This window comes from Pimephales promelas, chromosome 14 (assembly GCF_988280905.1).
Source record: "Pimephales promelas chromosome 14, fPimPro1.hap1.1, whole genome shotgun sequence".
Lineage (NCBI taxonomy): Eukaryota > Metazoa > Chordata > Actinopteri > Cypriniformes > Leuciscidae > Pimephales > Pimephales promelas.
Window position 1 is genome coordinate 3,028,043 of NC_142782.1, and position 288,358 is coordinate 3,316,400.

Consider the following 288,358-nt stretch of genomic DNA (forward strand, 5'->3'; position numbering starts at 1 on the left):
AGCCCTGAAAGGGCGAAGGCCCTATTGTTTTCCTTGCGATTATTTTTCTTCTCTATTATTATAATAATTATTATTTTACTACCTTTTGGGCACTTTTGGGGCCCTTAACGTGCTCGAAAACTCTTGAAACTTTGCACACGGGTCAGAACCCGCGGCCATCAGAGCCGGGCTGAAGCTGGTACCTGGGCGTGGCAGGGGGGCTCGTCAGCGCCCCCTGGAACGGGGTCCGAACACTCGGTCCATAACTCAAACACGCTTGCATGTAATAATATGAAACTCGGTACACATGTTGATCTCATCGTTTCATCTATACCTCGCGCTCTTACTTTTTACCCCAGCCCAACAGGAAGTCGGCTATTGAGGTTTGTTTGTAAAACGCTCGCAATGGTATTTGAAATACTCCTCCTAGAGCTTTGATCCACATTCGACGAAACTCGGTCAGCGTGAAGTCAAGACATTGAGGATGAAAGTTTGCGAGGGGATTTTTGATATCTCGAACGGTTTGTCCGTGGCGAGGAAACGAAATCATGGCGAGAAACGTGAAACAGGAAGTGTGTTATAACTTCAGCATACATTAACTGATCTTGATGAAACTTCAGCAGTGTGCTCGCTGTAAGAGGACGATCACATGGATGTGACTATTGTGAGTAAAAGTTATAGCGCCACCAACTGGCAGCAGGAAGTGTGTCACTTTCAAAATGCTTTGAAATCACCCTTTTATTTTTACCCGATTTGCTTCAAACTTCATCTGTATAATGTAAACATACGGCAGATGTAGACCTGTGAATGGATTCTTGATATCTTTGATACTGTTGCCGTGGCAACGCATCAAACTTTACCCTTCTTTTAGGATGCTTTTAGGATGCTTTTGAGACCCTTAGCATGCTTCAAATTGCATGAAACTCGACAGACACATAACATTTATTAGCCAGTAGACATGTGCAAAGTTGCAGAAACGGGCGTGGTGAGGGCTCAGTAGCGCCACCTTTTGACAAAAGTGGGGTGGTTAGTTTTAACTAGAGTTACAAAAATTGGTATGTATATTGTACTCCTCGAGCCGGACAACTTTCTAATTGACACTTATTAGCTAGGACCCACAGAAAGTCAGATATTTTTGTTTGAATATGGCCACTCTGAGCCTTTGGCTGGCTGGCTGGCTGTCTGTGTGTGTGTGTGTGTGTGTGTGCAGGGGGAGGGGGCTTAACCATTTCACTGCTGTGTGTATGACCTGCATAAAGAAAATACATTTCTCAAGCCTGGTATTTTTTAAATAAGTTTTTATTTTAATTTTTTATAAGTAAAGGCATATAACTAGTTTAATTGTAGTGAATTGACAATAGTTTTATATAATTAGTTTATTAATCAGATTAACTTGGTCAATAAACTTGGTCTGAAAATTTGGTCCATAAATCAAACACACTTGCATGTAATAATATGAAACTTGGTACACATATAGATCTCATCGTTTCATATATACTTCACACTCTTACTTTTTACCCCAGCCCAACAGGAAGTTGGCTATTTAGGGTTGTGTTTAAAACACATGCAATGTAATTTAAATTATTGCTCCTAGAGCACTGAACCAAATTCGACGAAACTCGATCAGCGTGAAGTCAAGACATTAAGGATGAAAAAGTGCCACGGGATTTTTGATATCTCGAACGGTTTGGCCGTGGCGAGGAAACGAAATTATGGCGAGAAACATGGAACAGGACGTGTGTTATAACTTCAGCATACATTAACTGATCTTGATGAAACTTCAGCAGTGTTTTCGCTGTAAGAGACCGATCACATGGATGTGACTATTGTGAGTCAAAGTTATAGCGCCACCAACTGGCAGCAGGAAGTGTGTCACTTTCAAAATGCCGTGGCAACGAAACAAACTTTAACATTATTTTTTGATGCTTTTGGGACTCTTAGCTTGCTTGAAATTGCTTGAAACTCAACAGATACATCACATTTATTAGCCAATAGACATGTGCAACTATGGCAAAAGATTAAAGTAATGTCAAAAAAGTAAACACTAAAAGCCTCATATCTTCTAAAAATGTAATTATACATCATTTGTTTCTAAATTAAATTATACAAATATTATAACTTCCCCAATTTTTCCTTTTTTTTCATTTAAGAATTGTGTTTACGTTCAAAAACAGCCAGAATTGTTGTAAAATTCATAAAAAAATAATAATCTGAGTCATACGTAGTGCTATACTGCCCTCTTGTGTTCAATATCAGGTAGGCCTATTGTGTATATTCCCACCGGTTAATCAACGTGTGACTCCGCTGGGACTTGGGAGCTTTTAAATCGCTTACTTAAAACCGAAAGTCAAAATACGGATGTCCGCACAAGACATTAATGGTGTGGAGTAGAGCGAGCATTTTAAATAAATTCCTATTAAGTAGGATTGAACTAAACAGAAAGAATGTTCACTCTGTTCTGCTGGTTCCTCGCTGGTGGATCATATGATTACTTTGTCATAATCTATGACAAAAATGCTATTATAAACCATATTAATAATAGATAATACACATTGCTCTTATTTTTGAAAAATACATTCATGAAAAACAAGATAACAAAAATCATTAAAAAAAAATATAGCCATGGCTGCTATAAAGCAACATATAATTGAAAGGCAATTAATAATCTGTCATTACGTCACTGCATTATGATATTACGGCTCCAATACGGTGCAGCACAAAGCACTTATGTGCATCCCGAGCGGAGAATGATGTGCTTGAAGCCACATGAAGTTACAGCGCATTGAGTCCGTATTGAAAAGTTCAAAGCACAAAGGAAATACATATTTATGAACAGTGTATTATACATTATCTATCTATGCAATAGTTTATTGAGCCTTTTCTTTTAAAGGTTTTAAATTTCAGTTACTGTGTGCGTGAAGAACAATTATAGTGCTCTGACTCTAGTGTTGTGATCTAACCGACAGCGTCCGACACCCGGTAGAAAGTAACACGATTAAGTTACAGCAATAAAGTCCAGCAAGAAAAAGTTTCTTCATTCGAAAATATAGACCTTTAGACCTTTATCTTAAAGATCCAGTATAATAGGATTAACATTGAATCATTGAAGATCGTTTCATCATTGACTGTAACCGAATGTGACGTGCTGTTTGAATGCTGAATGGAGAATGACTGACAGGCGCAGAGAGGGAAAAGTTTGTGTTCTTGAATTTAATGACTTAAATATTAATTTCTATATCACATAATAGCTTCAGAACACTAATAATACAGTACACAAAAACTTTATGGTACTTTAGAAAGTTTTTGTGCCTTTGTGCCTAACAGAATAGTATATGCACAATATAGAATTTGAATCAGCCTCGTCAAAGATGGCAGTGTCAGAGCCGATACCGATCCTGAGTATCTAATCGGCGCACTTCTTTTCAACAGTCAAATTGAAATTGAAATTGCTTGAAACTCAACAGATACATCACATTTATTAGCCAGTAGACGTGCAAAGTTTCAGAAACGGGCAATGTGCAAGGACTAAATAGCGCCACCTTTTGACAAAAGTGGGGTTGTTAGTTTTATCTACAGTTACAAAAATCGGTATATACATTGTACTCCTCAAGCCGGACAACTTTCTAATACATAGTCATTAGCTCGGACCAAGAGGAAGTCAGATATTTTGGTTTGAATATGGTGAGCCTCTCTCTGAGCCTACGTCCCTGTATGGCAAGCCCTTTTAACATTTAAAAGCTAAGTTTGCCTGTCCGGAATTAACATTGTAGATATCAACAACGTCTTTCTGTCTATTCGTAATTACATTTTGGATAGTTTGTATTATCATTTAAGACATCTGTAACATAATTGTGACTAGTCGAAATGACAGAGTATGGCAAGCCGTTTTAACATTTAATCATAAAAGGGCCAAAGCCTTCGGCACCGCTACCCGGGTGCCTTTAGGTAACTAAAGGAACCGGGGTTGCGGTGCCACCGGCTTGGGCCCGCCATCGCTGCTCGCAGCTATATTTACTATTATTATTATTATTTTGTAAGGGGTAGTACAATTCAATCAAAGTCACGTGTCAGTCATTTTTGACGTGTTTTTTCACATCAATGTCTATAACTAACCAAAATTGACACACAGATGTATGGACTTACTCTGAGGACACATAATAAAAATGGTGGGTTTTTGCCTCTTGGTGGCGCTAAAATAGAACAAAACATGAAATTCCCATTGACTTCAATACAGTATTGTGATGTAAAATGCTTTTCTTAACGAATGAATTGGTGTAACATTACGAAACTCAGTGTGTGCCATAAGCAGCATGCCTTGAAGGTAACCAAAAGATTTCAGTGCCACCTTTTGGTCAAAAGTTATAATTTGATTTCCTAAAATGCTAATAACTTTTGAATGAATTTGCCTATTGTATTGACACTGATCTTAATAGATTCCTTGGGTCATACCGAAAACATGGATACCAGTCAAACTTCCTGTCCGCCATCTTTATTTTCTTTTAAAACCTTCTTTTTCGAATTTCTCCTAAACCGTTGGTCCGATTTTCACCAAATCGAATCGTTTAATATTCTAATGTATAAAATGATCACAGTTCCTCAAGAAGTTGATGTTTGGCCAACTCTAAATCATCTTCACATAACTTTGTCAACTCTTTCCTTTTCTTTTAGATAATAATGTGGTGAAAGCTGTGCTCAAAAAAGTTCTCATGAACGTCAAAATCCATGATTCACAGGTTTGAAAACTTTTGCAAATGTTTTAGATTATTAGATATTACATGAATCTGTTGTCTCTTGATCTTTAACAGTCAGTTGATCACATGTGCCGTCCTCATTGTCAGTGTGTTGTGTGTTCCAGTATCTTTGGCTTAAACCTTCTTCTCCTAAAGACACTCTTGATCAGTCTCAGCAGTTGAGGAGGAGGAACGCAGGGAAAGCTACTTATCGAATCGGTATGTGAGTTATTTGGCTAGTTTTTTCTAGCGGTGAGATGTTTAGACTGTTTGACTGGACTGTTCACCATCATTCTCCGCAGGGTCTCGCCGGTCCTCTGTAAACTCTGTGTGGAGGCCTCCTCGGCCTGGGTCAGTGGGGTACGTCCCATGGCGCACTGCTGCTCGGGCGGGCCTACAGAGGTAAGCACATGATAAGTGATATCAGTCTCAGGATGGGTTTCAGACTTGTTTATAACCGTTGCGTCGCACAAAACGTGCCCTGAAAAAGCCGTTGTGATTTATAAAAACAAACATGACTGGAAAATTGCCGCATGTGCACAAAAACTCTGACCCATGTGTACAAACAATTTGGAGACGGAGCGGTTTGGCAACACCGCTGGTAAGTTGACGGACTGACAATAACAGGTTAAAGGGATACTTCACCTCTGGAAAGATTAATGTGTATTTAAAATGGGTCATTTATGTAGAAGAAATGTGAAATTATTTTTGAATTTGGAGCTTTCTAGACTGAGAAAAGCCAGGAAATGTATTTTTTGCTTATTTGGATGAAAGACAACAACTCCCAGAATGCCCTTGCTTTGCTGCCCTAGGAGGCCACGCCTACCGGTAACAGAGCGCAGTCGTTAAACAACAAGTCTAGGCTACTAGTGAGTCTCCGTGATGAGTCTGCCTAATAATGTTTCGAGATCGCCCAAAATGTCCGGGATTCGGCTTTTGCGTTCTACAGTCGCCATTCATCATGTTTACTGTGGCGAGCGGGACGAGTGAGGGCCGCGGGAGAACGGCGCGAGGCCGGTGGCGTTATTACCGATGAGCGACACCTGTGAGACGCACCGGTCTCGTATCTCTCACGGAGCAGCGGGAATTTTCTTAGCAATGTTAAAACGCACATCAACCGATCACTTGTTTAGCGTTCATGTTAACAATATAGTCAGATTCACCAATCAGAAGGAATTCAGTTCGATTGAAACAAAAGCTGTGCATGTAAACAATGAATGGCGACTGCAGAAAGCAAAAGCCGAATCCCGGACATCGACGGCCGGATATGTCCGGGAAAAAGAGGACGTAACCCCGACTACTCAGCTTTCTCCACAGAACAAGAGCCTGCTCTGCTAGCTTAGCTTCCAAATAAAGATGGCCGACACTATGTGTTCATTCTGTGAGTGAGATCGCCCTCTATGGGCGGGTTGAGGACATGCGGGACAGACCTGACTACTGACTGTAGTCTTTAGCCTCTGGACAATCCTCCGATGACGCAAAATGACAACGAGGATTTTTTCCAGACAAAAAATACATCTGATATATACACTAAAATATGCTATTCTCATTAAGCACTTAAATAACATGAAATCTACATTTTTTATTTTCTAATAGATAGAAATATTTGTGCTGGATGCGATGCTTTGAAAACGGTTTCTATGGCATGCTGTGTTTTAAAGTTTTAACTACAGCGAGGATTGCTTAGCGCATGATGCTCATCGTCTGAGAAAACATTTATATGCAAACGATCAGTAATGCAGAAATAGGCCTATCTGTTTCCATTAAAAATATTAAGCAATTGAAAATACTATTTGGCTAGATTGAGACTCATGTGCGCACAATCTTGGGATTTATAAAGGGAATTTTGCGACGGTTTTATAAGTGAATATTTATTGCTAAATGCCATTTTTGACTTTCAGGCGGACGTACACTTTTAGGAAGCATCCTACGCACAGTTTTATAAATGAGAGTTGCCTGATAGAATTTAGATCTGCTTTTCCATTCAAGTCAATAAGATACATGAACGTGTCTCTCTTTGTCGATCTATAAAGAGGTGCGTCACAGGCTGATGGGATGCCAGACCAGAGTTTTCAAGTAAGGGCTGTTTTATTGCTTTATGTTTATGTAAATGATGTTTTTGCATTGACATTTATTTATTTATCAGGCACTGTTATCCAAAGGGACTTACTAATTGCTGATTTATGGTGCTCTTTTGTTCGTCAGAACGCCACCTCTGTGAGGGTAACGGTGGAGACCGAGTCCGAGTCCGAAGAGGTGGATGATGCACATGTACCGAGTCCTCAGGAGAAAATCACAAGCTACCAGTTCAGTAGACTACAGACAGAGAACAGCCGATTACAGGTGACACAGTAACAGTGTGCGTCATGAGTGTATTGCAGGAGGAGGCGTGGTCAATTTAGTTAGGAGAGACTCTTCAGTCTTCAGAGAGTTGACATGAGTATATAATACCAACCAAAGGAGTTTTTAAAAGTTTAATGTTTTGAAGGTCTCGTCTGCTCACTCAGGCTGCCTTTGTATGAAGAAAAACACAGTAAAAAATATATGTATTATTGCAATTTAAAAGAACTGTTTTCTATCTGAATATATTTTTTAGAAATTTACTCCTGCGATCAAAGCTGAATTTTCAGCATCATTACTCCACCAATTCTTTTAATTTGTCCAGTAACATTTTCCAACAGTGTATTCTTTTCCCAACATTTTTTAAGTCATATCTCATATTTCATCTCCAGCTATTCACTCACAAATACACAAATTTAAGTAAAATAAATAAAAACAAAGCTAAGCAGTTCGGTGTGGTGGGTAATGGCTTATGATCATGTCCTTCTGTTTGGATTTACTCAGAAATATGTAATAATCATGTAATAGTTCTTATTTTTATGATTAACTCATAGTTTGAAACAGAAAGTCTGGGACACGGGTAAAATAATCCAATTAATGAAAAGTAGCAATGATAGTGATGAAAAAGTTTCCCAAAATTTTATTGTGGTTAATAAAACAAAAATAAAAAACAAAATGCCCCAAAAGTACAGTGGCACTTGGTGTATATAAAGAGTTCAGATGCAAAAGCCGCTAAATGCCATTTGAAATTTTCTTTAATGATGATTTTTTATCAAACTTGTATATTTAAGTTCAGTGATTTCACTTAAATAACAATTAATAGGTAATTATCATTGCCATTTAAGTGAAATTACTGAACTTAAAGGGTTAGTTCACCCAAAAATGAAAATTAAGTCATTAATTACTCACCCCCATGCTGTACCAACCCCGTAAGACCTTCGTTCATCTTCGGAACACAAATAAAGATATTTTTGATTGAATCTGAGGGCTGGATCACTCTTCCATAGACAGTATAAGATGACGTACTGCTTGTAAACAGAACGTTTTGCGCCTCCGGCTAGATCAGTACGTCATCTTATACGGTAGGGGGCGGTAAAACTCCTAAGCGGTGAGCAGCCGGTAACAAAAAGTAGTCGAAGAAGAACGGTCTCGTCTCAGTTCTCGCGCATGCGCCCATAAGGAAGTAATGGAAAGTCGAATAAAGTCGTTATTTACGTTTTTTTTCGCACAAAAAGTAGTCTCGTCGCTTGATAAAGTTATAGTTGAGCCACTGTAGGCACATGGAATATTTAAACCTTTTCTTTTAATGACTTTCTGGGCCGTCAAGAGGCAGTCCCTCAGGCTGTCTATGGAAGAGTCATCCAGCCCTCAGATTCAATCAAAAATATCTTTATTTGTGTTCCGAAGATGAACGAAGGTCTTACGGGGTTGGTACAGCATGGGGGTGAGTAATTAATGACTTAATTTTCATTTTTGGGTGAACTAACCCTTTAAATATACAAGTTTGATAAAAATCATCATTAAAGAAGAAAATTTCAAATGGCATTTAGAGGCTTTTGCATCTGAACTCTTCATATATTTGATCTAATGTAAAGACATTCTGACATTTTTAAGCATGGCTTAATTATCCAGCTAAATATTTTTAGCTGTATAACATGAAGTATAATGCGCTGCACTTCCTCCGCTCACCCACAGGTGGCGCTAGAAGAGTGTCGGCTGAGGCTGGCAGAGGAGAGGAACACCAGACTGAAGACCAACTCTCGCCTGGTGGAGGTACACGTATTCCCAGTCATTCTGTTGGCAAAATGAACTGTAACATTTCAGAAAGTAATGTTAATCATGTCTCTTCCTGTAGCTGGAGCTGGAGAATGAGCGTTTGCGCAGTCTGAACCAATCCCTGTCTGAAGCCCATCTCAACGCCTCTGTTCTAGAGGATGAACATGTGCTGGAGAGCATCGAATCCTCCTTCCACAAATTCCACGCCTTCCTGGACCTGCTGAAAGATGCTGGGTTTGTCTGATCTGTTACCTGAAATCTAATATTTTACATCTACTGTATGTACAGAAGTCCTGATGGCAGATTATTTTTATTCTTTGAAGATTTCGTTGGGATTAATTGGGAATTTCTTGCTGTTAGGCTGGGCCGGTTTGCATCTATGGCTGGAATTGACCAATCAGACTTCGGGCTTCTTGGGCATCCTCAGCTCTCCTCAACAGAGCGGACACACATCAGCCAAGAGAACCAGAGAAACGAGGAGAGGAGGGAGACTTCAGCCGTGAGCACACATGACACACAAAATTATTTAATGAAAAATTAATATTTATTTACTTCCATTCAAAAGTTTGGGATCAGTTCGATTTTTTTTTTATGTGTCCGCAGTGTGTGTACACAACCAACCTGTTGTAGTAAAAATCCACTCTTAAAAATCCACATTTATTTTCCCCATGAATTTGAAACAGTGTCTCAAAATGAGCCAATCAGGAATGTGATCCAATGTGACATCACAAATGAACAGGCCCCGCCCATGACGGGCACAGAATCCCCACTTTACTAAACTTTCATGATGAAGAACTGAAATGTCACTTGAGCGTGAACACAATAGAGATCAATCAAAACCATTGATCTCTTGGCAGAGTATCTGAGGCACAAGCTGTACAGGCTCCGCCCTCTTCTGGAAAGTGGGCGGGATCAATCAGACAATTTACATATAAAGATACATGCACAAAAACAGCATGTTGCAAAAATGGGCATTTACCACATGGTGTAATAAATGGATGGGCTACAACAGCAGAAGACCCCACCGGGTACCACTCATCTCCTCTACAAATAGGAAAAAGAGGTGACGCTTTGCAAGAGCTCAACAAAATTGGACAGTTGAAGAGTGGACAAATGTTGCCTGGTCTGATGAGTCTCGATTTCAGATGGTAGAGTCAGAATTTGGCGTGAACAGAATGAGAACATGGATCCATCATGCCTTGTTCCCACTGTGCAGGCTGGTGGTGGTGGTGTAATGGTGTGGGGGATGTTTTCTTGGCACACTTTAGGCCCCTTAGTGCCAATTGGGCATCGTTTAAATGCCACGGCCTACCTGAGCATTGTTTCTGACCATGTCCATCCCTTTATGGCCACCATGTCCCCATCCTCTGATGGCTACTTCCAGCAGGATAATGCACCAGGTCACAAAGCTCCAATCATTTCAAACTGGTTTCTTGAACATGTCAATGAGTTGACTGTACTAAAATGGCCCCACAGTCACCAGATCTCAACCCAATAGAGCATCTTTGGGATGTGGTGGAACGGGAGCTTCGTGTCCTGGATGTGCATCCCTCAAATCTCCATCAACTACAAGATGCGATCCTATCAATATGGCCCAACATTTCTAAAAAATGCTTTCAGCACCTTGTTGAATCAACGCCACGTAGAATTAATGCAGTTCTGAAGGTGAACGGGGGTCAAACACAGTATTAGTATGGTGTTCCTAATAATCCTTTAGGTGAGTGTATATACACATAGAAAAGTTCATTTATATTTGATTGATATTTCGCAGTTTTTACTGTATTTTTGATCAAATAAATGCAGCCTTGGTGAGACTTCTTTCAAAAACATTAACATTTTTATTCCAAATGAAGTCCTAACTAATAAGGAGAGTAATACATTTTTTTTTAAAGAATAATAATCATTAATCTCACTTGGAAGATAATCTTACCGACCCCAAACTTTTGAATGATAGTGTATTTGTTTTATTTATATCATTATTATTATTTCTCTAATCTCCACACAGATGGCAGACGTCCCTCGACCTGAATCAAAGACTCACTCAGAACCTCCTGCCAAAGCTGAAGACATTCCCCAGCCTCATTCCCAAGCAGAAGTGCCTCTAACTCCAGTCGGTTTGTGTCGTTCCTCGCAGGCGTTACAGGAGCCACTTGAGTTTGAGGCCCCGGAGCAGAGCCGAGTGTCCTCGGACCCCTCGAGCCGTCAGAGGGCCAGCGGAGGCTCTCGCTCAGCAAGTTCAGTCAGTCTTCAGTCCAAAGGCTCACGGTCCTCTCGGGCGAACGGGTCCGTGTGCTCGGATCGGTCTCAGTCGGGTTCTGCTGGATTGGTTGGGGTTAACTTTTAGATTCTCCAGTTGTTTAAATGTTTGTTACTGCTGTCATTGTGACCTGTTATAATCCTATTACCGGTATGTTTGTTTGAAAAGTTGCTGAGCTTCATGAAATTCCAGGTTCAGGATGTGGTTTATGCACTAGTTTTTAGTTTTATAGACGCAAAAAAGTTTCAAGTTTTATTATTATTTATAGTATATTTGCAGGACACTAAGCGTATTATATTAGACTTTTTGCTAAATTAATTGATAAACATCTAAATCAAATTTGCCATCTGCTAATTGTTGTCATGTTTTTTTTTTTTCTATTAATAATTTTTCATTTGAAAATAAACCCATTTTTGCACATACCATTTAACCGGCGTAGTTTGTAGTATGACATTTTCTTTAGTCTTTAATGGTGTTGCTGCTTTGCCAGAGTGATTTCTGATTCTGAAGAAGAGAGACTTCCACTTTTCACTGTTCACACTTTATCATATATATTATTATTTCAATATTTTTGAAATCTCATGCAATAAGAAATTTGAACTATGTACATTTTCTCCTTTTTGGGACCTGCCCCTAGTGGATTTTTCATGTATTGCAGTTTTTCGCACTTCTGGGTAGGCTTTTTTTTTTTTTTTCAGATTAGAATAAGCCTGCACACAGGCTGCATCGTCACCAGCAAGTGATCCAATGAAATGAATGACTTTGGCACGCAAGCTTTTCAGTGAGACAGACACAGACAGTAGCTATTAGCTAAAATGAAGTGTAATAACATTTTAAATTCAATTCAATTCAAATTTATCTGTATAGCGTATTTCACAATACATATTGTTTCAAAGCAGCTTTACAGAAAGTGCATTTCAGAAATGTACATGGAAAAATACATTTAGTTAATCATGTAATCATTTAGGGCATATAAACATATCGCCGGCATTGAGTCGTCTCTTCACAGGCGTTGGGGCATCTGAAGTCTCCGTGAGAGGTTGGATACAAACTGGAGCTGACGAACGCCATAACAGCAGAAAAGCAAATGGGAAATAATTAGCATAAATTAAAATGCATTAAATAAATGTATTCGATCTGATTCAGCAGAGGAATAAAAGGTAGGCTAAGCATAATGTGAATGCTTGGCTAAAGAGATGCGTCTTTAACTTTAAACTTGGACAGGGCGTCAGAGCCTCGATCAATATCAGGAAGGGAAGGCTATTCCAGAGTTTAGGAGCTAAATGCGAGAACGCCCTCCCTCCTTTAGTGGACTTAGATATCCTAGGAATGACCAGAAGCCTCAAATTTGGATGGTCAATGATATTCATAATTGAGTATAGAGTGTGCAATATAACACATGTAAAGCATGTATGCTGTATAAGTAGTTGGAACTTGTTTGCACATTTATGTAATGGAAATAATGTTTTAAGTTTAAACATTATGAATGTTAAATGCTTTTCATGATTAGTGCTGTCGTCATATGTGCGCCAGCTCAGTGAAGAGAGAGATTGTGAACCACATGTGTGGCTGTGATCATAGACAGTAAAGGGCTGTGATGTATCGTTCATGAACGATTCGTTCATTTTGAACGAATCTTTAATATGACTCGGGACTACCGAGTTGTCTCAGGGAGTGATTCGTTCATTGTGTTACCCGCGCATGCGCATTGCGCAACATATGGGTTCTGAACGTTCCGAACAAGGGGGTAACATAGACAGTAAAAGAAATGGACACAGCGACCCCGTTGATTTCAACGGAGAGAGCTGAAGCTCAACATGGGCACTCACTTCCTGATAGCCAAGCGTTCTGCGCAGGCTCAAACTGAGCTTGACGACGTAGATGTCACGTGAGCAAACAAACAGAGAGAAATTTTAATCGTGCACAGAGACGGCGAAGCGCGACCTGGAGCAACTTTTGGTAAGTATTCTGATTAGTTATTTTGTCGTTTTGCTTCTATTTATGCCATATGGACTGACTTTAGACAGTAAAAGATTGCCTGCGAGCCTGTGCAAGTTTCTCTTCCTGTCTGTACGGTAATTCTCTACTGTGCAACGGACAGTCGAGTGGTTATGACGCAATTTTTAGCCTATTTTTACAAGAACGGCTTCTACGTGACCATAACGTAACATACAAAGTAATGTAGCCTTTTTATACATTGTCGTGTTTCTTTAGAAATAAATAATGGATAAATGGAGTCTTTGGACGCCTCAGAAGTTATTCGCTGTCAAAGTGACGCCAAAATGAAGGGGAGTCAATGGGATGCTAACAGCAGCGGCCCCCGGAGGCAGCTTAAGCTTCCGGCTGATGCCCCCCTTGGGGGAAATCCATCGACCGGAAGTTGAAGCCTCGCGGGAGCTGACATCTTGTAGCAGAACTTCACTTGCGTTAGCATTCCCATTGCTAACGGGGGGCGGTAAAACTCCTAAGCGGAGCAGCCGGTAAGAAGAAGTAGTAGAAGGAGAACGTCCTCGTCTCAGTTCTCGCGCATCATGCGCCCATAAGGAAGTAATAGAATAGTAGAATTAAGTCGTTATTTATGTTTTTTTCGCACAAAGAGTAGTCTCGTCGCTTGATAAACGTATAATTGAGCCGCTGTAGGCACATGGAATATTTAAACCTTTTCTTTAATGACTTTATGGGCCGTCAAGAGCCAGTCCCTTAGGCAGTCTATGGAGGACTGATCTAGCTCTCAGATTCAATCAAAAATATCTTTATTTGTGTTCCGAAGATGAACGAAGGTCTTACGGGGTTGGTACAGCATGGGGGTGAGTAATTAATGACTTAATTTTCATTTTTGGGTGAACTAACCCTTTAACATATCTAGGCATAAATATAACTGACATACATTTATATATGCAAAATCAGTTTGTGATAAATAACATCATCAATCATGTACCTGATGTTTGAATATGTGCTTGATCTGGTTCAGCTCTTCTGGATCTGATGTCAAACCAGAATGATGACAGTAGCCACACCCACCAGAGCAGGGACCAATCGGACCACAGCTTCAGTAGGACCACAACAGTGGGCAGAGTCTGAGGAATAAACACATCAAACTGACATCGGAGGGCTATTTCACAAAACCAAGATAGCAGATTAAGCCGGAATTTTCCAGATATCCTGGCTGAATTAAGCCGGGACTCGGTTTCACGAAAGCAGTAGCGCATAAGTTACCATGGCGATTTATTTTGTGCAGCTAGCCTGCTTCAGACCAGGCTAACAACAAGGCTTAGTCAATCCTCGTGCCTTATCTGTTCAGTCAGCGGTCATGCAGATCAGAATCCAATGTGTTTTGTCAGTTATTCCGTTTTGTCATCTATGTGTTCAGCGCAATTTTATCAGCCTGCATTAAAATACCTCAGATACATATTGGCATTCAGTCAAGTAACCTACTATTATTATTGTAACATTATGATGGTAGCCTACCATTATTAACTATAATAATAATTATCCATAAGCAAAAGTTTTGTCAATCAAGTCAGGCAATATAAGTAGCTCTAAACACATGTTTCGTCCTTTACGATGGCATGCCCATTTTTGGATAACATCGTAGATGTAGATGATGAAGCACTTATATTGAGAAGGCCTTTGTTTCGGGACAGGTCCGACCCATTGGCTTTTCCCGACAATTACCTGCAAGAGCGTCAGGGTAGAGTGGGGGAAAACGCCCCCCTTAAGGAAAATGTGACATTACTGTAAAACAAAATATAAATGTGACTAGAATTGCCATCCCAGTTTTGAGTGTCTTTGGCAGGAGTTTTTTACCAAATATTAAAATTGCTCAACCCAGCGGTGGGGTAAAATGCCCCCTTTCTTACCAACCAGTTTCCTTCATAGATCAACAGCAAAATGAACATAGTTTTAATCTCTAAAAGTAAAAGGCAAGTAATGCAACAACATAATATACCTATTAATATTTATTTCAGGAATGTACAAAATAGCCACATTTCTAACATTTGAATATTTTGATTTCTACATGAGGCCTATAATTGATGTAGTATTTGTTCATCACTATCATCAAGAAAAACAGAAAACCCTAAATAAATATTAAACATAAATTAGTATATTAATAGTTATATCATTGGGTCACCTAACCACCTTCCATCATTGCATTCACCAAGCTAGCTAATGCTCACTTGAAGTAATTTTTTCATGTTTTGTTCAAATATTTTGATTTTGCGGCCTAGTTATACTGCATTAAAATGTAAAATAAAGAATGTGATGAACAGAAATATGTTAACTGTAGTAATTATGATAAAGAGAAACTATGCCCCTTGGGGGGCGTTTCCCCACTCTACCCTTCTGAGGGTGGCATCCGCTACCTGTGCAGACTGTTGGGTCCCAAAATTTTATCAGACACTTACCAGTTCTGATATTTGATCTTGACCTGTTGCCAGGTCCTCTTTGGTCCAGTCGTGTTTGTTCTGTATAAATATTGATAGGATGTGTAACAAAAAAGAGGAAAATAAATTAATCAGCTGTCAGCAGTGTTGGTTAAGTTACTCTAAAAAAGTAATTAATTACTAGTTACTAATTACCTCTTCAACAGTGTAATTAGATTACTGTACTAATTACTCTCTCTAAAAAGTATTTAATTACTTTTAATTACTAATTACTTTCAAAATCCCATATCAATCTCAGCCAGCTGAATAATACAAGGATAGACATGAATCTGTTTTAATTCTTTCAAATAAATCCTATAAAATTGCATGAATTATCCTTAAACTGACCAAGGTGGAGAAGGTTACATTATAAAAATACTTTTTAGCATCAGACAATAGGCTACATTTTGATGTTAAACCCACTATTGTTTTGTCTGATCTCATGAAATTTCACACTTTTTTCATACATATTTTACAATAATTCATACGAATTTGTACGAGTGCGGTCATAATATTTAGATTGCTCATAAAATGCATACGGATCGCTGTGAGATCGGATTGATCTATACACAGTTTTTACCTCAATTACATCAGAAGTAACTGTAAGTAAATTACAGATAAATGAAGAGTAATCCCTTACTTTACATTTTCAAGGAAAAGTAATTAAATTACAGTAACTAATTACTTTGTGATTAGTTACACCCAACACTTGAAGTATGGCGTACGCAACTTATCCATTGTAGCATCAATGAATCTGTGATGGACTGTGTGGTCTGTTGAAGAAAGCTGTTGACTCCCACTTATCTGAATTACTTACACCTGGCTTGACATAGCTGCTCCTGCTGAGCCTGGTTTGGGCTTTGTGAAACTGATAAAGCCAGGATGCACTGATCACACTAGGTCAAGCCCAGCTTTATCTCTTATCCTGGATTTCTAAATTCTGCTTTTGTGAAACAGCCCTCAGATCAGTCAATAGTACACACTATTATCAGCACTGACATCAACTAATATTTCTGAATAAACAAAAATATGATCAAATCTAATCAAACAATCTTATATTCGGTTCCAAGTGAGTTTTTATATGGTCTGTGATCTCAAACTAAAAACGATTCAATGATTCAATATGTAAATAGTAAATAAGAATATTTAAAGGAGAAGACAAATGATCTCTACTCACCATAGACAGAAACTCTAAATGATTTTGTTGAGAATCTTTTCAAATACTTCAGTAGTTTATAAAGTCCATCATGTTCAGTTGTGGTGTTTGTGATGGTCAGAGATCCAGTTTGTTTGTCCAGCTTCAGTCTGTCTCTGAATCTCCCATCAAGAACATCATCATATACAGTGATTCTGTGGGCCTGTTTATTGATTTCAGCTATTAATGTGTCTTCATTTCCAAACCTCCACTGAATCACATCATCATCCTTCATTACAGTGTCAGAGTTTAGAGAGACTGAATCTCCCTCCTTCACTAGCACTACCACAAGCAATCCTGAAGAACAGAGTTTTTCACAGATTAAAGGGGTCATATAATGGTAAATGCACTTTTACAAGTTGATTGTACTGCAATGTGTGTTGTCGGTGGCTGTACACAACCATCATTTAATGATAAAAAAACACTCAGTGGTTTTGTTTTAATCTCCTTATTTGTTTTCCCCTGCCTCAAATCGAGCCGTTCGACCGTGTGACGTCACACGGTCGCACGCCCCTCCCGCGGTTGTTGATTGACAGCAGTGTTTCAACACAGACCTGCCCTGAGCGAGCTGTCATCATAGACTGTCATTGTTGATACACTGGAGCAGAATGGCGTCTAAGCGATTGTGTTGCTCTGTTCTTGGGTGCAATAACAAACAGAAAGCATTCTGATGTTCCTAAATTTGAACCGCTGAAGACGCAGTGGCTACGTTTTGTTTAAGATGGGAATATTCCCCACGATCAACGTCAATACTTTCTTGTTTGCACGAATCAATTCTTACCAGACTGCTTTATAAACGAGGATCAGTATAAAGCTGGTTTTGCTAAGAAGCTGCTCCTGAAAAATTAATCAGTACCAACTGTTTATGTTCCGTCTGCACCTAAAGTTTTATTAATCTTTATATTAATCTTTGCAAATCACGGGGAAAAAGTTTTTCATGACCATTATTGTAACGTCAATCTGTCAATGAACTAACGTATACATCAGTAAAGTTAAACACACAGCGTTCGTATCTCACTACTCTACCCTGCCAGTGCATGCAAAGATAGATCAAAGAAACATTATGTTAACCAACCATTCAGAAACGTCCTCAAGCCTAATTGTCGAACTTCTTTGCGGCCGTCATCTTGTTCTGGTAAACAGTTACTCCAGTTCAAACTGATAACGTTACGGTTGCGCAGATTTGTCCTCAGAGACTCCCGCTGTCATTCTCCAAAACCTTCAACTGTTGTCAAGGCAACACTCCACGTGCTTTCACGCCCTCAGAACAGAGGGGCGGGGTTTATTATTTAAAGGCATATAACACTCAAACAGCTTGCTGAAAACAAGAGCTGATTTTGACCAGGTAAAATGGTGTTTTCTTAAAATACTAATGAGAATTTTTTATAAAAGTATATAGACCCTAAACATTTACGACCTGTCCTGACCACAATACCTGCTTGGCATACTCTTTCGTCTTTGCTGTCTCGCAGCATCATGGCCTGGCATGTCTTTGTCGCCTTATACTCCTCGACCACTGATGTCACTGGCAGCTGCAGCTTGCTGCCTGTGCTATACAAGCCAATGGAGCTTCTTGGGACGCCCAGCCACCTCCTCAAATAGGTGTTAATCCTCCTCTCCAATCCCTCGACGGTAGAGACAGGTACCTCATAAACAAGCAATGGCCAGAGCAGCCTAGGAAGTACCCCGTGTTGGTAACCCCAGGCCTTATACTTGCCGGGTAGGCCACTCTTCTCTAGGGATGTCATCCAGGTATCTACTTGGATAATCATCTCCCTCACACTCTGCTTATCATTGAGGTCTGCCCTGTACCATTTCCCCAAACTCTTCACCGAGAGTCCTGGATGCGCCCCTTCCTCAATACCAGGCTTCTGGACTTTTCTGGTTTGAAATCCATCCTTGCCCAATCGGTGAGTTCAACCAGATCCTCCAAGATCCATCTCTCTTCAGGTACTGATTTTGCCGTGATGGTGAGGTCGTCCATAAATGCTCTTATAGGTATCTGCTGGATGCCACTTGCCAACACTGCGCCTCGACGCAACTTCTCTGCTGATTTAACGAGAAGGTTCATCGCTGCTGAAAACAAAATCACTGAGATGGGATGCACTAAAATCACTGTGCATCCAGTGACAATGCCCACCTCTAGCCTCTGCCATTCAGTGGTAAAGTCTCCACAGGAGAAGCGCATGTTGAAGTTGTCATAGTAATGCTGCAAGAGCTTCCGGAATCGCTCAGGGACATGGTAGGTCTTCAACGTCAGATGCACCAGCTTGTGGGGTATCGTTCCAAATGCATTTGTTAAATCCAGCCACAGAACTGCGAGGTCACTACGGTTCTTCTTTGCATCTTCGATAATCTTAGTGATCATGCTGGTGTGCTCAAGACAGCCTGCCACCCCTGGAACTCCCCCTTTTTGGACAGACGTGTCCATGTACCCGTTGTCCATCATAAAGGTGGTCAGTGTCTTCGCCAAAATCCCAAGAAAAATCTTGCCTTCGACATTAAGGAGTGAGATGGTACGGAATTGCTTAATCCCTATAGAGTTTCCTTCCTTAGGGATGAAGCATCCCTCAGCGACCAGCCAACTATGAGCAAGGAAGTCCTTCTTCCATGCAACTCTCAGTAGCTTCCAAAGTTGTCTCTTGAGCCTTTCACAATACTTGTACAACTTATATGGAATGCCATTCGGCCCTGGGGCTGATTTTGCTCTGGTCTTCCTGAGAAAGGTGTTCACCTCCTGCCAGCTCGGTTCCTCAGCTCTAAAGGGGATAGCTGGTTCTGCTGGTTGTATGAGTTTCTCCATCTCCTCCAGGCTGTCATCCTTTCTGGGGTCACTGTGGACCTGACGAAGGTGCTCCTCCACCTCCTCCTTTGTTGCTTTCAACTCCCCTGATCTTACGTCGCCCAGAAGTTTTGACAGATTTTTGAAAGGATTCTTGGTGAAATCTGTCCTCTCCTTCATTCGTCGCTTCCTGTCCTTACGGTTGACATTCAGCTCTTCGCAAGATCTTAAAGGAGAACTCCGGCGAACAATGAACCTTTGGTCTAATAAAACATCGGTACCTAGTCAACCGTTCTCTGAGATTTGTTTTCATGATAATCGAATGTAAAGAGTTTTATCTCTAAAAACTGTTAAGCGTATAATGCTAATGGGGGCATTGACTAAGTAAAAAGAAATCGCTAGTTTATACCACTAACAAGGCTCAAAATAGCCCCACACTAACGCAATAACATAATGAGGGTCCATACATGCAAAACGAAGCATTGAGAACTTTGTAAGTGTACAGACCGTTTAATAAGAAGATATTTTATGAAGACAGTTCACTTAGTCTCGAAAAAATAGTCTCGATAAGTCGATCCCCGAACGTCGTGCTGAGTGAGCTGAACTGTATGAAGTTCAACGAACTTCTGAACTGTATGAACGGCATTCGGGGATCGACTTATCGAGACTATTTTTTAAGATGGCTCCTGTCTCTTTTTTTTTTCACACTTTTTTTTGCTCCCGTCACCCATGGTTGTAGGTACACTATAATTACCGAAAGTTACCCTGTAAATTTGTTTTAAATACGCAGTATTTGTGGGCTGTAATCTAAAGCGTAACCAAGCAAACTCCAGCAGTTCGAGCTCTTACTGGAACCAGGAAGTGAGATCATATTAGCCGGTTCAGTCAACACTGCGTTGCTCTCTATCAAACATCGCATACATTTCACAATCCTGATGATTACTGTAAAATACTATTACTATCAGAGTTTAGAGTTACTGAAATAAACAATATCATAAAGCAATGAGTTTAATTTAATTTTGTCATTAAAACAGGTCAAACCAATTGTCTGAACAGTTTAAATCTGACAGTTATGTGACACTGAACATTGCAAATCCCATATGTGGGACTGTATCATTTAAAAGGTTTACTCACCGTCGACAATGATACTGAAACTCTTGATCTCACTGTTGATCTGTAGTTCATAATCTCCAGCATGTTCAGGTGTGGTGTTTGTGATGGTCAGAGATCCAGTTTGATTGTCCGGCTTCAGTCTGTCTCTGAATCTCCTATCAAGAACATCATCATATACAGTGATTCTGTCGAACCGTTTATTGATTTCTGTGATTAATGTGTCTTCATCTACAAACCTCCACTGAATCACATCATCATCCTCCTTTTCAGTGTCAGAGTTTAGAGAGACTGAATCTCCGTCCATCACTGACACTACCTCAGTAACCCCTCCTGAAGAACAGAGTTTTTCACAGATTAAAGCTTTAAAATCACTTGATGTTGGTTTGATGAAGCTTCACTAAAATACTTTTAATCAATTTAATGTGAAATTAATAATATTCTCCAGCATTACAAAGACAAAAGATGATGAATGAAAAGAGAAATATATTTATATATGGAATAATAACTAAAAAATACACTTTTACTTTAATGTTTAACGTCACACTGAAACTAATGCTGTTGATTATCTGAGCTTCATATTTATATTATTTTAATCAATCACTAATAATTGAGTTTAGAGCTGAATTCAAACTTGATCTGACAATCACAGTTCAATTATTAATATATGAGAATAACAGTGAATGATGATCCTCTCGAATTAAATTAGTAATTTATCACATGTCATCAGAACAGAAACGTAAAAACACATTTAAACTCACCAACCAAACGCCACAAACACAACAGAGCAAAATTTGAGAAACATTCTCTTCATCGGTTTCAGTCTAATAATATGAAAAGACAAACTCTTCAAAACTGCTTCAGTGATAAAATGACAGATCCTCTGATGTTATAGCTGTTTTTTAGTAAAATTATCTGAAACATCTGTGACAGTGTTGATGTGTGTGACCGTCGTTTGTTTGTTTGTTCACTGATTATTCGACACTCTGAGTGTCACTTTAAAGGGGTACTAGTAAAGTATGATTTCACTTTTCTGACCTTAGCTTGTGTGTAATGTTGCTGTTTGAGCATAAACAACATTGACAAAGTTACAACGCTCAAAGTTCAAAGCAAAGGAAGGTAGGCTAATTGTTTTAAAAGAAAAGGACTACAACAAACAAACAGCTGGTTGGAACTATTTGCACTGTATTATCAATGGGAAATACATCATGCTAAAATAATCTGTCATATGTAGGCCTACTGTGGCTCACATTATGGGTCGCTTACAAGTCGCAACAGCGCGAGTTACGTGACCAGCAACATATTTCTGCTTCACTATAAGTGTTGCAGTATAACCATCAGGACAGCAGTGACGTGTGAAATGAATTTGGCAACAATACAGTGAATTACACTGAAGTTATTGAATATTTTTAATAATATTCAAAATATTCAAAATATATTATAATATATAATAATAATATATTTTTAATAAAAAAATGTTATACCTAAATAAGTGTTGTAGTATAACCATCAGGAGAGCAGTGGTGTGTGAACTGAATTTGGTGACACTATAGTGTGTGTGACAGTGAAGTTATTGACTGTTTTCGTAGTAACACTTGTCGGGTTTTGCACTTTGCAGACGCTCCCTTCGGATCTCTCTCTCTCTCTCTCTCTCTCTCTCTCTCTCTCTCTCTCTCTCTCTCTCTCTCAGCCTGCGCTTAGAGGTCAATATATTTTTGTCCACTGTGAAGGAAAGCTTGTTTAGAGGAAAATTAGGTTGTAGCTGCTTGTTTATGTTACTACGATTAAAAAGAGGTGTTATTTGTGTAGTAACAACGTTTAATGACCCGGGAAGATTGAATCTGTTAAAGGGGACATATCATGCAAAATCCACTTTTTTAGCCCTTAAATGCATTTTGTTGTATATTTGGAGTGTTTATAAGTATAGAAAAGATGAAATTATTCTCTTCAGGTGCTTCGTTTATATCTTTATATTCTGTTTTGGTCATATTTTTCAACCTGTTCAGATCTTTCTGTTTTCTATGACGTTTTTTGAGCAAGTGCGTCACCGTATTTGCAGCGGAACTGACAAATAAGGACATTGATTACCGGTCCAAAACTTCGAGCAATCCGCCATTATTATTTCTCGCTCCGTTGTAGTCCGAGCTCAATGATGCAGGAGTTAAGAAAGGGCAAGTCAAAATGTTCGGTTGTTGGATGTATGTGAAGCACTTCGAGGATTCCCACTCCAACTTTTCGCCAGTATAAAGAAGGGTTTGCCGATTGACTTCGTCTGAATGAGAGGTAAATTCCTTCTATTTTTGGAGACGACGAACAGAGCATTTCCATAAGCTGTAAATATCGTTAATAAAAATACTTTACTTTATTAAAACACATGGTGGTCATGGTTTAGCAGTACCTTTGTCTTTCTTTGTGTCTGTTTTGAAGTAAGGTTACACGTCTGCAGTATTATTGTTCTTGAGCTTCATCAATGGTCATTTAGCGAGTAGTATGAAGCTGCAGACTCGGAGACCGGCATCTACAGTCCCCCTGCACCCAGACAGAGTCCCGCATTCTCAGACCCCTCGTTTTTCGAGACAGCGCCTCCTATCAAATTATATCGGATAAAAATGTGAAGAACGTGAGTAGGCTATCTTCAATTTTATTTAGCGAATCGTAGCCTACTCGTTTGATTTATTTTTTAATAAAACTAATTTAGCTCATCGATACAACATAGCCTATGAATAGTCTATTGAATATTTGTAAAGTTAGTTTTTAACAAGATTTGAGCCGTTAATTGATGTTTTTTCGCCCTCTTCCCCCAAAAAATATTTAGATAGCTTACGTTTATAATTTAGCAACTTAAACATAAGCATCATAAGACATGTGCTATCGGTCCTATGTTGTAGGCTATTCCAGGGTACACCATACATCGATGGAGTTGCCCCTGCCGAACCCAGCAACGTCATTTTATGATTATGCAAAGCGACTTATAAATTTATTTATTTTTTTAATGCAATTGAAGACGAAAAGTAAAGTCACGAACACAGTTTTTTCTTCTTTTTTTCTTTACAGCAAGATGATGTTTAGGTGATCATTAAATAAAGTAGGAATTGTTTATTATTGGTGTTTTGTCTATTCTGATTTGTTTTGCTTCGCATTCAAAATATAAAAAAAAACAGATTTTGTAATGTTAGCATGGTAATGTTAATTAGACCATTATAAGTTGAACTGAAAGAAAATTTGGAATTTGAATAAAAAAAAATATAAAAAAAACATTGTAGCAATATAATATCACATATATTTTTCTAAAGATTCTTAGAAAAGTTTAGATTTTCTAAAGTTCAATCTGTAATTGTATCCCTTCCATCAGTAACAATTAGTTTTTTTGCACATGCATTAAGCAGGGAACGCAAATATTTATTGGATAATTTATTTGGAGACCGTAATATTGCATCCTATTGTTTTTAATTGCATTTGGATATTGTGCTCTGTACTGTGTGTGCGGGTGTTATTCGATCTTTTGAACAGCAGGAGGCGCTGTGTTCGAAAAACGAGGGGTCTGAGAATGCGGGACCCTCGGTGGGGGACTGTAGATGCAGGCTCCGAGTCTGCAGCTTCATAATATTGCATTTAGCTGCGTTGTTTTCTGATGCTTTTCTAAACGTATCATATTGTCAATATAGATTTTTTTGTGTGGTAAGATTAGACCGTAGTCATGTATCTTGTCAGTGTGCTTGTTTTAACAAGAGAAATAGTCGACTTTCACTAATAACACAAAACAGTTAACTCATATAATTCGGCAGGTTCATATGCAGGTTCGTCGTCTTTATCAACTCGCTCGCTCTGGCTCAAATATGTAAGGCTTGATGGACAAGTCTTCTGTTGTTGACATTTTATTAACGTGTGAATAAAAATGTTCTTTGATCGTATATCTCTAATCAAACTACAATAATGGCCGAACGGGGGAGTTGAACTGACCGTGAACTCATCGACCTGGAGAGCGGGGTATGACGCATCTCCTTTTTAAGGGGCCGCGTTTGAAACGGTTCGCTCAAAGACACACATCAATAATAATGAGGAATTCAGACCCAAGCATTGCAGTTATGTTTTATATAGACCACAACGGTATGATTTATATGTAAAAATGAATGATTTAAAAGCATGATATGTACCCTTTAACCAAGCAAGTTCATTAGTAATTTATCACATCAGAACAGAAACAACTGAAGTCATAAAAACACATTTAAAACTCACCATCCAGACGCCAGAAACAAAAACAGAGTAAAACAAATTTGAGAAACATTTTGTTCATCGGTTCACTGAAAAGCCCACGATAGTAACTCTTCAACGCGAAACTAACGTTCCGAAGCTTTTCGAGATCCTGAAGCGCAGCTGTTGCGAACTTGATCCGAAGCGTGATTCAAAACACCATGTGACTGAAATATTTCTGAGTGTTTCACAAGTGTTTCGACAGGGATAGATAGATAGATAGATAGATAGATAGATAGATAGATAGATAGATAGATAGATAGATAGATAGATAGATAGAATGTTCAATAATGTTCTTTTTTATTTTTTATGTATATTTATTAATTTGCTTGTTTTATTATTATTGTTTTATGATATCAGTTTTAATATTTTGTTTACTAAATGTTCTAAATCATTTTCTATGTTGTTTTGACGCGTTGGCAATACAAAATGTATTTTTTTGTCATGCCAATAAAGCTTTCTGAATTGAATTGATAGATAGATAGATAGATAGATAGATAGATAGATAGATAGATAGATAGATAGATAGATAGATAGATAGATGGATGGATGGATGGATGGATGGATGGATGGATGGATGGATGGATAGATATATGGATTCAATGGATATCACCATCAAAAGGCAGCAGATGCATAAATACACTTACTTTGTTTTTGTTTACTCCATGTAGTTCTGAGAGCTGAGGTGCATATTTTGATTTTCTCAGATGCATTAAGGTGAGTTCTCTCTCTCTCTCTCTCTCTCTCTCTCTCTCTCTCTCTCTCTCTCTCTCTCTCTCTCTCTCTCTCACACACACACACACACACACTTTAATATGCTATTATACTCCATATAATTCCATATAAAAGCCAGAAACTTAAGCTTTTTTTTTTTTTTTTTGCATAGGCCTATCTAAAAAGGTCAATGGTGCCACCACACTAGCGGGCTGCCCACATTAAGCCCATGATGGCCCACTGTGGGCCATCCCATTCGGGCCCAGAGCAGATTTTGCACCTTTGGGCCCATGCAGGTTTAGTTTAGGTAGCCCACTTTCATTACGGCTCCTTTTTAAAATTTAATGTCAAATTCACGACCTTGCATTTACCTGCTCAGAAGGAATTAAAAGAAAAAATCCATTATTTGCATTAGACATTGTGTCTATAAGACAATGCATGATCCCTTACAATGCATGATCCATTAAAAACTCTTAGAACCAATATTACCCTGCTAACACACGACGTAACAGTATACATAATGTATTCGTACTTTTTGGTCACTTCATGACTTTACCAATTGACAAACGTAACTACAACGTCGCATGCCTGTAATTTCATTACATTCATATGACCAAACCACAATGTAACCTGTGTCGTGGCAAATGTGTTACCCTCGCTCTCCTCAGTAAGACAGCTTCAATCTACGGACCAGCAATCAGAAGGTCAGAATTCGCTTGAGAGACCGTGTTAGCAGCAAAGAACCACAGGGACACACTGTTTAAGTTGGAAAAAAAAACCCAGGTATGTTGTATTTGAAAAGAGCAACAAGCAATTAAAACAAAAGAAAATATTTAAACAGACAATAAAAATTAAACACGTCGATGAAAGAAAATAAACTAGAAATAAATTCCTCTTATTTAAATCCTAATTATACCCTTTTTGTCTTACTTTTATCTACTATAATTAATACTTCCTATTTAATTTTAAATCTGATTTCACCTCTTTAACTTTTATTTTGGTATAAGTAAGATATAAGGTTTCTTTAGTTATTTGAGTTATTCCTAATTTGACTTATTTATATTAAGAATACTGGTCTCCTCTGGTCTGATTTAAAATGTTACTCTTTTTCAATTTCAAATCTAAATAACAAAATAACAACAATAAAGAAAATTAAAGCTGCAAGCAGCATTTATCGGTGTTCAAGCAGTTCAGACCTTTAAGGCCTTTAAGCACAACAGCATCAAAAGGCATTCAGTTTTATATAACACACATTTATCCACTGACATAATAGATGGAAAACACCATTTACAGCCAATATAGGCAATTTACCATTGGAAATACATGGTTTTTATGCTTTTTAACAGTTATAGCGCCACCTATGGTCCGATCTCCATGAAACTGTTCATGCTTCTTCGGCATGTTATGACACATATGCTCATCAATTTTTGTGAAGTTCTGAGTTTTCCTTTAGGATTTATAGGCTTTTCTGTGCATTTTGTCCCGCACATTTAGTAAACGACCCTGTTATAGCAAAACAAATGTAAAATCTCAAATTTTTTTTGATAACTATTGATTTAGAGAGTCCAGAGAATAGGCCTAGACTGATTTGGTTCCGATTGGACGAAAAACCAGGGACTAGTTTGCAAATGTAGGTTTTTAACATATTCGTGAATATTTAATGGACGATTTGATTGACAGCAATGGTTCTATTGGCAAAGTGGTTCAGTATGAGGAGATCTATCCAATTATATGCATTTCGTGGGCATGGGTGCAACTCCACGTGATTACAGAGCCAATAAACTCGTTAGCGCCAACTAGTGGCCAATTTCTTTCAAAACTCTTACAGACCTCTTAGGCCATGAGTCTAACACGCCCATCGAGTTTCGTTCCAATCGGCCACCGTTAACCTTGTTTCATTGGTGCTCAAATTTCATTGGCCAATGGCGGCCATGTTTTTTGAGATACACCAATGTCCTCACACACATAGATGGGGCCTTGGACCACGACACTGCATACCAATTTTCAAGTCAATCGGACAAACGGTCAGTTGAATTTATGTTTTTTTCACTTTATAGCGCCACCTAGTGTTCAATCGTCACCATTGTTTTTGTTTGACCTCAAATTGACCTCCTACACATGTGTATCGAGTTTGGTGAAGATATCTTATTTACTTCTCGAGTTATAGCCATTTTAGTAAAATAGGCTCCTCCCACAACGTTTATTTTGCGTCCCCTAGCGACCGGAAATAGAAATTTCTACTTTTTTCAATAATTATTGATCTTCAGACTCCAGAGAACATTTCTGCACTGGTTTGGTTCCGATCGGGTAAAAAACCAGGGACTAGTTCGCAAAAGTAGTTTTTCAACAAAATTCAAAATGGCGAAAAATCTATCCAGGCGGAAATGAAATCGGAGATATACGTTTTTTTCGTCAGGTGACCAGCTTTCCAATGATATAAGACACTTGAGTGTACGACTTACGGTTTAGGAGTTATGAACCGTTTCGCGCAATTGGTTGTTATAGCGCCACCTATGGGCCAAATCGGGCTCATAATCTGATAACCTCTCCTTGATTTTTGTACTACCATCTGACAAAGTTTCAGAGCTCCAGCACTTACGGTTTGGTCTGCACGATGTGTTTTACGGCAGAATAATAAAAAGTTTAAAAAAGTCTAATGCTGCTGCTCCATCTAGTGGACAACAGTGCTATTATCATCTACACAAACTCATACTTTAGACATTTTGAATAGGATCCAAAGTGACTCAATTGTTACTTCAATAGATGATTCATGCTTCATGCTTACACACACACACACGTTTGGGATAGTTTATTTGTTATTTGAACTATAAGCATATTCATTCACATATTTATTTGTAATCTTATGATATAAAACTATATTAAAACCAGTGACAACAGTGGAATTACAGCCTTCATATACAATATGTCATATTATTAATATCATTTATCTACAACAGAATGAGAGTGTGTAGATTACACATTTTTTATATTCAGGACCTAATGTGAGTTGTCATATTAATATTTGACTAAATGTGATTGCAAATGTTAAATTAGTGAATTAATAAAGTCATAGTATGAATTATAGTTGAGTAGTGTGACAATGACTATTTTGAAAAGCAGATGGCAGTAAAACACCACTTATTGGCTTAATAGACCATCATATTAATATCATTTTCACCTTTTTAACTGTTATATAGGCATATTTTGTCCGATCTGTCTGAAAATGTTCATGATTATTTAATGTCACGTGTTCTGACTTGTTTATTGAAGAGATCAATGCTTTCAGGGACACTGGGAGTGTAGTAATAGATGGCTTCAACACAGTACATGTGTTGACGTATGTTTTACTGTGTGTACACAGTATGTTTTTTTCATGTTATAGCGCCACCTAGTGTTCAATCGTCATTCAATGTACTTGAATATTTTACATGGCATTTTTACCCCCTTTTTTGAATGAGTGTATATTCAAAACTAATTGATGTATTCTGTATAGTTTTAAATTGTTTAATGCAAGTTTTTCACATTGACAAGTTTAAGGTTGACATTTATAATTTTTTGTATTGAATAAAATTATGTAGATTTTTTGTTAATTGTTTTTCTTTTTGTTTATTGCACTTTTGAGATATTTATCTTCTTTCTATTGATTTTTTTTTTACAAACATAGCCTTCAAATTGGGAGAGTAAGGATAATTTTGATGTGTGGCATTTGAAAATGCTCAAAAGAATGACAGCACAGCATGTAAAAATGCAAAGATATACTCTAGTGAAATTGTTCTATGGCAGGTCATAAAGGGTTAACATAATATTAATTATTATAAATATTATTTCCAACATAATAAATAGATTTGAGCATTTGTTTGTTAGCCAGTGCTGGAAACTGGTTAAAAAAGATTAAAAATAACCAATGCTGTTGCTCTCTCTAGTGGACAACATTGGTTTTACAACCTACATAAACTGTTGAAATGAATGACGGGAAATTTGTTTTTTTTAACTTATGTCTCGGGAATGATAAAGTGAAAAAATCTGAAACTCAGACCTTAGTGTTCAATGAGCCCTCTTGAACACCCATCCTGGTGTTGCTGAGTAATTGAGCTGGGAGTTGAAAGTTGAAATGCATATCTTTGTGTGCTGCGTTTAGAAGATTCAACATGGATTTCAATGTGATTCTGGTAATATAGTACAGCTATTTACCACGTTAATAGCAATTAGGTGAAAACTCAGAACAACTGAAGTGATAAACTCTGACAAAATATGATAGTGAATTGATAAAGTAATAATATGAATTATAGTTGAGTAGTGTAAAAATGACTATTTTGAACAGCAGAGGGCATTAAAACACTACTTATTTTCTTAATAGACCATCATGTTGATTTCATTTTCACCTTTTTAACTGTTATATAGGCATATTTTGTCCAATCTGTCTGAAAATGTTAATGATTATTTAATGGCATGTGTTCTGACTTGTTTTTAACAAGTCTTGTGATCTGAGCATTCATTTTAAGGCTACATGTTGAAGCCATCGATTATAGCCATCCACATGAAGTAGTTCAACTTTTTCTTATAATTATTGATCTAGAGAGTCCAGAGAATTGTACTGCACTGGTTTTAACATTATGATATGATCAGAGATGTACACACACACACCTTTGGGATATTTCTTTGTAATCTAATGTTATAAAACTATGTTAAAAACAGTGACAACAGTGGTAGTTACTCTTATCATTTATCTACAACTGAATGAGTGTGTGTAGATTTTAATTCAATATGACAGTTGTCATAGTACTTTTTGACTAAATGTGATTGTAAATGTTAAATTAGTGAATTGATAAAGTCATAATATAAATTATACATGACAACTTACTATTTTGAACAGCAGGGGGCAGTAAAACTCCACTTATTGGCTTAACAGACCATCATTTTCACCTTTTTAACTGTTCTACAGGCATATTTTGTCCGATCTGTCTGAAAATGTTCATGATTATTTAATGTCACGTGTTCTGACTTGTTTATTGAAGAGATCAACGCTTTCAGGGACACTGAAAGTGTAGTAGTAGATGGCTTCAACACAGTACATGTTGAAGCCATCCACATGAAGCAGTTCAACTTTTTCTTATAATTATTGATCTAGAGAGTCCAGAGAATTGTACTGCACTGGTTTTAACATTATGATATGATCAGAGATGGAAAACACCATTTACAGCCAATACTGGCAATTCACCATAGGAAATACATGGTTTTAAAGCTTTTTAACAGTTATAGCGCCACCTATGGTCCGATCTCCATGAAACTTTGCATGCTTGTTAATGATGTGATGACACATATGCTCATCAATTTTTGGGATGTTCTGAGTTTTCCTTTAGGATTTATAGGCTTTGGGTGCATTTTGTCACGCCTACTTTTGTAAATGACCCTGTTATAGCAAAACAAATGTCAAAGTTCCACTTCTTTTTGATAGTTATTGATCTAGAGAGTCCAGAGAATTGTCCTAGACTGGTCTGGTTCCGATCGAGCAAAAAACCAGGGACTAGTTCGCAAAAGTAGGTTTTTGACATATTCGTGAATATTTAACGAACGATTTGATTGACAGCAATGGTTCTAGAAGCAAAGTTGTTCAGCATGAGGAGATCTATCAATTGATATACATATTGTGAGGGTGTGTGCAAACCACGTGATTACAGAGCCATAAAACTCGTTAGCGCCAACTAGTGGCCGATTTCTTTCAAAATTCTTACAGACCTCTAGGGCCATGAGTCGAACATTCCCAACGAGTTTCGTTCCGATCGGCCTTAACCTAACCTTGTTTCATGGGTGCTCAAACTTCATTGGCTGATGGCGGCCATGTTTTTTGAGATACACCAATGTCCTCATAAACGTACATGGGGCCTTGGACCAAGACACTGCATACCAATTTTCAAGTCAATCGGACTGACGGTTAGGTGGTTATCAGTTTTTTTCGTTTTATAGCGCCACCTAGTGTTCAATCGTCGCTATTTTTTTACTGTGACCTCAAATTGAGCTCCTAAACATGTGTACCTAGTTTGGTGAAGATATCTCATTTACTTCTTTAGTTATAGCCATTTTAGTAAAATAGGCTCCTCCCACAACGTTTATTTTGCGCCTCCTAGCGACCGGAAATAGAAATTTCCACTTTTTTTCAATGATTATTGATAATCAGACTCCAGAGAACATTTCTGCACTGGTTTGGTTCCGATCGGGCAAAAAACCAGGGACTAGTTCGCAAAAGTAGTTTTTCGACAAAATTCAAAATAGCCGAAAAATTTGCATACCGGAAATGAAATCGGAGATATACGTTTTGTTCGTCAGGTGACCAACTTTCCAATGATATAAGACACTTGAGTGTACGACTTACGGTTTAGGAGTTATGAGCAGCTTCGCGCAATTGGTCGCTATAGCGCCACCTATGGGCCAATCGGGCTCATAATTTGATAACCTCTCCTCGATTTTTGTACTACCATCTGACAAAGTTTCAGAGCTCTGGCCCTTACGGTTTGGTCTGCACAATGCGTTTTACGGCAGAAGAAAAATAATAATAATAATAATAAAAATCGGTACAATTACAATAGGTTTTCAGCACTTCGTGCTTGAACACCTAATTAAAGCTGCAAGCAGCATTTATCGGTGTTCAAGCAGTTCAGACCTTTAAGGCCTTTAAGCACAACAGCATCAAAAGGCATTCAGTTTTATATAACACACATTTATCCACTGACATAATAGATGGAAAACACCATTTACAGCCAATATAGGCAATTTACCATTGGAAATACATGGTTTTTATGCTTTTTAACAGTTATAGCGCCACCTATGGTCCGATCTCCATGAAACTGTTCATGCTTCTTCGGCATGTTATGACACATATGCTCATCAATTTTTGTGAAGTTCTGAGTTTTCCTTTAGGATTTATAGGCTTTTCGGTGCATTTTGTCCCGCCCATTTAGTAAACGACCCTGTTATAGCAAAACAAATGTAAAATCTCAAAAATTTTTTGATAACTATTGATTTAGAGAGTCCAGAGAATAGGCCTAGACTGATTTGGTTCCGATTGGACGAAAAACCAGGGACTAGTTTGCAAATGTAGGTTTTTAACATATTCGTGAATATTTAATGGACGATTTGATTGACAGCAATGGTTCTATTGGCAAAGTGGTTCAGTATGAGGAGATCTATCCAATTATATGCATTTCGTGGGCATGGGTGCAACTCCACGTGATTACAGAGCCAATAAACTCGTTAGCGCCAACTAGTGGCCAATTTCTTTCAAAACTCTTACAGACCTCTTAGGCCATGAGTCTAACACGCCCATCGAGTTTCGTTCCAATCGGCCACCGTTAACCTTGTTTCATTGGTGCTCAAATTTCATTGGCCAATGGCGGCCATGTTTTTTGAGATACACCAATGTCCTCACACACATAGATGGGGCCTTGGACCACGACACTGCATACCAATTTTCAAGTCAATCGGACAAACGGTCAGTTGAATTTATGTTTTTTTCACTTTATAGCGCCACCTAGTGTTCAATCGTCACCATTGTTTTTGTTTGACCTCAAATTGACCTCCTACACATGTGTATCGAGTTTGGTGAAGATATCTTATTTACTTCTCGAGTTATAGCCATTTTAGTAAAATAGGCTCCTCCCACAACGTTTATTTTGCGTCCCCTAGCGACCGGAAATAGAAATTTCTACTTTTTTTTCAATAATTATTGATCTTCAGACTCCAGAGAACATTTCTGCACTGGTTTGGTTCCGATCGGGTAAAAAACCAGGGACTAGTTCGCAAAAGTAGTTTTTCGACAAAATTCAAAATGGCGAAAAATCTATCCAGGCGGAAATGAAATCGGAGATATACGTTTTTTTCGTCAGGTGACCAGCTTTCCAATGATATAAGACACTTGAGTGTACGACTTACGGTTTAGGAGTTATGAACCGTTTCGCGCAATTGGTTGTTATAGCGCCACCTATGGGCCAAATCGGGCTCATAATCTGATAACCTCTCCTTGATTTTTGTACTACCATCTGACAAAGTTTCAGAGCTCCAGCACTTACGGTTTGGTCTGCACGATGTGTTTTACGGCAGAATAATAAAAAGTTTAAAAAAGTCTAATGCTGCTGCTCCATCTAGTGGACAACAGTGCTATTATCATCTACACAAACTCATACTTTAGACATTTTGAAAAGGATCCAAAGTGACTCAATTGTTACTTCAATAGATGATTCATGCTTCATGCTTACACACACACACACACACACACGTTTGGGATAGTTTATTTGTTATTTGAACTATAAGCATATTCATTCACATATTTATTTGTAATCTTATGATATAAAACTATATTAAAACCAGTGACAACAGTGGAATTACAGCCTTCATATACAATATGTCATATTATTAATATCATTTATCTACAACAGAATGAGAGTGTGTAGATTACACATTTTTTATATTCAGGACCTAATGTGAGTTGTCATATTAATATTTGACTAAATGTGATTGCAAATGTTAAATTAGTGAATTAATAAAGTCATAGTATGAATTATAGTTGAGTAGTGTGACAATGACTATTTTGAACAGCAGAGGGCAGTAAAACACCACTTATTGGCTTAATAGACCATCATATTAATATCATTTTCACCTTTTTAACTGTTATATAGGCATATTTTGTCCGATCTGTCTGAAAATGTTCATGATTATTTAATGTCACGTGTTCTGACTTGTTTATTGAAGAGATCAATGCTTTCAGGGACACTGGGAGTGTAGTAATAGATGGCTTCAACACAGTACATGTGTTGACGTATGTTTTACTGTGTGTACACAGTATGTTTTTTTCATGTTATAGCGCCACCTAGTGTTCAATCGTCATTCAATGTACTTGAATATTTTACATGGCATTTTTACCCCCTTTTTTGAATGAGTGTATATTCAAAACTAATTGATGTATTCTGTATAGTTTTAAATTGTTTAATGCAAGTTTTTCACATTGACAAGTTTAAGGTTGACATTTATAATTTTTTGTATTGAATAAAATTATGTAGATTTTTTGTTAATTGTTTTTCTTTTTGTTTATTGCACTTTTGAGATATTTATCTTCTTTCTATTGATTTTTTTTTTTACAAACATAGCCTTCAAATTGGGAGAGTAAGGATAATTTTGATGTGTGGCATTTGAAAATGCTCAAAAGAATGACAGCACAGCATGTAAAAATGCAAAGATATACTCTAGTGAAATTGTTCTATGGCAGGTCATAAAGGGTTAACATAATATTAATTATTATAAATATTATTTCCAACATAATAAATAGATTTGAGCATTTGTTTGTTAGCCAGTGCTGGAAACTGGTTAAAAAAGATTAAAAATAACCAATGCTGTTGCTCTCTCTAGTGGACAACATTGGTTTTACAACCTACATAAACTGTTGAAATGAATGACGGGAAATTTGTTTTTTTTAACTTATGTCTCGGGAATGATAAAGTGAAAAAATCTGAAACTCAGACCTTAGTGTTCAATGAGCCCTCTTGAACACCCATCCTGGTGTTGCTGAGTAATTGAGCTGGGAGTTGAAAGTTGAAATGCATATCTTTGTGTGCTGCGTTTAGAAGATTCAACATGGATTTCAATGTGATTCTGGTAATATAGTACAGCTATTTACCACGTTAATAGCAATTAGGTGAAAACTCAGAACAACTGAAGTGATAAACTCTGACAAAATATGATAGTGAATTGATAAAGTAATAATATGAATTATAGTTGAGTAGTGTAAAAATGACTATTTTGAACAGCAGAGGGCATTAAAACACTACTTATTTGCTTAATAGACCATCATGTTGATTTCATTTTCACCTTTTTAACTGTTATATAGGCATATTTTGTCCAATCTGTCTGAAAATGTTAATGATTATTTAATGGCATGTGTTCTGACTTGTTTTTAACAAGTCTTGTGATCTGAGCATTCATTTTAAGGCTACATGTTGAAGCCATCGATTATAGCCATCCACATGAAGTAGTTCAACTTTTTCTTATAATTATTGATCTAGAGAGTCCAGAGAATTGTACTGCACTGGTTTTAACATTATGATATGATCAGAGATGTACACACACACACCTTTGGGATATTTCTTTGTAATCTAATGTTATAAAACTATGTTAAAAACAGTGACAACAGTGGTAGTTACTCTTATCATTTATCTACAACTGAATGAGTGTGTGTAGATTTTAATTCAATATGACAGTTGTCATAGTACTTTTTGACTAAATGTGATTGTAAATGTTAAATTAGTGAATTGATAAAGTCATAATATAAATTATACATGACAACTTACTATTTTGAACAGCAGGGGGCAGTAAAACTCCACTTATTGGCTTAACAGACCATCATTTTCACCTTTTTAACTGTTCTACAGGCATATTTTGTCCGATCTGTCTGAAAATGTTCATGATTATTTAATGTCACGTGTTCTGACTTGTTTATTGAAGAGATCAACGCTTTCAGGGACACTGAAAGTGTAGTAGTAGATGGCTTCAACACAGTACATGTTGAAGCCATCCACAAGAAGCAGTTCAACTTTTTCTTATAATTATTGATCTAGAGAGTCCAGAGAATTGTAATGCACTGGTTTTAACATTATGATATGATCAGAGATGGAAAACACCATTTACAGCCAATACTGGCAATTCACCATATGGAAATACATGGTTTTAAAGCTTTTTAACAGTTATAGCGCCACCTATGGTCCGATCTCCATGAAACTTTGCATGCTTGTTAATGATGTGATGACACATATGCTCATCAATTTTTGGGATGTTCTGAGTTTTCCTTTAGGATTTATAGGCTTTGGGTGCATTTTGTCACGCCTACTTTTGTAAATGACCCTGTTATAGCAAAACAAATGTCAAAGTTCCACTTCTTTTTGATAGTTATTGATCTAGAGAGTCCAGAGAATTGTCCTAGACTGGTCTGGTTCCGATCGAGCAAAAAACCAGGGACTAGTTTGCAAAAGTAGGTTTTTGACATATTCGTGAATATTTAACGAACGATTTGATTGACAGCAATGGTTCTAGAAGCAAAGTTGTTCAGCATGAGGAGATCTATCAATTGATATACATATTGTGAGGGTGTGTGCAAACCACGTGATTACAGAGCCATAAAACTCGTTAGCGCCAACTAGTGGCCGATTTCTTTCAAAATTCTTACAGACCTCTAGGGCCATGAGTCGAACATTCCCAACGAGTTTCGTTCCGATCGGCCTTCGTTAACCTTGTTTCATGGGTGCTCAAACTTCATTGGCTGATGGCGGCCATGTTTTTTGAGATACACCAATGTCCTCATAAACGTACATGGGGCCTTGGACCAAGACACTGCATACCAATTTTCAAGTCAATCGGACTGACGGTTAGGTGGTTATCTGTTTTTTCCGTTTTATAGCGCCACCTAGTGTTCAATCGTCGTTATTTTTTTACTGTGACCTCAAATTGAACTCATACACATGTGTACCGAGTTTGGTGAAGATATCTCATTTACTTCTTTAGTTATAGCCATTTTAGTAAAATAGGCTCCTCCCACAACGTTTATTTTGCGCCTCCTAGCGACCGGAAATAGAAATTTCCACTTTTTTTCAATGATTATTGATAATCAGACTCCAGAGAACATTTCTGCACTGGTTTGGTTCCGATCGGGCAAAAAACCAGGGACTAGTTCGCAAAAGTAGTTTTTCGACAAAATTCAAAATAGCCGAAAAATTTGCATACCGGAAATGAAATCGGAGATATACGTTTTGTTCGTCAGGTGACCAGCTTTCCAATGATATAAGACACTTGAGTGTACGACTTACGGTTTAGGAGTTATGAGCAGCTTCGCGCAATTGGTCGCTATAGCGCCACCTATGGGCCAATCGGGCTCATAATTTGATAACCTCTCCTCGATTTTTGTACTACCATCTGACAAAGTTTCAGAGCTCTGGCCCTTACGGTTTGGTCTGCACGATGCGTTTTACGGCAGAAGAAAAATAATAATAATAATAATAAAAATCGGTACAATTACAATAGGTTTTCAGCACTTCGTGCTTGAACACCTAATAAATGTCCAATTGTCTCAGTGTTCACAGAAATCTTAATGTGATATGAGATTGTACAGTTCTCAGCTCCAGTTCAATGTTCCTTCATGATATCCTTCTTCCACAACTCAAGTTAACTTACAGTTCAGTAAGAATAGAAAGAAAAAACCTGTGCTCGATCCTACCACACTATTCACAGATCGATTTGTAGTTCGATCCTTATTTGGGCATGGCTCGCAAGTTCCTGCTTGCACCAACTCTCCAACTTTCGCCGTGAAACAGGGACATCTCACGTGCGGCTTCCTCGATCCTCGTTCAGCATCCAAACTCAGCAAAAAGAGAATATCAGACGAAACCAAAAGAAAATCCAGAAAGGAAAAAAAAAAAACAATAGAAAGCCCAAGGGGGGAAAAAACCAACCTTGAAAAAAAACAAGACCAAATGTACAATTAGGCACTTTCCTCAAAAATTCACATATTACCACACTTAATATCAATAAATTCAACTACTAACATTTCAAACTTCACTTATAATACAGGGTATATCACTTATAAACTTCACATATAATTAACACATTAACTTCTCATTTATATTCAAAAACAGGTTTTCAAATGACGCGGTAGGCCACATCTGCTCAATTTACACGTGCGTCACACATTTGCACAAACTCAGTTATTCGACGAAAACTACAAATTTACAATTCACAAGTCATCAAAAATAACTTCTCCCTTTATGATATCACTTATTTGACACATTTATGAAGAAATCTTCTATTATGTTTTTTCCCTTTTTTACAGAAGGTTGACTCTTACATAAATTTAGCAAAATATAACACATTTTATCAGATATAAGAACCTTAATAATGACAATAAAACAGAAACTTCACTTACCAAGAGTACTCTAATATCAATTAGAAAAAAGTTCGCGGCAGCTCTTTCAGCTTTAGGCTCGTACTTCAATGCACATACAAAAAGCTAGTTTCACTTCAACTCAAAATCAATTATCACAGTATCAAGTTCAGATTCTATTTCTCAAAATCTTTGTGTTCTATATCTCTCAATCTCTCTAAACAACTAGTAGCTCGCTCATTTTAATCTTCTTTCTCTTCTCAGATTTTTTTTAATTTTTTTTATTGCATGAACAACAATTACAGAACATGAACAGAAAATAAATACAAAAAAATACAAAAAAAAGGTACATAAATAAAAATGCCAGGGTTAAAGATACACAGATACGCAATACAAAAATTGAATGAAAACAATACTAAATTGACCAAACAAACAATAAAAGGCTTTGACATTTCACAAAATCTGAAAAGTATTTAACAAATACATGGTTTTAACAGCTTTTTTATTTGTACTGTCCTTAATGGAAACCATATAATTCTCTAATTCTTTCAATAGCACAAAAAAAAGGTTTCTGATTAGTAAATTTACACCGATGAATATGAAATTTACCTAAAATAATCAAGAGATTAATAATATATGCTTCCTTTTCCATGTTCTTTTCATACTGTAAAAAACCAAATATTACATGCTCATATAACAAAAGAAAATTACATCCCAATTTGTTATTTATAAATCTAGAAACTTCCCACCACAACCTTTTGGTGTATTGACAGTGCCAAAAAATATGAGGTACAGTTTCTGGTTTCAGAACTGCGGCAACATCTCGAAGGTAGTGCCTGCCTGCCTGCAAAGCTACAGTACTGTGAAAAAGCACTTGTGTAAAAATGCTGTAAATGAGAATGTTTTCAAAAATAATGTCATAATCATGAATAGATTTTATTTATCAATTCACTTTTATTAGTTAACTATTATTAACTGTTATTAACAGTTAACTAAATCAAATCAATAGGTGTTTAGTGCCCTTTACGTTTAAAACAGCTTTAGTCCAGGTATTGCACATAGTTTTTAGTTTTGCAGGTTTTTTCAAGCGTCTTTGGAAACGTTGCCGCAGTTCTTCTGGTCTTAGTCTCTGTTTTTTCTGTTTCTTCATATAATTTCAGATGCACTCGATGATGGTGAGATCCGACCTCCGTGTGGAGCATTGGCTGTTGCCAGAATCCTTGTGCATTCAAAAGTTTCACTGGATTATTACAATCAATGGCACAATTAATGTCTGGAAATGTAAACTGATATTTCCTACTGAGACACTACAACAAAATATATAAATAACTGGCTTAAAACCATTTCTTTGAGGCGAAAATACTAGTGTGCCTAAGACTTCTGCACAGTACTATATATATATATATATATATATATATAGCCTATTACAGCCAGAATTATATATATATATATATATATATATATATATATATATAAATTACAAATTCTTTAAGCAGAGAGCAGTCTGTTGTCTGTTTTTTTAGTTTTGAATGGTTCTGTTTAAAAGTAGACATATGAGGTGAGTAGCCTACCTTACATGCTGAGTTTCGTTCATTTATGAGACGAGCTCCAGTTCACGCGCCAGCGCCGTGTTTCTTATCTATCGTCTGCCATAGGTAGCCTATTTACCTCTTATTTATTAAATCCAGGCAATTGTTTGATAAAACATTCATTAAAATTAAGATTCAATTAATACGAAACAAATTCAGGTTAAAGAAAGTTTTTGTTTCTTTTAGAAAGCTTAGGATGTCTGTGTGAAAGTTTTAAAGCATCTTTTGAGATGGTGCTCACTGCGGAACATGAAATCCATGGGGAGGAGTCAGATCCAGATCCAACTCCTCCCACCTTACATACACCTAAACCTAACCAACTCCGCCCCCTGATCCCTAAATCCACCCCTAATCCCTAAACCCAACCCTAATCCTACCCATCTCCACCCCTTGGATCGTGATCCGACTCCTCCCCGTGGATCTCATGTTCCGTTTGTAAAGCGGCTCAAGCTGAAAATAACAGCAACATTTTGTCACATTTAGAATTTTTGACGGTCACGCCTACATCTATATTTGTCAACTTAGATATTTTAGTTAAATCTAAATATTAAATGTTACACCCAAATGTTAAATGTTAAATCGAAATCTACATGTTAAATCGAAATCTAAACCTAAATGTTAAATATAAATGTTAAATCTAAATTTAAATGTTAAATCTAAATGTTGAATCTAAATCTAAATGTTAAATATAAATGTTGAATCTAAATGTTTTGGGTGAAACTAAATATTTAGCTAATATGCAAATAGAAAAATGCGGTAACCGGAAGTGCCAAAATAAAAGCTCGAGGAGGTCAGTGTTTATAATGGGCTATATGCACGCATAAGTTCCGCATTTGACGTAAGGATGCTCGTCCATTTCCGGTTGTGTAGATTAAAGCGGAGGAAAACCGGAGAAAACGGGATTATGGCAGAGTCTTCAATATTTACTGTCCTCCCGTCTTTGAAACGAAACGTACATACGTTTAGATGTAATTCTATATATAGTTATGTTTATTTAATATAATTTTAAAAAGAAGAATAAACACAACGAGGGGTGTCTGTTTTATCTGTTTTTGTGACTAACGTTTCATTAGTATAACCATGGAGTATAAAATTCAATATAAATTCTCGGTATTGCATTGGACTCTATGATCGGCGGAAGTTATCGAGCATCCTTAATCCTTCACCGGAAATACCGTCGTGCATAGAGCCCATATAGTGTCAAATAATGAATAAAAACCATCTCATCTGGGGAAATGGACTCTTGGACATGGATTATTGTGATAATAACTACCTAAAATAATAATTCATTTGACATTTTAGCAGCTCTGCTGGCCTTTTTGCAAGCGAACGTGACAGATCAGCCAAAGTGAGCCCCCTCGTGGCTGGCGATTATGACTACAGGTCATAAGTCCCGCACCTTTGATAAAACTGACACTAAAACCTCAGGGTAGTAGCCTACCCTTCAAATACAACCCCGTGACATTCCATATGTCATACTAGTATTACGAAAATTATTAAAATTATTAAAATTAAAATTCTGCCCGATCATCCGCCCAGTTCATATGTGTATTCTCCACGTTACCTCCCTCTGGGTATGTGGCTTCCGCAGCATCCCTTCCTTCCAATGTACAGCATGCAGTGACTTCCCTGGCCTATGCCCTCGTGCATCCACGTACAATTCTATGAAACATTCTTATCATTTCAGATGCATTACATCAATCAATATTCTCCAATGCTTCATAGAAATATACATGTTTAAATTAAATTAAGTTAATATATGATATTTAGGCTATTTAAATGTCGTGGCAGAAATTCCCCTGCGCATTTCCTAACCCCCGACGTCTCGTCCCCTGTGAACACTATCACTTGTGAATAAGATCTCTAGTGCTCCGGTAACCCGGTGTGCATTAATAACCAGACAGACTCCAGACAATGCCTTTGAATATGCTTTAATCACGACAGGGAGGGAATCACACATTCTAGAGAGAATCCCACAAGCAAGAAGAGTACAAGAGTTATAGGATAGGTACATAGTAAAGGTAACATGACATATTACTCAATATCATCACACCATTTTTCTCCAATATGATTGGTTCAACATAAGTGCAAATTCAGAAATCTCCTCCTTTTAATGTCAAAGCAAAGTTGTTAGTTTGAAAATTACTCAATAATAAGTCATGGGGCTATATTTCAATAACTGTCTAGCCGTGTCCATAATTTTTACTATTTGGCCCAAGTGCTGGGGACATTTCGTTTTCAAAAGAATATTACAAATATCCTGCATGAAAAAGAATTGTTAGAAATGATTCATTACAAAATTTGTCAAAGTACCTTGTAGACTAGAAGTTAAACGAAAGTATTTAATCTGGTGTCTGAACACAGTATAATTGACAACCATGGGATATAAGAAATACATTTGAGCAAATAATTGTGTATGTAAAATTTTAGGTGTTAATTAATCTGGAAAATCTTAGAAAGAAGTAAAGGATGCTGGTGATTTCAGATTGCTGTGAGTGTCAGCGATAAAAAAGAAGCACGGCTGCTTCAGTGATCTCTTTAGAAGCGCTCCATCCCGCAACATCCCAGTCAAATCCCGTAAAGTCCCCGCACTGCCTAGGGGGCGCCTCGGGAAAGTGTCCACCTCCACCAATACAGAACTGCAACAATATGAGGACATTACTGACAAAAATGACATAGGTGTTGATTTATTTTCATTGTAAATTTATTAATTTTACAAATGCTGTCCATGCATTGCAGAATATTATTTCTACTCACATGTTCAGTGTTGCAGTCGGTTGGTTTGGTACCTGAACACAGAGCCATGGCTGCCCGTTCATGATTAAAGACTCTGAATGAGATGAATCCAGGCTGAAAATTTGCTGGGAAAATGCACAGAATATATCAGTGATGATAATCTGTCATAAACACATGGCTTTTATTCAATAAAGTGATTGGATCTCAACAATGATGATGCCTTGTACACCACTTAATCACTTAATAATACACAGATTTTCAGATACTGTAAACTGATGAAGGCACTTTCATTCAAAACATTTGAAAAAACTTGTCTCAAGGGCAGTGTTGTAGTACTCGAGACTCGGACTCGTCTCGGTCTCGAGACCATATTTTAATAGTCTTGGTCTTGTCATGGACTCGTGTCCATTTGGACTCGGAATTGACTCGTACTCGAACATTTTTTTTTTTAGGACTCGGACATATTCCCGAGTCCACTCGAGTTCAATTCAAAATATTTTTCATGATTATTAATGTATGTTAATAAAATATTTCTTTAAATTGATTGACACGCCCAGTGATTGGTGATTTTCTAGTGCGCAACTGCGCATGACGAATTGTAATAAAATTACTTTTAACACCACCTACTATGTGGCCTTTTTACCCTAAACTGATCATATTTTTTAAACTCTAAGTAAATTCAGTAAAAAAAAAAAATTTCTCTAAGTAAATAAAAGTAAATTAGGTAATCAACCCTCACTGGTCTCGGACTCGACTCGGACTCGACTCTCTATGGACTCGGTCTTGACTCGGACTCGACTCTCTCTGGTCTCGGTGTCGACTCGGACTCGAGTGAGGTGGTCTCGACTACAACACTGCTCAAGGGATAGTGCCAGGCTGTTGTTGTAAATAAGAACTTGTTTTTAAGTGACTTGCTTAAATAAAGGAGCCATACTTCTTGAATTGGGACCATAGAGATTTCTGATGTTATCCGCATTTCCGTAGTCATACACTATTGGAATAACAGGTCCATTATCAGTGATGCATGTCCCTATGCCAAACCTCACCGGGAATTTCTGGGGGGGGAAACGATGTTATGGTAATTTCACTAAAATTGTAGTTTTGTCAATGTTTCAAACCCAAAAATGCTGTTGAAGTTTGTCCGACCTTGAATAAGTTGTAAAGGTTTCCCCCGTGGAGAGTTAAGAAGTGATTTTCGGTGTGGTATCGCAGGATGGAGGAAGCGCTCCAGGATTCCACCTCCATATTATTAGGAACGTGCCACACGGACACATCTTGTGCTGGGATGTCAAAGTATCCAGGATTCTGTGACAGAAGGGAAACAGACTATCGTTTCAGATTTTACAAAAACTTATGTCCTTTCTGTTCCTTTAACTATTGCTGCAAAACCATACATTTAATAGAAATACCTTATAATCATCGCTTGTAGAGGCATCTGCACTTCCGAATGTGACTGTGTTTGCCCATGTCCCTTCACCATCAGGCCGTTTTGGTTCACTGCCCTGCTGACTAGACCAGCGATCACCAACAGTGCACTTTCCGTATATGTTGTTTTCATGAACACTGGCGACCAGCGTCCAGCCTCCGCCCGCAGTGGTCATATCACAGAAGGTCTGGTACAGGACGCCTCTGGAGGAGTTCAGATAGTACAGGCCGTCTAACAACAAAAACATTATGAGTCATTTCACTGCAGTTGTTGCTTAAGATCAAATATTAACATAAAATGAGCGTACCATCCTTAACATGATACTTTTTCTGAAGTTCTTTGCAGCTTCGAGCGGCATATGCTTTCCCAAGATTGATATCAACTGTTTTAATATCTTCTTGTTGATCCACTGCAATGTAAGACAAAGATTGAGTGGAATATATGAAGAGTTCAGATGCAAAAGCCTCTAAATGCCATTTGAAAATTTCTTCTTTAATGATCATTTTTATCAAGCTTGTATATTTAAGTTCAGTGATTTCACTTAAATGGCAATGATAATTACCTATTAATTGTTATTTAAGTGAAATTACTGAACTTAAATATACAAGCTTGATAAAAATGATCATTAAAGAAGAAAATTTCAAATGGCATTTAGAGGCTTTTGCATCTGAACTCTTCATATTGTAATAAAAAAAATATTTCAACATTTTAAGATAAATTCATTTCAATAAAAAAACAATATATATTAAACTTCTTACAAAGTATCACAGTTGCAGTCTCACAGAGCCATACATTCAGTGAAAGACTGAAAAGGATCACGAAAAACGTTTTTGTAAGAAACATAGTCTGCAAACAAAAGGAGAAAAGTTTTTCACAATTACACTCAACTCTGACCATGTTTCAGTGAAAGACTTACTAAAAGCATTAGGCTACTTTTATTTTGAAATTATTTGTGTGGCAAAATAATTCTTACGTTTGTTTCTTGTGTTTCTGTCCTCAGATTTGACGAGCACTGGCAAGGCGTCTGGATTCTGGGTGAGTCAGATGATAAAGCTCAGGTTTGGAATGACCCAGGAGTGGAATGAAGGATACGTTACCGCTGAATGTGTTAAATACAGGAAACCTGAGCCTAAGCGGATGTGAAAACTTTGCTTTGGCTAAGATAATAACATTTGAACAAGTTAACACCTAGATAAGACACTGATATTGATCTTTCATGAGGCTGTTATTGACTTAACATTTAAACTGAGTTAAAACTATGCATTAAAACAAATATCCTAAACACATGTTAAAACAACAGTATGAAAACAACCCTCAAAAGTCACATATTGGGTAACACTTTATTTTACGACCCGCAAACAACTGTGTAAGTACACTGAAATTACGGTGTACGTTTCTGTAATTATAGTGTACTTCCGTGTAAGTATAAGGGAACAATATGTTAAGTTTGGGGTAATAAAGGGGAATCAAGCACCACTTTAAATTACAGCCCGCAGGAGTTACACTTACCCTGTAACTACACAGAACAAGGGGGTAACAAACGATTCTTACTATGTAGCAAAACGAAACAACACGCGCTGTAATGCAGAGAAAGGTACTGTTATCAAAAAAAAAACAAAAAAAAAAAACTTTTAATTAGGCTACACATTATATTTGCCATGACATTTAAGTGGCATTGCAATTCAATGGGATAAGGTACTAATGGGCTCTATGCACGGCGGTATTTCCGGTGAAGGATTAGGGATGCTCGATAACTTCCGCCGATCATAGAGTCCAATGCAATACCAAGAATTTATATTGAATTTTATACTCCATGGTTATACTAAAGAAACGTTAGTCACAAAAACAGATAAAACAGACACCCCTCGTTGTGTTTATGCTTCTTTTTAAAATTATATTAAATAAACATAACTATATATAAAATTACATCTTAACGTATGTACGTTTCGTTTCAAAGACGGGAGGACAGTAAATATTGAAGACTCTGCCATAATCCCGTTTTCTCCGGTTTTCCTCCGCTTTAATCTACACAACCGGAAATGGACGAGCATCCTTACGTCAAATGCGGAACTTATGCGTGCATATAGCCCATTACCACATGGTAAGGTCTAAATTACAATTATAGCAAAAACAAATTATTTTGACTTATCTAGTAAGAAATGCCAATAAATTTAATTTTTATCATAGTATATATATACAGTATATGTGTGTGTGTGTGTGTGTGTGCGTTTAATTTTTAACAAACAGATGTCAAACCCAGATAGCAAACTGACATTGAATCAACGTTGATCTGACATTGTTTTGCTCATCGAATTAACGTTGAACCAACGTCAGATGCGTCATTCTTTCAAAACTAACGGAAAATCAACTTAAAATCAACGCGTTGTTTCAACGTTATGAAAGCAAACCAATTTTCGATTTCATTTAGCTTTGAAGAATGCCGCGTCTGACGTTGGTTCAACGTTAATTCGATGAGCAAATCAACGTTGTTTCAAAGTCATGAGAGACGTCGTTTCCACGTTGATTCAATGTCAGTTTGCTGTCTGGGAAATTACCCTGTAACATTGCACAAGAACATATTTTGCCAGAAATGTGATATGTTTTATAAACAACAGACGTACAATTTTTGCCTGGAATATATTAACAGAATAGGTACCTGTTATTTTTTAACTAATTAAATAATTTGCTTGTATATCTGCTTGTTACCCCCTTATTACCCCAAACTTAACATATTGTTCCCTTATAACTTCACGGAAGTATACTAAAATTACAGAAACGTACACCGTAATTTCAGTGAACTTACACAGTTATTTGCAGGTTGTATATCTGTTTGTTACCCCTTTATTACCCCAAACTTAACATATTGTTCCCTTATACCTGCACGGAAGTACATTATAATTACAGAAACGTACACCGTAATTTCACTGTACTTATACAGTTGTTTGCGGGTCGTAAAATAAAGTGTTACCACATATTGTTATGAATGAATTCACTGGACCCAGCTGGTTGAGAACCCAAATGTAATTTTACTTCAAAACATCAAACATAAAACAGAAGCAAGAACAACAATATAGCTGCAAGCAGCCATTACCGGGGCCAAGCGCAAGAAGCGGCAACACTTGCCATCATGGGTGGGAGTGGCAGACCAACTGCAGCAAGGAGCAATCAAAGACATTTTAAGAGAATTTTGGCAAAATGGCTGAAAAATCATAAAATGGTTCAGGTCATACTTAGAAGGGAGAGGTTATTATTTGAGCATAGGAGACCATAAGTCTGAGTGGACATCCATAGGCGCTTTTCCACTGCATAGTACGGTACGGTTCGGTTCGGTACGGCTCACTTGTGGTGCTTTTCCACTGCATGGTACGGTACAGTACGGTTCGCTTCGGGTCGCTTTAAATGGTGGTCTGTTGAGGTTCCAAGCGTACCGTACCGGTACTAAAATGTGACGTGAAACACTGCAGATCACTGATTGGTCAGACAGAATCGTCACTACCAGCGTCATTGGATTTGCGACACGAGACACTTTTTTAGCAGTATTTTTGTTTTGCTGCCATCAGCCTCATTTTAAACACATTTTTCCGTCTAGCAGTTAAAAACAACCACATACCGAGAATCAGGAACACCATCCCCTCGATAGTCTCCATTGTTCCTGTGTTGTGGGTTTGAAAATGTGGCGCTTTTAAGATGATGTCATGGCAGTAGAGGCGCGCGCAAATAACGATCAGTCCCACACACTTTGAAGGGGTACTACTGCAGTGGAAACGCAAAGCGATCCGAACTGTTCCGCGCCGAGTCGAAGCGTACTGAGCCGAACCGTACCGTACTATGCAGTGGAAAAGCGCCACATGATAAGTGGAGTCCCTCAAGGCTCAATTCTTGCACCACTCCTATTCAACCTGTATATGCTCCCAATGAGCCAAATAATGAGAAAGAACTGAATCTCTTACCACAGCTATGCAGACGACACACAGCTCTACTTAGCCCTATCGCCTAACGACTACAGCCCCACTGACTCCCTGTGCCAATGCATTGATGAAGTAAACGGTTGGATGTGTCAAAACTTTCTGCAGTTAAACAAAGACAAATCTGAAGTCATTGCGTTTGGAAACAAAGAAGAAGTTCTCAAGGTGAATGCATACCTTGACGCTAGGGGTCTAACAACTAAAAATCAAGTCAGGAATCTTGGTGTGTCTCTAGAGTCAGACCTTAAAGGACAACTCCGGCGCTAAATGAACCTTAAGTCTAATTACACATTGTTACCTAGTCAACCGTTATCTGAGATTTGTTTTCATGATTGCCGAATGTTAAACTGTTTTTAGAGATAAAACTATTTACATTCGGCAATCATGAAAACAAATCTCAGATAACGGTTGACTAGGTAACAATGTGTAATTAGACCAAAGGTTCATTTTGCGCCGGAGTTGTCCTTAGGTGTATGGTGTCGATAAGGTGATACCTCAGCCAGCGATTGATAATGGATAATTTGTCGTATTTTGGTAAAGCTGAGGCCAGCGCTGCCTGTCTCTTTGTGAGAGACTTTAGTGGAGAAATCAAAACAAAAACAATAACAGCACACAATAAACTCACAGAAGAAACATTCAACATGTTCAGTTTATTATTAATAACATTATACAGTTAAGTAATAACATGAAAATGTTTTGCCAAATATTATCAAGTTAAATGATTTATAATCAAGTAAGTTACTTACATTTTAGACAAAACTATTTTACCAACGAAAATATTTCATAACAAAGAAAAGCAGCACTCAACGCTATTTTCCTAATTGATTCATCGTTTTGAACGAATCGGTTGAATCAATGACTCAGTAATTTAGTGACAATGGTTTGTTTAAAACATTAATCTCATAACATTATTTATTGCAGTTGTAATTTCGCAGTAGATGCATATATTAAATTAGGTAAAAAATTGGCCTTTATAAAAATAATTGCCGCCCTTGGATAAATATCAAAAATTGTCACGGTTCGCAGGTTTGTTTGTTCATTCTGTGTGTTCTGTTCTGGTCTGATCAACTGTCAGGTGTGTCTCGTTTATGGATCCTAGTCTGTTTGTCATGTTGTCAGATCGTTGTTAATGGTTCTCTGTGTAATTCATCCATTTAACCAGTTCCTGGTGAACCTGATGAAGACGCATGCAAATACAAAAAAAAAAAAATGTGTGCAAATATAAAAACGCATGCAAATACAAAAAAAAAAAAAACATCCGCAAATTAAGAAAAACATCTTCATCAGTTCCACAACACACGTGTGCTCCAAGTACTCACAACACAACCAAATACAGAAACGCGCTGCAAATAACACGTTTCCGGGGAACAAAATAAGTGACGGACCCGCATATACAGGACGTGCTTACAGCAAAAAACCTTTATTGACAAGAAGTCAAAGCCTATATTTTTTATAAACAAACTATACTACTAAAATAATATTGTATATATAAATAATATTATAATTTTTTTATAGTTCGTCTATACTCCTTGCTTACTCAAAATTCTACTTTATTTAATTTAATTTCTTTTGACTTTCCCCCAGCAAAACACAGAGATTCAAATTATTATGACATGTGTTAACAATATGTTCATCACAATACAAATGAGAAAAGAACAATGATCTGAAAACTAAACTAAATAATAAAAAAAAAAAGATCTAGAAGAACATATTATTAATCTAAGATATTAACATCAGTTACACTATACAAATAGTTTCATTTTATGTTTAAATTTTCATAAGAAAAGTTTCCTAAAAATGTTAGGTAATGTATGGCACTGACATACAGATAGATATATAAAACGGATATTTTCAGATTTTTATAAAGTAAAAATAAAACATAAATAATTTATTTGCAACCGTTATGTTAATCATTATATTTCTGTCGTCTGAACAGCTATACAGCTGATGGACAAAGTGCTGCGTTGTCATAGGAACATCCTAGGTAAAAATAATTACATTAAGTTGTCTGTTGTTGCTCCCGCCAAATTCCCACTTGAAGAGCTTTGCCGTCTGCCCTTTGAAGGGAGTAGGGAAGTAGGGAAGCTCACGAGCAATAAGCAAGTCCCAGTTGAGTCCGTCACTTATTTGGTTCCCCGGAAACATTTCCGTTGTGCTCTGTAGTTGTGTTGTGAGGTTTTGCAGCGCATTTTGTGTATTTGGTTGTGTTGTGAGTACTTGGAGCACACGTGTGTTGTGGAACTGATGAAGATGTTTTTCTTAATTTGCGGATGTTTTTTTTGTATTTGCATGCGTTTTTATATTTGCACACGGTTTTTTGTATTTGCATGCGTCTTTTTTAGGTTGCAACACGTTGAACTCTCTCGGCCACCGTAGGGTTTAGCTTAAATTGTACTCAGCCTTACTCGTCGAAATTGCATTTTTAGTAGCAAGAATTCAATTAAAGAGCTCTACAGTTCAATACTAGTCGCAATTACAATTAGAGAGCTCTACAAAATAATTTTTACTTGTCATATGTCTCCATTGACTTCCATTCTTTTTTAATTACAGAGCTCTATAATTGCATTGTTACTAAGAATGCAATTAGAGACCTCTCTGCATGTGATTATAAGGTTTTGATTGTACACTTTATTATTCGTTTTTGTTTAATGAATGTATAAAATAATTAAATAACAGATTTTTCTTATTTAATCATTTTAATCAAAAATAAATGCATGAACAAAAATAAAAAATAAAATATGTAATCTTTGAGGATGTAATGTGGGAAATATGCTTTAAAGCAGCCCTACGCCTGTAAGTGTTTTATATAAACGTGTCTTGATTGCTAATCCACATCTGATGACGATTATTAGGTTAAATGTTCAGGGCCTGTGTTCATAAAGAACACATTCAAATTCAAATTTAGTGCAAAGAGTAGCTCCTAGTGACAAAATTCTAAGAAATTCTTAGAAATGTGGGCGTTTACTCTTAAAATTAAAGAAAAAATCCTAGTAAAGAAAAAAGTCATTCAGAAGGAATCTTAACCCTTAAAAGAGGTCCTATGGTCAAGTACGGATGAGGACTTTTAAGAGGCTTAAGCAGAGGAGAAAATGACAGAACGATGAAGAGGGAGAAGAAATGTGATGCAGACAATGGATGATCACACAATTACATTTACAGCACTTTCAGAACAATAGGTTACTGTCGTAACCCCGGTTCTCTGAAACATCGAGTGGAGAGATCCACCTATGGGAAGGGCATCCGTACCTGACCTCTGCAGAAGCATCCAATTGCACCAAGTCTGGCTAGACAGACAGAAGCGCGCGGCCAGTGCCCGATGAGGCCACACCCCTCACCCACGGGCATATAACATCTGGGCGCGCTGCTATTCCTCAGTAAGTATATTCGCTTCTCGTGCGGCAAGCGGGGCAAAGCTGGTGGATCTCTCCACTCGATGTTTCAGAGAACCGGGGTTACGACAGTAACCTATTGTTCTCTTTCATCATCTCGTGTTCGAGATCCACCTATGGGAGAGACATGGACAGCTCCCTGATTGCCCAATACACTCACAGTGAGGTTCTGAAGCCAGAGAAGGACGGTCACCTCAGGGAGGCGGTGCCTGACACGTCCCTTAATCATGAGCCTGCGATGGTGAAACCACACCTAACTAATGTGGACAAGCAGGACATGAAATACGCATGGGACACATGCGAGATAGTAACCCCAACCCACCAAGACATAATCTATACCCGAAAGGGGAAGAAATGATAGGTGACAGGAATGAACATGGCCAGTCAGCCCATTCACTCTTAATGGTATATATATACCAACAGGGTTACAGCAGGGAGGGGCTAAGACGACCCGACCCCTAGAACCGAATGTGCTACCGAGGTACTGGTGACATCCAGCCGGTAGTAGCGCACGAAGGTATGAGGAGAAGCCCAACTGGCAGCGGAGCAGATGTCCTGCAGTGACACTCCCCTAAACAGAGCCCAAGAGGTGGCTAAACCTCTTGTGGAATGAGCTCTGATGCCCCTAGGGGGCTGCACTCTCTTTGCTTTGTAAGCCATGGTAATAGCATCCACAACCCAATGTGAGAGGCGTTGCTTCAAAATTGGACTCCCTAAGTGAGGGGGAGCCCATGAAACAAAGAGCTGGTCGCTCTTCCGGAAAGCATTCGTCCTGGTCATATATGCCTGTAAGGCACGGACTGGACACAGAGCGTTCAGCCTCTGATCCTCTAGAGAGGTAAAAAGGTGGAGGGTGAAAAGCGGACAGCTCCAACACCTCCGAAGTGAACGCAGGGAAGCACTTCGGCATGAAGGCCGGGTTAGGCTTAAGGAAGACCTTATCTCCACTAAGAGAGAACTAGAGCACGAAGGATGAACCGAGAGTGCATGTAGCTAACTGACACGTTTAGCAGATGCCAAGGCCAAAAGCAAAGCTGTCTTGAAAGACAGCAGCTTAAGGGATATACTATCCAAAGGCTCAAAAGGGTGTTGAGACCGAGCTTCCAGCACCATGGAGAGGTCCCACTCCGGGACAGTTCTCCTGACGACTGGCAAAGAGCGGCGTGCACCCTTCATAAATCTACGGATTAGAGGGTGCTGACCGACGGTCGAGCCCTCAAAACCCACATGACAGGCTGAAATAGCAGCCAAGTGGACCTTAATGGTGGAAAAGGACCTGCCTTTATCCATGAGGTCTTGAAGGAAACACAAAATATCAGGAACTGAACACTGATAAGATGTGAAACCGCGCCCATCGCACCACCCCTCGAACACTTGCCACTTACAGCCATATAAGGGCCGTGTAGAGACGGCCCTGGCATTCTGAATAGTGGTGACCACACGCGGCGAAAGCCCAAGTGCGTTCAGGTTCGTCCTCTCACGGGCCAGGCCCAGAGAGCCAACCTGTCCGGCTGGGGGTGGTAAATCTCACCGTTGGCTTGGGATAATAGATCCGTGCGAACGGGAAGGCACAATGGCTCGGCGTATAACAGAGGGATTATCTCCGCCAGCCACGGTGCTTTGGGCCATCTGGGTGCTATCAGAATGAGAGACAGGCCCTGCTCTCTCACCCTGGCCAATGTGGGAATATCAGGCACAGGGGAGGAAAAGCATACAGGAGCACTCTAGGCCATGGGTGGGCCAGTGCGTCTACCCCGAGGGGCGCGTCCACGTCCCTTAGAGAGAAGAACATAGGACAATGGCAGTTTCCGCGCGAGGCGAATAGATCTACGCTCGCCCGTCCAAATCTCATCCATAGCATTTCCACTATCTGCGGATGAAGACGCCAATCCCGTAGATTGGGTTTCCCCTTGACAGCAGATGCGCCGACGTTCAGAATGCCTGGGACGTGAGTCGCGCGTAGCGACAAGAAAACCCGTCTGCTCCACACCAAGAGCTTGTGAGCTAGGAGGTGAAGTTTCGACGAGCGCAAGCTGTCCTGACGGTTGATATATGCCACAGCCGTGGTATTGTCGCACCGTACCAGCACATGATGTCCCTGCAGGCGAGGCAGAAAATGATTCAGAGCTTTACAATTGGTAAAAAAGCTCTAAATAATTTATATGTGCTGAACGTAGTCTGTTTGGCCACAGACCGTTCACCGTTTTGCCCTCCTGGGTGGCACCCCAGCCTGTTAAGGATGCATCTGTCGTCACCACTTTCCGCATCGTAACCGCCCCGAGAGGGGTTCCCCGTGCGTAAAAGTCTGCGTTCTTCCAATGGCGCAGGGCTGCAGTGCATGCGCGCGCGTCACTGTAACCGAACGGCAAAGGTCGCGAATCGGGCTGAAATGTAGCGACAAAACCCATTTCATGAACGCCCTCATCTTAAGGAGTCCTAATGGCACAACTTGGGTGGATGAAGCCATGAGACCCTGCATCCTGAGACATGTGCGATATTGCACTTTCGCCCCTTCTCTGAACTGTGACAGACAGCTCATAGAGAGCGAACGCGCTCTAGAGAGAGACGCGCTCGCATGGCAACCGAGTTCAACTCCAAACCCAGGAAATTGACATTCTGACTGGGCGTGAGATTGCTCTTGCCCACGTTCACTTGGAACCCGAGCGATGTGATGTGCGCGAGCACACGGCCGGTGTCCTGCAACACCTTCTCCTTCGATTCGGCTATGATGAGCCAATCGTCTATGTAAGTCAGGATTCTCAGACCTGTTATTCTCAGAGGCGTTAAGCCCGCCTCCGCGCACAGACAGAAAGACCGGGGACTCAAACTGAGTCCAAACAGAAGAACTGTGAATTCGCAACATATGCCCTGGTAGGCAAAACGAAGAAAATTCCTGTGCGGAGGATAAATGCTTATGTGAAAGAAAGCATCTTTCAGATCGACTGATGTGAACCAGTCGTTCTGTTTTATGGCACGGGCGAGAGCGCCCTGTGTCAGCATTCTGAAGGTGTATTTCCTCAAATGTTTGTTCAACACTCGAAGGTCCAAGATAGGGCGGAGAGAGCCGCCTTTCTTTGGAACCAGAAAATACCGGGAATAAAAACCCTGGTTCATCAGATTGGGGGGTACCACCTGAATCGCTCCCTTGTTTAAGAGAGATGAATTTTCCTCTTCCAGAATGTGAGAAGCTTTCTCTTCCGTGTGAGAAAAGAGAATGCCGTTGAAATGAGAGGGTTTTACTGCGAATTGCAATCTGTAACCCTGCATTATTGTACGCATAACCCACTCGGGAGCCGAAACGGTTCGCCAAGCCGCTTCGTGACTCGCGAGTGTCCCCGCTCGGGACAGAGCAGAGCTGTGTCTTGAGACCAACAGAATTATTTGTGATGCAATGGCGCCATCTCGTGGGCACACTAGAGGCGACATGCGGGGGTTCGGAGGGGTTTCCTCTCTCTGCAGTGAGAAAGGTTCTCTCTGCGGAAAGAGGTTTTTCCTCCGAAACGAATTTGTTAGATTCGTTATTGTTTGTGTGTTTTGTGTTGGGCAAACACTGCGTGAACTGGGCAAACATAGTGTGGTGTACACTGTGCTAAACTTTACCCACAAGGAGCCCCTTGAAATTGGGGGGAAAAACACACATCTCCTGAACACATGAACTGGGCAGTCTCAAGTGCAGGCAGAAAATACTATCCATTTTTAAGGATATATAAGAATAGTTTGTTTAAACGTGTATTTAGTTATGTGTTGGGAAACACAATGACCAAGCCTTCCACACACACAACGTGCACTAGAAACACATGGCTTGCAGCCGCAACTGAGCTGTGCGAGCCCAGCTGGTTGATTTGTGAGGCAATGGCGCCATCTTGAGGGTGGACTCGGGGCGACATGCAAGGGATAAGAGAGATTTGCTCTCTATGTTGACACAGATATAAAAATCTGCACGAATTCATTTGATTCGTTTAATAATAGTTTGTGTTTTGTGTTGGGAAACACTGGGGCAAGCCTTTAATAACTGGGTGAGGGAACCAAGTGTGTGCGGTGTGGTAACACTGCTTATGTACTTTCCCTCACAACAGCCCCCCTGTGGCTTGGTAGCCACGAGACGGGATTACCCGACCGTCCGAGGGAGACCCCGTGTCTTTCGGACAAGGGTTCCGGGACCGGGAGAATACGGAGGGCTCGTGGCCCGTGAACGCGGGCTGGAGGCTCCCATGGTGGAACAGCAGGCGGGCTGCTAGCGTTCAGGGCCGCCTTCCTACTCATCAAGGCCCGTGAGACAGTGTTAACAGTCTAGCGGGAGGCTCTAGGCGCGCTTGAGAGCTTCGCGAACACTGGAAAAAACGTTGAAGAGTTGTTTCCTCAGGCTGGGCGGTGGTACCCGCGTTTACCCGTCGTAAATATTCCTATCCTGGTCGGTGGCGCTCTATGGAGCTGGCCACACAATGTTGAGACGAACGGCCGCTCGCTCACAAACTTCCAGGAGGATCGACTGAGGCAAAACCGCGTGAGCGCTAGCTTAGGGTAACGTTAGAAAGACCGCGTCATCCTCGTCGCCGGAACCGTACCGGTTCGTCAACGAGAGTGAGGTTTTCCCGCGAAGATGTCCTCTTCAGGGAATGCGGATTGGGCTGAATACCGCTCAAATATTTTATCTGTGGCGCTCCGGGAGTCCCCCGGTAGCGCGTCATCATCACCGTGTCCCCCATCCGAGTAAGAAATGCCAAGCACGGTGCGCTGGATAGTGCAACTAAAGCCGGCTTTGTAAAAAACTACATGGGCAGCAATTACAATGACCGCAATTCTCCGGGTTCTCCAAAGCTTCTTGAGCGTGCTAAGCCCAAGCGGACCGCGCAGAACGAGAGGGTCCTTAGCGGCGATGAGAGCACCACACGCGGCCGGGCAGGCTCGTCGTGATGGACTGTTCCCCAGGGGAAGCGGCTGTTTAGACGGTCACATAGCCATGGGTGGGCCAGCGGTGAAGAACTCGGAAAATACGTGGCGGGCAGCCATGTAAGGAGGAGCAGGTGAAGGACAGTGAGAGCTCGGCGGCTCCGGATGCAAAAAACACAGCGGATAGGCTGAAGAAAAACGACTGTCACTCACGTCTGGCGGAGGCTGATCTGGCGATATGTCCTCCTGTAGACTCGAAAGTGGACAGCGTAACGTTAATCCAACCGAACTGTGTCAGTGCAGAGGTCGCGAGAAGCGAATGTCAACTGAGGAATAGCAGCGCGCCCAGATGTTATATGCCCGTGGGTGAGGGGTGTGGCCTCATCGGGCACTGGCCGCGCGCTTCTGTCTGTCTAGCCAGACTTGGTGCAATTGGATGCTTCTGCAGAGGTCAGGTACGGATGCCCTTCCCATAGGTGGATCTCGAACACGAGATGATGAAAGAGAACCTCTTATTGTGTCGCAGTTCATTGTTTCCACTGGACATTCCCACCTTGCAGGCTCAAAAAGCTTCAGTTTTGAATAAAGCAGGCTTCCCTGGTGCGCACAAGCAGGGCAATGAACTGTTAATAATTTGCGCTATAAGCTCCCATGTCTGCTTCTTGCTCCATGTTGTGTGACCCGGCCCGAATTTTCCTTCATTGATGGCCCAGTGTTCATCCACTAACTGGGCTAACAGTAAACATGGTTCTTCTGGTTAGTAGGGCTTTCTCGTCTTTCTTTTTTTTATACTCCATGTTTGATTTTAAAACCAACATTCAAACCACCACTTAATATAATAATAATATAAAATATAAATAGACATCAATCAGTGTTGGAAAGAGTGGAACAATTTTTTATCATTCTAAGCCAATCACCTAAGGAAATTAACAGCATGATATAGGCTATATATATAGTGTGTGTGTGAGAGAGAGAGAGAGAGAGAGAGAGAGAGAGAGAGAGAGAGAGAGAGAGAGAGAGAGAGAGAGAGAGAGAGAGAGAGAATTGCTCTTTTTTTCCTTCTTGGACAACCAACCAATCACAGTCTTCAAACGATTGTGGCCTACATAGCAACAGGGTCAGCCCCGCCTCCTCACTAAGATGAAAGTTTTTATCTTTTGCTTACTCTGAGTTGCTCTCAGATTGTCCCGAATCGCTCTTAAGCTAAGACTTCTAAGTAAAAGTTTTTAAGCTAAATTAAGAGTTTTCTAACCCTTGGCGTAATCTGCCAAGGGTTTAGAGTGTTATTTCGCGACTAAAGAGTAGCTACCAGTTTATTTTAGATTGTACGTTTCAGTTTCCACCAATGCGCTAATGGCGCCATCTTGTGGCAAACAGAAAATGGCTATATATTTGCCAAGTAGTCCAGTCATTTAATGAAAAAAGGTTGAACAAATTGCAACAGAAGCAAACTCAACTGATTTTGCATCCTCAATATGTCCTGAGTAAGGAAAAAATGCCCAGAAGAATCCCATTAGGGGAACGTTTAGAAAAATACCCAAATTCATTCTCTTTCTCACGTGAAAAGGGTAAAAAAAAATTGAAATTGTTTGTTAACATGGACAAACGGTGCATAATCTAATTACATATGTGCTAATTTGCATAAATACCAAAACAGATCTAAACATTGGCTCGCTGTTTCCAAGTGAAACGGAATATTGAACAGAGGGCAGGGTTTTACTCTAGCACTCCTCCTCTCCATCTCTCGCTCATAGCAAACTAACGGTTTGAGGGGAGTGGTTAAGTGTAATTTTAGGCCCCAGGTGAGGAAGAAGAGAGGGGTGATCATGTCAGGGTTTGAGCGGGAGCTATTAAGCACACTCCAGGAGGCTCCTAATATGGAGTCGACACCACCTCCTCCTCCTCAGTTCTGTCCACTGCAGATGAGGATGAGATTTTTAGTTTTTTTTTATCCTCTTGCCCGCCATGCGACGGATGAGTTTGGCCGAGAGGGCCGAGGTGAAATTTAAAATCTATAGTTTAGTTTATGAGGCGGATTTGGAGGGAAGGGAGTAATTTTCTTTAAAATGTTATTTATGTTCATGTTTGTGTTGTACATTATACATATTTATTAAATTAAGTTTATTTTGTTCAATAAAGAAATATTTTGTTCAATGAGTTAATATTTTATCCAATAAGTCCATATAGAATGTTGTTTGGAGGAATACTGTTGATGCCCACTTAAAAAAAAAAAAAAAAAACATCATTTTTTATATTGTATTTTTTATAAAAAGTTAATGAAAAAAAGATAACTGACAATATATGTATTGTATTCATGGAATGAAGAGTTTAATGACAGGTTGAGTTAGAACAGGTGAGTTGTCACAAGGGGTCAGGGGAGGTGTCTAGTAGTGTAACATCCCTGTGAAATGTTTATTTAGTGTGGTTCAGGCTAAAATAGTCCAGTCATTTAATGAAAAAAGGTTGAACAAATTGCAACAGAAGCAAACTCAACTGATTTGGTATCCTCAATATATCCTGAGTAAGGAAAAAAAAAAGCCCAGAAGAATCCCATTAGGGGACCGTTTTCGAAAAGACCCAAATATATCCCATTCAATTTTAACCTTTAGATATCATCATGAAAATCAGTGAGTTGATTACTTACATCAAGACAAAAAAAAAAAATGTATTATACGTTTTTTGAAATTGTTTGTAAACATGGACAAACGGTGCATAATATAGGCTAATTCCGTATTAGCCAATTTGCATAAATACCCAAACAGATCTAAACATTGGGTATAGCAGGTGAAAAAGTTTTTTTGAATCTTGTTGACATATAACAGTAAAAGACTTAATGTTAAGGTCTGAATGGAACCCATTTAGGCTACCCATGAACATTAAAGGGTTAATTCACCCAAAAATGAAAATTAGTCATTCAAAGTCAGTATTTACTCACCCTCATGTTGTTCCAAACCTCTATGTGTTTATTTGTTCTGCTATACACAAAGGAAGATATTTGGAAGAATGTTTTAATCAAACAGATCTCTGGGAATGAGATCTGTTTGATTTGAACAAACAAACACATAGAGGTTTGGAACAACATGAGGGTGAGTAAATACTGACAGAATTTTCATTTTTGGGTGAACTAACCTTTAATACAGGAAGAAGTACTTTAGAAACCAGCCTTTAGTTTATTTATTATTATGGGGTTACGATCGCGAGCCAAGCACGCGCGCGCGCGCGTGTAAAGCGATCGCGAGCGAGCGATCAGGAGAGAGAGTGTGGCACATCAAGATGCTGATTAGACAGCATGATTATTTTACATGCTGGCCACAATAAAGGCCACTCTAAAATAATTCATGAAATGTTTATTGAATTATTGCATAGTCATTTAATTTAATCACAATTAAGCATTACGTTTAAGAATAGAAGATAAAAATTAATCTTACCTTGCCTAACCTATTGTATATAAATATACACGTATATAATCAGGCATTTGATTGAGAAACACTGATTGAAAATACTTATCTTTTTTACAGTCTATGGTTACGGCACGTCATTGGCTGTTTTCAGCCGCGCGTGCATGCACTCTCGTCCAATAGGAGCGCTCGACACTGCCTTGAGTGACTCTCCTCCGAGCAGAAGATCATGCGTGCAGCGGGTAAGCAAAAGCTCTCCATCAAAACAACATCCGTGCAAACACAATACACAACTTTACAACTGAACTCGCTGCTTAAATATCCTATACTCCCGAAGCATTAGGAACCTGGTGCGTTAAATAGAAATGCAGTAGCCTTTTAATGTCAGCTGTGCTTTTGCTGTTAGCATTGTTAGCATGTTGTTATTGAATGGGGTTTATAAACCGAGACAGTGCTATGTTATCAGAAACCCAACCATTGTGTGCGACACCAACGGCTTTTGGATGTTTTCGAAGCTTGTGAAGGATTTGCTTAAAGTTCTTGCGTGAAAATGAAATCTCTTCTGATTAATTTACAGGGGAAAGATGCTCCCTCAAGAACAAATTCTGTTTATTTGATTGTTATTGAGAGTTTATCATGTAACGTTACTGTCTGGGGAAATGGAAACATTGGTCCGTTTGGACAGACCCTTATCTTCTTGTCCCATTATTAAAAACACCGTGTACTAAAGGCATGAGGTGAATTATGAAAAGAAGATTGTGTTTATGCTGAGTTTACAGAGTCGTAGATACTATTTGCATGAAGTGTAAATGGCAAAAAATATAGTCTAGTTTATTCTGCGAGTAGGGGCACTTACAGCCACACAAAATTTGTAAATGTAGTCATATGCTATTTGTACTGTGTGTACATTTTCTGAAATTGAGTGTTACACAGATTGTCTCCACAGTCTGTACTTGTTGATGCTACACTGGATCTTAATGTGTTGAGAAATGATGATATTACAACTTATGCTATTACATGTCAGTATTTGTTTATTTAGTCTGCTTACGTTACTTATTTGTGAAAAAAGTAAGACAGTATAATATTATAAACTAACACTGATGCAATTCATTCATTTTTTTTAGTAGCCGACTAGTTGTGTAATAATATGGGTTGGGGTCCTGATCCACTATTTATTTCATAATTGTTGTTTTTTTTGTAATGTTGCACCACAACAGATGCTGATGATCTGAGTGAATGATCCTTAATAGATAAGAAACATGGTAAGTCATTCTATATGTTTATGCTTGTATTAGGCTATCACATATGATTAGGGATGGGGCCGATCCGATCCAGTATCGGTATCGGGACCGATACCAGCGTAATTCACGTATCGGATTTTTCCGATCCAACCTGCGGAGAAATCCGATATTTATGATCCATGTCTGCGCTTTAACGTTGGCTGCTGAAATGACTCCAAAAGGGATTCCCCGGGGCTGCTAGTCTGCTAGCTGGCTGCAAACTGTGGAATGGATATCCTGAACGGAGGTGCAGCTCAATCATAGACTGTAAAAAATAGGGCTCAATGAGACACACAGACGCCCGCTCAAGAAATCCATTCCGCAGTTTGCAGCCAGCTAGCAGGATAGCATTGAGCTACCAACATGTTCGCTGTGTGGAAATCCTATGGTGGAAATACTTCACACTGGAAACACCGCAGCAGAGCAAGACAGCAAAATGCAATGTTTGCAAAGCCGTATAAATTAAACTATTTGTCTGTGATGCATGTTTGCAATTCGCAGTCCAGAAGAGAAAGAGAGAGAGATCTCTCACGCGGTGCCATAGCACGCACAACACGACAGCCCTGCTTAATGAGTGACGACAGAGAAAACATAGCCTGGTTACACTTTAGATCTGTGATATTAGTCTGATTTCCAAAGATTAAAGAATATATTGAGGTAAAAAAAAAAAACATTAAACAATAGCCGCATTCTGTGTAGCCAACTTCCTTCCCATCGCGGCGGTGCACTGTCATTTCTCCGTAAAACTCAAACTTTAAGACAGAATCAGCACGATCGGTAATTGTTGTAAAATGCCGTCTCTGCTGTTGCTAAATTGCGCGACGCTTTTAATAATAAAAAGAGCTATTAAAAGCACAACATTTGCGCAAGAGGGCGGCGCGCGCTCCGAAACAGACAAGCAAATTATACTTTGGGCTTCATATGCGCGTCTAAACGATCAAATGTAGCCTGCACAAAAATGTCAAAAAGACCGGCTTGGAGATTATCACTTAACTACGTTCATTTTAGACATAAACGGTTTATGGAAATAGTTGGGAGAAAATATGGTGCATCAGTAGACTATGAAATCCGCACTAGTTATTAAAGGGGCAGCAGTATAAATGTGACGATTGCGACATTACTGAGAATAAAACAACCAAAGGCAAAGAGAAAATCACTCACAGCTCTTGAATGAATAACTTCAGCTTTAATAAGCATAAATCTATCTATGATAAACTTTGCAGTGCTATTTTACTTTTGATTACTTTATTATAATTCTTTTTAGACGATATACCTGAATAATGTTAGTAGACCTTCCTGAAATTAAAGCACTGTGTAGGCCTGTATAATGCGTATATCTTTGTTTAATTGTCTATCTATTGTTTAATCTATTATATATATATATATATATATATATATATATATATTGACATAGGCTACATACGTACGTATTAGGGGTGTGCAAAGCAGCCGGTATTTGTATCTGTATTTGTATTTGTTCAGGGAGGAAAAGTATTTGTATTTGTATTTGTATTCGAGTAAAATTCAAAATAGGCATAAAAATCTTTAAAAATACTTTATAGTGTATGGATTCTTTAATTATATCCATTTTAATAATTATGGATATGCAATATTGGTTGATGTTTTTCTATAAATCCAGCAATGAACAAGAAAAAGTAATTGAAAAGAAAATAACAGTCATCCATTATCTCATGAACCATGGTTAAACCAACAACTAATAAAATACAATTGTGAACATTATGAACCCCAACACCACGGTGGAGGACGCTGTGCAGACAGAATAAGTTATATGGATAATTTATAGTGAGGAGGTTGATTATGAGCCTGACGCGAAGCCTGAAGGGTTTGTATTCGCTGCCTCGTTCCACATTACCCCGCTTATTATATGGCTACCTACCAAATAAATCAATAATTTGACTCAAAATATGGATATAAAAAGGAGTTTGTGGATTTAAAAAACGATTGTATCGCTTCCGCTAAAGAAGAAAAATAGTCCGTCTGTCTCTACGTTTAGAATCCATGGCAACGCTCTGTTTTTCATGGCAACGGTGTGTTAACTTATAAGCAGCGGCCTGTTATAATAACAGACCGCATTCAAGCCATATAAGAAACAAATAATTACCGTTACCGAGCTAACAGAGCTACGTAAACGGAGCGAAAATGAGAGCACCCGTCTACAGACGTCAATAATGGAATATACTCCCGATCAAACTCCGCTTCCCGAAAGTTATAAACTGCCTCCGGAACCTAGTTAAGGTACAAACATCTATTCAACAAAAATAGTGATGCAGTTAAGTGTTTTTTTCGCTCAGCCGAGCCCTCTGTTGCTGTGTGGAGCAGCCTGTGTCAGTCACCTCTTCCTGAACGTCACTCACTTAACTCGCGCACTGCGGTCTCGTGAGGAAAGCAGCTTTTTGATATAAAGTAGGCTAATTGTTGTTCCCGAATACAAATATATTTTTAAGTATTTGTTCGGAATAAGTATTCGTAAAAAACACATTATTTGTGCCTTTCCGAATACCGTATTCGGATTCGGCTCCACCCCTAGTACGTATCATCCTTGCTTGTAGAGAGGTGTTTATTTCAGCATCTTATAAAATCAACAATATTGATAAATAATGTTAAAGCAAACACAGGTCTGGTATCGGAAAAGTATCGGTATCGGCCGATATCCAAAGTCAGGTATCGGGATCGGATCGGAAGTGAAAAAATGTGGATCGGTGCATCCCTACATATGATCATTTCACCTGCTTCTGTCATGCGGTAGACCTCGCTGATACTCACTCACTCGCTCATACAAACTCACTCACACAAACACACTGACTCTCACGTACTCACTCATTGACTCGCTCACTGACACACTGAAACTCACTCAGTGTCTTCTGTCGATCACAGATCCGGATCGCTGCTCTGAATGCGGCGTCTCAGGCTGCGGATGAGTATGAAGACTCATTCAGAAGCACTAAGCCAAGTCAAACAAAGGAAGCCCAGGTGAGTCAGATGCTTTCAAAGGTTCATCCTAAGTGACTTTTATCTTTCTCTGGACCATTTTGTGTTGTGCTAAACCTGTAAAGCCTGACATATGAAATAATAATCAGAATGGAAGTTTCTTTCCATCTTAACAATTCTGGTATACTATAGTGAGTCTATGGAGCTCAAACTCAGCTCAATTTTATGCAGAGAAAAATGTGTAATTTGGTGCAGATGCTGATATTTCTAAGGCCAAAAAAAGATGAAATTCTGATGCTTGATTGTAAATCAATTAGATCTTTTTAATAAACTACTGACATAAAACGCAGATAAATATCAGTCGTCACTCTATATCTGCCAATAGAGGTCGACCGATTCATCGATCTTGCCGATATATCGGTACCGATAGTTGATTGGTGGAACTATCGTTATCGGCAAAAATCCAAACCGATAGTTTGTACGGGTTGCGTCTGTTGCTGACTCTATGGATTTATATGAAATGGTAACACTTTACAATAAGATTCAATTTTTAGCCTTTTACTAAGGTTAAGAAGTGTTGTGGAAGTATTATTCACTATTTGTTAATTTCAACATTTAGTAATACATTTTAAATTAAGTTTTAATTTTAATTTGATCTGTTATTACCTTAGCTAATGTACTATAAACTAACATGAACGATCAAGATACAATTGTATTGCTTAAATAATAATGCATGCAGTAAAACTGTATATTGAACAATGCATAGTTCATGAAAGCTGTATTACATCCTTGTTAACAAATGGGACTTACAAAGTGTTACCTATTAAATTTACAAATGTTCCTACGTTATAGCTAAAGAAACCTGTAATATTTTAATGTTTAAATTATTTTCTGTAGAGTTCGTTCTGTAGAAGTTCTCATTTTTATATATTTATTTAATTTAGCACATTTCAGTTCAGCACTGTTTTACTTGGAGTGTTATGTTTGTTTTTAATCCAGTATCAAATATCGGTTGAATAATCGGTTATCGGCATGCATGTTCAAACCCGAATATCGGTATCGGTAAAATCCAATATCGGTCGACATCTATCTGCCAATAATATGTCTCGGTAAGAAGATATTTAAGTGCTTAGTTTTATAATTGAAGCTCTGTAGTTTTTGAAACGTATAGTGCGATGGAATGCAATGAAGTTTGAGATTTGAGACTCACATTTGAACATTAATAAAAAAAACTTTTTTTTCCACTTTCTTCAGTCCAGTAAGTGTTCATCTTAGAATATAATTGCTACATTTACTTTATAATAATCAGTAAAGATTTTACAGCAAAAAGACACATGATCCACAATCTGAAGGTAGATGTTTGTACAATAATATTTAAAGGTCTTTTACTTGATAAAACAGTCTAAACTCCCAGTCAGACGACAGAAGACGTATGGTAGATCGTTTTTTCAGGAAAGTTTTGATCTTGTTGATCATTTAGAGACTGTAGAAATGTACGATCACATATGAGACTGCAGGCTTTATAGGATTAAGAAAAAATTAAATAGTTGAATCCAGTAAAACCATTTCCCTTCTCATGTGTATTGCAGGAGGCAGAAGCGTTTGCACTGTATCATAAAGCCCTGGATCTGCAGAAACATGACAAGATTGACGAGTCTGCCAAAGCCTACCATGACCTGCTCAAGACCCCACTGCTCAAAGAGGTTACCACGAGATCCAGAGGCTCTTTTCATTTGTGCTTGATTTGGACACCAGTGTTTGTATATTTTGCAAAGGCAGTTTTGTGACCAAATTGTGGTGACTGCTTTTTTTCCCGCACCAGGCCGTGGCGTCAGAAGATGAGAAAGTGGGACTGAAGCACCCCGGGCTGATGTTGAAGTACTCCACCTATAAAAACCTGGCCAGTCTTGCTGTGCTTAGAGATGATCTCGACACCGCCATGGACTACTATGTAAAAGTAAATACATGTTTGAACAAATCCTTAAGGTTTGGGTGCATAATTCAGTTTTTCTAGAACTACACTGTCGTTCTGTCACTTGCCCGTATACAGGCAACCTTACTTTACTATATTACTATTAAATCCTAATCTAGTCATGACAAACTATATATCATTGGAAAGGTCTAAGACTCCTAAATATATATTTTAGGTCTGTTTTTTTCTTACAAATTATGAATGAACAGTAATATATGAATTTATGACAAGAGTGCACCTCAAAAAAATCAACGTCATAACAGGAGTTTCTGACCTTTGTCACAAAAAGTCAACGCACACACTTTTAATAATTGAAACTTTGGTTTTTAGTGCTAAAATTTTACATAATTAGTATTTGTCAATAAAAAAAGATAAAATTATATTTTAAAAAGTAAGGTAAGAAGTCCTCTAAAATGTATAATATATTATATATATAATTTTTTTATTATTATTATATCACATATTTTAGTAGTTATCATAAATTAGGCATCATTTGAAAGCTTACGAACTCAGCTCGTAACCGTTTTGAAATTGGACGTTGTGTTACCATAGAAACTGTATTTTTTTATTAGGCCCCTCCCCTTTTGGGCATCATCTTTCATAAACCTTTTCTAATCTTGACAAAACACATATTGTCAGAAAGGTCTGAGTCTCAATGTTCCATATTTAGTGACAGAAGTGATATTTGGATAGAAATTTATTAATTTGTTGTGGCAAAATGCATCCAATTAAATTCAATGGAATTCAATGGCATCCGGTGGCTATTTTTGGTACTACTCCTAAACAAAATCTCATGGGAACTTCAATTTTTGTGATCTCAACTTCAAATTTGGAACACAACTTGGTTAGATAATATAGCTTTCATTTTATAGTAATTTTATAGTAAAACATATTTTGTAATATATATATATATATATATATATATATATATATATATATATCTCATATAAAAAATATATTAGTAAAGTATATTTGATTTATTGTAACTTATAACTTCCATAACTTTTTCATAGTTTAATTTTTTGAAGTGCTTTCAATTTAGTAATAATCTGCTGATTGTTTTCTTTAAAACAAGACCAAACTTAGGTCTATATTCCAAAGCATTCTTGAATTACAACCATTTAAGTTTGTATAGTGCATTTTAATGTCAATTATCAAAAAGGGGGGTGACGGGTAAAGGGTTAAAAAAGCTTTAAATTGTTGCAAGAGATTTCTATTTTAAATAAGCGCCATTAAATATGAATCAGTAGGTCTATCTTCAACTTTGATAATATTTGGCTTCAAATCATCATATTAGAATGATTTCTGAAGGATCATGTGACACTGAAGACTGGAGTAATGATGCTGAAAATACAGCTTTGATCACAGGAATTAATTGAATTTGACTATTCAAATAGAATTGCAATAAAATTTCATAACATTGGTGGATAGCCATGTAATAAATGTTGCTTTGTTGAGCAGAAGAGACTGCTTTCAGAAAGATAAAAAAACCTCCATGTGTTCTCTTTCTCTTTGGAGTCACACAGTTCATGTCAACTTGTCTTCTTGGGCTTCTCTTAGGCCGTCATGCTGGACTCCACAGATGTGAATATGTGGTTTAAAATGGGAAGGTTGGCCTTGAGGAAGATCAGCATGCCTTTGGCCCGTCATGCGTTTGAGGTGGGCTTACGCTGTAACCCGGACCACTGGCCCTGCCTGGACAGTCTCATCACGGTCCTCTATTCTCTCAGTGACTACAGCTGTGAGTCCAGAAACCTCTGCACAACATTCACACGCAATATTCCCATCATCACTGTTCGATATTTTGGTGTTTTGAATTTTAGGTCACAGCTATTGCAGTCATCACCTTGATCACACATCATGGCCATATTCCAGAATGACAATGTCAAGATTCATCTGAGAATTCATGAAGAATCAATTTCACACATTAATCGTGAGGATGAAACCAAAAATGTATGCACCTCTTAATGGAAATAATATTCCAACGTTTATTTCCATCAATATGTGAATCAGTTTTTGGTCTTGATTTTAAAAAGCAAGAGTCGAGCTCTCTGTAAAGCTCATCCAAAGCACTTTCAATGAATTTAAGATCTGGACTCAGAGGTGAAAATGATTCTTCATGCTCCTCACAACATAACCATTCCTTCACAGTCTGAGCCAGATGAATGTTGACATTGTCATCCTGGAAAATGAACATGAGGAGTCTTCCCACGAGCTTGTTTAATAAATGAAAAGCTACACACTCCATCAATTAGGGTTAGAAGAACTGTAGCCATACATATGACATGACAGAAACATAATAATCACTGCAATCCATTCATAGACGCTTAAGCATTTGCCTATTTAAAAGGACACCTAAAATGTTCCTAATATTGTTTTGGGAGTCCCCAATAACAGTTTTACATTCATGCAATGACAAAAACCACTTTTGTTATCTTATAATATGCATTTATTTTTACCTATTTTGCTCACCGACTCCCAAATGATTCGTTCAACGACTCATTTTTCCAAATCCCTCCTTCACGTGATGCTAATCGGCGGTGATTGGTCAGATGAACCAGTCAATTGTGTTTGTAAAGTAATCGTCAATAAAGGGCATAATGCAGGTTAGAGGACCCAACGAGTCAATGCATAGAAAAATAATTTAGGGACTAGATTTTCTTTAAAATATACTTATAAATACGCTACAGAAGCTTCTGGGGTCGTTTTTGAGAGAAAATTTTACTTCCGCGTCTGAAAATGCGCGTGACGCAATGAGTGGGAGAGGGGTCGATTCACACAATGGATCGAAATGACATTTCGGACGCTGAGGATTAATTCAAAGATTGAAATCAAGCTTCTTTGTGTTGCATAAACTCTTAACAAAAAATGACCCCATTGTAAAAACAAACATTTAGGTAAGATCAATGTAATTAAAAAATGTCTAAATATTTATATATCTATATCTATCTTAAACATAAAATAACCTGATCCTGTTTGATCAAGCTGTGCGACTGTTCTGACTTGTCCAATTTCCAGCATCAATTTTGCATCTTGCGTCAAAATCCTGTCTATTCATTGTATGCATTTAGTGTATAGTGTACCTAAAATAAAAAGACTTTTATATAGTTTGTGGCTCTTAATTTCTTTGTATTAATTAACCACTAGTAAATTTATGTCCTGTTCTTTTTTTTTTTTAAATAAATATAGGATTTGTATTACATCCATATTCATTATAGTTTAATCGAGAATCAAATTAGGAATCGATAATCAAAATCGAAAATCGAATTGAGAATCGAAATCGAATCGACTTGAACATGTGAATCGATACCCAGCCCTACTGAGGAAATACTCGTATGCTAAAGAGAGCAGGGACAGGCCAGGATAATGTCAGACAGAATGGTCCGAGACAAACTGAGTTGTGGTGTGAGGAGATCCAGTGGAGAACAGAACAGGACAGGTGCCTTTAGGTGAGAGACGTGCTTATATATATACACGCTCGCTAATGATATACACTGTGCTCACAATACTGTACAGATTATTATGATCCTACAACAGGCCAGCAGACATTAGTATGTTTAGGGTAGATTTATACTATTAAATGTATAAAAACTATATTTGAGTATATTTCTATTGTATTAAAAGCATACAGGTACATTTTTAATAGATATTTTTCACCTGGGTTATAACATAAGCAGAAAATTAAAGATTTGAGTATTTAAACAACCAATTTTGTTTTTCAATTACAAGTTGCCTCTATTTAGGGCATGAATAAGGCTGCATTTACACTGCAGGTCTTGATGCCCAAATCCGATTTTCTGACTATATCCGATTTTTTTGACGACCTGTTTACATCATCTTTTAAAAGTGACCCATATCCGATTTTTGCATTCACACTATACACTAATGGATGCAGATGCAAATAAAATTATCCAGTGTTTTCTTTCCACAATATTTCAATAAGTCATCAAAACATTGGTCTCGTACGGCGGAGAAAAAAAGAGGAGGCTCTAGCCACGAGCACTTAAAACGATGCCTCATATCTCATGAAATGTCTTCAAAAACGGATTTATTTCTGTAACAATCCTGCATTTTCGCCTGCACTCTTCACCCCAAACACTCAAAAGACATGAAACCTCCGCATTGCTCCACTGTGTGTATCCTTTCTTCCATCGCGCCTATAATCGCGCACTTTTTAATGACGTACGACTCGCATTACCGGGGAATATCCGATTTGTCTGCTTACATGGCACACGCAAATGCACGTATCCGATTCATATCCGATTTATTACCACATATGATGAGGCCTGAATCCGATCTGAGAAAATCAGAATCCATGCATTTTTTTCCTGCTTGCACGTTCACTGTTCAAATCCGATCTGTGCCACATGAGAGGAAAAAATCGGATTTGGGTCACTTGAACCATGCAGTGTAAACGAGGCCCTTATCACACTATTTGATGCCATTGGTATAGTATACGACGATCAATATTCTTGCTTCGGTATCCCATGTTGAACTGGGATGATAATCATTTGATGTGAAGTGAACTCTACACACGAACGCATTTTCCGAAGCCGATGCGGAAGAGAAATCCCGTCTCTTCACCTCCACAAACCGCACCAGGAACGAAAGATGGGCTATAGCACCGTCCCTTTTCTTGTAATGGAAACTTGTGGACTCGATCTTGAAGTCCTGACAGGCCGGAGTTTTTGCAACCTCCACAAACACAATAATTTACCATGACGATAATAAATTAAAATACAAAAAGTACCGAAAGCACTCCCCTCTCACTGAATACCAGCCGACTCTGCACTGAGCCTTAGCTGAGGCTTCCTAATGTGATGTAAAATGACGCGATGTTGGGAAAAAAAGCCGTTTTTTCGAGCAGTCCAAGAAACGCTCACTTTGCCCTTATGTAGTTTTAAAACATTTTAAATCCTGCATTAACTTTTCATATGGTATTTTCATGTAAGGTTATCTATAAATTTCGATTTTAGTTTTTTTTTAACCTGCAATATGCTCATTAAATGACACGAACACAGCACAAGGTTGGGCTATACTTGTGTGGTATAGTAATATAAACTCTAGCCACTGATTCTTCACATGCTCGTCCCTGGGCAGTGAAAAAAAGGTCGCTTTTGATTCGCACTTCAGAACACAGCGTCTTGTTGTCGACATTGTCGGCCAATTTGATCATTATTCGTCTTGACGTCACAACGAAAAAGAAAATGACTCGTTAAATTGACTCGGAGTCGACTCGTACTTTTGAGAGACAATAACTTTTTTTACGGTGAACTTTCATATATATAAAACTTTGCAGGATGTTTTTGTTCACTTGGATCTATGTTACACACTACATGAAAGGTAATTTTCAAAATTCCCTAATTCCCCTTTAAATCCAAACAGTGACTTTTTTTTTGGGCCGGGCAGTGTGTATTGCAGTTGCACAAAATATAGCAATGTTGTTTTTTCTCTGAATATTGTGTAGCCCTAATTTATGTAATGGGGAAAACACTTCTAAAGCCAAGGCTACTGAGCAAGTTGTGAATGCTGTTTCATGTTGGTTTCCTGCCTCAGTAGCTGATGTTCTTGTCTGTCTGTCCCGCAGGCTGTTTGTACTACATCTGTAAGGCTCTGGAGAAGGACATAGGCTACAGTAAGGGCCGAGTGCTCAAAGAGAAGATCTTTGAAGAGCAGCCCTGCCTCAGACGAGACTCGATGAAGATGTTCTCCAAGCTGTATGCACCTTTTGCTAATTATGTGGTCCTGTTGAAGAATAAGCTTGTTTGAGTCTGTATCTGTGTGTGTTTTGGCTGCAGGGATGTGTCAGTGCAGTATGTGGATGTAGATGAGGATGAAGCTCACAGCATTGTGGAGGAAGCGCTGGAACTGAGACGACAGAGACAGGCTAAATTCACACGGCACCCGGTGGCTGACCTGCAACTGGTTCAGCCCATCAAATACTTCACGTGAGTCCATGCCACGATTAATCCACAGACTGCTGAATCACTTAATTGAATCACTTTTTTATCATAATACACAATAAAACTATCCTATTTATGTAATTTATTTATGTCTATGGACTTTTTCATTGTTTTCCTCCCTATGAGAACATGATGTTTTCAGGGCTTGACATTAACACCCGTCAAATCACCGCAGTGTTATGTAACACAGTCACTCCTACTAGCCAATTTGGTGGGTCAAAAATTGTATATAATATAGTGCTGGGCAGCGATTAATCGCATCCAAAATAAAAGTTTGTGTTTACATAATACATGTGTGTGTACTGCACATAATTATTTTATATTTATAAATTCAAACACATGCATGTATATATTTAATAAAATGTGTTATATGTATAATTTATATATAAAATATAAATGTTTATGTGTAGTATAAATATACATGCAATATATACATGCACATTTTTCTTAAATATATACATGCATGTGTGTGTGTTTATATATACAAAATAATTATACGCAGTACACACACATGTATTATGTAAACACAAACTTTTATTTTGGATGCGATTAATCATTGCCCAGCACTAATATAATATATACATTTTTCAATTGTAGTCTTTTGTAAAGGCATCTGAAATAATAAATTATGTGCAATGTAGTGCTGTCAAAAATATAGATTTTTTTTTATGCATATTGATTTGAAACTGAAATATCTGAGATGATTCCAATACTCATTTTCCGCAAAACAGACACACGATACCAGCTGCGCTTTCACGTTTTCTCTCTTACATCTCTCCGACAGCGAGTTGCACACCAACCTTGCCTCACTCACTCGATTCATTTGCTGTGGATGAATATTGGTGTTACAGGGCTTGAATTTCAGCATGGAATTGCACGTATTTTACTCATTCCAGCAGATTTTGTGCTCTAACACACAAAGCGCGCACATAAACTCGGCTCTCAGTAATAAACTGAGTTCTTTTTTACTGCTTTTTGCACTAAAACAATCAAATACACTCAAAATAATGTCAAAATGCCAGTCTTCATGAGTATTCACGTAAACTTGTAACGTCAGGGTAACACTTTATTTGAAGGGGTGTGCATAAGACTGACATGACACTGTCATAAACTTGACATAACACCTGTCATGAACATGGAGTCTTTATGAATGTTTATGACTGTTTGCATTAAAAGTGTCATAATTTACCGAATGACACTTAATGACAAGTTGACATTGTTTAAAATGTCTTTGTTATGACAACTTGACATTAACCAAGAAATCATAACCTCTCAACCTGTCACAAATATGCCATAACAAGTCTAATTATCAAACTTAAAGAAGTTATTTAGCTTTGTGTTAACATTACATTACCCTATCATATGTTATGGTTGGTTTTAACTTTGGTTGTCATGACACCATTATAACTGTGACATAAATATTTTACTTGTCCTCAAGTAAAGTGGAACACATTGTACTAGTTATAAAGATGGCGTTAAGGGTTAAAATGCTTTAACAACAGTGTCATTTATATTTCCCCTTACCTCAAGTAAAGTGGAACACATTGGACTAGTTATAATTTCTTGGTTAATGTCAGGTTGTCATAACAAAGACATTTCTATCTTTGTTAATGTCAAGTTGTCATAACAAAGACATTTTAAACAATGTCAACTTTGCATTGAAAGTGTCATAATTTACCGAATGACACTTAATGACAACAGTCATAAACATTCATAAAGACTCCATCATGTTCATGACAGGTGTTATGTCATGTTTATGACAGTGTCATGTCAGTCTTATGCACACCCCTTCAAATAAAGTGTTACCAAAGTCAATAATGTTTTTAACAGTTGAGCGCATGTGTAAACGCAGGTCTTAAAGTGACAGCAGCCTAATATTCTTACTGCCAAATTATGAGATAATATTAAAAATATCCATTGGACAGTTTTTGGTAACGCTTCCTTTTACAGTCCAGTTACCCATGTAAATACTATGTACTTATTTTAGTAACTACAATTACTGGGTAATAACTAGTACTAACCCTGAACCTACCCCTGTTCCACGTACTTACCTTAAATTAGCCAGTACTTTCTAGGTAAATACACTGTAAGTACTGTACTGTAAAAGGAAGCGTTACCCAGTTTTTCCTGTTGTATCAATGTCAAAATTGTGGCCAGTGAAATTGCTGAATGAATGATGTAAACAGTTGTGCTGCAAAAACGTACTGACCCTAAACTTTTGAACAGTTGTTTGTATCGCCCACCACTAGTTACAGCTCGAAACGCATTCTTCAGTTGTTTTATTTGATTTTATTTAAAAATATTAGGGCTGTGCAAAAATTAATTGCGATTAATCGCATCCAAAATAAAAGTCTGTGTTTACATAATATATTTGTGTGTGCTGTTTATAATTATGTTGTATATATAAATACACACACATGCATGTATATATTTAAGAAAATGTGTTATTCATATATAAAATATTTATATTTATATAATATAGATTATGTATTTATAAATATATAAAGAATTTAAGCGCAAATAATTCTTAAATATATACATGCATGCATAGGTATTTATATATACAAAATAATTATATACAGCACACACAAATATATTATGTAAACACAGACTTTTATTTTGGATGCGATTAATCGCAATTAACTTTTGCACAGCCCTAAAAAATATATATTCTTCTCTACTCAAAAAAGGCCGCTGACGCACTTAATTATTATTTCTCTGTGTGATGTATTGTTATCCGTGTAGATGGAAGAGTGTGGGGGAGAGTTTCCTGGCCATGTACAAACACCAGAACGCTTGCCTGGTCCCACGGCCTGACTTTGGCCGCCGAATTGATTTGTCAATGTACCGTGACCCGGAGTGCCTCCTGCAAATGCCCACCAGCACACCCGTGCCCACCCCTGCTGCTCCAGACCCTCCTCAGCCTCCCATCATCGTCATTGTACCTCAAGCCCCCCCTGCCCCTCCTCCTGTTCCCAACAGCCCCATCTCCAGCCAACCCCCGTGCACCGAACAGCTCGTCCCACCGCTGGCTGACCCCATCGCTCCTTCAGGAGTACCACAGAGCCAGAGCATTATCGAGATCAGCACAACCACGATCACCACTACTGTTGCCAATGGAGCGGAGGATGCTGCTCTTACCACGGTTACTACTGCGGGTTAGTACAAACCCACTGTCCTGCAGAGTTTAACTCCAACCCTAAACAAACACACCTACCTGTGAGTTTCTACTGATCCTGAAGACCTTGATTAGCTTGCTCAGGTGTGATGATTAGGGTTGGGAGTAAACTCTGCAGGACAGTGGCCCTCCTGGACCGAGCATGCATAAATGCATACATGATGCATGAACATATGAAGAGTTCAGATGCAAAAGCCTCTAAATGCCATTTGAAATTTTCTTCTTTAATGATGATTTTTATCAAACTTGTATAATTAAGTTCAGTAATTTCACTTAAATTGCATTGAGGATTACCTATTAATTATCATTTAAGTGAAATTACTGAACTTGAACATATAAGCTTGATAAAAATGATCATTAAAGAAGAAAATTTCAAATGGCACTTAGAGGCTTTTGCATCTGAACTCTTCATATACAGTCTGGGATTGAAATTAACACCACCAACCCGCCAAATGGGGGTAAAAATCAACTGTGGCGGGGAACGCTGTCAAATCACGAGCCAATTTGGCGTGTTATTTTCCTGGGGAATTTGTGTAAACCAAATCTGTGCAGATTAAGCGCAAATACTAGCCTGACTTCGTCATATTCTAGTGAGAATATAAGTCTGCAACTCCTCAGTTGGGCTTTGATTATGAGGCGTGTCGTAACCGAACCAGGAAAAAAACCCCTCTGCACTCAATTGGATAGTCGGTAAACCTACAACCAATCAGAGCAACGCAGTAAGTCAACTCCTTTGCATAGCGCAGTTTTCAACTGCAGAACTTACTTATTTTAGATTAGAGGTTAAATAACGATTGTTGCTTCTTTTACTTACTTCTCCATGAGGGCCACCAAAGGAGAAACCACAACAACAAACTACACTTTTGCCGAATCATGCAGGAAGGACGCCAAAAATATCTTTCGATTTATCTGATTTATTTTTATTTAAAATGAATGCGCTGACGATTTATTTTAACAAAAGACGCGATAGCGGAATCTATACATCTCAATTCTCCAGCTTCCGTCATCTCTGAGGGAAACCAGTTAGCGCTCTTTGATAACGTGATGATTACGTCCCTGCAGATCACCTGTCCATCATCGTATAAAGCCCGCCCTGGCAATTTGATTGGCCCGAACGTTTCTTGTCTGATCATAATTACTCCTCAGTGGATCGAGTCCAGACCGAACTTCCCGACCAAAAAATGTTGTGGGCGGAGTTCGGGCTGGCATCCAGGCTACGCAAATACTGAACTCGTGAGTCACCATGATATATTAAATACAGCGTATTTCGCATATTTGGCTTACGTGAACATGCACTTGACTACAGCATGGTGCGCTTATTCATGTGCATTAAAGCAATAGTGAAGATTTAAAAGCATTTACAGTGTTATTTTTCAACATCCTACATTTTTTGGATGTTCATTGCACTAAAACACATTTTTGGTGATGAGGAGATTTTGTTTAAAGAAGAAATGAATTTATGAAATCCGAATTTTATAATATGTATGTTGTGTCAGCTGTGACGGTTAATCTGGTTCATTTTTTGGGAGGCTAGTTGAAGTTCTGAATGGTTAATAAAAACGTAGGTGCCAAATTTGCCGGTGGTTGAAAAAGTTAATTTCAAACCCTGTATACAGTCAAACCAAAAATTATTCAGACACCACATATCATTTTTTTTTACTAGTGGGTGTAGGAAACTATAGTATATTTATGTAAGTGAGGATTGCAAAATAAAGTAAACGGTGACATATTATACCTAATAATTCTTCATACAGTGACTACCAGAAGAAATGTTCAGACACTTTGACCGGATCATGTTTTGCTGAAGTGTTTTTTCTGTAATCGCTAATGCGAGCTTTTGACACACAGACTGAACCACATGAAGCATTGCTTGGTGATTGGTTGAGCTAAACTGGTATTCTCTAATTGTGTAGTTAAAATGAACAGCTGACAGATGATCAACATAATTCATGTGTGAGAACGTCTAACAGAAGGACGGACAAAACCAGTGAAATATCGACTGATTTGATAACTTGATAAAGTTCTTTTCCTTTATTACCATTTTCTAAACTATAGTGAATAAACTCTGAAAACGTGAGAAATATTGAAAGTGTCTGACTACATTTTGGTTTGACTGCATGTAATGTATATATTTTATATATTTCAAAAGTAACACTATGACACGGATGATGTTGACCCTACAGCTCTGGACGCTGCCTTGAGTGATAAATCGAAAAAAGGCACCAAGAGAAAACGTGTGGTAGAAGACAACATAGAGACGGCAAAGAGACGCTCTGCACGTGTCCGCAACACCAAATGCAAGAAAGAAGAGAAGATCGACTTCCAAGAGCTTCTGCTCAAATTCCTGCCTTCTAGGTGATTATTTTACTAATTATCTATTCAGGGTTTTTTTGTTGTACCTGCTGTGACCGTATCAAGCAAGGCTTTAAGGCTGCATTTGAAGAGTTCAGATGCAAAAGCCTCTAAGTGACATTTGAAATTTTCTTCTAAAATGATCATTTTTATCAAGCTTGTATATTTAAGTTCAGTAATTTCACTTAAATGGCAATGAAGATTACCTATTAATTTTCATTTAAGTGAAATTACTGAACTTAAATATACAAGTTTGATAAAAATGGTAAATTTAGAAGAAAATTTCAAATGGCATTTAGAGGCTTTTGCATCTGAACTCTTCATTTACACTGCAGGTCTTGATGCCCAAATCCGATTTTCTGACTTTTTGATCATCTTTTAAAAGTGACCCATATCCGATTTTTGCATTTACACTATCCACTGCTGAACAGTGTTGTGCAAGTTACTTCCAAACTGTAATACATTAGGTATTACTAGTTACTGTTATTTACAAGTAATTCATTACCTTACAATATTACTGTCCCATAATTGTAATGCGTTACATTACTCATGTATTACTTTTGAGTTACTTTCACCAAAATAACTAAGTAGAACTTAACTTTGGGGCTGTAACGATATGCAATATGAAACCGAAATCGCGATTCGCCACACGACTCAGATCCACGAACCTACAGAATCGCGACACACCTCTTCCAACTCCAGCGTTATTCTCCTTACCGTCCAGATCCAATGCTGCCTTATCTTTAAATTAGGCTATTAGTATTATTTGAAGTTAACATTATAAAATACGTAGACCTACACCACAAAACTAGTCGAGGATAAATTATTTAAAATTGGGGAAGTCCAGCATTATGGACATGACATTTGCAGTCAAAACTTGAAATAAAAATTCTCAGAAAATACATGTATTGAAACGTATATAGGCTACTTCCGTAAAGGACTCCAGACATTAGACAAATATCAGTCTATGTTTTATTTTTAATATTAGGGAAAAGACACACATTCATGCGTGACAAAAAAATAGGAGGCAAAATATATTTTTTGTAATTCTGTTAATTACACTGCGCAAATCGGATGAGGAAGGGTTGGCTCTCCAGTCTTCATAGAACTTAAAATATTCATTTTATTTTAGTTTTCGTGTTCGCATTTATGAGGAAAAAACAATGTTACAGACGCGACCGCTCTGAACTGGCACTAAAAGACTGCTTTAAAACTTTCACATAGTCTGTTGCCTTTAAGAAGTAAAAGCAGACAATACACTGTAATACAACTGTAATACAAGCCTCACTGAACATGTAACGAGTAAAATATTACTGAAAATTGATTAGTAATGCCTTACACTACTGCGTTACAGCAAAAAGTAATATGTTACTGTAATGTATTACTTTTGTAATGCGTTACTCCCAACACTGCTGCTGAAACTACCAAATGCAGACGTTCTGACCCGGGAAATTAAGCAAAACAGCACGAAATTCAATGGATGCAGATGTGAATAAAATTATCCAGTGTTTTCTTTCCACAATATTTCAATAAGTCATCGAAACATTGGTCTCGTACGGCGGAGAAAAAAAGAGGAGAGGCTCTAGCCACGAGCACTTAAAACAATGCCTCATATCTCGTGAAATGTCTTCAAAAACGGATTTATCACCCGATTTATAAACGGGTCACTTGAACCATGCAGTGTAAATGAGGCCTAAGAGACATTTTGTCAGACATGAGCTTTCTATTTTTGTTTCGTCACATTGAGTGAATCCTCCTGCACTCAATTGTATATTAGATCTCAAATATACATGTGCTTTAACTGCCTGTAGTAGGGTCAATACAGCTAAAGTGAGACACCTGATTATTTATTAATCAGTGTCATTGTTTTAAAGTGCCCCTATTATAATATTTTAAAGGTTCAATTAATTTTGTTTTGGAGTCTCCTATAATAGGTTTACATGCATCCAAGGTTAACACTTAACTGTCACCGTCCCACAGGTGGGACGTTTGCCACTATATTTTTAAAACAATAATATCTTAGTAAATACCTTAAATAATATTGACAAACTATATATCATTTGAAAGCTTACAATCTCTAGTTTCCATATTTGGTGACTGATTTTCAAAATATATTACAGAGGAGCCATAATTTATCAATATAAAACAAGAATATTTTCATACTCATAAGGCGTGTTCAGACCTTTATTTTAAAATAGCAGTAAACATGAAAAATCATGAAAAAATGGTAGATACCTCAGTTTGTTTTCATGCCAAAAGTTCAAAAGATAGAATCCATTCAATTATTTTGGAAAAAAAGGTCTGAAAAGTTTGAAATATCAAGAAAAAAATAATAAATTCACCATTTGTGACGTGGCAGCTAGCTATGACTTACATGCGTGTTCTTTGTATGTGTTTCTTAGAGGTTCAATTCTTATCAAAATCTGCCAAACTTCCCATGCTACTTCTGAATAGGATCTCTACTTCAGAAATTGTATGAAAATTGTGAAAATAATGGTTCATATCACTCAAAACACGAATGGAAATGCAGGCGCCCTTATATGGGCAGTAATGGAGTCTGATTGTGCCCTAGTGAAAAAGTTTGGTACTGCGCTCAAACAAAATCTTACTGAAAGCTCATTTTTTGAGATATCAACCTAAAATTTGAAACACAACTTGTTCAGATTTTTGGCTTTGATCTTTCTGCCATTTTAGAGTAGCCCAGGTTTTGAAAATATATATTTTATGTAAAATATGAATAATTAATATTTTTACATTGTACATTTCCATAAACTTAAACTTCTATAACTTTTTTTCTGTTTCACTTTCTTAATTTTGTTCACTTCTACAAAAATCTGCCAAATGTCTTCTTTAAAACAAGACCAATCATATGTCTATATTCCAAAGCATTCTTGAATTACAACCATTTAAGTTCGAAATGTGCATTTTCATGTCTATTCAAAAAAGGGGGGGTGACAGTTAACAGGTTAAACATTTACATTTTCTCATAATATACATTGCAGTATCAGCTCTTTCCTCACAGTGTCTGAAACAGTTTAATAAAGGATTCAGTCTCTCTAAGCCCCTCCTTTCCGAGAGTTGCTCTGATTGGTCAGATGCAAACACTCATTACCTATGAATTTTAGCACCGGATTTTTCTAAACAAATGATACACAGTGATACCAACCGTAACAATGGTGTCGGTTTTACTGTATCAATTCCAGCGCATGAAATTATTAGTATTTTTTTTTTTTTTGTAGCACAGATTTTTTTTAGACAACACAAACCAAACTCTTCCACTCTCAGTTACAACTACAGTGTTTGGTGGTCAAAGTAGACGCTGTTCACAAGCTGCCAATGAACACCATAGACTGGCATTATGCAAAATAAGACGGGAATTACTGACGACTCGTTTCAGGCACTTCAGAATCTTTTTTTTTGGGAGAAAATAACTCCAATTATCATTTGCAGACCTTTTACATGAATGAACAGCTATTTTACACACTGCATGAAAGGTCATATCTAAAAAAGCATAATAGAGGCACTTGATGCAAAAATGCCAAGTCAAAAAAGGTCTTCCTTTTATGTTGAGCTGCTTTATTTTCAGGTTGAAAAAGTTTGAAGACGATGAAGATGAGGAGAGTCTCAGTAACATGGACTCTCATTGTAATGTCAAACCGGATTCCCAGCTGAACCGCGGCTCCGGGTCCAACTCCTCTGAGTACATCATCTCTATGGAGTCAGGTACAGACACTGAGGTTTTCGTTTTATTCTTTGTTTTATTTCTTTCTGCATCTGCTTCTGCATTTTCTCTCGGTTCTCCGTGGTTCCTCAGAGCGCAAGGATGTGCATGCGTTCCTGCTGGCGAACATGCAGAACGGAGGCATCCTGGAGCTGATGATACGGTTCCTGAAGGCGGTGGGGCAGATGTTTCTGGAGGAGTGGCCAGCGGGTCTCGCTGGAGTGGTGCTGGATCTCTTCATATGCTGGAGGAAACACAGCTCTGGGCTGCCCAACCCACTGCTCAGAGACTCCAACAACCAGCACATAAAGGTGAGACATTTACTGGTTCATGCTAGTACAACTTTGAAAGATAGTCATGTAGGGGTGTGAGGGTTATTATATAACCTTGAGACCTACGGTTACAGTTGAACACCGTTATTAGAACTCTATAACCGGCAAAACAGTGTTATTAAAGGGATACTCCACTTTTTTTGGAAATAGGCTCATTTTACAACCCCCTCAGAGTTAAAGGGTTAGTTCACCCAAAAATGAAAATTAAGTAATTAATTACTCACCCCCATGCTGTACCAACCCCGTAAGACCTTCGTTCATCTTCGGAACACAAATAAAGATATTTTTGATTGAATCTGAGAGCTGGATGACTCTTCCATAGACAGCCTGAGGGACTGCCTCTTGACGGCCCAGAAAGTCATTAAAAGAAAAGGTTTAAATATTCCATGTGCCTACAGTGGCTCAACTATAACTTTATCAAGCGACGAGACTACTTTTTGTGCGAAAAAAAAACGTAAATAACGACTTTATTCGACTTTCCATTACTTCCTTATGGGCGCATGCGCGAGAACTGAGACGAGACCGTTCTTCTTCGACTACTTTTTGTTACTGGCTGCTCCGCTTAGGAGTTTTACCGCCCCCTACCGTATAAGATGACGTACTGCTTGTAAACAAAACGTTTTGCGCCTCCGGCTATATCAGTACGTCATCTTATACGGTAGGGGGCGGTAAAACTCCTAAGCGGAGCAGCCAGTAACAAAAAGTAGTCGAAGAAGAACGGTCTCGTCTCAGTTCTCGCGCATGCGCCCATAAGGAAGTAATGGAAAGTCGAATAAAGTCGTTATTTACGTTTTTTTTCGCACAAAAAGTAGTCTCGTCGCTTGATAAAGTTATAGTTGAGCCACTGTAGGCACATGGAATATTTAAACCTTTTCTTTTAATGACTTTCTGGGCCGTCAAGAGCCAGTCCCTCAGGCTGTCTATGGAAGAGTCATCCAGCCCTCAGATTCAATCAAAAATATCTTAATTTGTGTTCCGAAGATGAACGAAGGTCTTACGGGGTTGGTACAGCATGGGGGTGAGTAATTAATGACTTAATTTTCATTTTTGGGTGAACTAACCCTTTAAACAGTTGAGTTTTGCCGATTTTCAGCCGATTTTCTGATATTTAGGAGAATATCAGTAACCAGACAGTTTCTGGTCTCATTGACTTCCAAAGTATCCTACTATGTAGGATACTTTTTTTTCCCCACTGCTTGCACCTGCCTGGCAACACAACTCTATTCATCATGCCACCTGAACCTGCTGTATTTCTCCCAGTGGAGCTGCTGAGAAACAGACAGACTGAGGACTTTAATGAGTGTGCTTTTGGCAAAAACTAGGTCACAAACACACCATAAACTGAATAATTAAAAGTTTAGCTGTTATTTTCTTAAGCTAACAGGATCATTTAAAATAATTGTAAAGAAAAAAAGAAGTAATTTATTCCTGTGATGCAAAGCTGAATTTTCAGAATAATTCCTCCAGTCTTTAGTGTCACATGATCCTTCAGACATTTGAATGCTCAATAAACATCTATTATTATGTTATGTTGAAAATAGTGTTGCTTCATATTTTTACGGAAACGTGATCTTTTTTTTTCAGGATTCTTTGAATCGTTGAATACAATTTATTTGAAATAGAAATCTGATGTAACAATGTGAAAATCTTTACTTTTACTTTTGCTTAATTTAATGTATACTTGCTGAATAGAAGTATTTCTTTAAAAAAAACAACAACAACTGTAATGCATATTGCTTTCATTTCATTACAATATAGTAGATTGGCCTGATTGTTTTTTGAAGGCTCTTAATTGCATGAAATGAACTTAAACTTTCACATCATTGCTTTTTCCAACTTCAGTACGATACAGTTAAAAATATCGATATTCGATTCCATCTTTGATACCACGAGAAAAACTGCCATTTGTATATGTATGTGTGTATATATATATATACACCCCACCAATACAGATCATTTAAACTAGTGCTGTCAAACGAATAATCGCATCCAAAATAAAAGTTTGTGTTTACATAATATATGTGGGTGCACTGTGTATAATTATTTTGTATATATAAATACACACACATGCATGTATATTTAAGAAAAAAATATTATTTCTATATAAAATATTTATATTTATATATAATATAAATTGTATATAAATCTATATACAGTATATACATGAAAATATTTCTTAAATATATACAAGCATGTGTGTGTATTTATATTTATAAAATAATTATACACACCACACACACACATATTATGTAAACACAAAATTTTATTTTGGATGCGATTAATCGTTTGACAGCACTAATTTAAATTAAATTTACAAAAAAAAAGTAAACGGTCCGTAATAGATAACTGACTATTATTTTGAAATGTACAGTATTTCTGGATTACATACGGATTTAATTTTTCATGATTTCAACGTGCAATAGATGTTTGCAGGTCTGACCACTGTACAGTACATCATCATATTACACTGCCTCTCGTCTAACAGGAAATGATGCTGATGAGTCTCTGCTGTCTGGAGCTGCAGTTGGAACAGAAGTCTATGACGAAGGGCAAGAACAGTAAGAACATACAATCAGTCAAATGTTTGTCATGTGTTTGACATCATCATTAAGTCCAGGGGTGGACTTAAGGCGGGCGTACACGGTGCGATTTTTACTGTTTTACGAGCTCGCAGATGATCGTGTGGAAATCGGTGATGGTCGCGGCTCGCAGTGTGTCAGAGGAAATGCGAGCCGAGTCGCATAGGACAGGAGCCATCTTAGGAAATAGTCTCGATAAGTCAAATCACGAACGACGTGCTGAGTGATCTGAACTGTATGAAGTTCAGCGAACTTCTGAACTGGATGAACAACGTTCGTGGTTTGACTTATCAAGACTATTTCCTAAGATGGCTCCTGCCTGTACACACGAAGTGAACTGTCTTCATAAAGTATCTTCTTATTAAACGGTCTGTACACTTACAAAGTTCTCAATGCTTCGGTTTGCATGTATGGACCCTCATTATGTTTCTGTGTTAGTGTGGGGCTATTTTGAGCCTTGTTAGTGGTATAAACTAGCAATTTCTGTTTTACTTAGTCAATGCCCCCATTACTAGCATTATACGCTTAACAGTTTTTAGAGATAAAACTCTTTACATTCGATTATCATGAAAACAAATCTCAGAGAACGGTTGACTAGGTACCGATGTTTTATTAGACCAAAGGTTCATTGTTCGCCGGAGTTCTCCTTTAAAGGAACACTCCGACTTTTTGGGACTTTAGCCTATTCACCTTACCCCCCAGAGTTAGATAAGTCCATACATACCTTTTTCATCTCCGTGCGTGCTATAAGTCTGTTTGACGCACCCACCGCTAGCCTAGCTTAGCACAAAGACTCGATGTGACTGGTTGCAGCTTTCATACTGATCCAAATGAGTGGCAAAATAACGCAAACGTTTTCCTATTTACATGTTGTGATTTGTATAGTCACATAATGTACAAATAACAAAGTCAAATGAGACACAGACATCTTTTAACCGTATAAAACCTGGGAACTATTCTCTGAAGGCGAAGCACTGCTACTTTGACGGCGTAATAACCGCATCACCGGAGACACGCAGTGGTGAGGAGCGGAGAGTTCGCTCGGTGTTTGGGTAATAGAGTCAGCAATTTATAAATAGTAAAAGCGTAGTTTAGAGTCATGGGTTTTCGCTCTATTGTAAATAGCTGCGACTGTAAACAGGGGAGGTAACCATGTTTCACAGAATTCCAACTAAAAACGCTGACTGGATGAAGAAATGGCTAACTTACTCTGGATATTTATCCAAACACACCTAAGATTATCAAGGGACATTATGTTTGCTCGGTACATTTCAATGAGGACGACTATTTTGAAAAAATGGAATTTGCCACACGGACCATAATGTGCTGAAGGATACGGCCATCCCATCGATAGCACAGACAGGACAGTGGATCACCTGCGGCTGAGGTAAGTGTTGTGTTCCGTTATGTTTTTAGATGACCTACTGTAACAGTGCCTTTAGCCAGATCTAATGTAACGTTAGTGAGACTATTATATGATTAGGGTATGAATATGTTTTTATCTTGATGCGGTGCGGACGCGCTTGGGGAAAAAAAACGAGCGCGTTCACCGCGTTGAACTTGCACCCTGCGCGCTGCGCGCCTAGCCTAAATTTGAAATAACCATGGAAATAACGAACTTGAGCGTGCAAAAGGGTACGATAGGCTGTGAGTTCATTGTGCAAAAACAATTTGTGCTATTACTTTCCCCTTATTCTATCCTATAGTAATGCAATACTGTATATTATATAGGCTAAATAGCCTACATTTGGTTCAGCTAATAAATTGCATTTAAAATATATTGATTCCTGTAATAATAATTATTTATTCATGTGATATTTATAAATCTGGGTGCGTTTTTGGTTGGAAATCAATGAAACATGGTACTGTATTACCTGGTCTCCCCTGTTTATTGTCACAGCTCATACAATAAAGCAAACACCCATGATAAACTATGCTTTTCTATCTAACGTTAGTAATTGCTGCCTCTTTATTCCAACGCTGAGCGAAGCGAACTCTCTGCTCCTCGTCACGGTGCGTCTCAGGTGATTGTTATCACTCTGCCCAAGTAGCAGTGCTTCCCCTTCAGAAAATATAGTATTTATACGGTCAAAAGATGTCTGTGTCTCATATGGCCTTGATATTTGCACACTCTGTGACTATACAAACCACAACATGTAAATAGGAAAACGTTTGCGTTATTTTGCCACTCATTTGGATCAGTATGAAAGCTGCAACCATTCACATCCAGTCTTTGTGCTAAGCTAGGCTAGCGGTGGGTGCGTCAAACAGACTTATAGCACGCACGGAGATGAAAAAGGTATGTATGGACTTATCTAACTCTGGGGGGTAAGGTGAATAGGCTAAAGTCCCAAAAAGTCGGAGTGTTCCTTTAAGAGGTGTGCGACCTCTGACATTTATAGCAATTGTAAGTCGCTTTGGATAAAAGCGTCAGCTAAATGAATAAATGTAAATGTGAACTCGCACTGTGTACGCCCGCCTTTAGATTTTTGGGGGGCGCTAAGCGATTTCTGTCATGGAGCCCTAACAGTCAACTCTCTCTTTTTTTTTTATATATAGGCTACCTATTTTTCTTTCTACATTTGTACATTTGTTTTTTATCAATGTAAAATGAAATACAATTGAATTCACACAAAAAAACTAAATTCACAAACTATTTACAGTTAAATAAAGTTACAACATGCAGGATTTTTGCAGTAAAATATCCAAAAAGCACTAGGCCAATGTTATATATTTGTTTAGTTGATTACTTAAAATATCTCAAATGTTTCCAGCTACTTGTAAATCGTGAGAAAATTGCGATTTTATCCGAGGAAACGGGGCGTGTGACGTCATATTCGCGTCACCCCCGGTTTCCGCCAGGTTTGACCTCGTATTGCAATAGTAACCATGGCGACAGACGTGGACAACTGGGTCGGTTATGTCCGTTATGCCTAGCAGGACGCTCACGCTGTTGTTGTTTTGTTCAAACGTTTTGGACCATGGCAGGCAGACTTTGAGACAAAAAGAAGACTAAAACGAAGATCAACATGCCGAGAGCTCCACGTCCGCGACTAACTTCCACTTGACAGAGACGCGAGTGTTGCGTGTGCTTTATTAGACAGGTGAGAAAATGTGCATAAAGCTAATAAATGTTATATAGTTCAACATGATGAAAAGTTAGAATATGATCTGTATGTTATTCTCTATTGTTAATCTAGCTTAGCCTCATACAGCCAACAAACAACCCAACTAACAAAATTCAACACACGTTTAGTGTGATAGTGAAACTGTTAGAGCAAGTGAAGCAGCGCTGCGTTAGCTCAAGTTTAATTCCTCTAATAAGCTGACCTGTGTGAGTAATTCAGCGTGTAGTTCGGTAGAATTAAATGTCCTTATTCCTTTATATCCGCGGGACTCGCGTTGCATGTGGCGCTAGCATACGGCTAGCAATCGCGCACTGCTTCACACCACAGTCATGTTGAAAACATCACTGTATTCACTCAACCATAAAAGATCCATCAGCTTGACGTCAAGATCCATAATTCAGCTTAATGCAGAATATACGCCTTTGTTATTGTAAGAGGTTAGCGACCCCTGGTGGCGAAACAATCTTGCATATTTTTGATTGCACTTCTCTAACCTGCAACTGTTGTATTTTCTCAATGTAAAATTGGATTTTTATGTTTGAGCAGATGTAGTTAACATGGTTATAGACAGGCCATACAATATATGATAGAATAGATGATTTATATAGGCTTCTAGGGTTTTTTTCGGGGGCCCAAAGCGGCTGCTTACCCCAAAGTCCGCCCCTGACTTCAGGAACTCATATTCAGATATTACTTCACACACCATGAAAAGTAATCACACAAATGTCTTGTGCCTGTGTGATTTACAGTGTCTCATAGGAAGACCATGTCTGCTTCAGGAAGGGATTGTGGGGATGCGGATTCAGAGACGTGCTTTCAATCGGACATATTTCTCCTGACCATGGCCTCGTCTCAGAGAGATCTGTTTGGAGACGACTGGCTCTCCTTTGCCGTCAGAGTTCACTGGCTTAAAGCACGACACCTCGCCTTTCAGGTAAGACAGCTCAGTTATCAGAGACGCAGACATGGGGGTGGGCGATATGGCAAAAATATCATATCACGATTTTTTTAGGAAGATCACGATCACGATTTTTTATCACGATTCTTTTTCAAGTTGGTTTTAATATTTTGCAAGTGGCTGTTCATTACAGCCAAACTAATGTCCCAATGTTAAAAACAAAAAACATAAACATAAAAATCTTTGTCATTATTTTCTTTGTTATTAAAAAAATAAGACAAGATAAACATTACACAAATTAATATTCAAATTAAATAAATAGTGCTTTATTTTTTCAGATGCAGTAGGTGTATTTAGCAGTAGCATTGAAGTAATTAAATGAACAAATATGAAATTAAAACACTACATAGACTTCACTGAATAAATTGATTCTTATTAAAGCTATATTAAAGTTCTCAGTCAGTGAGTGATTTTCTCCTTGTGTTTTTTGTTTGTTTTATTAACACTAAAGGGATAGTTCCCTCAAAAATGAAAATGGTCTCAATTTACTCTCTCAAGATGTTTTAAACCCGAATAAGTTTCTTTCTTCTGTTGAAAATAAAAGTTATTTTGAATAATGTGGGTAACCGAACAGTTGCTGGTCCCCTTATGGTTTTTTTTATAGGTTCTCTCCTGGAAGTTAATGGGGACCAGCAACTGTTTGGTTACCCACATTAAAAAAAAAAAATTGTCTTTTGTGTTCAGCACAAGAAAGAAATTAATACAGGTTTGGAACAACATTAGAGTGAGTAAATAATGACGGATTTTTTTATTTTTTTTGTGAACTATCCCTTTAAGGACAAGCGGCAGTACTATTTATTCCTGTCGCTTTTAGAGCAGCACGCGACGCGTTTAATATAGACGCATATTACACCAGATATTCTCTCAAATGTTTGCTTTCACTTTAGACATAGTCTGTTTATGTAAACATTGTGTGTATTTAACAGTATTAGCATAATCAGACTCGAGAGATAACTTAGTCCAGTATTCAGGCGCTGTTTGACAGACTTCTAGTGCCTGTGAGCGTCGGGGGTTATGCGGTCAGGAAAGCGCATGTTAGAACAGCGCATCAGCACGTGAATTAAATGTTTAACAGGCAAGGCGTATGCAAATAATGAACTTTTGTGAATTGCAGTGTCCCGTACCTATTCTTTAACGTGTGATCATGTGTAGGCTACGTCGCGTTGTACAGTTGAGAGACGGTGTCGCCAGAACTGAACTGATAGAATGCACTGTAACACGATACTACCATATTTCTTCAAAAGCAGATCGTGGAGACATTTTTAATCGTCCACGATTAAAAATCGTCATATCGCACACCCCTACGCAGACATATCTTTCTATTACCAGTACATAACTTATATGGTTCTTCACAAAGGTGTTGTACGCTAGTGAGACACATTCGATAATCTTGAGTAGAGCTGACTGAATTTCCAGGTTACACTTTTATAAATGCGTGTGATAGTATTTTTTGCACTGTTTTAGGGTGACATGGAGGAGGCGCTGGAGTGTTACGACATGTGTGTCGGTCTGCTGAAATGTCAGACGAGTGAGATGGAAAAGATCACCATCCTCCTGCCCAACCTCAGCATGGACAGTGCCATCTCTCTAGAGGAGGTACAGTACAAACCACATAAATCCCCTTTTTGAGTCGCTTCTGAGAATTCATGTCCAAGTGCGGTTCAAATATTTATTCAACAGCCAATGGAGTAGAAATAAATGTAAATGTAGAAGTAACAATACCATGCAAGAAAAGAAGTGTGCATGGAGATCTTTCTTCACCTATAGTGGCAGTGTGGCACCTATAATAGGAGATTTGGCTTGGTGTGTATTTGTGCGTTTTTGCGTACATGGGTTAAGGTTAGGTTTAGGCCCCGTCCACACTACTGCGTTTTCGTTTAAAAACGGAGACCTTTTGCTACGTTTGCATCTCCCGTCCAGACTAAAACGGGAAAAACGAAGACCTAAAACGGAGATGTTTAGAAACGCTGCAGCTCCGTTTTGCGTTTTGAATATCCGGAGGGCGTTTTAGTGAAGACCGGACAAAACGGAGGAGTTTAGAAACGATGACGCAGAAGCTGACGCTCGGCTCTATGATTGGGTGTTATCAGTCATGACGTGTCCTTCCCTGCTTTGTCAGCCCCTGTTTACACCGGCACACGCATGCCCAGTGTTGGTGAATGGTCACGTGATCCGCGTTTTCAGTCGTTTTAATGTGGACTGAGATCAATTCTAATACGCAGATAAAACGCTGGTGTGGAGGACGACTCAGGATATGATGACTTTCACAATTTATTGACTCCTGTAGAGTACAAATGCTCATTAATTGCCTTCTGGCTTTCTTTCACAGCACCTCTGCTTCCCTCAGCAGTGCAAAACGAGACTCGGCACTTATTGTAATTAAATTACATTATAAATACATTATTTGAACAATTACATGAGGTATTTTGCATAGTAGAGTGCACATTAATCATAGAAAGTCATTAACACCGTCCAGAAAATATTAAGCATTAAATGCAACAAATACATAAACACAGTGCATATGTTTCCTTAAAGGATTAGTTCACTTTTGAAAAAACTTTTGCTGATAATTTACTCACCCCCATGTCATCCAAGATGTCCATGTCTTTCTTTCCTCAGTCGAAAAGAAATTTAGGTTTTTGATGAAAACATTCCAGGATTTTTCTCCATATAATGGACTTCAATGGGAACCGGATGGTTCAAGTATCAAAAGACGGTTAATAACTGTTTCAGATGCAGCTTCAAATGTCTTTAAACGACACCAGACGATGAATAAGGGTCTTATCATGCGAAACGATCGGTTATTTCAAAACTTATTCCAAAAATGTGACTTTTCTAAGGACAAATGCTAGCCTTGCTCTATTCTCTGAGGCACGTTTGTAACGTCACGTAATACGTAATTACGTTCAAAAGGTCACGGGCGATGTAGCCGGAAGTACAGAATCAAAATCGTCCGACATCGTTGTTTTTCCTTTTAATTCCTTTTTTGTAAACGGTGTTTGAGTTAGTTTTCACGTTCAACCTATGCGTTCAACTTGTAAACACTCTGACTCTGCACTTCCGGCTACGTCGCCCGTGACCTTTTGAATGTAATTACGTAATACGTGACGTTGCAAACGCGCCTCAGAGAATAGAGCAAGGCTAGCATTTGTCCTTATAAAAGTTACATTTTTGGAATAAGCTTTGAAATAACCGATCGTTTCGCATGATAAGACCCTTATTCATCGTCTGGTGTCGTTTAAAGACATTTGAAGCTGCATCTGAAACAGTTATAAACCGTCTTTTGATACTTGAACCATCCGGTTCCCATTGAAGTCCATTATATGGAGAAAAGTCCTGGAATGTTTTCATCAAAAACCTAAATTTCTTTTCGACTGAGGAAAGAAAGACATGGACATCTTGGATGACATGGGGGTGAGTACATTATCAGCAAAAGTTTTTTCAAAAGTGAACTAATCCTTTAAAGAGAATAGTATAACAGAAACGCCCAATGGGCTGAATAAAGTTTGTGTGGCGTAACAGAAACAAAAAAAAAAAAAAAAAAATGTAATGGATAACCAAAAACAAAAATGCATACCTGTAGAGTACAAATGCACATTAATTGCCTTCTGGCTTCCTTTCACAGCACCTCTGCTTCCTAAACATACAAAAATACAGCGTTTACACTATATATAAAGGGACGCTGAAAACTCCGACGATCTACATTGCTCACAGAGCGCGACCCGTGTGCCGTCGTGAAATGGCGGTTGGAAAGTGAATCTGAAAACTTCAGATTCAGCTCAAAATAACACGAGACCGCCACACATAGTGTTAATGTATTAACATTAGACGTTAAACATTGAAAATAGAAAACAGCAAATTAGCTCAGCAGCACATTTTCACTCAACTTACCCTCAGCAGTGCAAAACGAGACTGAGGGAGACGGTACGCTACGGAAGCTTAGGAGGGACAGAAAGGATAGTGTGCAGGAAGGGTCATTTCCACAGGTAACCAGTCCTTCCAGAAAAACGCGGAGTTTTTTTGTGATTGTTGCGGGCAAAAATCCTTGATTACGCGGCCCGTTTTCTTTAAAAATGCGATGGAATATGCGGGATATTTATGCAATTTTATGCGATGAAATTGCGGGAACTTGCAAAAATTGCGGGAACTTGCAAAAACTGCGGTTTGATGAAAAAGAGAAAAAAAGTGATTCCCCCAACATCCTGTTCTCACTAGGCTACTACCTTAATGTAAAGAGTCATTTCTTATTACTTTCTATGATGTAGCAAGCATACTACATCATAGAAAGTGCTGGGAATATTTAATTTCTCTCTTGTTTTATTTTTATTAAATTTTCAAAATCACAGAGTTTGATATCAAGTTCTTGACATTTCTTTTACACATTTTCTGATAAGTATAACATCTGAGAAGTAGCCTAAAACATGAAACAATAATTTGGAAAAAAAAAAGAAAAAAAGAAAAAAAAAAGATAGAGGGCATCACAGACATATTAAATTCCTTTAGCAGAGATACAGATCTTTTGGGCTTTTCGATTTTTTTTTTTTTTTAAATTTTAAAGACTCAAAATACATTTTAAAGGCTGTTTTGAAATGAGCAAAGTTGGGTTTTGAGTTAGGCTACTCCACTTAGTTTGATGAATATGAAATTTTCCTAATAATAGAAAAAAATCGATAACATACATTTTTCTTATAGGAAAGTCAAAATCATTTGTATGAAGATGACAAATTTAAGACAAGGTTGCAATTCATTTTAAAACCTAGAAATTGAGACATCTCATTCCAAAAGATTGAAAAATAGGGACATTCAAACAATAAGTGCACAATAGACTCTCTTTCACAATTACAAAATCAGCAATGTTTTATTTCAGACTGTAACGAGTGTAAATAAGGTGTGGCCCCTTTAAGAGCTGCGCGCTGAACTGTCTGCAGTGTGTGCGCCTCAAACACCCCATGTGTGCGGGTAATTTCTGTTTGATGCTTATTCTTTTATCTTATTTTGTTTATTAAGTAACGATGTGATGGTAGAACGTGTGACAGACAGTTATACGAGTTCGATTTGTGAGATGTCAATCGCCTCCGTGAGTCTTTCTGGCCTCTGCAATAACTTCAGCTGTGAGCTATCCCGTCGCGTAATTGCGTCACTTCATAACGTTCCCATGGAAACCGGAGGAAATGGCTGCTCTTGTATGAAGCAAACGCAACATTTTTCAACTTTCTGCGAAGATATGACTTTTTTTTGCAACGAAAATACGAGGATTATGAAATCATGCGAGCCCCGCATATTTTGCGTGGAAATCGGCATTTTATGCGGCGAAAGTGCGGGTTATTCGAAAAAATGCGGCCCCCCGCATAAATATGCGGACTTTGGCTGATTTTGCATTGAATTCAGCGATCGCATAATCGCGTTTTTCTGGAGGGACTGGGTAACATTCGCAAAAATAAAAATACATAAAAATAACTCAATGAGATAAAATTCACAAATACTCAACCATTAAATGATAAATAAAAACAAAGATGCTAATTTGAAAATAAGAATTACTAAAAGTGCATTTTTAACTCCGTTACATAACCTTGACAGATTTTAAGACGGTAGTAGAAGACAATACTGTTTCCCAACTGTAGAGGGACCCTGAGAGCAAAATTTCAAAAATGTCATAATGGGGCTTTAAAATGTTCTTCACACTAAGAGAAATGTTTTTTTAAGAACTGATCAATGAAAGGTTCTTAGGAGAAACAAAATTGTTCTTCTGTGGCATTACTGTGAACCCCCCTTTATTTAAGTATACATTTATATATATATATATATATATTATATATATTATATATATATATATATATATATATATATATATATATATATAAATATATATATATTTTTCCCCAATATCCCTTCTTGAATATGGAAATGGCAAAAAAGATTCTGGTGTCCTGGTGACTCTTCATGAGAGATTTGCACCGATTTGTACAGTTTTATAATTTTTTTTGAGCCTGCTTACAGAAACAAAAGACTCACCAATAAAAGCCACAATTATAATGTTCTCATTATAACTTTATGTAGCCTGTATGACAGACTTGCGCTGCACATCTTGCACTGAACTGCATTTTCTTTTTGAAAGTGATTTCAATCATATTTCAAGCAATTTAAAACCATCATGGCGAACCGTGAAGTGCCTCAGTCGAAGTAAATAATCCATTATTTATCAGCTTTAATATATGTGCCAAATTTTCTTATCGGGCAGATAACGATAACATTAAAAATGAACATAAATCATTAAAAAAACAAAACATAAAAAACATAAACAGCTAGAATATGTCTGTATTGGTCCACTTTTGCATGATATGACCCAATTAAAAGAGTAGTTCACTAAAAAAAAAAACTGCTGATAATTTATCACCCCCATGTCATCCAAGATGTCCATGTCTTTCTTTCTTCAGTCGAAAATAAATTAAGGTTTTTGATGAAAACATTCCATGTTTTTTCTCCATATAATGGACTTCAATGGGGTCCAAATGGTTCAAGGTCCAAATGAGAGTTTCAATGCAGCTTCAAAGGGCTTTAAACGACACCAGACGATGAATAAGGGTCTTATCTAGCGAAACCAGCAGTCATTTCGAATGACTCGAAAAAAAGATTTGTTTATTTTGATCGTCTGGTGTCGTTTAAAGCCCTTTGAAGCTGCACTGAAACTCTCTTTTGGACCTTGAACCGTTTGGTTCCCATTGAAGTCCATTATATGGAGAAAATCCTGGAATGTTTTCATCAAAAACCTTAATTTCTTTTCGACTGAAGAAAGAAAGACGTGGACATCTTGGATGACATGGGGGTGAGTTTGTTTTTAAATAGTGAACTACTCCTTTAAGTGTAGAATCATATCAAATGTCTTCTCCTCATTGCTCTGTTTAGATTGAGAAGAAGTTGAAGTCTCTAGAGCGATGTCAGTCTCTAGAGGAGATCCAGAGACTGTTTGACGCTGGAGACTATCAGTCTGTGGTGCGTTTACTGCAGCCCACACTGAGCTTCGGCCAGGGCTCGGCACGACTCAAACCTCTGGATTACATCAGCTCTGCTCCAGAGAGACCAGCACAGCTGCTACTGCTGCAGGTACATCACACATTCTCCTTAAACTCACACTGTTATGCTATTTTAAACACTCCTAATGTTGTTTTGGAGGTTTACATTCATCCAAGGTCAAAAACACATTTCAGCATCACCACTATTCTCATTGTTCCTGAAACAGTTCGATAAATGATTCAGTCTCTCTATACCCTTCCTTTCTTAGCGCATGCTCTGCTCTGATTGGTCAGATGGCCTAGTCTGTTGTGATTGGTCGAACTCTTAAAGACCCGATATGGTCATGGAAAAGTGATTTTCCATCTTCACTTAGGGGTAAAAAGAAGTGTGGCCAGTGATATACTGTTATTGAAGTGTTATTTTATGTATTATGAGGTGTTATTCTCTTTAAAGAAAGTTACATTTATGCATTTGTCAGATGCTTTTATGCAAAGCCACTTTCATTGCATTTCAACGTGCGAAGAAGGAAAATCACTTTGCCATGAGTATACCGGCTCTTTAAGAGGTCGACCAATCACAACAGACTGGGCCATCTGACCAATCAGAACAGAGCATGCTCTAAGAAAGGAAGGGTTTAGAGAGACTGAATTATTTATCGAACTGTTTAAAAAGAACTAATAAGAAAGTTATTTAAAGCAAGACAAAATGTTTTTTTTTTTTGAGATTTTGCGCTTTTTAGTCTTTTTCAGACTAGTGTAAAGAAAACATCCAAAATACACATTTAAGTGTTTATTTTATTACACTTTTAATTTCAGTATTTTAATATTACAGAATAAATCTTCAAGGACATTTTAGTCCTAAACTATTTTTGGCTGCAGTCTGCCGACAGTATTTTTGGATTCATGCAGTGATAAAAAGATTTCTAGATTACAAAATATATTTTTGAGCATGAAATCATCATATTAGAGTGATTTCTGAAGGATAATGTGACACGGAAGACTGGAGTAATGATACTGAAAATCCAGCTTTGATCACAGAAGTGAATTACACTTTACTATATATTCACATAGAATTTTTTTTTTGTTTTAAATTTGTATTTCACAGTATTTACTGTATTTTGGATCAAATAAATGCAGCCTTGGTGAGCATTCAAAAGGTCTTTTAAAAACTAAAAATAATAAATGGATGGATTTATAGTGTTTTGAAAAAAAAATAAAATTAACTATTAATTTATCATTAACAATATTGTTGTTTGATTTAATAATCATTGTTCAAAATGTTCAGACTGAACCAATAAAACATTTCAACAGGATAACTAGAATATTCACAAAATGTGTGGGTCTAGGTAAAAAATGTAGTTTTCCTGAAAACTGTTGAAATGGATTTATAGCGTTTTGGAAAAGAACTCCTCATATATTCACATAGAGAATTTTACACTTTTTGTATTTCACAGAATTACTGTATTTTTGATCAAATACATTTTTGGTGAGCATTCAAAAAGTCTTTCAAAAACAAATCTTCCAAAACGTTTAAATGGATTGTAAATAATATATCATGCATATAATTAGAGACAGACCGATATTATCGGCCGATATTAGGCATTTTCCAAAATATCGGTATCGGCAGTCATAATGGCCGATAAATGAATATTTAAAAAATAAAATAAAAACAGACAAAACACGCTTCAATCATCTCTCCTTGGCCTGTTATATTGAAAATGTATGTTTTACAATTTGCAGTATGACGTTATCTATTGCTAAATCATGGCTCATCATAGACTAGTTAACCACAAAGCTAGCTAATGCCACTATCATCAGTGGAAGACCGCTAACGTTAACATTAATGAGCTTGGAAACCACAATGAACTTTTTCTGCCTAAATAAAGTAATGATTACTGTATTTATAACTAGCATATCTCTAGTTACAGTCCCTGCATTGTAAAATGTAAGTTAGACTTGCGAGGAGTGAACATTTAGACGTAGAGAAAAAGTATCAAACGTATCTTGTGCAGAAAAGTTAGCTTTTAATATTTAATAAAAAATAAAAAAAATATCGGCCGATATATCGGATTTTAAAACCCAAAAATATTTGTATCGGTATTTGCCTTCAAAATCCTTTATCGGTCGGGCTCTACATATAATTAGGCATTATGAACACCTTTATCTACAACTATAAGTGTTACTGGATTGTCTCGTAAACGCAGCCGTGTTATCTGTGGATCAGTTTGATTCATGTCGGAGCTCAAAATGATAGAGCCAGCATGTTAAAAGCAGGTTATTATTGGAATAATGACTAGCTTTACTCAAAGTGTGCGATATCCCACTTGTCTTAAATGTGACAAGCTTGGCTGAACATTTCCTAAACCCTCAATTCAAGTTTTCAGACACTTAACCTGTTGACTCCACATCCGTCCCCCCAGAGTTCCCTGCTGCGACTGAAAGACTTCAGCTCCTGCTTTGAGACATCTGAAGTGTCTCTCAACGAGGCCATGCAGCACTTGAACTCTTCATTACCCAGCAGCCCCTCTGCTAAGGAGGAGTGGGTTTCCACCATCACGGCCCTGCTGAAGGGCATCGAAATCTGCATCACTGACAAGCCTGAGCTTCTCTGTCTCACGCCGCGCTCCACAAACCTGCCTCGCCTCGCCAACAACCTCATACAGGTCTGTGTGGGTTAAAGGGATCGTTCAGGAAAATGAAAATTAGCCCATGAATTACACTCCCTGAAGCCATCCTAGGTGTATATGACATTCTACTTCACAATGGGAGTCAATAGTGTATCAAAGTCCATCAAAGTGCATCTATCCGTGATAAAAGTGTCCCAAACGGCTCTGCGGGGGTTAATAAAGGCCTAAAAGTGTCCCAAACGGCTCTGCGGGGGTTAATAAAGGCCTAAAAGTGTCCCAAACGGCTCTGCGGGGGTTAATAAAGGCCTAAAAGTGTCCCAAACGGCTCTGCGGGGGTTAATAAAGGCCTAAAAGTGTCCCAAACGGCTCTGCGGGGGTTAATAAAGGCCTAAAAGTGTCCCAAACGGCTCTGCGGGGGTTAATAAAGGCATAAAAGTGTCCCAAACGGCTCTGCGGGGGTTAATAAAGGCCTAAAAGTGTCCCAAACGGCTCTGCGGGGATTAATAAAGGCCTTCTGAAGTGATATTACTCCTTTGGTATAAGTCGACTTGCGTACTACCGTCTTCAGAAGGCCTTTATTAACCCCCGCAGAGCCTTTTGGGACACTTTTATCACGGATAGATGCACTTTGATATACCATTGACTCTCATTATGAAGCTTGGAAGCTTTTTTAAATGAACTCTGATTGCATTCGTCTGAAAGAAGAATGTCATACACACCTAGGATGGCTTCCGGGTGAGTAAATCATGGGCTAATTTAAATTTTTGGGTGAACTAACCCTTTACTGGGAGCGTTTGTATCTACATGATCAGGTTTTAACTACTATGTGTGTGTGTGTGTGTGCTCCTTCTCCAGTTGATAGCCAACAGCATGGTCTTACCTGATGACCCCAAAGAGGCTCATTTCTCATCACTGTTGCCATGGATTCTGCTGTACCACCTCATCAAACAGGAGGAGGCGGCGTTCGACTGCATGCTGCGACAGCACATCACAGACGAGGATGACGATGGTATGAATAAAGGAAGATAATGACATTAAACAGGGCTCGACACCACTAAAGTTGGTCTGGTCGGGGCCAGTGGGTCAAATTTGTATTTTCCCTGCCAATATTTTAAGAAAACCATTATATAAGAGTTCTTGTTGTTGTTTTTTTTTCACGTTGAATTCAAGTAAATAAGGTTATGACACCAACATTTTAGATACTAGTGAAATTGTAATTTCGTTACCACAGCAAACCCTGTTGAAGACAAGTGACCAGTCAGTAGATAAATAAGAATGAATAAACAAATGACTAATTCCACAAATAAATACTACTGAACAAAGATACAAATTAAGGTTTTTCGTACAAATTTATTCAATTTCTGTGCCTGAATACTAAAAAAATATAAAGTAATTAAATGTAAAATGACACCGCATAGTCTTCACTGTATAAATTATATATAGATTAATCCTAATTAAAGTTAGTACTTTGTCTCTTGTTTAATGAACAAATAATGGCAGGTATATTAGACTGCTGTCACTTTAAAGGACAACTTAAGCGCGAAATGAACCTTTGGTCTAATAACACATCGGTACATACTGTAGTCAACCGTTTTCTGAGATTTGTTTTCATGATAAATGAATATAAAGAGTTTCATCTCTTAAAAACTGTTTTAAACTGTTAAAAAAAGACCACAGATCCAGGATATGCATGTGTTTTGTCCCCTCAGCTGTTTACATTCACTTAATGCATACATTAGTCGCCAAAAGTGATGTCCGGAGGGGGTATTTGTTTTTAAAGATCCTAAAAGTTTGATTAAACATTTAAATATGAGGATTTTTATTTATTTATTTATTATATATTTAAAAACTAAGGGATAAACAAAACGCATAACTATGTTAAGCTGTTTATCTGATAAAATATTTAGCCAAAAAAAGCAAACTACAGCTTAAGGGTTTTTTTTTTACTATGCAAAATAATGCATAGAAAAGACAAAAGCTAAGAGGAGAAAGGCATACATTGGCTACAGTATTTTGTTGTTTCTCTCTTGTTTTTGTATAAATATCAACTCCAAGCAAAATCTTTAACCAATTTTTTTATAATATTAAAATAAAGGGTGAAAATCATCACTTTTGGCCACTACTGTAAATGACTGTTTACTAGGATACTCGCTAAGATTTAACACAATCATGTCTTTATTTGTTCACAAGTTTTTCCATACTTCTTGCACTTGAAATCGCTTTAAAATCACTTGAATGTTTAAATTGGCCAGACTTAAAAACCCATGCCAATGATAAACTTTCGCGATGATGTAGCATTGGCCCGGAAAAAGAGAACAAGACAAGGGCTTGTAATAAAACCAGAACCAACATCAGCTTTGGTTTTTTTAGAGATGGAGAACTGAGGGATTTTAAATGTTGTAAAAGCAACACAGAGATTACCATATACAGTGGTGTGAATAAGTGTTTGCCCCCATGCTAAAGTTGTCTAAAAAGAGGAATAAAAAATCAACCCTTGGATATTGATCTTAATGCCATAATTAGAAAAATGAGGAAAACTCCAACCTTTAAGGACACAAATTTTCTTTGTGAATGAATAATGTATCATAAATAAATAAATGTTTTTCCTTAAAATACAGGGTGCATATGTCACGGCCCCCTATGTTAAATTTCCATAGAGTCAGGCAGATTTTTATTTTTAAAAGCCAGTTATTTCATGGATCCAGGATAATATGCATCCTGATAAAGTTCCCTTGACCTTTGGAATTAAAATATCTCCACATCATCACACACCTTCCACCACACCTAGAGATTGGCATGGGGGACTTTCCATAAGATCATCTTTCAATGCAAATCAAACCAGCTATTAGGCTAACTGAAGTAAAACCATGCCAATCTCTAGGTGTGGTGGAAGGTGTGTGATGATGTGGGGATATTTTAATTCCAAAGGCCAAGGGAACTTTATCAGGATGCATATTATCCAGGATCCATGAAATAACTGGCTTTTAAAAATAAAAATCTGCCTGACTCTATGGGAATTTAACATAGGGGGGCCCTGACTTATGCACCCTGTATTTTAAGGAAAAACATTTATTTATTTATGATACATTATTCATTCACAAAGAAAATTTGTGTCCTTAAAGGTTGGAGTTTTCCTAATTTTTCTAATTAAGGCATTAAGATCAATATCCAAAAGATGATTTTTTATTCCTCTTTTTAGGCAACTTTAGCATGGGGGCAAACACTTATTCACACCACTGTATTTTATTGAACAGGTAAACTGCCATATGCAGCTCTAACAGAGTTCATTGAACTGCAGTATTATCATATTCATCCGCACTGTCAAACAAAGCCAAAGCACAACCAAAACAATGTCCTCCCGCAAAATGCATGCAGTTTTTTTTAAACCATAGAAGGCCAAAAGTTACATGGTTTAAGGATAGTGATAACCTTAGTGTGTATTAGTATTTGACAGTGTTGTTGAGCCAGCTGTGTATGTGTGTGTGATCTGCAGAGGACGACACGCCGCTGCTGCCCTCATCCCTCATGCTCCTGAACACGGCACATGAATACCTGGGCCGGCGCTCCTGGTGCTGCAACTCTGATGGCACTCTGCTCAAGTTTTTTGTGAGTGTTTTGTCATGGCGATCTCTCTGGAACATGTTTCTATGCTTCTGTAATCAGGACTTTTGAATTTTGTCATGTGTATTTTATAGAGGCAGACCGATATTAGGCATTTTCCAAACTGTCGGTATCAGGAGTTATAATGGCCGATAAATGAATATTTCAAAAATAAAATAAAAACGGACGAAACACGCTTGAACCATGTCACGAGTGTTGGAGATGTATAGTTTGTCCACCAGAGGGCACTCTACACCGTTCCTGTTGGCAACACTCGTTGAGTTGGTCATTGCTTGAATAACAATTAAAAGAACATCCCCATCAGTTCTCTTAACTCAAATAAGCTTGACAAATTTTGTGACTATCATGTCTAGTTTAAAAATAAATAAATAAATAAAATATCAGTCGATATATCGGAATATCGGTTTTTAAAACCCCAAAATATTTGTATCGGTATCGGCCTTCAAAATCCTTTATCGGTCGGCCTCTATTAATCATTCCTTAAAGGGATAGTTCATCATTTACTCACCCTCATGTCATTCCATACCCATAAGACTTTCGTTCATCTTCGAAACACAAATAAAGATATTTATTAGCCTAAATTAAATCCGGTCATCATATAAAGCGGCCGAGTCTCTTCCGAAAATTTGGACTAAACCGAGTAACTAAACTTTCTGAAGCGTCAACAGAACAGAAATCTCTCAGATTTCATTAAAAAGATCATCATCTGTGTTCTGAAGATTTAAAACAACATGAGGGCGAGTAATTAATGACAAAATTTTCATTTTTGGGTGAACTAACCCTTTCACATTTGACCCTTTTTAAACCGATGTGATAAGAACTTTTTTACATTTATCTGGCACAAAAACAATAAGGGTCTAAATTACAGTAATTCAGGGACAAAATGGATCTTTAACAGATACGTTTATAAAATGCAGCTAACGTATTAAAAAAGTTCAAATGCATTAAACTTTTTTTACACTAACACTTATTTATATACATTACCATTCAAAAGTTATTTATACTTTTTCAAAAGTTTTAATACTTTTATTCAGCAAGGACGCATTAAATGTGACAGTAGACATTTTGTAATATTGAAAAATATTTCTGTTCCAAATAAACACTGTTCTATTGAACTTTCTAATCACAGTTTCCACAAAAATATGAAGCAGCACTACTCTTTTCAACAGTTGAATGGTTGTGTAATCGAGTTAGAAACCGCTATGCGCAGCACTGCACCATTTAGCGAAATATTTTGCCTTCAGTTCAGTGTAGTGATTGTGCTTGTGTGTTTTCAGGTGCGTGTGCTGCGGGAGACGCTCTCAGGACAGGAGAAGCTGCCGTATAAAGAGGATCTGGAGACGGCACTGGAGCAGTGTTTCTTCTGCATGTACGCTTACCCGAGCAAGAAGAGCAAAGCCCGATACCTGGAGGACCATTCTGCCCCACAGGTAATTAGTGTTGTCACGTTACCAAAATTATTGTTTCGATACCGATACCAAGTAGGGATGGGACGGTATGAAAATTTCATATCACGATTGTAGTGTCCAAAATAATCGTGATTATCAATATTATCACGGTTTTTGTTAAAAATGTGTGAAATTGCTCAAAAAGAACTGATGCTCACACTGAAAACATTTCATTTTATAATTGAAAATCAACAAACAACAAATAAAACAAGTCTCTCTATGCAGTTTTTTTAAGCAAGATTCTATTCTATGGCATTTGCTTCTTTATAATGCCCGTCGTCAATAGCAACGCATTATTACACAGCGCACATCAATAACATTCACAACGGACGAGCGCTCTTGTTTCATTCAAATACAACTTGCCGTCTTGCGTCTCCGGTTTTTGATTGTATTGCAAAAATGAAATCAGAGTTGATTTATTGCTTACAGAGTTTGATAATATTGGTGTGATATATCGATTGTTTTTCAAAATGAATTCATAAACAGGTAAGATTTAAAACATTAGCTAATCTCATTATCAATTCAATATGTCCCCGTAATTATGTGGTAAAAATAAAATCGGTTTAATACGTGATGTATCTATACTTTACTATTATCACTCTTAATAATAGTCTTGTTTGAAGTTGTTCGTTCGTCTTTGGCTCAAAGACACTTGCTATAAACTTTTCTTCACTGAAGCTTCACGTCTATTTCAAGTGAGTGACATAAAATGTTTCAACTCAAAACAACATTTCGTGCCCAATTGTTTCCCAGACGTAGTTTTGGTATTGAGGTCAAAGTTAACTTGCCTTGCGTTCGGGTGATGATCACACAAGACGACTCGGCAGATTTGAAGTGTTTCTATTGCAGTGACTTTTTGTTCGGCAGACAAGGTGGCCATCCTCGATCAAGTTTCCCTCAGGACTTTTGTAAAACCCAAAATATGACCACACCTCAGATTTGGTCCTCTTAAAAGGCTGAAAAATCTCCTGAGCACGGTCACTGCCTTCCGCCATTCCTTCTCGAATAGTAATTTAAAAAAATATTGCGTGCTGCGCGCCTGCGTCAGACTGGCCGACAGGATTCAGTGAGTTATTAAAATCGCGATTTTAATGATAATTACATTTTAAACGATAATACTAACCGTCAGTACATTTTATCACGGTTTATAGTGAAACCGGTTATCGTCCCATCCCTAATACCAAGTAAAGAATTGCGATTTCGATACTTTTCCTGAAAAGGAAAAGCATTTCTAACAAGGCGTTTCACATGCACCTCATTTGCGTAGGTCTGTGCTCTTTAAATGCTGTAATAACCTAATATAAATAAATCACTGACAAACATGCACATGCTTTGATTATAATAGCATATAGATCATTTTAGCTGATGTTTTGTATGCTTTATTTTAGCAGCTTGCAAATTATTTATGCTGTCTATGAAAGTTGGGGGGAAAGTTGTACAGCTAATGCAAAAATAAATAAAACATCTCCAGTTAACTAGCAGTTAAATCGTCCTGCTGCTCAGCGATCGCGATCTGTCATCACACACACACCGTTAGAAAGCTCTCTTTCTCCTGTACAACACTGTCGGATCCAAATATGGTCTTTTCCTTTTTATCAGCAACCAATCGTGAAAGTAAAGGGGGGATTTAACTCTAAATACGCAATCTCATTGGCTGATGCTAAATCTTTAAAGCCAGTTTTCTCTCATACTCCAAGTCCGAAATGTCCACTTCAGTTGCACCTGTATACACCAAACTTTCCAGTCTTGTAAGGCAAGGCAAGGCAAGTTTATTTATATAGCACATTTCATACACAGTGGCAATTCAAAGTGCTTTACATGGAAGAAATTAAAATAATCAAAAGAAGTCAGAATAATTAAAACAGTTTAGAATAAAAAAAAAAATCATAATAATAAAAATAAAATACAGTGTCGAAAATAAAATGTATAGTACAGTCGGACGAACAGTGGCACAGTGCTCATTCAGTAAATGCCAGCAATATAAATAAAAACAGTTAAGAGTAAAAATTAAAATAAAATAAAGTAATACCCCTATCTGAGATGGAAGAGATTGAGCTGGTTTATAATATAACTTGTACCTAGACATTTACAGAGGGATTTGTAAATATGTTTTTCCTAGCCTAATTTCTATAACATTTTATTCCCAAAAACATGGCAAAAATATTTTTTTCTGATTTACAGGATAACAAAAGTAGATATGAAGAGTTCAAATGCAAAAGCCTCTAAATGCCATTTGAAATTTTCTTCTTTAATGGTGATTTTTAATAAACTTGTATATTTAAGTTCAGTAATTTCACTTAAATAACAATTAATAGGTAACTATCATTGCCATTTAAGTGAAATCACTGAACTTAAATATACAAGCTTGATAAAAAATGATCATTCTAGAAGAAAATTTCAAATGGCACTTAGAGGTTTTTGCATCTGAACTCTTCATATCCATAAATCCCTCTGTAATTTTTTTCTCATCTAATATGTGAAGAATTTTGAACCTGGCTTTATCCACTACTCAGATTTTGTTTTTAAATATATGCAAATTTGCGCATACTTAATTAGATAATGCCTTATTTTCATATTTAAACATTAAATTACACAAAACTTGTTTTTCTCATCTTAATCAACTGGTAAAGTTTCGTGGTAATATCTGCTAGTTAAAAAATGACCCTCTTCACCTGTAGTGTCTCGCCTTAATAGTGTTGACTTCAGTTCGTAAGTTACTCCCCAACACATCTCCATACTTATTTTGCGTCTGTAAGATCTACAAGCTTTAAAACTGGAGAATGAGCTCTGTCCCCGTGCTAATGAAGGTAGGTGGGTGTTGGACCGGGCGAGTTGGCGGTCTGATTCAGCAAGAATTCGGTGATTGATTATCTTTTGGCAGCAAGAGTCGCCATTGATCATTTAGCCACCCACACACTCCCATTATGCAGCACTGCTCTGCACACAGGAAATGCTGTACACACCATCAAAGTACAACACCGAGGTGTTCTGTACTTATTTCTGTCTCTGGAGGAAATAGAATGTGTGGTGTAGATACTGCTTGTGTTTTTGCAGGCAACTGGCAAATATTGAACTGCGCTTAGACTGTGAGGTACAGGGCCATTTTAGCAAAAGGCAAAAACAGCCGCAAAACTTAAAGTGAATGTTGGGGTTTTTTTTGCTATAGTTGTCGTTTCTTTGCATTTGCAGTAGGGAATAAAATCCATTTATACTGTAGGTTTAAAAATCAACAATTCTCTCCACTTTTTCCTTAATTTTGGATGAATTTAGTGAGTTGCTGTGTCTAGAATATGCACCAAAATGACATATTCTTTCGGGCCTACTTTACAGAATCATTATCAGGTTACAAAATACTGGATCCCGGTTTGCTGAACAAAAGCTAGTTTCCATCCGTAACTAAACTGTATAATCTAGTTTTATTCTCTTTAGTATTAACCACGTTTTGTTTCTTTCCTTTATCTGATCCTGCATTGTAAGTGGTGTTATAAATCAAAACTAGTCAGCTCAATTTTTTTGACCCTGTTATAGACTTAGTTCTCTCAAAAAACATTGTCATAATGGCAGTGGGAAAATAGCGTTTTATTCAGATGGGTAATCGATAATTCTGTCTTTTGTCACTCGTCATTGCGTTCGAATGGTTCTGATAATGGGAAATGTCTCAGCGTGGAGGATATTATTGCACGCCTGTCGTCGTTCAGATTACTGTGCGGGACAAAAAGAGCCTGTTCCAATTCACAGATTGACAGAAATCCAGTCAAAACTTTCCATTCTTGTGTGTACAGCTAAATCTCATTGAGAAGTACATGCAGCGTCCAAAATTAATATAGTAAAAAGTGATGGAGAGAAAATAATTAAATAATAAAATAGTAATTTAAACGTTGACTAAAATAAAATTTCTATAATTGAAAGTAAATGAAAGCTAAATGTAAATATAAAAAATAAATAAATAATGAAAACTGAAATTAGTATGTAAATTAAAAACTAGTCATTTAATTGTTGACTAAAATAAAATTGTTAAAATTGAAAGAAAATGAAAGCTAAAGCTAAATAAAAATATTAAAAAAAATGAAAACTGAAATTAGTATGTAAATTAAAAACTAGTAATTTAAACGTTGACTAAAATAAAATTGCTAAAATTGAAAGAAAATTAAAGCTAAATGTAAACCTTAAAAAAAGAATGAAAACTTAAATTAGTATGTAAATTAAAAACTAGTCATTTAATTGTTTACTAAAATAAAATTGCTAAAATTGAAAGAAAATTAAAGCTAAATGTAAACATTAAAAAAAGAATGAAAACTTAAATTAGTATGTAAATTAAAAACTAGTCATTTAATTGTTTACTAAAATAAAATTGCTAAAATTGAAAGAAAATTAAAGCTAAATGTAAACATTAAAAAAAGAATGAAAACTTAAATTAGTGTGTAAATTAAAAACTAGTCATTTAATTGTTTACTAAAATAAAATTGCTAAAATTGAAAGAAAATGAAAGCTAAAGCTAAATAAAAATAATGAAAACTGAAATTAGTATGTAAATTAAAAACTAGTAATTTAAACGTTGACTAAAATAAAATTGCTAAAATTGAAAGAAAATTAAAGATAAATGTAAACATAAAAAATGAATGAAAACTGAAATTAGTATGTAAATAATACAAAAATAACACCGTTGACCCTGCTTACATGGTACCATCTAAAAGTCTGCCTCTTTCCATCTATCTTCCACTCTCTGATCTAGGTGGAGCTTCATTGGAGCGATGCCATCTTTATGTTTGAGTACTTTAAGCCCAAAACCTTGCCAGAGTTTGACAGCTATAAGACCAGCACTGTCTCAGCTGACCTTGCCAACCTGCTTAAAAGGCTTTCTGGAATAATCCCACGCAATGACGGCCCCACACTCTCCGTCGACGAAGTGTCTGCTTATATTGAGGGAGGTGCTGTCAAGGTATGAGCTCGATGACCCTCGTCCGTTCATCTAGATCTGTTTTGTCTGTTCATCTGTCACTTAAAGCATTTCTCTTTGTCCAAGGTGCCAGCGCTTCCAGAAGGTGCTTCCCCGGCGCCCCCTGTGGTGAACGAGCTGTACTACCTGCTGGCGGACTACCACTTCAAAAACAAGGAGCAGTCGAAAGCCATCAAGTTCTACATGCACGACATCTGCATGTGCCCCAACAGGTCTGCTAAAATTGTACATCCATGTGTGTCCTTAAGTCTTAAATTCAGTTTGAAGAAATTTAGGCCCATAAAAACTCCCCAGAAGTCAATAATTTTATCTCTTAAAATTCGTCTTTGATCACCAAAATTACATTTAAAAGTTTTTTCGTTGAAAACAAATTTCTTCATGCCTTTAAAATAGCTTGAATGTAACTTTACACGCTTGTCTCATTTAGTATACACAGTTCTATGAATATGCAAATGAGCCCCGCCTCCACTCACTCACTCAGAGATCCACTGGTTGACGATCACACGTTGATCTGATTGGTTACAAGGTAGTTTGTGACGTCACTCAGAAACACCAGCAATTTCAAACCGTGTTTTTGAGAGAGGATAAAATAATCAATGCTGTTGTCTTATGAATTTACTAGGGCTGTGCAAAGATTAATTGCGATTAATCGCATCCAAAATAAAAGTTTGTGTTTACATAATATATGTGTGTGTGTGCTGTGGATAATTATTTTGTATATATAAATACATATGCATGCATGTATATATTTAAAAATTATTTGCATGTAAATACTGAATATATATATAAATATTTTATACTTAACACATTTTCTTAAATATATACATGCATGTGAGAGTATTTATATATACAAAATACTTATACAAAGCACACAGAAATATATTATGTAAACACAAACTTTTATTTTGGATGCGATTAATCGCAATTAATCTTTGCACAGCCCTAGAATTTACACATGGTTTGTCTTAAAGCAGATTAAAAACACCACATAGACATATAAACAACATTAAAAGCTGGATTTTCAAATATTTAAATATTTCAAATGTTTTAATTGTCATCATATAATTCTATTACTGGTATATTAAATATCATAATATAATTATAAGTCTTAATTTCAGAAACAGTAAAACATGGATCGCGATATGGATTTATGTGAATGTTAAACTTTAAAAGGCGATTATTTAATTGTAAGCGCTGAGCATTTTAAAGTCAAAACGCATCATTGTTGCGCGTTCTACAGACTCTGTTTCAAAGCAGTTCATAATTATGACTTTGTTTTACTATATAGTGTTTATATTGGACTTTCTTTTTCCTGCTATATTTATTATACAATCCATAAAATGGTTTGGTAAAGTTGTATAAATTATTGTTTTTATAGTCACTTTATGGTTTGGATATATCCATAGAGTTGCTCTACACTGCTCATACGGTTTTCCTTTTTATTTTACTTAAAAAAGCCCTAATTTTAACCTTGCAGTGACCCTTTGAATGCGGACAGCCATGTTATCTCTCCATCTCTCATGTAGGTTTGACTCATGGGCAGGCATGGCCCTGGCACGTGCCAGTCGCATCCAGGACAAGTTGAACTCTAATGAGCTGAGGAGTGACGGACCCATCTGGAAGAACTCTCTGGCTGTGCTGACCTGTTTCAGACGGGCTCTGGAGATCGACGCCTCAAACCTCTCCCTGTGGATCGAGTATGGTACCATGTCCTATGCCCTGCACTCCTTCGCTTCCAGACAGCTCAAACAGTGGAAACGCGAACTTCCCCTGGACTTGATCAAACAGGTACTTCTGTTTGTATATTTAGGCTACGTCTACATTAATCCACATACATTTGAGAATGCGTTTTTATTTTGAAACGCTCTCCGTCCACGTTTTTCTTTTTTTTCTCTCTCCACGTTTCAGTGTGGGTGAGAAACTTTTGAAAAACGCTAAACTCACCTTAAAGGAGTAGTTCACTTTTCAAAAAACTTTTGCTGATAATTTACTCAGCCCCATGTCATCCAAGATGTCCACGTCTTTCTTTCCTCAGTCGAAAAGAAATTAAGGTTTTGATGAAAACATTCCAGGATTTTTCTCCATATTATGGACTTCAATGGGGTCCAAATGATAGTTTTAGTGCAGCTTTAAACGACTCCAGACGATGAATAAGGGTCTTATCAAGTGAAACGATCGCTCATTTAATAAATAAATAACAAAGTTTAAGTTTTATACGCAGAAATGCTCGCCTTGCTCTGTTCTGCGATAAACGTTCGTGACTCTCCTGTTCGAACTCGTTAATAAAAATGAACGAATCTTTTTCCGAGTCATTTAGTTCATTCAACGAACAAAACGAACAAATTGATTTTTAAAAAAAGATTTATTTGCGCACGCGTAAAAGCTCACTGAGATGATACAGATGGAAAAATAAATGGTTATCGCGCAATTCTTTTGACGGGATCATTTTATTTTGTAAAACATCTCAGCATTCACTGATGCGTCAGGTCGCACTCGGGCACCAAACGTTTGGTCTAAAACACGACTGCTCTCTCATGTTTTGACGCAGAACAGCAAATGTGAGTAAATGTTCTGCCATCTTTGCAGGACTGTGGTATGAAGAGTGTGTAAAGCAACACATTGTAGTAACAGTGTGAAAGTGAATAGCACATAACAGACACAATACCAGTATAAACATGAATATCTATTGGTAGAATATGCGTCACATGACTTAACTGTCAAAACGGAGGTATTTTAAAACGTCAGTCCACTCTACAATACAAAAACGGCGTATTCAAATGTATCTACTTTGTACAGCGTTTTCAAAAACATTCGTTCTCATTAATAAAAACGCTTTCTATTAAGCTACTAAGCTACACTTAATATTCAACAAAATTGATTTGCCTGCATTGACACCATTATATGAGAACTGGACGATGTCAACCTGTTTTCTCCAGAGTGGATTTATAAATAAATAAATAAATATATGAACTAAATTAATTAACTATTTTTTTTACAACAGAAATGAACCATCACTGAATTTACTTGAGCTTGACTATGACACTAAAGAGAGCCTAAGCCCCTCCCCTTCCAGTCGACCATAGGACCTTATTTCGGAAAAATATTGTATGGTAGTCAATGGCGAGAGACAACAAATATTTTGATCTGGTTTGAATTGTGCCCTGAATTACACATATGATGTTTGTCAATTTAAAAGATACTTTTTAAAGTAAAGAAAGTCGCAGTTTGATGTAAAACCGTTGAGGTATAAGACTGTGAAAATACGTAATTACAAAGACTACAAACCCCAAAGGCGCACATTTTCTCTCAAATGAATGAAGCTAACTTTACTGAGGCTAATGTCTGTCATTGTTTCTACAGTCTTACGTTATAATCGTAACGTTACGCCGTCATGCCTGAGTGTTTTGTACCAGACTGCACACACACGAGCAGCGGATCTCACTCGTTGTTTCGCTTCCCGGGAGATGTAGTTCATAGTGTTTTTCACATAAAACTAAATGTTACTCTTCTGTTTCATGACAAACTGCGACGTTTTTGACTTTCAGAATCATCTTTTAAATTGACAAATGTCATATGTGTAATTCAGGGCACAGTTCAGACAGGAATAAAAAGATAAGTTGGCTCTCGCCATTGACTACCATACATATTTTTTCTGAAATAAGGTGAGCCGGAAGCGGAGGGGAGGAGCTTAGGCTCTATTTTCTTCTAGATCTGCTGTACAGCCAAAACAAACGTATTTTCTGTGATCACTGTAAAGCTGCTTTGAAACAATCCCTATTGTAAAAAGTGCTATATAAATAAAGACTTATCTGAGAAAGAGAGCCATGTGATTGTTTGCAAAACAAACGCTAAAGTGTGTGCTGTAGCGACAAGATTTGTGTCAGTTTGTGTTTGCTTGTGTTTATAGATGGAAGAGCGCAGAGACTCAATGTTGGAGACGTCGTCGCAGTGCTTTCGCGGAGCCTCTCGCTGTGACGGCGATGAGGAGGAGTGGCTCATTCACTACATGATGGGAAAGATTGCAGAGAAGCGCAAGATGCCGCCCAAAGACTACCTGCTGCTGTACAAAAAGGTGATCTTCTAATCTAGGTGGAGAATCTGATTGGCTATTGAGGTTGCGTCTGTTGCCGTGGTCGATTCAATCTAACATGGCCGTAGTTCAATGATACAGTTTGAGAATGATTAGGACATTCTGTGACATAGGTGTGCTGTGTCACCTTCAGGTCTGGCTCCATTCTGGTATGTATTTGTCATCATTCAGTCAGTTCCTGTCGGATAAAATGTAGAAAATTTGATGAAGCGTCTGAAGCCGTTGATGGTGTAAAAGAGGCTTCTGACTTCCCAGCAGTCCGACACATCTCATTACAGCTCTCGTGTCATATTTCTGCAGTCTGCACACTACCTGCATGAGGAGGCAGCCAGATACCCACGCAAAATCCACTACCACAACCCACCTGACCTCGCCATGGAGGCCTTAGAGGTATGTAGTGGTTTGCAATGTGGTCGACACTACTGTTCAAAAAGTGCAATTTGTGAAAGCGGCACGGTAAGTGTACCCACCATTTGTTTGATCAAACATACAGTGTTGTTTTAGTATATTTAATTCTATTTTAACGTATTTAAAGGGATACTTCACCGTTTTTTCATATTAAACTGTTATTCCCTTAACTAAAATGATAACTCTCTCATTTCAATCGCTCTGGCGTGAGACACTCATATGCCATACACGAAAATAACCCTTACTCACCCTATTTGAAGGCTATGTTTGTAATAAATCAGTAGTAACTAGATAAATATCTCAAAAGTGCAATAAACAAAAAGAAAAACAATAAAAAAAAAATTCTACATATTTTATTCAATACAAAAAATGATAAATGTCAACCTCAAACTTGTCAATGTGAAAAACATGCATAAAACAATTTTAAACTATACAGAATTGATTTGAACCAAGTGTGCCGGTGAGATGTGAATAAGGTGATAAGGTGAGCGCGAACAGTAGGCTACGTGTACATATTGAAGAGAAGTAAACGGTTTGTGTTTGTGTTTCTTCTGGAAACAACGGATCATATGATATTCTGCACAGTTCAGCGCACTTGGATCGGCGTTCGTAGATCGACTGGTAGAGACTATTTTTCCAAGATGGCTTCTTCCTGTATTCGCGAAGTTGACTGTGTGTATAAAATATCTGCTTATTAAACTGTTTGGACACTGACAAAGTTCTCAATGCTTCGGTTTGAATGTAGGGACCCTTATTATGCTGTCGTGTTAGTGTGGGGCAATTTTGAGCCTTGTTAGTGGTAATAACAAGCGATTTTTATTTGTCATTACTCTATGCCCTATATACTAGCATTGAACTAGCGTTATAGGCTAAACTGTTTTTAGAGATAAAACTATTTACATTCGGCAATCATGAAAACAAATCTCAGATAACGGTTGACTAGGTAACAATGTGTAATTAGACCAAAGGTTCATTTTGCACCGGAGTTCTCCTGTAAGAAACAAACAAAAAAAAAACCATAATGAATCCAACCCTTTTGAGTGCTAATGCAAGCAAGTATATGACAAAATACGTCGAATTTAATGAATTTCTTTCAACTTGCCAGCTGTTTTTCCGCCTGAGCGCCACAATTCTGAAGTTGCTGGAGAATGAGGAAGACTGTGGCGAAGTGTCTGAGCAGCAGATGAAGTTCCTGGACTACGAGGTGTTCTTCAACATGCTCGCCGAAGCTGCCGTCGGACCCTTTGCACGAGGAGAGGAGAAGACCACGCCCAAAACCAGCAGCGACAAGTATGATCACGAACCTTTTACACTCTTAAGAGCCAGGAGTTTAGAAAGAGTGAAAAACTATCCCCTTAGATTCAGATTTCAACTGATTTCAGCTGTGTGTTGACGAACTTTTAAAAAGAGGAGCAGTGATAACATTGACATTACACACTGCAGTCATTCACCAGATTATGCAGTAATTAGTAGCAAGCTAAAAATAGGGTTGGGTACCGAAACTCGGTGCCAATAGGGAACCGGTTCGTAAACGGTAGTAACCAGACCGAATAAGAATGAAAATTTCGATGCCTGAGTCTGTGGCATGAGGCGCACACACGCAGTCTCTCGCTGTCTCCCTCTCCGACGTGCGCGCACTATACGGTTTATTGAAGCACTGTCTGATCTGTCTCGCACGCGCGCTCTTGCTCGCTCGCTTTGAACTAGATTTGAACTAATTTGCGATCATCCGGGAGCCGTTATCAATATGCGGGAGACTCAACAAATGTCTGCTGATAGCGAGGAGATTAAACACGCGTGAAATGTTTGTAATGTACACGTAGTAATCTCTATTAATCTCCAGTATAATTACATTGTTTGATATAATATTGTTTTTTTTGATATAATATAAATATGAACTTTTATTTTATATTGGTTTATTTATTATTACCATATGTTACTTGTATTTATATTGTAAGTTAATATTGTGTCCAGTTTGGCCCTGTAAATAAAGGGGTGTTATTTTTTTTGACAAAGTGTGTGCGGTTTCGTTTTCTTAAGTACCGTTTCAAGAACCGTTTAGGCACCGGAACAGTTTAAAAAATACCGAGTAGGTACTGGTATCGGATAAAACCCAACCGATCCCCAACCCTAGCTAAAAGTTAAAGGGATAGTTCACTTTGAAATACATTTTTTGGTATGTTTTATCTTACCTCAAGGGCATCCAAGATGTAGGTGTCTTTGTTTCCACAGTATTTTCAATTTTGATATTTTTAGGTTAAACCGTTCTTGTCTATCAGTCATATAATGGAGGTCTATGGTCACCACCTCAAAGAGCATGCACAGAGAAGTCCAAATTAAACATGGTTTAATGACTCGTAAATGTAAGTACACATTGATGGCCTAAGACACGAAACGAGCGGTTTGTGTGAGAAAACGAACAGTATTTATATCTGAGGTATCCAAGTGATCTGAGGGCGCGGGCGATTCTGTCTGTGCAAGCGGTGGTGATCTCTCAATTCAACGTTGTCGGTTGATATATCGAAATCGTCTTCCATTGTGATTTCCTGCATATCTAAATATGTTTAGATCTTCACAGTGAAAGGGAACGCCTCCAAAATCTCTGTGTAAACAATGAGTGACGTACACGAGCGAGAGATCACTTCCAGCGCTTGCGCAGACCGAAGCGCATACATGTATAATAACGCGTACATTCCCAACACTGGAGATGCGTCTTTAATCTAGTTTTAAACTGGAACAGCGAGTCTGAGCCTCTAACGATATCAGGAAGGCTATTCTAGAGTTTAGGAGCTAAATGTGTGGACGCCCTCCCTCCTTTAGTGGACTTATGGCTCTTTCAGACTGCACGATTTTCAAAGTAGTCAGGTCGCTGCTCTTTTCACACTGCATGACTATCTTGGCCAGCATTCAGTCGCTGCTGTGTTCACACTGGACGATGGATCGGCGACAGAAGGTTTCACACTGCATGACTTTAGAAAAATCGCCGACAGACTCTGTCTAGCACGCTGCACGCAAACTACATTTCACAACAAACACACGTGAGATTTGAAAAGGAAACAATGCGCGACACCACACGTGCAAGACCGGAGTTCTCACGTGAGACTTTTTTTTCGACCCGGTTGTGGTACAGCTGGTGAAACAGACACGAGTGCTCCTGCCAAATTTCTACTAATTTTTCTTCCATTTATTGTGTCCAAATAGACCGAGAAGAAGCTTTTTTTGTTGAAACAATGCCATATCATGTTGATATGTGATCTATAACTCCTCCCCGAACTCCCGCTGCTCTGTATCTTGCTCTCTCACTGGCTGCCGGTGATCGCCGGTGTAGTTTTCAGTCAAAACACTTTTCACACAGCAGGATTTTGAATCGCCGACAGGTCCAGATATTTAGCATGCCAAATATCTCACGGGCGTCGGCGACTCGTCGGTGATTCTCTCAGTTCGCGTCTTTGTTCATTCACACTGCGTGATTGTCACTCGCGTGAACGAGCGCCGATTTGCCTGTGATTTCGGGCATTTGTCGGCGATTTCTCAAAACCTGTCGGCGAGCCAAAATCGTGGCTAAAATCATGCAGTCTGAACTCGGCATTAGATAACCGAGGAATGACCAGAAGCCTCGAAACTTCCAAACAACTGTTTTAGAGCAAGTTTAAATGTTGGTCCTCCAGGAGCAGGATGTGTGAAATGACTTTTCTAGATCTTTGAGTGTTTGTATTTTGTTAACATCATCTTTTCTCCCAACAGGGAAAAGCTTCCATCCAATAACGATGAAGACTCGCGCTCTTCGGCTGGCGTGAGTACCTGTCCGGCAGCGCTGACCTCCTCATCGGTCACATCTGTGGCTGCAGCAGCTTCTCTGCCTGGCGACGGTGCGAGAGGTGCGAGTTCTCCCCCGTATTCGGTCACTCCGGTCGACCACGATTACGTCAAGCGTAAAAGCCAGCAGCAGAGGCACAGGCGGGGGCAGGAGCTCCAGCAGCAGCAGCAGCAGCAGGACGGTACAGTACCAGGGCCAGAGTATCACTCGCTCACTCACTCACTCACTCACTCACTCACTCACTCACTCATGCACGGGGGAATGAGGATGATGAAGGTTTTTTACCACTATGAATTCATTTATGGGCTCTGGTGTACAGTAACATCTCCTCCCACCCCTCCTCTTACCATCTGCACCAGGCCATAGAGGATCATGGGAAAATGGGCAACATTGCTAACAGTGTCTCAGCGCCTTTTCCGCTTTCTTTCAGCTATATCCACATTAATCTGGATACTAGTGTTGTCAAGTCGGTACTAAAAAAAAAAAAATGTTACGGTACCAGCTTTTCTAGGTACCGAATACCAGGTTAATCCAGTTCTAGACGCGCTGTCTGAAAGGTGCACAGTTGCGTCCTCTTCATAACGCTGATATGGCTCTCTCTCTCGCTCTGAATCCACTTGTTGACACGAAAGGAGGAAAGCGCCACATATGGAAATATTTTGGATTAGGCTAATGTCACGTTGCCATAAGAGGCCGATTACATGCAAATTCGCAATTTCAAATATAGGCGTGAGGCAAGCGCGCTCATAATAAAAACTCGTTGCATAGCAACGGCAGATGCCGCGTGAGAGCAAGCGCTTTGGAAAGAATAAGCACGCGCAAAAATATAATTAAAAAAAACACGCGCGATATGTGAACGGCCTCTAAAGTGGTTTCGGGGTAGTTTTACGAGTACATGAGCACAGTAGTATCCACCCGACACCAGAGTACTATGGTATTAGTATTATCATTTAATGCCAGTGCCAGTTCTAGGCGTATTCTTGCCTTTATAACTCAGCAGTTTTAAAAAGCCTTTTCAAAATTAAATATGAATGCAGTTTTAGATAAAATAAAAGTACAGTCAAATCAAATAAAACTTGTTTTTTCTCCTGTAGCCTATAGTTTGGTAATGCTACAATAAGATACCATTTATCAACATTAGCTACTTCACATCAACACATTGTGTGAACAATATATTTTTACAACATTAATTAATGTTTGTAAATGTTATTTAATAGAAACACTTGATTGTTCATGTTTGTTCACTTCATTCATTGTGCATTAAATAAATGTTAACGGATTAGAACTTTACAAACAACTTTAAAAATGTGTTAGTGTATACTATTGTTTATTTTAGGTCATTTTATCGAATTTTTTTCTAAAGTGTTTATAATACAAATGTACAGTTTCCATACTTGTAACCGTGATAAACACTTAAATATATGTAAATTTAAACTAAGCTTTGGTACCGAAATTGGTACCGAGAACCGTGAATTTTTACTGGTATTGGTACCGAATACTAAAATTTTGGTACCGTGACAACACTACTGGATACATATGAATACAAAAATATTTTTCTCTAGGTTTTGGGCTTTCCCAAGTCGAAAAATTTGAAACCGCTGTTGTAGCGTTGAAGTGTGGACTGTGAAAACAGAGGTATAGTCATGCGACGCCCATAGAGATATCTATAGTTGCCCTTTCACACTGCCTGAAATTCACTTTCACAGCGCTGCTAAAGATAAATGTTTCTTCGTATCACGTTCCTGCAAAGATGACAGAAAGTTGCTGTCCTGCGCGGCAAATTGTGTTTTAGACCAGACGTAGAATGGCGATTGGGTGTGACCTGAAGTGATGAGATATTTTTCTATTGAAATGATCATGGCAGAATAATAGCTAGATAGTATTATTATGTCTGGTCTGAGCTTTTATTACATCTTAGAGCAAATGACTAGATTAATGTGGACGTAGCCAATGTCATGTCTTGCTTCCAGGTGATGAAATCAGATTTTCATTCTTTGTTGTTTGCGTTGCCCAATTTTTTTTGCACCCAGTCCAGCGAATTACAATCATTTTGTTTTTGTTTTTCTCGCCATTTTATTTGCTCGTGCCATTCCTGCACCGATTTTGAATGTGCTTCGCTGTTGTTCTCCCAGTAAACCCTGCTGTTATCTATTGGTTGCATCAACAATATAATAAGCTAACTCTTAATCTTGTACTGTACGTAACCATATGTCAACACTGGTGGTTGACCAGACCAGATTGCTGTCATTTGTTAGATTTTTATTAAATTAATTGTATCAGAAGTGGAGATTTTCTTTTGTGTGTGGCCATATTGGAGTAGTACGCATTAATTGTGATTGCTTAAAGCTTCATGCTCTGTTTTCTTCCTCCCCATCTTGTGGTAACTTTCTCTTAGAGTCCATTTGGGTAGAAATATTTATATTAATTTCTTTCTTAAATTAAAATGTAAAGTGCACACTAAAAGCTTAGTAACTACTAGCTAGTTTGTGACTAATTGTACTTTATTTGTTTGAACTAAGCTAGTAGGTTGTAAAGTATTGCACACAAGACACATGACATTTAACCTCAAAGCTGTTGAAATGCTGTGGATTCTAACAACTAATATGTTTCCATTTAAAATATGATACTACTGAATAACATAATAGGTATTTAATATGTAGATAAAAACTTGATATTGATAAGTATCAATCAATAAATCATTTATTATGACAACACGGACCAACGCACTCTCAGGTTCGCTGTTTAGGACGGGTTTGCGTTGAGTCACTAGTGAATATAAAATGTAATATGAAAGCATTATCATATATGTCTGAAGGATTAAAGTCTGTTGGGTTGCACATAGTGCCGATACATTTACTTTTATGCATGTAGCAGATGCTTTTATTCAAAGTGACTTAAAAAAGAGGAGCATTAGCAATATGTTGAGTTCTTTATGTAGTTTAAAAGGGGGGCATTGCACAGTACACTTGATTAAATATTACTGTGGCCTGTTTTGATGAAATGCAGTCAGATTTCAGAACTGTGTCAGATGAGAGCTTTGACCTAGTTGCTCTTGGTGTGCTCATTTTCTAGAATACAGTTCATAGATTTAGTCAGTCACTTCAGTCTTAAGGTGGATTATGAAGGACTACATTCCTGCTCAGCTCTTGTTGTGTTCATCAGCGCTTAGGCTAAATACCATGAGGCTTGCATGGCTGTGAATGAACATTAGTTTTTTTTTTGTAGCTATATAAGGCATGGTCACATAGAATAATTCTTAATGCTTTTTACATTAAAATTATTTGTCATCATGCAATTTTGCGGCCAATAAAATTTAATATAACTTTAAATGGCAAGAAACTCAATATTTATTACAGGGAAAAAATCCCACTGCAGTTAAAGTTACTAGATATTTTAGATATTATTAGATATTATATAATTCTGGGCCAGTAACAATAACTGCTTGTTTTGACATACAGACAATTTTACTTTTAGCAATTTACCTTTTTTAGATAAAGCAACTAACTAATAAGCTAATTTTGTAAAACTAGGGACCAAAACAAAATATGCATTGCTTTGAAACTTTACAATTCATATAAGCAACGTGACCAACTCTTAACTGCAGTGTGTAAAAATTAGTGTAAGTTATGAAATATCATCATAAGCTGTAAAAAAAAATCTTTTAAATCATGTAGATGTGTCATGTATAGTATGATGGAAGTTAGTTGAATGGTAGAATAATATATTTGCTTTCTCATCTCTTCGACAGCGAGTGACACACAAACCCGCCTTTCCTCACTCACTCGATTCATTTGGTCTGGATGTTTGCTCTGAATATTGGTAGTGTTACAGGGCTTGAATTTCAGAGTGGGGATTGTGCATAAGTTTGTGCTCAACTCAAACTGTGGCACATAAAGCCACCTCTCAGTACCAAACTGAGTTATTTTTCGTTGCAAATCACACTTAGACTGTCAAAAACACACACAATAATGTCAAAATGTTGGTCTTGGCGAGTATTCTCGTAAACGCAGTCAATTATATTTAGCAGTCGAGAAAGAAAATGCATGTGTATCAGTATATTGGATCCGTTTGTGAGGTCTTAAAGTGACAGCAGCCTAATATTCCTGCTGCCAAATTATGATATCATATTAAAAATATCTATATTGCAGTTTTTCCCTATGGTATCAATGTCAAAATTGTGGCCAGTGAAAATGCTGAGTGGCTTGTAACTTTGGAAAACCACTAATCACAGCGAGTGCTGAGGGAAAGAGTTCATGTCAACCCTTGTTGATTAAATGTGAAAACCCTCAGACTCGCATTTAAAGGGTCTGTTTAATTCATATAGCCTGCTAACAGAACAGGATGGATGTTGGATTTTAAACCAACATGACATCATGACTTTTGCGTAAACATACACACCACTTTCAAGTCAAGTGGTGTTATCTATACGCATTTTGAGCTATCCGCGTGTATGCGTGTATGTCTAGACCGTTAAATGTCCGAGCGAAACAAAGCAAAATGTAGATCTACATCTGGGGAGTGATATTTTTTTTCCAAGGATGGTAGGGGAAGATTCATAAATACTATTAACCCCAGTGATGGACCAGGTTTAGGGACGGGGTTGGGGTCATAGGTCATATATTCATATATAGGGTTGGGTATCGAGAATCGAGTATCGATTGGAACCGAGACTAACTTTTCGTTTTTCCCGGAATCGTTCAAAAGTTAAAATTTCGATTCCTAGTTTCGATATTCACAGTCCGCCGAGCGGAAGAAGAAACCGCTGAACAACACCAACGAAGAAGCGTCTACCGGAAGTGTTGGCATAACCACGCGAGTCGAACATGAGTAGCTTACGTCGACGATCCAAAGTGTGGCTTCACTTTTCTAAAAATAATGAAATCTCGGCAAAATGCAAAATTTGTGACAGAATGAGTATTTCCTTCAGAAAGGCCGTTGGTTAGCAAGGTTAGCTAAACTTTTTTGACCCTGCCTCTTAAAAGAATCGGAATCGAGAATCGTTAGGAACCGGAATCGAAACAAGGAATCGGAATCAGAATCAGAATCGTTCAAATTCAAACGATACCCAGCCTTATTTATATATACAGTAATAACGTTAAGTCAACGGCGTTCATAAACACGCTGAAAAGCGATTATGCGTGTTGATGGCACGCCAAAAATGGAAATACGAATTGGCGTGTCATACATACGCCATTTCATGAGATCAGTCTGTTTAAACAGGTTATAACTTGATTGCTCATGACATAAGATGCTGAAAAAACAGTGAAGAACAACGGCCCAAAGAGGTGTACTTTTTATATATATAATGGCTGTATTTTCTCTCTCTGTATCGATCGTCAGTTTTATTTTCGCAGTTATCCGTGAATGATATATGGACCTAAATAATGTATTATTAAGCTGAGGTTGTTGCTGTTGTTGTGGCTGGCCTCATCTCATTGCTTTACTGATGCCTTCACAACAGCTTGCTGCAGATTTGACGTGTGAGTTCTCAAGGTGGACATTGTGACCCATGTTGCCCATATTCCTCAGTTGTTCCCATGGCCTGCTTTAGTCTCCCTGTCTCCCTGCTGCCTCCTGCCTGCTCCCTCTCTGCCTGCCTCTGACCTGCTTCACACCTGCTGCTTCTTAATGGATGCATGATGGGTCAGCACCCTGATTCAACAGTCTTCCCACAATGCACTCCGCACTGCTCTGTGTGCAAACCGATCAAAGTGTCTGCCGTTGCTCACTCGTGCAAGGGAGGTGAAATTGTTCTTGTGGGTTGTGCTGAATAATGTGCTTTGGTAAAGACAGGGGGATGTTTCAACGGCTTTTTCTGGTAATGTTGGTGTGTGTGGATGAGTTTAGCTTTTTTGTCATTGATCAAAGCTGATACAACAGTTCAAGACTTGATCAATTCAGTGTCTTTCTGTATGTAGGCCCCGATAAACTCACAGCGAAGTTCTTTTTTTATTCCTTGACAAAGATTTTTTTTTAAATATTTTTAAAATTTTCTAAATATTTTTAATAAAATAAAAAAAAAATATATATAAAAAAATAAATAATAAATACATTTTTAATAATTAAATTAAATTAAATTATTTTTTTAATAATTTTTATTTTTTAAAATATTTTTTAGATTTTTTTAATATTCTTGCAGCGAAATGCTCTCTGCAAACAGCCCAACGCGGTCAGTGCCGCTGAGAGGAACAGTTAAGCATCTGACCGTAGCGATGTTGGATATGTTAGCATGAGGTTTTAATTTTCGCCACTCCACTAAAGTAACATCACGTCACATTTATTTATATAGCACTTTATACAATAGACCTGTATTACAGCAATATGCTTGAAAAACAGTGTTAATGCTTTTAATTCGAAAACCTTTTACATAAGCGCCACAGATTAATGGTAGTTTGATTTGGTGAGTTTTTTCACACCAGTTCATTCTTCGATTTCGCTTGAAGTATATCGGGACCTTAAAGGGATGGTTCACCCAAAAATGATAATTTTCATCATTTACTCCCCCTCATGTTGTTCCAAACCTGTATGAGTTTCTTTCTTGCTGAACACAAAAGAAGATATAGTTGATGCTGGACCCTGTTGACTTCCATAGAGTCTCAAAAACACAGAGAATTTTATTAAAGTTTGACGTGCCGTCAGGGCAACAGTATTTAAGAAATCAAGGATCATTTCACAGGTCAACATCTGCTCTGTTTTGACTTTATACTGATGAAGTTTGAAGCAAATCGGGTAAAAATAAGAGGGTGAATTCTAATCTAAATGACAGTTGTTTTTCATCTTGTCTACAGTAAATATATCCAAATGCTATACCTGATAAAAGGTATACTATATACTAAATTTGCTTCCATTCTTTTAAACAGATAGGTTATAAAAAACTAAATGTGAATTTTGACTTCTATTTAATTCAGATCTCATAAATCAGACCTTACCAGTACAGTCAGCATGAACTGATAGGTGTTGTCAGAGACAGAGAAGATACTATGGAAGTCAATGGGGTCCATCAACTTTCTGGTTACCAACGTTCTTCAAAACATCTTCTTTTGTGTTCAACAGAAAAAAGAAACTCATACAAGTTTGGAACAACATGACGGTGAGTAAATTATGACTTTTATTAATTTTGGGGTGAACTATCCCTTTAAAGAAGGGAAGTGAATGTCACGAAAACGCATGCAGGTCACATCTCACCTCAAAATTAAATGAGTAAATTAAATGATGACCCTTTTTCTTTTAGAATGAAGAAAATGAAGCCTGTTTTTTTTTTGCTTTGAGGCCTCATTTTCAACCCAATTAAGCTCAATTTTACCCCCCAAAGGTGGTGAAATACATGATCTTGCTTAGTTTTTGTGAGATTCACTTGAATAACCTCTAAAATGCTATCCATTTCTCAGCAGAACAGAAAAGGAAAGATCTGCTTTATTCACACCGCAATGGTACCCAAAAATATACACAACTGTATGGTTTTCTGAGTCCAGGTTATGCAAAATGTTCTAAACTGACTTTCCTCAACAGCTGACTTCTCACATGACCATGACTACTGCGTGTGTCTCTCTGCTTTGCGGCCAGGATCTGCGTATGGTACAGACGCCTTTCCTCGCACAACCAATAGTACAAAACTTCCGGCTCACCTGTCATCCCTCAAAAGCAGGGCTCAAGTTCCCTAAAGTATAGCAAGAGCTATTGTCAAGCACCATGTACACTATAGAGCTCAACAGTGACCATACACTTTTAGAAGATTGTTCAATATGGAGTTTCAAGCCTTTAAAGGAGTAGTTCACTTTAAAAAAAATTTCGCTGATAATTTCCTCACCCCCATGTCATCCAAGATGTCCACGTCTTTCTTTCTTCAGTCGAAAAGAAATGAAGGTTTTTGATGAAAACATTCCAGGATTTTCTCTATATAATGGAGTTCAATGGGAACCAAACGGTTCAAGGTCCAAAAGACACTTTCAGTGCAAACTGCAAACTGTTCAGGCTTTAAATGATTCCAGACGATGAATAAGGTTCTTATCAAGCGAAACGATCGCTTATTTAAAAAAAAAAAAAAAAGTTTACGTTTTATAAGCTCAAATGCTTGCCTTGCTCTGTTCTGTGACGCACGTTTGTGACTCTCCTTTTCAAACTCGTTCATCAAAATGAACCAAACGACTCGGTAAAAGATTCGTTCATTTTGATTCATTTATATAGACTTCAATGGGTCCAATGTTTTCAAGGTCCAAATTGCAGTTTCAATCCAGCTTCAAAGGCTTCTACACGATCCCTTTTTAACCACAAATGCTCTTCCAGCAACTCCACGATTTCACACATTACGTAATCACATTAAAAGGTGTTCCGGTTGAAAAATTAAAAGGTGTTCCGGTTCAGAAAGGTAGGGTAGGGTGAACAACTATCATTTTCTTCTCAAACTTCAAAATCATCTGACATCATTAGCCCTATTCGCACGGGATTAGTATTATCTGGGGTCCTTGTGTGAATTTGAAATTACGAAGCGAAGCCTGTGATTTTACCCGTCTGGAATCATCTATCGACTATAAATCCACTATATGGAGAACGTGTTCTTTTCCTCAAAAACCTTAATTTTTTTTCGACTGAAGAATGAAAGACATGAACATCTTGGATGACGTGGGGGTGAGTAAACTATCAGGAAATTTTAATTTTTAAGTGATCCAATCCTGTAATGCCAGTGGAAGTGTGGTACTCTAAGGCTGTGGAATCAGCAAATCTTTTGCGAATTTTATTCCCCATTTTATCCCCCATCTAAATGCTTCCAGTAATACCAGTTGACCGTGGAATATCTAGCAGGGATGAAATATCACAAACTGACTTGTGGAAATGGCATCCTATCACAGTGCCACGCTTGAAATCTCCGAGCTCTTCAGAATGACCTATTTTTCCACAAGTGTTGGTAAATGCAGACTGCATGGCTAGGTGCTTGATTTAACACACTCGTGGGAATGCGTCTGATTGAAACACTTGAATACAGTAATTAAGAGGTGCGCCGTCTTAACTCGTCCATATAGCGTACCTCAAACATACTCTCCTTCTTTAGCCAACCTTACCCAGCTATCCTGTTGGAATATGACGTTTGATTGACGAATTTCATTGGGAATGTGCAATTAAACACTTGAAAAGTACATTTGTTATTGCTTAATCTGTTTCACAATGAAGATTTCAAATGCTTGCTGTTGAGCTCTATTATTGGTCAATATTCTTAAGTCTTAATTCTCAGTAGCCATGTTTCCATCCACTTGTCAATCGAATTATCTGAAGTTGGGTAAAAAAACACATGCGAATAAAGCTGGTGAAAGTGTGTTTCTATCAAACGGCTTTAAAGGGATACTCCACTTTTTTGGGAAATAGGCTCATTTTACAACTCCCCCAGAGTTAAACTGTTGAGTTTGACCTTTTTTGAATCCATTCAGACGATCTCCGGTTCTGGCAGTAGCACGTTTAGCATAGCTTAGCATACATCATTGAAGTGCACAAGACCATTAGCATCTCTCAGAAAAAAATTACCAAAGTGTTTCGATATTTTTCCTATTTAAAACTTGTCTCTTCTGTAGTTACATCGTGCACTAAAAACGACGGAAAATGCTGCTGCACTCATGGTACGACAGTGAAGTTTCCTGATTATTCCGCAGGAATGAGAGTATAGTTCCTAGTCATATCAGCCTAGAAAATCGCAATTTTACATTTTCCGTCGGTCTTAGTGCACGATGTAACTACAGAAGAGTTGAGTTTTAATTTTAAATAGGAAAAATATCGAAACACTTTGGTAATTTTTTTGGGAGAAATGCTAACGGTCTTGTGCACTTCAATGATGTATGCTAAGCTATGCTAAACGTGCTACTGCCAGAACCGGAGATCGTCTGAATGGATTCAAAAAAGGTAAAACTCAACAGTTTAACTCTGGGGGAGTTGTAAAATGAGCCTATTTCCAAAAAAAGTGGAGTATCCCTTTAAAGCGAATAAAAACCTGTATGTAATGACGTCACATGCTGTTTTGCGATCAAATTGGTTTATCGAATTGATTTTGGCAGTAGCACGTTTAGCATAGCTTAGCATACATCATTGAAGTGCACAAGACCATTAGCATTTCTCAGAAAAAAATTACCAAAGTGTTTAGATATTTTTCCTATTTAAAACTTGTCTCTTCTGTAGTTACATCGTGCACTAAAAACGACGGAAAATGCTGCTGCACTCATGGTACGACAGTGAAGTTTCCTGATTATTCCGCAGGAATGAGAGTATAGTTCCTAGTCATATCAGCCTAGAAAATCGCAATTTTACATTTTCCGTCGGTCTTAGTGCACGATGTAACTACAGAAGAGTTAAGTTTTAATTTTAAATAGGAAAAATATCGAAACACTTTGGTAATTTTTTTGGGAGAAATGCTAATGGTCTTGTGCACTTCAATGATGTATGCTAAGCTATGCTAAACGTGCTACTGCCAGAACCGGAGATCGTCTGAATGGATTCAAAAAAGGTAAAACTCAACAGTTTAACTCTGGGGGAGTTGTAAAATGAGCCTATTTCCAAAAAAAGTGGAGTATCCCTTTAAAGCGAATAAAAACCTGTATGTAATGACGTCACATGCTGTTTTGCGATCAAATTGGTTTATCGAATTGATTTTGGCAGTAGCACGTTTAGCATAGCTTAGCATACATCATTGAAGTGCACAAGACCATTAGCATCTCTCAGAAAAAAATTACCAAAGTGTTTAGATATTTTTCCTATTTAAAACTTGTCTCTTCTGTAGTTACATCGTGCACTAAAAACGACGGAAAATGCTGCTGCACTCATGGTACGACAGTGAAGTTTCCTGATTATTCCGCAGGAATGAGAGTATAGTTCCTAGTCATATCAGCCTAGAAAATCACAACTTTACATTTTCCGTCTGTCTTAGTGCACGATGTAACTACAGAAGAGTTAAGTTTTAATTTTAAATAGGAAAAATATCGAAACACTTTGGTAATTTTTTTCTGAGAAATGCTAACGGTCTAGTGCACTTCAATGATGTATGCTAAGCTATGCTAAAAGTGCTACTGCCAGAACCGGAGATCGTCTGAATGGATTCAAAAACGGTAAAACTCAACAGTTTAACTCTGGGGGAGTTGTAAAATGAGCCTATTTCCAAAAAAAGTGGAGTATCCCTTTAAAGCGAATAAAAACCTGTATGTAATGACGTCACATGCTGTTTTGCGATCGAATTGATTTGAGACATTTTAAGATGTTTCCATTCATTTTCGCACTGAATCGAACAACATTCAAGCTAACTTTTGTTAGACAAAACGGATTGCGCCATCTACCAACAAATGATCATGTATTTCACAAGTTGAAGCCTAATAATGCTTATGTGCCAGCTGATAGCGACATATGTATGGGATAATGTATGCGAGGCGGTTGTTATTCGCTATAACAACCGTCTCGCTATATATTATCCTGCTTATTACATATAAATCAACCAAATAAATCAATAATTTGACACAATGTTCACAGGAACCCTTTGGTTGAAGCATTTTTTTTGCTTTGTCCACTTACACCTGTCTTTGTTGACATCCGCCATGTGTGCGCAAACAGACTGGCCGGAAATGAACTCGTCCTCTTGCGTGTTGCAACCATAAAAGGGCATCGCAAGTCATTATTTCTTCGGCAAATAACGTTTCCATCAGCTTTTATCGCATTAGCCGTATATCGATCAAGAGAAAATCGATTTTCATGAAATTCATCGAATTTTCATAAGGCATTTTTCATTCGATATCACTTAATTCGGATAAAAACATGGCTAGTGTTTATAAACTCTACCGGCTCTGCTTTTGAGGAAGGTGAACCGAACCCTGTTCTAATGTTTACTGTGGGTCACATTAGGGCTTGACCTTTGTTTTGTTTTTCCCAAAAGTCCTTTTCTTCTGTGCATTTAAATATTACAGCACTCTCACTCTGTTGGTGATTTCCCACCTTAATCATTTCTGAAACATACATTCCTTTAATTTTCCCTGGCCAACACTTCCCAGCACACACCCAGGTCACGTCTAGACTCTCATTGCGTCTTTAACATGCTCTTGAGCTCCTGATGAAATCTGTATCAGCCCAACTAATGGTCCTCCAGGCAGTGTTGGCCTAAAGCTGCTAATGCGCTCTGCAGGAAGCTGCAAGTTTGGGCTGACGCAGCGCCATTTCTCCCCTTCGGGTGCGTTGGCGTTCTCTGGAGGAGGGGACGTTGGTGTTGCAATGCACTTTGTTGTGTTATGGAGGTGATGGTGTGTGTGCTAATGAATTTCTACTCTCTGTGCCAAATGCTGACACTCCCAGCATGCTCAGGGGCCTTTTCTACTTGTTTGTGGGCAGAACAAGAGGAATCACGTTAACTTTCTTTTCTGGGCTGGCTGAGAAGCACAATATTTTTAAGCACTTTTAGCAGGCTGGCTGTGTTACCACATATCTTCTGTTGCTGCCCAACACTGTACCTATTAAAGGGATTGTTCACCCAAAAATTAAAGTTCTTTTAACATTTACTCAACACAATGCCCTTCCAAATCAGCATGATTTTATTTTTTTGGTCTTCTGTAGAACACAAACGGAGAGATATGTCTCTACTGATGTTGTTTTATACACCGATGGATATGCCAACCTAAAAATCTATAAGACTCACAAAATGTAATCTTGTGTTTCTAGACTTTATTTCAGACATTCAATCGAAAACCCATTGACTTGCTAACTCGTTTCCAGGCTTTAGGACTCAATCCTGCAGGTTACGATTCCTTTAATTTGTACACTGTAAAAAAATATTGATGGTTTAACTTAAAAAGTAAGTAACCTGGTTGCCTTAAAATTTTAAGTTGATTGAACTGGAAAAAGTGAGTTAATACAATGAAGGAGATTCATTTAACCATCAGAAACTCAAAATTATATGTTATCGGAACTAAATAAATTATTTAAGTTGATTTGACAAAAGAAAAAAAATGTTGTGATTACAACACTGTAAAAAATATTGTTGGTTTAACTTAAAAAAGTAAGTAACCTGGGTTGCCTTAAAATTTTAAGTTGATTAAACTGGAAAAAGTGAGTTAATACAATGAAGTAGATTCATTTAACCGTCAGAAACTCAAAATAATAAGTTATCTCAACTAAATAAATTATTATAAAGTTGATTTGACAAAAGAAAATATGTTGTTATAACAAATCTTGAAAATATTTTTTACAGTGTAGAAATTGAGAGCAGGATTGAAAGCACGATCTCTATATTGTAATCCAAATCCTTGTTTTAAGAAAGCCAGGTGCTGTACAGCTGCCATTCGTAATAATCTCATGCCTGCGAATGTTTCCAGTGTCCAGTGGAGGAGTTTATTACACAATTCATCTTGGTGACTGTGTTGATTTGTGGCTTGCGTGAATTGGGCTACTTGGAAACGCTCTGTTTTTTAATTGGATGAATCTTTACAAAGGACGGAGGACGGTCCTTTAGAATGAGTGTAATTGTGTGGTATATTTTCTCCCTAAATCAGAGCAAAGTCAGGACAGTGTTGCCGGCATGTCGGACTCCAGCTCCTTGCAGGATGTGTTCATGGACCCGACCAGCTCTCAGGACAGCAGCCACAAGGTCGATCCCGGGAAGTGTCGTGTTTTCCCGGAAGAATCAAATGCCATTGGAAAAGAGAAACGGGCCACAGGAGAAGACAATATAGGTAATGATCCTGACACATACTGTACACGCTGCCAAGTTTTTTAAGGTGAATAACAGTATTTATTGTAAATGTAGGGCCATTATATATTCAAATCCAGCAAAAAAAAAAAAAAAGTGTTCATAAACATCTGGGTAATTCACATGCCTCTCCATAGAGAGCTGTACATGCCATCTTGTGGTTACACCATGATTCTACGCCTTTTCTCTATACTGTAACCAGATGGCGCTAATTTTCTTCAAATTTTTTTTTTTTCCTGAAGGCCTAGACTATATTAAACTAAAATACTGCATTAATAATTTAAAAAAAAAAATATATATATATATATATATGAGTTCAGATGCAAAAGCCTCTAAGTGCCATTTGAAATTTTCTTCTAGAATGATCATTTTTATCAAGCTTGTATATTTAAGTTCAGTGATTTCACTTAAATGGCAATGATAATTACCTATTAATTGTTATTTAAGTGAAATTACTGAACTTAAATATACAACTTTGATAAAAATCATCATTAAAGAAGAAAATTTCAAATGTCATTTAGAGGCTTTTGCATCTGAACTCTTCATATATATATATTTACATTGAAAAAATAGACCATAAATATTGCATAAATATTAATAAATTCAATCAAATTGTCTCAAAATACTAAATTTAAAAGAATAAATATTATAGAACAAAAATAAATTGCATTGGTTTAACTGGGATGGAGGAAATTTCATTTTTAGGCCTCTGGCCAGGACGTGACTCATAAAGGAAGACCATCAGAGGGTTAAAACATTTTTTTTTTCTCGAGTGGTTCACATTTTGTCACCTTTTTCACCCCTGATGACTTTACACCCCCGTTTCACTGAAATATGTTGGATTTTGGGGAAATTCACTGTTTTGATAACAGTAGTGTTTATTTATTGTAAATGTAGGGCCCTATGAAATCCGTTTTTTATTTTTCGCCAAATTCCATTAAAATTTTGGGGGAATTAATTGTTTTTTTTTTTTACCCTTGACTGTTATTTTAGTTATAAAAAGAGTTTGCTTTTAAGGTTAATGATAAAAATGTATACAAATAAAATAGGAATGACCTTAAATTTATTTTGTTAACAGACATTTAGTCAGTAGCCTTTTCAGGACAAATACAGCATGATGCAACATAACACTCCACTCTTCAAGTAACAACAAAATATGCTTGTAAGCTTTAAACTGTCCAGTAAAATAAATTATATTAGTTTATATAAGTTTAAATAAAGTCACACTCTGTCTCTCTCTCGCCTAGTGTTGCTCACGGAGTTCGCTTCGCTTTTATCCAGTCTTGAAAGTTTTCATAAGATTCAGCCTATACACGATAGATTCTCTTTCCCTAATCGGTTGCTTTTTACAAGCAAAATGTGCAGCTGGTGGTCACCTCTGCCCTCTTAAAAATCCCACAGGCACCTTGGAGGACAAGAACATGGACATCAGCTCTGCCACACTGTCTCAAGAGTCTTCTGTCACACAAGAGTCCTCAGACACCACCTTATCCATCACCTCCCCTGAGGCCTCGGTCCCGAAGACCCCCACCACAGACACCCCGACCCAAGCTCCCGGTCTGACCCCGCACACCACCCAACCTCACAAACCACACACCTCGCACTCCCAGACGGGCTCCTCCGGCGAGGGCAAGCGCAGGCCCGAGCTGCCGCCCCCGTTCGAGGTCATCGAGCTGCCCAAGAGTCTGCCCGCGGGACGGGCAGAGCAGAGGAAAACACTCGTGGACGTGTGTGTGAGGTCTCTGTTCCTGTGTCTGAGTCGCTTTCCACAGCATTACAAGAGTCTGTACCGTCTGGCCCACCTGTACGCCTACAGCAGGACACACCAGGTGCGCACACACACTTCACACCGCACACCTGTCCTTTACATGAACATATACAGTCAAACCAAAAAATATTGAGACACCTTGCTATCCTCACTTTCAGAAATTAACTAGTAAGTAAAAAATATCCAAAATTATATCTGGTGTCTCAATCATTTTTGGTTTGACTGTAATTTGTTTGTAGCCTGAACTAAATTAGAGAGAATTTTTTTTTTTTTATAAAAAAAAAAAAACACTATTATATAAAGATTTTTTTTGCTTCTATAACCTTATGTTAGAATGAACTGTAAAGCCACATTTTAAAGGTGATATTAAACATTTTTTTTTCTCGAGGGCTTCACATTTTGTCACCTTTTTCACCCCTGATGACTTTACACCCGTATTTTACTGCAAATATGTTGGATTTTGGGGAAATTCACAGTTTTGAATCCAAAATATGAAGGACTAAAGTAGTATAACAGTAGTGTTTTACTCCAGATATTTGCAAACTTTTCTGTTCTGTTCTGTCTGTTCGACTGATCCTATCAAGCGTCACGTAATCGAGCACATGAAGCATGATGTAGTCGCACAACGATTATTATTATATCATTCATTTATTATTATACCATAAGGCATTATTTTATAAAACAATATGACATAATAATATTCATGATATATATTAATGCTACAATCTTTTACGCCTCTCATGAGTTAAAAAAAGTTTCGGTAACACTTTATTTTACGGTGTCCGTGATACAGAGTAATTATTTAATTAATTGCTTAGTAGTAGTAGACATTGTAATAACATGTAACAAAATGTAATTAATATGTAACTAAGTTAACAGACTGTACTTGTAATTACAATCATGTAATAGGCAGCTACTGTTACACATGTAACAGTTTGAGTCAGTTACATACGTGTTACTGACAGTGGTGGAATGTAACGAAGTACAAATACTTTACTTAAGTACATTTTTCACGTATCTTTACTTTACTTAAGTAGAATAAATAGTGCATACTTTTTACTTTTACTTTGCAATTATTCTACTTTCTACTCCACTACATTTCTACAACTTCTGTTACATTTTCGTTACATTTTCTGATCAGTTTTTCCCCTGCCAAAACGTAATCTGACCGTCCGTTCGTTGCACGTTTGTCTCACCAGTGACGTTTGGTTGCCATAGATACATCAACTAAATGCGTCTCGCACGCAGTGTGTTTATCATGCAACTCATTCGCGAAAATTTGTTTTTACGTGCATAGGAAACACACCGTGTGTAATATATGTTTGGTTTGGTTAGGATTATGGCAAGCCAAGAGGTTCAGAATTACACCATAAATGAATCGCGTTTACTGCCAATAGTTATTAACATATAGTAAGGATAAGCATGATATTTCCTAATTGCAAGCTTGTTTCAGAAATGGTGACATTTTTTTCCATCATTATTGAACATCATTATAGGAGTAGGCTATTAGGTTAAATGAGTTAGAATTAAATGTTTTATTAATCATTAGAAAATAGACATTAAGAGAATCAATTGTTATGCAAGTACTTTTACTTTTAATACTTAAAGTACATTTAAAATAAAGTACTTTTTACTTTTTACTTAAGTATGGTTGTCATTGTGTTACTTCTACTTTTACTAAAGTAAATATTTATCTGGGTATTTGTACTTTTACTTAAGTACTGAGATTCAGTACTTCCTCCACCACTGGTTACTGACTTGGTACAATGTAACAAGTATTTAAATATGTTACTAAGGTAAAAAGCCTGCAGTTACACATGGTCATTTTGTACCTTCTAAAATAAAGTGTATCAAGTACTTCATGAGTATCTACATACCTTATCCATCTGAATTAACCCTCTAGTTCACAGCTTAAATACATGTAGTAGCTTCTTAATTACATTCAATTTACTAAATATTACATAGGGATAAGCAACGTAAAATAAATTGGATCAAGATTGTACTTACAGTAAGTGTACTTCATGTGTATCTACATACCTTATACACATGAAGTACACTTAAGTACAATCTTGATACACTATTTTAGAAGGTACAAAATTACCGGCTTTTTTCATAGTAACATATTTAAGTACTTGTTACATTGAGTAGTACAAAGTACTTTCTTATATAATTACATTGTAGCAAGTCAGAAACATGAATGTCACCGACTCGGCCTGTGTAACAGTAGCTGCCTATTACATGAGTGTAATTGCAATCTGTAAGTACAGTCACAAACTTAGTTACATGTTAATTACATTTTGTTACATGTTATTACATTATGTCTACTACTAAGTAAATAAGTAATTACTCTGTATCACGGACACCGTAAAATAAAAGTTATTAACTAGTTATATAAACTATCAAGGCAATTTTTTTTTTAAATAATCCTAATAAAAATGACAAAAACACAACAAAATGACACACTTTTAACTAAAATTAAAATAAGAAAGTCTTCAAAATATTAACAGAAACTATAAAAGTATTTCAATGATGCTAAACTAACACAAGCTTCCACTTTAGCTCCTGGTTGAAATGTCATTTTCACCACAAAATAAAAAATATAATTTAATGTGAAAAAAAAAAAAACTGCCTTAAAAAACAAATACCTCTCTGCTCTGTACATACAGATGCACTTTATTCATTTAATATAATAATCATTTATTTCTCATTCTAGGACTTACATAATCGCCTTGGAAACAGGCTTCGTTTTCTCTATGCGCATTATTGATTTCTGTGTGACGTATAAACATGAGGTCAATGAGATTCATCTCATTTAATTCCACTTTACACTTAGGCCATTGGTTTAGTCAATGTTGGGCCTCTCAAAACAACGTTTTCCACGTTTTCCGTGGCTTATAGTTACACTTATGGTTGTCTCTTCACATAATGCTGGGAATTATTTAGACAAATGGTTGAGCTTTATAACAACGGTTTACTGCGCAAGAACGCCAGCATCCACTCCAGATATAGGTTTATCTGTAATGTTAATTCAGCCAAGAGGATGATATCATATTCCCCAGCAGCAAGCGTGTGTGTGTTTGTGTTTTGAAGCCAGTGCGCAGTAGATGACACAACCCACAGATATTAAGACCGGGTGTTGAAAACTGTGCCCACTCGCCTCATAGGTGCAAAAAGAGCAGTAGAGCCAAGTTTATCTCCATGCCAGAGTGTTGTGTAACACCACTGACCACTAAACAAACCACTTATGCTCTAATGCAGACGCTTCAGTTTGCTTTTGTTTTGTGGTTGAGATGTGGAGTTGATATGTGTGCACACGAGGCCAGTGGGGATTCCCTTACTTCACATATGTGGTCAAGTCATGTAAAACCCCATGCTAAATACATCAACATCCTGCTGAATTTGGCTAGCGGCGTTTGTTAGACACAGCAAGCACTTTTGATGTGATATAGTATGCAATATAGAGGGCATCAGGTGCTCTATCTACTTACTATATATCAAAAAAAAAATTAATTCATTTATTGTAATTCATCTATCTGTTTTGATAATTATAATATGATATATTTGATATATGCCCGGTTTCACAGAGAGAGCTTAGATTGAGCCAGGATATAAATATGCCTTAGAAAAAAAAAACACATTACTGGTGTGCATCTTGAGAAAAAACAATGACACTGACATATTTTAAAAGGAAGAAATTGTGCGCGCATCCAAAATACGTTTGGCAGGTGCTCGATCAAATGAAGCATCAAATTCAAAATAAACAAGAGTCGGCTCACTGCCACTTCTGCTCCCAAGGGTTTATTAAAATGAAGTGTGAACATCACACCTGACCTCATTAGTGAACTAATTACCTAATCATCCAATGCAGTAACGACCTAATCAAACACAAATGTAATCACTAAAAAATTCACAACAAAAAATATTCCCAAGAAAAAAAACATTTCAAATCAAACTCCATATTGAAAGCTTTTGGAGAAAGAGTATTAAGTGTAAGTATGTAAACCAGGGGTCTCAAACTCAAATGAACTGGGGGCCGCTGGAGATAGAGTCTGGGTCAGGCCGGGCCGCATCAAGTATTCCAAAAAATAAAAAAAATGTATTTAAGTATTCCAAAAATTGAGCACAACTGATCCAATCTTCTCAATCTTTATTATTAACGTTTCTTCTGAACTGTTCCTCTGAATTTGAACATTCCTTTCTGTACATGATTGGTTCTTCATGAGCTGTCCTTGACAGTTGACAGTTTTACAAACTTTCTTTGTCTTTTTCTTATACATGTTGTGATGATAGTCATATTTGCTTTTTATTTTCTTTACACAACACTATTATATTGATTTTTTTTCCCCAAAAGGCACATTTCCTTTTATTATACTTAGAAAAACAATTACTGCTTTTGAAATACAAATAATTCTTTCTACACATGTATAGTAAATTACTGACAAATTACTGACTCAGGCAAATTACTGACTTTGCACATATCAAAGCAAACCTTCTTATCAACCATTACATGAACTAGTTCAAAGTTCAATTCACAAATTTTAAAATGAACTATTTCAGTTCATATTTCAAAAATGAACTAGTTCTTTTTTTCCATATGTTGCTGCGAGCTTCTTTTTTATTATTAGGCTATTATTATTGCCACAACACAACCACAGATAACTATCATTTTATCGACGGGCAAAGTTTGCACAGACATGTAAGATTTTCCCATCCTCACCGACCTCATAAAAGCCTTTTAAATTATCTTACGACGCCTCCTCGCTCCTCGGTTCACAACCACTTGAATGAACGAGTTCACTGTGACGTTCATCAGTCAGTAATACAGTAGGCTACGTTCAGTTCACGTTCGCCCAAAATATGAACGAGTTCATTAACTATCGTTCATTGAACGCGTTCAGACACATATTACAAGATCAAAATGATTATTCTCACATTGTTTTAGAGCAGGGGTATCCAACACGTCGCTCGCGAGCTATCAGTAGCTGTGGCCTGATTTGGTGGTGGTAGCTCGCCTGTTCACATATCGCGCTCACATATTTTGCACGCTCAAGTACGTTTCAGATGTAGGCGCGCATCAAGCGCCGAGCGCGCTCATAATTGAAGCGACGCGCTCATTTTTTCCAGGCGCAGTATATTTGTACTTCGTGGTTGTCTGACAACTATTGACAACAAACCCACGCTAAGCTGTCACGAGACTATATATGGTAGCCCATAAGGGATAAAAATAATAATAATTAAAAAAAAACGCAGCAAACGCAACGGCGGGCCGCACTAACATTAAACTTTAATATCAAGTAGGGGGCCACAAAATATCATCCCGCGGGCCGCAAATGGCGAGTTTGAGACCTCTGATGTAAACGGAAGAATTGTTGCTTGCCTGACGAGGACCCTTTGGGTGAAACGTTGTTCGTTTTAACAAATCATTGGGAGCAGAACTGACATTTTTTTAAGAAATGTTGCTCAAACAGCTCAAACATGCATGTTTTAAAGCTCGTCTGTGAAACCGATAAAGTCATATTGATTTAATAAGGATTAAATTCATTAATTGACTTAATACATTCATATACAATTTTAAATAGATTACCATTCAAATGTTTGGGGCCAGTGTGATGATTTTTGAAGCAATGAATTCATTTATTCAGCAAGGATGCATTAAATTGAGTTAAAGGGTTAGTTCACCCAAAAATGAAAATTCTGTCAGTATTTACTCACCCTCATGTTGTTCAACCCCATAAGACCTTCGTTCATCTTCGGCACACAAATTAAGATATTTAAGATATTAAGATCGCTCCTGCATACAGTCCATAGGCTTCTTGAGGGAATGACACTTGCTGGCATTGAAAAGTCATTAAAGACATCGTTAAAATAGTCAAAATGACCACAGGCGCTCAATCTTAACTATCAAACGACGAGAACATTTTTGTGCGCAAAACAACAACAAAAATAACAACTTTATTTCAACTATTCGTTTATTTCTCCCTCTGCAGAGTCAGGTTACTAGTTTAATAGCGTAAGCTTCTGTTATTGTACGTCACACGCATCACACACATGACCAGCGTCGGCCAATAGTGAGCATGCGTGTGACGTAGCTTTACGCAATCACACTACGTTAACTGACTTACAGGCTCATGGAGAAGGAAGTGAATAGTTGAAATAAAGTCGTTATTTTTGTTGTTTTTTTGCGCACAAAAGTGTTCTCGTCGTTTGATAAACTTAAGATTGAGCCCCTGTAGTCACTTGGACTATTTTAACGATGTCTTTAATGACTTTGAGGACAGCAAGTGTCATTCCCTCAAGAAGCCTATGGACTGTATGCAGGAGCGATCTTAATATCTTAAATATCTTAATTTGTGTTCGTAAGATGAACGAAGGTCTTACGGGGTTGGAACAACATGAGGGTGAGTAAATATTTTTGGGTGAACTAACCCTTTAATAGTTACAGTAAAGACATTTATAATGTTACAATAAAAAATGCTGTTCTTTTGAACTTTTTATTCATCAAAGAATCCTGAAAAATTGTATCAGGTTTTCCACACTGATAATAATCAGAAATGTAATCATATAATCAAATAATCATATTAGAGTGATTTCTGAAGGATCATGTGACACTGAAGACTGGAGTAATGAAAAAAAAAAAAAACACACAACAAAGGAAACTCTGTAACTGTGTGAATTAAGCGAACAAGTGTGTTATTGAGCTTTTGAAATCTCTTAGCTGTCCAACAGAAAAAAAAACATCTCTGCATCCCTTTTGAACCCTGCCGATGTTTATCCTTGTTTTTGCGTGGCCCGGTCCCAGTCTCTTTTTTTTTCTCTACCCACTCTGAAGTCTGAAATCTTTTGGGTTTTACAACAGGTGAATCTCCAGTTGTCACTGGTGATTGTCGTTTAAACCTTTCTGGATCCGCCATAAGTTTAATTATTTAAAGTGCTGTGAGAAAAGGCTATACATTTCCACCCCCAACATCCTCACACGCAATATAGCCGACTACCCGGGACTCCTTTATGCGTGCAGATGTGACGTAATGACACAAAGACATGCTCGAATTTCCCGTGGAAATCCACCAGTACCACTGGGATTAAAATCATTATTACAAGCTTACCGTTTTGAATCGACCGAAGGCAAGCAGAGAGTTTTGAACACTGGCTGGTTTTATTATTATTATTATTATGGATAATTTTTAACCCGAAAAAGTTATGGCTTTAAATGGTAATAATATTTCACAATATTAGTGTTTTTACTGTAATTTTACTAATCTATTTATTTAATAACGAAATAAACTGTCAGAATAAACAGATGACTTAAAATGAATCAATCAAGCCATCTCTATTAGATAATTAATCTTCTTAATTAACTCTATTAGTGTCAGTTTAAGAACAGTTTGACCCTCACTGAATTGACATGGTTGACATCAAAATGAAACGTCACCTCGTCTTCATCTTTTACCCAGACTCTTGACTACCAATGAAAACTAGCCTTCGGGATAATTTGAGTACATTTACATTCATGAATTTTGATTTAATGTACACTGTCCCCTTTTCTAAATAAATAAAAAATAATTAAACTCCGTGTGGCGACACATGTGGAATTTTCCTTAAGCCACATAGATAAAATCGTGGAGCAAAATTATGATTTATGTTGATGATTAAGTGTTTGAGACTGACTCATGATGATGCAAGTGACACGCCGACCTGCAGTGTTTGTCACTAATATGCAAGAAAAAATGCTTTTTTCACAATGACATTTCTTGATGACAATAATGCAGACTTCTGTTTCATGGCCAGTATGAAATATGTGGTTGTAAATTAAACATTTCTGCTACATGGAAGAAAGAAATATTGAAAGTGTGGGTTTGGAGCCACTATATCTTGTCATCTCTCTCTCTCTTTCCATTGCATGTGTATTTGTGCTCTTTGTTGACATTTTTCCCAACCAAAAGGACTCGCATATATCATCTCCATTCCTTCACAATGAGAAATCTCTCTGATCTTTATGTAGAGATTGTTTAGCTCTGAAATGTAATCGGCCCGCCATGACAGGCCAGAGATTTCATAACCGCAACCACGATGCGTTTAATCGCGTCCAGCACGGTGAAAGCGTGGAAATTTAGCTCTCAGATTTAATGAATGGCCCCCGTTTGTACAGTGTGTGACACACAGCGAGAGAAACACGTGTGTCTGTATCCTAATAAAGAAGTCAGACTGCAGCGCTATGATGTTATGTGTTCATTAACAGTGAATTAGCGGTGTGGAAATGGATTTGATGGGATGATACAGTGTAATTATATTGGAGTGTCACGAGAGCTTTGATTAGCTTTCAGTCTTTGCCGTCTAATGGGAGCTGTTTGTTTACATTTTAAAGTCGTTTCTTGTGTTTTTCTGGTTTTGGTCAAGCATACTACAATATATCAACAAAATGCTAAAATAATTTTGAACCTTGTTTTTTTCAATGGTCAGATTCGTCACTTGAAAATATATGCAAATTAGTGCATATTTAATTAGATAGAGTCTGATTAGAATATTTAAACATAAAATTACAGAAAACTTGCAAAACATTTTTGTCTCGTATTCATGTGAGTAATCAACTGGTAAAGTTTCATGGTGATATCTGTAAGTTAAAATTTTTACCCTATTCACTTGTAGTGATGTCTCACCCTTTAGTGTCCCAAATCCATTACATTTTTAAAACAGTATTATCCTATACTAAACCTAAACTAATCTTGACAAACTATATATCATTTGAAAGCTTAGAATCTCTAGTTTTCATATTTGATTGATTTTCAAAATATATTACAGAGGAGCCATAATTTATCAATTTGCAACAAGAATTTTTTTTTTATAATCTAAGGTGTGTTTAGACCTTTATTTTGAAATTATGATGAACATGAAAAATCATGAAAGAAGGGTAGAAACCTGTTTGTTTTCATGCCAAGAGTTCAAAAGAAAGCCTTCATTCAATTATTTTATAATAATTGTTATTTCATATGGAAATGGGGGCGCCCTTATATGGGCAGTAATGGAGTCTGGTTGTGCCCTAGTGAAAAAGTTTGGTACTGCGCCCAAACAAAATCTCACTGAAAGCTCATTTTTTGAGATATCAACCTAAAATTTGAAACACAACTTATTCAGATTTTTGGCTTTTTATTTATTTATTTTTTTTGCAGTTTTAGAGTCGCCCAGGTTTTGAAAATATATATTTTATATAAAATATGAATAATGAAATTTTTATATATTTTACATTTTCATAAACTCAAACTTCTATAACTTTTTTCTGTTTCACATTCTTAATTTATTTCACTTGTAAAAAAATCTGCCAAATGTCTTCTTTAAAACGAGACCAATCTTACGTCTATATTCCAAAGCATTCTTGAATTACAACCATTTAAGTTCGAAATGTGCATTTTCATCTATATTCAAAAAAGGGGGGGTGACACTTAAGGGGTTAAAGTGCCAATTGGTGGCCATCTTGAATTTGAAGGTCAAAAATAGGTAAGATCAATAAATCTACATAATTTATGAATTTCTTGACCCAAATAGTCTCAGAAACCATGTATTATGCAGCACTGTGGGCAAAACCATTAAAAAGTTAACTTCCAGGTTGGCCGACAGCAGCCATTTTGGATATCGGGCTCTCACAAAATTTCCCCACGTTTTTGTGAGGGGCACCCCGGCTCATTTTTTTCTTTAACCTTTATAGATGACCAATCCAGTGAGAAACGAACCTTTGATCTTCACGGTCACGGAACTGCTATATATGACCCAACTATTATTGCGAGAGGAAAAATGTACGTTTTAGTCTCATAACATCGGTTGATGGAAACGCCGTCATTTAGAAAATACCGCAAACGTTTTGCGAAAATCTGCAATGGAAACGCGACTACTGCATAATGACACTTTCGCGTAATACAGTGTTTATCACCTAATGCAATATACAGTATATATTATCACTGGATACACAGCATTCAAGCTTTTTAATTGATATGTTTAAAGGAGAACTCCTGCGCAAAACGAACCTTTGGTCTAATTACACATTGTTACCTAGTCAACCGTTATCTGAGATTTGTTTTCATGATTGCCGAATGTAAATAGTTTTATCTCTAAAAGCAGTTTAGCCTATAACGCTAGTATAACGCTAGTATATGGGGCATAGAGTAATGACAAATAAAAATCGCTTGTTATTAATAATAAGGGTCTCTACATTCAAACCGAAGCATTGAGAACTTTGTCAGTGTCCATACAGTTTAATAAGCAGATATTTTATACACACAGTCAACTTCGCGAATACAGGAAGAAGCCATCTTTGAAAAATAGTCTCTACCAGTCGATCTACGAACGCCGATCCAAGTGCGCTGGTGAGATGTGAATAAGGTGATAAGGTGAGCGCGAACAGTAGGCTACGTGTACATATTGAAGAGAAGAAAACGGTTCGTGTTTGTGTTCCTTCTGGAAACAACGGACCATATGAGATTCTGCACAGTTCAGCGCACTTGGATCGGCGTTCGTAGATCGACTGGTAGAGACTATTTTTCAAAGATGGCTTCTTCCTGTATTCGCGAAGTTGACTTTGTGTATAAAATATCTTCTTATTAAACTGTTTGGACATTGACAAAGTTCTCAATGCTTCGGTTTGAATGTAGGCACCCTTATTATGCTGTCGTGTTAGTGTGGGGCTATTTTGAGCCTTATTAGTGGTAATAAAAAGCAATTTTTATTTGTCATTACTCTATGCCCTATATCAGTGTTTCTCAAACTTTTTCAGCCCAAGGACCACTTTATCTTCCATTTTTTTTCTGAGGACCACCTAACAAAATCCCACTCTAACATGCCCCCCCCCCCACACACACACACACAAAAAAAAAAAAAAAAAAGTTGTAAGGATAAGCTAAATTTAAGTTTAAATTTAACTCCTAACTGAGCTTTGACTGATATAGGCTTTTCATTTTTCTGTCAGTGAAGAAAGTAAACATAGGGTCAACTGATATAGGTTGATTTTGCCTATGAATAATTGTTTTATTTACTGAAAGCTAAAGCTTGGTAATTAAGTTTATTAACCCTTTCACACGTAAGTTTAAAATATTCTAACTGACCCCCCCCAGCGTGAGTTTTTCAAGGCGACCGTTATTTAGAACTTGCCACTTTAATGTTTCCATGGTGACGCGTCTTTGCTTGTCACGTGACACAGCACAACCAAAACACGGCGCTGAATGAAGGATGATCTGCTTTTGTGTCATTTTTCCTTTTTTGTTAAAAATATTCATAAATGTATTAGCTATAACATGAAACACTGATATTCCGATTGTCAAATATGTGCAAGTGGATGGGTTTGACATGGTTTAAACATCTTTATAACGATCGCGTTAGTTGAGCTTTTAGATCTTTTTCAGTTCAGAGAATCACATCTGTTGGATTTACAACGTCAATTCCTCCACTTCTCACGAAATACATGATAGTAAGTGGCTGGTGAACTGGGAGAAGAATAGGGTCAAATGTAAAGCTACTTACACAATGTGTATCTGATATGAATAAAACGTGTTGTCTTATTATAACTGAACGGATTATTGCCGCTTCCATAGACATCAGTGTGTATTTTACAAACTCAAAATCATTGTTTTGCTAGTACTTATGTGTATTTAAATGTCTGAAACCTAAAATAAACATTGAAAACACTCAATAGTTGTGTTCTATGACAGCTCTGAGTGCGTCCGTCTCTGGCTTAGCGCCAGCAAGTTTGAATTTAGCAGTTGCTGACGTGAAGCACTGAACATTCTAATCACACCGGTGTGATCGTACGCTCCAGGGATCAGCCAAGAAGACTGATCACACTGGTACGTGCGAAAAAGTGACGATTTTGTAAACACTTGCCTAGTTTAGGTCATCTTTTCGCGGACCACTAGGGGGCGATGGCGGACCACACTTTGAGAATTACTGCCCTATATACTAGCGTTATACTAGCGTTATAGGCTAAACTGTTTTTAGAGATAAAACTATTTACGTTCGGCAATCATGAAAACAAATCTCAGATAACGGTTGACTAGGTAACAATGTGTAATTAGACCAAAGTTCTCCTTTAAGTTTAACCCACTGCATACTATTTTTTAAATAGTATATACTTGCGCAGTTAAGCAGGACTCTAGTATTGTACGAGAGCGAAGCATGCAGGTTTTCCCCGCTCAAGTCATCACACACACTCCTGCCTTCCTGCACACAGAACTGACTGAATATATTTGTGTTTTCGCAGAACCTGCAATGGGCACGAGATGTGTTGCTAGGGAGCAGTGTCCCATGGCAACAGCTGAAGCACATGCCGGCACAAGGACTTTTCTGCGAGAGGAACAAGACCAATCTGTTCAACGTAAGTCTCACACACACACATGCAGACGCACTTGCATGTCAAAGTTCCCCATATCGTGACACATTGGGTTTCCAGCGGCAGCATGATCCAGTGTGAAGACATTAATGATGTTCTGTTCATACACGTGTGTGTGTGTGTGTGATTCAGTGCAGTGAAATCCCTCCACACACAGACACACACTCTCACACATAAATCCAGAGAGATTACGACTCCGCACTGAAAATGCCCCAAACTGGCTGGATTTACAGTCCTCACTGCGCACCATGAGGCAGACAGATGGCATCACTATGGTGTGTGTTCATATGTTGTTGCTGTGTTTCCCAGTGGCCTTTTGGCGCAGTCGTACCTAAGGCCATGGATTAGTGTGTGTGTACCTTTGGCTGTGGATGCGTTCGCTGTGAGGAACAGCCTGTGGGTTGGCACACGGCAGTATAAAAACACTTGTGCGTCTCGTCTCGTTGGGCTTCAGAGCTTTGCCCACTAGGATGCCCACCTGTCCTCCGCTTATGGGAAAATCCTCACGCGCACACACACAGCATCCGGTGCGGGGCTCATGAAAGCTTCTGAAGAGCTTTTGCACTGAAGTGTAGTGGCTGTTTTTTAAGGTTATCTCTACAGTTGTGGTACCTAGACCCTGTTTACAGCTGGTATTAAGATGTGTTTCGGTCGATCGGATCACAAGTAGACGAGACAAACACTTTCCCATTACACCTGGTGTTTTAATCCGTCTCTTCTGTCCACTTTCAAACACTTCTGTCCTGATTTCTTGGAGAGGAGGGTCTATAGGCGGGTCTTTTCAGATTTATTAATCTAATGCAGGGATTCCCAAAGTATGGTACGTGCACCCCCAGGGGTACGCAAGCTGCCACCTATGAAATGTGAAATTTAATATGTAAAATGACAATGCATTCTGTATTTAAATTTACATTTTACATTACCATTCTAGCAACGTTTGGTGCAAAATGAAATTACATAATTTTGCCATTTCATACACTAGTTTTAAAGGGTACATATCATGCTTTTAAATCATTCATTTTTACATATAAATCATACCGTTGTGGTCTATAGAAAACATAAGTGCAATGCTTGGGTCTGAATTCCTCATTATTAGAGCTCCACAGGCCCCTTTTCTGATGTGCGTCTATGAGCGACCCGTTTCAAAGCGGCCCCTTTAAATAAAAAGGAGATGCGTCATACCCCGCCCGCTCTCCAGGTCGATGAGTTCACAGTCAGTTCAACTCCCGCGTTCGGCCATTACTGTAGTTTGAGATATACTTGAGATATATTAGAGATATAAGATTATATACGATACCTTCAAAGAACATTTTTATTCACACGTTAACAAAACGCCAACAACAGAAAACTTGTCATCAAGCCTTACATATTCGAGCCAGAGCGAGCGAGTTGATAAAGACGACGACAAACCTGCAGAACAACCTCTTCATATGGATATATTGGTATGTGAGTTAACTGTTTTGTGTTATTAGTGAAAGTCGACTATTTCTCTTGTTAAAACAAGCACACTGACCAGATAAATGACTACGGTCTGATCTTACCACTAAAAATCTGTATTGATAATTTGATACGTTTAGAAAAGCATCAGAAAACAACGCAGCTAAATGACCATTGATGAAACTCAAGAACAATAATACTGCAGACGTGTAACAAAAAACAAAAACAAAGAAAGACAAAGGTACTGCTAAACCATGACCAACATGTGTTTTAAGAAAGTAAAGTACTTTATTTTTATTAACGATATTTACAGCTTATCGAAACGCTCGGTTCGTCGTCTCCAAAGATAGAAGGAATTCGGCAAAAGTCAATCGGCAAACCCTTCTGTATACTGGCGGAGGTTGTTGAAGTGGGAATCCTTGAAGTGCTTCAGGTCACTAACGTACATCCAACAACCGAACATTTTGACTTGCCCTCTCGTAACTTCTGCATCATTGAGCTCGGACTACAAAATCGGAGCGAGAAATAATAATGGCGGATTGCTCGAAGTGTTGGGCCGGTAGTCGATGTCCTTATTTGGCAGTTCCGCTGCAAATACGGTGAAGCTGTAGTTCAAAAAACGTCATAGAGAACAGAAAAATCTGAACAGGTTGAAAAATATGACCAAAACAGAATATAAAGATATAAACGAAGCACCTGAAGAGAATAATTTCATCTTTTCTGTACTTATAAACACTTCAAATATACAACAAAATGCATTTAAGGGCTAAAAAAGTACACTACCTGCTACTTTAGCGGAGCCGGGCATGTAATGTTTTTTAGTATTAGACATCAAAAAGAATGTATAATAATTCAAATCATGTATTATTATTATTTTTTTAAATATATAGATTTATGAAAGAAATTCACACTAATTCTGTGTTTTTGCTGGTAATAAAATTAAGCCACAAAACACTAATTTTATCATAAACTTTTTGTCAAATAATGTGCTGCACAGTGAGCTTTACTGTTAAAATTAAAACATGGATTATTCCTTAAATTCAGCGGACCGGCCCCCCTAAAACAATGGTAGGGGAAACACTGAATTAATTGTTGAATATTTTCATTATTGATTCATTTTGCAGTTTTGATTTGCTCTGTTGTGGAAGGCTTGTGAAATAGAGGGAGTAGAGCGAGGGAGAGTCCTCGTGTGTGTGTGTGTGTGATATGGGTCAGGCTGCTCTAGTTTGCCTCGGGCTCTGGCAGTATTTGTTGGCCCAAGCCTTAAACGCATCAGAAAAACACAAACACAGTTTGTCTCCCACGTCCACACACACACACACACACTCAGGCATATGCGCTGGCATATGTGTCCGCCCACTCTCCTGCTCTCTCACTGGACCACTGGCCCGAGTCTTCAGTTCATTCTTCACCACACCTGGAATACATGCACCGGACAATATTTACACTGTTTTATTTTATTTTATTTTATTTAATTGTATTTTATTTTATTTTGTTATTTTTATTTTTGTTTTGTTTTTTGTTTTTTGTTTTTTATTTTGTTTTGTTTTTGTCATCCAGAGAAAACTGGACAGGATTTTTTTTGTGCAATATAAATATATATATACTAAAAGAAATATATACACTAAAATAAGTAAAATAAATCAATGCTTTTATTCAGCAAGGATGCATTAAATTAATCAAAAGTCACAGGAAAGACATTTATAATGTTACAAAAGATTGTATTTCATTTCATCAAATGTATATATTTCATCATATATCTATTTATCAAAGAATCCTGTAAAAAAGGATCCACGACTGTTTTCAACATTGATAATAATAATTGATCCTCATATTAGAGTGATTTCTGAAGGATCATGTGACACTGAAGAGTAATGATAAATTCAGCTTTGATCACAGGAATTAATTATTTGTACATAATTTTTACATATGTTCAAACAGAAAACAGTTATTTAGAATTTTCATATTATAAAACAATATTTCTGTTTTTTATTTTATTTTTTAAATATTTTCTTTTAAAAACATTTACAAAACGTATCGATCCAGCAGTGTAAAATATGCACACATTTTTATTTTATACTATATATTTTTATTTGTTTTTTTCTTTTGCAGTTCCTGAACAGTTCCTGAACAGACATTTTTGTTTTTATTTTATGTATTATTATTTTATTTTAGTGATGTATTTTATTCATTTATCTTTCAATAATTAATTGAATTGTTTATTTGATGGACCTGTCATTATTTTATTTTAGCTTTTGAGTGAACTAACCAGCCTTTCTGCATTCAGCTTCTTGCAATTGGACAGTTTCAGTTGACCCTTCAGGGGAATGACCTCTGACCCCTCAGGGTAATGACCTCGGCCTGTAGTTCTCTCTGTATCAGCACGTTTCCGCAGGTTAATTGCTGAAACCGGCTGAATGGTGTGTGTGTGTGTGTGTGTGTGTGTGTGTGTGTGTGTGTGTGTGTGTGTGTGTGTGTGTGTGAAAGTTCAGCAGCCTCAAACACCTGTGGTTCACATGTACTGTAGAGATACGGTCAGCTCCATTTGCATCTTGACTTTCCTGTTAGCTTCAGGGGGTTGGAAATGCCAGGCGTGTGTGTGTGTGTGCGCGCGCCAGTGGAAAAGCACAAACATTTCCAGACGGAGAAGGGGTAATGAGAGCTGTATGACACCCTGAGTTTCTGTACTCTTGATTTATTGTGTCTAATAAATGACACACTTCACCTCTCACCTTCGTGTCTCTGCTCCTCTTCTCTTCTCAGTCTCTCTCCTTTACCTCGTTTCTCCTCTCTTTTTCTCGGTCTCTTCTCATCTCAGCTTTTTTCTTTCCCTTATCGTCTCTCCTCGTCTCGCTTCTTTTCTTTTTTCTCGTTTGGTCTTTTTTTATTCCATCTCTCCTCGTCTCTTTTTCCTCATTCCTTCTCCTCTTGCCCCATCTTCTGTTCTCCTCTCTATTCTCCACGTTTCTTCTCCTCCTTCTTCTCATGTCCTGCTGTTCTCTTCTACTCATCCTGTGTCGTCTCTTCTCGTCTCTACACTCTTAGAAAAAAGGGTTCTATATATGAAGATTTTGGTTCCAAAAATTAAAAAAAAATTGAGTTACTGCAAAATCTGTATTGTATCTGGTCGGTCTTGAAAAGTCAATGTTTAATTTTACGCAAAATGCGATATCCGCCGTGTTATTATGTGATGTTTTCTCCCTTTCTTTCCAAACCGCGACAAACGCCAGTACAAATACCGGTTGTTGCTTGTTCTCACTCGACAGCATCAAACTTCTGTCACGCTGACACACTGGATCTTTTGAAAAACTTTTAGTTGTTTTATTCAAAGTCAACGAAAAGCGAGCAGGACCGAGCCATTTTACAGCTGATCGCCGTCAAAAAAGTCGGCTGACAAAAGCGATATGTAGAAGTAACGTTAGATCATGCTTAATAAATCATAATTCATGATGATGTGCTCATCTTAGTTAATGTTTTAATTAAGGTGTTGTTCATCCATGAAGTCATGTATGAAAAACGTTGAACTGTTAAAAAAAAACGTTGTTAGTTCCTGATGATATTAATTATGAATGAATGCATAATTTATAAGTCGTATATTAGAGTGTAAACCGAATATTTATATTAAAGCAATGGATTTATAGTATGCACAAGAAAAAAAATTCAATGTGTATAAAAATTTATTTTGATTAATTGCATTTTGAAAAAAAAAAATATGAATGGAAAAAATTATCTGTTTTTCTAATAAATCTTTGAAAATCAAAACCTGGATTTAATTTTTTATTGTTATTATAACCTACAAATGCTATGTGAAAATTTGAAACCGAAAATAGTGGTTTTCATCTGCCCATTTTCTTGCTAAAGAAAACACGGTTTTACTCAAATTCATCAAAATGGATTTATAGCGTTTTGGAACCAAACTCTTCACATGTAGCATAGGGTTCTTTACTCAACTCCAAAGGACATTTTATGCTAAAAAAAAGGTTCAATAATGACAAGAAAGAACACTTTTGGCCCAAAAAAGGCCATTATTCATTCATATATTACATTATTCTGCAACATTTTGTAGTTGTTGGAGAATAAAAACTGAAATGGCACTCTTTGTAATCAAAATGAATTACATTTTTTAACCCCCATATCTTGAATTTTGTGATCATTCACATGCATTCCATTTTAGGGGTTCCAAATATGTGGCGCTTTAGAACCTTTTAAGGTTCTACATAGAACCTTTCCTTCTAAGAGTGTAGACTTTTCTTGTCTCTTGAGTTTTCTCATCACTCTCTTCTCTAAACTTTTCTCCTCGTTTCTTCACATTTACTCTTATACTCGTCTCATCTTTTCTTCTCTGTTCTTTATAGCATTTCTGTTTTCTTCTCACTCTTCATTCTTGTTCTCAACTCCTCTCTTTTCTTACATCCTCTCCTCTTTGTCCTTGTTTTTTCTCTATTCTTGACTTAGTGCTCTGTTCTTTTCTCTTGTCATCTTTTCTTTAACTCTCTTCTGTTTTTTTCTTAACTGTTCTCCTTCTCCTCGTGTGTGTGTGTAGACACCCTTTTCCCTCTGACCCACACTAACATCCTGTTGCATGTTTTCTGTCTGCGTTCGTTCACTCCTCTCTCTCTCTGTGTGTGTTTGTGCACTTCTGAGCTGAGAAACGGAGCTCTTCTCTGATTGGCCGGTGTGTTGAGAAGGGGCGGTCCCTCCGCCTGTGTACAGAGGAGAGAGAGAGAGAGGGAGGGAGGGGTGAGCGCACTGGGGTCAGAGCAGAGAAAGACAAGCGTGGGCGTTTTGTTTTGCGATGGCAGGGTTGGAAAGAGAGGAGAGCGAACGCTAGTCTGTTTAAGGCATCGCTCCTTTCCTCCTCCCTCCGCACGCGTGCATCTCACTCTCCCAATCCTGGACTAAAGCTCGCCTTCTCTCGCTGGAACATTACAAAAAAATCAAAACATCCCATTTACTCACACACACACACACACACTTCATACAGACAGAGCGTGGAGTAGCTCTCCTCGGTGATGGTGAGTTTCTTCCTTTTGGTTTTTCCTGTTTGGTTTCCTTTTCCTTCTGCTTTTGCTCGTGTCAGAGGAGGTGTGAGAGTAAGAAAGTGAGCGTTTGAGAGTGGTGACGCAGGTAATAGTTGGCTCGTGCCGGAGTACGAGAGGCTGTAGTGAGCAGAGTGCACTGGATGAGTCAGAAAAGCGGGTTCCTCCGTGTTCCTCTCGGGCTTGCAGATGTTTCTTTAGATGTTTTGTGTCTAGGGGAATCCCTGAGGTAAAAGTTACACACTGCATTTGATGCGTTCACGTTTCGCTCTGTCAGTCAAATGTGTTGGATATGAACTGCAATGTTCCTACACACTGTCTCTTCATCCGTTGGGTTACGCTTGAAGTGCTGTTTGTGATTAGTTTGAACTTTTTTTGCACGTCGAGGGAAGCCCTGTGTCCGCTGGGCTCAATTCAATGATTTTGCTGTCAGATTATATTGATCGCATTAGGAGCATCTGTAGGCCTGAAGCTGACATGACAGCTCGCTTTTCTTTCGCTGGTCAGTTGAGTAAAGTACAATATGGTTTTGCAGCTATTTATGAGTTGTCATGATGGTAAAACTTCAGGTGCTTTTTAATTTTGAAGTTGTTTTCTTCTCATACTAATGGAAATATGCTAATCGGAAGCAGATGATTGGCTGGGTTCATCCTTTTAAGGCATCAGTGAGCTGTGCAAGCATTGATTTTTAGTTTCGCTCTCTTTTTAATGGCTAAAATCATTATGAACATGGCTATTATTCATGTGCATGCTCATATGTTTCCTCTAGATGTGTGGGGATTCCCAGAAAAACAAACTGATTGAGAATGAATGAGGCTTTCCGTGTATCAAATTACAGCATTTTCTCGTCAAACATAAACCAAAAGAGGAAGGGTCATACCATTCACTCTCATTATGTCTGTCCTTTTTTGAAAACAATCAGTCTTTCCAACAAAAAGCCACAATGATATGAAATGCTGTTTTTATGATAACTCAATCCAGAGTGCAAAGCAAGTTGCTGAAAGGACTGTTTGTTTCACACTTTCATATGGAAATGAAAAAAAAACCAAACATTTTGCACGAGTCAAAACTTGTGAATTTTAAACATCTGTGTGGAAATATAGATAGTCATACAGAACAAACTTCAGCCTTTATTTCAAAACACATAGATGTATAATTTACATTTGCAATGCAGTTGCTTGCAACTGAAAAGTAAAGTAATTGCTGTCTTGTAACTATTGAAATTCACCAAGTACTTCACCAGAGGACTGCTTTACTTTTTAACATTAAATTAAATGCACTACATTTTAACCGTATTTTGGACAAATGTGGGCAAAAAAAATACTTCCCTTGATCTGAGCGGTACAAGACTTGGCTACTTTTCCTAAGTTTGCCTCCTGAACACACTTTTTTTTTGGACTCAATTCTACAATGTTAAGTGGGTGAAAAAAACCTCCTTAATCTTGTATTTGGGTCAAAAATGGGCAAAAACTGTAATTTAGAGCATTCTAAAATAAGCCAAAGTCAGACACCAGGTGACAGTAAACTCACTTCATCTTTAGGTTTTAGCTCTGAGAACTTATTGGAATGATATTTTAATGTAGTTTAAAAAAAATAAAAAATAAAACTTAAAAATAAGCATAATTTACATAGAAAATATGTTACTTTTTGAAGTAAATAAATTCAAAAATACCCCCAAAATAAAAACAAACACCATAAATGGATAGACAAAACTTTATCGAAGGCAGTGATATAACATTTATAATAAATACAAATTAGGATCACACTTGAGTCCTCTGTGCCCACATTTGTCCACAATTACAGGATTAAGGGCTGTAAAGTGAATACGGTTTGAGGGCTACAGGAAAATCTGTTGCAGATATAGTCATATTGAAAATCTGAGAAATCATTTTTATTAACATTAATCTATACTTATCTATTATATCTATATATACTAATCTATTAACATTAAAATAAACATTATCTGGAAATTATAAATGCGAAATCCACAGTTGAGGCAAACCCACGTCTTTTAATGCTGATCAGAAGTACAGTTGTTGCAGTGCAGGAATGACTGAGCTGGTGTGTGTGTGTGTGTGTAATCTGGCCGTAAAGCCGTGTTATTTGGACTGGCACAGCGGTTTGAGGGTCCCGTGCCAATGACCTGTCTAATAGCATTCCTCCACTGATCCATCTGGACACGCCCCTTTCCCAGATCCATCCATCAGGACACGCCCCTCTTTCTCTTTCCCGTATCCATCATGTACTGTCCTGCTGGAGGGGCTTTGGGTAATCCTGCAGTGAAAGGGCAAAACACACACACACTTCTTGGCAGCATCTCTCTCTGACTGCTGTTTCACATTTAAATCTGTGTGTTACGACATTAGCCACTGATGCTGGCCTTTGAAAGGCTAAGTGATATATTGAATATTCACTGCATATTTTAGGTCATTTTTTAAATGTCAGAATGATTTTATTTGGACATTAATTTCCATAGAGTGCATTTCATTAGACTAGTCTGGCAATTTAGGGGTATGAGGGTATTAACGTTTCTGATTTAAAATTCAGAATTCATTAGAGTTGGTAAGTCTGATTCATTTCTCATAATTTGTCGTCATTCACTCACCCTCAATTTCCTCCATACCTGTATTTCTTTTGTTGAACAGGAAGAGTATGTTGGTAACCAAACATTTGTTGGACCCCATTGACCCATATGTGGAAAAAATACAATAGAAGTCAATGGGGTCCAACAACTGTTTGGTTACCAACATACTCTTGTTCAGCAGAAGAAACAAACTCATACAGGTTTGGAATAAATTGACGGTGAATGAATGACGACATTCAGATCATGCACGTAAAACTAAATCAACCTATACTGACATCACTGGAGTCTAAGGAAGCACTAAATCATGTTTGTTTATTAATTATTAATAAATGTATGTGTTGTTAATTATGCAGAAATTATAGTATAATACTGGAATGCAGAAATGCTACATTTCGAATGTAATTGACTGATTTGAAATGACATTTCCTCTTATTAAGAAATATTTATGAACTTTTAAATATTGAGATGTAAATCAAATTTTGCCAGAAGGATGAAAAATAACAAAAAATGGTTTATCTACGCTATTGGTCAAAAGTTTTAGATCGGTAAGATTTTTTTTTTTTTATGTTTTTAAATGAAGTCTCTTCTGCTCACCAACGCTGCTTTATTTGATGAAGAAAAAAAAATGACAAACAGTAATATTTTGAAATATTATGACAATTTAAAAGGACTGTTTTCTATTTTAATATATTTTAAAATGTAATTTGAAAGCTGAATTTTCAACATCATTACACATCAGTTTTCAGAGTCACATGATCCTTCAGAAATCATTCTGATATGCTGATTTTATGCTCAAAAAACATAAATTATTAATTTCGATGTTGAAAACAGTCGTGTACTATTTTTTTTCCCAAAAAATTCTTTGATGAATAGAAAGTTCAAAAGAACAGCATTTATTTAAAATATAATCTTTTCTAACATTATAAATGATCAATTTAACTCATCCTTGATGAATAAAAGTATTTTCTAATTTTTTCCCCCCAAAAATAAAAAAATAAATTCTTACTGACCCCAAACTTTTCAATGGTAGTGATTAATGTTGCAAAAGATTTCCATTTCAGATCAATTCTATTCATCGAAGAATCCTGAAATAAAAATGTAAAAAACTGTTTTCAACATGGATAATAATCATAAATGTTTCTTGAGCATCATATTATAATAATTTCTGTAGGATCATGTGACACTGAAGACTGGAGTAATGATGTAAATTCAGTTTTGATCACAGGAATAAATTACACTTCACTGTATATTCACATAGAAAACCGCTGTTTTAAATTCTAATAATATTTCACAATATTACTGTTTTTGTTTTGTATTTTTTATCAAATAATTGCAGCCTTGGTGAGCAGAAGAGACTTCTTTTAAAAACATAAAAAATCTTACCGATCTAAAACCTTTGACCGGTAGTGTATATCTCACGCAGGCCTATTCAGAGGTAGACCGTGTGTGCATGTGACTCGAGTAAGCTGCTTTTCTCAAAATATCAAGTTTATTAGTTGTTTTTTTAATCAATCCACCAGCTACATTTCTTTCCCTCCGCTCTTCTTCTCATTTTCCTGATGTCTGCCTTTTGGATCGAATCGTTCGGTCTGCTTTTAATTTGATGACTAGCAGCTGTCGATCATTCTGCATGCAAATAAACATCCAGGTTTCCGGAAACATCCAACATTTCAATTAGCATTTCCTTCTGATTCAGATTCTCTCTTTTCTCACTCCTGCATATTTTAGTTCTCCCCTCCATCATGTTCCTCGGTTTTCACACGCTTTAATGCCGTTACCTACATTTTCTGGAATGTCTACATGTCCATACATGGGCGTCTGCCAGGCCAAACTGAAGCTGTGTCCTTTTTTAGGGCAATTAGAAAGACTGACTGCAGAAAAGTGATCACTGAAATCAAGGCCGCAGACTAATGTCTACTGGGAAGTTCACACCACTGAAGCATGAAACATAAGGGTGTCTTCCCATCAATCGCTTGTTGATTTCATTTTAAAAGCGGACATATTAGAAAACGGCACCTTTTTCGGTTGAAATTGGTTGAAATAACAAGAACTGGCTCGATTTTTCTTTTACGTTCGGAGGATGAATGAATGAACGGCTTGAATATTCGATCTCAACATGTGGGCGGGAATGAATTTTATTTAAAGCTACAATACCTAAGATTTTATGCCGCTAGAGGGCGCTACATTCAAAACAACAACAACGGCTTTGCTTGATGACGCCGTGGAGGAACGCGGAATGATGGGAACTGTTGTTTTCAACTCCACCGTGGATAAATCAGTCCGACGGGAATCGAAAATTAGTTGTCATGGATGAGGTAAAGTTCGATTTCTGTAACTGTTGCGTTTAATGACATGCTTGTTTTTCATTAAACTGAAATAACCGCAAGAAAAGTAAGGTTTAAAAGTAAATTAGGGGAGAGCCGGAACGGTTGAAACACTTTTCAGATAAACGTCGTTTTCTAAGATACAGCCAACAGTTCACATTCCGAGAAGTATTCGCGGTGAATATGACCTTACGATTTTTCACATCATATGCATAGACAACAAGACATTCTAACAATAATACTAATTGTTTTCCATGGTTTATTGACATGAAATTTGAATACAGAACACGGTGTTACTCACCTGTCAAGTAAAACACATGCAAGATCGGCGTCTCTTTCTAGTTCGAGTTTTTCACGAAGTTCTCTCCATTTCGGAAATGCCACACCGATGTTGAGCTGGTTTTATTTCTCTGGGTCGTTTGGTTGACCCGTTCGTTGATGTTTGCGTTTATGAGATTTGTCTTTGTAGACAGAACCAGGTGCAATCGCTAAAGAATAATTGTGCTCCATTCCATAACAAATGCGCGAAACAAGCTGACGTTTGTTGCTTGATAGACGCTAACGCACAACTACAACTTCCGCATTTGTCCAGGACTACACGCAGTACGAGCGGAAACCGAGGTAACGCGGATATGACGCGATTGACTGGCGACTCCCAGCTCACACGCCCCGTTTCCTTGGTTAAAATCTCAATTTTCTCGTCATTTGAACATTGTTTGAAACATTTGGAATATTGTAAGTTATCATCTTAACTAAATATATAACACTGGCCTTGTGATTTTAGGAAATTATAATGCAAAAATCTTAGATATTCCACCTTTAACGTTACCTCACACACACACACACTGAGGCCCTGTTTAGTCGAGACGCTAAACGGGTGAAACGCTCGCGGGTGAAAACGTAAAAATATTTCATCGGATGTGCCTTACATGGCGTTAAATTTATTCTACACTACCATTAAAAAGGTGTTTTTTTTGGTTTTTTTAAAGTCAACGTGAAACACTATAACCAGGATATTTAACGAGAAAAACTTTTTAATCATTGAGAATTGATTGAATCATAAAAAGTACTAGAATTAAACCAAATAGCTGAAAAATTAAAATCATTTCTATACACTATTGTCCAAATGTCATATATTTTTCATGCTTTTTAAAGAGGTCTCTTATGCTCACCAATGCTGCACTTGATGAAAAACAAATTAAAAGCGGTAATATTGTGACGTCTTATTACATATTATTGTAAATTGCGATGATATTTCACCATATTCATTTTACTGCATTTTTTTAAAATAAAATAAAGAATCCTTTGCGTGCGTAAAGAACCTTTCAAATGCACTTAATGTGACGCTGTGATGTAATGAGAGACTTTCTTCAAATACGGCAGTTGATCTAAAAGGGAAAAAGACGACGTTTATGCTAATGTCTGCTTGGCTTGCAGTCATCCTGAGAACGCATCGTACTGCGCTTTGAGTCGCTTCAGAATGCAGTGCCACGTGAAATCCAGCTTGCATAACTCGAAGTGTCTGCTAGAGTATGTCCTCTCGGCGCCGCCTTTAGTTTGCCGTCTCTGTTCATTGTCAATAGCTTCGTTTCGTGTGCTGTTTTCAGAGGGAAAGATGAACAGCTCGAGATGAAGCAGAGGGTTAGAGAGAGAGTGGGTTGAGACAGATTTCTCATCAGTGGGCAGATATTCTTCATGGCCGGAGACCAGCGCATCAAGAGCCAAGAGCAGATGGCCTTACGACAATACGAATCCTCAGCTTCTCTCCATTTTCTCTTTGTCTGCATTTGTACCTTCTCCTATGAGCTGTCTGAAGTCATCCACTCATTCTTGGCGCATGTTTACCTCTCGTGAATGTTAATGGACTTTCCCAGAGGTTTGTTTTGCACAATGAAAGTTGTTTTCGAGGCACTCTAAGTATGTGTTTCCTGGAGTTCAGCAGTGGCCTCGTTAGCATCAGTTTGGCCAACGCTGGGTCTAAAGCTGTCCTGAGACCTCTGCTTCTCTTCCTCAGGGCATCTGGCGTATTCCAGTAGATGAGATCGATCGTCCTGGTAGTTTTGCATCTCATATGAACAGATCCATCGTGCTGTTGCTGGATGTTCTGTCTCAACTGAAAGATCACCACACATTACTCAAAATCTCCCTCATGCTTCAGAGAACCCCCGACCAGGGAAAGTAAGAACACCATATCTCAATTCATTGATTTGCGTACCTTGTTTGTTGTTCCACAGGTGGGACGTTTGCCACTATATTTTTAAAACAATAATATCTTAGTAAATACCTTAAATTATATTGACAAACTATATATCATTTGAAAGCTTACAATCTCTAGTTTCCATATTTGGTGACTGATTTTCAAAATATATTACAGAGGAGCCATAATTTATCAATATAAAACAAGAATATTTTCATACTCATAAGGCGTGTTCAGACCTTTATTTTAAAATAGCAGTAAACATGAGAAATCATGAAAAAATGGTAGATACCTCAGTTTGTTTTCATGCCAAAAGTTCAAAAGATAGAATCCATTCAATTATTTTGGAAAAAAAGTCTGAAAAGTTGAAAAAATCAAGAAAAAAATAATAAATTCACCATTTGTGACGTGGCAGCTAGCTATGACTTACATGCGTGTTCTTTGTATGTGTTTCTTAGAGGTTCAATTCATATCAAAATCTGCCAAACTTCCCATACTACTTCTGAATAGGATCTCTACTTCAGAAATTGTATGAAAATTGAGAAAATAATGGTTCATATCACTCAAAACACGAATGGAAATGCAGGCGCCCTTATATGGGCAGTAATGGAGTCTGATTGTGCCCTAGTGAAAAAGTTTGGTACTGCGCTCAAACAAAATCTTACTGAAAGCTAATTTTTTGAGATATCAACCTAAAATTTGAAACACAACTTGTTCAGATTTTTGGCTTTGATCTTTCTGCCATTTTAGAGTAGCCCAGGTTTTGAAAATATATATTTTATGTAAAATATGAATAATTAATATTTTTACATTGTACATTTCCATAAACTCAAACTTCTATAACTTTTTTTCTGTTTCACATTCTTAATTTATTTCACTTCTACACAAATCTGGCAAATGTCTTCTTTAAAACAAGACCAATCATATGTGTCACAGTCTGTCGTCCTCACCTGTTTGGTCCCGTCATCTGCACCACACTTCCCCGGATCCTTTTGTTCCTCTCCCGGACTCACTTCCCCAATCAGCCACCTGTTCCTCGTCCTGTCATGATCATTTTCACCTGTGTTCACCCCAATCAACCCTGATTCCTCTGTGTGTTTAGTTTCCTCTGTTTCATTCTGTCCTTGTCGGTCAATGTTGATGTTACCCTTCCGTGTCGTGAGTTTACCCGTGCCTGTTTGCTATTTTGAGTTATATTAAAGTGTTTGCATTGGAGCATTTGCCTCTTGTTCTCCTTCTTCTGCCTACACTCCACCGGCACCGTGACAGATTGACCGACCCAAAAGAAAAAAGAAGAAGAAAAAAAATGGACATTCCCGCCGTGGCTCTTCTCTGCCTCGATCAAGAAGACCGTTCCCTGGAATCCCATACTAGGGATTTTCTGGAGTTGGCGTGCCTCACTCACTATTCTGACCGCTCGCTGAGTGAGTTCTACATCGCCAGCCTCAGCGAGCGGTCCCGGGCACGCCTCCCAGGGAACGGTCCAGAAGATTTCGCCGCCTGTGTAGAGTGGGTGCTGGTGTGCTGTGAGTCTCCATTCACGGTGGAGGAAGTCACCAGCACCCCTCCAAAGCTCGAGCTCTCCTCTCCGCTGGTTCCGCCCAGCCTCGCCGAGCCCGAGATCTCTTCGCTGGTTCCGTCCAGCACCGTCCAGCCAGCCCCAGAGACCGTCCAGCCAGCCCCAGAGACCGTCCAGCCAGCGCCAGAGACCGTCCAGCCAGCGCCGGAGACCGTCCAGCCAGCGCCAGAGACCGTCCAGCCTGCGCCAGAGACCGTCCAGCCTGCGCCAGAGACCGTCCAGCCTGCGCCCGAGACCGTCCAGCCTGCGCCCGAGACCGTCCAGCCTGCGCCCGAGACCGTCCAGCCTGCGCCCGAGACCGTCCAGCCAGAGCCCGAGACCGTCCAGCCAGAGCCCGAGACCGTCCAGCCAGAGCCCGAGACCGTCCAGCCAGAGCCCGAGACCGTCCAGCCAGAGCCCGAGACCGTCCAGCCAGAGCCCGAGACCGTCCAGCCAGAGCCCGAGACCGTCCAGCCAGAGCCCGAGACCATCCAGCCAGAGCCCGAGACCGTCCAGCCAGAGCCCGAGACCGTTCAGCCAGAGGCCGAGACCAGGATCCCACCCAGCCTCCCTCTCCCGCCTCCTCTCATCTGTCCTCCCTCTGCTCTCCTGCCCTTCAGCTCCCCTGACCCAGCCTGGTCCTTGGATCCCCGGTCTTCGCTTCACACCTCCTCCATCTGGACACTTCCTCGGCCCCCGGTCCCATTGGCTCCCCCGTGGCTCCTACCTCCCTCAGCTCCTCCATGGCCCCTCAGTCCACCAGCTCGGCCAGGCTCCCTCGACCCTCCGGACTCCCTTCGCTCCCTCGTCGTCCTCCCTTCACCTTTGGACTTCATTCCTCTGGCTCCGCCCCGTCATATCACCCCCCCGGTTCTGTCGGACTCCTCACTCCCTCCAGTCACCCGTCAGCCCTCACGCCCTCTGACCTCACTGTGTCCCTCCGTGCCCCTGTCATCACTTCGGTCACCAGAGCCTACGGTATCACCATGTTCCCTCAGTCCCTCATCAGCACCACTTGTCGTCAGTCACTCAGCTACACCCTGGTCTCCTCTCCCATCCGCTCCACCCCTGTCAGTCGGCCCCCTGGTGTTGTCAGCCCCACTACCATCGGCTCCACCAGGGGTCCTCCCTCCAGCTGCTCCGCCCTGGTCTCGCCCTCAGCCTGCTCCGCCCTGGCCACGCCCTCAGCCTGCTCCGCCCTGGCCACGCCCTCAGCCTGCTTTGCCCTGGGGACGCCCTCAGCCTGCTCCGCCCTGGGGACGCCCTCAGCCTGCTCCGCCCTGGTCTCGCCCTCAGCCTGCTCCGCCCTGGCCACGCCCTCAGCCTGCTCCGCCCTGGCCACGCCCTCAGCCTGCTCCGCCCTGGCCACGCCCTCAGCCTGCTCCGCCCTGGCCACGCCCTCAGCCTGCTTTGCCCTGGGGACGCCCTCAGCCTGCTCCGCCCTGGCCACGCCCTCAGCCTGCTCCGCCCTGGCTACGCCCTCAGTCTGCTCCGCCCTGGCCTCGCCCTCATCCTGCTCCGCCCTGGGGGGGCTGTCTCCTCCTGACAACGCCCTCCACAGCCTCCAGGGTGCCCCCCCCCCCCCTCCCCATTGATGTTATGGCGTGAGGCCACGCCTTCCGGGAGGGGGGAGTAATGTCACAGTCTGTCGTCCTCACCTGTTTGGTCCCGTCATCTGCACCACACTTCCCCGGATCCTTTTGTTCCTCTCCCGGACTCACTTCCCCAATCAGCCACCTGTTCCTCGTCCTGTCATGATCATTTTCACCTGTGTTCACCCCAATCAACCCTGATTCCTCTGTGTGTTTAGTTTCCTCTGTTTCATTCTGTCCTTGTCGGTCAATGTTGATGTTACCCTTCCGTGTCGTGAGTTTACCCGTGCCTGTTTGCTATTTTGAGTTATATTAAAGTGTTTGCATTGGAGCATTTGCCTCTTGTTCTCCTTCTTCTGCCTACACTCCACCGGCACCGTGACACATATGTCTATATTCCAAAGCATTCTTGAATTACAACCATTTAAGTTCGAAATGTGCATTTTCATCTATATTCAAAAAAGGGGGGGTGACAGTTAACAGGTTAAAAAAATAAAATAATACATATTTATTACGGGGAATGGGGATGTACACTGTAAAAATGTTTGGTAACACTTTACCTGAATATGACTGACATGACACCTGCCATGATATGATCGATTATTACATTTTTAATGCAAATATGACATTGAGATGTCTTTGTTATAACATATTGACATAAACCGATACATCATAACCTGTCAGTGTCTTTGTCATGACAATTTGACATTACATTAAAGACATGTGTCATAAACATGACATAGCTGATTAATTCTCAAACTTAAGAAACCACCTAGCTTTATTGGTTAACATTGCATTAAACTGTCAGGTGGTTAGTTTTGACATTGGCTGTCTTGAGGCCATTATAACTTTTTAGTGAGAAATTCAATTTGAACGACTGTAATTGAGGTCATGAAAAATATTCATGACACAGTTATAATGGCCTCATGACAGCCAATGTCAAAGCCAACCACATGGCAGTCTACTCTAATGTAATGTTAACCCATAAAGCTAAGTGGTTCCTTTAGTTTGATAATTAATCTGCTATGACATATTTATGTCAAGTTGTCATGACAAAAAAACTGACAGGTTATGATGTATTGGTTTATCTCAATGTGTTATTACCAAGACATCTCAAAGTCATATTTGCATAAAAAATTGTCATATTTGAGCGAATGACACTTAATGACAGTTGTCACAAACATGCATAAAACCTTCATATTCATAACCTATGTCATGTCATGATTATGAAAGTGTCATGCATGTCTTATGCACACCCCTTCAAGTAAAGTGTTACCAAATGTTTTTAGAAACTTTTACAAAAGTTGTAAATAAAACATTATTTTATTATAGTATGTTGCATGATAATAGTATTTTAATCTTTCTACTTTATAATGTCACATGTAATTGTGTGAAATTTTGTTTTTCGAGTAAACCCCACCAATATTTTAGCTTCAAGGAGTCGTTCACTTTTCAAAAAACCTTTTGCTGATGATTTACTCACCCCCGTGTCATCCAAGATGTCCATGTTATTCTTTCTTCAGTCGAAAAAAAATTAAGGTTTTTGATGAAAACATTCCAGGATTTTTCTCCATATAATGGACTTCAATGGGAACCAAACAGTTCAAGGTCCAAATGAGAGTTTCAGTGCAGCTTCAAAGGGCTTTAAACGATTCCAAATGATGAAAAAGGGTCTAATCAAGCGAAACGAGCGGTCATTTCAAAAATAAATAACAAAGTTTAAGTTTTATAAGCTCAAATGCTCTCCTTGCTCTGTTCTGTGACGCACGTTCGTGACTCTCCTGCTCGAACTCGCTCATCAAAATGAACTAATCCTTTTTCGTGTCATTTGGTTCATTCAACGAACGAAATGAACAAATTGACTCGGGAAAAGATTCGTAATTAATTTATTTTCGACTGACAAAAGAAAGACATGGATATCTTGGATGACATGGGGGTGAGTAAATTATCAGCAAAAGTTTTTTGAAAAGTGAACTACTCCTTTAACTTCTTAAATTTAGTGTTGCCTTACGCTTGTTAAATTATCCTCGTCTAAAGTTGCATATTCGAATAATTGGTTAATGTTTGGAAAAAGTCTACCCTTCTATTCAAATCAATTCTTGAGGTAATGATTCGATTAAAAATCAATTCTCGGTTTTGAATCAAATTTCGATTCGATGTATGCACTGGAGTGTAGTTTACTGTTTTGTGTTACTTTTCTTTTTTGACTGCGGTAGAAAAAGTTCACACTGAATTAATTTTAAACCTCGAAATTTATTTAGAATTGTTCTTCCTATTTTAGTTTGTATAAAACAAATACCATTTAAGCTGACTAATCATTACACACATGGACTGGCAGTCTTCTGTATTAAAGAGACTAAGAGAAAACTACTTAGTAAATAAGTAAAACTAATTGATACAAAAATAAAAACTTTTTCACTGGTAAATAAAAGGAAGCCTAGTTTTATTGAGCATGTCTTAAGAAATACTACAAAATTTGAATAATCAAATGTAAAATGAAAACATTGTAAAATCTTCACTGTAAGAATTCTATTTGATTCTAATTGATATATTCATTGATACTGTCAAAAGCAGTGAGTGATTTTCTGTTTTTTATTAAAAAACAGTTTATTAGGCTGCTGTCTCTTTAAGAACAAATGCACAGATCTGATTTGCTCCTGATCTGTTTACGTTCACGTAGGACATAACAGACTGTTTATGTGTGTACTCCACACAATGTGCATTTGTGTTGTGTTTATCTTTGACCATTTAAGAGCAATAAACAGTGACGGAGAACTGAATTCGGGATCGCATGCATCTGTGCTGGAGCTTCGGCTGTGTCCTTTTTCGCGACTTAATAACAGTCTAACACGTCAATAACTTGAAGTAGTACTGCGAAGTTTAAGAAATGTTTTTCCTCCCACACCTACATTTTTTACAGCTTAGATTTTTTTATTTTAATGTGAAACACTGCATAAAGAATGTTTATTCAAAGACACATCTTATATTTTTATATATTGTGTGTTACAGGAAGTACTTGCGAGATGTGGACCGACAAGTTTTGGCCAAGCGAGCGTTTTGCTTCACTGTAAAAGTGCTGGAGGACAATCTGGATAAACTCACAGGGGTATGACAACTAATGCTCTCATTTGTTTTTAGAAGGTTTTATTTTTGTTTCTGTTTCTTTATTGTGTGTTTTATTTTATTATACCCCAGAAATCAGAAATAGAAGCTGAACAGTGGCCTTGGTATCATATGTTTCCTATGGAGACACTGCCATGTTTGGGAAATGAGACTTAAGCCAGCTCTGACAGCCAAGGATACGCTTATGTTTGTGCTAACACATTAGCTAATGCCATCCTGACTGCTAGAAGAACAGAGATCGCATCGCTTAACTTGGTGCCTGTGCTTCTGTCTTTAAAGGTCTTTGCATTCCCAAGTTAGAACAGATTAATTGCAGGGAAACTTCAATATAAATGTTGCGTTTGTGACCTTTCTCGCTTCTAGAGTCACACTTGTCATTCTTTCAGCAGAATTAGCCATTTTCACAGTGATTTAATACTATTTAATAGAATTTTCATACAGATTTAATACACATTTAATACAACTATACTCCGACATACTTCAAGCGAAATCAAAGAACAGATGTGACATCATTTCAAACAAAAAATCAGGCCAAAGCGAAGTTAATTAGGGAGATTGAAACAGAAACTTTCCAGAAAAGTTTGCTCCCACTGGTAAACACCTTTAAATGATAGAGCGTATGAATTGAGGTCACTTTCCCGCCGGATCACACTCCCTCAGAAGGATCGAGTGGGAGAAGAGCTGCTGTGTGACTGGATTTAATAGAGGAAAACACGAGTAAAACAAACGATATGAGTTTAAATTAAAGCTTGGACTCGATATAACGTTCCTCACATCTTACCAAAGATCCAGTGATCCACGGATATTGACATGCAGCAGGAATCGTGTTTCCTGACATTTATATGAGCCTGATTTCAACATCGGGGAAATACATAAAGCAAATTTGCCTGTGAATGTTTTATATAAATACAATACAGGTCTAAATCTGTGTGATCACTTATATTAATGTTATACAGTACTGTGCTGAAGTCTTAGGCACACTAGTATTTTCGCCTCAAAGAAATGGTTTTAAGCCAGTTATTTATGTATTTTGTTGTAGTGTCTCAGTAGGAAATATCACTTTACATTTCCAGACATTAATTGTAATAATCCAGTGAAATTTTTGAATGCACAAGGATTCTGACAACAGCCAATGCTCCACACGGAGGTCGGATCGAGTGCATCTGAAATTATATGAAGAAACGGAAAAAACAGAGACTAAGACCAGAAGAACTGCGACAATCGTCTGTTTTTTACAGTCAAGCCTGGAAACATGTGAGCCTATCGTCTGGTTCCACAGTCAGGTTTGCGACAGTAGAGACGAGAACCCTTGCGCATGCGTAGTCAACGTATAACCTGTGGGGAAAAGGCGTTTTAAACCTTATTTTGGGGCAAAATCATCAAACTTTTTCAGCCGTTTTTATCATATTTTACTGCTGTTTTTATCCACAAGTTTCCTACGTCCCATGATGCCTTGCGTCAAAAGTGGGCACGACTTCCGGTTCAAAGTAAACAAAGCGCGATTTGACATGCTTGACACTCGTTCATTCAACAGTTGACGGTCATTCAAGTTATAGCGATCCAAACTAGCTAACGATGTGGGAACACAACCTCAACGAAATTCAAAAGGGTGAAATAACAGTACCTTTACCCTCCGCAGTGTATTATAATAACATTATTAATAATCAATACTCATCAAGGCATGGTGACAGACAGTTGTGCGAGCTGACAAACAATTGAAATAAAAAATACACACTTAGTCATTGTGCTTTGGAGTTTATTCAAAATTATAAATGAATGTGCTACTGGAATACATTAACTGGCACATTTGGTATTCTGTCAACACAGGCTTTGATCCTGAGTTTAGGTTTATCAGTAGCGAACAGCCAATCACATGCTGAGAGAGTTTATAGAATATTAAGAATTTAAACTAATGTACACAGGAAGATTCGTTGTCTTTTGGGAGGTGATGGAAACTTCAGTCGTTGGCAGGATCACTCTGATTTCGTTTTCGGCTTCTGTTCAAAACAATCACGTTTAAGCCACTGAATTAGTTTAGTCCGGTTATACATACAACCGTGAACAGCACATGTTGTCCCTGAGCTCCGTAACGACATCTCTCATAAAGATTTGCGTCTTTATATAGTAAAATAATTCTCTGAAAAACAGCTAGCCTCTTCGCTAACTAACACACAAAACACCATTGGAATGCTACTTCCGCCGCCTCACCGGAAGTTTCACCCACTTTATTTTTTACAGGAGCGCCCCCCGGAAACTTGTGGATACAAGCAGTTTTTATGCCCCGGTGACCAGTGAATGTGCAATTCTGACTCTCTGCTCATTCATTTAGATAGGAGCATGGTCTTGTTAGTCCCAAATAGCTGCCAAGATGGCGGCCGAGTGGCAGGACTTGCCTAAAGGGACTTTGAACATGTTCAATCAGTGTTTGCTGGTGTCTGTTGGGTCAGTGTGAACATGACAGTTATTTTTGATAAAAACACTAAATTCTATCAGCCAACTTGATTGTTGGCGTTTGTCTGTGCGGTGTGAATTGGCCTTAAAGGGTTAGTTCACCCAAAAATGAAAATTAAGTCATTAATTACTCACCCCCATGCTGTACCAACCCCGTAAGACCTTCGTTCGTCTTCGGAACACAAATGAAGATATTTTTGATTAAATTTGAGAGCTGTATAACTACCACATTGGCTCCTAAAGGACTGGCTCTTGACGGCCCAGAAAGTCAATGAAGAAAATGTTTAAATATCCCAAGTGACTACCGTGGCTCAACTATATGTTTATCAAGCGACGCGAATACTTTTTGTGCGAAAAAACAAACAAAAATAACGAGTTTATTCGACTATTTCTTTTCTTCCTTGTAGGCCAGAAACGAGACTTCCTTAGATTTCCACGACGCATGCGCGAGAACTGAACTAAAACAGATCGCAATTCTCGCGCATGCGTCGTGCAAATCTAAGGAAGTCTCGTTTCTGGCCTACAAGGAAGAAAAGAAATAGTCGAATAAACTCGTTATTTTTGTTTGTTTTTTCGCACAAAAAGTATTCGCGTCGCTTGATAAACATATAGTTGAGCCACGGTAGTCACTTGGGATATTTAAACATTTTCTTCATTGACTTTCTGGGCCGTCAAGAGGCAGTCCTTTAGGAGCCAATGTGGTAGTTATACAGCTCTCAAATTTAATCAAAAATATCTTCATTTGTGTTCCGAAGACGAACGAAGGTCTTACGGGGTTGGTACAGCATGGGGGTGAGTAATTAATGACTTACTTTTCATTTTTGGGTGAACTAACCCTTTAAGATGTGGCTTCTCTGCTGCATTTATAGTGTGAAGATGTTTCAGTTTCTCTTTCATTCTCTCTCTCTCTCAGGTAAGCGATCCTCCTAAAGCGTCTGAAATGACCACAGCGGATGTTTCCAACCGGCCTCCTGCTGCAGAAGACCCCAAATGCTCACACACCAGCCAGCCTAAAGCAGGAGTCCCCGACACCCCTACAGGGAGTGAGACGGGACCTCCTGCCGCTCCTCAACAGCATTCAGCCACACTTCAGCTCTCTCTGGAGCCTTTGACTCAGGTCACAGCGGTCACGGTTCACCCCAGAGAAGGTACTTCAGGACTCGGAGAGCCTATGGAGCTCGGATTGGGATTATGGCCGGGTGCTTCAAAATTCAGAGAGCCTCAAACACCAATTGACACTGTCCCACAAGAGCAGGCGATGGTTAAATCAGTAGCGGAGGAGGTCGAGAAGATCCCAGAGAGCAGTCGGGCGACGGAGCTGTCGCTGGAGGAGTTGAGCATTAGCTCTAAACAGCAACAGCTACAGCTACAGAATCAGGTGAACGCAGCGCCAACGCCAAGCAGCCCTGAGCTAACGCTTCCACAGAGACCCAACAGAAAGAGAAAACTGCTGGATGACGTGGAGTCTGGCAAGACGCTGCTTCTGGATGCGTACAGGGTTTGGCAGCAAGGTCAGAAGGGCATGACCTACGACCTGCAGCGCATCGAGAAGATCATGTCCGAGACCTACATGCTGATTAAACAGGTGAGAAAGGGATGGGAGTTGCGATGTCATATCTCAGTTAAACATGACGTGGCTCTTTGAAAGCTTGCCGGAAAAGAAACGAGGTTAATCTTCAACCACTTTCAGGGGGAAATCCCAGAACGTTTGTTGAAGTAAAGATTTATGAGGGGAAGTCCGAGAAACCTGTCACACCATAAGCTGTCTTTTGTATTATCGGTGAAAAGATGCGTCTTATCTTGGTGTCGGACTCGGTGAAGCAAGCTAAGCTAGATTTCTGAAGAAAGTGTATGTGGTGTTTGTTCATGCTGAATATGCCAACGCAGGTGGTTTCCAGTGCAGCGCTCTGCGGTTACTAAAGTGTTCTGGGTCATTTGTTTTGCTATGTTTTTGCTAGGGTGTTCTGGTTGACAACTATGATCTGGAGCTGGATTCACAAAACAATAAAGTCCCCTTGTAGTCAATCATTTTATCCCTTAAAATTAATCTTTGATCACCAAAATGACACATTTAAGTTTTTTTTTCCTTGAGAATTTGCTTGAATGTAATTCGACACCCTTGTCTCATTAGGTATACACGGTTATATGAATATGCAAATGAGCCCCGCCTCCACCCACCCACTCACTCAGCTCAGAAATCCAGATCACACGTTAATCTGATTGGTTACAAGGTGGTTTGTGACGTCAGAAACACCAGCGATTTCAAAGCGTGTTTTTTACACAGTCTTTGGCCCCGTCCACACTACTGCGTTTTCGTTTAAAAACGTAGACCTTTTGCTACGTTTGCAGCTCCCGTCCAGACTAAAACGGGAAAAACGAAGACCTAAAACGGAGAAGTTTAGAAACGTTGCAGCTGCGTTTTGCGTTTTGAAACTCCGGAGGGCGTTTTAGTGTGGACGAGACAAAACGGAGGAGTTTACAAACGCTGACGGAGAGGCTCACGCTCGGCTCTATGATTGGGTGTCATCAGTCATGACGTGTCCTTCCCTGATTCGCCAACCACTGTTTACACCGGCGCGCGCATGCCCAGTGTTGGTGAATGGTCACGTGATCCGCGTTTTCAGTCGTTTTAATGTGGACTGAGATCAATTCTAATACGCAGACAAAACGCTGGTGTGGACGGAGATCGTATTCGTTTTAATTCTCCGTTTTTTTAACGAAAACTCAGTAGTGTGGACGGGGCCTTTGGTTCACTGCAGTTTTAAGGAGGAAATACTCAGCAATGCTGTCCACTTATGAATTTACACATTTGGTCTTCAAGCATATTAAAAACGTCACATAGACATATAAACGACATTAAAAGCTGGATTTTCACCACATGGGGATTTTACGATTGTTTTTACAGTAAGATAGAACTTCAAATTCTTGAAAATAATCTTCATAAAAATCATTGTAATAAATTCTTAATTTTTTCATTTTTTTATGCGTTTTTCGTATTCGTGCTTCAGTGGCTCTGAATTGTCAAACTCCATTCAAACTGCTTGCTACGGATGCGAAAAACGCAGAAATCGAACCCAATTCGATTTTCTTTTTCTTTTTAAGTTTCAGAGGCAGTGTGCGAGCGTGATTGACATAACGTGCGGTCGTATTTTTTTAACGTGCGAAAATTGGACGCGAATTTCGGACTCAGTGTGCAAGGGCCTTAAACCTTCATCAATCTGGTGCACATTAAGTATGCAAATTGAACAAAGAAAAAACACTGTGTGTTGACTTGTACCTGAACTTTAAATGAGACTCAACCTTATTTTTAGTTGTGATTAGTGTCTCAGTCTACATTAGCCAAACAACTTTATATTATTATTATTCCTATAACAATGTTGGAAAATAAATGCACTGTAAAAATAATTAAAACTGCATAATACATTAGTATATTATTTAACTTTGCACTTCAATAGGACAATTACAATACTTTTGTCCTAACTTCACCTCACTTGTAATAGATTGATTAACCCTTTTATTTGAATGAAAACTGTAGTTGAGCTTATATTTGGGTGAAAAATACATTTTCGGTGAAAACAGCTTTACAAACATGTCTTATTAGAAATCTAGTAAAATGCTATCAACATGTTGGAAATTGTGCTAATGTGACCTTAAAGCATAACCGGTGCCTGTTACGTTCGTAAATTCAGGCTAAACTCATTCACTGTGAACTGAACCATCCCGAGACTCGGAAAACTGATCGCGTGAGCTTTTAAACACGCAGCACAACAGACTAAACTTATTTCTGGCAAAGTCTTTTTCTTGCAATTTGATGAGTGCACAAAGCCATATCGCACTTTCAATTTTATTTCATTTGACAGATACTTTGCCAAAGCAATGGCAAAAAAAGACCTTTTATGTTTTCAATGATATTCTGTTCATTATGAAACTGTGATCTAGGTCATTATTGGGAAACTCTACACTAGGGATTTATACACTTACTCTGAAGTGACGCTAATGACCGATCATGTAAACAATGATCGCTCATGATGATTGAAAATTCGTGACTTGAATTCAAAATTCAGGAACAATTTGTCAAAGTCAAATCGAGACCTTGTTTTTGATTTTATAATTACACAAGGAAAGTCTGCTCGCTGTTTAAATATTCTAAATATTTTAATAGGGGAAGAGAAGTAAACTGTTAACTGCCTCCATAAAGATGACGGCGTAACGAATGATTTAATCATTTGACAAAAACTATTAAAAAAGTAATGAAAAATAAAATTAAATAAGGTTACTTTTAGCATTGTTTCGTTTCTTAAAGATAATATTTGGACTTTTTTTTCAAGAATTGCTCTTAGAAACATTCTTACGAGCTTCTTAACTTATTTTTAAATAAGATTTTTGTGAATCTGGCCCCTGGTCTCTAGATATGACTCGGATCCTCCTAATGGCTAATGTTCTGTTTAGTAGTTCAAATTTGAAATACTTCAGGTTAGGGATTTAAACAACCCTAAATGAGAACAATAGTAATATTAATGCTTGTGTTAGCAAAAATAAAACGCTGATGAACGTAATTCTTTTAGTCACGAAGCACACTGTGAAGTGGGATGCCGATCGAGCTATACTATGCTATATTATAGAGACATTAAGGCATCCCTGGGGAGAGAGAGCGAGTGCCAATTGAATACAAATGGAACTGTGGAAAATTACTGGTGTAGCTAATGATAGTGTAGCACACGAGCTCCATAACATTTGTCATCACAGTGCTGAGTCAAGTATGCTATTGTTAAGAGTCAGTGAGGTCTTAAAGGACCGGCTTTATTACTCACAGAACCTCAAATGCCCTTTGAGTTCATATGTTACTAACGTGTTTGTGCTTTGAGATTTAACTTTTTACTTCAATTAAAACAATAATTTGAGGCTTTTTGACATGGGTCAGTCAGCAAGTAGACACTATAGCAACACGCATGACTTGACATGGGCCAGCATCATTCATATTTTATTCATATGTAAAATCGGGTTCATAAACCTAACAATTCACGCTATAGATGTGTGTGTGTGTTTTTGGTAAAAACAAAAAACAAGTGGTTATGTCTCATTGTGCTCTTTTTCCCAAAACCATCATCAAGTGTTGAGCTCTGTATTTAATTATGTCAAGGTAAAAAACAAACTAGCAAAGTTGCTATTAAAGTATGTTATTAGTATGAGAGGTTAATGGCTCTAGCTGGCAGTTTACACACACACACACACACACTCACAGCGCTCATCTAGTCCATTATCAGCCTCTACCTCTCTATCAGTGTATCACCTCTCATTTCCCCTGCCTGTGTAATTGCATCTGCTCTCTGAGTGTGTGTGTGTACCTCAGTCTAATTGTAGTGCTTGTCTCTGCATGTGTGTTTATGAATGTTTGTGTGTGTTTTCTGTGGTTGTTGTGATGAAGCACCGTCTAACGCTCTGATTGAGCTGGGGAGAGATGTTAATGTGGCCCCCTGCACACCGACCCATCTTTACCTCTGATTGAGGAACGGTTGTGTGTGAAAAATTGGAGCCTATATATATATATATATATATATATATATATATAATGCACTATTAAGATATTTTGATTTATTTGTTCTCAAACTCACTGCAGTGTATTCTTGGATTGCCTTTTCAACAAAGGTAATGTGGTTCTGCTTTAGGATTTGGCTGAAGCGAAGTATCATTTGGTTCAGTCTTCACATTTGATGGCCTGTGAAATAACGGCATCCATGGTTATTAACGCACTGGAAACTGCAAACTCAGTCCAAATCTGCAGTAATAGAAATTAAAATAACTTTCTGACACTTTATTTAATCAATCATGTGGTCAGATGTTTTTGTCACTGGCCTCCAACAGTCGTTAGCATTTATGAACGATGTTGCTCTATTTGGTGAGCTTTAGGCCCCATTTACACTGCATGGTTCAAGTGACCCAAATCTGATTGTTTCCTCTCATTTGGCACAGATCGGATATGGCCGGTGAACTTGGATTCAGGCCTCACTCAAATCTGGTAATAAATCGGATATGAATCGGATACGTGCATTTGCGAGTGCCATGTAAAGCCCCGTTCACACGGGGTCGCTAGGCTTTGTACGGTGATGTCACTTGTGGGCGTTCATAGTGCTGTCGCTCTGATGTTATTGGTAGACTGCACGTCTAGCCATATCTATACAAAATACCATCAGAAGTGATATATAATTTTAATTTGCCTTGGAATAAATGACTTTTAAGGCTAAAAAGAAACCGCATGCAGTTGGGAGAGTGTTTTTATATCTCCACAGCTGTGTTCAGTGGATTAAACCATTTACTAGATCAACGATCAATCAATGAACAAATTAAACTCACAAATTATAAAAACGTCATTCGAATTTGACAAATAATCAATTTTCTTGTCCCTAATATTCAACGTAATGCAGGGGAAATTGTAAAATGAACTGCATCAACGTGTATCATAAAATTAAAACACTCGAACTATATCGTTAAATGTATGAATTAAACTCACTGAGGCTGTCGACAGTTTTTTTCCATGCATCATTTTTTATTATCTATGTATGTGGTTACAGTCAAATCATATAAAACAATCAAATCGTCATCGAATCGTCCTCTTTCTGTTTTGCCTGCACTCGAGACGGTGACGTGAGCTCCACTGAAAGTCTTACGCGAAAATCGCGTCTCATTTGCATAAAGTTGAAAATTCTCAACTTTTGTCGCTTGACACGCCCACATTCTGTCGCCAACGGTCACTGTCGCTCGTGTCATTGAAATGAATGGGATCTTGCTTTGTCGCTGCGTGTGGCTGGCGGTGTGAACGGGGCTTAAACAGACAAATCGGATATTCCCCAGTAAATGCGAGTCGTACGTCATTAAAAAAGTGACGTCAACTCGGATGGACACCACCAACTGAGATCACATGACTTCTTATAGGCACGATGGTGGAGAGAGGATACACACAGTGGAGGTTTCATGTCTTTTGAGTGTTTGGGGCGAAGAGTGCAGGGTTGTTACTAGGGCTGTAGTCAACCAAAGAAATCCTTAGTCGACCAAAGTCTTAGTCGCAACGATTAGTCGACCAAAAAAAAAAAAAGACGGGATGTTTTGATTGAACATTTTTTAACAATTGTCATCAACGAAAAAACATCACAAATACATAAAACTATAATAATGATACAATTATTTGAAAATTAAGTGATTTTTTTTTTTTTAACTGTTAAAAGTGAAGAGCTCTGTCCTAGGTCTATAATGACAGTCACACTCGCGCACCTGACCACACCACACGCTACAAAAAATATAACTGCTATCTGCCTCATAATGAAAAATCCTAACAAAACCTCTCGTTTATACAGGCTGTATATTCTTCTTTACTTTCAAAGCTGTGGGTTAACTTTCGTCCAGCCGATCAAGGCGTTTTAAAACAAACACACAAAAAAACCCAAATAGCCAAAAAAACAAAACAAAAAAACAATCCTAATAATAATAGGCTGTTTGTAGGCCCGCATATTGTTTTTTTTTCTTTTCGTTTTGTTACTTTATTTAGGCTATTTTCAAATGCATAAAGTGTACAAATAAAAACGAAAACATATCAAGAAAACACAATCTATTGAGTCAGCATGATAAACCCGTTAAAGGGCTGCTCACGTCTTTTGCGCGCCCAAGTTCGATTTCAAATGTAGGCACGCGGTGTGGGCGCTCAAAATACATTTAAAATGCAATTCATAACTACAATGATTTAAATACACCTATTCTATATTGAACATTTTTTATTTCTTTATTTCATTTTGATATTTTTAGTAAACAATTTGAGTGTCCTGCTGTCATAGAGACGAAAAAAAGCTTCATTAAAAGAATGCAATTCTTGAAAAGAACCTTTCAGTGATCAGTTCTTCAAATATGAATATTTGAATATTCTAAAGAATCTATTTCCACTATCAATAGAACATTTCGTGTGATGGACAGGTTCCATGGATGTTAAAGGTTCTCCATCGATGCCAATAAAAACCTTTATTTTAAAAGGCGTAGAGGAAAAACCCCAACAGCGACCAATGTCTGGCGATTAAATACTGTGAATGACCCTTTATGACATACGTGTTACCAAAAACCTCATTTGACTCTATTTGATTCTAACACACCAGAATGCACTGCATGAGTGAAACATTTCCACATTTCTGGTTCATTTGAAACTGTCAATTCACGTCATGTTGATCATGTGTCGAAGGTTTTCCCATGCTAAATGGACAACATAAACATTCAGTTAAGCTCCAGGAAGTCCTGGATTTAAGGCGTTTGCTGCGGCTACCATGAACCTCCAGTTCTACCACAGCTTTCTCTAGTAAATAATCTTGTGCTATGCATTCAGACTCAATCATCATTCTATGCCATCATTCGAGTATTCATGCAAGATTTGGATTAGTGTGTCCCAAATCATAGAACGCCAGGACCTGGAATTGCAGCCTTGTCAACGTGTTTCAAATTATTGATTTGATCTGTTCATCTGTGTCGATTAATTTACTCATTCAACCAACATTGCTAGTGAATGAATGCATTATAAGTGCTCAATTTGCAGGACAGAGTAAAATGAATCCCTTCCTGAAATTCAGGCCCTGAAAGTTTTATTACAAAAGTGCCTGGATACACTGGTGGAATTTTCCAAAATATGCATCCATTTGTTCTTTTGGACTAATATTAGCCACAACCTTTTGCACTTAAGAAGAAGAGGAGTTTGTGACTGGTCTCTTTTGACCTTTAAAGTTGTAGAAAACCTTTTTAAAGTGATGAATATAGATAAAAGCTAACAAGGTGCGATCACATTAGCAACATTTCGTTAGAATTTTGTCGGCTAAAAAGGTCCATTGTCTTTAGTGTAGTGATGTATGAAGCTCAGCTCACAGATACCACACAGAATCAAGCAGCTTTCTGTTGGTCACTGAGGCACATATGAATGGAAATGGTTGTGAAATCTTCATGTGGAAATCTTCCACCCTCAAAAGAATTAAAATCCGGTGGATTCCTATTGAAATGACTGGATTTCTCTTATGTGAAATGAACACATCTTAAACGAGTAGTTCACTTTAAAAAAAAAAAACTTTTGCTGATCATTTACTCGCCCTCATGTCATCCAAGATGTTCATGTCTTTCTTTCTTCAGTTGAAAAGAAATTAAGGATTTTGATGAAAACATTCCAAGATTTTCTCCATATAATGGACTTAACTGGGCACCAAATGGTTCAAGGTCCTACGAACGAAGGTTCACCGAATGAAATTACTCAAAAAAAGATTTGTTCATTTTGATGAATGAGTTTGAACAGGAGAGTCACAAACGCTCATCGCAGAACAGAGCAAGGCAAGCATTTGTGCTTAAACGTAAACTTTTTTATTTATTTTTGGACCTTGAACCGTTTGGTACCCATTGAAGTCCATTATATGGAGAAAATCCTGGAATGTTTTCATCAAAAACCTTAATTTCTTTTCGACTGAAGAAAGAAAGACATGGACATCTTGGATGACATGGGGGTGAGTAAATTATCAGCAAAAAAAAGTTTTTTTTTTAAAAGTGAACTACTCCTTTAAGGATCTGCTGATGGGCCGATTCCTAAAGAAGCTTGTTTCGCCACCGAATAAAAAATTGAAAAGTTAAATGTGACTTTTTTTCTTTCTACTTTCTAACTGAGTTTACTATTCTGACTTTATAACACGCCACTGAGAGTTATTAGATTAAATGTCGCAATTATCTTTTAAATAGTTTATTCTGAGAAACAAGCTTCCATGAATTCCAATATCAGTTTTTTATTTTACACTCAAGAAAAAGAAAAAACCTTTAAGTAAATTTTTATTTTTAATTTGCTCTATTGCTCGCCAAACTGGCCTTAAACAATCACAAAAATCCACTTTATCCATTTTAAGTCAGTGGCAACCACTGCATTTACATCACAATCCAAAGAAAATATGTTACACACATGTTGCATGTGCATCTTTTTAATTTTACATTTATTTGTATTGCATAATTTCAAGATTTAAAGCAAAAAACAAAATGGTTTGATTTTAGCTTAGTAAAATAATGCTACATAATTTCCACACAAAATAAAATCTGGGGGAAATTATTGCAATGTAGTTTGTGTGAAACTCCAGGAAAAGAGTAAAACAAAAATGGTTAGAGCAGAAAAAACATCCGTTTCAGATTGATGACCGGTCAACCGCCGCAGAGATGCAATTATGACACAGTATGATACTGTGATGCATTTAAAATATCAGCAACCAAAAATATTCAGAAATTTTAGTTTGACCGAAATCATCGAGTGAAATGGTGACGTTTAATTAGTGCTGCTCCGAGATTGCTTTGGTAACTCTTTACAATAAGGTTCATTAGTTAACATTAGTAAATGCATTAACTAACATGAACTAACCATGAGCAATGCATTAGTTACAGTGTTTATTAATCTTTGTTAATGTTAGTTAATACAATTAAATGAGTTAGTTAATACATAGTTTATATATAATACATATATTATATATAAACTATATATATATATATATATATATATATAAAATATAATTTTATAATGAAATTCAAATAAATGTCCATCTTTAAGTGGGGTGACCTTTGCAGTCGGCATGCTAACTAAAAGTGTTTCATTAATCGATCGATAAACGTTCGTTTTGGTGTTTCGGTAAAAAGTTGAATGCCGTGCAATACTAGTCTTGCTATAAAAGTTTGGACAACCTTTGCTAACTTATGAAGCTTTTCTAAAAAATTGCTTGCATATGATGATTATTTTTTATTAAATATTGTAAAATGTGGAAAAAATAAAGAATGAGTAACATTGGACACTTTTGTTTTTAACTGCTCAAGCTCTGTGTGTAGTGTGTGCTGTTGCTAAGAATGTAGTCTTGTGCGTCTGAGTGGTTGTTTTGCAATGCTTTTGTGTCACACACCTGAAATCTCACACCACAATAACCGGAGAAACAAGTCCTTACATACACACACATGCACACCAACCCTAAACCTACACATATGACTCTACACACTGCTAGATTGAGTGTAGGACAACTTGAAGTGAGATTTTGAAATTGCGTTACTTTCTAAAAAATGAATACTTAATTACTTTTTATGAAAAGTAATGCATTGCATTGTCTTTTTCTCACTTGAGCTGGGCTTGCTTTTTTAACAACATCAAAAAAGGTTCCATTTTTGGGAAATGTCAAGGCCCTTTCACACCAAAAGTGAAACGAATAAGTCTCAGGCTCAGTCTCAAGGAAATGCATAATTACTCCAGTTCAGTAGAGGGCGCCACTCTGGATTAAAGAACTATTGGATACAGGAGAAGCTCAACACTCTTATTTCTAAATATAATCTAAACTAATTTTTGCTTATTAGTATGGTTGAATTAGATCATTGAAGGTCAGCAGCAAAGACATTGGTTAATAAAGTGAGATTAAATAAAGTATATTTGTGTAAATTTAATATAGTTTCTGATACAATTCTGATAATGCATTTTAATGTTTTTGTGCAAGTGTGATGAGTAAATGCATATTCACATTTAGTCTAGAACTAAAATAACCATCATGTTTACACAGTGCACACACACACACAACACCCCACTTTTTCTCTCAACATGGGGACAGGAGAGCCATCAAATGTGAAAAAAATAACGCGTTACTTATTTGAAAAAGTACGATATTTTATTGTAAATTGCAAACATAACCAGTTACTTGAAAAAGTAGTCTGTATTGTAAAAGTAATCTAATTACGTAACTCAAGTTACTTGAAAAAGTAGTCTGTGTTGTAAAAGTAATCTGATGACGTAACACAAGTTACTTGAAAAAGTAGTCTGTGTTGTAAAAGTAATCAAATTACGTAACTCAAGTTACTTGAAAAAGTAGTCTGTAAAAGTAGACTGTTTTAAAGTAATCTGATTACGTAATTCAAGTTACTTGAAAAGTAAGTCTGTTGTAAAAGTAATCTGATTACGTAACTCAAGTTACTTGAAAAGTAGTCTGTATTGTTTGAAAAAGTTGTCTGTATTGTAAAAGTAATCTAATTATGTAACTCAAGTTACTTGAAAAAGTAGTCTGTGTTGTAAAAGTAATCTGATGACGTAACTCAAGTTACTTGAAAAAGTAGTCTGTATTGTAAAAGTAATCAAATTACGTAACTCAAGTTACTTGAAAAAGTAGTCTGTGTTTTAAAAAGTAATCTGATTACGTAATTCAAGTTACTTGAAAAGTAAGTCTGTTGTAAAAGTAATCTGATTACGTAACTCAAGTTACTTGAAAAATTAGTCTGTATTGTAAAAGTAATCTGATTACATAACTCAAATTACCTGAAAAAGTAGTCTGTATTGTGAAAGTAATCTGTTTACATAACTCAAGTTACTTCAAAAAGTAGTCTGTGTTTTGTAAAAGTAATCTGATTACATAACTCAAGTTACTTGAAAAAGTAGTCTGTATTGTAAAAGTAATCCAATTACATCACTCAGGTTACTTGAAAAAGTAGTCTGTTTTGTAAAAGTAATCTGATTACATAACTCAAGTTACTTGAAAAAGTAGTCTGTATTGTAAAAGTAATCTGATTACATAACTCGGGTTACTTGAAAAAGTAAGTCTGTGTTGTAAAAGTAATCTGATTACGTAACTCAAATGACTTGAGTTACCCCAACACCGCCTACAGCCGCCCGTTTATATCTTCCTGAGCGTTCAGTCACAGAAATCAGATTATTTCTTATATCTTGAAGGTAGATTATGTAGTAATGGTTAGGATTAGTGAAGGTGTCATTGTCTCTGTCTCTTTCTCTCTCCCACACACTGTTTAAAGAGAGCACCATGCTCCAACTATATGATATAAAACAGGCACCAGGGATGCCCAATCTCAGCCGGCTCCTCCGGTTGCCATGACCACAAGCACTCCAGAGAGGGCTTTTTAGGTCATTTTGTTCTATAACCCATCAGCATCTGTGTGTCAAGTTTTGGAGGATCCAAGAAATCAATAAGAGATTCAGAACTTGCCTAATCGGCATGTTTGCCATGTTTTAAAGGGATAGCGAACCGAAAATAGTAGTCAATCATTTTATCCCTTAAAACTAATTTTTGATCACCAAAATGACACATTTAATTATGACAAAAAATATTCTTCATGCCTTTAAAATATCTTTTTACACCCTTGCCTCATTTAGTATACGTGGTTCTATTAATATGCAAATGAGCCCCGCCTCCACTCACACCCTCAGCTCAGAGATCCACTGGTTGACGATCACACGTTTATCTGATTGATTACAAGGTAGTGTGTGACGTCAGAAACACCAGCGATTTCAAACCGTGTTTTTGAGACTGTCTTTGGTTCACTGCTGTTTTAATTAGAAAATACTTACACATAGTTTGTCTTAAAGCACATTAAAAACACCACATAGATATATAAACAACATTAAAAGCTGTATTTTCACCACAGGGGGACTTTAATATTTCTATTTATGCCTTCCTTCTGTATCATTACAGTTCCGAAAACAGTTTGATCAGTAAAAAATTCTGGTTAATAATGTTATTTTTATTTATTTATTTGCCTTTACTTTATACTAAGAGCTTGTGAGTAAACCTCATAACCTCAAACTCTCAGTAAAGCCTCGTAGAGAAGCTCCACCCACTTCAATCCTGAAATGAAGTGTTTGCATATATTTTGGAGACGGTCTCGGCTTGTTTACAGTGCCAGATTAAATAAGTCCAGCGTTTTAATGTTTTCTAAAGACTAATGTTTTATGTATTTGAGGAGAGTGGAAGAGTGTCTTACTCTGGTGTTTGCCATCTGGTCATCTTTAATCTTTTATAACTCAAGATTTGAGCCGAATGCATTAAACGACAGGAAAAACTGAGTGTCCACACAGCTACAATAAACTTTGTAACCTGTAAGTTGATTTGAAACTGATCTTGGGTAACTATGAGGAAATGCCAGTAACATAATGACACACTGAGCATACATAAAGCCACAATGCTAACATTGCATAGTAGCTGTTCTACACTAAAGGCCAATTTATACTTCTCCGTTGGGTGCGCGCAGTAGGTACGGCATAGCATACGCAGAGTCGCGTCCCATACCGCGTACCCTTCGCCGTAGCCTGACGTGCACCTCCTCAAAAATTTAACTACACGTCGCGACGACGCGGACCGCAAGATCGGTGATTGGTCGGCTTGGTAGCATCGCGTTTCCTCCTACGCATTTCCACAGTACCATCTCCTCCGACATCTTCTCTCATTTCTGCCTTTCAGTTTTAGTAATTTCACTAAAATTAACTGTTTTTCCACCTCAATAAGCTCCAACATGATCCGCTCTCTTTCAGGCTTGTAGTAACCTAGCTGCAACTCGAGGAATCAGAACAGTGGAACATTAAAACCCTCCACCGCCAACTAGCGTTTCGGAGCAGTACTGCAGAGCAACCAAGACCTGATTGCAGAAGTATAAATGCTCGCAAAGGCGTCGGCTACGTGCGTAGCCAACGGCGTACCCTCGACGCAGAAGTATAAATTGGCCTTAAGTCTACAAATTCCGCTGGTTTTAAAACATGCCACGCTGGATATTACCTGCCATTCATCTGAGTACTTCAACGGTTGGTGACATCCTGACATCCAAAAGCTAATGCCAGTGACTTACCTATGATGACTTGACAACTGAGCGTTGGCATTTCACTTGCATTGGATGCGTCAATGTCACATTAGACTATAGACCTCTTTTGCGTCGACGTCACAGTTACGTCACAGCGCCAGAGGCAAAACTGTGAAAACTGGAGGCGGCCAATACAAACCAGCACAGATTCAGATACATAATAGGAGCTTAAATTATTATTATTTATAATAGTATTAATAAAAAACGACGCATGCGAGAGAACTGAAGTAGTTGAAGGAGATCGCGATTCTCGCGCATGCGTCGTGGAAATCGTATTGAAGTCTCGTTTCAGGCCAACGAGGAAGAAAAGGAATAGTCGAATAAAGTCGTTATTTTTGTTTGTTTTTTTTCGCACAAAAAGTATTCTCGTCACTTGATAAACTTATAGTTGAGCCACTGTAGTCACATGGAATATTTAAACATTTTCTTCATTGACTTTCTGGGCCGACAAGAGTCATTCCTTTAGGAGCCAATGTGGTAGTTATACAGCTCTCAAATTTAATCAAAAATATCTTCATTTGTGTTCCGAAGATGAACGAAGGTCTTACGGGGTTGGTACAGCATGGGGGTGAGTAATTAATGTCTTAATTTTCATTTTTGCGTGAACTAACCCTTTAATCCTGTCAGATCGAGTGTGTACGGGTCGGCCAATCTGGTTCCGTCCAGTAAAATTAACTTATAAAAATGACCTTACACAATATTCTCCAGTCACTGTTAACAAAAAAATGCTAACAAAACTTGCTAACTAGCGTTAGTGAAGCACCAGAGGGTTCATTCTGCCTCCACCTAAGCTCCGCCCACATAAAACGCCTATAGGCCGTACTATTTGAATTCATTCATTTGAGTGGTTGACTCACGAAGGTAAAATATTAAACAGAACGATAAAATAACTTTATTAACCTGTTTAATGCTAATTTCAAATAAGCGTTTCTGTTCAATTTGATTGTTTCGTCCCTTGAACCGGTCCAGAGCCCTTTTCCATGAAAGTGACTCTGGGTTCGAAATGAGAAACAAGCAAGCCATATGACTTGAGTGTTATATTACAAGTCTTCTGAAGATTTCTGCTGGTTGGTTTTGTTTATACTTCTCTGAACTAGAATATTTACTTCATTTTTGTGAGTTCTTGGTGTTTCATACAGACAGAACTTTGTTTTGACTTGTTCATTTTCAGGACACCATAACACCATCTGCACAGTTTGGCGTATCATAGCTGTGGTAGAGATTATTTGTTCCTACCGCATCCTCTCGGGACCTCGGCCCGTGTTTGTGTGTGTGTGTGTATACACTGACTTTTATTCCATATTTGTAGATGGTCTGATTATGGTCCTTCATTAGCGTCGGCCTCTTCTGCCAGAAATCATCAACTGATTTCTGAGAGCTTTTCGGGCAGCTTTCACACACACACACACACACACACACACTGGCTAGTGAGCGTTTGTTTTCTGGTGGACGGTCTGGGTTGGCTTCATGTTTGTTCTCAAAATCCAATAAAATGTTCTTTTACACTCGTTTTAGAGCGAATCGAGCTGTTGTTTTAGTGCTATTAGTATTTGCTGATAGGGGTGTAACGATGCACTCGTGTCACGATTCGATACAAAATGATCGCGTACTGAACTCACAATATGATACTATCGCAATGCTTTATTTTATTTATTATTACTTTCTAAGCTTGTCGACATTTTGGTGGAATGGACTTTCAATGGAGAGAGAAATCTCTCAGGTTTCATTAAAAATATCAGTAACACTTTACCATACGGTCTCATTTATTAACATTAACAGCAATACTTGTATGAACATATGAGGAGGAGTGGCTTTAAAACTAACTTCAAGTAAAATATACAAGGACAACTATGAGTAAAGGCAGTACAGGAAACGTCAAGTACATTCTTAAAGGGGACATATCATGCAAAATCCACTTTTTTAGCCCTTAAATGCATTTTGTTGTACATTTGGAGTGTTTATAAGTACAGAAAAGATGAAATTATTCTCTTCAGGTGCTTCGTTTATATCTTTATATTCTGTTTTGGTCATATTTTTCAACCTGCTCAGATTTTTCTGTTCTCTATGACGTTTTTTGAACTATAACGTCGACGTTTTTGCAGCGAAACTGCCAAGTAAGGACATCGACTACCGGCCCAACACTCCGAGCAGTCCGCCATTATTATTTCTCGCTCCGATTTTGTAGTCCGAGCTCAATGATGCAGAAGTTACGAGAGTATAAAGAATAAAAAAGGGTTTGCCGATTGACTTCGTCTGAATGAGGGGTAAATTCCTTCTATCTTTGGAGACGACGAACAGAGCGTTTCGATAAGCTGTAAATATTGTTAATAAAAATAAAGTACTTTACTTTCTTAAAACACATGGTGGTCATGGTTTAGCAGTACCTTTGTTTTTGTTTTGAAGTAACGTTACACGTCTGCAGTATTATTGTTCTTGAGTTTCATCAATGGTCATTTAGCTGCGTTGTTTTCTGATGCTTTTCTAAACGCATCATATTATCAATACAGATTTTTTGTGGTAAGGTTATTTATCTTGTCAGTGTGCTTGTTTTAACAAGAGAAATAGTCGACTTTCACTAATAACACAAAACGGTTAACTCACATACCAATACATCCATATGAAGAGGTTGTTCTGCAGGTTCGTCGTCGTCTTTATCAACTCGCTCGCTCTGGCTCGAATATGTAAGGCTTGATGGACAAGTCTTCTGTTGTTGAGATTTTATTAACTTGTGAATAAAAATGTTCTTTGACGGTATCGTATATAATCGTATATCTCTAATCAAACTACAATAATGGCCGAGCGCGGGAAGTTGAACTGACCGTGAACTCATCGACCTGGAGAGCGGGCGGGGTGTGACGCATCTCCTTTTTATTTAAAGGGGCCGCTTCGAAACGGGTCGCTCAAAGACGCACATCAGAAAAGGGGCTTGTGGAGCTCTAATAATGAGGAATTCAGACCCAAGCGTTGCAGTTATGTTTTATATAGACCACAACGGTATGATTTATATGGAAAAATGAATGATTTAAAAGCATGATATGTACCCTAACCTTTAAATAAAACGGCACTGTACATAAACAGAAATAAAATTAGAATAATAATAATACAAATTGAAATCATATTAAATGGGTTCTTACAATTAGTAAGTGCATTAGTTAATTAAGTGCACCTTTGTTAATGTCAGTTAATAAAAATTGTCATGTTAGTTCACAGTGCATTAACTAATGTTAAGACTAGGGCTGTGCAAAAATTAATTGCGATTAATCGCATCCAAAATAAAAGTCTGTGTTTACATAAAATATTTGTGTGTGCTGTATATAATTATTTTGTATTTATAAATACACACACATGCATGTATGTATTTAATAAAATGTGTTATTCATATATAAAATATTTATATTTATATAATATAGATTATGTATTTATATATATATATATATACAGAATTTAAGCGCAAATAATTCTTAAATATATACATGCATGCATAGGTATTTATATATACAAAATAATTATATACAGCACACACAAATATATTATGTAAACACAGACTTTTATTTTGGATGCGATTAATCGCAAATAATTTTTGCACAGCCCTAGTTAAGACACAACTTTTTTGATTTAAAAGAAAGTTTGAATGAATGTTTTATTAAATGCTGTTGTTCATGTCAACTACTGTAGTTAACTAATGAAACCTTTTTGTAAAGTGTTACCAAAATATCTTCATTTGTGTTTGGAAACATGGGTGAAATATCCCCTATAATGGAGTGTCATAAATGAATCCTGAACTGTACATTTTAAGACTCTTGCCGTGAATGACCTCGCTGAATGATTCATGAAATGAGGAACAACAACTCCGTCAAGGTACTGGATGTCCGTTTATTTGTGAACGTGGGCAGTCATATGTTAAAGTGCTGAAGTGGGAGTTTTGTGTTGTGAACGTGTACGTTTTTATTGTATTTCCACTCTTTTATTCATAGTGTGACTGAAGTACCATAATTACAAGATGACAAGATAATTCTTCTCTGAACTATATCATCAGACTCAGAAATTATTCATTTCTATTCCGATGCTCATAAAATGGATCCATGTGCACAGTATAATATAAACAGTATAAACTATTCTTTTCCAGATTCCTGACTATAATCAAATGCCAGAAGTGTATCAAATGTCTAGGCCGCACATATCAAATTCAGAGTATGCTAATTGTTTTCCCGAGTTTTTAAATGGTTTGTAAAACGCGAGTGATGCGGTTAACATGACATGAGACAACACTGCAAACCTCGTGGCTGCTTTCACATGCTTGTGATGAATGATAGTGTTCATGTTATTTCTCATATTTCTGTGTTTCTGAAGGTGGATGAGGATGTAGCGCTGGATCAAGCTGTGAAGTTCTGCCAGATTCAAATGGCAACGTCGGCACAAAGACAGGTAGGACACACACACACACTCTGTCTCACTCCAGGAAATAACACACACTCCTGCTTTTCCCACTGGAATGCAAATGCAATTTTCTCTCCTCTGCTCACTCCATTGGAAACACAGCAGACTCGCTGGATGTTTTCACATTTGGATATAGTGTTACCCATTTCTGCTTCTCTTTCTCTCCTCTCCCACACACACTCACACATTTATTAGATGCAATAATTATCCGCCGTTTGCTAGTATACCTCGATTCCTCTCGCTGTTCAAATAATGAAAACTTTTGATGAGGTTGTGTTTGGGAAAGATTATTAACACTGCATACTCACTACATACTAAATACTGTCTACTATTTGAAAAAATGGCGTATGCATTATGCAAATTAGACTGTCATATAGTCGAACGTATCATTGTTGACAGTTTGAAGTGATGCACTAAAAAGGCACACAACTAAATTATGGACACTATTTTTTATTTGTTTATCAGCCTTTGTATTTATATAATGTTAATGTTAATTGTTTATTATTATTGTTTTAATACATTAAAGGGATAATTCACTTTGAAATTAATTTTTGATATGTTTTATCTTACCCCAAGGGCATCCAAGATGTAGGTGTCTTTGTTTTCACAGTAGTTTCAATTTTGACATTTTTTAGGTCAAACCGTTCTTGTCTGTTGGCCATATAATGGAGGTCTATGGTCACCACCTCAAAGAGCATGCACAGAGAAGACCAAATTAAATGTGATTTAATGACTCGTAAATGTAAGTACACACTGATGGCCTAAGACACGAAACGAGCGGTTTGTGTGAGAAAACGAACAGTATTTATATCGTTTTTACCTCTTATAACCACAGCCACGTCCAAGTGATCTGAGGGTGCGGGTGCTTTGTGGTAAAAACTATATAAATACTGTTCGTTTTCTCACACAAACCGCTCGTTTCTTGTCTTAGGCCATCAGTGTGTACTTACATTTACGAGTCATTAAATCATGTTTAATTTGGACTTCTCTGTGCATGCTCTTTGAGGTGGTGACCATAGACCTCCATTATATGAATGACAGACAAGAACGATTTGACCTAAAAGTATCAAAATTGAAAATACTGTGGAAACAAAGACACCTACATCTTGGATGCCCTTGAGGTAAGCTAAAACACACCAAAAATTCATTTCAAAGTGAACTATCCCTTTAATTGATCCTATATTTTAATGGTATCTTTTAAAATATAATTTAATCTACGTATTAATATGTTTTAAAATTAAACTTTTCCACATCCAGGTTTCTGTTGGTTAATAATGGATTTGTTGAAGTAAATCTTTCAGTTTTAATTCTTTCTGAGGACATTGTTTTAATAAAATATTCTCTAAATTTCTAATTAGTCTCAAAACGATGTTAAACTATCGCTCAATTCTTCCAGTTCATTCATCACACAAGTGTTTTCTGCGTTTCATTTCTGGTCACGGCTCTGCAGGATGCGAATAAAAGGTTTGAGGTCACTAACATTTCTTTACAGAAATGAATACTTTTATTATTCAGCAAGGTTGCATCGAATTGATCAAAGTGACAGTAAGGACATTTATAATGTTACAAAAGATTTTATATAAATGCATTATGTTCATCAAAGAACCCTGAGAAACAATACTGCACTTTTTGCTCAAATTATGAAGCCACACAAATGTTTTCAACATCAGCTTGGCCTTGACTGGAATAAATGACATTTTTCAATGTATTATAATAAAACATAACATTTCACAAATGTAGTTTTTATTGTATTTTAGATTAAACAAATGCAGCTTGATGAGCGTAAGAGACAATCTAACCGACCCCAAACGCGTGAACGTTAGTGAATGTTGAGTGTGTGCCATATCAAACACACCCAGAGTGTGTGAGATGTTGTCTGGGTTTGATACAGAGACACACACTGACATCAGCTCTCGTTCGCTCCAGAATAAGAGGAGCGTTCTCTCTTTTCATTAGCCATTCATTAGTGCACTGAAACTAGTCTGGGCAAAACGTATAAGAGCCCCCGGTGTGTGTCTCATCTCTCTCTCTCTCTCTTTTACTCTCTCCATCTCTCACCCACTCAACTCGCTCCCCGATTCAATGGCTTTCATTTCAGTCGCTGTCTCTCTTCATCTTCTCTGCTGCTTACTTTGCTCTAATACGCCATTACTACATTGTTTTCTGTCTGATAAGCGACAGGTCGATCTTGTTGGTCCACCATTAGTGTGTATTACTCCATCGCAGTGAGGGACGCACAGCACTGTATAACGCTGCTGTGCATCGATATGATGGTCAGGTGAATGTTGTTAGATAATGTCTGGGCTATTTTGCCAATTTGAATGTCTGGTACAAAACGGTAATCTGTCTTTTCTCATCAATGTTTCCTGCACGAACCGCAGGAAATACAGTCCCTGTGTAATTTTTTTGTGTGTTTTAAGCTTGCGACTATGCGAGAACATTGAAAACCACAACAAAAACCAGAATAATCCAGAATAAAAAAGAAATGTGAGCCGATGGCTGCTAAAATGACATTTAAGTGCCAGATAACTTTTTTTTTTTAGTTTACAAATGACAGAATCCCTCAAAGTTTTATCTTCTCTGACTGATATTCTGAGACTGTTTACTGTTTTAATATATATTTCTCACATATTTTCTCCAAAATATGGTTTATTGAATATTATACCATGGTCTGGGTGAATACTCGATTCTGATTGGCTGCTGGGTGTCCGTTAAAAAGTGATAGAGGACACCTAGTAAAGTAGTTCTGGTGAAACTGCCTGTTTACCATTCGAAATGAATAAATAAATGCGCTGCCCACAACGGCTGTGAGTAACCATAGCAACAGGCAGTCACATGCTCTAGCTCTGTCATCTAACGTTAGATATTATAGCCTAATACAACAATGAGCGACTTCGTGCTATTTCTTTTAACATTTATGGAGAATATGGCAACTTTGACGACTGGTATGCTGCTGAAGAAAGAAAAAATGTAAATAAAACGGAGGAAATTACACCGCTGCTGCGCTGCTCCATTGAACTCTATTGGTAACGACGTAACTTGCGACCATAGTTGGATAACGATGCTTTCGGGAAACGCACCCCTGAATGAGACCCTGTGGGAGTTTTACGCAGCTGTCCAGACAACCAAGGCAGGAGAAGGCTGAACGTTACAGCGTTTCAAGCCTAAGGAGCCTGAGGCAAATGACCCTCTCTTTGATCTGATTAATTTATTGCCCTCTATAACGTTAAGCGCAAATCGCTGGAGCTCAGAGCTAATTGTTTTTTTATTGTTGTTTGATTAATTGTTTTATGTGTAATAAAAAAAAACCTATGCCTACCTTTTGTGTTTCATGAAAAAAAAAATACATTTGTGAACCTGAAGGGATACGAGCTAAGCGGACTATAAATATCTCCGGTTGCTAAATAAACAGTCAGGCAATGCAAGTTATTATTTGTAAAAACTAGATTTAGCCTAATTAAAATATAAACTAATGTTTTAAAAATGTTTTATTTGGCAAGTGACCATGGTATAAGCGGGTTAATGCCCTCCGAGGTGTCCATTGTCAGGTTTTAATGGACTTCGGCGGAGGCAACCGTCCTCCGCTGCGCGTCGGCCGGTTTACGCCTCGCCGTCGTCCATTAAAACCTGACAATGGACACCTCGTCGGGCATTAACCCTTACTTAAAACATGCATGTAAATACAATTTTTTGGGAGTAAAACTAAGGCGAGTCATTGTTTCTGAAAGAAGTCTCTTCTGCTCACTGTGACTGCATTTATTTGATCAAAAATACAGTAAAAACAGTAATATAGTGAATTATTACAATTTAAAAATCACATGATCCTTCAGAAATCACTCTAATATGATGATTTCCTGCTCAAAAAACGTTTCTTATTATTATCAATGTTGAAAACAGTTGTGCTGCTTCATAATATTTGTGGAAACATACATTTGTTTCTTTAATTGAAAGAGATTTTCGCTTATTAATCCATCCTTACTGAATAAAAGTATTAATCTCTTAAAAAAAAAATTCTTTTTAATGGTAGTGTGTGTATATGTGTGTGTGTATATATATATATATATATATATATATATATATATGAAGAGTTCAGATGCAAAAGCCTCTAAATGCCATTTGAAATTTTCTTCTTTAATGATGATTTTTATCAAACTTGTATATTTAAGTTCAGTAATTTCACTTAAATAACAATTAATAGGTAATCATCATTGCCATTTAAGTGAAATCACTGAACTTAAATATACAAGCTTGATAAAAATGATCATTTTAGAAGAACATTTCAATTGGCACTTAGAGGCTTTTGCATCTGAACTCTTCATATATATATATATATAAATTGTGATTATGGTTCCAACATGACACCACCAGTTTTACTCCCATATATATATATATATATATATATATATTAAGCTTTTATTATAACAAAGCTTGTTTGGATTGAGTTTAACCTTCAAATGGTCTTCGTTTCCTGTTCACACTTCTGGACTTCAGGGTCTATACGACCCCAACAATTGATTGAGTAATTGTACAAAAAATATAAATTTTTAATCATACAAATAATATATCTTTTTTTTTTTGTTTACTTCTCATCTATTCATTAATGCTGTGTTTTTGGAGATATATAGTACTTTTGTATCCATATACCACACAATTACTCAACTACACCATTAGCTTGCATATGAAATATAATTTTTTATGATACATTGCATTTATGCTCTAGCACTAGGCCTTCATTTCTGTGTAAAAATTTTCTGATTTATGTCGGATTTTTATTTTTTATTTTTTTTTTGACACATGAAGAAAATATAGACCGTTTCACAAGATGTAAACAACACTGGTCCAGAAGCACTTCCTGTTTCAGTTTGTAACTGTTTTCTTTATTTCACATGTAAAGAAAACATCTTAAAGATGTTTGTTTAACTTTTTGATTCAGTTTTAAATGTTCTGTTGGTTGTATTTTATCCCAGCTTTTATGTAGTGTTAAAAAACTGAAACAGGAAGTGCTTCTGGACCAGTGTTGTTTACATCTTGTGAAATGGTCTATATTTAGTTTTTTTCACATTTCCCATTCATTTCAATGTGGGGTCATATTGACCCCGAAGACCAGAAGTGTAAACATTTTTTTTTTTACATACCTTCAGAACAACCGAATCAAGCCCAGTTTTGTGTGTGTGTGTAGATAGATAGATAATGTATGAAAAGTCACAAAATCTTATTCCACTGAGATGAAGGAAACCTTTTTTTTATTAAGTAAAAGTCGATTGGGGTCATATAGACCCCTGACCCGATTGAGGGTTAAAACAGTTTAATATGAATCATAATTACACCATTGTGATATGCCAGTCAGAAAACATGATAGTTATTGGTCTGGACGTACTTTCTCAGTGAATCGCGTCAGATTTCTCAGTCACTAACTGAACCACTGACTCAAAACGAGTGGAGGACGGTCAGTAAAGACTAGCTCAAATTGAACTCAGACTGTCTGAGGCGCTGTGTTTATTCAGCAGGTCTTCTTTCTTTGTTGTTTACCTCAGAAGTCACGGCTCTCTGAAGCAGTCAGGCAGACAGGAACACGCGCCTGTCGGTGGGAAGCGTGGGTTCGTGCATTGGTTTGAGAGAGAGAGAGAGTGGGTTGGGGTGCTCATCAGAAAAGCTTCTGTGTATGTTATATACCGCAGAGCACCAAACCTGCTCAAGACTACCAGATAAGTGAAACACGACTGAATTCAGTCGTGCAATCAGTCACTGTACGATCATAACTCACCTCTGTGTGTGTGTGTGTCAAAGGGTTTCTCTGTATCCAAATTTGTACTGATTACTCATTAGTCATCTGGCTCGCAGTTTTATCCAAAGTGACTTGCAGTTCATTTATTACAGGGATTTTCCCCCGGAGCTCAAGGTCCTGTCGTCATTTACTCACACTCGTTCCGAACTCGTATGACTTTCTGTCTGGAAAACAAAATGAGATTTTTGGCTCAAAAGATCTATACAAGTTAACAAAAATGACAAAAAGCACCATAATAGTAATCAGTACAGCTTTTTCACTATATTGTTCTGAAGTCATATGATAGGTCTGTGTCAAATTTGCTGATTTCCTTTTTTTTTTGTTTTTTTTTTGGCCACATAACGTGGCAATTCAAATATGGCTCGTCAAGACATGTTTGACACCAAACGCCATAACTTAATGTCTCCTATTTCAGTCGCCTTGTAGGTTAGTGCAGTTATCTGGACTATTTCTGTCAGATTTGGAGCTTGACATCATTTGCCCTCATTCACTTACATTGTATGGAAAAGAAAATCTTTTCCACCCCCTTTTAGCATGGGGATGAGTCTTTCAACCTTACACAGATGGTAATGAATGCAGAAGGTCTGGACTCCTTCACAGCTTTCATTGGCCAAAAGGATCGCCCGGAGGCCGACTGACTGACATGTAAATCAACCAATTGCAATTCGTTTTCATCATCATGTTTATGGGAGTGAAAATGCAAAGTCGATGTCCCTACAATAACAGACTGGCGTTCAATTCATTCAAGAACATCGTGCAAGTTTACTGCAACAAAGGTGCTGTAAACCTCACACCTGAGGTCGCGTTAACCGATAATTTTCCATCATTGCCGAAATGTTTTGTAGCAGGGATGGAGAAATCTGAAAGCCGATCCGTCATTTTGACAGATTACAATGAGGCTGATGTTTTGCAATTTAACTGTAATTCTCACCCTGTCCACTTGGTGGCGAGTGCACTCTTCCTGACTATCAAGCAGCACTAGGCAGTTTTTTACCTTAACTGAATAGCTTTCGGAGTTATTGCAATGGTTATATGACTATTTTCGGGTTAAAACTTGGGTGTAGAGCCAGACCGATATATCGGCCGGCCGATATTAGGCATTTCCCAAACTATCGGTATCAGCAGTTATAATGGCCGATTAAATTAATATTTCAAAAATAAAAAAAGAAACAGACGAAACACGCTTGAACCATGTCATGAGTGTTGGAGTTGTATAGTTTGTCCACCAGAGGGCACTCTACACCTACGTCCCTGTTGGCAACACTTTTGTATAACGCGCCACACATCCTGCTGATCCAGATTGCAGAAAGCTTATAAGGCAATGTAGGGACTAATTATTATTTTATTTATCAGAACTTTAATATATTTTGATGTTCCTCTGTTCTGTTGTGACAATAGAAATAAGTTTCTTTTTTTATTATTTTAGTTAAAACTCAAAAATAACTAATGTTAGGGAAATCTGTTAATGTTTTGTTGAGCGTTTCTGAACAAAAAAATATTGGCCGATATATATCGGATTTTAAAACCAACAAATATTTGTATCGGCCTTCAAAATCCTTTATCGATCGAGCTCTAGTTGGGTGTCTCGTTCATTACACAGTGTTTCTCCTGGTTTCCACATCAGCTCTATTTGATCTGATACCTGTTGTTTATATCAGAGCATTATGCGCTGAATTTGAAGGCTTCTTACTAGATCTCACAGTGATGTTATTAATACTGTGGCGAATTCACTGCATCTCCCAGCACTGTGTAGTAATAGTGTTGGGTGATGGAGATCGGTCCGCGAGTAAACCTGTTCTGAGCTCGAAGCTCGGTTGCGTTTCCCCTTTCATTTCGTTTGCCATTTGGTGTTTTTTATATGCAACCAAGTTGGGCAACGCATTGTCCACTCCACATAAACCCAGTCGCTCCTGAAGTTCGTGCGCAGCATTCAGACACATTTAAGCCTCTGTAATTCCTCAATTGCTGTAATTGCTGAAGGTCCATTAACATGTTTGGAGTTCATTTACTTCCTGTCAGTGGGTTTCTGTCTCTTTGTGCTGTCTAATGCTCACTCATTATATAGTCTCTCGCTCACTCTCTCCATATTTAAGAGCTGCTGTTGTTTTGAGGGGTTATGAATAGGGTTGGGTATCGAGAATCGAGTATCGATTGGAACCGAGACTAACTTTTCGTTTTTCCCGGAATCGTTCAAAAGTTAAAATTTCGATTCCTAGTTTCGATATTCACAGTCCGCCGAGCGGAAGAAGAAACCGCTGAACAACACCAACGAAGAAGCGTCTACCGGAAGTGTTGGCATAACCACGCGAGTCGAACATGAGTAGCTTACGTCGGCGATCCAAAGTGTGGCTTCACTTTTCTAAAAATAACGAAATCTCGGCAAAATGCTAAATTTGTGACAAAAGGAGTATTTCCTTCAGAAAGGCTGTTGGTTAGCAAGGTTAGCTAAACTTTTTTGACCCTCCCTCTTAAAAGAATCGGAATCGAGAATCGTTAGGAACCGGAATCGAAACAAGGAATCGGAATCAGAATCGTTCAAATTCAAACGATACCCAACCCTAGTTATGAATGCTTTTGTTTGTTGTCGTTTGAGTCATTCTGCGGCTATAGAGTTCAGAGGAAAGCCAACAGAGAGCAAGTATATTTCACTATTGCAAACTCGCATATGAGGACTGGCTTTTTTTTTCACAGTTACATGTGAAAGTGTTTTATCCTGTGCATGGGAATATGGGACCTCACTGTGAACGACAACAACAACATATAAATGCTAACGCCCTTGTAGACATTTACAATGGTAACTATTATTTAAATTCGTGATATTTATTACAAAGCAAGCGTCACTATTCCGGGATGTGTTTTTTTCGTATACTTAGTTCATACCCATATGCATGTCACACGAATGGCGTAAATCTGAGGGGGGAACGTTTTTTTTGTATTTTCAAATACTTTTAAAATACATGCATTTCATGATATAGCTTAGCCGCGCCATCTTTTGGCGGGACACCAAATATTAATGCTAGTTAAAGGAGTAGTTCACTTTAAAAAAAAAAGTTTTGCTGATAATTTACTCACCCTCATGTCATCCAAGATGTCCATGTCTTTCTTTCTTCAGTCGAAAAGAAATTAAGGTTTTTGATGAAAACATTCCAGGATTTTTCTCCATAGAATGGACTTCAATGGGAACAAAATGGTTCAAGGTCCAAAAGACTATTTCAGTGCAAACTGCGCTTGAGTAGATACATCTTTCTAGTTGCTAGAAAAGCCCGTACCTCATTCGGCCGCCTTTCTTTCCAATTTTCTGCTGCAAACGATTGGAACAATTTACAAAAAACTCTCAAACTAGAATCCTTCATACCGATCATTACTTTTAAAGCAACAACTTGAATGTTGTACACAATGTGTAATTTTATGTTGTCTTGCAATTTTAGCCTTGTCTTGGCCAGGTCTCGGTTGCAAATGAATGAATGAATAATTTTATTTCTTTTCATTTCCTTTTTCTCTTCAGAACATGGTCAATGATAACAGAGCATATTTAAACAAAAAATAATAAAAACAAAATCTCAGCATGTTCAAAAGAGAAGAAAAAGAATATAGAAAAAAAAGGAGAAGGAAGAAGCTAACTTATGTTTACCTTCCCCTTTTACAAATCTGGATTTGAAACGGCTACTGTTTTCTCTTTACAAAATATCATAATTTATCCTTTTTGAGAAACAACAACAACAAAAAAACTTAATCATTTGCAGTACATTTTATCTAAAAATAAGTCACACAATACAATTATAATGTAAAAAACAAAAAAAAAATGAGCAAATGAGAACTTGTTCTCAACCGATTAACCTGGTTAAATAAAGGTGAAATAAAATAAATTTAAAAAACCTGCAAACTGTTCAAAGGGCTTTAAACGATTTCACACGATGAATAAGGGTCTTATCAAGCAAAATGATCGCTCATTTAAAAAAAAAAAAAGTTTACGTTTTCTAAGCACAAATGCTCGCCTTACTCTCCCGTTTGAACTCGTTTATCAAAATGAACAAATCTTTTCCCGAGTCAACTCGTTCATTGAATGAACCAAATGACACGAAAAAAGATTTTTTCATTTTGATAAACGAGTTCAAACGGGAGAGTCACGAACGCGCATCACAGAACAGAGCAAGACAAGCATTTCTGCTCATAAAACAAACTTTTTTTTTTCTTAAATGAGCGACCGTTTCGCTTGATAAGACCCTTATTCATCGTCTGGAATTGTTTAAAGCCCTTTGAACAGTTTGCAGTTTGCAATGAAAGTGTCTTGGACCTTGAACCGTTTGGACCCCATTGAAGTCCATTATATGGAGAAAAATCCTGGAATGTTTTCATCAAAAACCTTAATTTCTTTTCGACTGAAGAAAGAAAAACATGGACATCTTGGATGACATGGGGGTGAGTGAATTATCAGCAAAAGTTTTTTAAACAAGTGAACTACTCCTTTAATGCAAAGTGTGTAAAGGACTGAGTGTATGAAACTAATACCGCAGCTGTTAACTGATAACTGGCCGCTGCATGTTTGTGAGTGAACCATAATTACCGTATCAGCCATTGGCTTTCTCAACGAAACAGTCTGTTTACTTGCAATTATGAAATTCAGCCTCTTACGCAAATTGCAGGTCACGCTCACATTTTTGTTTGATCAAATCAAAACTGACACATAGCCTCATTGGCATATCACTTTGTTGTCTAATTCGCTTTTGTGTACAGTATGTTGAGAGGTTAACCAATATTTAAGCTCACACATGGTTGTGCTGCTTATCTTATAACACACTGTTTCCATAGTTACAGGATTGTGCCAGCGCTCCACGCAGCATAACTTTACATGTGTAACTGAAGCCCTCGGTTAAATGAAACGCCTTCTCTGTGGTGTAGTCTTTCATTTCTTCACCTCTCTCCATTAGTTTAAGACCAGCCTCTGCTTTAGTGTGACCATTTGGCCCCCTAGTGGTCAAAACGTGCAGGTTGAGGACAGAGACATGATACCGTGTTGACAAATGGTCAGATATTGTGGTTGAGAGGTGAAACTAAATAAATAATTATGGTAAATAATCTCTGTGCCGTGGGCCACACCAGACATCTCATTTGGGGAATGCCAATTCCTCTCCCTAATGGTTTAATCTAAACCTCAAGTCAGCTTGGAAATAAAGACGATATATAATTCATTTTCCCCAATTTTTTAAAGACACACCTACTGTGAGCTACGAGGTTGTTAATTGATGGTAATGTCAGTCCAATATCATTTCAATTTATTCTTAAAAAATAATCCTGTTAAACAGCTGAATTTGTGGTGGAAAAACTACATTACCCATGATGCTTCATAGAAAATTCCATCAATCAATAGTCGCCACAATCAAAATAACTCTTTAGCTCTGCCCACTGCAATGAAGCATTACGAATGATGTAATCGAGTCAATCTCTCTGCACACTCTCAAAATACTTAAATATTTCTGTGCATATTTTACAATAAACTTGAACTTAAAATATATATTTTATATATATAATCAACATTTTAACTTTTTCCATGCCAATTTTATGTTTTCACTTTTATACGGTAGGGGGCGCTATTACACATCTTCTGAAAGAGTACAGAATTTCTGGATCAAAACACAGGCGAAGAAGAAGAATAAAGCAATCATCAACATTAAACGGCGTGTAAATCAAAACTGCTTAATGTTACTGAATAAAATGTCGACTCAGGACGAGCTGCAGGACTGTGAAGCTTTAGGGGTGTTGATGATCTCGATCTACTCCATCTGTGTTTTGATCATCGTTCTGGATGTTGTTTTTGATAAAAATGTTATTTTCTCAGTTATGTGCTCAAAATATTACAAAAAAACAACACATAAGTGTTGATAAAAAAAGAATAAGTGTTAAAAATTAGAATAAGACAGGGTTTTTTGTCTTTTGATATATTGCATGTTCAGATATTCATACAACAAAATATTCTGGGGGCCATGAAAACATTTAGTCAAATATGCTAAAAAATTCTGGCAAATTTTTTCTAAAACGCTTAGTAGTTTTGTATTTCTTTATTGTTTTTAATTTGATTATGTTGTTCATGGGATCGTAGTTCTTTCCTTCACTAAAGCTGTTATGTACACAGTCTTGTATCTTATCTAATTTTCGAATACTACTTTGTTTCAAATCAAAGTTTGTAGTGTTGTGATTCACCTCGTAGCTTCTTTGTTGGCTTGGTTCATGGCCTATAACGCTTTAATAAAGACTTTTTTAATCGCTTTGGAAGAAATGAATGGGAAAAAAGCCCACTTCAGGAACCAGCGCTGCTGAAAATTTTGGTGGGTGCTAATTCCCTTTATACAAGTGCACCATCTTCATATACACTCACCTAAAGGATTATTAGGAACACCATACTAATACTGTGTTTGACCCCCTTTCGCCTTCTTTAGAAATGTTGGCCCATATTGATAGGAAAGCATCTTGCAGTTGATGGAGATTTGTGGGATGAAGCTCCCGTTCCACCACATCCCAAAGATGCTCTATTGGGTTGAGATCTGGTGACTGTGGGGGCCATTTTAGTGCAGTCAACTCATTGTCATGTTCAAGAAACCAATTTGTAATGATTGGAGCTTTGTGACCTGGTGCATTATCCTGCTGGAAGTAGCCATCAGAGGATGGGGACATGGTGGCCATAAAGGGATGGACATGGTCAGAAACAATGCTCAGGTAGGCCGTGGCATTTAAACGATGCCCAATTGGCACTAAGGGGCCTAATGTGTGCCAAGAAAACATCCCCCACACCATTACACCACCACCACCAGCCTGCACAGTGGGAACAAGGCATGATGGATCCATGTTCTCATTCTGTTTACGCCAAATTCTGACTCTACCATCTGAATGTCTCAAACAGAAATCGAGACTCATCAGACCAGGCAACATTTTCCCAGTCTTCGACTGTCCAATTTTGGCCTCTTTTTCCTATTTGTAGTGGAGATGAGTGGTACCCGGTGGGGTCTTCTGCTGTTGTAGCTCATCTGCCTCAAGGTTGTGCGTGTTGTGGCTTCACAAATGCTTTGCTGCATACCTCGGTTGTAACGAGTGGTTATTTCAGTCAAAGTTGCTCTTCTATCAGCTTGAATCAGTCGGCCCATTCTCCTCTGACCTCTCGCATCAACAAGGCATTTTCGCCCACAGGACTGCAGCATAACTGGATGTTTTTCCCTTTTCACACCATTCTTTGTAAACCCTAGAAATGGTTGTGTGTGAAAATCCCAGTAACTGAGCAGATTGTGAAATACTCAGACCGGCACCAACAACCATGCCACGCTCCAAACTGCTTAAATCCCCTTTCTTTCCCATTCTGACATTCAGTTTGGAGTTCAGGAGATTGTCTTGACCAGGACCACACCCCTAAATGCATTGAAGCAACTGTCATGTGATTGGTTGATTAGATAATTGCATTAATGAGAAATTGAACAGATGTTCCTAATAATCCTTTTGGTGAGTGTGTGTGTATAGATGTATATGATGTATCTCATTAGAAATCCACACTATCTGAAATTTAGTGTATTGCGGAAATTTCCCCATGTGGATTTTGCATCGGATTCAAGTTTGTTTGTTTTTGCGCATGTGAAATTTGCCTTAACATTTAAGGAGAGACTAAAGTCATCGAGATTTCACAGAGATTTGAGTGTGTGCTCTTTTGACTTGGGCAAATAAGAAACCATCTATCAACCACTCGGAAATCTCTACTATGGAACAACTTGTTAAAAACAAACCTCAGAAACTTCATAGCAACGCCTTGGCAACCACCTGTAACTCCCTAGCCTACAGGCAGTGAGAAACCACTCACATTTACACAGAATATGTAAACGGATTCCACTATTTTGAATGAAGAATTGACCTGCCGCATGATGAAATACACAAAAACATCTCATAGAGGCATAAAGAAGGGACCTTAGAAATTTACGAGTGTTGTCTTTTGTCCTAGTTCTACATAATCGACATCGAGTTCTTTCTTTTATAATAAGCTGCGGTTTCCTTCCTTCCTACGGGAAGCTTTTACTGAACATTAGTGCACAAAACCAAAAAGACGTGATCGGCACCAGTCCAACTCTTCAGAGAGAGAGAGAGAGAGAGCAAAGTGCGTGGACGTTTGATCAGCTATTGGCTGCGGTTTGGATGTTGCTATGGCAGCAGCTGGTTCTGTTGTCGTGTAGTGTGTTTGTGGAGCCGTGAGGTGAGCTTGTCCCTGAGTGCTTCTCTCAAGACACACACACGCGCACACAGGACCCAGAGCTGTTTAGTTTGTTTGCCCGTTCACATGCTTTTTCTGCTGTGCGTGAACTGAATCGTCCGTCTTGGTGAAGGGCAAAACGAAGCACTATATCACAGGTAGGCATCACAGATGCAGCTGATTGGATGATTAAGTTTGTTGGATATTTGCTCAACAAGTGTTTCCTGCTCATTGTGTGGATCTTTAGTAGCTATATTGCTGTTATACCAGTTCTAAGAGTTAAAGTCCTGCTTGCGTAATTGTATTTGCTTCATAATACTTTATTTATGACAACTTTTGTATTATTGACTGTGAGAATAAGTGGTGTCATTTCACCAAAAGTCAAGGTAAAAGGAAAAGGCAAACTATGATCACGTCAAAAAATTTGACTCCCTCAATGTGACGACAAGTGTGTGTTAGTTTTGACCGTAACCCAAGCAAATTAGACCACTGTTATAAGGATTAAGGCAGGGCTATTCAATTGGCGGCCCGCGGGCCAAGTGCGGCCCGCCAATCATCTCCATGCGGCCCGAGAGCACCCCAACATCCCCCTCCTATTCCTGGTGGTGCGGCTAAATTTGGTTTGATATGCGCGTGTGTGACGGTCCTCTATCTATATACAAACCGTTACACGTGGCGCATGCAGCTGGATGACACGCACTGTGTGTGTACCATGAGCGCTCCGACTGACCTGAGAGAAACGTTTTCAGTCCGAATATTTCAGCAGTTATTATGTGTGTCCCGTATTTCTGTCGACTGAACCGTATTTTTGTCGACTGAATTAATTTCCTTTTCATGAATTGGCCAAACGCGCGTGCATAACAGTCAACGATTCGGATTCGTTCGGACCGTTCTGTCACTTAATCATCTGAAGCGGTTTCTCGGTCAGTAAGAACAACAAAATAGCGCTGGTTTCAGTTGATTCACTAGTTTACTTTGAACTAGGCAGCACGGTCCAGTCAGTGGATAACAGAACGCAAGCTTAAAGGAGTTGCGTTTACTCCCGGTCCCGGATACCATTATTAAACAGCGTTGCGACATCCATTGAGAAGCGTTTCAATCGGACACTCCTCTCTCTTACAAACCACAAATCACTCAATGATTTTAACTAGTTTTAAATCGGATGAAACAGCCTTAACATTCCCAACACTATACTGATGAGGTAAATAGCAGAAACATGAACAAAGTTAGAATACTATAAATGCCATAATCACAACCCTTACAATCATTTACCATGAATGTAATAATTTACCATGGTTTGGGCAGAAATGTGGAATATTTATATTGAATACTATGTTATAGTCATTTATTTTAATTGCATTAGATTTATTAGGGGGTAGAGGAATATATAATTCATTAGTGTGTATAATTGTTTACTTTTTAGGCATTTTTTTATACAGTGGTAGTGAGCCAAGTCTCACTGTCAGGATATTTTAATTTAAGCCTATAATAATTATTAATAAAATAATTCTTACCAATAGCAATGATATTGTATAATTCAATTTATTTGTATATAGCTATAAAAAAGTAATTTTTTATGGTCTGCATACTGTTGGGTACCACATTTCCTAGTAAATGCAAAACCTTTTTTTGTTTACTTTAGCTTACTTATTGATACTGTTATGTGTCAATAAATAAGCAAAACCCACCGGCCCAGCTCAACTTTTCGATTTAATAATGCGGCCCTCGAATGAAGCTAATTGAATAGCCCTGGATTAAGGGCTTTCAAGTACTTCACACAACTTGTTCCAGCACTTAAAGCTCAAAAGTCTGAATATTATCTAATTGAAATGTTATTTTGAATGTGATGACTTAAAAATATTTTTTGTTCATCCTTCAAATATTTTGTAAAACAATTGGAAAACTAACACTTGAAATACAAATACTTTCTAGATCCCGACCGATTTTGAAGGCAGATACTGATACAAATATTTTTGGGTTTTAAAATCCGATATATCGGCCGATATTTTTTTTTTATTAAATAATGTTGGATTTCACACACGTGTAAAAGAAAAGCTAACTTTTCTGCACAAGATACGTTTGATACTTTTTCTCTATGTCTAAATGTTCACTCCTCGCAAGTATAACTTACATTTTACAATGCAGGAACTGTAACTAGAGACATGCTAGTTATAAATACAGTAATCATTACTTTATTTAGGCAGAAAAAGTTCGTTGTGGTTTCCAAACTCATTAATGTTAGCGTTAGCGGTCTTCCACTGATGATAGTGGCATTAGCTAGCTTTGTGGTTAACTAGTCTATGATGAGCCATAATTTAGCAATAGATAACGTCATACTGAAAATTGTAAAACATACATTTTCAATATAACAGGCCAAGGAGAGATGATTGAAGCGTGTTTTGTCCGTTTTTATTTTATTTTTCAAATATTCATTTATCGGCCATTATAACTGCCGATACCGATATTTTGGAAAATGCCTAATATCGGCCGGAGGATTTGTATGCATGTAAAACTTAGTAAACTTGCACTAAACAAACTCAAAATACTAAATGTTACTGAGTGGATTCTCACGTTCTGAGCAAATCCTCTGATTGGTCATTATTTTCAACAAATAGGCCTGTGATTGGCCACAATACTCTGCAAAATCACATTGTAAAAAATAGACACTGTTGAACTCATGTGACATTAATATGACAACCAGATCGATTTAACTTACTTTTTAACATTTACAAATTACATGTTGCCCTTAGTAATATAACTCTGTTTATCCTGCAATAAAAATATGACTTTGTAGTGATACACCGATGTGAAAATTGTGGCCGATACGATAACCGTTATTAATATTGCTTTTATTAGTTGATACCAATAACCGATAATAATATTGCTGTTATGGTAAATACCGATAACCGATATTAGTATTGCTGTTATTGCCGATAACGATAACCGATATTAATATTGCTGTTATTGCCGATAACGATAACCGATATTAATATTGCTGTTATTGCCGATAACGATGACCGATATTAATATTGCTGTTATTGCCGATAACGATAACCGATATTAATATTGCTGTTATTGCCGATAACGATAACCGATATTAATATTGCTGTTATTGCCGATAACGATAACCGATATTAATATTGCTGTTATTGCCGATAACGATAACCGATATTAATATTGCTGTTATTGCCAATAACGCTAACCGATATTAATATTGCTGTCATTGCAGATAACGATAACCGATATTAATATTGCTGTCATTGCCGATAACGATAACCAATATTAATATTGCTGTTATTGCTGATAACGATAACCGATATTAATATTGCTGTTATTGCCGATAACGATAACCGACATTAATATTGCTGTTATTGCCGATAACGATAACCGACATTAATATTGCTGTTATTGCCGACAACGATAACCGATATTAATATTGCTGTTATTGCCGATAACGATAACTAATATTAATATTGCTGTTATGGCCAAATACCGACAACCGATATTAATATTGCTGTTATTGCCGCTAACGATGACTGATATTAATATTGCTGTTATGGCCAAATACCGACAACCGATATTAATATTGCTGTTATTGCCGATAACGATGACCGATATTAATATTGCTGTTATTGCCAATAACGATGACTGATATTAATATTGCTGTTATTGCCGATAACGATGACCGATATTAATATTGCTGTTATTGCCTATAACGATAACTAATATTAATATTGCTGTTATTGCCTATAACGATAACTAATATTAATATTGCTGTTATGGCCAAATACCGACAACCGATATTAATATTGCTGTTATTGCCGCTAACGATGACTGATATTAATATTGCTGTTATGGCCAAATACCGACAACCGATATTAATATTGCTGTTATTGCCGATAACGATGACCGATATTAATATTGCTGTTATTGCCGATAACGATAACTAATATTAATATTGCTGTTATGGCCAAATACCGACAACCGATATTAATATTGCTGTTATTGCCGATAACGATGACCGATATTAATATTGCTGTTATTGCCAATAACGATGACTGATATTAATATTGCTGTTATTGCCGCTAACGATGACTGATATTAATATTGCTGTTATGGCCGATACTGATATTTACCGATGTCGATATCTCTGTATAGAAAACACAATTGCGACATAAAAACAATTTCTCCAGATGACTTGAATAGTTCTATTTGGAAACAATGAATCATTCTCGAATGACTGGGCTGGTTTTGTCATGGAGTAAATCCGCATACAAGCAAACATTAATAGAATGTTTCCATTATTATTATTATATTTATTATGACTTTAATAAATGGAACCTTATTGTAAAGTGTTTCCGATTTATGTCTCTCGAGTTCAGTGTTGGACAGATCAGTTGTTTTAACCATTCATTAAAGTGAATCAGTCATTAGTTCGCGAATCAGACGTGTCATTAACGGACCACGGCACACTTTGCGTGATTATCCAGGCAGTTTAGGACATCGCACAAGATTGGTCTCAACACAGAAAACATTTCATCACTAGATAGATATTTTTGTTTGTTTATTGAAAGTGTGGTTTGGCGATGTTATTTTAGCACGAGTCACAACCAGTGGTAGTTCAGATTAAAAAAAACAAATTCTATTGTGTATTCTCAAAGATATCCAGTCAACTCAATTCTTTAATATGCGCACGAGAGAGAGAGAGCAAGACAGTTTGAAGACGGTGAGAGTGCGCGGGCGACCGGGGCTTTCACTCTCTCTGTTTCTCTTCTTCTATCACTTTCTCTTTGGCTCCATTGAAGTCTGTTTTTCTTTTTTTTGAGCACGTCAACTCATTTTGGCCCTGTTTTTCTGTCCCGTCTGTTTACAGAGCTCCAGTGATGCGCCAACCACTCCCAAATTTAGTAAAGACATCTTCTTCCCAGCATCATTCTCCACGCCGTGCCTCCACACACACACACACCCAGCATCAGCGCAGGACGGGGAAGCGAAGCTGAGCAAGACCCCTCGGCCACTTCTCATCCAGACACAAACACACACGACCACCCCATCACAGATCTACTGCCAACCCGACCAATCGCAGCAGCGCAAGACGCCTAGCCAGCCAATCGCAAGCATGGCCTTTTTGCCCCACACAGGTACGGTATCTAATAATCTTTGCACATTTCACATCACTTTTCGCAAGCAGCTTTACAGAAAATGCACATTATTACAATTCAGAGTTATGTGTTATCTTCAGAAATGTACATATACAAATCACAGTTAGCTAAAAATTTATTAATTTAAACAATATCATATCAGTTCTTTTGTCTTTGGGTGGTTATATTTCCCACAGATTTCTGCTTGTTCTCAGTAGCACAGTCAAGAGTACATTTCTATGAATGCATGAGTGCGTGTGAATTAGTTCTACATGGCAGCGTCTCTCTGCTAATAGTGAAGCTGTGGGTTTTAGTTACTATGAAATATATGATAGATCTTTCCCGTTGCGAAGCTGTTTTATTGATAAATCACAGAACGGTGTTGACAATACATTTTTGTGTGAGCGATCTGCTCGTGATTTGGATGTGTGTGCGTGATGTAGAACGACGATTCATTTACCTGTACAATAAGCTGTGTAAAACAAGCGTTCACGTGATAAATCTTGAGCTTCCAGGTGGTGTAATCAAACTTATATGTGGAGCGCTCTCTCAGTGCACAGGTGAAACTCGAAAAATTAGAATATCCTGCAAAAGTTCATTTATTTCAGAAATTCAACTTAAAAGGTGAAACTAATATATTATACAGACTCATTACATGCAAAGTGAGATATTTCAAGCATTTATTTGTCAAAATTTTGATGATTATGGATTACAGATATGAAAACTTTTTCACAATATTCTAATTTTGAATTTAGGGTTTTCATTAGCCATAATCATCAAAATTATACTAAATAAAGGCTTTTGAATATCTCACTTTGCATGTAATGAGTCTATTTAATATATTAGTTTCACATTTTAAGTTGAATTTCTGAAGTAAATGAACTTTTGCACCACATTCTAATTTTTCGAGTGTCATTTGTTTGTTATTTTAAGTATTGAAACGAGAGTAAAAGTGGACTTCAAAGATTTGTTATCCTGTTGCGCCCTCTATAGGCCACGATCAGCGACTAGTCGACGTCAAGCGTACAGCATCATGGCAGAGCTTTAAAGTCGACTAGTCAGTGCAACCCCTACTGAATATAATGCATACTGTTCACTGCATACTGTGCAGGATATGCTCTTATACTTCCTGTTATTTAAAAAAAATATGAAAAAAAGTATGAAACAGATGAACATTTAAAAACATAACGCAGAATAATATTTAATTTACAGAGTGGCATCAAATTATGATTTCAGAGATACACTAGACAAGTTTGGGCTCTGTAAGATTTATTTAAAATAATTGTTAAAATAACTGGTATTCAGCAAGGATTCATTAAATATATCAAAAGTTACAGTAAAAATATGCATAATCAGCATATCTAAATGATCATGTGACTGAAGAGTGAAGAGTAATGATACTGAAAATTCAGCTTTGATCACAGGAATAAAAATTACATTTTAGGATATATTCACATAGAAAACAGTTATTTTAAGATGTAATAATATTTCAGACTATTGTCTTTATTTTACTGTATACTTTTGATCAAATAAATGCAGAAAAACCAACCAAATAAAAGAAACCGCAAACTTTTGAACGCAAGTGTAAATATGGTTATCTTGCATTTTTGTTCCAATTTTCAAAAATATGAATTTTGCATTCCCAACAAATAATGAGAATAATAAAAAGAAAAATATCACACATGGAAGCTTAATTTGAGCGAATTGCATTGTGGGATGCAGTATTCCATGAAGTATGCTGTTGTATTGTTGTTTTGGCTGATGTAGTCGGTCATCTGGGATATTGTAATTATCCAGAGAAGTTCAGATTAAGCGAGTACACTGTATTACAGGAAGTATGAGTAGTGTGTGTTATATTATTTGAAACACACCCTTTTTTAGTGGGCGCTGCTTTGGGTGGCGCTCAGTTGACAGGCATGTGATCAGAAGTGTTTTTGTTCATACTGTTTATGATTTACTCCTGTTGGGGATCAACATGCAGTTTATAACTTCAACAAGTTTCATAACTAATGGAGCCAGCCGTCTCACTTCCTCCTGTGTTGTGTGCGTGTCGTTTAGGGTGGCTGATGCGTTCTGTGTGTCATGCTCTGTTACTAAGGAAACAAGGATGAATGCTCAAGTACATGATTGTGTTAAGCGTGCATGTATACGACTGTGTGTGTGTGTGTGTGTCCTTGAGAGGCCAAATGAAAGTGCATGATGTTCTACAACATAATGGGGTTTGAGCCGGTTAGCTGTCTTTAAAATCAGTTTCTGTCGTATTAAAGCTTGTCAAACTCTTTTTCATCACGAGCAGGCGGTAAACATAAGCATGCTTAGATGCACACAGCCATACTATATGTAGCATACTTTCTCATATCTTAGACACATTATACTCCATAAACACTGAAAAATAAAGGCCGAAATCATCTTAGTGTTGATATGCGTCAGCATTGTTGTTGTTTCAAGGTTTCTGCGAGGTAAAAATCAGATCAGATGTTGGAAGTGTTTCACCCTAAACATTTACATTTAGAGAACATGTTGATGTATTTTGTTCCCTTACATTTTCTTTACTTGATCTTAAGAAGGTCTAAAATAAGTCTTAACCCTTTTTGAGCATTGACTTGAAAATGCACTACCCAAACTTAAGCGGTTGTAATTCATGAATCCTTTGGACTAAATATTTATGGTCTGTCTCTTTTAAAAGAAAATACTTGGCAGATTATTGCTGAAGTGGAATAAATTAATAGAATGAAATTATATAAAAGTTATTGAAGTTTAAGTTTTTTGTGATGAAAATGTAATAAAATATGTTTTCTTTTATTAAAAATATATCTAAATTAATATAGGTTTCAGCCTAAAAATGACAGTCAAAGCCATATGTCTAAACAAGTTGTGTTCCAAATTTGAAGTTGATATCACAAAAATTGAAGTTCCCATGAGATTCAGTTTAGGCGTAATACCAAAAATAGCCACCGGGCGACATTGAATTCCATTGAATTTAATTGTGTGCATTCTGCCATGAAATATTAATACATTTCTGTCCAAATATCACTTCTGTCACAAAATATGTAACCTTAAGACTCAGACCTTTCTGACAATGTGTTTTGTCATGATTAGAAAAGGTTTTTTGATCATAAATTATGAAACATGATGATGGGGCGGAGCCTGATAAAATAATTTAGAGTACCGTTTCTATGGTAACGCAACATCCAATTTCAAAACAGTTTTCACAGGATGAATTCTGAGTTCGTAAGCTTTCAAATGATACCTAATTTATGATAAATGTAATATATTTTAGATAATAATATATATAAATAATATACTTTTAATATACTTTTTTTATTGACAAATACTAGACTTTTAATATACTTTTTTTTATTGACAAATACTAGATTATATATGTTTTATTGTGAACTTTTAGCATGCAAATCAAAGTTTGAATGATTAAAAGTGTGGTTGTTGACTTTTTGTTACAAAGGTGAAAACTTCTGTAATGATACAGATTTTTTTTTTGATGCGCACTCTTGTCATATTTTAATCCATTGCTCTTCCAACATATATTTTTTTTCTGCAAAATTATCAACAAATATGTATTGTTGAGTCTTAGACCTTTCCAACGATATATTGTTTGCCATGATTACATTAAGATTTAGTAGGAAAATATTGAAGTTAACTTAAATATCCCCCTAGTGGGAGGGTGACAGTTATTAAATGAACCTTCATAAAATATGCAGCGCTATTAACATTTATTTTTCTTAATTCAAAAAAATAGAATAGAATATAGATATTAGATTAAAATCTTAAAAAGAGAATCATTTACAATTTTGCCGCCTCAACTGAAAATCCAGCTAAAAAAAAAGTCAAAAGCATGTAACAAAACTTAAAATGAAAATTGTAAATAAATGATATGTGCTTGCATTATGTATTTGACGCTTTAATGCAGAATTCAGTTGATTTGCACTCACAGAAGAGTTTTGAATGTGGCTCATCCTGACTGTGTGTGTGTGTAGAGGAGCGAGAGGAGCCAGCGTCTGAGGGTCTGCTGTACCGTCAGCATGAGTCTCACCTGTGTCAGCAGATGAAGATGATGGCCAGTGTCTCTCAGATTCACAACACACACGAGTGGCCGTCCTGCTCCACACACACCAGCACAGGTACTGCAGATTCCTCATGTTTACCAGTCAATATGCAGGAGCAACACTGCTGTCTATTGTCAAGAAGTGAAGTGCTCATTTGGGCTCATTAGTCCTTAAAGCCTGCTGTATCAGATATGAGAGGTGCTTTTTAAGACCTCGAAACTGTCGTCAAGAACAAAACTGAGCTGAAAATACCTGTTTTAGGGTTTTTAGCAATTGAAAAGCCTTTTATTATTATTGTACAAACATCCTGCTTACTAAAATCATCTTTAATGATTTTAACTTCTATATTGTTAAGATGAACACTTACTGGAATGAAGCCACTTAGATTTACTAGCACTTAAATATCATCTTACCAAGACCTGTTATTGGCAGATATAGAGTGACGACTGATATTTATATGCGTTTTATGTCAGTAGTCTGTTATAAAGATCTTATTGATTTACAATCAAGCATCAGAATTTCATCTTTCTTTTTGGCCTTATATATATCAGCATCTGCACCAAATTGCATATATTTGGCCAGTTTGGGCCTGTGAATAAAACTGAGCTGTTCTTCCTCCTCAACTATGAATCACGATATCATACAAGCCATAAAAGCATGATGTGTCAATAACGATACTCAACAAAAATGTAATGTGCATCAACAAATTTAATAGATTTTGGCTAATAAACCGTTATTAGACAATTTTTAACCAATTATTTCTTCAATAAACCATTTAAAAAATGAAACATTTTCTGGAAATTTGTATTTATCTTTAAAGATTAGAAAAAAATGCATTAAATTGATCAAAAGTGACAGTAAAGATATTTTTAATGATATAGTTTTGTTAGCTTTTAAATAGTTTTTTTTTTTTTTACTTTCTGTTCATCAAATAATCCTGAAAAAAATGTATCACTGTTTCTGTACTGTTTTAACATTGATGATAATCAGTTTCTTGAGCATCAGATCCTCATATTAGAGTGATTTCTGAAGGATCATGTGACTCTGAGCTTTGATACAGCTTTGTACACAGCCTCTGTGAGCAAAAGAAACAATAAAAAAATCTTACCAAACTGGATCTTTTGAACGCTAGTGTAATTATTTGTTAAATGAATTATAAATATGTCAATCAACAATAACACAGTAACACTTTACACTTACATTAGTTAGCATGAACTTTATTTACGCAGAATTTATTAATCTTTGTTAATTTCAACATTTACTAATACTTTATTAAAATCTTGGGTAACACTTTATTTTACAGTGTCATTGTTAAATATATACATTTACTTACCATAGTTATAACAGTAAATTATGCATAATTACATGCTCTCAACCAAACCCTAATCCTATGTAGTAACTTAATATTACTCAGTACTTAAATATATAATTACACTGTAAAATAAAGTTAACATCAGTTAATGCTCTGTGAACTAACATGACCAATGAGCCGCTGTATTTTTATTGACTAACATTAACAAAGATTTCCAAATTCAGTAAAAATGTATTGCTCATGGTTAGTTAATATATTAACTAATGAACCTTATTGTAAAGTTTTACCAATAACACTTACTCATTCTCTACTTCATTTGGTCACATTTTTAGAATAATAACATGTGAGTGTTTCCTGATTCCTCCAGAAAGTGAGCAGTGGAAGCAGGCTGACCCGAGTCGCATCCGCTCCAGAATCCCCCCCAACATGCCCAAACTGGTGATTCCCTCCACTGTCACCAAATTCCCGCCCGAGATCACCGTCACGCCCCCCACCCCCACCCTGCTCTCGCCCAAGGGGAGCATCTCTGAGGAGACCAAACAGAAACTCAAGGTCCGTATCTGGAGCTGGCTGATCCTCGAGACGAGCGGTGTACAGTGTTGACTCGATATGATATTATTATTGCCATACTCCAAAACACATGATCAAAATTAGGGCTGGGTATTGACACAGATTTCACAATTCAATTCGATTTCGATTCACAAGCTTACAATTCGATTCCGATTCAATATCGATTATTTTGGATATCAGTTACAATAAATGGAAACTTTTCTCAAGGAAATCAAATTTCTTAACTAACGCTGTAAACTATGGGAGTCTAGTTGTAGCCTATAGGCTTCATTATCCTAATATGAAGGTAATAATGAACTGTTTTGTAGCTATACAAACACTTAAATTACACTTTTATTTATTTTTATAATAAGAAGATCATATGAAATATAAACATTTAAATGGTGGCTGTCATAAAAACTTGCCAGAATTATTCAAATATGCATTAAATATTGAAGAACATTAAGATTATAATGCATATGTAATATGGTGTATATATTTAGCAAAATGCTCCTCTCTAGAGTTATTTTTTCTAGCTGACTAACGAGTTTATGTGGGTTTTCTGAGGTAAATATGACATTGATTACAAGCTGTTTAACTGAAACGCTGATTGAGTGAATCAATGTGACATGATACAGATTTCAATAAGTTGTACTCTATCTTTTAACACACTTTCATGTTTATTTGGCGCTGTGACTGGTATTATTAAGCCGGAAGAGAGATCAGCGCTGCTGCTTCTCTTGAGCTGCGCCAGAGCGATCTCACGCCACAGCGCCAAAACGTTATTTATGTTTTTGAATTTCTAAAGAAAATGGACGTAATTTGAAAATTGACACTTTGTTTAATATCAATAGTAACAAAGGACAAAGATTATTGCGAATTTTTTTTTGCTGCGCGCAGCCGCGATACAATGTCCCATTCATTCAAACGAAACAGGATGACTAATCGATTCTTGAGATTTAAGAATCGATATCGGTTCGTAAAAACGAGAATCGATTAATATTGAGAAATTGATATTTATTACCCAGCCCTAATCAAAATGTACAGTAAATTAAAATGCTAGATGTGTGTGTAAATGGATAGTCTCGGATTTGGTGCTGGAAACCCAACGCACAGGACAATACAGACACCAGAATGAACATATTCATGATTCTGAAGCTGAAAACACAGAATTATTTGAGATGAATATGCTTTCACTCTGTCATTGGCTAGATATATTTAAAATAATGTAGGACACTTTTTACTGGTAACAAGATATTTGGCATTATCAGGACCAACACACTTTCCCCTATTGCATTATTATACATTACATTCAACATTATATTATAGTACTGACACTAAAACTCTGAAAACTTGATTCTTTTTTTTTTCTCACAAAGTAATGTTTATTTTAGGTGAACTATCCACAATACAGATTATTGCATTTTTGTATTGTTACACCCCTAGTATCGACACATCCACAGATACAAAGACCCAAAAAAGGGTCCCACTTTATATTAAGTGGCTTTACTTACATTGAAAAATAAGTACAATGTACTTATTGTGCTCATGTTGTATTGTAAAACACTTTTGCTGCTATTGACGTGTGATACGGGTAAGGTTAGGGACAGGTGTGGTGGTATGGGTAGGTTTAAGTGTAAGGGGTGGGTCAGCTGTGTAATTACAGATGTAATTACATAAATTAGTCAACGCTGTAATTACATGCTGGTATTTTTTAAATGTATTGTATTTACACAATAAGTCCATTGTATCAAATTATTCGTTTCAATGTAAGTACATGGTACTTAAAGTATTTGGACACTTTTTGAAATGGTTTTTTAAGTTGCGGGTCATGAGATGCTCTCTTTCTCTTTGTCCCGTCAGAATGTGATCCTGTCCTCTCAGTCGGCAGCGAACGTGAAGAAAGACACTCTGGCTCAGCCCGCTTTGGAGGTCCAGGAGACGTCGAGTCAGGAGTCGTCGCTGGAGAGCGAGTCCGATGAGGAGGACGACTACATGGACATCTGACTCTGATGGCCTTCGTCTGGTTTTCTATCGCGCGAAAGGGCTTTTTCCTACCCTGGCACTCGTGTCCTGTTGTTTTTGCTCCTCTGCTGCTAAGCATGGACTGGGTTTCTACGTTCTTCTGTTGTTTATTTCGTCGCGTACGATCCTGCAAAGTGCCATTTTCACTGGAGAGTCTGAAAAACTCTGGATGGATGGTGTAATAGTGGCAGTTTGTGTAATGCAATTTGACTCACTCGAGAGTTTCCTGGGCATTAAATCCATCACGACGTTGTTTACAGATTTAACAGGAAGTAGGTTTTGCTTGACGTTTGGTGTAAAATAAACACGAGTCATATCACTACCGAGTTTCAGTGGCATTGCAACCAAACAAGGAACGTCAGGAGTCGAAAGTGGTGTTGTTTTTTTCCTGTGTTTTCCTGCATGTGTGCCATAACTTCTTCTCTCAGAGCTGGCTTCACGTACATCTGCGTCTAGAGTTTAGGAGAGTCCTAGACATTTCTGCATGGCACTTCAAGAGTTCAATTATTATAGATTACTGTATTGGTTAAAGATATCAAGACACCAAAAATTCCATCGCTGTTGTATTCCTCTTAGTGTCTCTCGACACACATTTGTAGTTTTATTAACTTTCCATTTGAGGATTATAAAAGACAGCGGCTGAAAGAGTTAGTCGTGTCACCAGCACTGAGAAGATGTGACCGTTGTTATTCATATCACAATTAAATATGAATGTGATATAACTAGCTTTTTTTCTTTTCAAGGATTACGGCAAAACGTCACGGCCTTCTTTTATGAGATGAAAAAGCCTAAAAATGGTGCTGATCCCTTATTTTTGGCTCTTTGAACGGTTAAATGGAAAGTTCACACAAAAATGACGTTGCTTTTTTCATTCACCTCACTCCTGTGTGACTTTTTCTTTCGGGGAACACAAAAGGAGAATTTCGGCAGCATGTTTCATACTATGAAAGTGGATGAAGAGCGACAAAATGCACCTTTTTTATTGTATTCGTTCACTATCACTGCTTTTTGACAATTTTAAAGCCAACGTTTACTTTCATTGTATGGTAAAGAGCAGCGGGAACATCCTGACAAACATCTTTTGTGTTCTTTACGAGTTTATAATGACATAATAGTGAGAAAGTGAAGACAGAAAAGGGGCTGTCAAAATAAAAGTCTGTGTTTACATAATATATGTGGGTGCACTGTGTATAATTATTTTATATATATAAATACACACACATGCATGTATATTTAGGAAACATTTTTTATTTATATTTGTATATAAATGTATATACATGAAAATATTTCTTAAATATATACAAGCATGTAGGTGTGTATTTATATATATATATATATATATATATATATATATAATAATTATACACAGTGCACACACATATATTATGTAAACACAAACTTTTATTTTGGATTAATCGTTTGACAGCCCTAGACAGAAACGTACTTTTTATGTGAACTGTCCCTTTAACCAAAGAGACGTGCCCTAACCTCAGTTGTTTGGGTTTTTGCCGTGTGGGATTTAGTTTTGAAACTGAAGTAGCACTGCTTTACTCGGAGCGTGTCTGTATGATCATGGCTGGCAGCCAAATCAGAGTTTTTCCACAGTCAGTGAGACGAAGGAATGTTTTTTACCGAACGTTTTCTACTTGTAGACGGATAAATTAGCTACCAGTATTTTTTGGAGTGCAGAATTTTTCAACTCATGAGGACTTTGAGATGTTTCGATGCACTGAGCATGTGTGACCAAACTACCTGTACACTGAAAAAGAGATGTTTCTATTTTTTCCTCTTTGTAAATGAATATTTTGTCTGTTGTCGTCGTGTTTTGAATGCTCTGTCTCTCTACGCTTGTGTTGAGAATGTAAGACGAGGTGGTCTGGGAGCTTTTCTGTGCTCTTTGGAGATATATGGGGTATTCATTATTCTGTCCTCAGGCTTTTTATCTGAGAACATTGATATTTCTGACTTGCTGCATTGATGATGTCACAAAACCAAAAATACACTTACGATATTTTTACCTGATCTTTGGTGTTTGTTGTTTTTTTTAGATTAAGACACCTCAAACCGTATTCACTTTATAGACCTTAATCCTGTAATTGTGGACAAATGTGGTCCTAATTTTTATTTATTATAAATTACAGTCTTCGATAAAGTTTTGTCTATCCATTTATGGTGTTTTTTTTATTTTGGGGGTATTTTTGAATTTATTTACTTCAAAAAGTAACATATTTTCTATGTAAATTATGCTATTTTTATGGGTTTTTTTTTAACAACATTAAAATATCATTCCAATAAGTTCTTAGAGCTGAAACCTAAAGATGAAGCGACTTTGCTGTCACCTGGTGTCTTATTTTGGCTTATTTTAGAATGCTCTAAATTACAGTTTTTCCCATTCATTTCTATGCCCATTTTTGACCCAAATACAAGATTAAGGAGGGTTTTTTTCACCCACTTAACATTGTAGAATTGAGTCAGAAAAAAAATGTGTGTGTTCAGGAGGCAAACTTAGGGAAAGTAGCCAAGTCTTGTACCGCTCAGATCAAGGGAAGTATTTTTAAAAAAATAAATCAAAACTATTTTGCCCACATTTGTCCAGAATACGGTTTTAGAGTTAAGAAATCAAAAACGGATTTTTTTTTTTAACATTGATATTTATGTCATTGCACAGACGTTCGCTCTATCGCCCCCTTAAGTGCTGGAATTGTAACTGCGACAAAAGGAATGAGCTTGCGACGTGTCCGTCTCATTCAGATGAAATAACTTGCGTGTTTGTAGTTACTCTAAAGGATTGTTTATGCGTGTGCTTTCTTTTAGCTTCCATGTGATCAAAATGGCAGGGAGATGAAGTGCATTCTGAGAACGGGTGACATCATCTCCTCACAGTGACCACCCCGTGTGTTTTAGCCAGGCCATGTCAAAGGCAGTGTCCCGGGCCGGTGTGAAGCCCTCAGACTCGAGGAAGGCCATTAAGACCCATTAGCAGCTGCCAGAGGTTTCTTATGAAGTGCTGCCAATGTGTCATTCCCTCCCTTTGTCAGGCACACTACGCCAAGGGTTTGTTTTCTTACATACGGGACCAAATGTGTGTCAGATCTTTTATTTAGGGGATGTTGGGGGGTAGGTGGTGATTGTTTGCCTCCTGTGTCCGTCTGTTGGCCTCCATCCAACCCAATACGTATGAGTCATAATTGGACTTTGATCTAAATTAAGGCCAATATGTGGTTCTGGTGATGATGTCGGGTCATTGGTCGGAAGGATGTCGGGCTTTGGCGAACGAGCCAATCAGACGGCCTCGGGGTGTTTGTTGTAGCCAATGGCGAAATGTAATCTGACCTGTTAAGGATATAATCTAAGTAATACTAAAAGCAATATAAAGACGTAGTAATAAAATCTAAAAAAATATTAACAATCATTTTCATTTATTGAATAAAGCAAAAATATAAATATTAGACGGAGAAAAGCTTGTAGTAAATTATTTGAGTACTAAAATGAATGTGATATATAGAATGAGAAAAGCACATAACAAAATTACTTAGTAAAAGCTAATTCTTAATGCTATAAAAGTAAATACTGATATAACTTTGAACTTGGTCAGATGATAAAATAATAAGGATTTAAAAAAATAGTCTCTATTACATTAATGTTTCTGACTGATGATATTTTAGGGATGCACCGATATAAAAATTTTGGCCGATACCGATAACCGATAATTCTTTATATTTGAAAGTCGATAACCGATATATCGGCCGATATTTAATTTTGAGAATCTGATTACAAAAACAAAAGACTCACAATTAAACCCATGTCCCAAGCGCACGATTAAAATGATGTTCTCATTATAGTGTTATGTAGTCGATATAACAAATTTGCAAACCGTATTTTCATTTTTTGAAGAAATTTCAATCATATTTCAAGAAATTAAAAAACATAAACAGTGCTCAACAAGTGTCTCAGCTGAAGGGAACAATACATTATTTATCGGCTTTAATATATCGGCCACATTTTCTTACCAGGCCGATAACGATAACATTACGATGCGATATACGATATATCGTGCATCCCTATGATATTTACTCCCTTTGATTTAAACCATGGCGTGGTTTAATTAACCACAAACTCATACCATTTTAAGACATTACGTTCCCATTACGTCAAGGTATTATGTCATGGAAACCCTGGAAATTTGGGGTAATTTAACCTTTTTCATTTTTTAAATGAATTAAAACGGGACATAATTCAATCCAAACGACTCCCAATTATTTCTACTGACTAGAAATGATTCGTTGTGATTTTAAGAAGATCACCGCATTAAGGAAATGCTTCAAACTACACTAGACTGAAAAATGCAGTTGTTTTAACCTAAATTTGGGTTGAATATAAACAAACCCAAAAAGATTTGACCAAATATAACTGGGTTTGTCCATATTTCACCCATTTTTCAGTGGCATTGATCAAGCCTGAACACGTTTGAGTGTGCGTGTTGTGTTTCAGCCGGGACGGCCCGTACCTGAGCTCTTAAAGTGGCCAGTTAGAGCATCAAAAGAGAAGATTGCATGGTTAATGCCAGGGAAAGGTGTGAGATTTCACGTCGGGTCATGGCGGGGGGGCTCTTTATAGACCCCACAGCCGTCTGATCCCAGCACAGAGACCCTGTGTATTGGCAGCTGTTAAACTATTGAGTGACGATACGAGTGTCCACACACACGAGCAGCAAATGGCAGAGGCTAACACCTCCTGACTCCAGTCTGCCATACGGGACGATGGAACCGGGTTTAAAGACATGATCAAAATCTCTTTTGTTCTCCTCCTCAGCATTTCCTGTTCTTTTGAATGGGAAAACCCTCTGAGAACCAAACGTCATCATCACAATAAAACTCGACTCTTCAGTGTGTTGGTCTTGGCCATGACTTTGCCACTTCCTCCAGATCGTCCCTGGCCAAACTGGTTTGAGATCAGCTGCTGGAGGCCCGAAGCGAAGCCAGCGTGAGTCTCAGCGGGACACTCTTAATCCCTGTGGGGTCTACAGTAGGAAACCTCCTGGAACGTTTAGATAAGACACGGACGTTTCCTCTACAGAGCGGCCATGTGTTTTCAGTTACACATTAATGATGTTTTAACCTGATCAAAGATCAGTTTATGATGCCTTTCACAGATTCGGAGGGTTAGGGAAAAGTCAACGAGGTAAACTTTGACCAAGTTTGCATATGGGATTCTCGAAAGCTGAAGAGTATTTAGTCCCTCGTGGCTTTTAAATGAAGAAAAGAGCATGTAATACAGAAGTGACGCCTCGCACAGTCTTTGAGAAATGGCGTTGCTTGCTCGACGGTTCTTATCATAATGAACCCCACCTAATGTGTGTGATCTGAGAGCGCAGGTGTTAATAAGCTGGCGAGTCCATGTCTCACGTGTCCGATTCAACGACTGCCCCGTTGCGGAAGGCATTAGCGCTTCACACATTTGAACAGCCGGATCTCCTGAGGAACGTACACATGAAAACCAGTGACTCAAGCATGAAGATCCATTTCTTATGAATTAGCCAGCACAACTTTTGTTTTTGGGCCTCATAGTTTCTTTCCTCGCCATGATTAATGCCTGTGACCACAAGTTTATCAGGTTAGGATGTTTTGCCCGTATCATCTTAAAGGAGTCGTTCACTTTTAAAAAAAACTTTTGCTGATTATTTACTTACCCCAATGTCATCCAAGATGTCCATGTCTTTCTTTCTTCAGTCGAAAAGAAATTAAGGTTTTTGATGAAAACATTCCAGGATTTTCTCCATATAATGGACTTCAATGGGAACCAAACAGTTCAAGGTCCAAATGACACTTTCAGTGCAAACTGTTCAAAGGGCCGTTTCGCTTGATAAGACCCTTATTCATCGTCTGGTGTCGTTTAAAGCCCTTTCAACAGTTGAAACTCTCTTTTGGACCTTGAACCGTTTGGTTCCCACTGAAGTCCATTATATGGAGAAAAATGCTGGAATGTTTTCATCAAAAACCTTAATTTCTTTTCGACTGAAGAAAGAAAGACATGGACATCTTGGATGACATGGGGGTGAGTAAATTATCAGAAATTTTTTTTTTAAAAGTGAACTACTCTAAGTCTGTGGTCGTGCTAACAGGGACAAACACTTCAGATGAAGTGAGTTTATATCAATGCATTTGGCAGACTCTAAAGCTACACCTTTTCTTACGGTGTGTTCTCTGCGAATCAAACGCATGACCTCGGCTGTGCCAGCACTATCCCATCTTTTTTAAAATGTACACTCTTAAACATGCTGTTTTAACCCAACTTTGGGTCAAATATGGAACCCAAACGTTTGGGTTTGTCCATATATGACCCAAAGTTGGGTTAAAACAACCCAGCATTTTTAGAGTGTACAGATTAAGTTTTCATAGCTTTTGTGTAATACCAGAGACAATTTAGAGACATGCCACTTCCTCAATCCTCAATACAGCTATATAGGGCAAACCCGTAACGCAAAAGATGGCGGTTGTATGCACATGCCCCGCCCCTCCCACTGGACAGATTTTACAGTCAAGCCGGGAAACGTGAGCCTATCGTCTGGTTCCACTGTCAGGTTTGCAACAGCGGAGACAAGAACCCTTGCGCATGCGTAGTCAAACTATAACCTGTGGGGAAAAGGGCGTTTTAAACTTTATTTTGGGGCAAAATCATCAAACTTTTTCAGCCATTTTTATCATATTTCACTGCTGTTTCTATACAAGCAGTTTTTATGTCCCGGAGACCAGTGAAAGTGCAGATCTGACTCTCTGCTCATTCATTTAGATAGGAGCCTGGTCTTGTTAGTCCCAAATAGCTGCCAAGATGGCGGCCGAGTGGCAGGACCTGCAGGGTTCTAAATAGAACTTTAGTTCTTGACTCAAATTTAAAGAACCTTTATTCCAAAACGTTTGTATATAAGGACAAATGTCTTCAATAATTGCATACTCTTTATGTTTAATGGGCAATTTCACTTGTTTTTTCTGGTGATAAAGTATTTTTGTGAGCTGCTTGATTCATAAAATCTAATTAACGATAAATTAGAACTAAATAAAAACGAAATCCATAAAATGATCCGATGATGGAACCCCTAATAGGTTCTAAAGATGAAGCGCCTGATGGAACCTTTAAGGTTATCCTTTAACTCCAATAGTGTACAATCAACTATTGGAACTGTCCTGAAACATGTGGCTGGATTTGTCAGATGGCCAATGAAGCCGATTTAGATTTTACATATAAATACAGGCGTTTATGGACAGTTGAACCATCTTTGAATGTTCATTTCGATCAACGATTATGTTGTGGTGACATGAGGTGTTTCCTCACAACAAAAAATGATGCACTCTAAAAATGCTGGGCTGTTTCAACCCAAATTTGGGTCAAATATGGACACACACAAATGTTGGGTTTAAAAATTTTAACCCAACTTCGTCTTTCACTTTCAACTGTAATTTTTTTTAAATTCCATTTTTAACCCAACATTTGGGATTGTCCATATTTGACCCAAATTTGGATTGAAACAACCCAGCATTTTTTAGAGTGTATAGTTATATCCAAAGATAGTTTAGACTGGAATGATAAATGAAATAGACTGGAGTGTAATCTTGTAAACTCAACACAAAAAGAGAAAGATTTATGATAATCTGCCAAAAAATGACTTTGTACTTTGGAAGTCTTTGTGAATAAAAAGAGCGAAAGTGTGATTTGACTTGGAAATGAAATTGTACTTGAAAGAAACACAAACTCACAAAAATAATGTGCAATTTTGTTTATTTATTGACTACTATAATAGGTATTATAAGAAGTCATTTTCACCCCTGTCCAACCGTGATATCTAATCTAGTGTAAAAATGGCACTAAAACGACATGTTAATGGTCAGGGGTGCTAATATAAGTGGATTAGGTTTAGCAAAACGATACGCTAGTCTCTTAGAAATGTGTGTGTAACCTCAGCGGAGTGAGGAGAACCACGCGTCATGTGTGACTCATATGGACCAGCTTCAATCCTGGGATCACACCTTCATGATGGAGAGATGTCTTCTGCTGTTTTCTCCAGGTTTAGGCCGTGAGGCGTGAGGATTTTAGATGCGCTTTGTTTAACTTGGTATTCCAGTACAAATCCTTTTAGACTTCCTCATATCCTCAATCAATACCTTCACAGCTATTGAGCGCTTTTAGCTCGTAAAAAAGGCAACTCTGATTTAACCGCCCGTTCCAGAGCAAACATTTCAATCTGCTTTATTAGATCCACTAAAAATAACACTTCAGACACACTTTAGGTTCATTTGCTGTTGATCAATAGGGAGAAATGCATTAAAGATGAGAACAGGACTGCACTTTGTGTTTAGTGTGTTATAACACATTTATGCATTAAAAATGTTTTCATCAACTGAAAGAAACTGAAATTATGGTTTGTTTCAACCCAAATTTGGGTCAAATATGGACAAACCCAAATGTTGGGTTAAAAATGCAATTAAAAAATGTACAGTTGAAGTTGGGTTAAAATTTAACATTTGGGTTTATCTATATTTGACCCAAATTTGGGTTAAAACAACCCAGCATTGTTTAGAGTGTGCATGTAATGTAAAATAAATCAGTCATACTGTTTTAGTACATGGTTCAGTGAAGGCGTGAGATTATAATGCCACGGTTATTTAATTCGATATGCATCATTGCGCTAAATGATTGCCATATTCACATAGGCCTACCATAAAAAATGTACATGTTTTCCAAGGTACACTCTAAAAAATGCTGAGTTGTTTGAACCCAAATTTGGGTCAAATATGGACAAACCCAAATGTTGGGTTAAAAATGCAATTAAAAAATGTACAGTTGAAGTTTGAAATCACATTTTAACCCAACATTTGGGTTTGTCCATATTTTATCCAATTTTGGGTCAAAACAACCCAGCGTTGTTTTGAGTGTACTGCAAATAATATCATGCTATGGTCTTTTTTACCCGGGTTTATGTCCAGAAAACCATTTTAACATCATCGGACTTTTTGTAAATGCATAAGTATGTTTACATAAAAACAAAGAGAAACTTTTCCATTTTTCAGATGAAAAACGGCAAGAAAAGACCATGCAATATAAATTATAATTGAGCGTGACTTGAGCGTGTCTAAAACAAATTCCACTGACGTCCAATGCCCACATATTCCAGTATGCATCAACAATACAACATGCCGTCAACTACAGCACTCGTTTTTATTTTATGTGTGGCAGTATTTGTTCTGAAAAGCTCAGCAAATGTAGGAAATGGTGGTGATTAGGAGTGTGTTTCGCTGGAGTTGATGTTTCGCATAAGAAAGAGTTGTGCTAACAGTGCTTTATGCCGGGGTGGAGAAACAGAACAAACTGGGGATTGTGTTTTCTAAGGGGGTTAAGTCAATTCCTGTTTTAAAACACCCTAAAGGAATATACAGAATTGCAAATGAAACCTCTTTTGAATCAATCCTAAAGTATCACATTCGGGTCTAGTTTGGATTGGATGCCACTATGAATCATATTTGGTCCTACTTAGAAAAAAAAAAAATCGGATAACTTTCCAAATGTCTTATTCGGTTTGCAAAAAAAGGCAGCCGTACTTGATCAGGGTCACAAATCTCCCTGGAAATTGTGAAGAATCTTTAATATTTCTAACTCATATTTGAACAACTTTTAAATTGTTAAGTTGGAAAGAATCCCATGTTTTCCACAAAGTCTCTTTTGGGACCCGTCCCGTGCCTGTATAATATTTAATCCATTACTTTCTCCAATTTCCCCATCACTTTCTTAATTGATATAAAAATTAAGCCCTTTTTTCTACACTCTAAAAAATGCTGGGTTGTTTTAACCCAATTTTGGGTAAAATATGGACAAACCCAGCCAATTGGGTTAAAAATATAATTTAAAAATGTAACCCAATGGCTGGGTTTGTCCATATTTTACCCAAAATTGGGTTAAAACAACCCAGCATTTTTTAGAGTGATCGGCTTAACCAAAGAAACACAGAAAATAAATTTCCGTTCCTCCATTTGTGAGCAGAGTCAGTCAAGCACTCATTTCAGCGTATAGTCACACATGCATAACAATGACTGACATTCATACAAGTAAACTCTCTCTATTCATGTTGCATGAAAACGGCAGATCAGTGGCGCTAACAGGCTGTGAACTACTAAAGTAGCCTCAATTCTTCTGGGACGGTTCCCTATCTATCTCTCCCTCTCTATGTATCTCTGCCTGTGTCTCTGCATGAATAGAAAGCCCTCGGCCTTCAGAGAGCATTTCTTCCTAATGAGATTAACCATCAAGGAACGATCATGTCTAGACACCCTGAATACGCAACCCCCTCCCTCCCACCAAACACACACACACACACACACTCTCTCTCAGGTGAAGCTCACCTGTAGATTTACACAGGGTTTGCTTCCAGCCATAACTCTATAATGGCTTTATGTCACGATTATATCTGACATGATTCAGTCACAATAATAGAGTTTATGTTCAATGATTCATTTGGAACATTGGGTCACTCGATTAAACAATTAACATACAACTTTTCTATATACACTGTAAAAAATGCTGGATTGTTTTAACCCATATTTGACCCAAAACTGGGTTAAAAGAACCCAGCATTTTTTTTAGAGTGAAATTACCCCAAATTTGGGTAAAATATGGACAAACTCAAACATTGGGTTAAAATGTAACCCAATGGCTGGGTTTGTTCATATTTGACCCAAAATTGGGTTAAAACAACCCAGCATTTTTTATAGTGGAATTAACCCAAATTTGGGTCAAATATGGACAAACTCAAACACTGGGTTAAAATGCAACCCAATGGCTGGGTTTGTCCATATTGGACCCAAAATTGGGTTAAAACAACCCAGCATCATTTTTTAGAGTGAAATTAACTCAAATTTTGGGAAAATATATGGACAAACTCAAACATTGGGTTAAAATGTAACCCAATAGCTGTGTTTGTCCATATTTAGAGTGTATTAAACATATATGCCAATGTACTTTTCTACATTGGCATATATGGTTCAATGACCATAACCTTTAATATCGATAGCAACGTTTTTCCATTGCACAAAAGTTCTTCACGCTTATAAAAACTGTTTTTGGGAATCCAAAATGGTTCTTCTATAGCATCGCTATTATCAAAAACAGAGAAAGACTGAAATTTCTAGCCACTTGGGGACCATATACAGGCTAGGGGAACTCATATTAATGTATGAAAAACCTCAAAAAGTTAAAATTTCATGTCAGGGGGCTGTTAATAAAATAAAATCAGTCCACTAAAAACAAAGGTACCAAAACATTTTTAAAGCATGACGCCAAGGCATAACTTTTTAGTTCTCTAAAAAAACGCATATCTCTTTAATACATCTACAAAATTTTAATCTCCACAGACCTGCAAATAATGGTTAATGATGAGAAAAGGGTTTCTTGGTGCTTCAAAAAACCATTAAGAAGCTTTACTTTTAAAACTGTAGGTCAATATTTGTCTCAAGTCTGCTGTTTGTCTCAAGTCTGCCATAATCCAAACCCAAAGTTTAGGAAGGTTAAATTGGATTGTTTTTTCCTCATGGTTTAAGACGCAGCAGATGTGTTGTGAAAGCGTGGCCATCAAAACCATCGAGCTTAGAACATATGAAAAGCAAAGTTCAGACGAACTCAAGTGACAACAATTGCATTTTAAATTATTCACCACAGTTGTAAAAATCAGGACCCGGTGTCTGTAGCATCAGTGAGAATTAGTGGATATGTGCGTGTGAATTCGCAAACACGAGCGCCGAGTGTGTCAGATTGTGTTTGCGTGAGGGGGGTCAATGCAGTCAATTAGAAAGTGAAGTCTTTGCTCTTCCTCACATTAGCTGGATTAATGAAGGGAGTTTGGTAGCCTGTATTCTTTGGGCCTGTACGTATTTGTTTAAAAGTCCTTTAGCAGTTCATAAAGACATGTTTCCTCCGCTTGTCCCCTTCCTGTTGGGACTCTATCAAGGCTCTGCTAACTCTCTTTGATTCCGCACATCGACCAATCGGATCATGGCATTGACTCATCACTGAGTCACTTCAAAGGCAGGGAATGGGGGTTCAAGCCCCGCCCACATCCAGAACCCACTTAAAGGTGTGGGACGCCGCCTCTGCATCTGTACAGACAGACACAACTTCATCCTTGGACTTAACAAACATTGGATTTAACTCAAGCCCTTTAAGTTCTTATGGAGAACTTGTGTTTTAACTGAAACGTCTAGCTGTTGCTCATTCTGGTTCTTCTGGAGGAGAAGCCTACATAATGCAGGCTATCAGAGGTGAGTCTTAAGCCCAATTCACCTACAGTGCTCTTGCTCATTGTTAATTCGTCTGTTTGGACTTGAATTTTCTCTGGGACGACTTCTTCCATGGGATGCCATTGACAAAACATTTCAACACAAATACTTCGTCTTTCCTCAGACCTCAAGCATAATTTCAGCCTCCCTCCTCCGCCTTCCATGGCTGGAGCCGGCGATTCCTACCACCAAGGCAACATCCGGATGACCATAGAGGATCCGGATCTGTGGAGATCCTTCCATGAGATCGGCACCGAGATGATCATCACCAAACCTGGCAGGTACGTCCAAGTTCCTCAATTAAAACTTAATCTTTGGATCCACTGACCTCAATGTAGGTAATTCGGTAACGCTTCCGTTTACAGTACAGTACTTACAGTGTACTTACCTAGAAAGTACTGCCTAATATACTGCCTGTTAGTACATGGAACTAATTGTAGTTACTAAAATAAGTACATAGTATTTACATGGGTAACTGGACTGTAAAAGGAAGCGTTCAGATAAACTGTACTTTGGTGTGCTTTATATTACAGGAGGATGTTTCCACACTGCAAAATCAGCTTGTCTGGATTGGTGCCGTATGCAAAGTACATCTTACTGGTGGACATGGTGCCTGAAGATGGTCTCAGATATAAGGTTAGAATCTAATAAAGTTCATAGATCACTGACTCTTAAGGTAGTGGTTGCCGATATTAAGGTCTTATCCATTTGAATGCTTGTCTAGACTATTGAAATGAATTGGGAGTCAATGGTGAACGGCTGGAGCGTTGGGGGGACGTTGTCACATGTGTCTCCCCAGAACGTTCCCACCACTCCTCAACTTCAAAGAGCCCCAACTCTTCCTGTTTTTACAGGACCCAATGGGGGGTTTTACCTCAACACACACTCTCGTTCACACATACTCTCGCACCCCGGCACCCCCCGGCACCTTATGTCATGGGCAATGTAGTTGCTATTCTGAGGTCTATGATTCAATGAAATGCCTCTTTTTCCATAGTGGAACAAGGACAAGTGGGAAGTGGCGGGGAAAGCTGAGCCTCAGCCGCCCTATAGGACGTACCTACACCCGGATTCGCCAGCGCCCGGAAGCCACTGGATGAAACAGTCCGTGTCTTTCCTCAAACTCAAGCTCACCAACAACGCCCTGGACCAGCATGGACATGTGAGTGTCCCACTCTGAATCTTACATTTGTTCAACACTAATTTGACTAATTTGATTTAAACCCATTTTTGAATCAGATTATACTTCACTCCATGCACCGCTACCACCCGCGTTTCCACATCGTCCAGGCTGATGATTTGTACAGTGTACGCTGGAGCGTCTTCCAGACCTTCACCTTCCCCGAGACCACCTTCACTGCGGTCACAGCGTACCAGAACACAAAGGTAAGACTAGTGAATACACTTCATACATCGAATATTAAATGAAATATATGTAAAACACATTGATTGGTCGCTATTCTGAATATTGGGGAGAAAAAGTACATCAAAGTTGTCTTAAGACAAGAACGGGTGTTGTTCAGAGTTTATGTATAAGTTTGATGAAAGCTTTTGATCCGTACTGTATACACTCTAAACAATGCTGGGTTGTTTGAACCCAAATTTGGGTCAAATAAGGACAAAGGCAAACGTCGGGTTAGCATTTTTAACCCAACATTTGGGTTTGTCCATATTTGACCCAAATTTGGGTTGAAACAACCCAGCATTTTTTTAGAGTGTATGTTTTTATGCACTTATTTTCAAGTGCACATTTGTTATTTTATTTTATTGGAATTAATTAGAACTTCGATTTATGGTTCCATTATTTCTCTCGCAGATTACAAAGCTGAAAATCGACCACAATCCATTTGCCAAAGGATTCAGAGATGAGGGTACAAATTCTAAAAGGTAATATCATCTTGAGGTTGTGTTTTATTTTCATTACAGGTTGCTCTTAAAATAGATATTTCTATTCCAACAACTTTCTAAAATGCAGAAAACAATTCATCATAAAATATGAATTACAGCTGACAATAACCATACCAAAACGAATAGGTAAAGTAAAATACAACAAATTAAATTTTTTTAATCGCATCCAAAATAAAAGTTCGTGTTTAGATAATATATAAGTGTGAAGTGTGTATAATTATTTTGTATAAATAAATACACACATATGCATGTATATATTTAAGAAATATTTTTATGTATATACTTTATATATATTTATACATAATTAATATTATATAAATATAAATATTTGATATATTAATGATAAAATATATACATGCATGTGTGTGTATTTATATATATATATTAGGGCTGTGCAAAAGTTAATTGCGATTAATCGCATCCAAAATAAAAGTCTGTGTGTACATAACATATTTGTGTGTGCTGTATATAATTATTTTGTATATATAAATACCTATGCATGCATGTATATATTTAAGAATTATTTGCGCTTAAATTCTGTACATATTTATAAATACATAATCTATATTATATAAATATAAATATTTTATATATGAATAACACATTTTCTTAAATATTTACATGCATGTGTGTGTATTTATATATACAACATAATTATATACAGCACACACAAATATATTATGTAAACACAGACTTTTATTTTGGATGCGATTAATCGCAATTAATTTTTGCACAGCCCTAATATATACACAAAATAATTATACACACTACACACATATATTAAATAAACACAAACTTTTATTTTGGATGCGATTAATCGCGATTAATTGTTGCCCAGCCCTATTTTTTTTTAAATGTTCAGTAAATCGGTTTAAACTGTGAGCCATTTTACTTCATTGAACTTTCCTTTCACAGACGGGCAAACAGAAGTCTGGCTGATCCTGAGAGAGTTGCAAAGAAAATGTCAAAAGACTCTGAACATGGAAGCCCACGAGGTAATCGCCTTTGATTTTATGTCTCTAGATCTGGGTTAACGACGTGTGTGACTGTGGATAGATTTAGTAGTTGACTCACGCCTCCTTGATACTCGTCTTGATACAGATATCCAACAGTCCTCGTGTGAAGGTCTGGATGATGAACGCGTGTCCCGTAAGGAGTCGGAGGTGAAGGTGGAGCGGTACTCCCCATGGGGAAGTTCGTGCGACCGGGACAACAGCCACGCTCTCCGCGCAGAGTCCCCGCTGGGCTCGGACCCTCGGGACATGTACAGCTCTGAACAGCTCGTACCCGGACAGAGCACGTACCAGCCGTACAGGTACCTCAAACAAGACCTTATTTTCCTATGTCCATTTATATAGCGCTTTTAACAATATAGATTGTTTCAAAGCAGCTTTACAGTGATAATAGGATATTAAAGTAACAGAGATTACTTTGTCTTTACAGCAGCTTTAGAATAAAGTTAGTTTTTGATTGAGTCACTTCTGCTTCAAAGATCATTAGTTATTAACTTAGCGGCCGCTAACACGACGCCGTTTTTACTGAAAACCAGCCCGTTCTCATCCCAAGACGTCATCTAACTGACCATACGTCAACATCCGACGTTTTAGAGTACCCTTTATCTAATCCTAACCCTACCCCAGACATAAACCTACCCGCGTCATCTAACTCATCTAAAGGTAAAGCGTCAGTTAGATGATGCCCTAGGATCGTCATCTAACTGATGTTAAAGGGTGCCCTAAAACGTCGGATGTTGACGTATGGTCAAAAGCGTCAGTTGGATGACGTCTTGGGATGAGAATGTGTTGCGAAAACAGTTAAATGGCCGTTCATTTTTCACAAGTGTTTGGTGGCTCGAGAACGCAAATTTTGAAACCGGTTCCAAGGTGAAAGTTTTTAAAAATGTTATGATCTCTTAAGGGTTCTCATCATTAAGGGTTTTCTGTTTTCAGTTAAAACGGCAGCCGCTAGGTTAATAACTACTGATCTTTGCAACGGAAGTTAATCAATCAAAACTAACTTTGGCTGGACAATAACTTTATTCTAGAGCTGCTGTAAAGCCAAAACAATCTGCTACTTTCATTTCCTATTATCACTGTAAAGCTGCTTTGAAACAAAAGTGTTAAAGGAGTAGTTCTCTTTTAAAAAAGCTTTTGCTGATAATTTACTCACCCCCATGTCATCCAAGATGTCTTTCTTTCTTCCATCAAAAAGAAATGAAGGTTTTTGATGAAAACATTCCAGGATTTTCTCCATATGATGGACTTCAATGGGAACCAAACGAGGTCCAAAAAGTTCCAAAAGACAGTTTCAGTGCAAACTGCAAACTGTTCAAAGAGCTTTAAACGACACCAGACGATGAATAAGGGTCTTATCAAGCAAAACGATCGCTCATTTAAATAATAAATAACAAAGTTTAAGTTTTATAAGCTCAAATGTTCGCCTTGCTCTGTTCTGTGATGCGCGTTTGTGACTCTCCTGTTTGAACTCGTTCATCAAAATGAACGAATCTTTTTTACCCGAGTCAATTCGTTCGTTTCGTTCATTGAATGAACCAAATGACTCAGAAAAAGTTTTGTTCATTTTGATTAATGAGCATGAACAGAGCAAGGCGAGCATTTGAGCTGATAAAACTTAAACTTTGTTATTTATTTATTAAATGAGTGATCGTTTCGCTTGATAAGACCCTTATTCATCGTCTGGAATCGTTTAAAGCCCTTTGAACAGTTTGCAGTTTGTACTGAAAATGTTTTGGACCTTGAACCGTTTGGACCCCATTGAAGTCCATTATATGGAGAAAAATCCTGGAATGTTTTCATCAAAAACCTTAATTTCTTTTCGACTGAAGAAAGAAAGACGTGGACATCTTGGATGACATGGGGGTGAGGAAATTATCAGCAAAAGTTTTTTCGAAAGTGAACTACTCCTTTAAAAGTGCTATATAAATGAAGCCGCCAATGATACTGCCTTGTCAATGTCTCAGTGCTAAAATCGGGTCTTTTCCACAGATTTCATGAATATGGCAAGTCCCCCTCGCCGTCGTCCTCCAGTGCTGGCAGCGCGAGTGTATGTGGGAGCGCCGGCCGCTCCAGCCTCGAGTCCCGTGTGCCGGATGTTGCCACCGTGCCTGATCACGAATCCTCCAGCAAACCCTCCGCCCCGGAGTTCGGTCTCCCCCCCACCTGCCCCCCACATCCCTCGGCGGGACACCAGGACTACACAGGGGTCCTGAACATGGCCATAGCCCAGACCAAGCCTGGTATACTGGGCCACCATCCTCTCTACACCCCCTACAGCACAGAACAGTGGAGCGGGGCAGCGTCCGCTCAATACCCCCCGCCACCACCCCCCCATCACCACCTACCCAGCGAATACAGCACCCAGGCCGTCCATCACGGGTACCACCATGGAAATGTAGGGGACTGGAGCCAATACCCATTGTTCTCCTACTCGTGCTGGTGAACTTTCTAAAGGCGGCACGAGCACAACGAGGTCTGGTTCTTCATGCCCTGACCCGAGCGAACACCAGATCAACTCTAGAACAGAGAGTGAATGTAATGAGGAAGTGGCACTAAACTGAAATGTTGTTTGTCAAATAGAAAATAAAGAAGCTGCTTCAGTTGAATTGAAGAAAAGTCTGAGTGCTGATCTGAGGGTCTCTGTATGTGTGAAAAGATGGCGTGCTTGTCGATTGTGCCAAAGGATGTGCCATTAAATGCATTTCTTAAGACTTTTGATTCATTTTGACTTGAAACCTCAAATGCCTGCGTATTGAGGACCTATAGAAAGGACTTTTTTTGGCTTTGTCGTTAAGATGTCTATTTATTCTGTGTTTGCTTTTGCTGCTACTTAATATTATTTTTGTTAAAAAAGAGAAACGTGGTGTAAAAATGCTGTTTGGAAATTACAATATTGTATGTCTGAAATACAGAATGGTCAGTAAATGTGTTCAGTAATGATGTTGTGGTCTTTTTCTTTTTCAGAGAAAGAAATAAGCAACTAATAAGCTCATATTTATATATAAGTTGAAGGGGAAGTGAAGTAGACAAACATCTGCTGTGAGAGTTAATGAGAGCACTTCTCTGTGAGATCCTAATCACAATTTGGTTCATGATTGGAAGGTACAGATATATAAAAAAAATAAGTAGTATCATTATTAATATAAGCAGCTCTTTTTACCTTTATATGAGCACACAATCTTGCCAAATCACTTCATCAGTTCAAGTATTTCATTTCAATGTTTTCTGCAACAAATAACGTGCGAATTAGAATTCTCACATTTGCTTTTTGATGGTTCGTTTCTGTTGAGTTTTTATCTCGCTTTGCTTTGCATATGTTTTGTTTTTCTTTCACTTTCTCCCCCTTTTGTTGGCTCTAATTGGAACCCCACCTATCTCTGTCTGTCTACACACACATTATTTGATGTTGCATCCTTAGGACACTTAAGGTATTACCTTACATAACAAAGCATGTCATAGGCCCCTCTGTGGCCGTGAAAGAGTCTTAAGAGGCGTGAAAATGGGGGGATGTCAGAGCTGTATTCAGCACTCGATGCAGACGGCCGCTGATGGCTGCCGTCACGGATGTCAGGCGCTAATGACCGTCGTAAAGGGGGGAGGGAGGAGGATCTGTGTGTTTGGATGTCCTGGGTGGGAGAATTAGCCAAGCTCAATTCATTACAGTGCTCTTTAGCGTCTTTTAGACAAGCTTAGCAGCTGCTTGGTACTCACACAGACTACAGGCAAGCATTACCGTGTTTGAATTCAATAAGCTACTTTTGTGGGAACTAACTTCAAACTTTAAAGAGATAGTTCACTTTGAAATTCATTTTTGGTGTGTTTTATCTTACCTCAAGGGCATCCAAGATGTAGGTGTCTTTGTTTGACAGTATTTTCTATTTTGATATTTTTAGGTCAAACCGTTCTTGTCTGTCAGTCATATAATGCAGGTCTATGGTCACCACCTCAAGGAGCATGCACAGAGAAGTCCAGATTAAATGTAAATATAAGTATACTACATTGATGGCCTAAGACACGAAACGAGCGGTTTGTGTGAGAAAATGAACAGTATTTATATCGTTTTTACCTCGTGTAACCACAGCCATGTCCAAGTGATCTGAAGACGCGGGCACTTCGGTCTGCGCAAGCGTCGGAAGTGATCTCTCGCGCGTTTGCGAAAACAAAACCAACGTTGTCTGTTGATATATCGAAATTGTCTTCTATTGTGATTTCCTGTATATCTAAATATGTTTAGATCTTCACTCTGAAAGGTAACGCTTTCGAAATCTCTGTGTAAACAATCAGTGACGTACAAACGCGAGAGATCACTTCCGGAAGCGCCCGCAGATCACTTGGACGTGGCTGTGGTTAGTTAAACGCGGTAAAAACTATAAATACTGTTCGTTTTCTCACACAAACCGCTCGTTTCGTGTCTTAGGCCATCAGTGTGTACTTACATTTACGAGTCATTAAATCATGTTTAATTTGGACTTCTCTGTGTATGCTCTTTGAGGTGGTGACCATGGACCTCCATTATATGACTGACAGACAAGAACGGTTTGACCTAAAAATATCCAAATTGAAAATACTGCGGAAACAAAGACATCTACATCTTGGATGCCCTGGAGGTAAGCTAAAACATACCAAAAAAATATTTCAAAGTGAACTATCCCTTTACAAAAGCTGAAATAGTTGATTTTAACTCCATATACAGCTAACAATATTAAGAATATGTTTTTTTTTTCAATGACTGTTTTGTTTTATGCTAATGAAAAAGACACTTTTCAAGGCTGAAACTCAAAAATATGTGGCAGGAACAAGGTGTATTTTACGCACACAAGGGCCATAATTGGGTCTAAGTATTGAAGAATTTGAAAAAAATCAGTTCATTTTGAAATATCATAAAGTAAAATACAGACTCTAAGAAAACGTCTGTTTCTAGTCATGTCTAAGATTTTTTTATTCACAGCACTTCACTAGAGAGTAAATGGAAGTTGTTTGCCTGACGATGACCTTTGGGTCAAAACAGTGCACATTTTTACGAAAACGAAAAAAAACCGAAAGGGGTAACACTGTCGTTTTTTTTTGGGTCGAATTTTTGAGTTTCGATATCTCAGCTCTGGAAGGGGCTAGAGCCTCCATTTTTGCACTCAGGTCTAAGTCTCATGGCCCTCTATCAGAATCCAGAGTTTTGGGAAGATTGGAGAAACTTAATTTTTCGCCCCCCAAAAAAAACCGTAAGGGGTACAACTGTCGTTTTTTTTTCGGGCCGAATTTTTGAGTTTCCATATCTCAGCTCTGGAAGGGGCTAGAGCCTCCATTTTTGCACTCAGGTCTAAGTCTCATGGCCCTCTATCAGAATCCAGAGTTTTGGGAAGATTGGAGAAACTTAATTTTTCGCCCCCCCAAAAAAACCGTAAGGGGTACCACTGTCGTTTTTTTTTCGGGCCGAATTTTTGAGTTTCCATATCTCAGCTCTGGAAGGGGCTAGAGCCTCCATTTTTGCACTCAGGTCTAAGTCTCATGGCCCTCTATCAGAATCCAGAGTTTTGGGAAGATTGGAGAAACTTAATTTTTCGCCCCCCAAAAAAAACCGTAAGGGGTACCACTGTCGTTTTTTTTTCGGGCCGAATTTTTGAGTTTCCATATCTCAGCTCTGGAAGGGGCTAGAGCCTCCATTTTTGCACTCAGGTCTAAGTCTCATGGCCCTCTATCAGAATCCAGAGTTTTGGGAAGATTGGAGAAACTTAATTTTTCGCCCCAAAAAAAAACAACGTAAGGGGTACCACTGTCGTTTTTTTTTCGGGCCGAATTTTTGAGTTTCCATATCTCAGCTCTGGAAGGGGCTAGAGCCTCCATTTTTGCACTCAGGTCTAAGTCTCATGGCCCTCTATCAGAATCCAGAGTTTTGGGAAGATTGGAGAAACTTAATTTTTCTCCCCCCAAAAAAAACCGTAAGGGGTACCACTGTCGTTTTTTTTTCGGGCCGAATTTTTGAGTTTCCATATCTCAGCTCTGGAAGGGGCTAGAGCCTCCATTTTTGCACTCAGGTCTAAGTCTCATGGCCCTCTATCAGAATCCAGAGTTTTGGGAAGATTGGAGAAACTTAATTTTTCGCCCCCCAAAAAAAACCGTAAGGGGTACCACTGTCGTTTTTTTTTCGGGCCGAATTTTTGAGTTTCCATATCTCAGCTCTGGAAGGGGCTAGAGCCTCCATTTTTGCACTCAGGTCTAAGTCTCATGGCCCTCTATCAGAATCCAGAGTTTTGGGAAGATTGGAGAAACTTAATTTTTCGCCCCCCAAAAAAAACCGTAAGGGGTACCACTGTCGTTTTTTTTTCGGGCCGAATTTTTGAGTTTCCATATCTCAGCTCTGGAAGGGGCTAGAGCCTCCATTTTTGCACTCAGGTCTAAGTCTCATGGCCCTCTATCAGAATCCAGAGTTTTGGGAAGATTGGAGAAACTTAATTTTTCGCCCCAAAAAAAAACAACGTAAGGGGTACCACTGTCGTTTTTTTTTCGGGCCGAATTTTTGAGTTTCCATATCTCAGCTCTGGAAGGGGCTAGAGCCTCCATTTTTGCACTCAGGTCCAAGTCTCATGGCCCTCTATCAGAATCCAGAGTTTTGGGAAGATTGGAGAAACTTCATTTTTCGCCACAAAAAAAAAAAACGTAAGGGGTACCACTGTCGTTTTTTTTTTCGGGCCGTATTTTTGAGTTTCCATATCTCAGCTCTGGAAGGGGCTAGAGCCTCCATTTTTGCACTCAGGTCTAAGTCTCATTGCCCTCTATCAGAATCCAGAGTTTTGGGAAGATTGGAGAAACTTAATTTTTCGCCCAAAAAAAAAAAAACGTAAGGGGTACCACTGTCGTTTTTTTTTTCGGGCCGAATTTTTGAGTTTCGATATCTCAGCTCTGGAAGGGGCTAGAGCCTCCATTTTTGCACTCAGGTTTAAGTCTCATTGCCCTCTATCAGAATCCAGAGTTTGGGGAAGATTAGAGAAACTTAATTTTTCGCCCAAAAAAAAAAACCGTAAGGGGTACCACTGTCGTTTTTTTTTTCTGGCCGAATTTTTGAGTTTCGATATCTCAGCTCTGGAAGGGGCTAGAGCCTCCATTTTTGCACTCAGGTCTAAGTCTCATGGCCCTCTATCAGAATCCAGAGTTTTGGGAAGATTGGAGAAACTTAATTTTTCGCCCAAAAAAAAAAAACGTAAGGGGTACCACTGTCGTTTTTTTTTCGGGCCAAATTTTTGAGTTTCGATATCTCAGCTCTGGAAGGGGCTAGAGCCTCCATTTTTGCACTGAGGTCTAAGTATCATGGCCCTCTATCAGAATCCAGAGTTTTGGGAAGATTGGAGAAACTTAATTTTTCGCCCAAAAAAAAAAAAACGTAAGGGGTACCACTGTCGTTTTTTTTTCGGGCCGAATTTTTGAGTTTCCATATCTCAGCTCTGGAAGGGGCTAGAGCCTCCATTTTTGCACTCAGGTCTAAGTCTCATTGCCCTCTATTAGAATCCAGAGTTTTGGGAAGATTGGAGAAACGTAAATTTTCGCCCAAAAAAAAAAAACGTAAGGGGTACCACTGTCGTTTTTTTTTTCGGGCCGAATTTTTGAGTTTCCATATCTCAGCTCTGGAAGGGGCTAGAGCCTCCATTTTTGCACTCAGGTCTAAGTCTCATGGCCCTCTATCAGAATCCAGAGTTTTGGGAAGATTGGAGAAACTTAATTTTTCGCCCAAAAAAAAAAAAACGTAAGGGGTACCACTGTCGTTTTTTTTTCGGGCCGAATTTTTGAGTTTCCATATCTCAGCTCTGGAAGGGGCTAGAGCCTCCATTTTTGCACTCAGGTCTAAGTCTCATGGCCCTCTATTAGAATCCAGAGTTTTGGGAAGATTGGAGAAACTTAAATTTTCGCCCAAAAAAAAAAACGTAAGGGGTACCACTGTCGTTTTTTTTTCGGGCCAAATTTTTGAGATTCGATATCTCAGCTCTGGAAGGGGCTAGAGCCTCCATTTTTGCACTCAGGTCTAAGTCTCATGGCCCTCTATCAGAATCCAGAGTTTTGGGAAGATTGGAGAAACTTAATTTTTCGCCCAAAAAAAAAAAAAAAAACGTAAGGTACCACTGTCGTTTTTTTTTCGGGCCGAATTTTTGAGTTTCCATATCTCAGCTCTGGAAGGGGCTAGAGCCTCCATTTTTGCACTCAGGTCTAAGTCTCATGGCCCTCTATTAGAATCCAGAGTTTTGGGAAGATTGGAGAAACTTAATTTTTCGCCCAAAAAAAAAAAACGTAAGGGGTACCACTGTCGTTTTTTTTTCGGGCCGAATTTTTGAGTTTCCATATCTCAGCTCTGGAAGGGGCTAGAGCCTCCATTTTTGCACTCAGGTCCAAGTCTCATGGCCCTCTATCAGAATCCAGAGTTTTGGGAAGATTGGAGAAACTTCATTTTTCGCCACAAAAAAAAAAAAACGTAAGGGGTACCACTGTCGTTTTTTTTTTCGGGCCGTATTTTTGAGTTTCCATATCTCAGCTCTGGAAGGGGCTAGAGCCTCCATTTTTGCACTCAGGTCTAAGTCTCATTGCCCTCTATCAGAATCCAGAGTTTTGGGAAGATTGGAGAAACTTAATTTTTCGCCCAAAAAAAAAAAAACGTAAGGGGTACCACTGTCGTTTTTTTTTTCGGGCCGAATTTTTGAGTTTCGATATCTCAGCTCTGGAAGGGGCTAGAGCCTCAATTTTTGCACTCAGGTTTAAGTCTCATTGCCCTCTATCAGAATCCAGAGTTTGGGGAAGATTAGAGAAACTTAATTTTTCGCCCAAAAAAAAAAACCGTAAGGGGTACCACTGTCGTTTTTTTTTTCTGGCCGAATTTTTGAGTTTCGATATCTCAGCTCTGGAAGGGGCTAGAGCCTCCATTTTTGCACTCAGGTCTAAGTCTCATGGCCCTCTATCAGAATCCAGAGTTTTGGGAAGATTGGAGAAACTTAATTTTTCGCCCAAAAAAAAAAAACGTAAGGGGTACCACTGTCGTTTTTTTTTCGGGCCAAATTTTTGAGTTTCGATATCTCAGCTCTGGAAGGGGCTAGAGCCTCCATTTTTGCACTGAGGTCTAAGTATCATGGCCCTCTATCAGAATCCAGAGTTTTGGGAAGATTGGAGAAACTTAATTTTTCGCCCAAAAAAAAAAAAACGTAAGGGGTACCACTGTCGTTTTTTTTTCGGGCCGAATTTTTGAGTTTCCATATCTCAGCTCTGGAAGGGGCTAGAGCCTCCATTTTTGCACTCAGGTCTAAGTCTCATTGCCCTCTATTAGAATCCAGAGTTTTGGGAAGATTGGAGAAACTTAAATTTTCGCCCAAAAAAAAAAAACGTAAGGGGTACCACTGTCGTTTTTTTTTTCGGGCCGAATTTTTGAGTTTCCATATCTCAGCTCTGGAAGGGGCTAGAGCCTCCATTTTTGCACTCAGGTCTAAGTCTCATGGCCCTCTATCAGAATCCAGAGTTTTGGGAAGATTGGAGAAACTTAATTTTTCGCCCAAAAAAAAAAAAACGTAAGGGGTACCACTGTCGTTTTTTTTTCGGGCCGAATTTTTGAGTTTCCATATCTCAGCTCTGGAAGGGGCTAGAGCCTCCATTTTTGCACTCAGGTCTAAGTCTCATGGCCCTCTATTAGAATCCAGAGTTTTGGGAAGATTGGAGAAACTTAAATTTTCGCCCAAAAAAAAAAACGTAAGGGGTACCACTGTCGTTTTTTTTTCGGGCCAAATTTTTGAGATTCGATATCTCAGCTCTGGAAGGGGCTAGAGCCTCCATTTTTGCACTCAGGTCTAAGTCTCATGGCCCTCTATCAGAATCCAGAGTTTTGGGAAGATTGGAGAAACTTAATTTTTCGCCCAAAAAAAAAAAAAAAAACGTAAGGTACCACTGTCGTTTTTTTTTCGGGCCGAATTTTTGAGTTTCCATATCTCAGCTCTGGAAGGGGCTAGAGCCTCCATTTTTGCACTCAGGTCTAAGTCTCATGGCCCTCTATTAGAATCCAGAGTTTTGGGAAGATTGGAGAAACTTAATTTTTCGCCCAAAAAAAAAAAAACGTAAGGGGTACCACTGTCGTTTTTTTTTCGGGCCAAATTTTTGAGTTTCGATATCTCAGCTCTGGAAGGGGCTAGAGCCTCCATTTTTGCACTCAGGTCTAAGTCTCATGGCCCTCTATCAGAATCCAGAGTTTTGGGAAGATTGGAGAAACTTAATTTTTCGCCCAAAAAAAAAAAACGTAAGGGGTACCACTGTCGTTTTTTTTTTCGGGCCGAATTTTTGAGTTTCCATATCTCAGCTCTGGAAGGGGCTAGAGCCTCCATTTTTGCACTCAGGTCTAAGTCTCATGGCCCTCTATCAGAATCCAGAGTTTTGGGAAGATTGGAGAAACTTAATTTTTCGCCCAAACAAAAAAAAAACGTAAGGGGTACCACTGTCGTTTTTTTTCGGGCCGAATTTTTGAGTTTCGATATCTCAGCTCTGGAAGGGGCTAGAGCCTCCATTTTTGCACTCAGGTCTAAGTCTCATGGCCCTCTATTAGAATCCAGAGTTTTGGGAAGATTGGAGAAACTTAAATTTTCGCCCAAAAAAAAAAACGTAAGGGGTACCACTGTCGTTTTTTTTTCGGGCCTAATTTTTGAGATTCGATATCTCAGCTCTGGAAGGGGCTAGAGCCTCCATTTTTGCACTCAGGTCTAAGTCTCATGGCCCTCTATCAGAATCCAGAGTTTTGGGAAGATTGGAGAAATTTAATTTTTCGCCCAAAAAAAAAAAACGTAAGGGGTACCACTGTCGTTTTTTTTTCGGGCCGAATTTTTGAGTTTCCATATCTCAGCTCTGGAAGGGGCTAGAGCCTCCATTTTTGCACTCAGGTCTAAGTCTCATGGCCCTCTATCAGAATCCAGAGTTTTGGGAAGATTGGAGAAACTTAATTTTTCGCCCAAAAAAAAAAACGTAAGGGGTACCACTGTCGTTTTTTTTTCGGGCCGAATTTTTGAGTTTCCATATCTCAGCTCTGGAAGGGGCTAGAGCCTCCATTTTTGCACTCAGGTCTAAGTCTCATTGCCCTCTATCAGAATCCAGAGTTTTGGGAAGATTAGAGAAACTTAATTTTTCGCCCCAAAAAAAAAACGTAAGGGGTACCACTGTCGTTTTTTTTTTCGGGCCGAATTTTTGAGTTTCGATATCTCAGCTCTGGAAGGGGCTAGAGCCTCCATTTTTGCACTCAGGTCTAAGTCTCATGGCCCTCTATCAGAATCCAGAGTTTTGGGAAGATTGGAGAAACTTAATTTTTCGCCCAAAAAAAAACGTAAGGGGTACCACTGTCGTTTTTTTTTTTCGGGCTGAATTTTTGAGTTTCGATATCTCAGCTCTGGAAGGGGTTAGAGCCTCCATTTTTGCACTCAGGTCTAAGTCTCATGGCCCTCTATCAGAATCCAGAGTTTTGGGAAGATGGGAGAAACTTAATTTTTCGCCCAAAAAAAAAAAAAAACGTAAGGGGTACCACTGTCGTTTTTTTTTCGGGCCGAATTTTTGAGTTTCGATATCTCAGCTCTGGAAGGGGCTAGAGCCTCCATTTTTGCACTCAGGTCTAAGTCTCATGGCCCTCTATCAGAATCCAGAGTTTTGGGAAGATTGGAGAAACTTAATTTTTCGCCCAAAAAAAAACGTAAGGGGTACCACTGTCGTTTTTTTTTTTCGGGCTGAATTTTTGAGTTTCGATATCTCAGCTCTGGAAGGGGTTAGAGCCTCCATTTTTGCACTCAGGTCTAAGTCTCATGGCCCTCTATCAGAATCCAGAGTTTTGGGAAGATTGGAGAAACTTAATTTTTCGCCCCAAAAAAAAAAAAAACTTAAGGGGTACCACTGTCGTTTTTTTTTTCGGGCCTAATTTTTGAGTTTCCATATCTCAGCTCTGGAAGGGGCTAGAGCCTCCATTTTTGCACTCAGGTCTAAGTCTCATGGCCCTCTATCAGAATCCAGAGTTTTGGGAAGATTGGAGAAACTTAATTTTTCTCCCAAAAAAAAAACGTAAGGGGTACCACTGTCGTTTTTTTCGGGCCGAATTTTTGAGTTTCGATATCTCAGCTCTGGAAGGGGCTAGAGCCTCCATTTTTGCACTCAGGTCTAAGTCTCATTGCCCTCTATCAGAATCCAGAGTTTTAGGAAGATGGGAGAAACTTAATTTTTCGCCCAAAAAAAAAAAAACGTAAGGGGTACCTCTGTCGTTTTTTTTTCGGGCCGAATTTTTGAGTTTCCATATCTCAGCTCTGGAAGGGGCTAGAGCCTCCATTTTTGCACTCAGGTCTAAGTCTCATGGCCCTCTATCAGAATCCAGAGTTTTGGGAAGATTGGAGAAACTTAATTTTTCGCCCAAAAAAAAAAAACATAAGGGGTACCACTGTCGTTTTTTTTTCGGGCCGAATTTTTGAGTTTCCATATCTCAGCTCTGGAAGGGGCTAGAGCCTCCATTTTTGCACTCAGGTCTAAGTCTCATTGCCCTCTATCAGAATCCAGAGTTTTGGGAAGATTAGAGAAACTTAATTTTTCGCCCCAAAAAAAAAAACGTAAGGGGTACCACTGTCGTTTTTTTTTTCGGGCCGAATTTTTGAGTTTCGATATCTCAGCTCTGGAAGGGGCTAGAGCCTCCATTTTTGCACTCAGGTCTAAGTCTCATGGCCCTCTATCAGAATCCAGAGTTTTGGGAAGATTGGAGAAACTTAATTTTTCGCCCAAAAAAAAACGTAAGGGGTACCACTGTCGTTTTTTTTTTTCGGGCTGAATTTTTGAGTTTCGATATCTCAGCTCTGGAAGGGGTTAGAGCCTCCATTTTTGCACTCAGGTCTAAGTCTCATGGCCCTCTATCAGAATCCAGAGTTTTGGGAAGATGGGAGAAACTTAATTTTTCGCCCAAAAAAAAAAAACGTAAGGGGTACCACTGTCGTTTTTTTTTCGGGCCGAATTTTTGAGTTTCGATATCTCAGCTCTGGAAGGGGCTAGAGCCTCCATTTTTGCACTCAGGTCTAAGTCTCATGGCCCTCTATCAGAATCCAGAGTTTTGGGAAGATTGGAGAAACTTAATTTTTCGCCCAAAAAAAAACGTAAGGGGTACCACTGTCGTTTTTTTTTCGGGCTGAATTTTTGAGTTTCGATATCTCAGCTCTGGAAGGGGTTAGAGCCTCCATTTTTGCACTCAGGTCTAAGTCTCATGGCCCTCTATCAGAATCCAGAGTTTTGGGAAGATTGGATAAACTTAATTTTTCGCCCAAAAAAAAAAAAAACTTAAGGGGTACCACTGTCGTTTTTTTTTTCGGGCCTAATTTTTGAGTTTCCATATCTCAGCTCTGGAAGGGGCTAGAGCCTCCATTTTTGCACTCAGGTCTAAGTCTCATGGCCCTCTATCAGAATCCAGAGTTTTGGGAAAATTGGAGAAACTTAATTTTTCGCCCAAAAAAAATAACCGTAAGGGGTACCACTGTCGTTTTTTTTTTCGGGCCGAATTTTTGAGTTTCAATATCTCAGCTCTGGAAGGGGCTAGAGCCTCCATTTTTGCACTCAGGTCTAAGTCTCATGGCCCTTTATCAGAATCCAGAGTTTTGGGAAGATTGGAGAAACTTAATTTTTCGCCCCAAAAAAAAACGTAAGGGGTACCACTGTCGTTTTTTTTTCGGGCCAAATTTTTGAGTTTCCATATCTCAGCTCTGGAAGGTGCTAGAGCCTCCATTTTTGCACTCAGGTCTAAGTCTCATGGCCCTCTATCAGAATCCAGAGTTTTGGGAAGATTGGAGAAACTTAATTTTTCGCCCAAAAAAAAAACAACGTAAGGGGTACCACTGTCGTTTTTTTTTCGGGCCAAATTTTTGAGTTTCCATATCTCAGCTCTGGAAGGGGCTAGAGCCTCCATTTTTGCACTCAGGTCTAAGTCGCATTGCCCTCTATCAGAATCCAGAGTTTTGGGAAGATTAGAGAAACTTAATTTTTCGCCCAAAAAAAAAAAAACGTAAGGGGTACCACTGTCGTTTTTTTTTTCGGGCTGAATTTTTGAGTTTCCATATCTCAGCTCTGGAAGGGGCTAGAGCCTCCATTTTTGCACTCAGGTCTAAGTCTCATTGCCCTCTATCAGAATCCAGAGTTTTGGGAAGATTAGAGAAACTTAATTTTTCGCCCAAAAAAAAAAAACGTAAGGGGTACCACTGTCGTTTTTTTTTCGGGCCAAATTTTTGAGTTTCCATATCTCAGCTCTGGAAGGGGCTAGAGCCTCCATTTTTGCACTCAGGTCTAAGTCGCATTGCCCTCTATCAGAATCCAGAGTTTTGGGAAGATTAGAGAAACTTAATTTTTCGCCCAAAAAAAAAAAACGTAAGGGGTACCACTGTCGTTTTTTTTTTCGGGCTGAATTTTTGAGTTTCCATATCTCAGCTCTGGAAGGGGCTAGAGCCTCCATTTTTGCAATCAGGTCTAAGTCTCATTGCCCTCTATCAGAATCCAGAGTTTGGGGAAGATTAGAGAAACTTAATTTTTCGCCCAAAAAAAAAAACGTAAGGGGTACCACTGTCGTTTTTTTTTCGGGCCAAATTTTTGAGTTTCCATATCTCAGCTCTGGAAGGGGATAGAGCCTCCATTTTTGCACTCAGGTCTAAGTCGCATTGCCCTCTATCAGAATCCAGAGTTTTGGGAAGATTAGAGAAACTTAATTTTTCGCCCAAAAAAAAAACGTAAGGGGTACCACTGTCGTTTTTTTTTCGGGCCGAATTTTTGAGTTTCGATATCTCAGCTCTGGAAGGGGCTAGAGCCTCCATTTTTGCACTCAGGTCTAAGTCTCATTGCCCTCTATCAGAATCCAGAGTTTTGGGAAGATTGGAGAAACTTAATTTTTCGCCCAAAAAAAAAAAAAACGTAAGGGGTACCACTGTCGTTTTTTTTTCGGGCCGAATTTTTGAGTTTCCATATCTCAGCTCTGGAAGGGGTTAGAGCCTCCATTTTTGCACTCAGGTTTAAGTCTCATTGCCCTCTATCAGAATCCAGAGTTTTGGGAAGATTAGAGAAACTTAATTTTTCGCCCAAAAAAAAAAACCGTAAGGGGTACCACTGTCGTTTTTTTTTTCTGGCCGAATTTTTGAGTTTCGATATCTCAGCTCTGGAAGGGGCTAGAGCCTCCATTTTTGCACTCAGGTCTAAGTCTCATGGCCCTCTATTAGAATCCAGAGTTTTGGGAAGATTGGAGAAACTTAATTTTTCGCCCAAAAAAAAAAAACGTAAGGGGTACCACTGTCGTTTTTTTTTCGGGCCAAATTTTTGAGTTTCGATATCTCAGCTCTGGAAGGGGCTAGAGCCTCCATTTTTGCACTGAGGTCTAAGTATCTTGGCCCTCTATCAGAATCCAGAGTTTTGGGAAGATTGGAGAAACTTAATTTTTCGCCCAAAAAAAAAAAACGTAAGGGGTACCACTGTCGTTTTTTTTTCGGGCCGAATTTTTGAGTTTCCATATCTCAGCTCTGGAAGGGGCTAGAGCCTCCATTTTTGCACTCAGGTCTAAGTCTCATTGCCCTCTATTAGAATCCAGAGTTTTGGGAAGATTGGAGAAACTTAAATTTTCGCCCAAAAAAAAAAAACGTAAGGGGTACCACTGTCGTTTTTTTTTTCGGGCCGAATTTTTGAGTTTCCATATCTCAGCTCTGGAAGGGGCTAGAGCCTCCATTTTTGCACTCAGGTCTAAGTCTCATGGCCCTCTATCAGAATCCAGAGTTTTGGGAAGATTGGAGAAACTTAATTTTTCGCCCAAAAAAAAAAAAACGTAAGGGGTACCACTGTCGTTTTTTTTTCGGGCCGAATTTTTGAGTTTCCATATCTCAGCTCTGGAAGGGGCTAGAGCCTCCATTTTTGCACTCAGGTCTAAGTCTCATGGCCCTCTATTAGAATCCAGAGTTTTGGGAAGATTGGAGAAACTTAAATTTTCGCCCAAAAAAAAAAACGTAAGGGGTACCACTGTCGTTTTTTTTTCGGGCCAAATTTTTGAGATTCGATATCTCAGCTCTGGAAGGGGCTAGAGCCTCCATTTTTGCACTCAGGTCTAAGTCTCATGGCCCTCTATCAGAATCCAGAGTTTTGGGAAGATTGGAGAAACTTAATTTTTCGCCCAAAAAAAAAAAAAAAAAAGTAAGGTACCACTGTCGTTTTTTTTTCGGGCCGAATTTTTGAGTTTCCATATCTCAGCTCTGGAAGGGGCTAGAGCCTCCATTTTTGCACTCAGGTCTAAGTCTCATGGCCCTCTATTAGAATCCAGAGTTTTGGGAAGATTGGAGAAACTTAATTTTTCGCCCAAAAAAAAAAAAACGTAAGGGGTACCACTGTCGTTTTTTTTTCGGGCCAAATTTTTGAGTTTCGATATCTCAGCTCTGGAAGGGGCTAGAGCCTCCATTTTTGCACTCAGGTCTAAGTCTCATGGCCCTCTATCAGAATCCAGAGTTTTGGGAAGATTGGAGAAACTTAATTTTTCGCCCAAAAAAAAAAAACGTAAGGGGTACCACTGTCGTTTTTTTTTTCGGGCCGAATTTTTGAGTTTCCATATCTCAGCTCTGGAAGGGGCTAGAGCCTCCATTTTTGCACTCAGGTCTAAGTCTCATGGCCCTCTATCAGAATCCAGAGTTTTGGGAAGATTGGAGAAACTTAATTTTTCACCCAAAAAAAAAAAACGTAAGGGGTACCACTGTCGTTTTTTTTCGGGCCGAATTTTTGAGTTTCGATATCTCAGCTCTGGAAGGGGCTAGAGCCTCCATTTTTGCACTCAGGTCTAAGTCTCATGGCCCTCTATTAGAATCCAGAGTTTTGGGAAGATTGGAGAAACTTAAATTTTCGCCCAAAAAAAAAAACGTAAGGGGTACCACTGTCGTTTTTTTTTCGGGCCTAATTTTTGAGATTCGATATCTCAGCTCTGGAAGGGGCTAGAGCCTCCATTTTTGCACTCAGGTCTAAGTCTCATGGCCCTCTATCAGAATCCAGAGTTTTGGGAAGATTGGAGAAATTTAATTTTTCGCCCAAAAAAAAAAAACGTAAGGGGTACCACTGTCGTTTTTTTTTCGGGCCGAATTTTTGAGTTTCCATATCTCAGCTCTGGAAGGGGCTAGAGCCTCCATTTTTGCACTCAGGTCTAAGTCTCATGGCCCTCTATCAGAATCCAGAGTTTTGGGAAGATTGGAGAAACTTAATTTTTCGCCCAAAAAAAAAAACGTAAGGGGTACCACTGTCGTTTTTTTTTCGGGCCGAATTTTTGAGTTTCCATATCTCAGCTCTGGAAGGGGCTAGAGCCTCCATTTTTGCACTCAGGTCTAAGTCTCATTGCCCTCTATCAGAATCCAGAGTTTTGGGAAGATTAGAGAAACTTAATTTTTCGCCCCAAAAAAAAAACGTAAGGGGTACCACTGTCGTTTTTTTTTTCGGGCCGAATTTTTGAGTTTCGATATCTCAGCTCTGGAAGGGGCTAGAGCCTCCATTTTTGCACTCAGGTCTAAGTCTCATGGCCCTCTATCAGAATCCAGAGTTTTGGGAAGATTGGAGAAACTTAATTTTTCGCCCAAAAAAAAACGTAAGGGGTACCACTGTCGTTTTTTTTTTTCGGGCTGAATTTTTGAGTTTCGATATCTCAGCTCTGGAAGGGGTTAGAGCCTCCATTTTTGCACTCAGGTCTAAGTCTCATGGCCCTCTATCAGAATCCAGAGTTTTGGGAAGATGGGAGAAACTTAATTTTTCGCCCAAAAAAAAAAAAAAACGTAAGGGGTATCACTGTCGTTTTTTTTTCGGGCCGAATTTTTGAGTTTCGATATCTCAGCTCTGGAAGGGGCTAGAGCCTCCATTTTTGCACTCAGGTCTAAGTCTCATGGCCCTCTATCAGAATCCAGAGTTTTGGGAAGATTGGAGAAACTTAATTTTTCGCCCAAAAAAAAACGTAAGGGGTACCACTGTCGTTTTTTTTTTTCGGGCTGAATTTTTGAGTTTCGATATCTCAGCTCTGGAAGGGGTTAGAGCCTCCATTTTTGCACTCAGGTCTAAGTCTCATGGCCCTCTATCAGAATCCAGAGTTTTGGGAAGATTGGAGAAACTTAATTTTTCGCCCAAAAAAAAAAAAAAACTTAAGGGGTACCACTGTCGTTTTTTTTTTCGGGCCTAATTTTTGAGTTTCCATATCTCAGCTCTGGAAGGGGCTAGAGCCTCCATTTTTGCACTCAGGTCTAAGTCTCATGGCCCTCTATCAGAATCCAGAGTTTTGGGAAGATTGGAGAAACTTAATTTTTCGCCCAAAAAAAAAACGTAAGGGGTACCACTGTCGTTTTTTTTTCGGGCCGAATTTTTGAGTTTCGATATCTCAGCTCTGGAAGGGGCTAGAGCCTCCATTTTTGCACTCAGGTCTAAGTCTCATTGCCCTCTATCAGAATCCAGAGTTTTAGGAAGATGGGAGAAACTTAATTTTTCGCCCAAAAAAAAAAAAAACGTAAGGGGTACCTCTGTCGTTTTTTTTTCGGGCCGAATTTTTGAGTTTCCATATCTCAGCTCTGGAAGGGGCTAGAGCCTCCATTTTTGCACTCAGGTCTAAGTCTCATGGCCCTCTATCAGAATCCAGAGTTTTGGGAAGATTGGAGAAACTTAATTTTTCGCCCAAAAAAAAAAAACATAAGGGGTATCACTGTCGTTTTTTTTTCGGACCGAATTTTTGAGTTTCCATATCTCAGCTCTGGAAGGGGCTAGAGCCTCCATTTTTGCACTCAGGTCTAAGTCTCATTGCCCTCTATCAGAATCCAGAGTTTTGGGAAGATTAGAGAAACTTAATTTTTCGCCCCAAAAAAAAAACGTAAGGGGTACCACTGTCGTTTTTTTTTTCGGGCCGAATTTTTGAGTTTCGATATCTCAGCTCTGGAAGGGGCTAGAGCCTCCATTTTTGCACTCAGGTCTAAGTCTCATGGCCCTCTATCAGAATCCAGAGTTTTGGGAAGATTGGAGAAACTTAATTTTTCGCCCAAAAAAAAACGTAAGGGGTACCACTGTCGTTTTTTTTTTTCGGGCTGAATTTTTGAGTTTCGATATCTCAGCTCTGGAAGGGGTTAGAGCCTCCATTTTTGCACTCAGGTCTAAGTCTCATGGCCCTCTATCAGAATCCAGAGTTTTGGGAAGATTGGAGAAACTTAATTTTTCGCCCAAAAAAAAAAAACGTAAGGGGTACCACTGTCGTTTTTTTTTTCGGGCCGAATTTTTGAGTTTCCATATCTCAGCTCTGGAAGGGGTTAGAGCCTCCATTTTTGCACTCAGGTCTAAGTCTCATGGCCCTCTATTAGAATCCAGAGTTTTGGGAAGATTGGAGAAACTTAATTTTTCGCCCAAAAAAAAAAAAACGTAAGGGGTACCACTGTCGTTTTTTTTTCGGGCCAAATTTTTGAGTTTCGATATCTCAGCTCTGGAAGGGGCTAGAGCCTCCATTTTTGCACTCAGGTCTAAGTCTCATGGCCCTCTATCAGAATCCAGAGTTTTGGGAAGATTGGAGAAACTTAATTTTTCGCCCAAAAAAAAAAAACGTAAGGGGTACCACTGTCGTTTTTTTTTTCGGGCCGAATTTTTGAGTTTCCATATCTCAGCTCTGGAAGGGGCTAGAGCCTCCATTTTTGCACTCAGGTCTAAGTCTCATGGCCCTCTATCAGAATCCAGAGTTTTGGGAAGATTGGAGAAATTTAATTTTTCGCCCAAAAAAAAAAAACGTAAGGGGTACCACTGTCGTTTTTTTTCGGGCCGAATTTTTGAGTTTCGATATCTCAGCTCTGGAAGGGGCTAGAGCCTCCATTTTTGCACTCAGGTCTAAGTCTCATGGCCCTCTATTAGAATCCAGAGTTTTGGGAAGATTGGAGAAACTTAAATTTTCGCCCAAAAAAAAAAACGTAAGGGGTACCACTGTCGTTTTTTTTTCGGGCCTAATTTTTGAGATTCGATATCTCAGCTCTGGAAGGGGCTAGAGCCTCCATTTTTGCACTCAGGTCTAAGTCTCATGGCCCTCTATCAGAATCCAGAGTTTTGGGAAGATTGGAGAAATTTAATTTTTCGCCCAAAAAAAAAAAACGTAAGGGGTACCACTGTCGTTTTTTTTTCGGGCCGAATTTTTGAGTTTCCATATCTCAGCTCTGGAAGGGGCTAGAGCCTCCATTTTTGCACTCAGGTCTAAGTCTCATGGCCCTCTATCAGAATCCAGAGTTTTGGGAAGATTGGAGAAACTTAATTTTTCGCCCAAAAAAAAAAACGTAAGGGGTACCACTGTCGTTTTTTTTTCGGGCCGAATTTTTGAGTTTCCATATCTCAGCTCTGGAAGGGGCTAGAGCCTCCATTTTTGCACTCAGGTCTAAGTCTCATTGCCCTCTATCAGAATCCAGAGTTTTGGGAAGATTAGAGAAACTTAATTTTTCGCCCCAAAAAAAAAACGTAAGGGGTACCACTGTCGTTTTTTTTTTCGGGCCGAATTTTTGAGTTTCGATATCTCAGCTCTGGAAGGGGCTAGAGCCTCCATTTTTGCACTCAGGTCTAAGTCTCATGGCCCTCTATCAGAATCCAGAGTTTTGGGAAGATTGGAGAAACTTAATTTTTCGCCCAAAAAAAAACGTAAGGGGTACCACTGTCGTTTTTTTTTTTCGGGCTGAATTTTTGAGTTTCGATATCTCAGCTCTGGAAGGGGTTAGAGCCTCCATTTTTGCACTCAGGTCTAAGTCTCATGGCCCTCTATCAGAATCCAGAGTTTTGGGAAGATGGGAGAAACTTAATTTTTCGCCCAAAAAAAAAAAAAACGTAAGGGGTATCACTGTCGTTTTTTTTTCGGGCCGAATTTTTGAGTTTCGATATCTCAGCTCTGGAAGGGGCTAGAGCCTCCATTTTTGCACTCAGGTCTAAGTCTCATGGCCCTCTATCAGAATCCAGAGTTTTGGGAAGATTGGAGAAACTTAATTTTTCGCCCAAAAAAAAACGTAAGGGGTACCACTGTCGTTTTTTTTTTTCGGGCTGAATTTTTGAGTTTCGATATCTCAGCTCTGGAAGGGGTTAGAGCCTCCATTTTTGCACTCAGGTCTAAGTCTCATGGCCCTCTATCAGAATCCAGAGTTTTGGGAAGATTGGAGAAACTTAATTTTTCGCCCAAAAAAAAAAAAAAACTTAAGGGGTACCACTGTCGTTTTTTTTTTCGGGCCTAATTTTTGAGTTTCCATATCTCAGCTCTGGAAGGGGCTAGAGCCTCCATTTTTGCACTCAGGTCTAAGTCTCATGGCCCTCTATCAGAATCCAGAGTTTTGGGAAGATTGGAGAAACTTAATTTTTCGCCCAAAAAAAAAACGTAAGGGGTACCACTGTCGTTTTTTTTTCGGGCCGAATTTTTGAGTTTCGATATCTCAGCTCTGGAAGGGGCTAGAGCCTCCATTTTTGCACTCAGGTCTAAGTCTCATTGCCCTCTATCAGAATCCAGAGTTTTAGGAAGATGGGAGAAACTTAATTTTTCGCCCAAAAAAAAAAAAACGTAAGGGGTACCTCTGTCGTTTTTTTTTCGGGCCGAATTTTTGAGTTTCCATATCTCAGCTCTGGAAGGGGCTAGAGCCTCCATTTTTGCACTCAGGTCTAAGTCTCATGGCCCTCTATCAGAATCCAGAGTTTTGGGAAGATTGGAGAAACTTAATTTTTCGCCCAAAAAAAAAAAACATAAGGGGTATCACTGTCGTTTTTTTTTCGGACCGAATTTTTGAGTTTCCATATCTCAGCTCTGGAAGGGGCTAGAGCCTCCATTTTTGCACTCAGGTCTAAGTCTCATTGCCCTCTATCAGAATCCAGAGTTTTGGGAAGATTAGAGAAACTTAATTTTTCGCCCCAAAAAAAAAACGTAAGGGGTACCACTGTCGTTTTTTTTTTCGGGCCGAATTTTTGAGTTTCGATATCTCAGCTCTGGAAGGGGCTAGAGCCTCCATTTTTGCACTCAGGTCTAAGTCTCATGGCCCTCTATCAGAATCCAGAGTTTTGGGAAGATTGGAGAAACTTAATTTTTCGCCCAAAAAAAAACGTAAGGGGTACCACTGTCGTTTTTTTTTTTCGGGCTGAATTTTTGAGTTTCGATATCTCAGCTCTGGAAGGGGTTAGAGCCTCCATTTTTGCACTCAGGTCTAAGTCTCATGGCCCTCTATCAGAATCCAGAGTTTTGGGAAGATTGGAGAAACTTAATTTTTCGCCCAAAAACAAAAAACGTAAGGGGTACCACTGTCGTTTTTTTTCGGGCCGAATTTTTGAGTTTCGATATCTCAGCTCTGGAAGGGGCTAGAGCCTCCATTTTTGCACTCAGGTCTAAGTCTCATGGCCCTCTATTAGAATCCAGAGTTTTGGGAAGATTGGAGAAACTTAAATTTTCGCCCAAAAAAAAAAACGTAAGGGGTACCACTGTCGTTTTTTTTTCGGGCCTAATTTTTGAGATTCGATATCTCAGCTCTGGAAGGGGCTAGAGCCTCCATTTTTGCACTCAGGTCTAAGTCTCATGGCCCTCTATCAGAATCCAGAGTTTTGGGAAGATTGGAGAAACTTAATTTTTCGCCCAAAAAAAAAAACGTAAGGGGTACCACTGTCGTTTTTTTTTCGGGCCGAATTTTTGAGTTTCCATATCTCAGCTCTGGAAGGGGCTAGAGCCTCCATTTTTGCACTCAGGTCTAAGTCTCATTGCCCTCTATCAGAATCCAGAGTTTTGGGAAGATTAGAGAAACTTAATTTTTCGCCCCAAAAAAAAAACGTAAGGGGTACCACTGTCGTTTTTTTTTTCGGGCCGAATTTTTGAGTTTCGATATCTCAGCTCTGGAAGGGGCTAGAGCCTCCATTTTTGCACTCAGGTCTAAGTCTCATGGCCCTCTATCAGAATCCAGAGTTTTGGGAAGATTGGAGAAACTTAATTTTTCGCCCAAAAAAAAACGTAAGGGGTACCACTGTCGTTTTTTTTTTTCGGGCTGAATTTTTGAGTTTCGATATCTCAGCTCTGGAAGGGGTTAGAGCCTCCATTTTTGCACTCAGGTCTAAGTCTCATGGCCCTCTATCAGAATCCAGAGTTTTGGGAAGATGGGAGAAACTTAATTTTTCGCCCAAAAAAAAAAAAAAACGTAAGGGGTACCACTGTCGTTTTTTTTTCGGGCCGAATTTTTGAGTTTCGATATCTCAGCTCTGGAAGGGGCTAGAGCCTCCATTTTTGCACTCAGGTCTAAGTCTCATGGCCCTCTATCAGAATCCAGAGTTTTGGGAAGATTGGAGAAACTTAATTTTTCGCCCAAAAAAAAACGTAAGGGGTACCACTGTCGTTTTTTTTTTTCGGGCTGAATTTTTGAGTTTCGATATCTCAGCTCTGGAAGGGGTTAGAGCCTCCATTTTTGCACTCAGGTCTAAGTCTCATGGCCCTCTATCAGAATCCAGAGTTTTGGGAAGATTGGAGAAACTTAATTTTTCGCCCAAAAAAAAAAAAAAACTTAAGGGGTACCACTGTCGTTTTTTTTTTCGGGCCTAATTTTTGAGTTTCCATATCTCAGCTCTGGAAGGGGCTAGAGCCTCCATTTTTGCACTCAGGTCTAAGTCTCATGGCCCTCTATCAGAATCCAGAGTTTTGGGAAGATTGGAGAAACTTAATTTTTCGCCCAAAAAAAAAACGTAAGGGGTACCACTGTCGTTTTTTTTTCGGGCCGAATTTTTGAGTTTCGATATCTCAGCTCTGGAAGGGGCTAGAGCCTCCATTTTTGCACTCAGGTCTAAGTCTCATTGCCCTCTATCAGAATCCAGAGTTTTAGGAAGATGGGAGAAACTTAATTTTTCGCCCAAAAAAAAAAAAAACGTAAGGGGTACCTCTGTCGTTTTTTTTTCGGGCCGAATTTTTGAGTTTCCATATCTCAGCTCTGGAAGGGGCTAGAGCCTCCATTTTTGCACTCAGGTCTAAGTCTCATGGCCCTCTATCAGAATCCAGAGTTTTGGGAAGATTGGAGAAACTTAATTTTTCGCCCAAAAAAAAAAAATATAAGGGGTATCACTGTCGTTTTTTTTTCGGACCGAATTTTTGAGTTTCCATATCTCAGCTCTGGAAGGGGCTAGAGCCTCCATTTTTGCACTCAGGTCTAAGTCTCATTGCCCTCTATCAGAATCCAGAGTTTTGGGAAGATTAGAGAAACTTAATTTTTCGCCCCAAAAAAAAAACGTAAGGGGTACCACTGTCGTTTTTTTTTTCGGGCCGAATTTTTGAGTTTCGATATCTCAGCTCTGGAAGGGGCTAGAGCCTCCATTTTTGCACTCAGGTCTAAGTCTCATGGCCCTCTATCAGAATCCAGAGTTTTGGGAAGATTGGAGAAACTTAATTTTTCGCCCAAAAAAAAACGTAAGGGGTACCACTGTCGTTTTTTTTTTTCGGGCTGAATTTTTGAGTTTCGATATCTCAGCTCTGGAAGGGGTTAGAGCCTCCATTTTTGCACTCAGGTCTAAGTCTCATGGCCCTCTATCAGAATCCAGAGTTTTGGGAAGATGGGAGAAACTTAATTTTTCGCCCAAAAAAAAAAAACGTAAGGGGTACCACTGTCGTTTTTTTTTCGGGCCGAATTTTTGAGTTTCGATATCTCAGCTCTGGAAGGGGCTAGAGCCTCCATTTTTGCACTCAGGTCTAAGTCTCATGGCCCTCTATCAGAATCCAGAGTTTTGGGAAGATTGGAGAAACTTAATTTTTCGCCCAAAAAAAAACGTAAGGGGTACCACTGTCGTTTTTTTTTCGGGCTGAATTTTTGAGTTTCGATATCTCAGCTCTGGAAGGGGTTAGAGCCTCCATTTTTGCACTCAGGTCTAAGTCTCATGGCCCTCTATCAGAATCCAGAGTTTTGGGAAGATTGGATAAACTTAATTTTTCGCCCAAAAAAAAAAAAAAACTTAAGGGGTACCACTGTCGTTTTTTTTTTCGGGCCTAATTTTTGAGTTTCCATATCTCAGCTCTGGAAGGGGCTAGAGCCTCCATTTTTGCACTCAGGTCTAAGTCTCATGGCCCTCTATCAGAATCCAGAGTTTTGGGAAAATTGGAGAAACTTAATTTTTCGCCCAAAAAAAATAACCGTAAGGGGTACCACTGTCGTTTTTTTTTTCGGGCCGAATTTTTGAGTTTCAATATCTCAGCTCTGGAAGGGGCTAGAGCCTCCATTTTTGCACTCAGGTCTAAGTCTCATGGCCCTTTATCAGAATCCAGAGTTTTGGGAAGATTGGAGAAACTTAATTTTTCGCCCCAAAAAAAAACGTAAGGGGTACCACTGTCGTTTTTTTTTCGGGCCAAATTTTTGAGTTTCCATATCTCAGCTCTGGAAGGTGCTAGAGCCTCCATTTTTGCACTCAGGTCTAAGTCTCATGGCCCTCTATCAGAATCCAGAGTTTTGGGAAGATTGGAGAAACTTAATTTTTCGCCCAAAAAAAAAACAACGTAAGGGGTACCACTGTCGTTTTTTTTTCGGGCCAAATTTTTGAGTTTCCATATCTCAGCTCTGGAAGGGGCTAGAGCCTCCATTTTTGCACTCAGGTCTAAGTCGCATTGCCCTCTATCAGAATCCAGAGTTTTGGGAAGATTAGAGAAACTTAATTTTTCGCCCAAAAAAAAAAAAAACGTAAGGGGTACCACTGTCGTTTTTTTTTTCGGGCTGAATTTTTGAGTTTCCATATCTCAGCTCTGGAAGGGGCTAGAGCCTCCATTTTTGCACTCAGGTCTAAGTCTCATTGCCCTCTATCAGAATCCAGAGTTTTGGGAAGATTAGAGAAACTTAATTTTTCGCCCAAAAAAAAAAAACGTAAGGGGTACCACTGTCGTTTTTTTTTCGGGCCAAATTTTTGAGTTTCCATATCTCAGCTCTGGAAGGGGCTAGAGCCTCCATTTTTGCACTCAGGTCTAAGTCGCATTGCCCTCTATCAGAATCCAGAGTTTTGGGAAGATTAGAGAAACTTAATTTTTCGCCCAAAAAAAAAAAACGTAAGGGGTACCACTGTCGTTTTTTTTTTCGGGCTGAATTTTTGAGTTTCCATATCTCAGCTCTGGAAGGGGCTAGAGCCTCCATTTTTGCAATCAGGTCTAAGTCTCATTGCCCTCTATCAGAATCCAGAGTTTGGGGAAGATTAGAGAAACTTAATTTTTCGCCCAAAAAAAAAAACGTAAGGGGTACCACTGTCGTTTTTTTTTCGGGCCAAATTTTTGAGTTTCCATATCTCAGCTCTGGAAGGGGATAGAGCCTCCATTTTTGCACTCAGGTCTAAGTCGCATTGCCCTCTATCAGAATCCAGAGTTTTGGGAAGATTAGAGAAACTTAATTTTTCGCCCAAAAAAAAAACGTAAGGGGTACCACTGTCGTTTTTTTTTCGGGCCGAATTTTTGAGTTTCGATATCTCAGCTCTGGAAGGGGCTAGAGCCTCCATTTTTGCACTCAGGTCTAAGTCTCATTGCCCTCTATCAGAATCCAGAGTTTTGGGAAGATTGGAGAAACTTAATTTTTCGCCCAAAAAAAAAAAAACGTAAGGGGTACCACTGTCGTTTTTTTTTCAGGCCGAATTTTTGAGTTTCCATATCTCAGCTCTGGAAGGGGCTAGAGCCTCCATTTTTGCACTCAGGTCTAAGTCTCATTGCCCTCTATCAGAATCCAGAGTTTTGGGAAGATTGGAGAAACTTAATTTTTCGCCCAAAAAAAAAAAACGTAAGGGGTACCACTGTCGTTTTTTTTTCGGGCCGAATTTATGAGTTTCGATATCTCAGCTCTGGAAGGGGCTAGAGCCTCCATTTTTGCACTCAGGTCTAAGTCTCATTGCCCTCTATCAGAATCCAGAGTTTTGGGAAGATTAGAGAAACTTAATTTTTCGCCCCAAAAAAAAAACGTAAGGGGTACCACTGTCGTTTTTTTTTCGGGCCAAATTTTTGAGTTTCCATATCTCAGCTCTGGAAGGGGCTAGAGCCTCCATTTTTGCACTCAGGTCTAAGTCTCATGGCCCTCTATCAGAATCCAGAGTTTTGGGAAGATTGGAGAAACTTAATTTTTCGCCCAAAAAAAAAAAAACGTAAGGGGTACCACTGTCGTTTTTTTTTTCGGGCCGAATTTTTGAGTTTCCATATCTCAGCTCTGGAAGGGGCTAGAGCCTCCATTTTTGCGCTCAGGTCTAAGTCTCATTGCCCTCTATCAGAATCCAGAGTTTTGGGAAGATTAGAGAAACTTAATTTTTCGCCCAAAAAAAAAAAAAACGTAAGGGGTACCACTGTCGTTTTTTTTTCGGGCCAAATTTTTGAGTTTCCATATCTCAGCTCTGGAAGGGGCTAGAGCCTCCATTTTTGCACTCAGGTCTAAGTCTCATGGCCCTCTATCAGAATCCAGAGTTTTGGGAAGATTGGAGAAACTTAATTTTTCGCCCAAAAAAAAAAAAACGTAAGGGGTACCACTGTCGTTTTTTTTTCGGGCTGAATTTTTGAGTTTCCATATCTCAGCTCTGGAAGGGGCTAGAGCCTCCATTTTTGCGCTCAGGTCTAAGTCTCATTGCCCTCTATCAGAATCCAGAGTTTTGGGAAGATTGGAGAAACTTAATTTTTCGCCCCAAAAAAAAAAACGTAAGGGGTACCACTGTCGTTTTTTTTTCGGGCCAAATTTTTGAGTTTCGATATCTCAGCTCTGGAAGGGGCTAGACCCTCCATTTTTGCACTCAGGTCTAAGTCTCATGGCCCTCTATCAGAATCCAGAGTTTTGGGAAGATTGGAGAAACTTAATTTTTCGCCCAAAAAAAAAAAACGTAAGGGGTACCACTGTCGTTTTTTTTTTCGGGCTGAATTTTTGAGTTTCCATATCTCAGCTCTGGAAGGGGCTAGAGCCTCCATTTTTGCACTCAGGTCTAAGTCTCATGGCCCTCTATCAGAATCCAGAGTTTTGGGAAGATTGGAGAAACTTAATTTTTCGCCCCAAAAAAAAACAAAAAACGTAAGGGGTACCACTGTCGTTTTTTTTTCGAGCCGAATTTTTGAGTTTCGAAATCTCAGCTCTGGAAGGGGCTAGAGCCTCCATTTTTGCACTCAGGTCTAAGTCTCATGGCCCTCTATCAGAATCCAGAGTTTTGGGAAGATTGGAGAAACTTAATTTTTCGCCCAAAAAAAAAAAACGTAAGGGGTACCACTGTCGTTTTTTTTTCGGGCCAAATTTTTGAGTTTCGATATCTCAGCTCTGGAAGGGGCTAGACCCTCCATTTTTGCACTCAGGTCTAAGTCTCATGGCCCTCTATCAGAATCCAGAGTTTTGGGAAGATTGGAGAAACTTAATTTTTCGCCCAAAAAAAAAAAACGTAAGGGGTACCACTGTCGTTTTTTTTTTCGGGCTGAATTTTTGAGTTTCCATATCTCAGCTCTGGAAGGGGCTAGAGCCTCCATTTTTGCACTCAGGTCTAAGTCTCATTGCCCTCTATCAGAATCCAGAGTTTTGGGAAGATTAGAGAAACTTAATTTTTCGCCCAAAAAAAAAAAAAACGTAAGGGGTACCACTGTCGTTTTTTTTTCGGGCCAAATTTTTGAGTTTCCATATCTCAGCTCTGGAAGGGGCTAGAGCCTCCATTTTTGCACTCAGGTCTAAGTCGCATTGCCCTCTATCAGAATCCAGAGTTTTGGGAAGATTAGAGAAACTTAATTTTTCGCCCAAAAAAAAAAAAACGTAAGGGGTACCACTGTCGTTTTTTTTTTCGGGCTGAATTTTTGAGTTTCCATATCTCAGCTCTGGAAGGGGCTAGAGCCTCCATTTTTGCACTCAGGTCTAAGTCTCATTGCCCTCTATCAGAATCCAGAGTTTTGGGAAGATTAGAGAAACTTAATTTTTCGCCCAAAAAAAAAAAACGTAAGGGGTACCACTGTCGGTTTTTTTTCGGGCCAAATTTTTGAGTTTCCATATCTCAGCTCTGGAAGGGGCTAGAGCCTCCATTTTTGCACTCAGGTCTAAGTCGCATTGCCCTCTATCAGAATCCAGAGTTTTGGGAAGATTAGAGAAACTTAATTTTTCACCCAAAAAAAAAAAACGTAAGGGGTACCACTGTCGTTTTTTTTTTCGGGCTGAATTTTTGAGTTTCCATATCTCAGCTCTGGAAGGGGCTAGAGCCTCCATTTTTGCACTCAGGTCTAAGTCTCATGGCCCTCTATCAGAATCCAGAGTTTTGGGAAGATTGGAGAAACTTAATTTTTCGCCCAAAAAAAAAAAACGTAAGGGGTACCACTGTCGTTTTTTTTTTGGGCCAAATTTTTGAGTTTCGATATCTCAGCTCTGGAAGGGGCTAGACCCTCCATTTTTGCACTCAGGTCTAAGTCTCATGGCCCTCTATCAGAATCCAGAGTTTTGGGAAGATTGGAGAAACTTAATTTTTCGCCCAAAAAAAAAAACGTAAGGGGTACCACTGTCGTTTTTTTTTCGGGCCAAATTTTTGAGTTTCCATATCTCAGCTCTGGAAGGGGCTAGAGCCTCCATTTTTGCACTCAGGTCTAAGTCTCATGGCCCTCTATCAGAATCCAGAGTTTTGGGAAGATTGGAGAAACTTAATTTTTCGCCCAAAAAAAAAACAACGTAAGGGGTACCACTGTCGTTTTTTTTTTCGGGCCGAATTTTTGAGTTTCCATATCTCAGCTCTGGAAGGGGCTAGAGCCTCCATTTTTGCGCTCAGGTCTAAGTCTCATTGCCCTCTATCAGAATCCAGAGTTTTGGGAAGATTAGAGAAACTTAATTTTTCGCCCAAAAAAAAAAACGTAAGGGGTACCACTGTCGTTTTTTTTTCGGGCCGAATTTTTGAGTTTCGATATCTCAGCTCTGGAAGGGGCTAGAGCCTCCATTTTTGCACTCAGGTCTAAGTCTCATGGCCCTCTATCAGAATCCAGAGTTTTGGGAAGATTGGAGAAACTTAATTTTTCGCCCCAAAAAAAAAACAAAAAACGTAAGGGGTACCACTGTCGTTTTTTTTTCGAGCCGAATTTTTGAGTTTCGAAATCTCAGCTCTGGAAGGGGCTAGAGCCTCCATTTTTGCACTCAGGTCTAAGTCTCATGGCCCTCTATCAGAATCCAGAGTTTTGGGAAGATTGGAGAAACTTAATTTTTCGCCCAAAAAAAAAAAACGTAAGGGGTACCACTGTCGTTTTTTTTTCGGGCCAAATTTTTGAGTTTCGATATCTCAGCTCTGGAAGGGGCTAGACCCTCCATTTTTGCACTCAGGTCTAAGTCTCATGGCCCTCTATCAGAATCCAGAGTTTTGGGAAGATTGGAGAAACTTAATTTTTCGCCCAAAAAAAAAAAACGTAAGGGGTACCACTGTCGTTTTTTTTTTCGGGCTGAATTTTTGAGTTTCCATATCTCAGCTCTGGAAGGGGCTAGAGCCTCCATTTTTGCACTCAGGTCTAAGTCTCATTGCCCTCTATCAGAATCCAGAGTTTTGGGAAGATTAGAGAAACTTAATTTTTCGCCCAAAAAAAAAAAAAAACGTAAGGGGTACCACTGTCGTTTTTTTTTCGGGCCAAATTTTTGAGTTTCCATATCTCAGCTCTGGAAGGGGCTAGAGCCTCCATTTTTGCACTCAGGTCTAAGTCGCATTGCCCTCTATCAGAATCCAGAGTTTTGGGAAGATTAGAGAAACTTAATTTTTCGCCCAAAAAAAAAAAAAACGTAAGGGGTACCACTGTCGTTTTTTTTTTTCGGGCTGAATTTTTGAGTTTCCATATCTCAGCTCTGGAAGGGGCTAGAGCCTCCATTTTTGCACTCAGGTCTAAGTCTCATTGCCCTCTATCAGAATCCAGAGTTTTGGGAAGATTAGAGAAACTTAATTTTTCGCCCAAAAAAAAAAAACGTAAGGGGTACCACTGTCGTTTTTTTTTCGGGCCAAATTTTTGAGTTTCCATATCTCAGCTCTGGAAGGGGCTAGAGCCTCCATTTTTGCACTCAGGTCTAAGTCGCATTGCCCTCTATCAGAATCCAGAGTTTTGGGAAGATTAGAGAAACTTAATTTTTCACCCAAAAAAAAAAACCGTAAGGGGTACCACTGTCGTTTTTTTTTTCGGGCTGAATTTTTGAGTTTCCATATCTCAGCTCTGGAAGGGGCTAGAGCCTCCATTTTTGCACTCAGGTCTAAGTCTCATGGCCCTCTATCAGAATCCAGAGTTTTGGGAAGATTGGAGAAACTTAATTTTTCGCCCAAAAAAAAAAAACGTAAGGGGTACCACTGTCGTTTTTTTTTCGGGCCAAATTTTTGAGTTTCGATATCTCAGCTCTGGAAGGGGCTAGACCCTCCATTTTTGCACTCAGGTCTAAGTCTCATGGCCCTCTATCAGAATCCAGAGTTTTGGGAAGATTGGAGAAACTTAATTTTTCGCCCAAAAAAAAAAAACGTAAGGGGTACCACTGTCGTTTTTTTTTTCGGGCTGAATTTTTGAGTTTCCATATCTCAGCTCTGGAAGGGGCTAGAGCCTCCATTTTTGCACTCAGGTCTAAGTCGCATTGCCCTCTATCAGAATCCAGAGTTTTGGGAAGATTAGAGAAACTTAATTTTTCGCCCAAAAAAAAAAAACGTAAGGGGTACCACTGTCGTTTTTTTTTTCGGGCTGAATTTTTGAGTTTCCATATCTCAGCTCTGGAAGGGGCTAGAGCCTCCATTTTTGCACTCAGGTCTAAGTCTCATGGCCCTCTATCAGAATCCAGAGTTTTGGGAAGATTGGAGAAACTTAATTTTTCGCCCAAAAAAAAAAAAACGTAAGGGGTACCACTGTCGTTTTTTTTTTTCGGGCCGAATTTTTGAGTTTCCATATCTCAGCTCTGGAAGGGGCTAGAGCCTCCATTTTTGCGCTCAGGTCTAAGTCTCATTGCCCTCTATCAGAATCCAGAGTTTTGGGAAGATTAGAGAAACTTAATTTTTCGCCCAAAAAAAAAAAAACGTAAGGGGTACCACTGTCGTTTTTTTTTCGGGCCAAATTTTTGAGTTTCCATATCTCAGCTCTGGAAGGGGCTAGAGCCTCCATTTTTGCACTCAGGTCTAAGTCTCATGGCCCTCTATCAGAATCCAGAGTTTTGGGAAGATTGGAGAAACTTAATTTTTCGCCCAAAAAAAAAAAAACGTAAGGGGTACCACTGTCGTTTTTTTTTTTCGGGCTGAATTTTTGAGTTTCCATATCTCAGCTCTGGAAGGGGCTAGAGCCTCCATTTTTGCGCTCAGGTCTAAGTCTCATTGCCCTCTATCAGAATCCAGAGTTTTGGGAAGATTAGAGAAACTTAATTTTTCGCCCAAAAAAAAAAAACGTAAGGGGTACCACTGTCGGTTTTTTTTCGGGCCAAATTTTTGAGTTTCGATATCTCAGCTCTGGAAGGGGCTAGAGCCTCAATTTTTGCACTCAGGTCTAAGTCTCATGGCCCTCTATCAGAATCCAGAGTTTTGGGAAGATTGGAGAAACTTAATTTTTCGCCCAAAAAAAAAAACGTAAGGGGTACCACTGTCGGTTTTTTTTCGGGCCGAATTTTTGAGTTTCCATATCTCAGCTCTGGAAGGGGCTAGAGCCTCCATTTTTGCACTCAGGTCTAAGTCTCATGGCCCTCTATCAGAATCCAGAGTTTTGGGAAAATTGGAGAAACTTAATTTTTCGCCCAAAAAAAATAACCGTAAGGGGTACCACTGTCGTTTTTTTTTCGGGCCGAATTTTTGAGTTTCAATATCTCAGCTCTGGAAGGGGCTAGAGCCTCCATTTTTGCACTCAGGTCTAAGTCTCATGGCCCTTTATCAGAATCCAGAGTTTTGGGAAGATTGGAGAAACTTAATTTTTCGCCCAAAAAAAAAAACGTAAGGGGTACCACTGTCGTTTTTTTTTCGGGCCAAATTTTTGAGTTTCCATATCTCAGCTCTGGAAGGGGCTAGAGCCTCCATTTTTGCACTCAGGTCTAAGTCTCATGGCCCTCTATCAGAATCCAGAGTTTTGGGAAGATTGGAGAAACTTAATTTTTCGCCCAAAAAAAAACAACGTAAGGGGTACCACTGTCGTTTTTTTTTTCGGGCCGAATTTTTGAGTTTCCATATCTCAGCTCTGGAAGGGGCTAGAGCCTCCATTTTTGCGCTCAGGTCTAAGTCTCATTGCCCTCTATCAGAATCCAGAGTTTTGGGAAGATTAGAGAAACTTAATTTTTCGCCCAAAAAAAAAAACGTAAGGGGTACCACTGTCGTTTTTTTTTCGGGCCGAATTTTTGAGTTTCGATATCTCAGCTCTGGAAGGGGCTAGAGCCTCCATTTTTGCACTCAGGTCTAAGTCTCATGGCCCTCTATCAGAATCCAGAGTTTTGGGAAGATTGGAGAAACTTAATTTTTCGCCCCAAAAAAAAAACAAAAAACGTAAGGGGTACCACTGTCGTTTTTTTTTCGAGCCGAATTTTTGAGTTTCGAAATCTCAGCTCTGGAAGGGGCTAGAGCCTCCATTTTTGCACTCAGGTCTAAGTCTCATGGCCCTCTATCAGAATCCAGAGTTTTGGGAAGATTGGAGAAACTTAATTTTTCGCCCAAAAAAAAAAAAACGTAAGGGGTACCACTGTCGTTTTTTTTTCGGGCCAAATTTTTGAGTTTCGATATCTCAGCTCTGGAAGGGGCTAGACCCTCCATTTTTGCACTCAGGTCTAAGTCTCATGGCCCTCTATCAGAATCCAGAGTTTTGGGAAGATTGGAGAAACTTAATTTTTCGCCCAAAAAAAAAAAACGTAAGGGGTACCACTGTCGTTTTTTTTTTCGGGCTGAATTTTTGAGTTTCCATATCTCAGCTCTGGAAGGGGCTAGAGCCTCCATTTTTGCACTCAGGTCTAAGTCTCATGGCCCTCTATCAGAATCCAGAGTTTTGGGAAGATTGGAGAAACTTAATTTTTCGCCCCAAAAAAAAACAAAAAACGTAAGGGGTACCACTGTCGTTTTTTTTTCGAGCCGAATTTTTGAGTTTCGAAATCTCAGCTCTGGAAGGGGCTAGAGCCTCCATTTTTGCACTCAGGTCTAAGTCTCATGGCCCTCTATCAGAATCCAGAGTTTTGGGAAGATTGGAGAAACTTAATTTTTCGCCCAAAAAAAAAAAACGTAAGGGGTACCACTGTCGTTTTTTTTTCGGGCCAAATTTTTGAGTTTCGATATCTCAGCTCTGGAAGGGGCTAGACCCTCCATTTTTGCACTCAGGTCTAAGTCTCATGGCCCTCTATCAGAATCCAGAGTTTTGGGAAGATTGGAGAAACTTAATTTTTCGCCCAAAAAAAAAAAACGTAAGGGGTACCACTGTCGTTTTTTTTTTCGGGCTGAATTTTTGAGTTTCCATATCTCAGCTCTGGAAGGGGCTAGAGCCTCCATTTTTGCACTCAGGTCTAAGTCTCATTGCCCTCTATCAGAATCCAGAGTTTTGGGAAGATTAGAGAAACTTAATTTTTCGCCCAAAAAAAAAAAAACGTAAGGGGTACCACTGTCGTTTTTTTTTCGGGCCAAATTTTTGAGTTTCCATATCTCAGCTCTGGAAGGGGCTAGAGCCTCCATTTTTGCACTCAGGTCTAAGTCGCATTGCCCTCTATCAGAATCCAGAGTTTTGGGAAGATTAGAGAAACTTAATTTTTCGCCCAAAAAAAAAAAAACGTAAGGGGTACCACTGTCGTTTTTTTTTTTCGGGCTGAATTTTTGAGTTTCCATATCTCAGCTCTGGAAGGGGCTAGAGCCTCCATTTTTGCACTCAGGTCTAAGTCTCATTGCCCTCTATCAGAATCCAGAGTTTTGGGAAGATTAGAGAAACTTAATTTTTCGCCCAAAAAAAAAAAACGTAAGGGGTACCACTGTCGTTTTTTTTTCGGGCCAAATTTTTGAGTTTCCATATCTCAGCTCTGGAAGGGGCTAGAGCCTCCATTTTTGCACTCAGGTCTAAGTCGCATTGCCCTCTATCAGAATCCAGAGTTTTGGGAAGATTAGAGAAACTTAATTTTTCACCCAAAAAAAAAAAAACGTAAGGGGTACCACTGTCGTTTTTTTTTTCGGGCTGAATTTTTGAGTTTCCATATCTCAGCTCTGGAAGGGGCTAGAGCCTCCATTTTTGCACTCAGGTCTAAGTCTCATGGCCCTCTATCAGAATCCAGAGTTTTGGGAAGATTGGAGAAACTTAATTTTTCGCCCAAAAAAAAAAAACGTAAGGGGTACCACTGTCGTTTTTTTTTCGGGCCAAATTTTTGAGTTTCGATATCTCAGCTCTGGAAGGGGCTAGACCCTCCATTTTTGCACTCAGGTCTAAGTCTCATGGCCCTCTATCAGAATCCAGAGTTTTGGGAAGATTGGAGAAACTTAATTTTTCGCCCAAAAAAAAAAACGTAAGGGGTACCACTGTCGTTTTTTTTTCGGGCCGAATTTATGAGTTTCGATATCTCAGCTCTGGAAGGGGCTAGAGCCTCCATTTTTGCACTCAGGTCTAAGTCTCATTGCCCTCTATCAGAATCCAGAGTTTTGGGAAGATTAGAGAAACTTAATTTTTCGCCCCAAAAAAAAAACGTAAGGGGTACCACTGTCGTTTTTTTTTCGGGCCAAATTTTTGAGTTTCCATATCTCAGCTCTGGAAGGGGCTAGAGCCTCCATTTTTGCACTCAGGTCTAAGTCTCATGGCCCTCTATCAGAATCCAGAGTTTTGGGAAGATTGGAGAAACTTAATTTTTCTCCCCAAAAAAAAAAAAACGTAAGGGGTACCACTGTCGTTTTTTTTTTCGGGCCGAATTTTTGAGTTTCCATATCTCAGCTCTGGAAGGGGCTAGAGCCTCCATTTTTGCACTCAGGTCTAAGTCTCATTGCCCTCTATCAGAATCCAGAGTTTTGGGAAGATTAGAGAAACTTAATTTTTCGCCCAAAAAAAAAAAACGTAAGGGGTACCACTGTCGTTTTTTTTTCGGGCCAAATTTTTGAGTTTCCATATCTCAGCTCTGGAAGGGGCTAGAGCCTCCATTTTTGCACTCAGGTCTAAGTCGCATTGCCCTCTATCAGAATCCAGAGTTTTGGGAAGATTAGAGAAACTTAATTTTTCACCCAAAAAAAAAAAACGTAAGGGGTACCACTGTCGTTTTTTTTTTCGGGCTGAATTTTTGAGTTTCCATATCTCAGCTCTGGAAGGGGCTAGAGCCTCCATTTTTGCACTCAGGTCTAAGTCTCATGGCCCTCTATCAGAATCCAGAGTTTTGGGAAGATTGGAGAAACTTAATTTTTCGCCCAAAAAAAAAAAACGTAAGGGGTACCACTGTCGTTTTTTTTTCGGGCCAAATTTTTGAGTTTCGATATCTCAGCTCTGGAAGGGGCTAGACCCTCCATTTTTGCACTCAGGTCTAAGTCTCATGGCCCTCTATCAGAATCCAGAGTTTTGGGAAGATTGGAGAAACTTAATTTTTCGCCCAAAAAAAAAAACGTAAGGGGTACCACTGTCGTTTTTTTTTTCGGGCCGAATTTATGAGTTTCGATATCTCAGCTCTGGAAGGGGCTAGAGCCTCCATTTTTGCACTCAGGTCTAAGTCTCATTGCCCTCTATCAGAATCCAGAGTTTTGGGAAGATTAGAGAAACTTAATTTTTCGCCCCAAAAAAAAAACGTAAGGGGTACCACTGTCGTTTTTTTTTCGGGCCAAATTTTTGAGTTTCCATATCTCAGCTCTGGAAGGGGCTAGAGCCTCCATTTTTGCACTCAGGTCTAAGTCTCATGGCCCTCTATCAGAATCCAGAGTTTTGGGAAGATTGGAGAAACTTAATTTTTCGCCCCAAAAAAAAAAAAACGTAAGGGGTACCACTGTCGTTTTTTTTTTCGGGCCGAATTTTTGAGTTTCCATATCTCAGCTCTGGAAGGGGCTAGAGCCTCCATTTTTGCGCTCAGGTCTAAGTCTCATTGCCCTCTATCAGAATCCAGAGTTTTGGGAAGATTAGAGAAACTTAATTTTTCGCCCAAAAAAAAAAAACGTAAGGGGTACCACTGTCGTTTTTTTTTCGGGCCAAATTTTTGAGTTTCGATATCTCAGCTCTGGAAGGGGCTAGAGCCTCAATTTTTGCACTCAGGTCTAAGTCTCATGGCCCTCTATCAGAATCCAGAGTTTTGGGAAGATTGGAGAAACTTAATTTTTCGCCCAAAAAAAAAAACGTAAGGGGTACCACTGTCGGTTTTTTTTTGGGCCGAATTTTTGAGTTTCCATATCTCAGCTCTGGAAGGGGCTAGAGCCTCCATTTTTGCACTCAGGTCTAAGTCTCATGGCCCTCTATCAGAATCCAGAGTTTTGGGAAAATTGGAGAAACTTAATTTTTCGCCCAAAAAAAATAACCGTAAGGGGTACCACTGTCGTTTTTTTTTCGGGCCGAATTTTTGAGTTTCAATATCTCAGCTCTGGAAGGGGCTAGAGCCTCCATTTTTGCACTCAGGTCTAAGTCTCATGGCCCTTTATCAGAATCCAGAGTTTTGGGAAGATTGGAGAAACTTAATTTTTCGCCCAAAAAAAAAAACGTAAGGGGTACCACTGTCGTTTTTTTTTCGGGCCAAATTTTTGAGTTTCCATATCTCAGCTCTGGAAGGGGCTAGAGCCTCCATTTTTGCACTCAGGTCTAAGTCTCATGGCCCTCTATCAGAATCCAGAGTTTTGGGAAGATTGGAGAAACTTAATTTTTCGCCCAAAAAAAAAACAACGTAAGGGGTACCACTGTCGTTTTTTTTTTCGGGCCGAATTTTTGAGTTTCCATATCTCAGCTCTGGAAGGGGCTAGAGCCTCCATTTTTGCGCTCAGGTCTAAGTCTCATTGCCCTCTATCAGAATCCAGAGTTTTGGGAAGATTAGAGAAACTTAATTTTTCGCCCAAAAAAAAAAACGTAAGGGGTACCACTGTCGTTTTTTTTTCGGGCCGAATTTTTGAGTTTCGATATCTCAGCTCTGGAAGGGGCTAGAGCCTCCATTTTTGCACTCAGGTCTAAGTCTCATGGCCCTCTATCAGAATCCAGAGTTTTGGGAAGATTGGAGAAACTTAATTTTTCGCCCCAAAAAAAAACAAAAAACGTAAGGGGTACCACTGTCGTTTTTTTTTCGAGCCGAATTTTTGAGTTTCGAAATCTCAGCTCTGGAAGGGGCTAGAGCCTCCATTTTTGCACTCAGGTCTAAGTCTCATGGCCCTCTATCAGAATCCAGAGTTTTGGGAAGATTGGAGAAACTTAATTTTTCGCCCAAAAAAAAAAAACGTAAGGGGTACCACTGTCGTTTTTTTTTCGGGCCAAATTTTTGAGTTTCGATATCTCAGCTCTGGAAGGGGCTAGACCCTCCATTTTTGCACTCAGGTCTAAGTCTCATGGCCCTCTATCAGAATCCAGAGTTTTGGGAAGATTGGAGAAACTTAATTTTTCGCCCAAAAAAAAAAAACGTAAGGGGTACCACTGTCGTTTTTTTTTTCGGGCTGAATTTTTGAGTTTCCATATCTCAGCTCTGGAAGGGGCTAGAGCCTCCATTTTTGCACTCAGGTCTAAGTCTCATTGCCCTCTATCAGAATCCAGAGTTTTGGGAAGATTAGAGAAACTTAATTTTTCGCCCAAAAAAAAAAAAAACGTAAGGGGTACCACTGTCGTTATTTTTTCGGGCCAAATTTTTGAGTTTCCATATCTCAGCTCTGGAAGGGGCTAGAGCCTCCATTTTTGCACTCAGGTCTAAGTCGCATTGCCCTCTATCAGAATCCAGAGTTTTGGGAAGATTGGAGAAACTTAATTTTTCGCCCAAAAAAAAAAAAACGTAAGGGGTACCACTGTCGTTTTTTTTTTTCGGGCTGAATTTTTGAGTTTCCATATCTCAGCTCTGGAAGGGGCTAGAGCCTCCATTTTTGCACTCAGGTCTAAGTCTCATTGCCCTCTATCAGAATCCAGAGTTTTGGGAAGATTAGAGAAACTTAATTTTTCGCCCAAAAAAAAAAAACGTAAGGGGTACCACTGTCGTTTTTTTTTCGGGCCAAATTTTTGAGTTTCCATATCTCAGCTCTGGAAGGGGCTAGAGCCTCCATTTTTGCACTCAGGTCTAAGTCGCATTGCCCTCTATCAGAATCCAGAGTTTTGGGAAGATTAGAGAAACTTAATTTTTCACCCAAAAAAAAAAAACGTAAGGGGTACCACTGTCGTTTTTTTTTTCGGGCTGAATTTTTGAGTTTCCATATCTCAGCTCTGGAAGGGGCTAGAGCCTCCATTTTTGCACTCAGGTCTAAGTCTCATGGCCCTCTATCAGAATCCAGAGTTTTGGGAAGATTGGAGAAACTTAATTTTTCGCCCAAAAAAAAAAAACGTAAGGGGTACCACTGTCGTTTTTTTTTCGGGCCAAATTTTTGAGTTTCGATATCTCAGCTCTGGAAGGGGCTAGACCCTCCATTTTTGCACTCAGGTCTAAGTCTCATGGCCCTCTATCAGAATCCAGAGTTTTGGGAAGATTGGAGAAACTTAATTTTTCGCCCAAAAAAAAAAAACGTAAGGGGTACCACTGTCGTTTTTTTTTTCGGGCTGAATTTTTGAGTTTCCATATCTCAGCTCTGGAAGGGGCTAGAGCCTCCATTTTTGCACTCAGGTCTAAGTCTCATTGCCCTCTATCAGAATCCAGAGTTTTGGGAAGATTAGAGAAACTTAATTTTTCGCCCCAAAAAAAAAAAAACGTAAGGGGTACCACTGTCGTTTTTTTTTCGGGCCAAATTTTTGAGTTTCCATATCTCAGCTCTGGAAGGGGCTAGAGCCTCCATTTTTGCACTCAGGTCTAAGTCGCATTGCCCTCTATCAGAATCCAGAGTTTTGGGAAGATTAGAGAAACTTAATTTTTCGCCCAAAAAAAAAAACGTAAGGGGTACCACTGTCGTTTTTTTTTTCGGGCTGAATTTTTGAGTTTCCATATCTCAGCTCTGGAAGGGGCTAGAGCCTCCATTTTTGCACTCAGGTCTAAGTCTCATTGCCCTCTATCAGAATCCAGAGTTTTGGGAAGATTAGAGAAACTTAATTTTTCGCCCAAAAAAAAAAAACGTAAGGGGTACCACTGTCGTTTTTTTTTCGGGCCAAATTTTTGAGTTTCCATATCTCAGCTCTGGAAGGGGCTAGAGCCTCCATTTTTGCACTCAGGTCTAAGTCGCATTGCCCTCTATCAGAATCCAGAGTTTTGGGAAGATTAGAGAAACTTAATTTTTCACCCAAAAAAAAAAAACGTAAGGGGTACCACTGTCGTTTTTTTTTTCGGGCTGAATTTTTGAGTTTCCATATCTCAGCTCTGGAAGGGGCTAGAGCCTCCATTTTTGCACTCAGGTCTAAGTCGCATTGCCCTCTATCAGAATCCAGAGTTTTGGGAAGATTAGAGAAACTTAATTTTTCGCCCAAAAAAAAAAACGTAAGGGGTACCACTGTCGTTTTTTTTTTCGGGCCAAATTTTTGAGTTTCCATATCTCAGCTCTGGAAGGGGCTAGAGCCTCCATTTTTGCACTCAGGTCTAAGTCTCATTGCCCTCTATCAGAATCCAGAGTTTTGGGAAGATTAGAGAAACTTAATTTTTCGCCCAAAAAAAAAAAACGTAAGGGGTACCACTGTTGTTTTTTTTTCGGGCCAAATTTTTGAGTTTCCATATCTCAGCTCTGGAAGGGGCTAGAGCCTCCATTTTTGCACTCAGGTCTAAGTCGCATTGCCCTCTATCAGAATCCAGAGTTTTGGGAAGATTAGAGAAACTTAATTTTTCACCCAAAAAAAAAAAACGTAAGGGGTACCACTGTCGTTTTTTTTTTCGGGCTGAATTTTTGAGTTTCCATATCTCAGCTCTGGAAGGGGCTAGAGCCTCCATTTTTGCAATCAGGTCTAAGTCTCATTGCCCTCTATCAGAATCCAGAGTTTGGGGAAGATTAGAGAAACTTAATTTTTCGCCCAAAAAAAAAAACGTAAGGGGTACCACTGTCGTTTTTTTTTCGGGCCAAATTTTTGAGTTTCCATATCTCAGCTCTGGAAGGGGCTAGAGCCTCCATTTTTGCGCTCAGGTCTAAGTCTCATTGCCCTCTATCAGAATCCAGAGTTTTGGGAAGATGGGAGAAACTTAATTTTTCGCCCAAAAAAAAAACAACGTAAGGGGTACCACTGTCGTTTTTTTTTCGGGCCAAATTTTTGAGTTTCCATATCTCAGCTCTGGAAGGGGCTAGAGCCTCCATTTTTGCACTCAGGTCTAAGTCGCATTGCCCTCTATCAGAATCCAGAGTTTTGGGAAGATTAGAGAAACTTAATTTTTCGCCCAAAAAAAAAAAACGTAAGGGGTACCACTGTCGTTTTTTTTTTCGGGCTGAATTTTTGAGTTTCCATATCTCAGCTCTGGAAGGGGCTAGAGCCTCCATTTTTGCACTCAGGTCTAAGTCTCATTGCCCTCTATCAGAATCCAGAGTTTTGGGAAGATTAGAGAAACTTTATTTTTCGCCCAAAAAAAAAAAACGTAAGGGGTACCACTGTCGTTTTTTTTTCGGGCCAAATTTTTGAGTTTCCATATCTCAGCTCTGGAAGGGGCTAGAGCCTCCATTTTTGCACTCAGGTCTAAGTCGCATTGCCCTCTATCAGAATCCAGAGTTTTGGGAAGATTAGAGAAACTTAATTTTTCGCCCAAAAAAAAAAAACGTAAGGGGTACCACTGTCGTTTTTTTTTTCGGGCTGAATTTTTGAGTTTCCATATCTCAGCTCTGGAAGGGGCTAGAGCCTCCATTTTTGCAATCAGGTCTAAGTCTCATTGCCCTCTATCAGAATCCAGAGTTTGGGGAAGATTAGAGAAACTTAATTTTTCGCCCAAAAAAAAAAACGTAAGGGGTACCACTGTCGTTTTTTTTTCGGGCCAAATTTTTGAGTTTCCATATCTCAGCTTTGGAAGGGGATAGAGCCTCCATTTTTGCACTCAGGTCTAAGTCGCATTGCCCTCTATCAGAATCCAGAGTTTTGGGAAGATTAGAGAAACTTAATTTTTCGCCCAAAAAAAAAACGTAAGGGGTACCACTGTCGTTTTTTTTTCGGGCCGAATTTTTGAGTTTCGATATCTCAGCTCTGGAAGGGGCTAGAGCCTCCATTTTTGCACTCAGGTCTAAGTCTCATTGCCCTCTATCAGAATCCAGAGTTTTGGGAAGATTGGAGAAACTTAATTTTTCGCCCAAAAAAAAAAAAACGTAAGGGGTACCACTGTCGTTTTTTTTTCGGGCCGAATTTTTGAGTTTCCATATCTCAGCTCTGGAAGGGGCTAGAGCCTCCATTTTTGCACTCAGGTCTAAGTCTCATTGCCCTCTATCAGAATCCAGAGTTTTGGGAAGATTAGAGAAACTTAATTTTTCGCCCAAAAAAAAAAAACGTAAGGGGTACCACTGTCGTTTTTTTTTTCGGGCCGAATTTTTGAGTTTCGATATCTCAGCTCTGGAAGGGGCTAGAGCCTCCATTTTTGCACTCAGGTCTAAGTCTCATTGCCCTCTATCAGAATCCAGAGTTTTGGGAAGATTAGAGAAACTTAATTTTTCGCCCAAAAAAAAAAAAAACGTAAGGGGTACCACTGTCGTTTTTTTTTTTCGGGCCGAATTTTTGAGTTTCCATATCTCAGCTCTGGAAGGGGCTAGAGCCTCCATTTTTGCACTCAGGTCTAAGTCTCATGGCCCTCTATCAGAATCCAGAGTTTTGGGAAGATTGGAGAAACTTAATTTTTCGCCCAAAAAAAAAAACGTAAGGGGTACCACTGTCGTTTTTTTTTCGGGCCGAATTTATGAGTTTCGATATCTCAGCTCTGGAAGGGGCTAGAGCCTCCATTTTTGCACTCAGGTCTAAGTCTCATTGCCCTCTATCAGAATCCAGAGTTTTGGGAAGATTAGAGAAACTTAATTTTTCGCCCCAAAAAAAAAACGTAAGGGGTACCACTGTCGTTTTTTTTTCGGGCCAAATTTTTGAGTTTCCATATCTCAGCTCTGGAAGGGGCTAGAGCCTCCATTTTTGCACTCAGGTCTAAGTCTCATGGCCCTCTATCAGAATCCAGAGTTTTGGGAAGATTGGAGAAACTTAATTTTTCGCCCAAAAAAAAAAAAAACGTAAGGGGTACCACTGTCGTTTTTTTTTTCGGGCCGAATTTTTGAGTTTCCATATCTCAGCTCTGGAAGGGGCTAGAGCCTCCATTTTTGCGCTCAGGTCTAAGTCTCATTGCCCTCTATCAGAATCCAGAGTTTTGGGAAGATTAGAGAAACTTAATTTTTCGCCCAAAAAAAAAAAACGTAAGGGGTACCACTGTCGTTTTTTTTTCGGGCCAAATTTTTGAGTTTCGATATCTCAGCTCTGGAAGGGGCTAGAGCCTCCATTTTTGCACTCAGGTCTAAGTCTCATGGCCCTCTATCAGAATCCAGAGTTTTGGGAAGATTGGAGAAACTTAATTTTTCGCCCAAAAAAAAAAACGTAAGGGGTACCACTGTCGGTTTTTTTTTGGGCCGAATTTTTGAGTTTCCATATCTCAGCTCTGGAAGGGGCTAGAGCCTCCATTTTTGCACTCAGGTCTAAGTCTCATGGCCCTCTATCAGAATCCAGAGTTTTGGGAAAATTGGAGAAACTTAATTTTTCGCCCAAAAAAAATAACCGTAAGGGGTACCACTGTCGTTTTTTTTTCGGGCCGAATTTTTGAGTTTCAATATCTCAGCTCTGGAAGGGGCTAGAGCCTCCATTTTTGCACTCAGGTCTAAGTCTCATGGCCCTTTATCAGAATCCAGAGTTTTGGGAAGATTGGAGAAACTTAATTTTTCGCCCAAAAAAAAACAACGTAAGGGGTACCACTGTCGTTTTTTTTTTCGGGCCGAATTTTTGAGTTTCCATATCTCAGCTCTGGAAGGGGCTAGAGCCTCCATTTTTGCGCTCAGGTCTAAGTCTCATTGCCCTCTATCAGAATCCAGAGTTTTGGGAAGATTAGAGAAACTTAATTTTTCGCCCAAAAAAAAAAAACGTAAGGGGTACCACTGTCGTTTTTTTTTCGGGCCGAATTTTTGAGTTTCGATATCTCAGCTCTGGAAGGGGCTAGAGCCTCCATTTTTGCACTCAGGTCTAAGTCTCATGGCCCTCTATCAGAATCCAGAGTTTTGGGAAGATTGGAGAAACTTAATTTTTCGCCCCAAAAAAAAACAAAAAACGTAAGGGGTACCACTGTCGTTTTTTTTTCGAGCCGAATTTTTGAGTTTCGAAATCTCAGCTCTGGAAGGGGCTAGAGCCTCCATTTTTGCACTCAGGTCTAAGTCTCATGGCCCTCTATCAGAATCCAGAGTTTTGGGAAGATTGGAGAAACTTAATTTTTCGCCCAAAAAAAAAAACGTAAGGGGTACCACTGTCGTTTTTTTTTCGGGCCAAATTTTTGAGTTTCGATATCTCAGCTCTGGAAGGGGCTAGAGCCTCCATTTTTGCACTCAGGTCTAAGTCTCATGGCCCTCTATCAGAATCCAGAGTTTTGGGAAGATTGGAGAAACTTAATTTTTCGCCCAAAAAAAAAAAACGTAAGGGGTACCACTGTCGTTTTTTTTTTCGGGCCGAATTTTTGAGTTTCCATATCTCAGCTCTGGAAGGGGCTAGAGCCTCCATTTTTGCGCTCAGGTCTAAGTCTCATTGCCCTCTATCAGAATCCAGAGTTTTGGGAAGATTAGAGAAACTTAATTTTTCGCCCAAAAAAAAAAACGTAAGGGGTACCACTGTCGTTTTTTTTTCGGGCCGAATTTTTGAGTTTCGATATCTCAGTTCTGGAAGGGGCTAGAGCCTCCATTTTTGCACTCAGGTCTAAGTCTCATGGCCCTCTATCAGAATCCAGAGTTTTGGGAAGATTGGAGAAACTTAATTTTTCGCCCCAAAAAAAAACAAAAAACGTAAGGGGTACCACTGTCGTTTTTTTTTCGAGCCGAATTTTTGAGTTTCGAAATCTCAGCTCTGGAAGGGGCTAGAGCCTCCATTTTTGCACTCAGGTCTAAGTCTCATGGCCCTCTATCAGAATCCAGAGTTTTGGGAAGATTGGAGAAACTTAATTTTTCGCCCAAAAAAAAAAAACGTAAGGGGTACCACTGTCGTTTTTTTTTCGGGCCAAATTTTTGAGTTTCGATATCTCAGCTCTGGAAGGGGCTAGACCCTCCATTTTTGCACTCAGGTCTAAGTCTCATGGCCCTCTATCAGAATCCAGAGTTTTGGGAAGATTGGAGAAACTTAATTTTTCGCCCAAAAAAAAAAAACGTAAGGGGTACCACTGTCGTTTTTTTTTTCGGGCTGAATTTTTGAGTTTCCATATCTCAGCTCTGGAAGGGGCTAGAGCCTCCATTTTTGCACTCAGGTCTAAGTCTCATTGCCCTCTATCAGAATCCAGAGTTTTGGGAAGATTAGAGAAACTTAATTTTTCGCCCAAAAAAAAAAAAAACGTAAGGGGTACCACTGTCGTTTTTTTTTCGGGCCAAATTTTTGAGTTTCCATATCTCAGCTCTGGAAGGGGCTAGAGCCTCCATTTTTGCACTCAGGTCTAAGTCGCATTGCCCTCTATCAGAATCCAGAGTTTTGGGAAGATTAGAGAAACTTAATTTTTCGCCCCAAAAAAAAAAACGTAAGGGGTACCACTGTCGTTTTTTTTTTTCGGGCTGAATTTTTGAGTTTCCATATCTCAGCTCTGGAAGGGGCTAGAGCCTCCATTTTTGCACTCAGGTCTAAGTCTCATTGCCCTCTATCAGAATCCAGAGTTTTGGGAAGATTAGAGAAACTTAATTTTTCGCCCAAAAAAAAAAAACGTAAGGGGTACCACTGTCGTTTTTTTTTCGGGCCAAATTTTTGAGTTTCCATATCTCAGCTCTGGAAGGGGCTAGAGCCTCCATTTTTGCACTCAGGTCTAAGTCGCATTGCCCTCTATCAGAATCCAGAGTTTGGGGAAGATTAGAGAAACTTAATTTTTCACCCAAAAAAAAAAAAACGTAAGGGGTACCACTGTCGTTTTTTTTTTCGGGCTGAATTTTTGAGTTTCCATATCTCAGCTCTGGAAGGGGCTAGAGCCTCCATTTTTGCACTCAGGTCTAAGTCTCATGGCCCTCTATCAGAATCCAGAGTTTTGGGAAGATTGGAGAAACTTAATTTTTCGCCCAAAAAAAAAAAACGTAAGGGGTACCACTGTCGTTTTTTTTTCGGGCCAAATTTTTGAGTTTCGATATCTCAGCTCTGGAAGGGGCTAGACCCTCCATTTTTGCACTCAGGTCTAAGTCTCATGGCCCTCTATCAGAATCCAGAGTTTTGGGAAGATTGGAGAAACTTAATTTTTCGCCAAAAAAAAAAAACGTAAGGGGTACCACTGTCGTTTTTTTTTCGGGCCGAATTTTTGAGTTTCGATATCTCAGTTCTGGAAGGGGCTAGAGCCTCCATTTTTGCACTCAGGTCTAAGTCTCATGGCCCTCTATCAGAATCCAGAGTTTTGGGAAGATTGGAGAAACTTAATTTTTCGCCCCAAAAAAAAACAAAAAACGTAAGGGGTACCACTGTCGTTTTTTTTTCGAGCCGAATTTTTGAGTTTCGAAATCTCAGCTCTGGAAGGGGCTAGAGCCTCCATTTTTGCACTCAGGTCTAAGTCTCATGGCCCTCTATCAGAATCCAGAGTTTTGGGAAGATTGGAGAAACTTAATTTTTCGCCCAAAAAAAAAAAACGTAAGGGGTACCACTGTCGTTTTTTTTTCGGGCCAAATTTTTGAGTTTCGATATCTCAGCTCTGGAAGGGGCTAGACCCTCCATTTTTGCACTCAGGTCTAAGTCTCATGGCCCTCTATCAGAATCCAGAGTTTTGGGAAGATTGGAGAAACTTAATTTTTCGCCCAAAAAAAAAAAACGTAAGGGGTACCACTGTCGTTTTTTTTTCGGGCCGAATTTTTGAGTTTCGATATCTCAGTTCTGGAAGGGGCTAGAGCCTCCATTTTTGCACTCAGGTCTAAGTCTCATGGCCCTCTATCAGAATCCAGAGTTTTGGGAAGATTGGAGAAACTTAATTTTTCGCCCCAAAAAAAAACAAAAAACGTAAGGGGTACCACTGTCGTTTTTTTTTCGAGCCGAATTTTTGAGTTTCGAAATCTCAGCTCTGGAAGGGGCTAGAGCCTCCATTTTTGCACTCAGGTCTAAGTCTCATGGCCCTCTATCAGAATCCAGAGTTTTGGGAAGATTGGAGAAACTTAATTTTTCGCCCAAAAAAAAAAAACGTAAGGGGTACCACTGTCGTTTTTTTTTCGGGCCAAATTTTTGAGTTTCGATATCTCAGCTCTGGAAGGGGCTAGAGCCTCCATTTTTGCACTCAGGTCTAAGTCTCATTGCCCTCTATCAGAATCCAGAGTTTTGGGAAGATTAGAGAAACTTAATTTTTCGCCCAAAAAAAAAAAACGTAAGGGGTACCACTGTCGTTTTTTTTTCGGGCCAAATTTTTGAGTTTCCATATCTCAGCTCTGGAAGGGGCTAGAGCCTCCATTTTTGCACTCAGGTCTAAGTCGCATTGCCCTCTATCAGAATCCAGAGTTTGGGGAAGATTAGAGAAACTTAATTTTTCACCCAAAAAAAAAAAAAACGTAAGGGGTACCACTGTCGTTTTTTTTTTCGGGCTGAATTTTTGAGTTTCCATATCTCAGCTCTGGAAGGGGCTAGAGCCTCCATTTTTGCACTCAGGTCTAAGTCTCATGGCCCTCTTTTAGAATCCAGAGTTTTGGGAAGATTAGAGAAACTTAATTTTTCACCCAAAAAAAAAAAAACGTAAGGGGTACCACTGTCGTTTTTTTTTTCGGGCTGAATTTTTGAGTTTCCATATCTCAGCTCTGGAAGGGGCTAGAGCCTCCATTTTTGCACTCAGGTCTAAGTCTCATTGCCCTCTATCAGAATCCAGAGTTTTGGGAAGATTAGAGAAACTTAATTTTTCGCCCAAAAAAAAAAAAACGTAAGGGGTACCACTGTCGTTTTTTTTTCGGGCCAAATTTTTGAGTTTCCATATCTCAGCTCTGGAAGGGGCTAGAGCCTCCATTTTTGCACTCAGGTCTAAGTCGCATTGCCCTCTATCAGAATCCAGAGTTTTGGGAAGATTAGAGAAACTTAATTTTTCGCCCAAAAAAAAAAAACGTAAGGGGTACCACTGTCGTTTTTTTTTTCGGGCTGAATTTTTGAGTTTCCATATCTCAGCTCTGGAAGGCTAGAGCCTCCATTTTTGCAATCAGGTCTAAGTCTCATTGCCCTCTATCAGAATCCAGAGTTTGGGGAAGATTAGAGAAACTTAATTTTTCGCCCAAAAAAAAAAACGTAAGGGGTACCACTGTCGTTTTTTTTTCGGGCCAAATTTTTGAGTTTCCATATCTCAGCTCTGGAAGGGGCTAGAGCCTCCATTTTTGCGCTCAGGTCTAAGTCTCATTGCCCTCTATCAGAATCCAGAGTTTTGGGAAGATGGGAGAAACTTAATTTTTCGCCCAAAAAAAAAACAACGTAAGGGGTACCACTGTCGTTTTTTTTTCGGGCCGAATTTTTGAGTTTCCATATCTCAGCTCTGGAAGGGGCTAGAGCCTCCATTTTTGCACTCAGGTCTAAGTCGCATTGCCCTCTATCAGAATCCAGAGTTTTGGGAAGATTAGAGAAACTTAATTTTTCGCCCAAAAAAAAAAACGTAAGGGGTACCACTGTCGTTTTTTTTTTCGGGCTGAATTTTTGAGTTTCCATATCTCAGCTCTGGAAGGGGCTAGAGCCTCCATTTTTGCACTCAGGTCTAAGTCTCATTGCCCTCTATCAGAATCCAGAGTTTTGGGAAGATTAGAGAAACTTAATTTTTCGCCCAAAAAAAAAAAACGTAAGGGGTACCACTGTTGTTTTTTTTTCGGGCCAAATTTTTGAGTTTCCATATCTCAGCTCTGGAAGGGGCTAGAGCCTCCATTTTTGCACTCAGGTCTAAGTCGCATTGCCCTCTATCAGAATCCAGAGTTTTGGGAAGATTAGAGAAACTTAATTTTTCACCCAAAAAAAAAAAACGTAAGGGGTACCACTGTCGTTTTTTTTTTCGGGCTGAATTTTTGAGTTTCCATATCTCAGCTCTGGAAGGGGCTAGAGCCTCCATTTTTGCAATCAGGTCTAAGTCTCATTGCCCTCTATCAGAATCCAGAGTTTGGGGAAGATTAGAGAAACTTAATTTTTCGCCCAAAAAAAAAAACGTAAGGGGTACCACTGTCGTTTTTTTTTCGGGCCAAATTTTTGAGTTTCCATATCTCAGCTCTGGAAGGGGCTAGAGCCTCCATTTTTGCGCTCAGGTCTAAGTCTCATTGCCCTCTATCAGAATCCAGAGTTTTGGGAAGATGGGAGAAACTTAATTTTTCGCCCAAAAAAAAAACAACGTAAGGGGTACCACTGTCGTTTTTTTTTCGGGCCAAATTTTTGAGTTTCCATATCTCAGCTCTGGAAGGGGCTAGAGCCTCCATTTTTGCACTCAGGTCTAAGTCGCATTGCCCTCTATCAGAATCCAGAGTTTTGGGAAGATTAGAGAAACTTAATTTTTCGCCCAAAAAAAAAAACGTAAGGGGTACCACTGTCGTTTTTTTTTTCGGGCTGAATTTTTGAGTTTCCATATCTCAGCTCTGGAAGGGGCTAGAGCCTCCATTTTTGCACTCAGGTCTAAGTCTCATTGCCCTCTATCAGAATCCAGAGTTTTGGGAAGATTAGAGAAACTTAATTTTTCGCCCAAAAAAAAAAAACGTAAGGGGTACCACTGTCGTTTTTTTTTCGGGCCAAATTTTTGAGTTTCCATATCTCAGCTCTGGAAGGGGCTAGAGCCTCCATTTTTGCACTCAGGTCTAAGTCGCATTGCCCTCTATCAGAATCCAGAGTTTTGGGAAGATTAGAGAAACTTAATTTTTCGCCCAAAAAAAAAAAAACGTAAGGGGTACCACTGTCGTTTTTTTTTTCGGGCTGAATTTTTGAGTTTCCATATCTCAGCTCTGGAAGGCTAGAGCCTCCATTTTTGCAATCAGGTCTAAGTCTCATTGCCCTCTATCAGAATCCAGAGTTTGGGGAAGATTAGAGAAACTTAATTTTTCGCCCAAAAAAAAAAAACGTAAGGGGTACCACTGTCGTTTTTTTTTCGGGCCAAATTTTTGAGTTTCCATATCTCAGCTCTGGAAGGGGATAGAGCCTCCATTTTTGCACTCAGGTCTAAGTCTCATTGCCCTCTATCAGAATCCAGAGTTTTGGGAAGATTAGAGAAACTTAATTTTTCGCCCAAAAAAAAAAAACGTAAGGGGTACCACTGTCGTTTTTTTTTTCGGGCCGAATTTTTGAGTTTCGATATCTCAGCTCTGGAAGGGGCTAGAGCCTCCATTTTTGCACTCAGGTCTAAGTCTCATTGCCCTCTATCAGAATCCAGAGTTTTGGGAAGATTAGAGAAACTTAATTTTTCGCCCAAAAAAAAAAAAACGTAAGGGGTACCACTGTCGTTTTTTTTTTTTCGGGCCGAATTTTTGAGTTTCCATATCTCAGCTCTGGAAGGGGCTAGAGCCTCCATTTTTGCACTCAGGTCTAAGTCTCATGGCCCTCTATCAGAATCCAGAGTTTTGGGAAGATTGGAGAAACTTAATTTTTCGCCCAAAAAAAAAAACGTAAGGGGTACCACTGTCGTTTTTTTTTCGGGCCGAATTTATGAGTTTCGATATCTCAGCTCTGGAAGGGGCTAGAGCCTCCATTTTTGCACTCAGGTCTAAGTCTCATTGCCCTCTATCAGAATCCAGAGTTTTGGGAAGATTAGAGAAACTTAATTTTTCGCCCCCCAAAAAAAACGTAAGGGGTACCACTGTCGTTTTTTTTTCGGGCCAAATTTTTGAGTTTCCATATCTCAGCTCTGGAAGGGGCTAGAGCCTCCATTTTTGCACTCAGGTCTAAGTCTCATGGCCCTCTTTTAGAATCCAGAGTTTTGGGAAGATTAGAGAAACTTAATTTTTCACCCAAAAAAAAAAAACGTAAGGGGTACCACTGTCGTTTTTTTTTTCGGGCTGAATTTTTGAGTTTCCATATCTCAGCTCTGGAAGGGGCTAGAGCCTCCATTTTTGCACTCAGGTCTAAGTCTCATTGCCCTCTATCAGAATCCAGAGTTTTGGGAAGATTAGAGAAACTTAATTTTTCGCCCAAAAAAAAAAAAAACGTAAGGGGTACCACTGTCGTTTTTTTTTCGGGCCAAATTTTTGAGTTTCCATATCTCAGCTCTGGAAGGGGCTAGAGCCTCCATTTTTGCACTCAGGTCTAAGTCGCATTGCCCTCTATCAGAATCCAGAGTTTTGGGAAGATTAGAGAAACTTAATTTTTCGCCCAAAAAAAAAAAACGTAAGGGGTACCACTGTCGTTTTTTTTTTCGGGCTGAATTTTTGAGTTTCCATATCTCAGCTCTGGAAGGCTAGAGCCTCCATTTTTGCAATCAGGTCTAAGTCTCATTGCCCTCTATCAGAATCCAGAGTTTGGGGAAGATTAGAGAAACTTAATTTTTCGCCCAAAAAAAAAAACGTAAGGGGTACCACTGTCGTTTTTTTTTCGGGCCAAATTTTTGAGTTTCCATATCTCAGCTCTGGAAGGGGCTAGAGCCTCCATTTTTGCGCTCAGGTCTAAGTCTCATTGCCCTCTATCAGAATCCAGAGTTTTGGGAAGATGGGAGAAACTTAATTTTTCGCCCAAAAAAAAAACAACGTAAGGGGTACCACTGTCGTTTTTTTTTCGGGCCGAATTTTTGAGTTTCCATATCTCAGCTCTGGAAGGGGCTAGAGCCTCCATTTTTGCACTCAGGTCTAAGTCGCATTGCCCTCTATCAGAATCCAGAGTTTTGGGAAGATTAGAGAAACTTAATTTTTCGCCCAAAAAAAAAAACGTAAGGGGTACCACTGTCGTTTTTTTTTTCGGGCTGAATTTTTGAGTTTCCATATCTCAGCTCTGGAAGGGGCTAGAGCCTCCATTTTTGCACTCAGGTCTAAGTCTCATTGCCCTCTATCAGAATCCAGAGTTTTGGGAAGATTAGAGAAACTTAATTTTTCGCCCAAAAAAAAAAAACGTAAGGGGTACCACTGTTGTTTTTTTTTCGGGCCAAATTTTTGAGTTTCCATATCTCAGCTCTGGAAGGGGCTAGAGCCTCCATTTTTGCACTCAGGTCTAAGTCGCATTGCCCTCTATCAGAATCCAGAGTTTTGGGAAGATTAGAGAAACTTAATTTTTCACCCAAAAAAAAAAAACGTAAGGGGTACCACTGTCGTTTTTTTTTTCGGGCTGAATTTTTGAGTTTCCATATCTCAGCTCTGGAAGGGGCTAGAGCCTCCATTTTTGCAATCAGGTCTAAGTCTCATTGCCCTCTATCAGAATCCAGAGTTTGGGGAAGATTAGAGAAACTTAATTTTTCGCCCAAAAAAAAAAACGTAAGGGGTACCACTGTCGTTTTTTTTTCGGGCCAAATTTTTGAGTTTCCATATCTCAGCTCTGGAAGGGGCTAGAGCCTCCATTTTTGCGCTCAGGTCTAAGTCTCATTGCCCTCTATCAGAATCCAGAGTTTTGGGAAGATGGGAGAAACTTAATTTTTCGCCCAAAAAAAAAACAACGTAAGGGGTACCACTGTCGTTTTTTTTTCGGGCCAAATTTTTGAGTTTCCATATCTCAGCTCTGGAAGGGGCTAGAGCCTCCATTTTTGCACTCAGGTCTAAGTCGCATTGCCCTCTATCAGAATCCAGAGTTTTGGGAAGATTAGAGAAACTTAATTTTTCGCCCAAAAAAAAAAACGTAAGGGGTACCACTGTCGTTTTTTTTTTCGGGCTGAATTTTTGAGTTTCCATATCTCAGCTCTGGAAGGGGCTAGAGCCTCCATTTTTGCACTCAGGTCTAAGTCTCATTGCCCTCTATCAGAATCCAGAGTTTTGGGAAGATTAGAGAAACTTAATTTTTCGCCCAAAAAAAAAAAACGTAAGGGGTACCACTGTCGTTTTTTTTTCGGGCCAAATTTTTGAGTTTCCATATCTCAGCTCTGGAAGGGGCTAGAGCCTCCATTTTTGCACTCAGGTCTAAGTCGCATTGCCCTCTATCAGAATCCAGAGTTTTGGGAAGATTAGAGAAACTTAATTTTTCGCCCAAAAAAAAAAAAACGTAAGGGGTACCACTGTCGTTTTTTTTTTCGGGCTGAATTTTTGAGTTTCCATATCTCAGCTCTGGAAGGCTAGAGCCTCCATTTTTGCAATCAGGTCTAAGTCTCATTGCCCTCTATCAGAATCCAGAGTTTGGGGAAGATTAGAGAAACTTAATTTTTCGCCCAAAAAAAAAAAACGTAAGGGGTACCACTGTCGTTTTTTTTTCGGGCCAAATTTTTGAGTTTCCATATCTCAGCTCTGGAAGGGGATAGAGCCTCCATTTTTGCACTCAGGTCTAAGTCTCATTGCCCTCTATCAGAATCCAGAGTTTTGGGAAGATTAGAGAAACTTAATTTTTCGCCCAAAAAAAAAAAAACGTAAGGGGTACCACTGTCGTTTTTTTTTTCGGGCCGAATTTTTGAGTTTCGATATCTCAGCTCTGGAAGGGGCTAGAGCCTCCATTTTTGCACTCAGGTCTAAGTCTCATTGCCCTCTATCAGAATCCAGAGTTTTGGGAAGATTAGAGAAACTTAATTTTTCGCCCAAAAAAAAAAAAACGTAAGGGGTACCACTGTCGTTTTTTTTTTTCGGGCCGAATTTTTGAGTTTCCATATCTCAGCTCTGGAAGGGGCTAGAGCCTCCATTTTTGCACTCAGGTCTAAGTCTCATGGCCCTCTATCAGAATCCAGAGTTTTGGGAAGATTGGAGAAACTTAATTTTTCGCCCAAAAAAAAAAACGTAAGGGGTACCACTGTCGTTTTTTTTTCGGGCCGAATTTATGAGTTTCGATATCTCAGCTCTGGAAGGGGCTAGAGCCTCCATTTTTGCACTCAGGTCTAAGTCTCATTGCCCTCTATCAGAATCCAGAGTTTTGGGAAGATTAGAGAAACTTAATTTTTCGCCCCCCAAAAAAAACGTAAGGGGTACCACTGTCGTTTTTTTTTCGGGCCAAATTTTTGAGTTTCCATATCTCAGCTCTGGAAGGGGCTAGAGCCTCCATTTTTGCACTCAGGTCTAAGTCTCATGGCCCTCTATCAGAATCCAGAGTTTTGGGAAGATTGGAGAAACTTAATTTTTCGCCCAAAAAAAAAAACGTAAGGGGTACCACTGTCGTTTTTTTTTCGGGCCGAATTTATGAGTTTCGATATCTCAGCTCTGGAAGGGGCTAGAGCCTCCATTTTTGCACTCAGGTCTAAGTCTCATTGCCCTCTATCAGAATCCAGAGTTTTGGGAAGATTAGAGAAACTTAATTTTTCGCCCCAAAAAAAAAACGTAAGGGGTACCACTGTCGTTTTTTTTTCGGGCCAAATTTTTGAGTTTCCATATCTCAGCTCTGGAAGGGGCTAGAGCCTCCATTTTTGCGCTCAGGTCTAAGTCTCATTGCCCTCTATCAGAATCCAGAGTTTTGGGAAGATTAGAGAAACTTAATTTTTCGCCCAAAAAAAAAAAACGTAAGGGGTACCACTGTCGTTTTTTTTTCGGGCCAAATTTTTGAGTTTCGATATCTCAGCTCTGGAAGGGGCTAGAGCCTCCATTTTTGCACTCAGGTCTAAGTCTCATGGCCCTCTATCAGAATCCAGAGTTTTGGGAAGATTGGAGAAACTTAATTTTTCGCCCAAAAAAAAAAACGTAAGGGGTACCACTGTCGGTTTTTTTTTGGGCCGAATTTTTGAGTTTCCATATCTCAGCTCTGGAAGGGGCTAGAGCCTCCATTTTTGCACTCAGGTCTAAGTCTCATGGCCCTCTATCAGAATCCAGAGTTTTGGGAAAATTGGAGAAACTTAATTTTTCGCCCAAAAAAAATAACCGTAAGGGGTACCACTGTCGTTTTTTTTTCGGGCCGAATTTTTGAGTTTCAATATCTCAGCTCTGGAAGGGGCTAGAGCCTCCATTTTTGCACTCAGGTCTAAGTCTCATGGCCCTTTATCAGAATCCAGAGTTTTGGGAAGATTGGAGAAACTTAATTTTTCGCCCAAAAAAAAAAACGTAAGGGGTACCACTGTCGTTTTTTTTTCGGGCCAAATTTTTGAGTTTCCATATCTCAGCTCTGGAAGGGGCTAGAGCCTCCACTTTTGCACTCAGGTCTAAGTCTCATGGCCCTCTATCAGAATCCAGAGTTTTGGGAAGATTGGAGAAACTTAATTTTTCGCCCAAAAAAAAACAACGTAAGGGGTACCACTGTCGTTTTTTTTTTCGGGCCGAATTTTTGAGTTTCCATATCTCAGCTCTGGAAGGGGCTAGAGCCTCCATTTTTGCGCTCAGGTCTAAGTCTCATTGCCCTCTATCAGAATCCAGAGTTTTGGGAAGATTAGAGAAACTTAATTTTTCGCCCAAAAAAAAAAACGTAAGGGGTACCACTGTCGTTTTTTTTTCGGGCCGAATTTTTGAGTTTCGATATCTCAGCTCTGGAAGGGGCTAGAGCCTCCATTTTTGCACTCAGGTCTAAGTCTCATGGCCCTCTATCAGAATCCAGAGTTTTGGGAAGATTGGAGAAACTTAATTTTTCGCCCCAAAAAAAAACAAAAAACGTAAGGGGTACCACTGTCGTTTTTTTTTCGAGCCGAATTTTTGAGTTTCGAAATCTCAGCTCTGGAAGGGGCTAGAGCCTCCATTTTTGCACTCAGGTCTAAGTCTCATGGCCCTCTATCAGAATCCAGAGTTTTGGGAAGATTGGAGAAACTTAATTTTTCGCCCAAAAAAAAAAACGTAAGGGGTACCACTGTCGTTTTTTTTTCGGGCCAAATTTTTGAGTTTCGATATCTCAGCTCTGGAAGGGGCTAGACCCTCCATTTTTGCACTCAGGTCTAAGTCTCATGGCCCTCTATCAGAATCCAGAGTTTTGGGAAGATTAGAGAAACTTAATTTTTCGCCCAAAAAAAAAAAACGTAAGGGGTACCACTGTCGTTTTTTTTTTCGGGCTGAATTTTTGAGTTTCCATATCTCAGCTCTGGAAGGGGCTAGAGCCTCCATTTTTGCACTCAGGTCTAAGTCTCATTGCCCTCTATCAGAATCCAGAGTTTTGGGAAGATTAGAGAAACTTAATTTTTCGCCCAAAAAAAAAAAACGTAAGGGGTACCACTGTCGTTTTTTTTTCGGGCCAAATTTTTGAGTTTCCATATCTCAGCTCTGGAAGGGGCTAGAGCCTCCATTTTTGCACTCAGGTCTAAGTCGCATTGCCCTCTATCAGAATCCAGAGTTTTGGGAAGATTAGAGAAACTTAATTTTTCACCCAAAAAAAAAAAACGTAAGGGGTACCACTGTCGTTTTTTTTTTCGGGCTGAATTTTTGAGTTTCCATATCTCAGCTCTGGAAGGGGCTAGAGCCTCCATTTTTGCACTCAGGTCTAAGTCTCATGGCCCTCTATCAGAATCCAGAGTTTTGGGAAGATTGGAGAAACTTAATTTTTCGCCCAAAAAAAAAAAACGTAAGGGGTACCACTGTCGTTTTTTTTTCGGGCCAAATTTTTGAGTTTCGATATCTCAGCTCTGGAAGGGGCTAGACCCTCCATTTTTGCACTCAGGTCTAAGTCTCATGGCCCTCTATCAGAATCCAGAGTTTTGGGAAGATTGGAGAAACTTAATTTTTCGCCCAAAAAAAAAAAACGTAAGGGGTACCACTGTCGTTTTTTTTTTCGGGCTGAATTTTTGAGTTTCCATATCTCAGCTCTGGAAGGGGCTAGAGCCTCCATTTTTGCACTCAGGTCTAAGTCTCATTGCCCTCTATCAGAATCCAGAGTTTTGGGAAGATTAGAGAAACTTAATTTTTCGCCCAAAAAAAAAAAAAACGTAAGGGGTACCACTGTCGTTTTTTTTTCGGGCCAAATTTTTGAGTTTCCATATCTCAGCTCTGGAAGGGGCTAGAGCCTCCATTTTTGCACTCAGGTCTAAGTCGCATTGCCCTCTATCAGAATCCAGAGTTTTGGGAAGATTAGAGAAACTTAATTTTTCGCCCAAAAAAAAAAAACGTAAGGGGTACCACTGTCGTTTTTTTTTTCGGGCTGAATTTTTGAGTTTCCATATCTCAGCTCTGGAAGGGGCTAGAGCCTCCATTTTTGCACTCAGGTCTAAGTCTCATTGCCCTCTATCAGAATCCAGAGTTTTGGGAAGATTAGAGAAACTTAATTTTTCGCCCAAAAAAAAAAAACGTAAGGGGTACCACTGTCGTTTTTTTTTCGGGCCAAATTTTTGAGTTTCCATATCTCAGCTCTGGAAGGGGCTAGAGCCTCCATTTTTGCACTCAGGTCTAAGTCGCATTGCCCTCTATCAGAATCCAGAGTTTTGGGAAGATTAGAGAAACTTAATTTTTCGCCCAAAAAAAAAAAACGTAAGGGGTACCACTGTCGTTTTTTTTTTCGGGCTGAATTTTTGAGTTTCCATATCTCAGCTCTGGAAGGGGCTAGAGCCTCCATTTTTGCACTCAGGTCTAAGTCGCATTGCCCTCTATCAGAATCCAGAGTTTTGGGAAGATTAGAGAAACTTAATTTTTCGCCCAAAAAAAAAAAACGTAAGGGGTACCACTGTCGTTTTTTTTTCGGGCCAAATTTTTGAGTTTCCATATCTCAGCTCTGGAAGGGGCTAGAGCCTCCATTTTTGCACTCAGGTCTAAGTCGCATTGCCCTCTATCAGAATCCAGAGTTTTGGGAAGATTAGAGAAACTTAATTTTTCACCCAAAAAAAAAAACGTAAGGGGTACCACTGTCGTTTTTTTTTTCGGGCTGAATTTTTGAGTTTCCATATCTCAGCTCTGGAAGGGGCTAGAGCCTCCATTTTTGCAATCAGGTCTAAGTCTCATTGCCCTCTATCAGAATCCAGAGTTTGGGGAAGATTAGAGAAACTTAATTTTTCGCCCAAAAAAAAAAACGTAAGGGGTACCACTGTCGTTTTTTTTTCGGGCCAAATTTTTGAGTTTCCATATCTCAGCTCTGGAAGGGGCTAGAGCCTCCATTTTTGCGCTCAGGTCTAAGTCTCATTGCCCTCTATCAGAATCCAGAGTTTTGGGAAGATGGGAGAAACTTAATTTTTCGCCCAAAAAAAAAACAACGTAAGGGGTACCACTGTCGTTTTTTTTTCGGGCCAAATTTTTGAGTTTCCATATCTCAGCTCTGGAAGGGGCTAGAGCCTCCATTTTTGCACTCAGGTCTAAGTCGCATTGCCCTCTATCAGAATCCAGAGTTTTGGGAAGATTAGAGAAACTTAATTTTTCGCCCAAAAAAAAAAAACGTAAGGGGTACCACTGTCGTTTTTTTTTCGGGCTGAATTTTTGAGTTTCCATATCTCAGCTCTGGAAGGGGCTAGAGCCTCCATTTTTGCACTCAGGTCTAAGTCTCATTGCCCTCTATCAGAATCCAGAGTTTTGGGAAGATTAGAGAAACTTAATTTTTCGCCCAAAAAAAAAAACATAAGGGGTACCACTGTCGTTTTTTTTTCGGGCCAAATTTTTGAGTTTCCATATCTCAGCTCTGGAAGGGGCTAGAGCCTCCATTTTTGCACTCAGGTCTAAGTCGCATTGCCCTCTATCAGAATCCAGAGTTTTGGGAAGATTAGAGAAACTTAATTTTTCGCCCAAAAAAAAAAAAACGTAAGGGGTACCACTGTCGTTTTTTTTTTCGGGCTGAATTTTTGAGTTTCCATATCTCAGCTCTGGAAGGGGCTAGAGCCTCCATTTTTGCAATCAGGTCTAAGTCTCATTGCCCTCTATCAGAATCCAGAGTTTGGGGAAGATTAGAGAAACTTAATTTTTCGCCCAAAAAAAAAAACGTAAGGGGTACCACTGTCGTTTTTTTTTTCGGGCCAAATTTTTGAGTTTCCATATCTCAGCTCTGGAAGGGGATAGAGCCTCCATTTTTGCACTCAGGTCTAAGTCGCATTGCCCTCTATCAGAATCCAGAGTTTTGGGAAGATTAGAGAAACTTAATTTTTCGCCCAAAAAAAAAACGTAAGGGGTACCACTGTCGTTTTTTTTTCGGGCCGAATTTTTGAGTTTCGATATCTCAGCTCTGGAAGGGGCTAGAGCCTCCATTTTTGCACTCAGGTCTAAGTCTCATTGCCCTCTATCAGAATCCAGAGTTTTGGGAAGATTGGAGAAACTTAATTTTTCGCCCAAAAAAAAAAAAAAACGTAAGGGGTACCACTGTCGTTTTTTTTTTTCGGGCCGAATTTTTGAGTTTCCATATCTCAGCTCTGGAAGGGGCTAGAGCCTCCATTTTTGCACTCAGGTCTAAGTCTCATTGCCCTCTATCAGAATCCAGAGTTTTGGGAAGATTAGAGAAACTTAATTTTTCGCCCAAAAAAAAAAAACGTAAGGGGTACCACTGTCGTTTTTTTTTTCGGGCCGAATTTTTGAGTTTCGATATCTCAGGTCTGGAAGGGGCTAGAGCCTCCATTTTTGCACTCAGGTCTAAGTCTCATTGCCCTCTATCAGAATCCAGAGTTTTGGGAAGATTAGAGAAACTTAATTTTTCACCCAAAAAAAAAAAACGTAAGGGGTACCACTGTCGTTTTTTTTTTTCGGGCTGAATTTTTGAGTTTCCATATCTCAGCTCTGGAAGGGGCTAGAGCCTCCATTTTTGCACTCAGGTCTAAGTCTCATGGCCCTCTATCAGAATCCAGAGTTTTGGGAAGATTGGAGAAACTTAATTTTTCGCCCAAAAAAAAAAACGTAAGGGGTACCACTGTCGTTTTTTTTCGGGCCGAATTTATGAGTTTCGATATCTCAGCTCTGGAAGGGGCTAGAGCCTCCATTTTTGCACTCAGGTCTAAGTCTCATTGCCCTCTATCAGAATCCAGAGTTTTGGGAAGATTAGAGAAACTTAATTTTTCGCCCCAAAAAAAAACGTAAGGGGTACCACTGTCGTTTTTTTTTCGGGCCAAATTTTTGAGTTTCCATATCTCAGCTCTGGAAGGGGCTAGAGCCTCCATTTTTGCACTCAGGTCTAAGTCTCATGGCTCTCTATCAGAATCCAGAGTTTTGGGAAGATTGGAGAAACTTAATTTTTCGCCCAAAAAAAAAAAACGTAAGGGGTACCACTGTCGTTTTTTTTTTCGGGCCGAATTTTTGAGTTTCCATATCTCAGCTCTGGAAGGGGCTAGAGCCTCCATTTTTGCGCTCAGGTCTAAGTCTCATTGCCCTCTATCAGAATCCAGAGTTTTGGGAAGATTAGAGAAACTTAATTTTTCGCCCAAAAAAAAAAACGTAAGGGGTACCACTGTCGTTTTTTTTTCGGGCCAAATTTTTGAGTTTCCATATCTCAGCTCTGGAAGGGGCTAGAGCCTCCATTTTTGCGCTCAGGTCTAAGTCTCATTGCCCTCTATCAGAATCCAGAGTTTTGGGAAGATGGGAGAAACTTAATTTTTCGCCCAAAAAAAAAAACAACGTAAGGGGTACCACTGTCGTT

General features: G+C 38.4%; 5 protein-coding genes and 1 pseudogene across 12 annotated transcripts in view; 3 read left to right on the forward strand and 3 right to left on the reverse strand.

Annotated features, from left to right (window-relative positions):
- The window catches only part of cep78 (centrosomal protein 78), a 23,800-nt gene extending 12,293 nt beyond the window's left edge, over nucleotides 1–11,507 (forward strand). The window contains exons 9-17 of one of the 2 annotated variants that reach the window (XM_039674915.2): nucleotides 4,648–4,712; nucleotides 4,835–4,928; nucleotides 5,012–5,111; nucleotides 6,743–6,785; nucleotides 6,915–7,052; nucleotides 8,745–8,822; nucleotides 8,905–9,059; nucleotides 9,186–9,324; nucleotides 10,831–11,507. In XM_039674915.2, the coding sequence (XP_039530849.2) occupies nucleotides 4,648–4,712; nucleotides 4,835–4,928; nucleotides 5,012–5,111; nucleotides 6,743–6,785; nucleotides 6,915–7,052; nucleotides 8,745–8,822; nucleotides 8,905–9,059; nucleotides 9,186–9,324; nucleotides 10,831–11,169 (1,151 nt within the window). In that variant the 3' untranslated portion in view covers nucleotides 11,170–11,507. Of the gene's footprint in view, nucleotides 1–4,647; nucleotides 4,713–4,834; nucleotides 4,929–5,011; nucleotides 5,112–6,742; nucleotides 6,786–6,914; nucleotides 7,053–8,744; nucleotides 8,823–8,904; nucleotides 9,060–9,148; nucleotides 9,325–10,830 lie in introns of those variants that run through there. The other variant, XM_089119270.1, reaches the window with a different exon arrangement.
- A 362-nt stretch (nucleotides 11,508–11,869) lies between these two features.
- LOC148973620 (uncharacterized) lies at nucleotides 11,870–18,092 on the reverse strand. The gene is made up of 4 exons (XM_089119271.1): nucleotides 16,684–18,092; nucleotides 15,489–15,548; nucleotides 14,021–14,159; nucleotides 11,870–12,139 (listed from the first exon to the last, which is right to left on the reverse strand). The coding sequence occupies exons 1-3, from the start codon at nucleotides 17,033–17,035 to the stop codon at nucleotides 14,071–14,073; spliced, it is 501 nt and encodes a 166-aa protein (XP_088975397.1). The 5' UTR covers nucleotides 17,036–18,092; the 3' UTR covers nucleotides 11,870–12,139; nucleotides 14,021–14,070.
- Nucleotides 18,093–41,975: 23,883 nt separating this feature from the next.
- LOC120481406 (intelectin) lies at nucleotides 41,976–45,340 on the reverse strand. 2 transcript variants are annotated; one of them, XM_039675061.2, is made up of 8 exons: nucleotides 45,196–45,340; nucleotides 44,981–45,068; nucleotides 44,530–44,631; nucleotides 44,206–44,453; nucleotides 43,943–44,101; nucleotides 43,731–43,851; nucleotides 42,818–42,921; nucleotides 41,976–42,699 (listed from the first exon to the last, which is right to left on the reverse strand). In XM_039675061.2, exons 2-8 carry the CDS (start codon nucleotides 45,063–45,065, stop codon nucleotides 42,559–42,561), a joined length of 960 nt encoding a protein of 319 aa, XP_039530995.2. In that variant the 5' UTR covers nucleotides 45,066–45,068; nucleotides 45,196–45,340; the 3' UTR covers nucleotides 41,976–42,558. The 2 variants fall into 2 exon arrangements, with proteins under 2 accessions (XP_039530995.2, XP_039530996.2); XM_039675062.2 differs by lacking the exon at nucleotides 43,731–43,851.
- Nucleotides 45,341–51,358: 6,018 nt separating this feature from the next.
- On the reverse strand, nucleotides 51,359–53,843 carry LOC120473368 (uncharacterized; annotated as a pseudogene).
- Nucleotides 53,844–59,984: 6,141 nt separating this feature from the next.
- Nucleotides 59,985–214,592, forward strand: cabin1 (calcineurin binding protein 1). Of its 6 annotated transcripts, none has more exons than XM_089119272.1 (40): nucleotides 59,985–60,106; nucleotides 61,082–61,126; nucleotides 64,040–64,135; nucleotides 65,683–65,796; nucleotides 65,916–66,050; nucleotides 67,626–67,806; nucleotides 71,653–71,782; nucleotides 71,864–72,013; nucleotides 74,774–75,186; nucleotides 77,390–77,561; nucleotides 81,145–81,281; nucleotides 81,373–81,590; nucleotides 84,097–84,169; nucleotides 88,068–88,252; nucleotides 89,741–89,872; nucleotides 95,180–95,377; nucleotides 97,707–97,949; nucleotides 98,769–98,922; nucleotides 101,407–101,519; nucleotides 102,812–102,964; nucleotides 107,715–107,921; nucleotides 108,006–108,151; nucleotides 109,466–109,727; nucleotides 111,847–112,011; nucleotides 112,330–112,419; nucleotides 113,543–113,727; nucleotides 116,182–116,435; nucleotides 123,643–123,684; nucleotides 123,764–123,829; nucleotides 129,757–129,936; nucleotides 131,355–131,782; nucleotides 143,960–144,073; nucleotides 157,487–157,650; nucleotides 163,829–163,925; nucleotides 167,307–167,978; nucleotides 185,390–185,464; nucleotides 204,356–204,623; nucleotides 208,616–208,759; nucleotides 210,364–210,548; nucleotides 212,409–214,592. In XM_089119272.1, the coding sequence occupies exons 2-40, from the start codon at nucleotides 61,124–61,126 to the stop codon at nucleotides 212,550–212,552; spliced, it is 6,888 nt and encodes a 2,295-aa protein (XP_088975398.1). In that variant the 5' UTR covers nucleotides 59,985–60,106; nucleotides 61,082–61,123; the 3' UTR covers nucleotides 212,553–214,592. The 6 variants fall into 6 exon arrangements, with proteins under 6 accessions (XP_088975398.1, XP_039530991.2, XP_039530992.2 ...); XM_039675057.2 differs by having other exon boundaries at nucleotides 123,646–123,684; XM_089119273.1 differs by lacking the exon at nucleotides 59,985–60,106 and adding an exon at nucleotides 60,133–60,214.
- Nucleotides 214,593–223,426: 8,834 nt separating this feature from the next.
- tbx16 (T-box transcription factor 16) lies at nucleotides 223,427–230,724 on the forward strand. Its single transcript, XM_039674930.2, has 9 exons — nucleotides 223,427–224,869; nucleotides 225,012–225,168; nucleotides 225,421–225,523; nucleotides 225,885–226,049; nucleotides 226,127–226,273; nucleotides 226,704–226,774; nucleotides 227,711–227,790; nucleotides 227,897–228,110; nucleotides 229,801–230,724. Exons 1-9 carry the CDS (start codon nucleotides 224,854–224,856, stop codon nucleotides 230,252–230,254), a joined length of 1,407 nt encoding a protein of 468 aa, XP_039530864.2. The 5' UTR covers nucleotides 223,427–224,853; the 3' UTR covers nucleotides 230,255–230,724.
- The last annotated feature ends 57,634 nt before the right edge of the window (nucleotides 230,725–288,358 follow it).

Coding starts and splice junctions, on each gene's coding strand:
- LOC148973620 (XM_089119271.1), bottom strand. CDS start 17,035: ATGACCCCTTTAATCTGTGAAAAACTCTGTTCTTCAGGATTGCTTGTG. Junction 15,549..16,683: donor ATTTAGAGTTTCTGTCTATG/GTGAGTAGAGAT, acceptor ATATTTATACAG/AACAAACACGACTGGACCAA. Junction 14,160..15,488: donor AAGATCAAATATCAGAACTG/GTAAGTGTCTGA, acceptor TTTATTCCTCAG/ACTCTGCCCACTGTTGTGGT.
- LOC120481406 (XM_039675061.2), bottom strand. CDS start 45,065: ATGTTTCTTACAAAAACGTTTTTCGTGATCCTTTTCAGTCTTTCACTG. Junction 44,102..44,205: donor CTACAAGCGATGATTATAAG/GTATTTCTATTA, acceptor CTTCTGTCACAG/AATCCTGGATACTTTGACAT. Junction 42,700..42,817: donor CCGACTGCAACACTGAACAT/GTGAGTAGAAAT, acceptor ATATTGTTGCAG/TTCTGTATTGGTGGAGGTGG.
- cabin1 (XM_089119272.1), top strand. Junction 107,922..108,005: donor TTGAGGGAGGTGCTGTCAAG/GTATGAGCTCGA, acceptor TCTTTGTCCAAG/GTGCCAGCGCTTCCAGAAGG. Junction 157,651..163,828: donor AGAACCCCCGACCAGGGAAA/GTAAGAACACCA, acceptor TGTGTGTTACAG/GAAGTACTTGCGAGATGTGG.
- tbx16 (XM_039674930.2), top strand. Junction 225,169..225,420: donor ATCATCACCAAACCTGGCAG/GTACGTCCAAGT, acceptor TTTATATTACAG/GAGGATGTTTCCACACTGCA. Junction 226,274..226,703: donor CAGCGTACCAGAACACAAAG/GTAAGACTAGTG, acceptor TTTCTCTCGCAG/ATTACAAAGCTGAAAATCGA.